The sequence below is a fragment of the Salmo salar genome, chromosome ssa01 (genome assembly GCF_905237065.1).
Source record: "Salmo salar chromosome ssa01, Ssal_v3.1, whole genome shotgun sequence".
NCBI lineage: Eukaryota > Metazoa > Chordata > Actinopteri > Salmoniformes > Salmonidae > Salmo > Salmo salar.
Window position 1 is genome coordinate 171,757,023 of NC_059442.1, and position 237,626 is coordinate 171,994,648.

At 44.2% G+C, this 237,626-nt stretch overlaps 3 protein-coding genes, 1 long non-coding RNA gene and 1 pseudogene across 8 annotated transcripts in view; 3 read left to right on the forward strand and 2 right to left on the reverse strand.

Annotated features, from left to right (window-relative positions):
• The window catches only part of LOC106572764 (ceramide glucosyltransferase), a 48,642-nt gene extending 18,336 nt beyond the window's left edge, over positions 1–30,306 (forward strand). The window contains exons 3-9 of the mRNA XM_045694147.1: positions 8,104–8,206; positions 17,376–17,477; positions 19,986–20,098; positions 22,786–22,964; positions 26,704–26,790; positions 27,163–27,349; positions 29,048–30,306. Of these exons, the coding sequence (XP_045550103.1) occupies positions 8,104–8,206; positions 17,376–17,477; positions 19,986–20,098; positions 22,786–22,964; positions 26,704–26,790; positions 27,163–27,349; positions 29,048–29,218 (942 nt within the window). The 3' untranslated portion in view covers positions 29,219–30,306. The remainder of the gene's footprint in view (positions 1–8,103; positions 8,207–17,375; positions 17,478–19,985; positions 20,099–22,785; positions 22,965–26,703; positions 26,791–27,162; positions 27,350–29,047) is intronic.
• A 1,133-nt stretch (positions 30,307–31,439) lies between these two features.
• Positions 31,440–32,629, forward strand: LOC106572774 (uncharacterized). The gene is made up of 2 exons (XR_001321189.2): positions 31,440–32,293; positions 32,369–32,629. It is a non-coding gene; the product is annotated as an uncharacterized lncRNA (long non-coding RNA).
• A 32,464-nt stretch (positions 32,630–65,093) lies between these two features.
• On the reverse strand, positions 65,094–65,753 carry LOC106572693 (adhesive plaque matrix protein-like). Its single transcript, XM_014147082.1, has 2 exons — positions 65,743–65,753; positions 65,094–65,688 (listed from the first exon to the last, which is right to left on the reverse strand). Exons 1-2 carry the CDS (start codon positions 65,751–65,753, stop codon positions 65,094–65,096), a joined length of 606 nt encoding a protein of 201 aa, XP_014002557.1.
• LOC106572778 (polypyrimidine tract-binding protein 3) lies at positions 65,607–186,942 on the reverse strand. Of its 5 annotated transcripts, none has more exons than XM_045694155.1 (14): positions 186,677–186,942; positions 128,062–128,134; positions 120,835–121,004; positions 109,149–109,295; positions 104,255–104,422; positions 103,658–103,768; positions 95,541–95,715; positions 81,203–81,277; positions 78,677–78,795; positions 77,892–77,925; positions 76,387–76,479; positions 73,978–74,194; positions 66,689–66,766; positions 65,607–66,191 (listed from the first exon to the last, which is right to left on the reverse strand). In XM_045694155.1, exons 2-14 carry the CDS (start codon positions 128,084–128,086, stop codon positions 66,059–66,061), a joined length of 1,545 nt encoding a protein of 514 aa, XP_045550111.1. In that variant the 5' UTR covers positions 128,087–128,134; positions 186,677–186,942; the 3' UTR covers positions 65,607–66,058. The 5 variants fall into 5 exon arrangements, with proteins under 5 accessions (XP_045550111.1, XP_045550105.1, XP_045550108.1 ...); XM_045694149.1 differs by having other exon boundaries at positions 103,619–103,768; XM_045694152.1 differs by lacking the exon at positions 186,677–186,942 and adding an exon at positions 152,106–152,288 and having other exon boundaries at positions 103,619–103,768.
• LOC106572858 (hydroxysteroid dehydrogenase-like protein 2) lies at positions 167,187–218,200 on the forward strand (annotated as a pseudogene).
• Positions 218,201–237,626: the final 19,426 nt, after the last annotated feature.

A 237,626-nucleotide genomic window follows, 5' to 3' on the forward strand; every position in this document is an offset into this window, starting at 1 on the left:
GGTTGAAACAGTGTGTGTACCTTGCCTTGAGAAAGTATTCATACTCCTAGACTTATTCTACATGTTGTGTTACATCCTGAATTCAAAATAGATTGTTTTTTTTCTCTCACCCATCTATACAAAATATTGCAGAATGACAGGTGAAAACATGTTTTTCAAATTTTTTGCTATTTTACGGAAGATGAAATACAGAAATATCTGATTTACATAAGTATTCACACCCCTGAGTCAATACTTGGTAGAAGCATGTTTGGCAGCGATTACAGCTGTAAGACTATAAAAGCTTTCCACACCTGGATAGTGCATTAATTTCAAAATTATTCAAGCGCTGTCAAATTGGCTGTTTGCTAGACAACCATTTTCAGGTCTTACCGTAGATTTTCAAGTATATTTAATTCAAAACTGTTACTCGGGAACATTCACGGTCTTCTTGGTGAAGCAACTCCAGTCTAGATTTAGCCTTGTGTTTTAGGTTACTGTCCTGGTGAAAGGTGAATTCATCTCCCAGTGTCTGGTGGAAATCAGACTGAACCAGGTTTTCCTCTAGGATTGTTCCTGTGTTTAGCTCCATTACATAATCTTTTTTTTTTTTTATCCTGACAACCTACTCAGTCCTTAACGATGACAAGCATACCTTTAACATGATGCAGCCACCACTATGCTTGAAAATATGGAGAGTGGTATTCCGTATTGGATTGGATTTGCCCCAAACGTAACACTTTGTATTCAGGACAAAAATAGAATTACCTTGCCACATTTTTTGCAATATTAGTTTAGTGCCTTGTTGCAAACAGGATCCATGTTTTGGAATATATTTATTTGTATTCTGTACAGGTTTCCTTCTTTTCACTCTGTCATTAATAAGGTTAGTATTGTGGCATAATTACAATGTTGTTGATCCATCCTCAGTTTTCTCCTATCACAGCCATTAAACTCTGTAACTGTTTTAAAGTCACCATTGGCTTCATGTTGAAATCCCTGAGTGGTTTCCATCCTCTCCAGCAACTGAGTTAGGAAGGACGCCTCTATCTTTGTAGTGACTGGGTGTATTGATACACCATCCCAAGTGTAATTAATAACTTCACCATGCTTAAAGAGATATTCAATGTCTGCTTTTTTATTTTTACCCATCTACCAATAGATGTCCTTCTTAGTGATGCATTGGAAAACCTCCCTGGTCTTTGTGGTTGAATCTCTGTTTGAAATTCACTGCTGGACTGAGGGACCTTACAATTATCTGTATGTGTGGGATACAGAGATGAGGTAGTCATTAAACAATCATGTTCAAATGCAACTTATTATGTGAGCACATTTTTACTGCTGAACTTATTTATGCTTGCCATAACAAAAGGGTTGAATACTTATTGACTCAAGACATTTCAACCTTTTCATTTTTTTTAATGAATTTGTAAAAATGTCTAAACATAATTTCACTTTGACATTATGGGGTATTGTGACAAATCTAAATGTAATCAATTTTAAATTCAGGGTGTAACACAAATAACATGTGGGAAAGGTCAAGGGGTGTGAATACTTTCTGAAGGCACTGTATTCCACAGCCGTGTGTGTTTTTAACGGAAGAGTAAAGGTTTGTGTTTTCCCCTGACTGACACAATGACATGCAGATCATTATGCTGGCCACACAAGACCGGGGTAATAACATGGCAGCTGTCAGTATGAGGAGGCCCGTTAACCAGACCGGGGTAATAACATGGCAGCTGTCAGTATGAGGAGGCCCGTTAACCAGACCGGGGTAATAACATGGCAGCTGTCAGTATGAGGAGGCCCGTTAACCAGACCGGGGTAATAACATGGCAGCTGTCAGTATGAGGAGGCCCGTTAACCAGACCGGGGTAATAACATGGCAGCTGTCAGTATGAGGAGGCCCGTTAACCAGACCGGGGTAATAACATGGCAGCTGTCAGTATGAGGAGGCCCGTTAACCAGACCGGGGTAATAACATGGCAGCTGTCAGTATGAGGAGGCCCGTTAACCAGACCGGGGTAATAACATGGCAGCTGTCAGTATGAGGAGGCCCGTTAACCAGACCGGGGTAGTAACATGGCAGCTGTCAGTATGAGGCCCGTTAACCAGACCGGGGTAGTAACATGGCAGCTGTCAGTATGAGGAGGCCCGTTAACCAGACCGGGGTAGTAACATGGCAGCTGTCAGTATGAGGAGGCCCGTTAACCAGACCGGGGTAATAACATGGCAGCTGTCAGTATGAGGAGGCCCGTTAACCAGACCGGGGTAATAACATGGCAGCTGTCAGTATGAGGAGGCCCGTTAACCAGACCGGGGTAATAACATGGCAGCTGTCAGTATGAGGAGGCCCGTTAACCAGACCGGGGTAGTAACATGGCAGCTGTCAGTATGAGGAGGCCCGTTAACCAGACCGGGGTAGTAACATGGCAGCTGTCAGTATGAGGAGGCCCGTTAACCAGACCGGGGTAGTAACATGGCAGCTGTCAGTATGAGGAGGCCCGTTAACCAGACCGGGGTAATAACATGGCAGCTGTCAGTATGAGGAGGCCCGTTAACCAGACCGGGGTAATAACATGGCAGCTGTCAGTATGAGGAGGCCCGTTAACCAGACCGGGGTAATAACATGGCAGCTGTCAGTATGAGGAGGCCCGTTAACCAGACCGGGGTAATAACATGGCAGCTGTCAGTATGAGGAGGCCCGTTAACCAGACCGGGGTAATAACATGGCAGCTGTCAGTATGAGGAGGCCCGTTAACCAGACCGGGGTAATAACATGGCAGCTGTCAGTATGAGGAGGCCCGTTAACCAGACCGGGGTAATAACATGGCAGCTGTCAGTATGAGGAGGCCCGTTAACCAGACCGGGGTAATAACATGGCAGCTGTCAGTATGAGGAGGCCCGTTAACCAGACCGGGGTAATAACATGGCAGCTGTCAGTATGAGGAGGCCCGTTAACCAGACCGGGGTAATAACATGGCAGCTGTCAGTATGAGGAGGCCCGTTAACCAGACCGGGGTAATAACATGGCAGCTGTCAGTATGAGGAGGCCCGTTAACCAGACCGGGGTAGTAACATGGCAGCTGTCAGTATGAGGAGGCCCGTTAACCAGACCGGGGTAGTAACATGGCAGCTGTCAGTATGAGGAGGCCCGTTAACCAGACCGGGGTAATAACATGGCAGCTGTCAGTATGAGGAGGCCCGTTAACCAGACCGGGGTAATAACATGGCAGCTGTCAGTATGAGGAGGCCCGTTAACCAGACCGGGGTAATAACATGGCAGCTGTCAGTATGAGGAGGCCCGTTAACCAGACCGGGGTAATAACATGGCAGCTGTCAGTATGAGGAGGCCCGTTAACCAGACCGGGGTAATAACATGGCAGCTGTCAGTATGAGGAGGCCCGTTAACCAGACCGGGGTAATAACATGGCAGCTGTCAGTATGAGGAGGCCCGTTAACCAGACCGGGGTAATAACATGGCAGCTGTCAGTATGAGGAGGCTTGTTAACCAGACCGGGGTAATAACATGGCAGCTGTCAGTATGAGGAGGCCCGTTAACCAGACCGGGGTAGTAACATGGCAGCTGTCAGTATGAGGAGGCCCGTTAACCAGACCGGGGTAATAACATGGCAGCTGTCAGTATGAGGAGGCCCGTTAACCAGACCGGGGTAATAACATGGCAGCTGTCAGTATGAGGAGGCCCGTTAACCAGACCGGGGTAATAACATGGCAGCTGTCAGTATGAGGAGGCCCGTTAACCAGACCGGGGTAATAACATGGCAGCTGTCAGTATGAGGAGGCCCGTTTAACCAGACTGGGGTAATAACATGGCAGCTGTCAGTATGAGGAGGCCCGTTAACCAGACCGGGGTAATAACATGGCAGCTGTCAGTATGAGGAGGCCCGTTAACCAGACCGGGGTAATAACATGGCAGCTGTCAGTATGAGGAGGCCCGTTAACCAGACCGGGGGTAATAACATGGCAGCTGTCAGTATGAGGAGGCCCGTTAACCAGACCGGGGTAATAACATGGCAGCTGTCAGTATGAGGAGGCCCGTTAACCAGACCGGGGTAGTAACATGGCAGCTGTCAGTATGAGGAGGCCCGTTAACCAGACCGGGGTAATAACATGGCAGCTGTCAGTATGAGGAGGCCCGTTAACCAGACCGGGGTAGTAACATGGCAGCTGTCAGTATGAGGCCCGTTAACCAGACCGGGGTAATAACATGGCAGCTGTCAGTATGAGGAGGCCCGTTAACCAGACCGGGGTAATAACATGGCAGCTGTCAGTATGAGGAGGCCCGTTAACCAGACCGGGGTAATAACATGGCAGCTGTCAGTATGAGGAGGCCCGTTAACCAGACCGGGGTAATAACATGGCAGCTGTCAGTATGAGGAGGCCCGTTAACCAGACCGGGGTAATAACATGGCAGCTGTCAGTATGAGGAGGCCCGTTAACCAGACCGGGGTAATAACATGGCAGCTGTCAGTATGAGGAGGCCCGTTAACCAGACCGGGGTAATAACATGGCAGCTGTCAGTATGAGGAGGCCCGTTAACCAGACCGGGGTAATAACATGGCAGCTGTCAGTATGAGGAGGCCCGTTAACCAGACCGGGGTAATAACATGGCAGCTGTCAGTATGAGGAGGCCCGTTAACCAGACCGGGGTAATAACATGGCAGCTGTCAGTATGAGGAGGCCCGTTAACCAGACCGGGGTAATAACATGGCAGCTGTCAGTATGAGGAGGCCCGTTAACCAGACCGGGGTAATAACATGGCAGCTGTCAGCATGAGGAGGCCCGTTAACCAGACCGGGGTAATAACATGGCAGCTGTCAGTATGAGGAGGCCCGTTAACCAGACCGGGGTAATAACATGGCAGCTGTCAGTATGAGGAGGCCCGTTAACCAGACCGGGGTAATAACATGGCAGCTGTCAGTATGAGGAGGCCCGTTAACCAGACCGGGGTAATAACATGGCAGCTGTCAGCATGAGGAGGCCCGTTAACCAGACCGGGGTAATAACATGGCAGCTGTCAGTATGAGGAGGCCCGTTAACCAGACCGGGGTAATAACATGGCAGCTGTCAGTATGAGGAGGCCCGTTAACCAGACCGGGGTAATAACATGGCAGCTGTCAGTATGAGGAGGCCCGTTAACCAGACCGGGGTAATAACATGGCAGCTGTCAGTATGAGGAGGCCCGTTAACCAGACCGGGGTAATAACATGGCAGCTGTCAGTATGAGGAGGCCCGTTAACCAGACCGGGGTAATAACATGGCAGCTGTCAGTATGAGGAGGCCCGTTAACCAGACCGGGGTAATAACATGGCAGCTGTCAGTATGAGGAGGCCCGTTAACCAGACCGGGGTAATAACATGGCAGCTGTCAGTATGAGGAGGCCCGTTAACCAGACCGGGGTAATAACATGGCAGCTGTCAGTATGAGGAGGCCCGTTAACCAGACCGGGGTAATAACATGGCAGCTGTCAGTATGAGGAGGCCCGTTAACCAGACCGGGGTAATAACATGGCAGCTGTCAGTATGAGGAGGCCCGTTAACCAGGCCGGGGTAATAACATGGCAGCTGTCAGTATGAGGAGGCCCGTTAACCAGGCCGGGGTAATAACATGGCAGCTGTCAGTATGAGGAGGCCCGTTAACCAGGCCGGGGTAATAACATGGCAGCTGTCAGTATGAGGAGGCCCGTTAACCAGACCGGGGTAATAACATGGCAGCTGTCGGTATGAGGAGGCCCGTTAACCAGACCGGGGTAATAACATGGCAGCTGTCAGTATGAGGAGGCCCGTTAACCAGACCGGGGTAATAACATGGCAGCTGTCAGTATGAGGAGGCCCGTTAACCAGACCGGGGTAATAACATGGCAGCTGTCAGTATGAGGAGGCCCGTTAACCAGACCGGGGTAATAACATGGCAGCTGTCAGTATGAGGAGGCCCGTTAACCAGACCGGGGTAATAACATGGCAGCTGTCAGTATGAGGAGGCCCGTTAACCAGACCGGGGTAATAACATGGCAGCTGTCAGTATGAGGAGGCCCGTTAACCAGACCGGGGTAATAACATGGCAGCTGTCAGTATGAGGAGGCCCGTTAACCAGACCGGGGTAATAACATGGCAGCTGTCAGTATGAGGAGGCCCGTTAACCAGACCGGGGTAATAACATGGCAGCTGTCAGTATGAGGAGGCCCGTTAACCAGACCGGGGTAATAACATGGCAGCTGTCAGTATGAGGAGGCCCGTTAACCAGACCGGGGTAATAACATGGCAGCTGTCAGTATGAGGAGGCCCGTTAACCAGACCGGGGTAATAACATGGCAGCTGTCAGTATGAGGAGGCCCGTTAACCAGACCGGGGTAGTAACATGGCAGCTGTCAGTATGAGGAGGCCCGTTAACCAGACCGGGGTAGTAACATGGCAGCTGTCAGTATGAGGAGGCCCGTTAACCAGACCGGGGTAATAACATGGCAGCTGTCAGTATGAGGAGGCCCGTTAACCAGACCGGGGTAATAACATGGCAGCTGTCTGTATGATGAGGCCCGTTAACCAGACCGGGGTATTAACATGGCAGCTGTCAGTATGAGGAGGCCCGTTAACCAGACCGGGGTAATAACATGGCAGCTGTCAGTATGAGGAGGCCCGTTAACCAGACCGGGGTAATAACATGGCAGCTGTCAGTATGAGGAGGCCCGTTAACCAGACCGGGTAATAACATGGCAGCTGTCAGTATGAGGAGGCCCGTTAACCAGACCGGGGTAATAACATGGCAGCTGTCAGTATGAGGAGGCCCGTTAACCAGACCGGGGTAATAACATGGCAGCTGTCAGTATGAGGAGGCCCGTTAACCAGACCGGGGTAATAACATGGCAGCTGTCAGTATGAGGAGGCCCGTTAACCAGACCGGGGTAATAACATGGCAGCTGTCAGTATGAGGAGGCCCGTTAACCAGACCGGGGTAATAACATGGCAGCTGTCAGTATGAGGAGGCCCGTTAACCAGACCGGGGTAATAACATGGCAGCTGTCAGTATGAGGAGGCCCGTTAACCAGACCGGGGTAATAACATGGCAGCTGTCAGTATGAGGAGGCCCGTTAACCAGACCGGGGTAATAACATGGCAGCTGTCAGTATGAGGAGGCCCGTTAACCAGACCGGGGTAATAACATGGCAGCTGTCAGTATGAGGAGGCCCGTTAACCAGACCGGGGTAGTAACATGGCAGCTGTCAGTATGAGGCCCGTTAACCAGACCGGGGTAATAACATGGCAGCTGTCAGAATGAGGAGGCCCGTTAACCAGACCGGGGTAATAACATGGCAGCTGTCAGTATGAGGAGGCCCGTTAACCAGACCGGGGTAATAACATGGCAGCTGTCAGTATGAGGAGGCCCGTTAACCAGACCGGGGTAATAACATGGCAGCTGTCAGTATGAGGCCCGTTAACCAGACCGGGGTAATAACATGGCAGCTGAGGCCCGAAACATGTTTCGCCAAGCCGCACTGCTTCTTAAAACACAGCTCGCTAGCGTCCCACCTAGCCCATAGAGGTTAACCCGGAAGCCAGCGGCATCAATGTGTTGGAGGAAACACCATTTGACTGACGACCGATGTCCCGCCACAAGGTGTCGCTAGAACGCGATTAGCCAAGGAAAGCCCTCCGGCCAAACCTTCCCCTAACCCGGACGGCGCTGGGCCAATTGTGAGGCGGCTCGGGCCGGTGTGTCCGGAGGCGGCTCGGGCCGGTGTGTCCGGAGGCGGCTCGGGCCGGTGTGTCCGGAGGCGGCTCGGGCCGGTGTGTCCGGAGGCGGCTCGGGCCGGTGTGTCCGGAGGCGGCTCGGGCCGGTGTGTCCGGGCCGCCTGAGGTGTGTCCGGGCCGCCTGAGGTCTCCCCAGGCGGCTCGGGGCCCGTGTGTCCCTCCAGGAGGCTCGGGGCCGGTGTGTCCCTCCAGGAGGCTCGGGGCCGGTGTGTCCCTCCAGGAGGCTCGGGGCCGGTGTGTCCCTCCAGGAGGCTCGGGGCCGGTGTCTCTCTTCAGATGTCTCTGTTAAGGGTGTCCGTGACTTATTCTCTTTTACAGTATTGGACTAACGTTTCTGTCTCTCTGTTTCTCTCCCCAGTATGAGATCCTGCTGTGTATTCAGGACTATGACGACCCAGCCGTTGATGTGTGTAAAAAGCTCCTGGGCAAATATCCCAACGTAGATGCTAGGTTGTTTATCGGTAAGAGCTTGACTTGATGTATAATTAGAAGAAACTGTTCATTAATATTCATGTTTCTGACATTTCTACAATCTGTCTAATAAATGTGTTTATGTGTAGTATTGAAGTGGGGAACCTGTTGGTATTAACAGTTTTATACATTGATTCCAAGGTAGACTAGTCTATAAATAAATAAAAATGATGTCAAAATGTGTGTTATTGGATTATAGAGGCCAAAATGTCACCCTATTCCATACATAAGATGTGTGTGTGTGTAGTATGTCACCCTATTCCATAAATAATATGTGTGTGTAGTATGTCACCCTATTCCATAAATAAGATGTGTGTGTAGTATGTCACCCTATTCCATAAATAAGATGTGTGTGTAGTATGTCACCCTATTCCATACATAAGATGTGTAGTATGTCACCCTATTCCATACATAAGATGTGTGTGTGTAGTATGTCACCCTATTCCATACATAAGATATATGTGTGTGTGTAGTATGTCACCCTATTCCATACATAAGATGTGTGTGTGTGTAGTATGTCACCCTATTCCATACATAAGATGTGTAGTATGTCACCCTATTCCATACATAAGATGTGTGTGTGGTATGTCACCCTATTCCATACATAAGATGTGTGTGTGTAGTATGTCACCCTATTCCATACATAAGATGTGTGTGTGTGTGTAGTATGTCACCCTATTCCATACATAAGATGTGTGTGTGGTATGTCACCCTATTCCATACATAAGATGTGTGTGTGTAGTATGTCACCCTATTCCATACATAAGATGTGTGTGTGTGTAGTATGTCACCCTATTCCATACATAAGATGTGTGTGTGTGTAGTATGTCACCCTATTCCATAAATAAGATGTGTGTGTGTGTGTGTAGTATGTCACCCTATTCCATACATAAGATGTGTGTGTGTGTGTAGTATGTCACCCTATTCCATACATAAGATGTGTGTGTGTGTAGTATGTCACCCTATTCCATACATAAGATGTGTGTAGTGTGTCACCCTATTCCATACATAAGCTGTGTAGTATGTCACCCTATTCCATACATAAGATGTGTGTGTGTGTAGTATGTCACCCTATTCCATACATAAGATGTGTGTAGTGTGTCACCCTATTCCATACATAAGCTGTGTAGTATGTCACCCTATTCCATACATAAGATGTGTGTAGTGTGTCACCCTATTCCATACATAAGCTGTGTAGTATGTCACCCTATTCCATACATAAGATGTGTGTAGTGTGTCACCCTATTCCATACATAAGCTGTGTAGTATGTCACCCTATTCCCTACATAAGCTGTGTAGTATGTCACCCTATTCCATACATAAGCTGTGTAGTATGTCACCCTATTCCCTACATAAGCTGTGTGTGTGTGTAGTAGTATGTCACCCTATTCCATACATAAGCTGTGTAGTATGTCACCCTATTCCATAAATAAGCCGTGTGTGTGTGAGGCCGTGTGTGTGTGTGTGTGTGAGGGCGTGTGTGTGTGTGTGTGTGTGTGTGTGTGTGTGTGTGTGTGAGGCCGTGTGTGTGTGTGAGGCCGTGTGTGTGTGTGTGTGTGTGTGTGTGTGTGTGTGTGTGTGTGTGTGTGTGTGTGAGGCCGTTGGGAGAAGCTATTGATTCTAGCTCATTAGCAGCATCTGTTGAGGCCTCTCTCTAGTGTGCTGTATGATGTTTGTCCCCCATAAGACACTACACATGGAAGCCTACACTACGTTAACAAAAGTATGTGGACACCTGCTTGTCGAACATCTCATTCCAAAGTCATGGTCATTAATATGGATATGGTCCTCCCTTTGCTGCTAAAACAGCCTCCACTCTTCTGGGAAGACTTTCTACTAGATGTTGGAACATTGCTGCAGGGACTTGCTTCTTCTCAGCCACAAGAGCATTAGTGATGTTGGGCGATTAGGCCTGGCTCGCAGTCAGCAATCCAATTCATTCCAAAAGTGTTAGATGAGGTTGAGGTCAGGGCTCTGTGCAGGCCAGTCAAGTTCTTCCTCACTGATCTCGACAAACCATTTCTGTATGGACCTCGCTTTGTGCACGGGGGCATTGTCATACTGAAACAGGAAAGGGCCTTCCCCAAACTGTTGCCACAAAGTTGGAAGCACAGAATCGTCTAGAATGTCATTGTATGCTGTAGTGTTAAGATTTCCCTTCACTGGAACTAAGGGGTCCAAACCATGAAAAAACAGCCCGAACCAGATACTCATCTAGTCTAAAGAAGACCAGTTTTATTGCTTCTTTAATCAGAACAGTTTTCAGCTGTGCTAACATAATTGCAAAAGGGTTTTCTAATGATAAATTAGCCTTTTAAAATGATAAACTTGGATTAGCTAACACAACGTGCCATTGGAACACAGGAGTGATGGTTGCTGATAATGGGCCTCTGTACGCCTATGTAGATATTCCATTAAAAAGAATCTGCCGTTTCCAGCTACAATGGTCGTTTACAACATTAACAATGTCTACGCTGTATTTCTGATCAATTTGATGTTATTTTAATGGACAAGAATATGTTCCTTTCAAAAACAAGGACATTTTCTAAGTGACCCCAAACTTTTGAACGGTAGTGTAAATATTCAGACCCTTTACTCAGTACTTTGTTGAAGCATCTTTGGCAACGATTACAGCCTGGAGTCTTCTTGGGTATGACGCTACAAGCTTGGCAACACCTGTATTTGGGTAGTTTCTCCCATTCTTCTCTGCAGATCCTCTCTGTCAGGTTGGATGGGGAGCGTCGCTGCACAGCTATTTTCAGGTCTCACCAGAGATGTTCGATCGGGTTCAAGTCCGGGCTCTGGCTAGGCCACTCAAGGACATTCAGAGACTTGTCCCGAAGCCACTCCTGCGTTGTCTTGGCTGTGTGCTTAGGGTTGTTGTCCTGTTGGAAGGTCCTGAACGCTCTGGAGCAGGTTTTCATCAAGAATCTCTCTGTACTTCGCTCTGTTCATCTTTCCCTCGATCCTGACTAATCTCCCAGTCCCTGCCGCTGAAAAACATCCCCATAGCATGATGCTGCCACCACCATGTTTCACCGTAGGGATGGTGCCAGGTTTCCTCTAGACGTGACGCTTGACATTCAGGCTAAAGAGTTCAATCTTGGTTTCATCAGACCAGAGAATCTTATTTCTCATGGTCTGAGAGTCCTTTAGGTGCCTTTTGCCAAACTCCAAGCAGTCTGTCATGTGCCTTTTACTGAGGAGTGGCTTCCATCTGGCCACTCTACTATAAAGGCCTGATTGGTGGAGTGCTGCAGAGATGGTTGTGCTTCTGGAAGGTTCTCCCATCTCCACAGAGAAACTCTGGAGCTCTGACAGAGTGACCATCGGGTTCTTGGTCACCTCCCTGACCAAGGCCTTTCTCCCCCGATTGCTCAGTTTGGCCCGGGTGGCCATCTCTTGGAAGAGTCTTGGAGGCTCCAAACTTCTTCAATTTTAAGAATGATGGATGACACTGTGTTCTTGGGGAGCTTCAATGCTGCAGAAATGTTTTGGTACCCTTCCACAGATCTGTGCCTCAACACAATCCTGTCTCTGAGCTCCACTGACAATTCCATTGACCTCATGGCTTGGTTTTTGCTCTGACATGCACTGTCAACTGTGGGACCTTATATAGACAGGTGTGTTCCTTTCCAATTATGTCCAGTCAATTTAATTTACCTCAGGTGGACACCAAGTTGTAGAAACATCTTAAGGATGATCAATGGAAATCCAGATGTACCTGAGCTCAATTTCCAGTCTCATAGCAAAGTGTCTGAATACTTATGTAAATAAGGTATTTCAGTTTTTTTATTTTTACATGTGCAAACATTTCTAAAAACTTGTTTTCACTTTGTCATTATGGGGAAATCTGTGTAGATTGAGGATTTTTTAAAATTTTCTTCAGAATAAGTCTGTGATGTAACAAAATGTGGAAAAAGGGAAGTAGTCTGAGTACTTTCCGAATGCCGTGTGCAGTGTGTTTCATGTCCTTAAAATCCCCAGAATGAATCTAACATAACTCAAGATTTTTTTGTTAACTAGTAAATAGTAGCCTACAGCAAAGTGTGTTTAAATCATTTCTAACTTGTCAACAATTTCTGCTTGCTTGTTTTTGCTACCATGTGGGTTTTAACTTGCTTGAGCCTGCTAACTGAGGAGTGTTAATTCACCTGTTTCCATACATGTTTCATTTCAAAACATGTATCTTACAAATGGAGTTATTTATTCTAACTGCTTAACTTTTTATCTGTACATTAATTTTTATTTAATTTTTTTACTCATTTTTTAAATAATCTTTACAGGAAAATGCCACGGGCATTTCACTGCAGCTAATGTAGAAGGAAAAGCTGTGTACATTTGCAAATACTGTGCCCAATCATATGTGAAGAATGCAACAAAGATGCAGAATCATCTGGCCAAGTGCATAAAGTTCCCTCAGCGCTCACAACAAGCAACGTCTGACAATAGTCCCTCTACTTCTATTGGAGGTGAAAATGATGAATCAGACACCTTATCGATAGCAACAGCTCACGGTCCTCCTGGAATCAGAAGTTGTTTTTTTCTTTACTCAATGGAGGAACGTAGTCAGAGAAATGCTGATGAATGTCTTGCTCGAGCTGTGTATGCAACTGGTTCACCTCTGATGCTCACAGGCAATGTGTATTGGAAGAGATTTCTGAATGTTCTTCGCCCAGCATACACCCCTCCAACCAGACAGGCTTTATCTACTCATTTGCTGGATGCAGAGTTCAACAGAGTTCAAGTGAAGGTCAAGCAAATCATAGAGAAAGCAGACGGTATTGTAATCATCTCTGATGGGTGGTCGAATGTTCGTGGGCAAGGAATAATTAACTACATCAACTCCACCCCTCAACCAGTATTCTACAAGAGCACAGACACAAGGGACAACAGACACACCGGTCTCTACATTGCAGATGAGCTGAAGGCAGTCATCAATGACCTTGGACCACAGAAGGTATTTGCACTGGTGACAGACAATGCTGTGAACATGAAGGCTGCTTGGTCTAAAGTGGAGGAGTCCTACCCTTCACATCACACCCATTGGCTGTGCTGCTCATGCATTGAATCTGCTCCTCAAGAACATCATGGCACTGAAAACAATGGATACACTCAACAAGAGAGCCAAGTAAATGGTTAGGTATGTGAAGGCTCATCAAGTTATAGCAGCAATCTACCTCACCAAGCAAAGTGAGAAGAATAAGAGCACCACATTGAAGCTGCCCAGCAACACCCGTTGGGGTGGTGTTGTCATCATGTCTGACAGTCTCCTGGAGGGGAAGGAGTCTCTCCAAGAAATGGCCGTATCACAGTCTGCCGATATGGACCGCCCCATCAAGAGGATCCTCCTGGATGATGTATTTACAAAAAAGTACAAAAAATATAAATAATAATATGCATGAAATGAAATGTGTATATATTCACTACTGTAAGTAACTCTGGATAAGAGCGTCTGCTAAATGACTAAAATGTAAAATGTATTTTGAGAGAGAGTGGTAAGCAGCCTGAAACTCCTGAAACCAAAGCAGTAGCCATTGCACGGATTGAGGGAGACAACGCCATCCTGTCTGATGTTCAGACTGTTTGCAGATATAAGAGAAGAAATCCGTACAGCCCTGCCCACTTCACTGTTGCTCCAGGCAGAGGAAACTGCAGTTCTGAAATGCATCAAAAAGCGCGAAGACGTCTGCCTGAAGCCCAAACACGCCGCAGGGTACATGTTGGACCTCAAGTATGCTGGTAAGAGCATCCTGTCTGGTGCAGAGATCAACAAGGCCTATGGTGTCATCACTACCGTGTCTCGCCACCTTGGCCTGGATGAGGGAAAGGTTCTGGGCAGTCTGGCGAAGTACACTTCCAAGCAAGGGCTTTGGGATGGAGATGCGGTATGGCAGTCGTGCCAACATATCTCATCAGCCACCTGGTGGAAGGGACTTTGTGGATCTGAGGCTCTTTCCCCGGTTGCCTCCATCATCTTCCAAATCCCACCAACATCAGCCACCTCAGAGGGCAACTGGTCCTTGTTTGGGAACACACACCAAAGCACGCAACAGGCTGACCAATACAAGGGTTGACAAATTGTCTATCCGGGCGAATTTGAGGCTTTTTGAGCCTGACAACGAGCCATCCTCAACAAGGTTGGAAAGTGACAGTGAAGATGAGGCCTCAGAGTCTGATGTTCAAGAGGTGGACATTGAGGAGGTCCAGGGAGAAGAGATGGAAGCCTGAGAAGAAGACAACCAAAGCTTTAGTTTCTAGACTATCATTTTACAGATGTATGTTGAAAACGTTTTTTGGGAGATGCGATGGATCATTGGGGATCATTCAATATTCCCTTTCAGTTGTTGTTCAGTGAAATCATCCCATGTGAAGAGTCAACTCATTTAATTAAAGTTACATTCGTAACTCAATTGTTTTTTAAAATGTATATTGGAAGGATTTAATCGTTTGCAATTATGTCTACTTATGATAAGGTAAAAGTTTTCTGTTTCCGTTTCCATATGATATGGAAAATATATCCAATGCAAAAAAAAAAAATCTACATTTTAAATAGTATTAATATTAATTTGCGTATATTTCTTTTAATTCCCATTAATTCCCACGGAAAGTTTCCACCTCTGCATATTGCCCAAAATGTGCAACCCTAGTGACGACGTGTTATCTTATGTAAACAAAGTCAGTGCTGGTGAGCAGGTCTTTCTCACCGTCTATTGGATAGAGAGCAACGCCGCAGCTGTTCACTCCATGTTAGTGAGCAAATGGACAAATAAAACCCCAACCTTTCATTTACCCGTTGTGACGCACAGATGTTTTGTACCATTTTTTTACATTTACATTTTAGTCATTTAGCAGACGCTCTTATCCAGAGCGACTTACAGTAGTGAATACATGCATTTTTGTTGTTGTTGTTGTACTGGCCCCCCGTGGGAATCGAACCCACAACCCTGGCGTTGCACACACCATGCTGGTGTTGCAAACACCATGCTCTACCAACTGAGCCACAGGGAAGACTGACTTCATGACCAAAAATATCCTATTTACACTTTAGTGTATTTTGACACTAGAATAAATGTTTCTGACTCATGTTGATGCCACACAGGCTGTTTTTAAAGGGATTTGTTGCTTTTTAAAGGGTTGGAAAATGTGACCTATATTATACTCTCTGCCCATCTGTTAGACTGAACGGCTTGGTGTGGTCCATTATACTCTCTGCCCATCTGATAGACTGAACGGCTTGGTGTGGTCCATTATACTCTCTGTCCATCTGATAGACTGAACGGCTTGGTGTGGTCCATTATACTCTCTGCCCATCTGTTAGACTGAACGGCTTGGTGTGGTCCATTATACTCTCTGTCCATCTGATAGACTGAACGGCTTGGTGTGGTCCATTATACTCTCTGTCCATCTGTTAGACTGAACGGCTTGGTGTGGTCCATTATACTCTCTGCCCATCTGATAGACTGAACGGCTTGGTGTGGTCCATTATACTCTCTGCCCATCTGATAGACTGAACGGCTTGGTGTGGTCCATTATACTCTCTGCCCATCTGTTAGACTGAACGGCTTGGTGTGGTCCATTATACTCTCTGTCCATCTGATAGACTGAACGGCTTGGTGTGGTCCATTATACTCTCTGTCCATCTGATAGACTGAACGGCTTGGTGTGGCCCATTATACTCTCTGCCCATCTGATAGACTGAACGGCTTGGTGTGGTCCATTATACTCTCTGCCCATCTGTTAGACTGAACGGCTTGGTGTGGCCCATTATACTCTCTGCCCATCTGATAGACTGAACGGCTTGGTGTGGTCCATTATACTCTCTGCCCATCTGTTAGACTGAACGGCTTGGTGTGGTCCATTATACTCTCTGCCCATCTGTTAGACTGAACGGCTTGGTGTGGCCCATTATACTCTCTGCCCATCTGATAGACTGAACGGCTTGGTGTGGTCCATTATACTCTCTGCCCATCTGATAGACTGAACGGCTTGGTGTGGTCCATTATACTCTCTGCCCATCTGTTAGACTGAACGGCTTGGTGTGGTCCATTATACTCTCTGCCCATCTGATAGACTGAACGGCTTGGTGTGGTCCATTATACTCTCTGCCCATCTGATAGACTGAACGGCTTGGTGTGGTCCATTATACTCTCTGCCCATCTGATAGACTGAACGGCTTGGTGTGGTCCATTATACTCTCTGCCCATCTGATAGACTGAACGGCTTGGTGTGGTCCATTATACTCTCTGCCCATCTGTTAGACTGAACGGCTTGGTGTGGTCCATTATACTCTCTGCCCATCTGATAGACTGAACGGCTTGGTGTGGTCCATTATACTCTCTGCCCATCTGTTAGACTGAACGGCTTGGTGTGGTCCATTATACTCTCTGCCCATCTGATAGACTGAACGGCTTGGTGTGGTCCATTATACTCTCTGCCCATCTGTTAGACTGAACGGCTTGGTGTGGTCCATTATACTCTCTGCCCATCTGTTAGACTGAACGGCTTGGTGTGGTCCATTATACTCTCTGCCCATCTGATAGACTGAACGGCTTGGTGTGGTCCATTATACTCTCTGCCCATCTGTTAGACTGAACGGCTTGGTGTGGTCCATTATACTCTCTGCCCATCTGATAGACTGAACGGCTTGGTGTGGTCCATTATACTCTCTGCCCATCTGATAGACTGAACGGCTTGGTGTGGCCATTTAGGTTAACAGACGATCCTGACCCGATCCTATTTGTCTGTAAGGTGAGATCCTAAAGCAGGAAACAGCTGTTCACCCCCCAGCACCTTCTTTTGTTTTGTTGCATCGTGGTAACAAAAGTTGCAGTACATATTCTGCTCTTCTGTAGCGTGTGCAATGATGACAGAGGGGAAAAGACAGTGTTCTTTGTTTGATGTGACTCCTTTTTGTTTTTAATATTGCAAAAGGAAGTAGAAGTTTCCCCATTTTTAAGGATTTCTGCTTTAAATGGAAGTGAAAGAATACAGGTGTAAGAGAATGTCTCTGACGATCAGTGATACAGTCGTTATGGCGATCAGTGACACAGTCGTTATGGCGATCAGTGACACAGTCGTTATGGCGATCAGTGACACAGTCGTTATGGCTAGGACAACCTCAGGCCAGAAAGCTGACGTTGTTTGTTTCCATTCCAGGAGGGAAGAAGGTCGGCATCAACCCCAAGATTAATAACCTGATGCCGGGTTATGAGGGGGCAAAGCATGGCCTGGTGTGGATCTGCGACAGCGGAATACGAGGTAGGAAACCAAACAATGTATCCCAAATGGCGCCCTATTCCCTACGCAGTGCACTACCCTGGTCAAAAGTAGTGCACTGCATAGGGAATAGGGTGCCATTTGGGACGCATTCTTACTCCAATTTCATCATTCTTATCACTATGGCTGATGCGTGTCTTATCCCTTGAGGGCTGATGCGTGTCTTATCCCTTGAGGGCTGATGCCTGTCTTATCCCTTGAGGGCTGATGCCTGTCTTATCCCTTGAGGGCTGATGCCTGTCTTATCCCTTGAGGGCTGATGCCTGTCTTATCCCTTGAGGGCTGATGCCTGTCTTATCCCTTGAGGGCTGATGCCTGTCTTATCCCTTGAGGGCTGATGCCTGTCTTATCCCTTGAGGGCTGATGCCTGTCTTATCCCTTGAGGGCTGATGCCTGTCTTATCCCTTGAGGGCTGATGCCTGTCTTATCCCTTGAGGGCTGATGCCTGTCTTATCCCTTGAGGGCCGATGCCTGTCTTATCCCTTGAGGGCCGATGCCTGTCTTATCCCTTGAGGGGCCGATGCGTGTCTTATCCCTTGAGGGCTGATGCGTGTCTTATCCCTTGAGGGCTGATGCGTGTCTTATCCCTTGAGGGCTGATGTATTTCCCATCAGATAATGGAGGTTCCATTCAGCTCTTGTTTTGAACCTTGAACCTACAGTTGAAGTCGGAAGTTTACATACACCTTAGCCAAATACATTTAAACTCAGTTTTTCACAATTCCTGGCATTTAATCCTAGTAAAAATTCCCTGTCTTAGGTCAGTTAGGATCACCACTTTATTTTAAGAATGTGAAATGTCAGAATAATAGTAGAGAGAATGATTTATTTCAGCTTTTATTTATTTCATCACATTCCCAGTGGGTCAGAAAGTTTACATACACTCAATTAGTATTTGGTAGCATTGCCTTTAAATTGTTTAACTTGGGTCAAACGTTTTGGGGGGCCTTCCACAAGCTTCCCACAATAAGTTGGGTGAATTTTGGCCCATTCCTCTTGACAGAGCTGGTGTAACTGAGTCAGGTTTGTAGGCCTCCTTGCTCGCACACGCTTTTTCAGTTCTGCCCACAATCTTTCTATAGGATTAAGGTCAGGGCTTTGTGATGGCCACTCCAATTCCTTGACTTTGTTGTCCTTAAGCCATTTTGCCACAACTTTGGAATTATTTTTGGGGTCATTGTTCATTTGGAAGACCCATTTGCGACCAAGCTTTAACTTCCTGACTGATGTCTTGAGATGTTGCTTCAATATATCCATATAATTTTCCATCCTCATGATGCCATCTATTTTGTGAAGTGCACCAGTCCCTCCTGCAGCAAAGCACCCCCACAACATGATGCTGCCGCCCCCGTGCTTCATGGTTGGGATGGTGTTCTTCAGGTTGCTAGCCTCGTCCCTTTTTCCTCCAAACATAACGATGGTCATTATGACCAAACAGTTCTATTTTTGTTTCATCAGACTAGAGGACATTTCTCCAAAAAGTACGATCTTTGTCCCCCATGTGCAGTTGCAAACCGTAGTCTGGCGTTTTATGTCGGTTTTGGAGCAGTGGCTTCTTCCTTGCTGAGCGGCCTTTCAGGTTATGTAGATATAGGACTCGTTTTACTGTGGATATAGATACTTTTGTACCTGTTTCCTCCAGCATCTTCACAAGGTCCTTTGCTGCTGTTCTGGGATTGATTTGCACTTTTCGCACCAAAGTACGTTCATCTCTAGGAGACAGAACACGTCTCCTTCCTGAGCGGTATGGCGGCTGCGTGGTCCCATGGTGTTTATACTTGCGTACTATTGTTTGTACAGATGAACGTGGTACCTTCAGGCGTTTGGAAATTGCTCCCAAGGATGAACCAGACTTGTGGAGGTCTACAATTTTTTTTTCTGAGGTCTTGGCTGACTTCTTTAGATTTTCCCATGATGTCAAGCAAAGAGGCACTGAGTTTGAAGGTAGGCCTTGAAATACATCCACAGGTACACCTCCAATTTACTCAAATGATGTCAATTAGCCTATCAGAAGCTTCTAAAGCAATGGCATCATTTTCTGGAATTCTCCAAGCTGTTTAAAGGCACCAGTCAACTTAGTGTATGTAAACTTCTGACTCACTGGAATTGTGATACAGTGAATTATAAGTGAAATAATCTGTCTGTAAACAATTGTTGGAAAAATTACTTGTCATGTTGGAAAAAGTACTTGTCATGTTCAAAGTAGATGTTCTAACCGACTTGCCAAAACTATAGTTTGTTAAGTGGTTGAAAAACTAGTTTTAATGACTCCAACCTCAGTGTATGTAAACTTCCCACTTCAGCTGTATATCATCAGGCTTTGATTGCTTTACTTACAAACATGTTTGTATTTGATTCCTCTAGATTCAAATACTGTAGTTGGATGAAACACTTTGAGCATGGTGGGTTCATTTAGATCCCATTGCCTGATTTTGTAAAAGCTTTTGGTGACAACGATTGATTGGCCAATCCTGTCCTCTTCCCTCGCCAGTGAAACCGGACACTCTGACAGATATGGCCTATCAGATGACGGAGAAGGTGGGGCTAGTCCACGGCCTTCCCTACGTGGCCGACAGACAGGGCTTCGCTGCTACACTGGAACAGGTGAGAGTCCTTATAGACAGGGCTTCACTGCAACAGGTGAGTGTCCTTACAGACAGGGCTTCACTGGAACAGGTGAGAGTCCTTATAGACAGGGCTTCACTGGAACAGGTGAGAGTCCTTATAGACAGGGCTTCACTGGAACAGGTGACAGTCCTTACAGACAGGGCTTCACTGGAACAGGTGACAGTCCTTACAGACAGGGCTTCACTGCAACAGGTGAGTGTCCTTATAGACAGGGCTTCACTGGAACAGGTGAGAGTCCTTACAGACAGGGCTTCACTGGAACAGGTGAGAGTCCTTACAGACAGGGCTTCACTGGAACAGGTGAGAGTCCTTACAGACAGGGCTTCACTGGAACAGGTGAGAGTCCTTACAGACAGGGCTTCACTGGAACAGGTGAGAGTCCTTACAGACAGGGCTTCACTGGAACAGGTGAGAGTCCTTAGTGACGCAGCGGTTTAAGGCACTTCATCTCAGTGCTAGAGGCGTTACTACAGACCCTGGTTCGATCCTGGGCTGTGTCACAACGCTGGCCGAACAAGACGTAGCTACAAACAAAATTGAGTTAAATGGTTCCTTTCCTGTGGCGGTCCTCGTGAGAGCCAGTTTCATCATAACGCTTGATGGTTTTTGCTACTGCACTTGAAGAAACTTTCAAAGTTCTTGAAATGTTATAGATTGACTGACCTTCATGTCTTAAAGTAATGATGGACTGTCATTTCTCTATGCTTATTTGAGCTGTTCTTGCCATAATATGGACTTGGTATTTTACCAAATAGGGCTATCTTCTGTATACCCCCTTGTCACAACACAACTGATTGGTTGAAATGCATTAAGGAGGAACGAAATTACACTAATTAACATTTAACAAGGCACACCTGTTTATTGAAATGCATTCCGGGTAACTACCTCATTAAGCTGGTTGAGAGAGAGCCAAGAGTGTGTACAAAGCTGTCATCAAGACAAAGGGTGGCTACTTTGAAGAATCTCAAATATAACTTATATTTTGATTTTAACACTTTTTTTGGGGGGTTACTACGTGATTCCATATGTGTTATTTCATGGTTTTGATGTCTTCACTATTATTCTACAATTTTAGAAAATAGTAAAAGTAAAGAAAAACCCTAGAATGAGTAGATGTGTCTAAACTTTTAACTGGTATTATATATGTATTTTTTTTTGTCAGGTGTACTTGGGCAGGGTTCTAGGGCAGGGTTCTAGGGCAGGGTTCTAGGGCAGGGTTCTAGGGCAGGGTTCCCCAACTGGCGGCCTGCGGGTGATTTTTATTTTATTTGGCTCCCTGTGTTTTCTGAGGGGGAAAAAATATTTACATATTTTTTGAGAGATGTAAAAACACCAGCGAATCAGCTCCAAGTGAATTTGAAAATATTTTCCAAACTAGTCCCACGCATTATAGAGACGTATAAACTCAGCAAAAAGAGAAACGTCCTCTCAGTCAACTGTGTTTATTTTCAGCAAACTGAACATGTGTAAATATTTGTATGAACATAACAAGATTCAACAACTGAGACATAAACTGAACAAGTTCCACAGACATGTGACTAACAGCAATGGAATAATGTGTCCCTGAACAAAGGGGTGGGGTGGGGTGGGGGGGGGGTCAAAATTAAAAGTAACAGTCAGTATCTGGTGTGGCCACCAGCTGCATTAAGTACTGCAGTGCATCTCCTCCTCATGGACTGCACCAGATTTGCCAGTTCTTGCTGTGAGATGTTACCCCACTCTTCCACCAAGGCACCTGCAAGTTCCCAGACATTTCTGGGGGGAATGGCCCTAGCCCTCACCCTCCGATCCAACAGGTCCCAGACGTGCTCAATGGGATTGAGATCCGGGCTCTTCGCTGGCCATGGCAGAACACTGATATTCCTGTCTTGCAGGAAATCACGCACAGAACGAGCAGTACGAGCAGTATGGCCCTCCAGCATTGTCATGCTGGAGGGCCATGTCTGGATGAGCCTGCAGGAAGGGTACCACATGAGGGAGGAGGATGTCCCTGTAACGTACAGCGTTGAGATTGAGCTTGTTGTCATTGCAGGCAATCTGATGATGCTGTGACACACCGCCCCAGACCATGACGGACCCTGCACCTCCAAATCGATCCTGCTCCAGAGTACAGGCCTCGGTGTAACACAAATTCCTTTGACGATAAACGCAAATCCGACCATCACCCCTGGTGAGACACTTTTGCCAGTTCTGTCTGGTCCAGTGACGGTGGGTTTGTGCCCATAGGCGACGTTGTTGCCAGTGATGTCTGGTGAGGACCTGCCTTACAACAGGCATACAAGCCCTCAGTCCAGCCTCTCTCAGCCTATTGCAGACAGTCTGAGCACTGATGGAGGGATTGTGCGTTCCTGGTGTAACTCGGACAGTTGTTGTTGCCATCCTGAAAAGGGGGACATTTCTTTTTTTTGCTGAGTTTGTGATTGTATACAAATGTAATGTGATTGATTATGTAGTGGTTAAATATTATATCTGTTTGGCCGCATTGCAACCAATTTGCGGTCTACAAAATATTTGTAATTATGATCTGGCCAAATGACCATCCACTCAAGAAGAAAATCGTCCCCCGGCTGAATCGAGTTGATTTTCCCTGGTCTAGGGGTCTTAGGCCTGTCTAAATGATCAGTAATCTGTCCTACCAGTAATCTACCTCCTTTTCCTAACAGGTGTATTTTGGCACGTCCCACCCGCGCTCCTACATCTCAGCCAACGTGACGGGTATTAAGTGTGTGACCGGAATGTCATGTCTGATGAGGAAAGATATCCTGGACCAGGCTGGAGGGCTGATCGCCTTCGCTCAATACATCGCTGAGGACTACTTCATGGCGAAGGCCATCGCTGACAGGTGCAGTCATTACTTTATCTTCCATGTTAGCGCTGGGGGGAGTTGCTGGGAAGAGTTGGCGCGTCAGGGCTGGGGGGAGTTGCTGGGAGCAGTTGGCGCGTCAGGGCTGGGGGGACTTGGCGCGTCAGGGCTGGGGGGACTTGGCGCGTCAGGGCTGGGGGGAGTTCGCGCGTCGGCTCTGGGGGGAGTTGGCGCGTCGGCTCTGGGGGGGAGTTGGCGCGTCGGCTCTGGGGGGAGTTGGCGCGTCGGCTCTGGGGGGAGTTGGCGCGTCGGCGCTGGGGGGAGTTGGCGCGTCGGCGCTGGGGGGAGTTGCTGGGAGGAGTTGGCGCGTCGGCGCTGGGAGGAATTGGCGCGTCGGCGCTGGGAGGAGTTGGCGCGTCGGTGCTGGGAGGAGTTGGCGTGTCGGCGCTGGGAGGAGTTGGCGCGTCGGGCGCTGGGAACTCCCTGATATTTGTTTTCCATTTCATTTCTATTGTTTACATCTTTGCCTTCTAGTCCTCCCCCAACACGGTGGCCTGTTTTATTGATTATTGTGCCACTAAACATCAGTAATTGATCGTGCTGTGGTATGGTTTATTGATGCGCTTCCATTGGAATCAGACCCTGGTCTCAATTGGGCTACCCTGAAGTAAAAAATGTGTGTGGCTATGGTCCAGGTCCTACTATAGGTGTTAAACGGGAAGACCATGATGCTGGTTCCTCACGCTGAATATAGGCCAGGACTAACTGTAATCCACGGTCGGTTTTCTGTAAACCGACACTAGAAACGCCAGCTAACTTAACCCAAACCACTGCTAGCTAACTTAACCCAAACCACTGCTAGCTAACTTAACCCAAACCACTGCTAGCTAACTGAACCCAAACCACTGCTAGCTAACTGAACCCAAACCACTGCTAGCTAACTTAACCCAAACCACTGCTAGCTAACTTAACCCAAACCACTGCTAGCTAACTTGACCCAAACCACTGCTAGCTAACTTGACCCAAACCACTGCTAGCTAACTTGACCCAAACCACTGCTAGCTAACTTGACCCAAACCACTGCTAGCTAACTTGACCCAAACCACTGCTAGCTAACTTGACCCAAACCACTGCTAGCTAACTTGACCCAAACCACTGCTAGCTAACTTAACCCAAACCACTGCTAGCTAACTTAACCCAAACCACTGCTAGCTAACTTAACCCAAACCACTGCTAGCTAACTTGACCCAAACCACTGCTAGCTAACTTGACCCAAACCACTGCTAGCTAACTTGACCCAAACCACTGCTAGCTAACTGAACCCAAACCACTGCTAGCTAACTGAACCCAAACCACTGCTAGCTAACTTGACCCAAACCACTGCTAGCTAACTTGACCCAAACCACAGCTAGCTAACTTGACCCAAACCACTGCTAGCTAACTTGACCCAAACCACTGCTAGCTAACTGAACCCAAACCACTGCTAGCTAACTTGACCCAAACCACTGCTAGCTAACTTGACCCAAACCACTGCTAGCTAACCCAACCCAAACCACTGCTAGCTAACTTAACCCAAACCACTGCTAGCTAACTTAACCCAAACCACTGCTAGCTAACTTAACCCAAACCACTGCTAGCTAACTTAACCCAAACCACTGCTAGCTAACTGAACCCAAACCACTGCTAGCTAACTGAACCCAAACCACTGCTAGCTAACTGAACCCAAACCACTGCTAGCTAACTTAACCCAAACCACTGCTAGCTAACTTAACCCAAACCACTGCTAGCTAACTGAACCCAAACCACTGCTAGCTAACTTAACCCAAACCACTGCTAGCTAACTGAACCCAAACCACTGCTAGCTAACTTAACCCAAACCACTGCTAGCTAACTTAACCCAAACCACTGCTAGCTAACTTAACCCAAACCACTGCTAGCTAACTTAACCCAAACCACTGCTAGCTAACTGAACCCAAACCACTGCTAGCTAACTGAACCCAAACCACTGCTAGCTAACTTAACCCAAACCACTGCTAGCTAACTTGACCCAAACCACTGCTAGCTAACTTAACCCAAACCACTGCTAGCTAACTTGACCCAAACCACTGCTAGCTAACTTGACCCAAACCACTGCTAGCTAACTTGACCCAAACCACTGCTAGCTAACTTGACCCAAACCACTGCTAGCTAACTTGACCCAAACCACTGCTAGCTAACTTGACCCAAACCACTGCTAGCTAACTTGACCCAAACCACTGCTAGCTAACTTAACCCAAACCACTGCTAGCTAACTTGACCCAAACCACTGCTAGCTAACTTGACCCAAACCACTGCTAGCTAACTTGACCCAAACCACTGCTAGCTAACTTGACCCAAACCACTGCTAGCTAACTTGACCCAAACCACTGCTAGCTAACTTGACCCAAACCACTGCTAGCTAACTGAACCCAAACCACTGCTAGCTAACTGAACCCAAACCACTGCTAGCTAACTGAACCCAAACCACTGCTAGCTAACTGAACCCAAACCACTGCTAGCTAACTGAACCCAAACCACTGCTAGCTAACTTGACCCAAACCACTGCTAGCTAACTTGACCCAAACCACTGCTAGCTAACTTAACCCAAACCACTGCTAGCTAACTGAACCCAAACCACTGCTAGCTAACTTGACCCAAACCACTGCTAGCTAACTTAACCCAAACCACTGCTAGCTAACTTAACCCAAACCACTGCTAGCTAACTTAACCCAAACCACTGCTAGCTAACTTAACCCAAACCACTGCTAGCTAACTGAACCCAAACCACTGCTAGCTAACTGAACCCAAACCACTGCTAGCTAACTTAACCCAAACCACTGCTAGCTAACTTAACCCAAACCACTGCTAGCTAACTGAACCCAAACCACTGTTAGCTAACTGAACCCAAACCACTGCTAGCTAACTGAACCCAAACCACTGCTAGCTAACTGAACCCAAACCACTGCTAGCTAACTGAACCCAAACCACTGCTAGCTAACTTAACCCAAACCACTGCTAGCTAACTTAACCCAAACCACTGCTAGCTAACTGAACCCAAACCACTGCTAGCTAACTGAACCCAAACCACTGCTAGCTAACTGAACCCAAACCACTGCTAGCTAACTTAACCCAAACCACTGCTAGCTAACTGAACCCAAACCACTGCTAGCTAACTGAACCCAAACCACTGCTAGCTAACTGAACCCAAACCACTGCTAGCTAACTGAACCCAAACCACTGCTAGCTAACTGAACCCAAACCACTGCTAGCTAACTGAACCCAAACCACTGCTAGCTAACTGAACCCAAACCACTGCTAGCTAACTGAACCCAAACCACTGCTAGCTAACTGAACCCAAACCACTGCTAGCTAACTGAACCCAAACCACTGCTAGCTAACTGAACCCAAACCACTGCTAGCTAACTGAACCCAAACCACTGCTAGCTAACTGAACCCAAACCACTGCTAGCTAACTGAACCCAAACCACTGCTAGCTAACTGAACCCAAACCACTGCTAGCTAACTGAACCCAAACCACTGCTAGCTAACTGAACCCAAACCACTGCTAGCTAACTGAACCCAAACCACTGCTAGCTAACTGAACCCAAACCACTGCTAGCTAACTGAACCCAAACCACTGCTAGCTAACTGAACCCAAACCACTGCTAGCTAACAATCAATGGGAGTGATTGCAACTTAACTTCCCCTTTTTTTTTAACTGAAGGCTCACTGTTTCCTTTGTCCCTCCCTTTTCTCACAGGGGATGGAAGTTCTCCATGGCAACGCAGGTAGCCATGCAGAACTCTGGGTCCTATTCGATTGGTCAGTTCCAGTCCCGCATGATCAGGTAAGCCATCAGGGCTTTGTGTTTGTCCCCATATCCCACAGTGGAAGACCCAGAGGTATAAAGTGTCTCACACACACACACACCCATTGTTCTAGAGCAGGGGTGTCAAAGTGAGTTCCCGGAGGGGCCCCGCGGGTCTGTGGGAACTGAGTTCCCGGAGGGGCCCCGCGGGTCTGTGGGAACTGAGTTCCCGGAGGGGCCCCGCGGGTCTCTGGGAACTGAGTTCAACACATTGTTGTAGTTTATTTCAACATGTTTATTTAGCTGTTGTATTAGTATCTTAATAGTCCTGTTTGAAGTCCACTGACTGACCTGCTACATTTGGGGGGAAATTCTTCAGTTTCTACTATGGTGTCTGATCCTCCCTGTCAGGTGGGCCAAGCTGCGTATCAACATGCTCCCCGCCACCATCTGTGAGCCCATCTCAGAGTGTTTCGTAGCCAGCCTGATCATTGGCTGGGCAGCGCATCACGTGTTCCACTGGGATATTATGGTCTTCTTCATGTGCCACTGTCTGGCCTGGTTCATCTCTGACTACATCCAGCTCCGAGGAGTTCAGGTACACACACACACACACACACACACACACACACACACACACACACACACACACACACTCTGTCTGGCCTGGTTCATCTCTGACTACATCCAGCTTCGAGGAGTTCAGGTACACACACACACACACACTCTGTCTGGCCTGGTTCATCTCTGACTACATCCAGCTTCGATGGGTCCACAGACCGGTTTAGGTACCGGATGGAGTACTCTCTCTTCCTACTACTATACTGGCTCTCAATAGCTGCTTTCACATTGTCACGCTTAATCTGTGCAGCCCAGTGCTAGCTAGAGCCAGAGAGGTTTGAAAGTGAAGAAACTCGAGTAGCGACGACTTCCTGTAACTTGAGACAGAAACATGGAGAATAAAGCACGGGGAATAAAGCACGGGGAATAAAGCACGGGGAATAAAGCACGGAGAATAAAGCACGGGGAATAAAGCACGGGGAATAAAGCATATGGGGAATAAAGCACGGAGAATAAAGCACGGAGAATAAAGCACGGAGAATAAAGCACGGGGAATAAAGCACGGGGAATAAAGCATATGGGGAATAAAGCACGGGGAATAAAGCACGGAGAATAAAGCACGGGGAATAAAGCACGGGGAATAAAGCACGGGGAATAAAGCATATGGGGAATAAAGCACGGAGAATAAAGCACGGGGAATAAAGCACGGGGAATAAAGCACGGGGAATAAAGCACGGGGAATAAAGCACGGAGAATAAAGCACGGGGAATAAAGCACGGGGAATAAAGCATATGGGGAATAAAGCACGGGGAATAAAGCACGGGTAATAAAGCACGGAGAATAAAGCACGGAGAATAAAGCACGGGGAATAAAGCACGGGGAATAAAGCACGGAGAATAAAGCACGGGGAATAAAGCACGGGGAATAAAGCACGGGGAATAAAGCATATGGGGAATAAAGCACGGGGAATAAAGCACGGGGAATAAAGCACGGGGAATAAAGCACGGGAATAAAGCATATGGGGAATAAAGCACGGGGAATAAAGCACGGAGAATAAAGCACGGAGAATAAAGCACGGGGAATAAAGCACGGGGAATAAAGCACGGGGAATAAAGCACGGGGAATAAAGCATATGGGGAATAAAGCACGGGGAATAAAGCACGGGGAATAAAGCATATGGGGAATAAAGCACGGAGAATAAAGCACGGGGAATAAAGCACGGGGAATAAAGCATATGGGGAATAAAGCACGGGGAATAAAGCACGGAGAATAAAGCACGGGGAATAAAGCACGGAGAATAAAGCACGGGGAATAAAGCACGGGGAATAAAGCACGGGGAATAAAGCACGGGGAATAAAGCATATGGGGAATAAAGCACGGAGAATAAAGCACGGGGAATAAAGCATATGGGGAATAAAGCATATGGGGAATAAAGCATATGGGGAATAAAGCACGGAGAATAAAGCACGGGGAATAAAGCACGGGGAATAAAGCATATGGGGAATAAAGCATATGGGGAATAAAGCACGGAGAATAAAGCATATGGGGAATAAAGCATATGGGGAATAAAGCATATGGGGAATAAAGCACGGAGAATAAAGCACGGAGAATAAAGCACGGGGAATAAAGCATATGGGGAATAAAGCATATGGGGAATAAAGCATACGGGGAATAAAGCATATGGGGAATAAAGCTGTAGCTGGAAAGAAACATATTCCTTTATTTGATCTCACAGGGCGGTGCGCCTGTCTTCTCCAAACTGGACTACGCTGTAGCCTGGTTCATCAGAGAGTCCATGACCATCCAGATCTTCCTGTCGGCCCTGTGGGACCCCACCATCAGCTGGAGAACGGGGCGCTACAGGTTACGATGCGGGGGTACGGCCGACGAGATCCTGGACGTATAGCCGCCTGCAATGAGTCCCACCTACAGGGGCAATACCCTGGGTCCAGTCACCCCCAAGGACCAGAGACAATGCCAGACACAGACTGAACCTTGTCCCGGATGGCACCCTATTCCCTACATAGTGCACTTTCTGACCTGGGCCCACACTTGCCTGTACTTTCTGCTCTGCTCAACAGTAGTGGACTATATAAGGAATAAGGTACCATTTAGGGACTCGGGCCAAAGAGATGGTAACATTTGAGAAGGAGAAACGGCTATGGAATCATCCAAAGTGTTGGCTGTTTTTAAACCTTTGTGTTAAAAATGTTTTCATCCTTTATGTTACTGGTGCTCATCTTTCCTGTTTTAATTTAAAACTCTTGCTTGGACGACTCTCCAATAGGGAGACCGGGCCCATGGCAGGAGAGAAAGGTTGTGTCCCAAATGCACCCTATTCCCTATATATAGTGCACTACTTTTGACCAGAGCCCAATGGGCCTTTTGTGGGAGAGAAGGGTTGTGTCCTAAATGCACCCTATTCCCTATATAGTGCACTACTTTTGTCCAGAGCCCCTATGGGCCCTATAAAGGGAATAGGGTGCCATTTGTAAATAGCGTGACTCTCTTCAGCCAGGCTTTGGGGATACGACGTGTACTTCCTACCGTAAGTTTTCACTAGGCTATCATTAATATGTTGGTACAATATCGCTAAGTCTCAAGCAGCACTAACTAGAATAATATCGTTTTCCACTCACTTCTTTAGTTTTTATTTATTTTTTTAAATATGAGAACTACTGAAAGCTGTAATTTATGAATTCCCTTTTGCTCTGTTTTTTTAAATATTTTGTTCCCTGGTCAGATTTGTTTTCATGCCATGTGCTGGTACGCTGATCTGTAGTTATCTGAGCCAATAAGATCACAGCTGTACTTACTCATCAGAAGTCTCCTGCTGAGCTCCTGGAGAATTACTTCCTGGTTGTGCAAGCTTTTATTACAACCCTGCACTAACACACTTTTTGGTCTGGACCATGATTAGCGGATTTGGGTGTGTTAGTGCAGGGCTGGAACAAAAGCCTGACCCTACGGTATGACGCACTGTTCTCCCTTCACCCCTGAACCAATCCTCATCTTAACGTGAGTTCCTCTGACTGTCTGGTCTGTCAGTGTTCTGTCATTTAAACAGAAGAAGAGTTTAGGCTGAAACCTTTTGGGATTTAAAAATGTATTTTGGTGGGAAGAAATGTTTTCCATGTGTTTCTATCTTCTCCCCCCTTATTCATTTCATTAGTGTCACATTGTGTAGTGTGGAAGTTCTATAGCTGTAGGTTGTGTGTCCACAATGGCACCCTAATCCCTATCGTTTACTGCTTTTGACCTGGTCCCATATAGCTCTGTAGTGCACGATGTAGGGTGAACAGGGTTCCATTTGTGACACAGCCTAGGTATTTTGTCGTGTGACTGTATACATAATGTGACTACTGTGCTACCAGGCTTAGACTCTTGGGTTGGATGGCAAACCTATACATACAAGAGAATGCCTTTTAAAGTGAATACTTTTTGTGTCCTCAGTACAATTTATCGCCCTCCCTTCCCTCTCTCTCACTACCCATGTAGCCTCCCTCTCTGTCTCTCTCTGTCTCTCTCTGTCTGTCTCTCTGTCTCTGTCTCTCTTCACCCCAGGCTGTCTCTCTCTCCTCCCCAGGCTCTGTCTCTCTGTCTGTCTGTCTCTCTCTCTCTCTCTCTCTCTCTCTCTCTCTCTCCTCCCCAGGCTATCTCTCTCTCTCTCCTCCCCAGGCTATCTCTCTCTCTCTCCTCCCCAGGCTATCTCTCTCTCTCTCCTCCCCAGGCTGTCTCTCTCTCTCTCCTCCCCAGGCTGTCTCTCTCTCTCCTCCCCAGGCTGTCTCTCTCTCTCCTCCCCAGGCTGTCTCTCTCTCTCCTCCCCAGGCTGTCTCTCTCTCTCCTCCCCAGGCTGTCTCTCTCTCTCTCTCTCCTCCCCAGGCTGTCTCTCTCTCCTCCCCAGGCTCTCTCTCTCCTCCCCAGGCTGTCTCTCTCTCTCTCTCCCCCAGGCTCTCTCTCTCTCTCTCTCTCTCTCTCTCTCTCTCTCTCTCTCTCTCTCTCTCTCTCTCTCTCTCTCTCTCTCTCTCTCTCTCTCTCTCTCTCTCTCTCTCTCTCTCTCTCTCTCTCTCTCTCTCTCTCTCTCTCTCTCTCTCTCTCTCTCTCTCTCTCTCTCTCTCTCTCTCTCTCTCTCTCTCTCTCTCTCTCTCTCTCTCTCTCTCTCTCTCTCTCTCTCTTCTCCTCCTCCCCTCCCCTCCCCTCCCCAGGCTGTCTGGACATAGAGCAGTATTGTGAAGTCAGATAATCAGCTGCTATTCGTTATTCTAGGAGATGAATCAGTGGAGTGGAGCGTTAACATGTTGAGCTCAGAAAGTCCCTGGATGTGTCCCAAATTGGACCAGAGCCCTGGTCGAAAGGAATGCACTAAATAGGGGATAGGGTGCAATTTGGGACACAGACCCAATGGTAAGCCAGATAGTCCCAATCAGGTCTGGGGGGGAGAGAGGACATGAGTAAGAAGATAGACTATAGTATGTAAATAAAATGAACTTGTGTAGTTCAATAAGACTATTGAATGGAGTCAGATAATGCCTGGAAAATATTGAATGGAATAATGCCCTGGAAAATATTGAATGGAATAATGCCTTGGAAAATATTGAATGGAATAATGCCTTGGAAAATATTGAATGGAATAATGCCTTGGAAAATATTGAATGAAATAATCCCTTGGAAAATATTGAATGGAATAATGCCTTGGAAAATATTGAATGGAATAATGCCTTGGAAAATATTGAATGGAATAATGCCTTGGAAAATATTGAATGAAATAATCCCTTGGAAAATATTGAATGGAATAATGCCTTGGAAAATATTGAATGGAATAATGCCTTGGAAAATATTGAATGGAATACTATTTCTTTAGGCTTTCAGTTAGAGCTGATTTAAGCCACAATAGATGACAGTAGCAACACACACCGTGGAGGTTTGAACAATGTTTGCTACTAAATATGGAATAAGGTGCCATTTTGGGACGATAGCCTAGGTTAGCATTACATTTTGATCTGACAGCCATCTTGCTAAATATGGAATAAGGTGCCATTTTGGGACGATAGCCTAGGTGAGCATTACACTTTGATCTGACAGCCATCTTGCTTCATGGTTGTGAGTGACTATCAGAGCTGTAGTCAGACCGCTGGTCTCCCTCTTTCAGCTGTTATCTTCATAAAGTATCTTCTGTTCAATCTGTTCACCTCATTGATTGACAAGTCTACAATGCACTGTACATTTCCTAGTTTAGACTTTTGTGTGTGTGTGTGTGTCCATGTTTTTGAGGTCCTTTTTGAACATTGCAAATAAAAAAAAGATAGTATTATTGTGATGTATCGTGGGGAACTGGACTAGTTTTACTGTTTATGCCTGCGTCAGAGTCTCTATGAATATTACATACACTACCAGTCAAGAGTTTGGACACACACCTACTCATTCAAGGGTTTTTCTTTATTTTTACTATTTTCTACATTGTAGATTAATAGTGAAGACATCAAAACTATGAAATAACACATATGGAATCATGTAGTAACCAAAAAAGTGTTAAATATAAAATATATTTTGATTTGTTTGAGATTCTTCAAGAAGAAGGAGGAGTCTGAGGAGTCAGATGAAGACATGGGTTTTGGTCTCTTTGATTCGTTTTCTGACCTTTTTGTCTGCCTTAATGACAGCTTTGCACACTCTTTGCAATTTTCTCAACCAGCTTCATGAGGTAGTCACCCGGAATGCATTTCAATTAACAGGTGTGCCTTGTTAAAAGTTCATTTTGAATTTCTTAATGTGTTTGAACCAATCAGTTGTGTTGTGACATGGTAGGGGTGGTATACAGGAGATAGCCCTATTTGGTAAGAGACCAAGTCCATATTATGGTAAGAACAGCTCAAATAAGCAAAGAGAAACGACAGTCCCTTACTTTAAGACATGAAGGTCAGTCAAACTAGGAAAATTTCAACTTGTAAAGTTTTTCTTCGAGTGCAGTCTTCTGTACTCATGGAACAACTACCTGACGTGCTGACCACACCGTGTGCGAGCGTCGCTAAATAAATGTACGTCTAGATGTTATGCAATCATTGCACCCACACTGCTCGCGAGCGTCTGCGTGGCCAGGCACTAAAATAGAAATTGGTTCTATTTGTGACCCTCAACGCACTGCAAGTCCCGCCTCTCCCATCTCCTCATTGGTTGTTAGGAGCATATACCCACGTCCCATCTCCTCATTGGTTGTTAGGAGCATATACCCACGTCCCATCTCCTCATTGGTTGTTAGGAGCATATAGCCACCTCCCATCTCCTCATTGGTTTAAAGGAGCATATAGCCACGTGGGTGATTGAAAGATGAACTGAGGTCCACACTCCAGTCGGTTGTAGTAATGCTGTAAAGTTGGTTGCCAACCATCATATAAAGTAAAAGAAAAATAATTAAAAAAAAAAAAAGAAGCCTGAAGGAAGGAGGAGAAACGAATTCGTTTAACCGTTTTATCTGTGGATTAATAGTTGGAGGACCTTCTGCATTTCAGGTAAAATAACAACACAATGTTTTATACCCCAGGACAAATGAGCTAGCAACAACAAGCTAGCTAGCTAAATTGCCATAAATGTTTAATGCTTTTTGACCGTGTCCCCAAATTAATATAATTGGTTCAGAGTTTGTTTTGCTGTTTCAACCTGCGTGTCGTGACCGCTTCTGGACAAAATCAACTTGTGTGCGGTTTGGTCAGCATGTGACAATTAGGTGACCGGATTTTTTTTTTATGTCTCATTGATGCGATGTTGAGCATCATAACATCTAGCTCATGTTATAACATCTAGCTCATGTTATAACATCTAGCTCATGTTATAACATCTAGCTCATGTTATAACTTGCTGTGATGTGTAGCAGGATATGAGGATAACTACCTAGTGACTGGTGATCAGGTGAAGTCATGAATCTAACTGGCAGGTTGGAGTATCAGGCCATGTTGTTGTCCCGGCCTGGCAGTTCTAATGGACCACGGAATCAAAGTGTTTGTTTTTCCTACGTCCCAAATGGCACCCTATTCCCGACGTTATAGTGTACTACTTTAGACCAAGGCCAGCCTATAGGGGTCAACGATAGACTAGCATTGTGTCCAAGGGGTGTACATGTACATCAAGCTGCCTCACACTTCAGAAAACAGGAGATGGGGCTATTCTGGCTTGGACAAGGCTACTTACCACAGGGCTCTGGTCAACAGTAGTGCACTATATAGGGAATAGTGTGCCACAGGGCTCTGGTCAACAGTAGTGCACTATATAGGGAATAGGGTGCCACAAGGCTCTGGTCAACAGTAGTGCACTATATAGGGAATAGGGTGCCACAAGGCTCTGGTCAACAGTAGTGCACTATATAGGGAATAGGGTTCCATTATGGGATGCAGTCTGTCCACACTGTAACATGAAGGCCTCAGTCTTTTTATTTTAATATTTATTTATTTTTGTTACTTTTACCCCTTTTTCGTTGTATCCAATTGGTAGTTACAGTCTTGTCTCATCGCTGCAACATCCCGTACGGACTCAGGAGAGGCGAAGGTCGAGAGCCATGCGTCCTCTGAAACACAACCCAACCAAGCTGCACTGCTTCTTGACACAATGCCCTCTTAACCCGGAAGCCAACCGCACCAATGTGTCGGAGGAAACACCGTACACCTGGCGACCTGGTCAGCGTGCACTGCGCCCGGCCCGCCACAGGAGTCGCTAGTGCGCGATGGGACAAGGATATCCCTGCCAGACAAACCCTCCCCTAACCCAGACGACACTGGGCCAATTGTGCACCGCCCCATGGGTCTCCCGGTCGGCTGAGACAGAGCCTGGACTCGAACCCAGAATCTCTAGTGGCACAGCTAGCACTGCGATGCAGTACCTTAGACCACTGAGCCACTTGGGAGGCCCAAAGGCCTCAGTCTAACAGAATGACAGATCTACATGTGAGCCACTACTCATCAATCAATCAAATGTATTTATAAAGCCCTTCTTACATCAGCTGATATGCAGGTGTAGAAGCACGGTGGCTAGGAAAAACTCCCTAGAAAGGCCAAAACCTAGGAAGAAACCTAGAGAGGAACCAGGCTATGAGGGGGTGGCCAGTCCTCTTCTGGCTGTGCCGGGTGGAGAGGAACCAGGCTATGAGGGGTGGCCAGTCCTCTTCTGGCTGTGCCGGGTGGAGATTATAACAGAACATGGCCAAGATGTTCAAATGTTCATAGATGACCAGCAGGGTCAGATAATAATAATCACAGTGGTTGTCGAGGGTGCAACAGGTCAGCACCTCAGGAGTAAATGTCAGTTGGCTTTTTCATAGCCGATCATTCAGAGTATCTCTACCGCTCCTGCTGTCTCTAGAGAGTTTAAGACTCGTTCTTGAAGACTCACAAGACTCATTCTGTCTTGTGTATTCAAATTGTGTATCTTTTTATGTATTATGCATATTTATTAAGTTTGGTTGATACCATTACAAGCACTGCTTTATGACGCCTCGTTTATTTAAAGTTTGACAATATGATGATATTTTCCCTCTAAATTGTGTAGGTAATCTAATCTATTAGCGGAAAAACAAATGCTGGACAAATGTGTTTAAAAAAAAAAAAAAAATTTCCTTTTGTTTTTATTAATTGTTTACCTCTGTATTGTACAGCTGGAAACTGTCATAGCAAGAGAAATTAAAGCTTTATCGAACCATACCAAGGTGTACAGTCTTCATTGCATACATATTGTTTTATATAATATAAATATTGTATTGGACCTCCAATATTATCTAACTTCAGTGGTCTTTATATTGACTTTAACCTATTTTCTACAGGAAGTAGTTGCAGACAGGAAGTTGTCTCATTGTTTTCAAGAGAATTTCTTGGTGTTCAAACTGGCTACAATCCACTGTCATCCTTGTGCTGAAAACTCTTTTAGATGTATGTAGAAACATTCTTGAATATTATATCAGCACTTATGTGGCACTATTTAGTTTATTGGTACGTTTGCCCTGCTTTTAACGGAGTTATAAAAGTTCGCTAGCTACCTTTTTAGAATTAGCCGCTCCCGTTGTAATGAATGGAATTTTGCTGGGCAGGACGGATATACCGTTCAACTGATGGTACATTATCACTGCTACACTGTTACAGGTGTATGCAAATGTGTATTTACTGTAAATTCCGGACTATAAGCCGCAACTTTTTTCCCACGCTTTGAACCTCGCGGCTTAAACAATGACGTGGCTAATATATGGATTTTTCCTGCTTTCAATTTTTTTTCTTCCAAAAAAACACATTCTGTGACGTGCTCAGTTTTTGGGCGGCATGAAGCTTTCATTAGACCAATGAAATTGCCGAACAAGTTAAGGTCAAACAACTTTTTTGTTTACTGTTTAGATTAAATCGAGCGCTCTCAAACTTCCCATCATTCTGATTACGGTAGTCATTTTGTCACCCTCATCATGGCAAAGACACGGAGAAATGCATATGATGCAGCTTTCAAGTTGAAGGCGATTGATCTGGCTGTTGGAAAAGGAAATAGAGCTGCTGCACGGGAGCTTGGTCTTAATGAGTCGATGGTAAGACGTTGGAAACAGCAGCGTGAGGAATTGACTCAGTGCAAAAGACAACTAAAGCTTACTGCTATTTTTTTATTTTTGTTACAAGCCGTGTTTCGTTAAAGCCTGTGTAAAGTTCATTTGTTTCAATGTACCGGTAGGCACCTGCGGCTTATAGACATGTGTGGCTTATTTATGTTCCAAATAATATATATTTTTAAATTCAGTGGGTGCGGCTTATATTCAGGTGCGCTTAATAGTCCGGAAATTACGGTATGTTACAATCTACTTACGTTAAGCTATACTCACCTCTAAATTGATCCAAATTGTTACTCTGGGATCAACTAAAGAGTCATATATTTTCATGTGTAACCTGTTTGACAGTATTATATTTAGCTTATACTTACCTGCTGAATACAAGGCTTCTTTTTGTATTGCAGTTTCACACTTGATAATTGTACATTAAACCTGCCAAAGACAACACCTGTCTGCTCCTTGGAGGAAGTTGTTTTATTAAGAGTTTACCTGGCTGTTGGACACATGCTTATTGGGAGACTGAGGTAAAGTTGGTTTCATATTCACACATTCGGACATTCAACAGGCATAACCCAAAAGCCATTTTAATAATGTAAAAATCAATCAACTAATATATCGTTTGTCACAGAATCATCAAACTAGATATGATTTATTCTAAAAGTCACATAATAAGTCACACAAGTCACATAATAAATTGCATGGACTGTGTGTGCAATAATAGTGTTTAACATGATTTTATGAATGGCTATTTCATCTCTGTACCCCACACATTCAGTTATCTGTAACGTCTCTCAGTCGAGCAGTGAATTTCAAACGCTGATTCTACCAGAAAGACCAGGGAGGTTGTCCAATGCCTCGACAAAGAAGGGCACCTATTGGTAGATGAGTAAATATTTAAATAGCAGACAATGAATATCCCTTTGAGCATGGTGATGTTATTAATTACACTTTGGATGGTGTGTCACTACAAAGATACAGTAGTCCTTCCTAACTCAGTTGCCGGAGAGGAAGGAAACTGCTCAGGGATTTCACCATGAGGCCAATGGTGACTTTTTAACATAAGTTTTAACATACTTTAACTGTTCCCTGTATAATGTCCTATGGGTCCTTGTATGTTGCAGTAGTAAGTAATATTAAAGTCCATAATTAACCTATACAGCTCTGCATCCATCAGGTTGCCCGTATAGCTTGAAATATACTTATTCATGTTACCATACTACAACTTATTGATAACTTTACATGCGTAAGGAAAAGGAATGTATATGTTAGGGGTCAAGGAAGGGTCAAGAAGTTCTAGGTGTAGAAAGTTACTGAGTGAGAAAAATGAGGAAAGTTCATATTCTGTTCAAATACAGTATGTTCTTGTTGAATCTGAATAGTACTAAAGGAGGGAGGCAAAGGGCAACAGTCTAGTTTCAGTTCCTGATAAGGCAGACCAGTTGCTGAGGAACCGGGACCACGAGGGATGTGGAAATCAACTCCAGATAAGGTCAACAGAAGCATGTTGTTTTTCCCAGCTCTATGACCCAGTGGTTGAATAAATTTGGTTTGAGCTTTTTTCTAGTTGTCCGTTTTGAGTTTTTTTTTTTTTTTACTCTGTTGGTTCAGAACCTAACAGGACTCATTCCACCTGCTGATCCCTAACAGGACTCATTCCACCTGCTGATCCCTAACAGGACTCATTCCACCTGCTGATCCCTAACAGGACTCATTCCACCTGCTGATCCCTAACAGGACTCATTCCACCTGCTGATCCCTAACAGGACTCATTCCACCTGCTGATCCCTAACAGGACTCATTCCACCTGCTGATCCCTAACAGGACTCAATCCACCTGCTGATCCCTAACAGGACTCATTCCACCTGCTGATCCCCTAACAGGACTCATTCCACCTGCTGATCCCCACCCTGCCTATTTTAAACCATTTCCTCATCCCATTCCCCCAGTTAAGCTAATTAAAGGGAGAGACTGACTATAATTGATGTAGTAATTATTTTTCCTGTCAATTACTTATTTCGTTATCCCACCATCTTGTCCTTCGGGGCAGATCTCCCAGAAGGCTTTGTGTAATCCCTCATTTCATGTTTACTCACAATGTCTTCCCCTTTTTTCCATTGTCCTCTGTCTTCTTTTCGTGACCTGCGCCCCACCACCATAACAAAGATGGTTATAACTAACCCTTTGTTCGATTTGTGACTATAACTCCATGTGTGGGGGGGGGCATGTTACTAAAATATGATAGCCAGTCATAGCACTGCTTTTTTGTTACAATGCCAGTGATTGGCTAGCTAAATGAAAGTCAGAACCAACGTGACTACACCCCCAGGTAGCCAATCAGAAGCCACACAGCAACGCGGAGGACTTCCCTTCAAGGCGTTACTTATTTTAGGTAAGAAAGCTAGATAGCTATTTCAGGCTAATGCTATTTCAACGTGTTTTTTGATCTCATTTATGTAAAGATTTGCCAGTGGATATCTGTAACTAATTTTATCTAACGTCACTCATATATAGGAACTAATGTCGTACATTGCGTTCATCCTAGCTAATGTACTCTCAACTGGCTTGTTATATTAGGAAGCTGTAGATGCGAGGGGAAAACAAATATATTTATATTATCTATAAAAATGATAACCTTCCCAAGTTCTCTCACGTCACCCCGCTCCTCCGCTCTCTCCACTGGCTTCCAGTTGAAGCTCGCATCCGCTACAAGACCATGGTGCTTGCCTACGGAGCTGTGAGGGGAACGGCACCTCCGTACCTTCAGGCTCTGATCAGGCCCTACACCCAAACAAGGGCACTCCGTTCATCCACCTCTGGCCTGCTCGCCTCCCTACCTCTGAGGAAGCACAGTTCCCGCTCAGCCCAGTCAAAACTGTTCGCTGCTCTGGCACCCCAATGGTGGAACAAGCTCCCTCACGACGCCAGGACAGCGGAGTCACCACCTCTGGACCACGAAAGCCCACCTCTTTAAGGAATACCTGGGATAGGATAAAGTAATCCTTCTAACCTTCCCCCCCTACCCTCCCCCCCAAAAAAGATATAGATGTACTATTGTAAAGTGGTTGTTCCACTGGATATCATAAGGTGAATGCACCAACTTGTAAGTCGCTCTGGATAAGAGCGTCTGCTAAATGGCGTAAATGTAATGTAAAAATAAGGACATTAGCTAGCTAGCTTATGTCCTTATTTTTACATCATAGCATCATAAACAGAGTCAGGCTGTCTGGTCTGCAGTAGCGGTCATTGCCATTGAAGATGAAGTAGGACAATCATATTGTTTTCATGAACATGGCCTTATTCCTATTACAGCATATTGGGATGACTGTCATTCATATTCCATTCACCCAGTTCAATGTAACAGTGATAGGTTTAGGCTACTACATGATACTCTAATTTTCCCCTGTACCCATCATGAGGTTGCTACAACCCAGCCTATGAATGAAAGTTTATAACGTAGGTGCACACAGGTTGAGAGAAGTTTGAGTAATCAAGGTAACAGACATTGACACGTTTAATACCACCTGCATCTAGCTGATCTGGGGTGTAATCATTAGTCCAAAGGTTGCAATCAAGAGTTTCTATTGGACAAATTCGGTTATGTTTATCCCCGTTTCGTTCCGTTTGCTTCCGTTGAAGAATTTTTTTCAACAGAATCGGCGGAATGAATACACCCCTGATCACACGCAAACACAGTTCACTTTCATAGCAGCCACATACAAACAGCATGATCCCTTTCAGAGAAGCCCCATACAAACAGCATGATCCCTTTTCATAGCAGCCACATACAAACAGCATGATCACTTTCATAGCAGCCACATACAAACAGCATGATCCCTTTCAGAGAAGCCACAAACAAACAGCATGATCCCTTTTCATAGCAGCCACATACAAACAGCATGATCACTTTCATAGCAGCCACATACAAACAGAATGATCCCTTTCATAGCAGCCACATACAAACAGCATGATTCCTTTCATAGCAGCCCCATACAAACAGCATGATCCCTTTCATAGCAGCCACATACAAACAGCATGATCCCTTTCATAGCAGCCACATACAAACAGTGTTGAATAGCCATAGCCAGCTAGCTAACATAGCATCCCTCTCTGTTTGAGCCAGGTATTTGAGTAGGCTAAACTAGCTAACTGCATTTGCTAGCGAAGTTAAGGTGAAAAAATATGAAATATCTCTTTCTCTCTTTCTTGCGTCTCCTTATAATGTTTTAAGAAATACATTTGTTCAAAACTGTTAAACTATTGTCTTTTCTCTCTTTGAGTAAACTACTGTACTCACCACATTTCATACACTGCAGTGCTAGCTAGCTGTAGCTTATGCTTTCAGTACTAGATTAATTATCTGATCCTTTGATTGGGTGGATGGACAACAGGTCAGTTCATTCTGCAAGAGCTCTGATAGGTTGGAGGACGTCCTCTGGAAGTTGTCATAATTACTGTGTGGAAGGGGAGAAGGGGGTGAGAACCAAGAGCTTTTTTGCCTTTACCTCCCTTATCTCACATCATTTGCTCACATTGTATATAGTCTTATTTTTTTTTCTACTGCATCATTGATTGTATGTTGTTTTACTCCATGTGTAACTCTGTGTTTTTTGTATGTTGTCGAACTGCTTTGCTTTATCTTGGCCAGGTCGCAGTTGTAAATGAGAACTTGTTCTCAACTAGCCTACCTGGTTAAATAAAGGACTTGTTCTCAACTAGCCTACCTGGTTAAATAAAGGACTTGTTCTCAACTAGTTTACCTGGTTAAATAAAGGACTTGTTCTCAACTAGCCTACCTGGTTAAATAAAGGACTTGTTCTCAACTAGCCTAACCTGGTTAAATAAAGGACTTGTTCTCAACTAGCCTACCTGGTTAAATAAAGGACTTGTTCTCAACTAGCCTACCTGGTTAAATAAAGGACTTGTTCTCAACTAGCCTACCTGGTTAAATAAAGGTGAAATAAATAAATACATCAAGAGCCTCCTAGGTTTTGTATTGAAGTTAATGTACCCAGAGGAGGATGGCAGCTAGCTGTCCTCCGGCTACACCATGGTGCTACCCTACAGAGTGCTTTTGAGGCTACTGTAGACCTTCATTGCAAAACAGTGTGTTTTAAACAATTATTTGGTGACGTGAATATACTTAGTATATTTTTATATAAAATGGATAACTTTTTTAATGCCAAGCGTCACGTCTGGAGGAAACCTGGCACCATCCATACGGTGAAGCATGGTGGAGGCAGCATCATTCTGTGGGGATGTTTTTCATCGGAAGGGACTGGGAGACTAGTCAGGATCGAGGGAAAGATGAACGGAGAAAAGTACAGAGAGATCCTTGATGAGAACTGTCACAGTTTCTGTTTTATTTGAGTGTTGTTTCCTTAGGTTACCACCGGAGGGCACCCTTACCTTGTTTTCTAGTTTCCAGGTTACCCTGATTATTTCTTATTGGTTTCACCTGTGTTTAATTACCTTCTCTGTGCACCTGGTTGCCTGGTTATTTAGGTTCCTCAGTTGGCCTGTGTCGTCATGTTTTGTTAGTGTGCTCTTGTGCTGTTGCCTTGTTTCTGTTAAGACTAAGTAAAGTTCAGGATTTACCCATACCTCTGCTTGCTGTGTTTCTCTGAGCCTGGGTTTCTCTGCGCCTGGGTTTGAGTTCGTACAAGTATTTTTGTCACAAAAACCTGTTCTAGAGCACTCAGGACCTCAGATCAGGGTGAAGGTTCACCTTCCAACTGGACAACGACCCTAAGCACACAGCCAAGGCAATGCAGGAGTGGCTTCGGGACAATTCTCTGAATGTCCTTGAGTGGCCCAGTGAGAACCCGGACCTGAACCCGATCTAACATCTCTGGAGAGACCTGAAAATAGCTGTGCAGCGATGCTCCCCATCCAACCTGACAGAACTTGAGAGGATCTGCAGAGAAGAATGGGAGAAACTCCCCAAATACAGGTGTGCCAAGCTTGTAGCGTCATACCCAAGAAGACTCAAGGCTGTAATCGCTGCCAAAGGTGCTTCAACAAAGTACAGAGTAAAGGGTCTGAATGCTTATGTAAATGTGATATTTCAATTTTTTTATTGTGTAATACATTTGCAAATATTTCTAAAAAACAGTTTTGCTTTGTCATTATGGGGTATTGAGTAGAAAAAAACAATTTAATACATTTTTAGAATAAGGCTGTAACGTAACAAAATGTAGAAAAAGTCAAGGGGTCTGAATACTTTCCGAATGCACTGTACAAACTGATATTAACGCAAGAACTGACTCATAGTGAACAAAAATATAAACGCAACATGCAACAATTTCAACGATTTTACTGAGTTACAGTTCATATGAGTAAATCAGTCAATTGAAAAAATGTATTAGGCCCAAATATATGGATTTTACATAACAGGGCAGGAGTGCAGCCGTAGGTGGGCCTGGGAGGGCATAAGTCCACCCACTGGGGAACCAGGCCCAGCCAATCAGAATGAGTGAGTTTTTCCTCATACTCGCCAGTACCATCAGCTGTCCGGGGTGGCTGGTCTCAGACGATTCCGCAGGTGAAGAAGCCGGGTGTGGAGGTCCTGGGCTGGCGTGGTTACACGTGGTCTGCGGTTGTGAGGTCGGTACATTGGAGGACTTCTGGCGACGATGTGGCGAGCAGCAGCAGCTCCAACTATATTCTTTACTAATTATTTAAAACCTAGTTAAACATTTTGTTAGCTAATTACCCACTATATCGGGTTACATGGAAAAACGACTTAGAAACGCAACAAAGGGTCCTCTCTGCCCGCAGCTGCTGCTAGAAAGAAAAAAGGAGTAGAGCAGCCTGATGTCCCAGTTCTAAAGGAGTAGAACAGCCTGATGTCCCAGTTCTAAAGGAGTAGAACAGCCTGATGTCCCAGTTCTAAAGGAGTAGAACAGCCTGATGTCCCAGTTCTAAAGGAGTAGAGCAGCCTGATGTCCCGGTTCTAAAGGAGTAGAACAGCCTGATGTCCCAGTTCTAAAGGAGTAGAACAGCCTGATGTCCCAGTTCTAAAGGAGTAGAGCAGCCTGATGTCCCAGTTCTAAAGGAGTAGAACAGCCTGATGTCCCAGTTCTAAAGGAGTAGAACAGCCTGATGTCCCAGTTCTAAAGGAGTAGAACAGCCTGATGTCCCAGTTCTAAAGGAGTAGAACAGCCTGATGTCCCGGTTCTAAAGGAGTAGAACAGCCTGATGTCCCAGTTCTAAAGGAGTAGAACAGCCTGATGTCCCAGTTCTAAAGGAGTAGAACAGCCTGATGTCCCAGTTCTAAAGGAGTAGAACAGCCTGATGTCCCAGTTCTAAAGGAGTAGAGCAGCCTGATGTCCCAGTTCTAAAGGAGTAGAACAGCCTGATGTCCCAGTTCTAAAGGAGTAGAGCAGCCTGATGTCCCAGTTCTAAAGGAGTAGAACAGCCTGATGTCCCAGTTCTAAAGGAGTAGAGCAGCCTGATGTCCCAGTTCTAAAGGAGTAGAGCAGCCTGATGTCCCAGTTCTAAAGGAGTAGAACAGCCTGATGTCCCAGTTCTAAAGGAGTAGAACAGCCTGATGTCCCAGTTCTAAAGGAGTAGAACAGCCTGATGTCCCAGTTCTAAAGGAGTAGAACAGCCTGATGTCCCAGTTCTAAAGGAGTAGAGCAGCCTGATGTCCCAGTTCTAAAGGAGTAGAACAGCCTGATGTCCCAGTTCTAAAGGAGTAGAACAGCCTGATGTCCCAGTTCTAAAGGAGTAGAGCAGCCTGATGTCCCAGTTCTAAAGGAGTAGAACAGCCTGATGTCCCAGTTCTAAAGGAGTAGAACAGCCTGATGTCCCAGTTCTAAAGGAGTAGAACAGCCTGATGTCCCAGTTCTAAAGGAGTAGAGCAGCCTGATGTCCCAGTTCTAAAGGAGTAGAACAGCCTGATGTCCCAGTTCTAAAGGAGTAGAGCAGCCTGATGTCCCAGTTCTAAAGGAGTAGAACAGCCTGATGTCCCAGTTCTAAAGGAGTAGAACAGCCTGATGTCCCAGTTCTAAAGGAGTAGAGCAGCCTGATGTCCCAGTTCTAAAGGAGTAGAGCAGCCTGATGACCCGGTTCTAAAGGAGTAGAACAGCCTGATGTCCCAGTTCTAAAGGAGTAGAGCAGCCTGATGTCCCGGTTCTAAAGGAGTAGAACAGCCTGATGTCCCGGTTCTAAAGGAGTAGAGCAGCCTGATGTCCCGGTTCTAAAGGAGTAGAACAGCCTGATGTCCCGGTTCTAAAGGAGTAGAGCAGCCTGATGTCCCGGTTCTAAAGGAGTAGAACAGCCTGATGTCCCGGTTCTAAAGGAGTAGAGCAGCCTGATGTCCCAGTTCTAAAGGAGTAGAACAGTCTGATGTCCCAGTTCTAAAGGAGTAGAACAGCCTGATGTCCCAGTTCTAAAGGAGTAGAACAGCCTGATGTCCCGGTTCTAAAGGAGTAGAACAGCCTGATGTCCCAGTTCTAAAGGAGTAGAGCAGCCTGATGACCCGGTTCTAAAGGAGTAGAACAGCCTGATGTCCCAGTTCTAAAGGAGTAGAGCAGCCTGATGTCCCGGTTCTAAAGGAGTAGAACAGCCTGATGTCCCGGTTCTAAAGGAGTAGAGCAGCCTGATGTCCCGGTTCTAAAGGAGTAGAACAGCCTGATGTCCCGGTTCTAAAGGAGTAGAGCAGCCTGATGTCCCGGTTCTAAAGGAGTAGAACAGCCTGATGTCCCGGTTCTAAAGGAGTAGAGCAGCCTGATGTCCCGGTTCTAAAGGAGTAGAGCAGCCTGATGTCCCGGTTCTAAAGGAGTAGAACAGCCTGATGTCCCGGTTCTAAAGGAGTAGAACAGCCTGATGTCCCGGTTCTAAAGGAGTAGAACAGCCCGATGTCCCAGTTCTAAAGGAGTAGAACAGCCCGATGTCCCGGTTCTAAAGGAGTAGAACAGCCTGATGTCCCGGTTCTAAAGGAGTAGAACAGCCTGATGTCCCAGTTCTAAAGGAGTAGAGCAGCCTGATGTCCCAGTTCTAAAGGAGTAGAACAGCCTGATGTCCCAGTTCTAAAGGAGTAGAACAGCCTGATGTCCCAGTTCTAAAGGAGTAGAACAGCCTGATGTCCCAGTTCTAAAGGAGTAGAGCAGCCTGATGTCCCAGTTCTAAAGGAGTAGAACAGCCTGATGTCCCAGTTCTAAAGGAGTAGAGCAGCCTGATGTCCCAGTTCTAAAGGAGTAGAGCAGCCTGATGACCCGGTTCTAAAGGAGTAGAACAGCCTGATGTCCCAGTTCTAAAGGAGTAGAGCAGCCTGATGTCCCAGTTCTAAAGGAGTAGAGCAGCCTGATGTCCCAGTTCTAAAGGAGTAGAACAGTCTGATGTCCCAGTTCTAAAGGAGTAGAACAGCCTGATGTCCCAGTTCTAAAGGAGTAGAACAGCCTGATGTCCCGGTTCTAAAGGAGTAGAACAGCCTGATGTCCCAGTTCTAAAGGAGTAGAGCAGCCTGATGTCCCAGTTCTAAAGGAGTAGAACAGCCTGATGTCCCAGTTCTAAAGGAGTAGAGCAGCCTGATGTCCCAGTTCTAAAGGAGTAGAACAGCCTGATGTCCCGGTTCTAAAGGAGTAGAGCAGCCTGATGTCCCGGTTCTAAAGGAGTAGAACAGCCTGATGTCCCGGTTCTAAAGGAGTAGAGCAGCCTGATGTCCCGGTTCTAAAGGAGTAGAGCAGCCTGATGTCCCGGTTCTAAAGGAGTAGAACAGCCTGATGTCCCGGTTCTAAAGGAGTAGAACAGCCTGATGTCCCGGTTCTAAAGGAGTAGAACAGCCCGATGTCCCAGTTCTAAAGGAGTAGAACAGCCTGATGTCCCGGTTCTAAAGGAGTAGAACAGCCTGATGTCCCGGTTCTAAAGGAGTAGAACAGCCTGATGTCCCAGTTCTAAAGGAGTAGAGCAGCCTGATGTCCCAGTTCTAAAGGAGTAGAACAGCCTGATGTCCCAGTTCTAAAGGAGTAGAACAGCCTGATGTCCCAGTTCTAAAGGAGTAGAACAGCCTGATGTCCCAGTTCTAAAGGAGTAGAGCAGCCTGATGTCCCAGTTCTAAAGGAGTAGAACAGCCTGATGTCCCAGTTCTAAAGGAGTAGAGCAGCCTGATGTCCCAGTTCTAAAGGAGTAGAGCAGCCTGATGACCCGGTTCTAAAGGAGTAGAACAGCCTGATGTCCCAGTTCTAAAGGAGTAGAGCAGCCTGATGTCCCAGTTCTAAAGGAGTAGAGCAGCCTGATGTCCCAGTTCTAAAGGAGTAGAACAGTCTGATGTCCCAGTTCTAAAGGAGTAGAACAGCCTGATGTCCCAGTTCTAAAGGAGTAGAACAGCCTGATGTCCCGGTTCTAAAGGAGTAGAACAGCCTGATGTCCCAGTTCTAAAGGAGTAGAGCAGCCTGATGTCCCAGTTCTAAAGGAGTAGAACAGCCTGATGTCCCAGTTCTAAAGGAGTAGAGCAGCCTGATGTCCCAGTTCTAAAGGAGTAGAACAGCCTGATGTCCCGGTTCTAAAGAAGTAGAGCAGCCTGATGTCCCAGTTCTAAAGGAGTAGAACTACTACTGCATGGGGTGGTACTGCCAGTCACGGTGGGAGTAGTACTGGTGGGGGGGGGTACTACCAGTCAATAGTTTAGTGTTCTAGGTGGGGGGTACTACCAGTCATTAGGTTAGTGTTCTAGGTGGGGGGTACTACTAGTCATTAGGTTAGTGTTCTAGGTGGGGGGTACTACCAGTCATTAGGTTAGTGTTCTAGGTGGGGGTTCTACCAGTCATTAGGTTAGTGTTCTAGGTGGGGGGTACTACCAGTCATTAGTTTAGTGTTCTAGGCGGGGGGTACTACTAGTCATTAGGTTAGTGTTCTAGGTGGGGGGGGGGTACTACCAGTCATTAGGTTAGTGTTCTAGGTGGGGGGTTCTACCAGTCATTAGGTTAGTGTTCTAGGTGGGGGGGTACTACCAGTCATTAGGTTAGTGTTCTAGGTGGGGGTATTACCAGTCATTAGGTTAGTGTTCTAGGTGGGGGGGGGTACTACCAGTCAATAGTTTAGTGTTCTAGGTGGGGGGTACTACCAGTCATTAGATTAGTGTTCTAGGTGGGGGGGTTCTACCAGTCATTAGGTTAGTGTTCTAGGTGGGGGGGGGGTTCTACCAGTCATTAGGTTAGTGTTCTAGGTGGGGGGTTCTACCAATCATTAGGTTAGTGTTCTAGGTGGGGGTATTACCAGTCATTAGGTTAGTGTTCTAGGTGGGGGGTTCTACCAGTCATTAGGTTAGTGTTCTAGGTGGGGGTACTACCAGTCATTAGGTTAGTGTTCTAGGTGGGGGGTACTACCAGTCATTAGGTTAGTGTTCTAGGTGGGGGGGACTACCAGTCATTAGGTTAGTGTTCTAGGTGGGGGTACTACCAGTCATTAGGTTAGTGTTCTAGGTGGGGGGGACTACCAGTCATTAGGTTAGTGTTCTAGGTGTTGGGTTCTACCAGTCATTAGGTTAGTGTTCTAGGTGGGGGGTACTACCAGTCATTAGATTAGTGTTCTAGGTGGGGGGTACTACCAGTCATTAGTTTAGTGTTCTAGGTGTTGGGTACTACCAGTCATTAGGTTAGTGTTCTAGGTGGGGGGGGGTACTACCAGTCATTAGGTTAGTGTTCTAGGTGGGGGGTACTACCAGTCATTAGTTTAGTGTTCTAGGTGTTGGGTACTACCAGTCATTAGGTTAGTGTTCTAGGTGGGGGGTACCACCAGTCATTAGGTTAGTGTTCTAGGTGTTGGGTTCTACCAGTCATTAGGTTAGTGTTCTAGGTGGGGGTACTACCAGTCATTAGGTTAGTGTTCTAGGTGTTGGGTTCTACCAGTCATTAGGTTAGTGTTCTAGGTGGGGGTACTACCAGTCATTAGATTAGTGTTCTAGGTGGGGGGGTTCTACCAGTCATTAGGTTAGTGTTCTAGGTGGGGGGGGGGTACTACCAGTCATTAGGTTAGTGTTCTAGGTGGGGGGTACTACCAGTCATTAGGTTAGTGTTCTAGGTGGGGGGTACTACCAGTCATTAGTTTAGTGTTCTAGGTGGGGGTACTACCAGTCATTAGGTTAGTGTTCTAGGTGGGGGGTTCTACCAGTCATTAGGTTAGTGTTCTAGGTGGGGGGGTACTACCAGTCATTAGGTTAGTGTTCTAGGTGGGGGTATTACCAGTCATTAGGTTAGTGTTCTAGTGGGGGGGGGGTACTACCAGTCATTAGGTTAGTGTTCTAGGTGGGGGGTACTACCAGTCAATAGTTTAGTGTTCTAGGTGGGGGGTACTACCAGTCATTAGATTAGTGTTCTAGGTGGGGGGTACTACCAGTCATTAGGTTAGTGTTCTAGGTGGGGGGTTCTACCAATCATTAGGTTAGTGTTCTAGGTGGGGGTATTACCAGTCATTAGGTGGGGGGTTCTACCAGTCATTAGGTTAGTGTTCTAGGTGGGGGGGGGTACTACCAGTCATTAGGTTAGTGTTCTAGGTGGGGGGGACTACCAGTCATTAGGTTAGTGTTCTAGGTGGGGGTACTACCAGTCATTAGGTTAGTGTTCTAGGTGGGGGGTACTACCAGTCATTAGGTTAGTGTTCTAGGTGGGGGGGACTACCAGTCATTAGGTTAGTGTTCTAGGTGGGGGTACTACCAGTCATTAGATTAGTGTTCTAGGTGGGGGGTTCTACCAGTCATTAGGTTAGTGTTCTAGGTGGGGGTACTACCAGTCATTAGATTAGTGTTCTAGGTGGGGGGTTCTACCAGTCATTAGGTTAGTGTTCTAGGTGGGGGGTACTACCAGTCATTAGGTTAGTGTTCTAGGTGGGGGGTACTACCAGTCATTAGGTTAGTGTTCTAGGTGGGGGGTTCTACCAGTCATTAGGTTAGTGTTCTAGGTGGGGGGGTACTACCAGTCATTAGGTTAGTGTTCTAGGTGGGGGTATTACCAGTCATTAGGTTAGTGTTGTAGGTGGGGGGGGGGTACTACCAGTCAATAGTTTAGTGTTCTAGGTGGGGGGGTACTACCAGTCATTAGATTAGTGTTCTAGGTGGGGGGTTCTACCAGTCATTAGGTTAGTGTTCTAGGTGGGGGGGGGGTTCTACCAGTCATTAGGTTAGTGTTCTAGGTGGGGGGTTCTACCAATCATTAGGTTAGTGTTCTAGGTGGGGGTATTACCAGTCATTAGGTTAGTGTTCTAGGTGGGGGTTCTACCAGTCATTAGGTTAGTGTTCTAGGTGGGGGTACTACCAGTCATTAGGTTAGTGTTCTAGGTTTGGGGTACTACCAGTCATTAGGTTAGTGTTCTAGGTGGGGGGTACTACCAGTCATTAGGTTAGTGTTCTAGGTGGGGGGTACTACCAGTCATTAGGTTAGTGTTCTAGGTGGGGGGGGGTACTACCAGTCATTAGGTTAGTGTTCTAGGTGTTGGGTTCTACCAGTCATTAGGTTAGTGTTCTAGGTGGGGGGTACTACCAGTCATTAGGTTAGTGTTCTAGGTGGGGGGTACTACTAGTCATTAGGTTAGTGTTCTAGGTGGGGGGGTACTACCAGTCATTAGTTTAGTGCTCTAGGTGGGGGGTTGTACCAATCATTAGGTTAGTGTTCTAGGTGGGGGGGGGTACTACCAGTCATTAGGTTAGTGTTCTAGGTGGGGGGGGGGTACTACCAGTCATTAGGTTAGTGTTCTAGGTGTTGGGTTCTACCAGTCATTAGGTTAGTGTTCTAGGTGGGGGGGTACTACCAGTCATTAGGTTAGTGTTCTAGGTGTTGGGTACTACCAGTCATTAGGTTAGTGTTCTAGGTGTTGGGTTCTACCAGTCATTAGGTTAGTGTTCTAGGTGGGGGTACTACCAGTCATTAGGTTAGTGTTCTAGGTGTTGGGTTCTACCAGTCATTAGGTTAGTGTTCTAGGTGGGGGGTACTACCAGTCATTAGGTTAGTGTTCTAGGTGGGGGGTTCTACCAGTCATTAGGTTAGTGTTCTAGGTGTTGGGTACTACCAGTCATTAGGTTAGTGTTCTAGGTGGGGGGTACTACCAGTCATTAGGTTAGTGTTCTAGGTGGGGGTTCTACCAGTCATTAGGTTAGTGTTCTAGGTGGGGGGGGTACTACCAGTCATTAGGTTAGTGTTCTAGGTGGGGGTACTACCAGTCATTAGGTTAGTGTTCTAGGTGGGGGGTACTACCAGTCATTAGGTTAGTGTTCTAGGTGGGGGGGTACTACCAGTCATTAGGTTAGTGTTCTAGGTGGGGGGTACTACCAGTCATTAGGTTACTGTTCTAGGTGTTGGGTTCTACCAGTCATTAGGTTAGTGTTCTAGGTGTGGGGTTCTACCAGTCATTAGGTTAGTGTTCTAGGTGGGGGGGTACTACCAGTCATTAGATTAGTGTTCTAGGTGGGGGGGTACCACCAGTCATTAGGTTAGTGTTCTAGGTGGGGGGTTCTACCAGTCATTAGGTTAGTGTTCTAGGTGGGGGGTTCTACCAGTCATTAGGTTAGTGTTCTAGGTGGGGGGTTCTACCAGTCATTAGGTTAGTGTTCTAGGTGGGGTGTGTATGATGACCAATGCGATTCAAGTTACGTTGTGGAATGTGAACAGATTAGGTTCATATTTAAAAACACTCAGACGTGATTATTGTCCAAGAGACCCACCTACTGGGAACGGATGCTCCCAGGGTGGGAGACAGATGGGTGGGCTGTGCTTACCCAGGGTGGGAGACAGATGGGTGGGCTGTGCTTACCCAGGGTGGGAGACAGATGGGTGGGCTGTGCTTACCAGAAGGATGCTCCCAGGGTGGGAGACAGATGGGTGAGCTGTGCTTACCCAGGGTGGGAGACAGATGGGCGGGGCAGTGCTGACCATAATACATTCAACCAAAAAAAGAGATCTCTATTCTATTGTACATGTTCAAGGACCAAGAGGGATGAATCTTTATTTTACTGGTTAAGGTTTCAGAACAAAGTATAATATTGGGAAATATTTATGCTCCGAATGAGGAAGACCCAGACTGCTTCCTTTAACTTAACAAAATAACACTGGATTTTGGTGACTTTCCTCTGGTACTAGGACGTTACTATAATCAGGTCCCTGATGCATTTTTAGACAAATCCAAACGGGTCTAACCAGGACCGCTTAAAACTCAAATAGCAATTAAAACACTGTGTAAAGCTGCTGGTCTTTATTATATATGGAGATTGATCAATCCAACTGCTCGGGATTACACATTTTCGAATAGGCATAGTGTTTATTCACACATCGACTACTTTCTGATCTCTCATAAATAAAGTGGGTGCTTGCAGTGTGGGCACGATAGCTATGACAGACCATGCACCCATTGATCCGACTGTTTGAATAGGAAAACGTAAATGTTTGGCGAATGAACACCAACGTCTTACAGTATAAGGTGTAGGCAAGCTGATTACCAATCATAAAGAAATAAACAATATATTTCGACACTTCTATCAGGAACTTTATACGTTTCAGACGTTCCTTTAGATATACAGAAAGCAGAGTCATTCTATCAGAATTTACGACTTCCTAAACTAACAAAGGAAGACAGGAATTGGCTCAACCGCCCAATTACAAGCAACCAGTGGTAAAACAGGGCTTTCAGAATATTATTTAATTGATGTACAACGACCCCGAGGCACGAGACCAGGTGACTGTCTCTCACCTCTCGTATTTATTATAGCAATAGAACCATTGGCCGAAGCAATTAGGCTGCGTCAAACAGGTTACTATGGGAGTTAGGGAGAATAAACTATTGCTTTATGCAGACAACCTATTACTATTAAATGTCAGACTCCCAACTTTCCATAAAAACCTTTAATGGACCTAGTAAATGCATTCTCAGAGATATCGGCTATAAAGTAAACTGGACCAAATCTGAAGTAATACCCCTATCAAAACATTGTCTGAGAAATGACTTCCTCAGCTGGAGGTTTCAATGAGTCCCTTAAAACTTGAGGTACCTGGGGATCACTTTAAATCCTGGTCTAGAAAACACGATTTCTGAAAACCTTGACCCACTATTGAACAAAATTCAGCTCCAGTTTAAGAGCTGGACTAAGCTATAAATCTCATTATGGGGTAGGATACAGAATTACGTCATCAGCATGTTACCACTGTCCATACCTGTCTATACTTTTTTTTTTTTTAAGTCCATAAACAAAATGATTACTGAGTTTATTTGGGCCAGTAAAAAGAGCCAGGAAGTAAACTAGTGAGATTACAGGCAAAGACTGAGAAGGGAGGATTAAAGCTCCCTAACATGCAATTACATCAAGAAGCCTATGCAGCTGTTCAAATAGGCTCTCTCTTTATTGAGAACTCTAATAGGCCAATATGGGTGGACATGGAAGAGGAAGTAAATTCCCCATTCGGAGCGTCAGATTATTTGAGTCAACAAAAATGTGGGACTGCAGAATCCAATAATGTCCCCCATACTAAAACAAAATATATGGAGTCAAGATTCATGAGAGAAATCTTCACCTTTCTTGCCAAGCTGTGCTTCGTTATGGAACAACCCTACATTGAAACTAGGCGGACACGTGGTTTTCTGGAAAGATTGGTATAGATATGGGTTAAAGAACATTGGTTGTCTATATATCAAGAAAACACTTATCTCTTTTTGAAGAACTAAAGTCCAAGTATAATTTACAAAAAACAAGATTTTTGGACATATCTCCAGCTGAGAGATTGTATATTTAAGGCAGGACAGAATAACAACAAATTCTCTGTACATTCTGATATGTGTTAAGATAGAAAATCCTTTGCAAATTACCACATACCGCAGGGCTTACATATAGGCAATTTATAGGTCGACTTAATGGAACATGTAAGAGCCTAAAAGCCGTATGGGGGGGGGGGAGACCTGGAGGTAACATTTGGAGAGAAGGAGTGGAATATAATAGTACATCAGATGCCTGGTCCAAGCTGATTCAATTTAAAAAGTGTTCAATAGGATTTATTGGATGAACAGAATAGGTTTGATCAAAGTCAAATACAGGTGACATGATACATACGTTCTGTGACTGTCCAAATTGACATACCTTTTGGCAGAAGGTAATGGAAAATTATTAGGGCTATTCTGGGTACCACAATACCTGCTTTGCTATTACTGAATAGCACTAAGGATATTGATAGACTGAGAAGCTCATGTTTAAACTGGCTAAAAGTTGCTCTAACTACAGCCAGTCATATTAAGACACTGGAAGGAGGAGGACCCTCCCTCCATATAAGGAATGGTACAAAGCCTTGGCAGAAACAGCTACATATGAAAGATTTGATTGAAAAGTTTGTTTCCTATTTGATCTTCTTTATTGTGTATATATATATATATATTGGAATGGCAACAGCACCGCCCACAACCACAGGGCTCTCCAGAGGGTGGTGCGGTCTGTCCGACGCATCATCACCTACAGCACCCGATGCCACCGGAAGGCCCAAAAAAAGATCATCAAGGACCGAAAGACTGAAAAACAACTTCTATCTCAAGGCCATTGTCTTCCCTGTGGCTCAGTTGGTAGAGCATGGTGTGTGCAATGCCAGGGTTGTGGGTTCGATTCCCACGTGGGGCCAGTCCAAAGAAAAACAAAAAAACAATGCATGAAATGAAATGTATGCATTCACTACTGTAAGTCGCTCTGGATAAGAGCGTCTGCTAAATGACTAAAATGTAATGTAAATGGCCATCACTAACACATGAGGGGTGGCTGCCTATAGACATAGATTAGGAATCACTGGCAACTTTTAGAAATGGATCACTAGCCACTTTAATAATGTATCTACCATTACTCATCTCATAAACTCCATTCCACACTATTCTACGGTATCTTAGTCACTTTTTAAATTGTGTTTACATATTGAATCACCCATTTCATACGCCTATACTGTTGTATTCTATACTACACCACTGACTGTTAAACAGCAGTCTCCAGCACATCAGAGGCTGCTGCCTATAGACATAGACTAGGAATCACTAGCCACTTTAATAATGTCTGCATATCTTGCATTACTCATCTCACACAGCTGAAGTCGGAAGTTTACATACACCTTAGCCAAATACATTTAAACTCAGTTTTTCACAATTCCTGACATTTAATCCGAGTAAAAATTCCCTGTCTTAGGTCAGTTAGGATCACCACTTTATTTTAAGAATGTGAAATGTCAGAATAACAGTAGAGAGAATGATTTATTTCAGCTTTTATTTCTTTCATCACATTCCCAGTGGGTCAGAAGTTTACATACACTCAATTAGTATTTGGTAGCGTTGCCTATAAATTGTTTAACTTGGGTCAAACGTTTCGGGTAGCCTTCCACAAGCTTCCCACAATAAGAAATTTTGGCCAATTCCTCCTGACAGAGCTGGTGTAACTGAGTCAGGTTTCTAGGCCTCCTTGCTCGCACACGCTTTTTCAGTTCTGCCCACAGAGTTTCTATAGGATTGAGGTCAGGGCTTTGTGATGGCCACTCCAATACCTTGACTTTGTTGTCCTTAAGCCATTTTGCCACAACTTTGGAAGTATGCTTGGGGTTGTTGTCCATTTGGAAGACCCATTTGCGACCAAGCTTTAACTACCTGACTGATGTCTTGAGATGTTGCTTCAATATATCCACATAATTTTCCTACCTCATGATGCCATCTATTTTGTGAAGAGCACCAGTTCCTCCTGCAGCAAAGCACCCCAACAACATGATGCTGCCACCCCCGTGCTTCACGATTGGGATGGTGTTCTTCAGCTTGCAAGCCTTCCCATTTTTCCTCAAAACATAACGATGGTCATTATGGCCAAACAGTTCTATTTTTGTTTCATCAGACCAGAGGACATTTCTCCAAAAGGTACGATCAAACCGTAGTCTGGCTTTTTTATGGCGGTTTTGGAGCAGTGGCTTCTTCCTTGCTGAGCGGCCTTTCAGTTTATGTCAATATAGGACTCGTTTTACTGTGGATATAGATAATTTTGTACCTGTTTCCTCCAGCATCTTCACAAGGTCCTTTGCTGTTATTCTGGGATTGATTTGCACTTTTCGCACCAAAGTACATTCATCTCTAGGAGACAGAACGCGTCTCTTTCCTGAGCGGTATGACGGCTGCGTGGTCCCATGGTGTTTATACTTGCGTACTATTGTTTGTACAGATGAACGTGGTACCTTCAGGCGTTTGGAAATTGCTCCCAAGGACGAACCAGACTTACGGAGATCTACAATTTTTTTTCTGAGGTCTTGGCTGATTTCTCTTGATTTTCCCATGATGTCAAGCAAAGAGGCACTGAGTTTGAAGGTAGGCCTTGAAATACATCCACAGGTACAACTCCAATTGGCTCAAATTATGTCAATTAGCCTATCAGAAGCTTCTAAAGCCATAACATCATTTCCTGAAATTTTCCATGCAGTTTAAAGGCACAGTCAACTTAGTGTATGTAAACTTCTGACCCACTGGAAATGTGATACAGTGAATCATAAGTGAAATAATCTGTCTGTAAAAATTTTTGGGAAAAATGACTTTTGTCATGCACAAAGTAGATGTCCTAACCGACTTGCCAAAACTATAGTTTGTTAACAAGAAATTTGTGGAGTGGTTGAAAAAAAGAGTTTTAATGTCTCCAACCTCAGTGTATGTAAACTTCAGACTACAACTGTATGTACAGGTGTAATAATGTGTTGTTTCTTGTTTGGACCCCAGGGAGAGGAAATTATTATTATTTATTATTATGAGGTGTTGCCTTTAGAGGAAGGTGTTAGAGGACAGAACAGAATAGACAGTTGGTGCTTTGTGGCGGTGAGCAGTGTGATTGGGTAAAAGGACAGTCAGTTTGGAGTGGTGAGCAGTGTGATTGGGTAAAAGGACAGTCAGTTTGGAGTGGTGAGCAGTGTGATTGGGTAAAAGGACAGTCAGTTTGGAGTGGTGAGCAGTGTGATTGGGTAAAAGGACAGTCAGTTTCTGGCGGCGAACAGTGTGATTGGGTAAAAGGACAGTCAGTTTGGAGTGGTGAGCAGTGTGATTGGGTAAAAGGACAGTCAGTTTGGAGCGGTGAGCAGCGTGATTGGGTAAAAGGACAGTCAGTTTGGAGTGGTGAGCAGTGTGATTGGGTAAAAGGACAGTCAGTTTGGAGTGGTGAGCAGTGTGATTGGGTAAAAGGACAGTCAGTTTGGAGTGGTGAGCAGTGTGATTGGGTAAAAGGACAGTCAGTTTGGAGTGGTGAGCAGTGTGATTGGGTAAAAGGACAGTCAGTTTGGAGTGGTGAGCAGCGTGATTGGGTAAAAGGACAGTCAGTTTCTGGCGGCGAACAGTGTGATTGGGTAAAAGGACAGTCAGTTTGGAGTGGTTAAATGTAGTGCACTATATAGGGCATAGGGTGCCATTACAGACACACATTTGAAACTGGTTTGATTGAGAGAGTGTGAGGGAGAGCTGGGAGCCAAGAAGACAGGAAGACTGGAGGACTGAGGACAGTACAGAGGTCATGACATTTATTCATAAGGCATGCTACAATTAAAGTTGCTTTAGGAAAAAAGTAAAAAGGATTGTGGTGAAATAATTATAATAATAAGGATTATGATAATCATAGTAATAATCAATTCAAAAACATGAATGAAAATGTTTCTATATAAAATACAGAAACTCCACTCAACCATGCACCGCAAAAAAAAAATTGAAAATATGTTTCTTTAATATTTTTAATCTATTTGCATTTTAATTACATCAACTCATCGGAAACCTGTTGTTTCTCACCCCAAACCTTCCATCCCCACGACGTCACACACACTGCTTTACAAAGGAAACTTGGTATTATATCAAAATACACAAGACAAGTTGTTTTTTCTTGTGCTCATCATCTTCAAATACAAAAAAAAAAAGCATTCATGTCTTGTTGTTTGTCGCTATCTTGGCCTCATTAACCTTTTTATTTTTGGCCAGACTAGAAAAAAAGGAACATGTTTGATTACAGCATTTGTTGTTTATTTTGGTAGTGAAACATTGGACTATTAGCTTTAATCTCCATTCAGTCTGTATCGCTGAAGCGTTCAAATGAAAAGGTCATTTTCTGATTGAGCCGATACGGGCGGCGTTTACCGCGAATGCATTCTCCGCTAACGCTGACGCGGGCACACTGACATTTAAACGAAATCACCATGTTAAGGCTGAACTTCCGCGATACGGATTGAATAGAAACCCAGGTCTGTTATCAAGACGTGCCGTGATGAGACAAAAAAAATATATATGAAAAATTGAATGAAATCAGATCAGAAGAGATATTACTACGTCCCGAAAGAACCCCCATCACCTAAAGATAGCACTCATTTGTAAAAGTATATAGGGCATAGGGTCCCATTTGGGATGCGGACTGACTGGGTGCTGTGCAAATATATGCCTTTAAAATGTATCATCTCTCCCTTTAATAATAATGGAACAGGAAATCAATTGAACTTCTTAATTGTCTTCTTAATGCTAAAATGTTTTTTATTTTTATATATATATATATATATATATTTTTTTTAAATTAGGAAACACTTGAAAACTTAATTAGAATCTCTGAGGCTGGACGCAAAGCGCCAAGATAAAGCAAATCTATTGTAGCGAATTCGAGGGGTCGCCCCATGCGGGACTGAGCCCGGGTCCAGCGAAGGTCGCTATTCTGCCATTATAACAGTTAGTTCTAATAGAGGAATCAATTCCTTTGGTTTCAGTGCTAAAAGTACTTTTTTTTATTTCTTTTTTTTGCGTTTTGCTATGTGGGTAAGTGGGAACAAATGGGCAAGCCTGGTATCCAACCTAATTTCATTACATTTCTGTTGTGAGCACAGCGTTCAGTCTGGTTGAACCAGGCTAGGAATGGATTCCATTAAGATGGAGATAGATTTCTATCAAAATGTTGTAAATTAATGATATTTTGACTGAAATATATATTCATACCGTAACTCCTTTTTTTTGATGGAAGCAACGATCTCGTCAAGAACAATGACGGACTTTCATTTAAACGGTAGTGATGAAGGATGGAACGAGGAGATGAATAACAGATCAATGAAAGGCACATCAACTTTGGTCCGGTTTGGTTTCTGTTGTTTGTGACGATTCAGTATAAAAAAAGGATTTTGTGTCTCAGTCCGTTTGATAATGTAAAATGTTAGTCACAATTGAAAAGAAGGCTTAAAGTCTTTCATCATGGCTGAACTATGCTGCCTGAGTTAAGACGTGACTTGGTCTGCCTCCCAAATAGCACCCTATTCCCTATTTAGTGCACTACTTTTGACCAGTGGCCCTACATAGGGAACAGGGTGCCATTTGGGATGCGAACCTTGAAACTATTCAGTCGGGACAGAGATGTAGAGAGCGCTTTGTGGTTCGATCTGAAGGTTAGAGACATAGAACATTCAGCCATTCTAGAATAATCCTCTTTCATGATGATACAAAAGGTTTAGAGTCATGTCTGGCTTCTTTCCTGTTCAGAAATGGAAAAAAAGGTTTTCAATAACATCGCTTTTAGACGTGAGAGAATCAACCCACAGAAAGATAGGAATGATGAAGACCATGACCGAGGCAGCTCGATAGCTCTGGTCCAGGGCGTCACATGGAGCTCAGCATCAGCAAGCCTCACTTAAACTCCCTGGACCAGAGCTAAACTAAGACGTGAACCTCTTCTGCATAAATAACCAGGATGGTGGTTTGTGAGGTTCACAGTCTGAACCAGCCCTCAGACACCACAGTCCTATTTCCTGCATACTAATCCCTACTATTTTTGATGCAACCAACAGCATTGGGCCGAGGTCAGAGCCCGGGTCAGAAGTACTGCACTATATATAGGAAATAGGTTGCTATTGGGGACACATCCTCAGGGGTTTTCAGCAACAACAACAACAAAAAAACTGTTGTTATGAAAAACAGAGTGACAGACAACCATAACCAGTTTTTACCTTTTTTAAAGAAAATATTCTAATAAAACACGTTATCACTGCAGATCAAATGAAAAATACCCTAAAATGTATAATATGAGTAATAAGTCAAATAAGATTACAGCAAAAAACAAAAAAACAAGATGGGACATTTTCTAAACAGCTTCACTCAAAAACAGCAAAATGGAGGAAAACCTGAAATGACCTGAGAGGGTGTTTGTGGGCCTCAACGTCAGAGGAAGAATAAACCTAGGTAATGTACGCATCACATAGAATAACATTATACCCTGCTTTACTAACGTACATAGCCTATCTATCCAGGTGGATTTGAAAATGAAATGATAACCGGTCAACAGCAGTGCACTATATAGGGAATAGGGTACCATTTCATACCCAAGCATCTTTCAGTCATTGAGTGAAACACTACCACTGATTGTCCCTCAATGTGTATTGTGTAATCTGCTCACTACAAGCATACTATAAGAACAGTTCACTTTTACTGTAGAAACTGGCTTCACTGTTACTGTAGAAACTGGCTTCACTTCTACTGTAGAAACTGGCTTCACTTCTACTGTAGAAACTGGCTTCACTTCTACTGTAGAAACTGGCTTCACTTTTACTGTAGAAACTGGCTTCACTTCTACTGTAGAAACTGGCTTCACTTCTACTGTAGAAACTGGCTTCACTTTTACTGTAGAAACTGGCTTCACTTTTACTGTAGAAACTGGCTTAACTTCTACTGTAGTAACTGGCTTCACTTCTACTGTAGAAACTGGCTTCACTTCTACTGTAGAAACTGGCTTCACTTCTACTGTAGAAACTGGCTTCACTTTTACTGTAGAAACCGGCTTCACTTCTACTGTAGAAACCGGCTTCACTTCTACTGTAGAAACCGGCTTCACTTCTACTGTAGAAACTGGCTTCACTTCTACTGTAGAAACCGGCTTCACGTCTACTGTAGAAACCGGCTTCACGTCTACTGTAGAAACCGGCTTCACTTCTACTGTAGAAACCGGCTTCACTTCTACTGTAGAAACTGGCTTCACTTCTACTGTAGAAACTGGCTTCACTTCTACTGTAGAAACCTGCTTCACTTCTACTGTAGAAACTGGCTTCACTTTTACTGTAGAAACTGGCTTCACTTTTACTGTAGAAACCGGCTTCACTTCTACTGTAGAAACTGGCTTCACTTCTACTGTAGAAACCGGCTTCACTTCTACTGTAGAAACTGGCTTCACTTTTACTGTAGAAACTGGCTTCACTTTTACTGTAGAAACTGGCTTCACTTCTACTGTAGAAACCGGCTTCACTTCTACTGTAGAAACTGGCTTCACTTCTACTGTAGAAACCGGCTTCACGTCTACTGTAGAAACTGGCTTCACGTCTACTGTAGAAACCGGCTTCACTTCTACTGTAGAAACTGGCTTCACTTCTACTGTAGAAACTGGCTTCACTTCTACTGTAGAAACTGGCTTCACTTCTACTGTAGAAACTGGCTTCACTTCTACTGTAGAAACCTGCTTCACTTCTACTGTAGAAACTGGCTTCACTTCTACTGTAGAAACTGGCTTCACGTCTACTGTAGAAACCTGCTTCACTTCTACTGTAGAAACTGGCTTCACTTCGACTGTAGAAACTGGCTTCACTTTTACTGTAGAAACCTAAGCCCTTTTTTGGGGGGGATCTCACCTGATTTGTTAAGCAAGTCAGTATTTTCTTCAATAGATTGTAAAAATACAGCGGAGTTACATTTGCATAACAAGGCATGCATTCTGAGGATGCTGCTGTAGAGCTGCTTGACAAGCGAGCTAATAAAACCGTTTAGAAAAATAAAAAATAATGAAAAAAAATTTCTAAAAACTGTTTAAAATGTGAAAACCTAAAGCGAGTAACAACACATTATACATGCGTACATCCAAGTCCCAAATAAGTGAAGACTTTTGAATAAGTCTTCAAACTGTTAAATAATGATTCTGATAAATGTGTTAAAAACACCTACAGGGATAGAGAGAGGCCCACGGTACACACAAACAATGGTATTTCAGAGTTTCCTGTTCACTCAAAGCACCAAACATTTACTTCCATTTCAAAAAAGATCATATAATACAGCCAACATATAAAACAACAGTTCTCTACATGAATCAAATCTGTCACCAGATAGATAGATAGTACATAAGATAGTGTCCAGTCTCAAATTACACCCTATTCCCTATCTAGTGCACTACTTTCAATTAATGCATCATACAGTGGGGATAGGGTGCGATTTGATAGACAGACACTGTCTAAAACCTATTGATTATGAACACATTACATCGTAAGGCACGTAAGAAGTAAATACACAGTAAATATGATTCTGATTTCTCGTCTGATTATAGTGGTACAAAAAACCCAGTGAGGTTTTCACATGACTTTTCTTCTCTTCTAGAAAAAAAAGAATAAAATGACCAAAAAAATAAGTAAAGTTTTATTTTTCTTTAAAGAATCTTGACAATCATTTAGGATATAGACTTGAATCGTTCTGCTTTTTGTTAAGATTGTAAACTTCAAAACAATTATTTCAATTGATTTCTCTTTCTTTTTGTTGTTGTAGAAGGATTTACCGTTGTTTAGCTTAAGGTAAATCTTAACAGGGACACCATCTCTTGACTTGGGGATATTTTTATTAGTATTCTTCTTCCCCTGGCTATTATGAGACATGACATGGGTAGCGTAGTGGTTAGAGCGTTGGACTAGTGACCAAAAGGTTGCAAGGTCAAATCCCCGAGCTGACAAGGTAAAACTCTGTCGTTCTGCGCCTGAACAAGGCAGCTAACCCACTGTTCCTAGGCCGTCATTGTAAATAAGAATTTGTTCTTAACTGACTAGCCTAGTTAAATAAAGGTTAGTTGACACAGACACAGTCCTAAATTACCCAGAATGCTACTCAGCGGGTCCACATGACCCTCCTTGGAATGTTAAGGCTAGAACACAGCAGCACCAGACAGACAGCACCTGGAGAGAACCCATAGAAGCAGAAGGAATCCATTCTAGAAGGGAATCCACATGGACCATCTCTTGGTTTCTGAAGGACACAGCACCCGGAGAGAACCCATAGAATCAGAAGGAATCCATTCTAGAAGGGAATCCACATGGACCATCTCTTGGTTTCTGAAGGACACAGCACCCGGAGAGAACCCATAGAATCAGAAGGAATCCATTCTAGAAGGGAATCCACATGGACCATCTCTTGGTTTCTGAAGGACAACTCACTGTCATCTCTTTTTTTGGTTTGATCCCATATGGACGCATGGATGATCTGTAAAACTGCAGGGTGAAAGAGAGGGGAGCCAATCCACTCTGCTAACTGTGTGGGATGGAGAGGTGGACACCCAGAAGAGAGACAAGGAGAGGGACAGGATCGGGGACAGAGTGAATAAGAACAAGGTAGAACAAGGCCATAAGTGCCAGGACACCGAAGCTCTCATCTGTTGAAGAAAAATAGAAAACGTTTGAATCGAATTAAAGACGTCAGATCAGGGTCACAGGTCAGATCAGGGCTAACAAACAGATCCGCTGTTATTCCCATCATCCAAAACCATCGTTACGAGAGCCAGACAGACAGACAGACAGACAGACAGACAGACGACATCGCTATGGGAGACAGACAGACCATCGCTATGGGAGACAGACACACCATCGCTATGGGAGACAGACAGACCATCGCTATGGGAGACAGACAGACCATCGCTACGGGAGACAGACAGACCATCGCTACGGGAGACAGACAGACAGACCATCGTTATGGGAGACAGACAGACCATCGCTATGGGAGACAGACAGACCATCGCTATGGGAGACAGACAGACCATCGCTACGGGAGACAGACAGACATGGGATGCATCCCAAATGGCAAAATATTCCATATTTAGTGACCTACTTTGTGTACTGGATAGGGAATAGGGTGCTATTTGGGACATTCACATGTCCATTCCCCTCTCAGCAGAGGTTCTCCTCCAGCCAAGCGGAGCTGTGCAGTCCGGTGTGGGCCAGTTGACCTGGGTCGTATTCAGTAGTGTACAAAGTAGCAAAGCGGTTTGCAACGGAAAACAAGAGTTTTGTTTGTTACAGTCCCATCGCTGAAACTCCCCTACGGACTCGGGAGAGGCAAAGGTCGAGTGCCATGCGTCCTCCTGAAACATGACCCTGCCAAGCCGCACTGCTTGCTTAACCCAAAAGCCATCCGCACCAATGTGTCGGAGGAAACACCGTCCAGCTGGTGACTGAAGTCAGCTTGCAGGCGCCCGGCCCGCCACAAGGAGTCGCTATATCGTGATAGGACAAGGACACGACGGCTGGCCAAACCCTCCCCTAATCCAAACAATGCTGAGCGACTTGTGTGCCGCCTCATGGGTTTCCTGGTCACGGCCGGCTGTGACACAGCCTGGGATCGAACCCGGGTCTGTAGTGATGCCTTAGACAGCTGCGCCACTTGGGAGGCCCTGAAAACAAGAGTTTCTTATTGGACCAGGTTCAGGATAGTTCATCCCTGTTTCGGTATGTTTTTTTTTTCTCCGTTAGTTTCTATTGAATACAACCCTGGACTATGGCTCTGGGAGGCTGTTCTGAACGGTGGATAGACCAGACCTCAGGGTCAAAATTAAAGCACATTGAATTAGCTATGCCTATGATTCACAGGTCATTACTGGAGTCTACTGTACTCCCTGGTCTGGTCCAAGGACTCTGCACAGTAAATTACATTCCCCTTTTAACTGTTTCACTCTCTTTTTGACATTTCAATGATAACCAATCACTGTTAAACAAAACAAAACAGCTGTTGTTGTTGTCATGGTGATCTGAGTGGTGTGGTACAAACGTTTAGCGGAGCTACTCTGATACTCAGCTTTGAGCCACGATGATATCACACCGTGACGTCACAGAGGATGAGGAGGAGGCCTGATCATTGGTCCCCCTCAATCAATGTCCTAATGTTACTTCAAAATGGAGGCGGCCCATTGGTCAGAAGGAGCGTCGCTATCGGCTTCATCAGCCCTTCGATCCTTCCTCCGCGTCCGTGATAACGACCGTTAAACACGTTGTGTCTCGGATTCATCTGTTTATTCTCATCCGGTAAGTCATCCGGTAAGTCATCCGGTAACCGGTAAGTCATCCGGTAAGTCATCCGGTAACTGAAGAGAAGCCAGACTACAGGTACACGTGGTTTAAACAACAACGATGTTCACAGTTCACCACTACATGACGTTGGTGTGCTGTTTGTTAAGGAGTAGAGGGGCGTTGGTGTGCTGTTAGTTAAGGAGTAGAGGGGCGTTGGTGCTTCAGTTATAATGTTACAATAAGGAGAGGAGGGGGGTTGGTCTGTAGGTGGGTCTGTAGGTGGTGGGTCTGTAGGTGGGTCTGTAGGTGGTGGGTCTGTAGGTGGGTCTGTAGGTGGTGGGTCTGTAGGTGGGTCTGTAGGTGGGTCTGTAGGTGGTGGGTCTGTAGGTGGGTCTGTAGGTGGTGGGTCTGTAGGTGGGTCTGTAGGTGGGTCTGTAGGTGGTGGGTCTGTAGGTGGTGGGTCTGTAGGTGGATCTGTAGGTGGTGGGTCTGTAGGTGGGTCTGTAGGTGGTGGGTCTGTAGGTGGTGGGTCTGTAGGTGGTGGGTCTGTAGGTGGGTCTGTAGGTGGTGGGTCTGTAGGTGGGTCTGTAGGTGGTGGGTCTGTAGGTGGTGGGTCTGTAGGTGGGTCTGTAGGTGTGTCTGTATGTGGTGGGTCTGTAGGTGGTGGGTCTGTAGGTGGTGGGTCTGTAGGTGGTGGGTCTGTAGGTGGGTCTGTAGGTGGTGGGTCTGTAGGTGGTGGGTCTGTAGGTGGGTCTGTAGGTGGTGGGTCTGTAGGTGGTGGGTCTATAGGTGGTGGGTCTGTAGGTGGTGGGTCTGTAGGTGGTGGGTCTGTAGGTGTATCTGTGTTATACTTGGCAGAAACCTCCCAAGAGTGTTGAATACCTCTCTCCCATCCCGTGGGTTAGGGTCCTATAATGCCAGATAAAGGATTTAATGATTCACCATGCCACCTCATCCCAACTCACTGTTCTCTTCCTTGCCCTGAATAAATCAACCATCACACCCTCCAGACCAGCTCAGTCTCTATCTGAAGGCCTTGCATTACAGTAGTCTATTACTCAACAATATCATCTAAACTAGTCAATTGTCTGTTGTTGTTTTTAAGTCAAAGTGGGTCATTCTGTCCCTCACTGCCGCTAGCCCAGCCCAGGAGTGAGGCCCTAGGGGGTGAGGAAGTGGGGAAGTGGGGTGAGGCTGGTCAGATGGTGCTCTTGGAGAAGGACACGCGGAGGTGATGGTTCTCTCCCAGGTCGTGGTTGTGGAGGTCGATCAGGGCCTGGATGGCCTCCTCCACTGAACCCAACTGGATCAGAGCCATCTTACGGTCCTTCCTGAGAGGACAGACACACAGACAGAGAGACAGGATAAGATAGGTGGATGCATGGATAGATAAATAGATCTCCAAAGGAACATTAATTCTAAATCATGAGTATAGTGCAGAGAAAGTGGAGTGGGGTTAATTTTCTTGCAATTCTATACAATTTGCCATGCCTAATATTTATTTATGTTGAATGTGATATTTGACTGACTAGAGGTACTTGGCTGACGGTATCTCTCCAGGAACAGGGTCAGAGAGTCATGGACTACATAGATGTAAACCTACAGGATGGTATCTCTCCAGGAACAGGGTTGGAGAGCCCTGGACTACATAGATGTAAACCTACAGGATGGTATCTCTCCAGGAACAGGGTTGGAGAGCCCTGGACTAGATAGATGTAAACCTACAAGACCTGCTCTAGGTTTATACTCATTAAAACATGTATGCTGTGTATTGCAGAAGTATTGAGGAAGTAGAAGAAGTACTGTAGGTGTCTGAAAGAGAACTCACTGGAAGAACTTGAAGGCCTTGACTGTGTATCCATTTCCAGAGAAAAGGTCCTTCAGGATGTCATCTGTTATAGACGGGCTGTTGGAAGGAGACGGACGGGTTACAAAGGAAGGAATGTATAGTTTTAACACCATGTTTAGTATCTCTACTGAAATAGACCACCTTGCCCCCCTGCAGCAACTTGCCTAATAGACCACCCCTCATCACTGTCAAATGCTCCCTAAAACACTTCAGCGAGCAGGCCTTTCTAATCGACCTGGCCCGGGTATCCTGGAAGGATATTGACCTCATCCCGTCGGTAGAGGATGCCTGGTTGTTCTTCAAAAGTGCTTTCCTCTCCGTCTTAAATAAGCAATGCCCCATTCAAAAAACGTAGAATTAAGAACAGATATAGCCCTCGGTTCACTCCAGACTTGACTGCCCTCGACCAGCACAAAAACATCCTGTGGCGTTATGCATTAGCATCGAATAGCCCCCGTGATATGCAACTTTTCAGGGAAGTCAGGAACCAATATACTGAGTCAGTTAGGAAAGCTAAGGATAGCTTTTTCAAACAGAAATTTGCCTCCTGTAGTACTAACTCCAAAAAGGTTTTGGGACACTAAAGTTAATGGAGAATAAGAGCACCTCCTCCCAGCTGCCCACTGCACTGAGGCTAGGAAACACTGTCACCACCGATAAATCCACGATAATCGATAGTTTCAATAAGCATTTCTCTACGGCTGGCCATGCTTTCCACCTGGCTACCCTTACCTCGGCCAACATCTCAGCACCCCCTGCAGAAACTTTCCCAAGCCTCACCCTGCTTCTCCTTCACCCAAATCCAGACGGCTGATGTTCTGAAAGAGCTGCAAAATCTGGACCCTACAAATCAGCCGGGCTAGACAATCTGGACCCTCTCTTTCTAAAATTATCTGCAGAAATTGTTGCAACCCCTATTACTAGCCTATTCAATCTCTCTTTCGTATCGTCTGAGATCCCCAAAGATTGGAAAGCTGCTGCGATCATCCCCCTCTTCAAAGGGGGTAACACTCTAGACTCAAACTGTTATAGACCTATAACTATCCTACCCTGCCTTTCTAAGGTCTTTGAAAGCCAAGTCAACAAACAGATCACCGACCATTTCGAATCCCACCGTACCTTCTCCACTATGCAATTTGGTTTCCGAGCTGGTCACGGGTGCACCGCAGCCATGCTCAAGGTCCTAAATTATATCATAACCGGCATCGATAAATGACAATACTGTGCAGCCGTCTTCATCGACCTGGCCAAGGCTTTCGACTCTGTCAATCACCACATTCTTATCGGCAGACTCAACAGCCTTGGCATCTCAAATGACTGTCTAGCCTGGTTCACCAACTACTTCTCAGATAAAGTTCAGTGTGTCAAATCGGAGGGCCTGTTGTCCAGACCTCTGGCAGTCTCTATGGGTGTGCCACAGGGTTCAATTCTCGGGTTGACTCTCTTCTCTGTTTACATCAATGATGTTGCTCTTGCTGCTGGTGATTCTCTGATCCACCTCTACGCAGACGACACCATTCAGTATACATCTGGCCCTTCTTTGGACACTGTGCTAACAAACCTCCAAATGAGCTTCAATGCCATACAACTCTCCTTCCGTGGCCTCCAACTGCTCTTAAATGCAAGTAAAACTAAATGCATGCTCTTCAACCGATCGCTGCCTGCACCTGCCCGTCCGTCCAGCATCACTACTCTGGACGGTTCTGACTTAGAATACATGGACAACTACAAATACCTGGGTGTCTGGTTAGACTGTAAACTCTCCTTCCAGACTCACATCAAACATCTCCAATCCAAAATTAAATCTAGAATCGGCGTCCTATTTTGCAACAAAGCCTCCTTCACTCATGCTGCCAAACATACCCTCGTAAAACTGACTATCCTACTGATCCTTGAGTTCGGCGATGTCATTTACAAAATAGCCTCCAACACGCTACTCAACAAACTGGATGCAGTCTAACACAGTGCCATCTGTTTTGTCACCAAAGCCCCATATACTACCCACCAATGCGACCTGTATGCTCTCGTTGTCTGGCCCTCACTACATATTCGTCGCCAAACCCACTGGCTACAAGTTATCTATAAGTCTTTGCTTGGTAAAGCCCCGCCTTATCTCAGCTCACTGGTCACCATAGCAACACCCACCCGTAGCACGCTCTCCAGCAGGTATATTTCACTGGTCATACCCAAAGCCAACACTCCCTTTGGCCGCCTTTCCTTCCAGTTCTCTGCTGCCAATGACTGGAACGAATTGCAAAAATCACTGAAGCTGGAGTCTTATATCTCCCTCTCTATCTTTAAGCATCAGCAGTCAGAGCAGCTTACCGATCACTGTACCTGTACACAGCCCATCTGTAAATAGCCCGCCCAACTACCTCATCCCCATATTATTACTTACCCTCTTGCTCTTTTGCACCCCAGTATCTCTACTTGCACATCATCATCTGCACATCTATCACTCTAGTGTTAATGCTAATTATTTATTTTTGCATTCTCTACGGCCTATTTATTGCCTTACCTCTCTAACTCTTCTACATTTGCACACACTGTACATAGATTTTTCTATTGTGTTAATGACTGTACGTTTGTTTATGTGTAACTCTGTGTTGTTGTTTTTGTTGCACTGCTTTGCTTTATCTTGGCCAGGTCGCAGTTGTAAATGAGAACTTGTTCTCAACTGGCCTACCTTGTTAAATAAAAGTGAAATAAAATAAAAAATAAAATAAAAAATAGGCTTTTCTGTTTCAATATAACTTCATGGAAATAATGCTTTTTTGAAAGCATACGGTTTCTAATCTACCAGCCCTTATCCTAAGAAAACCTGGCTACAGTTCTCTTGTGACCAGCGTTGGGACTCCTTACATTTAACAAAAGTAATCTTGTAACACTATCATTTTGCATAGAAAGTAATCTATTACTTGTTATATTACCTTTTTTTAATGCTGTCCATTCAGCATGGAGCTAGTCTATAGACCTACCTAGGCTATCAGCATGGGGCTAGTCTATAGACCTACCTAGGCTATCAGCATGGGGCTAGTCTATAGACCTACCTAGACTATCAGCATGGGGCTAGTCTATAGACCTACCTAGGCTATCAGCATGGGGCTAGTCTATAGACCTACCTAGGCTATCAGCATGGAGCTAGTCTATAGGCCTACCTAGGCTATCAGCATGGGGCTAGTCTATAGACCTACCTAGGCTATCAGCATGGGGATAGTCTATAGACCTACCTAGGCTATCAGCATGGAGCTAGTCTATAGACCTACCTAGGCTATCAGCATGGAGCTAGTCTATAGACCTACCTAGGCTATCAGCATGGGGATAGTCTATAGACCTACCTAGGCTATCAGCATGGAGCTAGTCTATAGACATACCTAGGCTATCAGCATGGAGCTGGTCTATAGACCTACCTAGGCTATCAGCATGGGGATAGTCTATAGACCTACCTAGGCTATCAGCATGGAGCTAGTCTATAGACCTACCTAGGCTATCAGCATGGAGCTAGTCTATAGACCTACCTAGACTATCAGCATGGAGCTAGTCTATAGAGGGAGGTATAGTTGGAGAGGAGGAGGAGGGAGGAGGTATAGTTGGAGAGGAGGAGGAGGGAGGTATAGTTGGAGAGGAGGAAGAGGGAGGTATAGTTGGAGAGGAGGAAGAGGGAGGTATAGTTGGAGAGGAGGAAGAGGGAGGTATAGTTGGAGAGGAGGAAGAGGGAGGTATAGTTGGAGAGGAGGAAGAGGGAGGTATAGTTGGAGAGGAGGAGGAGGGAGGTATAGTTGGAGAGGAGGAAGAGGGAGGTATAGTTGGAGAGGAGGAGGAGGGAAGTATAGTTGGAGAGGAGGAGGAAGAGGGAGGTATAGTTGGAGAGGAGGAAGAGGGAGGTATAGTTGGAGAGGAGGAGGAGGGAGGTATAGTTGGAGAGGAGGAGGAGGGAGGTATAGTTGGAGAGGAGGAAGAGGGAGGTATAGTTGGAGAGGGGGAGGAGGGAGGTATAGTTGGAGAGGAGGAGGAGGGAGGTATAGTTGGAGAGGAGGAGGAGGGAGGTATAGTTGGAGAGGAGGAGGAAGAGGAGGGAGGTATAGTTGGAGAGGGGGAGGAGGGAGGTATAGTTGGAGAGGAGGAGGAGGGAGGTATAGTTGGAGAGGAGGAGGAAGAGGGAGGTATAGTTGGAGAGGAGGAGGGAGGTATAGTTGGAGAGGAGGAGGAGGGAGGTATAGTTGGAGAGGGGGAGGAGGAGGGAGGTATAGTTGGAGAGGAGGAGGAGGAGGGAGGTATAGTTGGAGAGGAGGAGGAGGGAGGTATAGTTGGAGAGGAGGAGGAGGGAGGTATAGTTGGAGAGGAGGAAGAGGAGGGAGGTATAGTTGGAGAGGGGGAGGAGGGAGGTATAGTTGGAGAGGAGGAGGAGGGAAATATAGTTGGAGAGGAGGAGGAGGGAGGTATAGTTGGAGAGGAGGAAGAGGGAGGTATAGTTGGAGAGGGGGAGGAGGAGGGAGGTATAGTTGGAGAGGGGGAGGAGGGAGGTATAGTTGGAGAGGAGGAAGAGGGAGGTATAGTTGGAGAGGAGGAAGAGGAGGGAGGTATAGTTGGAGAGGAGGAAGAGGGAGGTATAGTTGGAGAGGAGGAAGAGGGAGGTATAGTTGGAGAGGAGGAAGAGGAGGGAGGTATAGTTGGAGAGGAGGAGGAGGGAGGTATAGTTGGAGAGGAGGAAGAGGAGGGAGGTATAGTTGGAGAGGGGGAGGAGGGAGGTATAGTTGGAGAGGAGGAAGAGGGAGGTATAGTTGGAGAGGAGGAGGAGGGAGGTATAGTTGGAGAGGGGGAGGAGGGAGGTATAGTTGGAGAGGAGGAGGAGGGAGGTATAGTTGGAGAGGGGAGGAGGGAGGTATAGTTGGAGAGGAGGAGGAGGGAGGTATAGTTGGAGAGGAGGAAGAGGGAGGTATAGTTGGAGAGGGGGGAGGAGGGAGGTATAGTTGGAGAGGAGGAGGAGGGAGGTATAGTTGGAGAGGGGGAGGAGGGAGGTATAGTTGGAGAGGAGGAGGAGGAGGGAGGTATAGTTGGAGAGGGGGAGGAGGAGGGAGGTATAGTTGGAGAGGAGGAGGAGGGAGGTATAGTTGGAGAGGGGGAGGAGGGAGGTATAGTTGGAGAGGAGGAGGAGGAGGGAGGTATAGTTGGAGAGGGGGAGGAGGGAGGTATAGTTGGAGAGGAGGAGGAGGAGGGAGGTATAGTTGGAGAGGAGGAAGAGGAGGGAGGTATAGTTGGAGAGGGGGAGGAGGGAGGTATAGTTGGAGAGGAGGAAGAGGGAGGTATAGTTGGAGAGGGGGAGGAGGGAGGTATAGTTGGAGAGGAGGAAGAGGGAGGTATAGTTGGAGAGGAGGAAGAGGGAGGTATAGTTGGAGAGGAGGAGGAGGGAGGTATAGTTGGAGAGGAGGAGGAGGGAGGTATAGTTGGAGAGGAGGAAGAGGGAGGTATAGTTGGAGAGGAGGAGGAGGGAGGTATAGTTGGAGAGGGGGAGGAGGGAGGTATAGTTGGAGAGGAGGAGGAGGGAGGTATAGTTGGAGAGGAGGAGGAGGGAAATATAGTTGGAGAGGAGGAGGAAGAGGGAGGTATAGTTGGAGAGGAGGAAGAGGGAGGTATAGTTGGAGGGGGAGGAGGGAGGTATAGTTGGAGAGGAGGAAGAGGAGGGAGGTATAGTTGGAGAGGGGGAGGAGGGAGGTATAGTTGGAGAGGAGGAAGAGGGAGGTATAGTTGGAGAGGGGGAGGAGGGAGGTATAGTTGGAGAGGGGGAGGAGGGAGGTATAGTTGGAGAGGAGGAAGAGGGAGGTATAGTTGGAGAGGAGGAGGAGGGAGGTATAGTTGGAGAGGGGGAGGAGGGAGGTATAGTTGGAGAGGAGGAAGAGGGAGGTATAGTTGGAGAGGAGGAGGAGGGAAATATAGTTGGAGAGGAGGAGGAAGAGGGAGGTATAGTTGGAGAGGAGGAAGAGGGAGGTATAGTTGGAGAGGAGGAGGAGGGAAGTATAGTTGGAGAGGAGGAGGAAGAGGGAGGTATAGTTGGAGAGGAGGAGGAGGGAGGTATAGTTGGAGAGGAGGAAGAGGAGGGAGGTATAGTTGGAGAGGAGGAGGAAGAGGGAGGTATAGTTGGAGAGGGGGAGGAGGAGGGAGGTATAGTTGGAGAGGAGGAAGAGGAGGGAGGTATAGTTGGAGAGGAGGAGGAGGGAAGTATAGTTGGAGAGGAGGAGGAGGGAGGTATAGTTGGAGAGGAGGAAGAGGGAGGTATAGTTGGAGAGGAGGAAGAGGGAGGTATAGTTGGAGAGGAGGAAGAGGGAGGTATAGTTGGAGAGGAGGAAGAGGGAGGTATAGTTGGAGAGGAGGAGGAGGAGGGAGGTATAGTTGGAGAGGAGGAAGAGGGAGGTATAGTTGGAGAGGAAGAGGAGGGAGGTATAGTTGGAGAGGAGGAGGAGGGAAGTATAGTTGGAGAGGAGGAAGAGGGAGGTATAGTTGGAGAGGAGGAGGAGGGAGGTATAGTTGGAGAGGAGGAGGAGGGAGGTATAGTTGGAGAGGAGGAGGAGGGAGGTATAGTTGGAGAGGAGGAGGAGGGAAGTATAGTTGGAGAGGAGGAAGAGGGAGGTATAGTTGGAGAGGAGGAGGAGGAGGGAGGTATAGTTGGAGAGGAGGAGGAGGGAGGTATAGTTGGAGAGGAGGAGGAAGAGGGAGGTATAGTTGGAGAGGAGGAGGAGGGAGGTATAGTTGGAGAGGAGGAAGAGGGAGGTATAGTTGGAGAGGAGGAGGAGGGAGGTATAGTTGGAGAGGAGGGAGGAGGAGGGAGGTATAGTTGGAGAGGAGGAGGAGGAGGGAGGTATAGTTGGAGAGGAGGAAGAGGGAGGTATAGTTGGAGAGGAGGAAGAGGGAGGTATAGTTGGAGAGGAGGAGGAGGGAGGTATAGTTGGAGAGGAGGAGGAAGAGGGAGGTATAGTTGGAGAGGAGGAAGAGGAGGGAGGTATAGTTGGAGAGGAGGAAGAGGAGGGAGGTATAGTTGGAGAGGAGGAGGAAGAGGGAGGTATAGTTGGAGAGGAGGAAGAGGGAGGTATAGTTGGAGAGGAGGAGGAGGGAAATATAGTTGGAGAGGAGGAGGAAGAGGGAGGTATAGTTGGAGAGGAGGAGGAGGGAAGTATAGTTGGAGAGGAGGAAGAGGAGGGAGGTATAGTTGGAGAGGAGGAGGAAGAGGGAGGTATAGTTGGAGAGGAGGAAGAGGGAGGTATAGTGAATCTCACGGGATGTTGGAGAGATGGAGGGTGGCAGAGGGAGGGAAGATGTTCTGAAAGTTCTTGGATCCAGGCTTCTTGAAGCGGTGTAGCGGGGAGCCGCTGAAGTCTTTAGTGAGGCCCTGGTCTTCCTGTCCCTCCCTGGGCAGCTGGACCGTCTGGTGCTTAGAGATGGTCACTCTGATCACCTTACCGTGTAGCCGCTGGCCGTTCAGGTGGGACATAGCTGGGGGGGAGAAGAGACAGTCAGACACAGTACAGCCTCACACAGCTAGCTATGTATGTCTGCTGGCCATTTGCAGTAGATAACAGGACCAGGGAGAGGAGAAGGGGCCAGGTCAGAAAACTGTACAGACTGATCATTTACGACTGGTTTCCTGGACAAATTAAGACCTCGACTAAAAAGCCCTTTCAATGGAGATTCTCTTTTTTAGTCCAGGACCAGGTAAACCAGGTAAACCAGGTAAACCAGGTAAACCAGGTAAACCAGGTAAACTAGGTAAACCAGCCCTTAGTGATTTACCAAAAGAAAACGCTGTCTAATTCGTTATTCTGAACATTTTATAGAGATATAATAAATTATCATAATATGTTATGATATCCTATTTTCACAGGCGTTTGTGTGTTTATCTGTTCTGTTCTCTCAGTATAGCAGTGGGATCTGTTCTCTCAGTATAGCAGTGGGATCTGTTCTCTCAGTATAGCAGTGGGATCTGTTCTCTCAGTATAACAGTGGGATCTGTTCTCTCAGTATAACAGTGGGATCTGTTCTCTCAGTATAGCAGTGGGATCTGTTCTCTCAGTATAGCAGTGGGATCTGTTCTGTTCTCTCAGTATAACAGTGGGATCTGTTCTGTTCTCTCAGTATAGCAGTGGGATCTGTTCTCTCAGTATAGCAGTGGGATCTGTTCTCTCAGTATAACAGTGGGATCTGTTCTCTCAGTATAACAGTGGGATCTGTTCTCTCAGTATAGCAGTGGGATCTGTTCTCTCAGTATAGCAGTGGGATCTGTTCTCTCAGTATAACAGTGGGATCTGTTCTCTCAGTATAACAGTGGGATCTGTTCTCTCAGTATAACAGTGGGATCTGTTCTGTTCTCTCAGTATAGCAGTGGGATCTGTTCTCTCAGTATAACAGTGGGATCTGTTCTCTCAGTATAGCAGTGGGATCTGTTCTCTCAGTATAGCAGTGGGATCTGTTCTGTTCTCTCAGTATAACAGTGGGATCTGTTCTGTTCTCTCAGTATAGCAGTGGGATCTGTTCTCTCAGTATAGCAGTGGGATCTGTTCTGTTCTCTCAGTATAACAGTGGGATCTGTTCTGTTCTCTCAGTATAGCAGTGGGATCTGTTCTCTCAGTATAGCAGTGGGATCTGTTCTCTCAGTATAACAGTGGGATCTGTTCTCTCAGTATAACAGTGGGATCTGTTCTCTCAGTATAGCAGTGGGATCTGTTCTCTCAGTATAGCAGTGGGATCTGTTCTCTCAGTATAACAGTGGGATCTGTTCTCTCAGTATAACAGTGGGATCTGTTCTCTCAGTATAACAGTGGGATCTGTTCTGTTCTCTCAGTATAGCAGTGGGATCTGTTCTCTCAGTATAACAGTGGGATCTGTTCTCTCAGTATAGCAGTGGGATCTGTTCTCTCAGTATAGCAGTGGGATCTGTTCTGTTCTCTCAGTATAACAGTGGGATCTGTTCTGTTCTCTCAGTATAGCAGTGGGATCTGTTCTGTTCTCTCAGTATAACAGTGGGATCTGTTCTGTTCTCTCAGTATAGCAGTGGGATCTGTTCTCTCAGTATAACAGTGGGATCTGTTCTCTCAGTATAACAGTGGGATCTGTTCTCTCAGTATAGCAGTGGGATCTGTTCTCTCAGTATAACAGTGGGATCTGTTCTCTCAGTATAACAGTGGGATCTGTTCTCTCAGTATAACAGTGGGATCTGTTCTGTTCTCTCAGTATAGCAGTGGGATCTGTTCTCTCAGTATAACAGTGGGATCTGTTCTCTCAGTATAACAGTGGGATCTGTTCTGTTCTCTCAGTATAACAGTGGGATCTGTTCTCTCAGTATAACAGTGGGATCTGTTCTCTCAGTATAGCAGTGGGATCTGTTCTCTCAGTATAGCAGTGGGATCTGTTCTCTCAGTATAACAGTGGGATCTGTTCTCTCAGTATTAAAACAGTGGGATCTGTTCTCTCAGTATAACAGTGGGATCTGTTCTCTCAGTATAACAGTGGGATCTGTTCTCTCAGTATTAAAACAGTGGGATCTGTTCTGTTCTCTCAGTATAGCAGTGGGATCTGTTCTCTCAGTATAGCAGTGGGATCTGTTCTCTCAGTATAACAGTGGGATCTGTTCTCTCAGTATAGCAGTGGGATCTGTTCTCTCAGTATAGCAGTGGGATCTGTTCTCTCACCAAGCTGTGCCTGAGTAGCGTCGGCCATCTGGATTAAGGCGTTCTCTTTCTTGTTGAACAGAATCTTGACCCGATGCACATCACCATACACCCCTAGAGAGAGAGAGAGAGGGGAGGAGGGAAGGAGGGAGAGATAGGGGGGAGGGAGAGATAGAGAGGGGCAGAGAGGGGGAGGAGGGGGGAAGGAGAGATAGGGGAGGAGGGGGAAGGAGAGATAGAAGGGGAGGAGGGGGAGGGAGGGAGAGATAGAGAGAGAGAGGGGCAGAGAGGGGGAGGAGGGGGAAGGAGAGATAGGGGAGGAGGGGGGAAGGAGAGATAGAAGGGGAGGAGGGGAGGGAGGGAGAGATAGAGAGAGAGAGGGGCAGAGAGGGGGAGGAGGGGGAAGGAGAGATAGGGGAGGAGGGGAGAGAGGGAGAGATAGGGGGAGGGAGAGATAGAAGGGGGCAGAGAGAGAGAGAGAGAGAGAGAGAGGGAGGAGTGGGAGGGGAGGGGGAGGAGGGAGGGAGAGATAGAGAGAGGGGGGGGAGGGAGAGATAGGGGGAGGGAGAGATAGAAGGGGGCAGAGAGAGAGAGAGGGGAGGAGTGGGGGGAGGAGGGGGAGGGAGAGATAGATAGAAGGGGGCAGAGAGAGGGGGAGGAGGGGGAAGGAGAGATAGGGGAGGAGGGGGAGGGAGAGAGAGATAGAAGGGGGCAGAGAGTGGGGGAGGAGGGGGAGGGAGAGAGAGATAGAAGGGGGGCAGAGAGTGGGGGAGGAGGGGGAGGGAGAGAGAGATAGAAGGGGGGCAGAGAGAGGGGGGAGGAGGGGGAAGGAGAGATAGAAGGGGGCAGAGAGAGGGGGGAGGAGGGGGAAGGAGAGATAAAAGGGGGCAGAGAGAGGGGGGGAGGAGGGGGAAGGAGAGATAAAATGGGGCAGAGAGAGGGGGAGGAGGGGGGAGGGAGATAGAGATAGAAGGGGGCAGAGAGAGGGGGGAGGAGGGGGAGGGAGATAGAGATAGAAGGGGGGCAGAGAGAGGGGGGAGGAGGGGGGAGGGAGATAGAGATAGAAGGGGGGCAGAGAGAGGGGGGAGGAGGGGGGAGGGAGATAGAGATAGAAGGGGGGCAGAGAGAGGGGGGAGGAGGGGGGAGGGAGATAGAGATAGAAGGGGGGCAGAGAGAGATGGGGGGAGGGTAGAGAGGTGTGTGGACATACAGTACATTACTTCTCTGCATTGTTTAGTCCCGTGTGTTAAAGGGAGATAGAGGTGTGTGTGTGTATGTGTGTGTTTATATGCATTGACTGACAGAACAGAGAGGATTCCGGATGAGTGGTTGGACAGGAAGTATCCTTATCAGCCAATCACAGATTACCGTGGTTACTGTTAGTCACGGTAACCACGGTAGCCACACACGCAGGCTATGCAGTGCCTAACAACCAAAGCCATTACTACATTTGTCCCATTTCAATGCTTGTCTTTATGAAATCTAATAAATATATTTCAGCCAATAATAAATCCAAGCCTCCTTACCAAACAGGATGAACAGTTCGTGTGGTGATATGCTCTGCAGGGAGGAAGAGGAAGAAGCATGAGGAAGTCAGTCAGCTGGTCAAGTTAAGACCGTTCTGGTGTGGTATGATATACATTGTTTTGTAATTAAATTGGCTCAGTAGCCAACCAAGCCTGTTTCCTTCCTTGTCTCATATTGATGCCATCATCAGACGTAGCCACCCACCCAGCCAGCCAGGCAGGCAGCCAGACACCAGGCCAGCCAGCCAGGCAGCAGTAGCTCAGCCAGGCAGCAGTAGCTCAGCCAGCCAGCCAGGCAGCAGTAGCTCAGCCAGCCAGCAGTAGCTCAGCCAGCCAGCAGTAGCTCAGCCAGGCAGCAGTAGCTCAGCCAGCCAGCCAGCAGTAGCTCAGCCAGGCAGCAGTAGCTCAGCCAGCCAGCCGGCCAGGCAGCAGTAGCTCAGCCAGCCAGCAGTAGCTCAGCCAGGCAGCAGTAGCTCAGCCAGCCAGCCAGCCAGGCAGCAGTAGCTCAGCCAGCCAGCAGTAGCTCAGCCAGCCAGCAGTAGCTCAGCCAGGCAGCCAGGCAGCAGTAGCTCAGCCCTAATGCTGCTTATCTGAAGAATCCAATAAGACCCAGCAGAATTCTATTCAACACGTTAAGTCCCTTATGGCCCCCCATTCCCTATGTAGTGCACTACTTTAGACCCAAAACCCATTGTGCCTTGGTAAAAAGTAGTAAACTATGTAGGGAATAGGGGGGCCATTAGGGACGAAGAGGATAGAGGGGATATTTACGGGGTGACACTCACATCGGGGTTGAGGTTGGAGACGAGGAGAACAGAGTGAACGGCGGTGGGCGCCATGCCGTGCAGGGTCATCCGTCCCGAGACGAGGGGTCCCATTCCTGCCATCGTGTGCATGGATAGACCTGGGGGCACACACAAGAACAGGTCAAAGGGCGGGCCTACTAGAGAAGGGGGAGGACTCAGGGTAAGTAGGAGGAGGGAGGGGAGGAGGGAGGGCCCAGGGTCAGTAGGAGGAGGGCCCATGGTCAGTAGGAGGAGGGAGGGCCCAGGGTCAGAAGGAGGAGGGCCCATGGTCAGTAGGAGGAGGGAGGGCCCAGGGTCAGAAGGAGGAGGGTTGGGAGGAGGGAGAGCCCAGGGTCAGTAGGAGGAGGGAGGAGGGCTCAGGGTCAGAAGGAGGAGGGAGGAGGGCCCAGGGTCAGAAGGAGGAGGGAGGAGGGCCCAGGGTCAGTAGGAGGAGGGAGGAGGGCCCAGGGTCAGTAGGAGGAGGGAGGAGGGCCCAGGGTCAGTAGGAGGAGGGAGGGGAGGAGGGAGGGCCCAGGGTCAGTAGGAGGAGGGAGGGGAGGAGGGAGGGCCCAGGGTCAGTAGGAGAAGGGAGGAGAGCCCAGGGTCAGTAGGAGGAGGGAGGGGAGGAGGGAGGGCCCAGGGTCAGTAGGAGGAGGGAGTGGAGGAGGGAGGGCCCAGGGTCAGTAGGAGGAGGGCCCAGGGTCAGAAGGAGGAGGGTTGGGAGGAGGGAGAGCCCAGGGTCAGTAGGAGGAGGGAGGAGGGCCCAGGGTCAGAAGGAGGAGGGAGGAGGGCCCAGGGTCAGAAGGAGGAGGGAGGGGAGGAGGGAGGGCCCAGGGTCAGTAGGAGGAGGGAGGGGAGGAGGGAGGGCCCAGGGTCAGTAGGAGAAGGGAGGAGAGCCCAGGGTCAGTAGGAGGAGGGAGGGGAGGAGGGAGGGCCCAGGGTCAGTAGGAGGAGGGAGGGGAGGAGGGAGGGCCCAGGGTCAGTAGGAGAAGGGAGGGGAGGAGGGAGGGCCCAGGGTCAGTAGGAGGAGGGAGTGGAGGAGGGAGGGCCCAGGGTCAGTAGGAGGAGGGCCCAGGGTCAGAAGGAGGAGGGTTGGGAGGAGGGAGAGCCCAGGGTCAGTAGGAGGAGGGAGGAGGGCCCAGGGTCAGAAGGAGGAGGGAGGAGGGCCCAGGGTCAGTAGGAGGAGGGAGGGGAGGGAGGAGGGCCCAGGGTCAGAAGGAGGAGGGCCCAGGGTCAGTAGGAGGAGGGAGGAGGGCCCAGGGTAAGTAGGAGGAGGGCCCAGGGTCAGTAGGAGGAGGGAGGAGGGCCCAGGGTCAGTAGGAGGAGGGAGGGGAGGGAGGAGGGCCCAGGGTCAGAAGGAGGAGGGAGGGGAGGAGGGAGGGCCCAGGGTAAGTAGGAGGAGGGCCCAGGGTCAGTAGGAGGAGGGAGGAGGGCCCAGGGTCAGCAGGAGGAGGGAGGAGGGCCCAGGGTCAGTAGGAGGAGTGTGATAGTGGGGTGATACCTACCTATATAGGGGGTATGGGGCTAGAGGAGGGTGGTAGTAGGGTGATACCTACCTATATAGGGGGTATGGGGCTGGAGGAGGGTAACCTACCTATATAGGGGTATGGGGCTGGAGGAGGGTGGTAGTGGGGTGTACCTACCTATATAGGGGGTATGGGGCTGGAGGAGGGTAACCTACCTATATAGGGGGTATGGGGCTGGAGGAGGGTGGTAGTGGGGTGTACCTACCTATAGGGGTATGGGGCTGGAGGAGGGTAACCTACCTATATAGGGGGTATGGGGCTGGAGGAGGGTAACCTACCTATATAGGGGTATGGGGCTGGAGGAGGGTAACCTACCTATAGGGGGTATGGGGCTGGAGGAGGGTGGTAGTGGGGTGTACCTACCTATATAGGGGGTATGGGGCTGGAGGAGGGTGGTAGTAGGGTGATACCTACCTATATAGGGGGTATGGGGCTGGAGGAGGGTGGTAGTGGGGTGTACCTACCTATATAGGGGGTATGGGGCTGGAGGAGGGTGGTAGTAGGGTGATACCTACCTATATAGGGGGTATGGGGCTGGAGGAGTGTGATAGTGGGGTGGTACCTACCTATATAGGGGGTATGGGGCTGGAGGAGGGTAACCTACCTATATAGGGGGTATGGGGCTGGAGGAGGTTGTACCTACCTATATAGGGGGTATGGGGCTAGAGGAGGGTGGTAGTGGGGTGGTACCTACCTATATAGGGGGTATGGGGCTGGAGGAGGGTGGTAGTAGGGTGGTACCTACCTATATAGGGGGTATGGGGCTAGAGGAGGGTGAGAGTGGGGTGGTACCTACCTATATAGGGGGTATGGGGCTAGAGGAGGGTGATAGTGGGGTGATACCTACCTATATAGGGGGTATGGGGCTGGAGGAGGGTGGTAGTAGGGTGGTACCTACCTATATAGGGGGTATGGGGCTGGAGGAGTGTGATAGTGGGGTGGTACCTACCTATATAGGGGGTATGGGGCTGGAGGAGGGTGGTAGTGGGGTGGTACCTACCTGCTTGGGAGAATCCGATAGTGGGGCAAAAACCTGCTGCCCCAGCGTAAGGCGAAGAGATGATACCTGGAGCACCTGGAAACACAAATCAATCAATCAATGAATCAAGTGTGTATTATAAAGCCCTTTTAGCCCACCGTAAACCCCAAAGAGCAAGCACATCACAAGTGAGAGCACAGTCGAAAAACTCCTTCGACCACACAAAGATATATATAGGGGAGAGTGGGGTAAAAACTCCTTAGACCACACAAAGATATATATAGGGGAGAGTGGGGTAAAAACTCCTTCGACCACACAAAGATATATAGGGGAGAGTGGGGTAAAAACTCCTTAGACCACACAAAGATATATAGGGGAGAGTGGGGTAAAAACTCCTTAGACCACACAAAGATATATATAGGGGAGAGTGGGGTAAAAACTCCTTAGACCACACAAAGATATATATAGGGGAGAGTGGGGTAAAAACTCCTTCGACCACACAAAGATATATAGGGGAGAGTGGGGTAAAAACTCCTTAGACCACACAAAGACATATAGGGGAGAGTGGGGTAAAAACTCCTTAGACCACACAAAGATATATAGGGGAGAGTGGGGTAAAAACTCCTTAGACCACACAAAGATATATAGGGGAGAGTGGGGTAAAAACTCATTCGACCACACAAAGATATATATAGGGGAGAGTGGGGTAAAAACTCCTTAGACCACACAAAGATATATAGGGGAGAGTGGGGTAAAAACTCCTTAGACCACACAAAGATATATAGGGGAGAGTGGGGTAAAAACTCCTTAGACCAGACAAAGATATATAGGGGAGAGTGGGGTAAAAACTCCTTAGACCACACAAAGATATATAGGGGAGAGTGGGGTAAAAACTCCTTAGACCACACAAAGATATATAGGGGAGAGTGGGGTAAAAACTCCTTAGACCACACAAAGATATATAGGGGAGAGTGGGGTAAAAACTCCTTAGACCAGACAAAGATATATAGGGGAGAGTGGGGTAAAAACTCCTTAGACCACACAAAGATATATATAGGGGAGAGTGGGGTAAAAACTCCTTAGACCACACAAAGATATATATAGGGGAGAGAGGGGTAAAAACTCCTTAGACCACACAAAGATATATAGGGGAGAGTGGGGTAAAAACTCCTTAGACCACACAAAGATATATAGGGGAGAGTGGGGTAAAAACTCCTTAGACCACACAAAGATATATAGGGGAGAGTGGGGTAAAAACTCCTTAGACCACACAAAGATATATAGGGGAGAGTGGGGTAAAAACTCCTTAGATCACACAAAGATATATAGGGGAGAGTGGGGTAAAAACTCCTTAGACCACACAGAGACATATAGGGGAGAGTGGGGTAAAAACTCCTTAGACCACACAGAGACATATAGGGGAGAGTGGGGTAAAAACTCCTTAGACCACACAAAGATATATAGGGGAGAGTGGGGTAAAAACTCCTTAGACCACACAAAGATATATAGGGGAGAGTGGGGTAAAAACTCCTTAGACCACACAAAGATATATAGGGGAGAGTGGGGTAAAAACTCCTTAGACCACACAAAGATATATAGGGGAGAGTGGGGTAAAAACTCCTTAGACCACACAAAGACATATAGGGGAGAGTGGGGTAAAAACTCCTTAGACCACACAAAGATATATAGGGGAGAGTGGGGTAAAAACTCCTTAGACCACACAAAGATATATATAGGGGAGAGTGGGGTAAAAACTCCTTAGACCACACAAAGACATATAGGGGAGAGTGGGGTAAAAACTCCTTAGACCACACAAAGACATATAGGGGAGAGTGGGGTAAAAACTCCTTAGACCACACAAAGATATATATAGGGGAGAGTGGGGTAAAAACTCCTTAGACCACACAAAGACATATAGGGGAGAGTGGGGTAAAAACTCCTTAGACCACACAAAGATATATAGGGGAGAGTGGGGTAAAAACTCCTTAGACCACACAAAGATATATATAGGGGAGAGTGGGGTAAAAACTCCTTAGACCACACAAAGACATATAGGGGAGAGTGGGGTAAAAACTCCTTAGACCACACAAAGACATATAGGGGAGAGTGGGGTAAAAACTCCTTAGACCACACAAAGATATATAGGGGAGAGTGGGGTAAAAACTCCTTAGACCACACAAAGATATATAGGGGAGAGTGGGGTAAAAACTCCTTAGACCACACAAAGATATATATAGGGGAGAGTGGGGTAAAAACTCCTTAGACCACACAAAGATATATAGGGGAGAGTGGGGTAAAAACTCCTTAGACCACACAAAGATATATATGGGGAGAGTGGGGTAAAAACTCCTTAGACCACACAAAGATATATATAGGGGAGAGTGGGGTAAAAACTCCTTAGACCACACAAAGATATATATAGGGGAGAGTGGGGTAAAAACTCCTTAGACCACACAAAGATATATAGGGGAGAGTGGGGTAAAAACTCCTTAGACCACACAAAGATATATATAGGGGAGAGTGGGGTAAAAACTCCTTAGACCACACAAAGACATATAGGGGAGAGTGAGGTAAAAACTCCTTAGACCACACAAAGATATATAGGGGAGAGTGGGGTAAAAACTCCTTAGATCACACAAAGATATATAGGGGAGAGTGGGGTAAAAACTCCTTAGACCACACAAAGACATATAGGGGAGAGTGGGGTAAAAACTCCTTAGACCACACAAAGATATATATAGGGGAGAGTGGGGTAAAAACTCCTTAGACCACACAAAGATATATAGGGGAGAGTGGGGTAAAAACTCCTTAGACCACACAAAGATATATAGGGGAGAGTGGGGTAAAAACTCCTTAGACCACACAAAGATATATATAGGGGAGAGTGGGGTAAAAACTCCTTAGACCACACAAAGATATATATAGGGGAGAGTGGGGTAAAAACTCCTTAGACCACACAAAGATATATATAGGGGAGAGTGGGGTAAAAACTCCTTAGACCACACAAAGATATATAGGGGAGAGTGGGGTAAAAACTCCTTAGACCACACAAAGATATATAGGGGAGAGTGGGGTAAAAACTCCTTAGACCACACAAAGATATATAGGGGAGAGTGGGGTAAAAACTCCTTAGACCACACAAAGATATATAGGGGAGAGTGGGGTAAAAACTCCTTAGATCACACAAAGATATATAGGGGAGAGTGGGGTAAAAACTCCTTAGACCACACAGAGACATATAGGGGAGAGTGGGGTAAAAACTCCTTAGACCACACAGAGACATATAGGGGAGAGTGGGGTAAAAACTCCTTAGACCACACAAAGATATATAGGGGAGAGTGGGGTAAAAACTCCTTAGACCACACAAAGATATATAGGGGAGAGTGGGGTAAAAACTCCTTAGACCACACAAAGATATATAGGGGAGAGTGGGGTAAAAACTCCTTAGACCACACAAAGATATATAGGGGAGAGTGGGGTAAAAACTCCTTAGACCACACAAAGACATATAGGGGAGAGTGGGGTAAAAACTCCTTAGACCACACAAAGATATATAGGGGAGAGTGGGGTAAAAACTCCTTAGACCACACAAAGATATATAAGGGGAGAGTGGGGTAAAAACTCCTTAGACCACACAAAGACATATAGGGGAGAGTGGGGTAAAAACTCCTTAGACCACACAAAGACATATAGGGGAGAGTGGGGTAAAAACTCCTTAGACCACACAAAGATATATATAGGGGAGAGTGGGGTAAAAACTCCTTAGACCACACAAAGACATATAGGGGAGAGTGGGGTAAAAACTCCTTAGACCACACAAAGATATATAGGGGAGAGTGGGGTAAAAACTCCTTAGACCACACAAAGATATATATAGGGGAGAGTGGGGTAAAAACTCCTTAGACCACACAAAGACATATAGGGGAGAGTGGGGTAAAAACTCCTTAGACCACACAAAGACATATAGGGGAGAGTGGGGTAAAAACTCCTTAGACCACACAAAGATATATAGGGGAGAGTGGGGTAAAAACTCCTTAGACCACACAAAGATATATATAGGGGAGAGTGGGGTAAAAACTCCTTAGACCACACAAAGATATATATAGGGGAGAGTGGGGTAAAAACTCCTTAGACCACACAAAGATATATAGGGGAGAGTGGGGTAAAAACTCCTTAGACCACACAAAGATATATATAGGGGAGAGTGGGGTAAAAACTCCTTAGACCACACAAAGATATATATAGGGGAGAGTGGGGTAAAAACTCCTTAGACCACACAAAGATATATAGGGGAGAGTGGGGTAAAAACTCCTTAGACCACACAAAGATATATATAGGGGAGAGTGGGGTAAAAACTCCTTAGACCACACAAAGACATATAGGGGAGAGTGAGGTAAAAACTCCTTAGACCACACAAAGATATATAGGGGAGAGTGGGGTAAAAACTCCTTAGACCACACAAAGATATATAGGGGAGAGTGGGGTAAAAACTCCTTAGACCACACAAAGACATATAGGGGAGAGTGGGGTAAAAACTCCTTAGACCACACAAAGATATATAGGGGAGAGTGGGGTAAAAACTCCTTAGACCACACAAAGATATATAGGGGAGAGTGGGGTAAAAACTCCTTAGACCACACAAAGATATATAGGGGAGAGTGGGGTAAAAACTCTTTAGACCACACAAAGACATATAGGGGAGAGTGGGGTAAAAACTCCTTAGACCACACAAAGACATATAGGGGAGAGTGGGGTAAAAACTCCTTAGACCACACAAAGATATATAGGGGAGAGTGGGGTAAAAACTCCTTAGACCACACAAAGATATATAGGGGAGAGTGGGGTAAAAACTCCTTAGACCACACAAAGACATATAGGGGAGAGTGGGGTAAAAACTCCTTAGACCACACAAAGACATATAGGGGAGAGTGGGGTAAAAACTCCTTAGACCACACAAAGATATATAGGGGAGAGTGGGGTAAAAACTCCTTAGACCACACAAAGATATATATGGGGAGAGTGGGGTAAAAACTCCTTAGACCACACAAAGACATATAGGGGAGAGTGGGGTAAAAACTCCTTAGACCACACAAAGACATATAGGGGAGAGTGGGGTAAAAACTCCTTAGACCACACAAAGACATATAGGGGAGAGTGGGGTAAAAACTCCTTAGACCACACAAAGACATATAGGGGAGAGTGGGGTAAAAACTCCTTAGACCACACAAAGACATATAGGGGAGAGTGGGGTAAAAACTCCTTAGACCACACAAAGATATATAGGGGAGAGTGGGGTAAAAACTCCTTAGACCACACAAAGACATATAGGGGAGAGTGGGGTAAAAACTCCTTAGACCACACAAAGATATATAGGGGAGAGTGGGGTAAAAACTCCTTAGACCACACAAAGATATATAGGGGAGAGTGGGGTAAAAACTCCTTAGACCACACAAAGATATATAGGGAGAGTGGGGTAAAAACTCCTTAGACCACACAAAGATATATAGGGGAGAGTGGGGTAAAAACTCCTTAGACCACACAAAGACATATAGGGGAGAGTGGGGTAAAAACTCCTTAGACCACACAAAGACATATAGGGGAGAGTGGGGTAAAACTCCTTAGACCACACAAAGATATATAGGGGAGAGTGGGGTAAAAACTCCTTAGACCACACAAAGACATATAGGGGAGAGTGGGGTAAAAACTCCATAGACCACACAAAGACATATAGGGGAGAGTGGGGTAAAAACTCCTTAGACCACACAAAGACATATAGGGGAGAGTGGGGTAAAAACTCCTTAGACCACACAAAGACATATAGGGGAGAGTGGGGTAAAAACTCCTTAGACCACACAAAGATATATAGGGGAGAGTGGGGTAAAAACTCCTTAGACCACACAAAGACATATAGGGGAGAGTGGGGTAAAAACTCCTTAGACCACACAAAGACATATAGGGGAGAGTGGGGTAAAAACTCCTTAGACCACACAAAGACATATAGGGGAGAGTGGGGTAAAAACTCCTTAGACCACACAAAGACATATAGGGAGAGTGGGGTAAAAACTCCTTAGACCACACAAAGACATATAGGGGAGAGTGGGGTAAAAACTCCTTAGACCACACAAAGATATATAGGGGAGAGTGGGGTAAAAACTCCTTAGATCACACAAAGACATATAGGGGAGAGTGGGGTAAAAACTCCTTAGACCACACAAAGATATATAGGGGAGAGTGGGGTAAAAACTCCTTAGACCACACAAAGATATATATAGGGGAGAGTGGGGTAAAAACTCCTTAGACCACACAAAGACATATAGGGGAGAGTGGGGTAAAAACTCCTTAGATCAGACAAAGATATATAGGGGAGAGTGGGGTAAAAACTCCTTAGACCACACAAAGATATATATAGGGGAGAGTGGGGTAAAAACTCCTTAGACCACACAAAGACATATAGGGGAGAGTGGGGTAAAAACTCCTTAGACCACACAAAGACATATAGGGGAGAGTGGGGTAAAAACTCCTTAGACCACACAAAGATATATATAGGGGAGAGTGGGGTAAAAACTCCTTAGACCACACAAAGACATATATAGGGGAGAGTGGGGTAAAAACTCCTTAGATCAGACAAAGATATATAGGGGAGAGTGGGGTAAAAACTCCTTAGACCACACAAAGACATATAGGGGAGAGTGGGGTAAAAACTCCTTAGACCACACAAAGACATATAGGGGAGAGTGGGGTAAAAACTCCTTAGACCACACAAAGATATATATAGGGGAGAGTGGGGTAAAAACTCCTTAGACCACACAAAGACATATATAGGGGAGAGTGGGGTAAAAACTCCTTAGATCAGACAAAGATATATAGGGGAGAGTGGGGTAAAAACTCCTTAGACCACACAAAGACATATAGGGGAGAGTGGGGTAAAAACTCCTTCGACCACACAAAGATATATATAGGGGAGAGTGGGGTAAAAACTCCTTAGACCACACAAAGATATATATAGGGGAGAGTGGGGTAAGGTAAGTCATTTTTTATATTCAGCATCTCTCTGTCAAGGGAAATTTAGTTTCATTTCTAACAAAGGTATCTACATATATTTCAGGATGTTATTTATCATCAATCAAAATGCATGTAAACATTACAGTTTTGAAAACATAGCTTGCCCCCAAAAAGCGATCTTTTGGCACAACTTACCCCGGGTATGGGGTAAGTTGACCCGCCTTAATCAGCGTACAAATTTCTGTACTGAATGAAATATTACCACAACTTTTTCAAAACACGTTTTTTGTTGTATTTTTAAGCATTATTTAAAACTGTAATGTTTACATGCATTTTGATTGATGATAAATAACATCCTGAAATATATGTAGATACCTTTGTTAGAAATGAAACTAAATTTCCCTTGACAGAGAGATGCTGAATATAAAAAATTGCTTAACTTACCCCACTCTAAAAAAAACACTTGGTTAACACAGGCTTAACACCTAACAAACACTTGTTTAACATAAGCTTAACACCTAACAAACACTATAGGCAAACATTTTGACTATATTAGCCCACACAGCTACGAGGATGCACTTTCATGCTCAAGTCCTCAACTAGCGGCTTCATTAAATAGTACCCACAAAACACCAGAGTTCCTCTGTCCAGTGTCTGTGTTCTTTTGCCCATCTTAATCTTTTATTTTTATTGGCCAGTCTGAGATATGGCTTTTTCTTTGCTACTCTGCCTAGAAGGCCAGCATCCCGGAGTCGCTCTCCTCTTCACTGTTGACGTTGAGACTGGTGTTTTGTGGGTACTATTTAATGAAGCTGCCAGTTGAGGACTTGTGAGGCGTCTGTTTCTCAAACTAGACACTCTAATGTACTTGTCCTCTTGCTCAGTTGTGCACCGGGGCCTCCCACTCCTCTTTCTATTCTGGTTAGAGCCAGTTTGCGCTGTTCTGTGAAGGGAGTAGTACACAGCATTGTATGAGATCTTCAGTTGTTTGGCAATTTCTGTTGCATGGAATAGCCTTCATTTCTCAGAACAAGAATAGACTGACGAGTTTCAGAAGAAAGTACATTGTTTCTGGCCATTTTGAGCCTGTAATCGAACCCACAAATGCTGATGCTCCAGATACTCAACTAGTCTAAAGAAGGACAGTTTTATTGCTTCTTTAATGAGGACAACAGTTCTCAGCTGTGCTAACATAATTGCAAAAGGGTTTTCTAATGATCAATTAGCCTTTTAAAATGATAAACTTGGATTAGCTAACACAACGTGCCATTGGAACACAGGAGTGATGGTTGCTGATAATGAGCCTCTGTACGCCTCTGTAAATATTCCATAAAAAATCTGCCGTTTCCAGCTACAATAGTCATTTACAAGATTAACAATGTATTTCTGATAAATGTTATTTTAATGGACAAAATGTTTGCTTTTCTTTCAAAAACAAGGACATTTCTAAGAGACCCCAAACTTTTGAATGGTAGTGTACCATTAAAAAAATCTCTGTGCATTCAAATTGACATTTAATAAAATGCAATTGTGTTGGTTGTCCGTGGCTTATGCCTGTCCATACCATAACCCCACCGCCACCATGGGGCACACTGTTCACAACGTTGACATCAGCAAATCGTTCGCCCCACATGACGCCATACTGCGTTTGGAGGCCGGTTGGACGTACTGCCAAATTCCCAAAAAACGACGTTGGAGGCTTATTTTGGAGAAATGAACATTCAATTATTTGGCAACAGCTCTGGTGGACATTCCTGTAGTCAGCATGCCAATTACACGCTCCCTCAAAACATCAGACATCTGTGGCATTGTGTTGTTTGACAAAACTGCACATTTTAGAGTGGCCTTTTATTGTCCCCCAGCACAAGGTGCACCTGTGTAATGATCATGCTGTTTTAATCAGCTTCTTGACATGCCACACCTGTCAGATGGATGGATTATCTTGGCAAAGGAGAAATGCCCCACTAACAGGGATGGAAACAACATTTGTGTACAAAATTTGAGAGAAATAAGCTTTTTGTCCGACACTTTTTTATTTCAACTCATGAAATATGAGACCAACGCTTTACATGTTGCATTTTATATTTTTTGTTCAATGTAGAAGATAATTAGTCTGAGGCTTAGGAGGCATGTAGAAGAATGACATTATAAACCCAGAGGTAAAAACGTGATGTCAGAGACCATCGGTTTAATGTTGTTTTTTTCTTCTTTTCCTCAGAGAAGAGGCGTGGTCTTTCGTCCAGCCAGATGGAGCTGGGGACGGGTAGCTCCTCCCACATGGGGGTGGGTTTCCCTGACGAGGGTGTGGCTTTTGAGAACCCCGCCTTGTTCGACAGCTTTGAGGAGGTGGAGCTCCACAGGGTGATGAAGAGCTCCAAGAGGAGCAGAGATGGAGAGAACACGCGAGTCAGGAGTAAGTACTGTAGATGGCCCTTAAACAGAGTCGGGACTGTAGATGGCCCTTAAACAGAGTCGGGACTGTAGATGGCCCTTAAACAGAGTCGGGACTGTAGATGGCCCTTAAACAGAGTCGGGACTGTAGATGGCCCTTAAACAGAGTCGGGACTGAAGATGGCCCTTAAACAGAGTCGGGACTGTAGATGGCCCTTTAAACAGAGTCGGGACTGTAGATGGCCCTTAAACAGAGTCGGGACTGTAGATGGCCCTTAAACAGAGTCGGGACTGTAGATGGCCCTTTAAACAGAGTCGGGACTGTAGATGGCCCTTAACCTGTTGGGTCTAGGGGGCAGCATTTGCACGTCTGGATAAAAAAAATTTACCCGATTTAATCTGGTTACTATTCCTACCCAGTAACTAGAATATGCATATACTTATTATATATGGATAGAAAACACTCTAAAGTTTCCAAAACTGTTTGAATGGTGTCTGTGAGTATAACAGAACTCATTTGGCAGGCAAAACCCTGAGACATTTTCTGACAGGAAGTGGATACCTGATGTGTTGTATTGACTTTAAACCTATCCCATTGAAAAACACAGGGGTTTAGGAATATTTTGGCACTTCCTATTGCTTCCACTAGATGTCACCAGCCTTTACAAAGTGTTTTGAGTCTTCTGGAGGGAGATCTGACCGAACAAGAGCCATGGAACGGTGATGTCCCATTAGACACCTGGCGCGCTACTTCATGTTGGGTACCCTCGTTCCAAGGAAAGGTCTTTGTTTCGGGCCATTTTGAGCCTGTAATCAAACCCACAAATGCTGATGCTTCAGATACTCAACTAGTTTAACCTGTTTAGGATAGGGGGCAGTATTGACACGGCTGGATAAAAAACATACCCGATTTAATCTGGTTACCACTCCTACCCAGTAACTAGAATATGCATATACTTATTACATATGGATAGAAATCACCCTAAATTTTCTAAAACTGTTTGAATGGTGTCTGTGAGTATAACAGAACTCAAATGGCAGGTCAAAACCTGAGAGATTCCTTTACAGGAAGTGGCCTGTCTGACCATTTCTTGAACTTCTTTTCCATCTCTATCATTTACTAAGGATCTCTGCTCTAACGTGACACTTCCCACGTCGTCCATAGGCGCTCAGAGCCCGGGAAAAAACAGAATGTCGTCATTCCAGCCCCAGGCTGAAACACATTATCGCCTTTCTCAAGTGGCCGATCAAGGGACACTGGGCTTAGGCGCGTGACCCGACCGCCCCCGCCTTTGGGATTTTTTCCTCTGTTTGCCGAAAAGGAGATTCCCTGTCGGAATATTATCGCTTTCTACGAGAAAAATGGCGTAAAAATTGATTTTAAACAGCGGTTGACATGCTTCGAAGTACGGTAATGGAATATTTAGAATTTTATTGTCACGAATTGCGCCATGCGCGCGACACTTCTTTACTATTTCGGATAGTGTCTTGAACGCACGAACAAAACGCCGCTATTCGGATATAACGATGGATTATTTTGGACCAAACCAACATTTGTTATTGAAGTAGCAGTCCTGGGTGTGCATTCTGACGAAGACAACAAAAGGTAATGAAACTTTTATAATAGTAAATATGATTATGGTGAGTGCTAAACTTGCCGGGTGTCTAAATAGCGAGCCCGTGATGCCTGTGCTATGTACTTAGAATATTGCAAAATGTGCTTTCACCAAAAAGCTATTTTAAAATCGGACATATCGAGTGCATAGAGGAGGTCTGTATCTATAATTCTTAAAATAATTGTTATGCTTTTTGTGAACGTTTATCGTGAGTAATTTAGTAAAATGTTAGCGAATTCCCCGGAAGTTTGCGGGGGTATGCTAGTTCTGAACGTCACATGCTAATGTAAAAAGCTGGTTTTTGATATAAATATGAACTTGATTGAACAAAACATGCATGTATTGTATAACATAATGTCCTAGGGTTGTCATCTGATGAAGATCATCAAAGGTGAGTGCTGCATTTAGCTGTCTTCTGGGTTTTGGTGACATTATATGCTGGCTTGAAAAATGGGTGTCTGATTATTTCTGGCTTGGTACTCTGCTGACATAATCTAATGTTTTGCTTTCGTTGTAAAGCCTTTTTGAAATCAGACAGTGTGGTTAGATTAACGAGAGTCTTGTCTTTAAATAGCTGTAAAATAGTCATATGTTTGAGAAATTTAAGTAATAGGATTTTTAAGGTTTTGAAAATCGCGCCACAGGCTGCCAGTGGCTGTTACGTAGGTGGGACGAATTCGTCCCGCCTAGCCCAGAGAGGTTGAAGAAGACCAGTTTTATAGCTTCTTTAATCAGAACAACAGTTTTCAGCTGTGCTAACATAATTGCAAAAGGGTTTTCTAATGATCAATTAGCCTTTTAAAATGATAAACTTGGATTAGCTAACACAACGTGCCATTGGAACACAGGAGTGATGGTTGCTGATAATGGGCCTCTGTACGCCTATGTAGATATTCCATAAAAAATCTGCCGTTTCCAGCTACAATAGTCATTTACAACATTAACAATGTCTACACTGTCATGGATCCCTCCGGAACTTTCATTACGCACACCTGGCCCCTATTCCCAGTGATTAGTAATTGTATAAATATGTCCTTGGTTTACCAGTGTCCTGTCGATTATTGTTACAATGTCCGTTGGTGCGTGTGAGTACCTGTGCTGTGTGTAATTTGGGTATAATAAAATACCCTATTACACATTCCTGCGCCTGTCTCCCGACCCTTTATACCAGGGTGACATACCCTGTATTTCTGATCAATTTGATGTTATTTTAATGGACAAATGTGTTTTTCTTTCAAAAACAAGGACATTTCTAAGTGACCCCAAGCTTTTGAATGGTAGTGTATATATACATTTGCAAAATATACTTTGGTTTAGATACAAGCATTATGAAACCTCTAATAATAAATCATTTGACTTGGTGAAAATTATTTTTGGAGCCTAACTTGCTTACCAGTTTTTCCATCTGGTTTCCCCTTCACAAACTCCATGAAATTATGACCTCTTCCTAAATATTTGGTCAAATTATTAATTTTGTGTAAAGTTTCCTAGAAACAAGGGTGGATCAATTTACCCCACTCTCCCCTACCGTATAAAACGAACCATTCACAACATTCTGAATATTCAAAGCTGAGATTCGAGCTCCCTACAATCTGTGGAATTCCATAAAACACGTTCCTCTTTTTGCCTCTCAAAACAACACAAAGCAATATCCCAAACGCAACACTGCATTTCAATTTCCTCATAGAGGGAGTTGTTGGATTGGCAGTACAGGAAATTAAAATGTTCTAAGGTTTACAGTTCATTAAAGAACAATGTTCACAGGCTCAGTCCCTACAAGGATTTCACTCTCACAGACAGGAGAGTTAGGTTACATCCCAAACGGCTCAAATGTTACCATTTGGGACGCAGACAGTCTCTACACTACAGAACCAACCCGTTTCCTCCTCAGGACAGCAGAGAGCTAGGTGTCTCAACAACAACACATGATGAAGGTTGGTTCAACCAGTTGACTGTGGTTTAATAATGGGGCATCACGGTTTAATAATCTGACATCATGGTTTAATAATCTGACATCATGGTTTAATAATCTGACATCACGGTTTAATAATCTGACATCATGTTTTAATAATGGGGCATCACGGTTTAATAATCTGACATCATGGTTTAATAATCTGACATCATGGTTTATGGGACATCACGGTTTAATAATCTGACATCATGGTTTAATAATCTGACATCATGGTTTATGGGACATCACGGTTTAATAATCTGATATCACGGTTTAATAATCTGACATCATGGTTTATGGGACATCACGGTTTAATAATCTGACATCATGGTTTAATAATCTGACATCATGGTTTAATAATGGTGAATTCACCAGCAACCACCCCCTTGGGTTGCCCGTGTGTGTGTGTGTGTGTGTGTGTGTGTGTGTGTGTGTGTGTGTGTGTGTGTGTGTGTGAGAGAGAGAGAGAGATTAGGAAGGGGGTGGGTGGTGATGCATCTTGTTGTTCCAGGCTGCTTTATAAATCAGAAGAGCTGAACAGAGGGTTGCTGGAGATACTGAGAAAACAGACACACACACACACACACACACACACACACACACACACACACACACACACACACACACACACACACACACACACACACACATTGAGCGGTGGCTCAGTTCTGTGGGCAGTAGAACAACGTGGCCTTTGTGGCCTTTGTATTGAATGATAAAAAGACACGATTTCTCTTTGATGTATGTGTGCTGCAGTGTACTCCAAGCTGATAGCATTAGCATCACATAGACACACAGGAACACTGTCATCATCATCATCATCATCATCATCAGCCAGGGAACCAGACAACAAACAGCAGACATCCACAACATCCCTGGCTAGGTAATAACCATTTAAAAATGGCAGTAATAGGAGAAATCACATCATTCTAAGGGAAAATATTTATCCAAATCAGCCAACACAACACTGATAAGAGGTAGAGTTTTCAACCGTAAACAGAATAACCATTAAGCCATGCAGGAGATGGATGACAGGGTATTGTCGAACAATCTACCCCTCACCAGGACACTTATCTACCCCTCACCAGGACACTTATCTACCCCTCACCAGGACACTTATCTACCCCTCACCAGGACACTTTCATTCGCTGACGTCACACTTCCACAAGGAGCTTTGTATAGAGTGAGAATAGTAGCTTATTGGACGAGTTGTGAATGAGACAGAGGAAGGAGACAGTAATTGGGACAGACAGACAGGACATGGAATGGACAGATAGGAAGGGTGAGAGGGGACAGAAAGGAAGTGGATGAGACTGTTAAGCACGGGGGCTAAGAGTGACATGACCTATGGCAGATTATAACTGTTCTTGGTCTTAGTAATAACTGTGTTTGATCTCACCGAAAGCAGCGGTCATAGCAGGGTCCATGGTGGGCTGTCCGTCTCCGGAGGGAAGGTCCAGACGGGTGAAATCTCGGCTCTTGTCGTTGTTGTACTTCACATTCAGGCTGGTCAGCTTGGAGAACTCCACGCGAAGAGTACAACACGCGTTATAGATGTTCTGGCCATCCAAAGTCTAGACAGACAGACAAACAGAAAGGGTGTTAGATCAAACAATTGAATAGGACAGACTTTCATTGGGACAACTGTATAACAAAGTATTCAGAAATGTGTAAACAATTTCATGGTAACTGGTACACAGTTATGTTTTAGTATCTCTCAGACCTCTATAACATGTTTTAGTATCTCTGGCCTCTATAACATGTTGAGTATCTCTGACCTCCATAACATGTTTTAGTATCTCAGACCTCCATAACATGTTTTAGTATCTCTCAGACCTCCATAACATGTTGAGTATCTCTGACCTCCATAACATGTTGAGTATCTCAGACCTTCATAACATGTTGAGTATCTCTGACCTCCATAACATGTTTTAGTATCTCAGACCTCCATAACATGTTGAGTATCTCTGACCTCCATAACATGTTGAGTATCTCTGACCTCCATAACATGTTGAGTATCTCTGACCTCCATAACATGTTGAGTATCTCTGACCTCCATAACGTGTTGAGTATCTCTGACCTCCATAACATGTTGAGTATCTCTGACCTCCATAACATGTTGAGTATCTCAGACCTTCATAACATGTTGAGTATCTCTGACCTCCATAACATGTTTTAGTATCTCAGACCTCCATAACATGTTGAGTATCTCTGACCTCCATAACATGTTGAGTATCTCTGACCTCTATAACATGTTGAGTATCTCTGACCTCCATAATATGTTGAGTATCTCTGACCTCTATAACATGTTGAGTATCTTTGACCTCCATAACATGTTTTAGTATCTCAGACCTCCATAACATGTTTTAGTATCTCAGACCTCCATAACATGTTTTAGTATCTCAGACCTCCATAACATGTTTTAGTATCTCAGACCTCCATAACATGTTGAGTATCTCTGACCTCCATAACATGTTGAGTATCTCTGACCTCTATAACATGTTGAGTATCTCTGACCTCCATAACATGTTGAGTATCTCAGACCTCCATAACATGTTGAGTATCTCTGACTTCTATGACATGTTGAGTATCTCTGACCTCCATAACATGTTGAGTATCTCTGACCTCCATAACATGTTGAGTATCTCTGACCTCTATAACATGTTGAGTATCTCTGACCTCTATAACATGTTGAGTATCTCTGACCTCTATAACATGTTGAGTATCTCTCTGACCTCCATAACATGTTGAGTATCTCTGACCTCCATAACATGTTGAGTATCTCAGACCTCCATAACATGTTGAGTATCTCTCTGACCTCTATAACATGTTGAGTATCTCTGACCTCTATAACATGTTGAGTATCTCTGTTCTCCATAACATGTTTTAGTATCTCTGACCTCCATAACATGTTGAGTATCTCAGACCTCCATAACATGTTGAGTATCTCAGACCTCCATAACATGTTGAGTATCTCTGACCTCCATAACATGTTGAGTATCTCTCTGACCTCCATAACATGTTGAGTATCTCTGACCTCCATAACATGTTGAGTATCTCTGACCTCCATAACATGTTGAGTATCTCTCAGACCTCCATAACATGTTGAGTATCTCTGACCTGTATAACATGTTGAGTATCTCTGACCTCCATAACATGTTGAGTATCTCTGACCTCCATAACATGTTGAGTATCTCTGACCTCCATAACATGTTTTAGTATCTCTCAGACCTCTATAACATGTTGAGTATCTCTGACCTCCATAACATGTTGAGTATCTCTCTGACCTCTATAACATGTTGAGTATCTCTGACCTCTATAACATGTTGAGTATCTCTGACCTCCATAACATGTTGAGTATCTCAGACCTCCATAACATGTTGAGTATCTCAGACCTCCATAACATGTTTTAGTATCTCTGACCTCCATAACATGTTGAGTATCTCTCTGAACTCTATAACATGTTGAGTATCTCTGACCTCCATAACATGTTGAGTATCTCTGACCTCTATAACATGTTGAGTATCTCTGACCTCCATAACATGTTGAGTATCTCTATAACATGTTGAGTATCTCTGACCTCTATAACATGTTGAGTATCTCTGACCTCCATAACATGTTGAGTATCTCAGACCTCCATAACATGTTGAGTATCTCTCTGACCTCTATAACATGTTGAGTATCTCTGACATCCATAACATGTTGAGTATCTCTGACCTCCATAACATGTTGAGTATCTCTGACCTCCATAACATGTTGAGTATCTCTGACCTCTATAACATGTTGAGTATCTCTGTTCTCCATAACATGTTTTAGTATCTCTGACCTCCATAACATGTTGAGTATCTCAGACCTCCATAACATGTTGAGTATCTCAGACCTCCATAACATGTTGAGTATCTCTGACCTCCATAACATGTTGAGTATCTCTCTGACCTCCATAACATGTTGAGTATCTCTGACCTCCATAACATGTTGAGTATCTCTGACCTCTATAACATGTTGAGTATCTCTGACCTCCATAACATGTTGAGTATCTCTGACCTCTATAACATGTTGAGTATCTCTGACCTCCATAACATGTTGAGTATCTCTGACCTCCATAACATGTTGAGTATCTCTATAACATGTTGAGTATCTCTGACCTCTATAACATGTTGAGTATCTCTCAGACCTCCATAAACAGAGACATGTATCACTAGCCACTTTAAACAATGCCGCTTTATATGTTTTCATACCCTACATTACTCATCTCATATGTATATACTGTATTCTATACCATCTACTGCATCTTGCCTATGCCGTTCTGCCATCACTCATTTATATATTTGTTTATGTACATATTCGTATTCATTCCTTTACACTTGTGTGTATAAGGTAGTTGTGAAATTGTTAGATTACTTGTTAGATATTACTGCACGGTCGGAACTAGAAGCACAAGCATTTCACTACACTCGCATTAACGTCTGCTAACCATGTGTATGTGACCAATACATTTGATTTGACATAGAGAAAGACATGGTCCTAGTGAAGAAGGAATCGCCCCTTTATAGTGTAGTGCACAGAGGGACAAATAACTTCTCCCATCATCAGAAAACCACAGTGTTTACATCTAGAAGAAGGAAATTACAGTAATGACATAATATGGGTCACTACAGTTACTGAACCACTCAGAGAATGTAGAACAGTTAATGCATCTGCATCTAGTCCACCCCAGGCCACTGCATCTAGTCTAACCCAGGCCACTGCATCTAGTACACCCCAGGTCACTGCATCTAGTCCACCCCAGGCCACTGCATCTAGTCTTCCCCAGGCCACTGCATCTAGTCCACCCCAGGCCACTGCATCTAGTCCACGACAGGCCACTGCATCTAGTCTACCCCAGGACACTGCATCTAGTCTAACCCAGGCCACTGCATCTAGTCTAACCCAGACCACTGCATCTAGTCTAACCCAGGCCACTGCATCTAGTCTAACCCAGGCCACTGCATCTAGTCTAACCCAGGCCACTGCATCTAGTCTAACCCAGGCCACTGCATCTAGTCTAACCCAGGCCACTGCATCTAGTCTAACCCAGGCCACTGCATCTAGTCCACCCCAGGCCACTGCATCTAGTCTACCCAGGACACTGCATCTAGTCCACCCCAGGACACTGCATCTAGTCTACCCCAGGCCACTGCATCTAGTCCACCCCAGGCCACTGCATCTAGTCCACCCCAGGCCACTGCATCTAGTCTACCCCAGGCCACTGCATCTAGTCCACCCCAGGCAGCTGCATCTAGTCCACGACAGGCCACTGCATCTAGTCCACCCCAGGCCACTGCATCTAGTCTACCCCAGGACACTGCATCTAGTCCACCCCAGGACACTGCATCTAGTCCACCCCAGGCCACTGCATCTAGTCCACCCCAGGCCACTGCATCTAGTCTACCCCAGGACACTGCATCTAGTCCACCCCAGGTAACTGCATCTAGTCTACCCCAGGCCATTGCATCTAGTCTACCCCAGGACACTGCATCTAGTCCACCCCAGGCCACTGCATCTAGTCCACCCCAGGCCACTGCATCTAGTCCACTACAGGCCACTGCATCTAGTCTACCCCAGGCCACTGCATCTAGTCCACCCCAGGACACTGCATCTAGTCCACCCCATGTCACTGCATCTAGTCCACCCCAGGCCACTGCATCTAGTCCACCCCAGGACACTGCATCTAGTCCACCCCAGGCCACTGCATCTAGTCCACGACAGGCCACTGCATCTAGTCTACCCTAGGCCACTGCATCTAGTCTACCCCAGGCCACTGCATCTAGTCTACCCCAGGCCACTGCATCTAGTCTAACCCAGGCCAATGCATCTAGTCTAACCCAGGCCACTGCATCTAGTCCACCCCAGGCCACTGCATCTAGTCTACCCAGGACACTGCATCTAGTCCACCCCAGGACACTGCATCTAGTCCACCCCAGGCCACTGCATCTAGTCCACCCCAGGCCACTGCATCTAGTCTACCCCAGGCCACTGCATCTAGTCCACCCCAGGCCACTGCATCTAGTCCACGACAGGCCACTGCATCTAGTCTACCCAGGCCACTGCATCTAGTCTACCCCAGGCCACTGCATCTAGTCCACCCCAGGCCACTGCATCTAGTCCACCCCAGGCCACTGCATCTAGTCCACCCCAGGCCACTGCATCTAGTCCACGACAGGCCACTGCATCTAGTCTACCCCAGGACACTGGGACACTGCATCTAGTCCACCCCAGGCCACTGCATCTAGTCTACCCAGGACACTGCATCTAGTCCACCCCAGGACACTGCATCTAGTCCACCCCAGGCCACTGCATCTAGTCTACCCCAGGCCACTGCATCTAGTCTACCCCAGGCCACTGCATCTAGTCCACCCCAGGCCACTGCATCTAGTCCACCCCAGGCCACTGCATCTAGTCCACCCCAGGCCACTGCATCTAGTCCACCCCAGGCCACTGCATCTAGTCCACCCCAGGACACTGCATCTAGTCCACCCCAGGTCACTGCATCTAGTCCACCCCAGGCCACTGCCTCTCCATCCAGGGAGACAGGGAGACTGCTCTACCTCTCCATCCAGGGAGACTGCTCTACCTCTCCATCCAGGGAAACTGCTCTACCTCTCCATTCAGGGAGACAGGGAGACTGCTCTCATCCATTAGTGAAGACCTACAGCTGAACTTCATAATGAATGAACGAGAGCAATTTGAGAGCCATTTACAAGCAAACAGTCATAACGGAGAACATGATCTTGTTTTTCCTTTCCCCTAGCAATTTACAGAGCTTACAGAGTAGGGATTCTACCTCACTCTCAACCTCTCTTCCCCTGCCCCCCCCTCGTCCCACAACCCCTCCCTCAAAAAAAGCTTGCAGGCATATAACATCTGTTCTTCAGAAGCAAAAAAGGGAAATAGCTCAAAAGGTAAGAACCTGTAGGACAGTGGTCGCCAACCTGGTCGATCTTCAAGGCATTCCTAGTCGATCACCAAACACGTGGCTATGAATTTGTGCATGAGGCAGATGCAGTGCGACTGGAGTTTTGCCATCAAGTGGAAGACAGTATCCCCTCTCTCTGGTTCAGTCTCACCGGAGGAAAGCAAGGAGAGAGCAGGGACCATGAGAGGCTCCCTCCCTCCGCTGACTAATGTTCAAAACAACTGGAAACTCGGAAATCTCACACTTCCGACTTCAGTGCGTTCAAGACAACTAGAAACTTTTTTTCCCCAGTTCTCTTGGAAGCACCATAACCATCAGATGCAGATACAATTAAATCTGTGCCTTGCTGGAAGCCCCACCTTCCACAGGTGATAAGTGAGGCTTGGATTCATTCCTTCAATTATTCTACTCTTCACCTTTGGTCTGAACAGGAACGATTCATGCTACTAAAACAAACAAAGTGGAACACAAGACTGTCTTACATTGACCCAACTAAACTGTCTCTTAGTGGTAAAGCGTGCTCACCCCCTGGACGTTTTGTGCTGAAGTTAGTATGGTTCTAATGAGTTTCCTAATCACAAACATTTATTCTTCTCCCTTTAGTTTTCACTCTGCAATAAAACAATGTCAGTGGGCGTTTACAAAAAAGTAGCTGGGAGCCTGAATTACCATTAATTTATAAATACGTAGTGAAACAGAGGCATTGAGTGAGGTAGGTGATGAAAAGTAAATTAGTTTGGTCTTTTCACGAGGATGTGGTGATATACTGCCATCTGGTGGCGACTAGAAACAATTGCATAATAAGACCTATTATAAATTGATAGACTCGACTCGTGACTCGACCATTGGGGACTCGGACTTGGACTCGACTCAGACTTCAGCCATAGGGACTCGTGTCTCGACTTGGCCTTGAGTTTTAGTGACTCGACTACGACACTGGTGGCTGGTGTGTGTGATTTGAGATTTGTGGGCTCTAGCTACAGCCAGGTATAGCATGGAGATGGAGGAGGCCAGGCAGTAAAACACATCGTCCAATCTCTCTTCCTCCTAACACATGGGAGCTAGACAGCATTTTTATGTTTGCCCTGTGAATAAACAAACATCTATGCTGAAACCGAGTGCTCCTTTTTCTTTATTTTGGGATAGTGACCTGTTGAAGTGTCCTGGAGTAAGGAATATTCTTTGGGATAGTGACCTGTTGAAGTGTCCCGGAGTAAGGAATGTTTTTGGGGATAGTGACCTGTTGAAGTGTCCTGGAGTAAGGAATAATTTTTGGGGATAGTGACCTGTTGAAGTGTCCTGGAGTAAGGAATATTTTTGGGGATAGTGACCTGTTGAAGTGTCCTGGAGTAAGGAATAATTTTTTCGGATTATCAAGTCCCTCAGTCGAGCACCTGATTCCCTTCATGTTCAAGCTAGACTGAAGCGTGTTTGGGTATGCTTTGCTACACCCGCAATAACATCTGCTAAATATGTGTACGTGACCAATCAAATTTGATACGATTTTTGAGCTCAGGTTTAAAGCATGGTTGGGGTTGTATTGGAAAAAAGACCAAAAGGCTAGATTGATAAAACCAAGGGTTGTAATGGAGACCAAGACTTATCTGGGCTAAACTGAGCTGAGAGGGAATATATGTGACATTATTAAGGCTTTTATCCAAACACATCAGGACATATCTGACATTATTAAGGCTTTTATCCAAACATATCAGGACAGAAATAGACAGACTGTAGATCCGGCTTCAGAATGAGATCTTTGTTATGCTCTCTCCTGCCTCTTCTGACTGCTGCGTGATGTTTTAGAGCTGCGCTGCTATTCCTCACAGTTACATCAGGATGTCTGACATCCAAAAACCGAGCCAAATACCTAGCCAGAGACCTAGCCAGAGACCTAGCCAGAGACCTAGCCAAATACCTAGCCAGAGACCTAGCCAGAGACCTAGCCAAATACCTAGCCAGAGACCTAGCCAGAGACCTAGCCAAATACCTAGCCAGAGACCTAGCCAGAGACCTAGCCAAATACCTAGCCAGAGACCTAGCCAGAGACCTAGCCAGAGACCTAGCCAAATACCTAGCCAGAGATCTAGCCAGAGACCTAGCCAGAGACCTAGCCAGAGACCTAGCCAAATACCTAGCCAGAGACCTAGCCAGAGACCTAGCCAGAGACCTAGCCAAATACCTAGCCAGAGACCTAGCCAGAGACCTAGCCAGAGACCTAGCCAGAGACGTAGCCAAATACCTAGCCAGAGACCTAGCCAGAGACCTAGCCAGAGACCTAGCCAAATACCTAGCCAGAGACCTAGCCAGAGACCTAGCCAGAGACCTAGCCATATATCTAGCCAGAGACCTAGCCAGAGACCTAGCCAGAGACTTAGCCAGAGACCTAGCCAAATATCTAGCCAGAGACCTAGCCAGAGACCTAGCCAGAGACCTAGCCAGAGACCTAGCCTAGCCATTTCAACCCCATGTGAGGAGGTACGTACCACTTTGGCGTGGTGGGCATTCATCGGCTCAGTACGTACCACTTTGGCGTGGTGGGCATTCATCGGGTCAGTACGTACCACTTTGGCGTGGTGGGCATTCATCGGGTCAGCATATTGTAGCAGGGCCTGGAACTGGTTGTTCTTGGTGAATGTGATGATCTTCAGGACTGTCCCGAACTTAGAGAAGATCTATGGAGACAAAACCAAAAAAACCCAGTTCATATAAACATATCTCTTAGGCTACTTAGCACCATACTCTCATTCAGTATTCTGTGTTATGACCTGGGCTCCTCTCAATTCATCTTTCCTTGATTCCTCTCTCCACATCTTCTCAAAGGGCATTTCGGAGAAGGTCAGAGGGGAGGGACTATTAAGATAGAGCCATAGTGCAATGGTGCATTACCTCCAGAGAGACAAGGTAGAAGAGGTTAAAGGTCAGGGTTACCTGGTGCATTACCTCCAGAGAGACAAGGTAGAAGAGGTTAAAGGTCAGGGTTACCTGGTGCAGGACCTCCAGTGATACAGGGTAGAAGAGGTTAAAGGTCAGGGTTACCTGGTGTAGGACCTCCAGAGAGACAGGGTAGAAGAGCTTAGAGGTCAGAGATCAGGGTTACCTGGTGCAGGACCTCCAGTGATACAGGGTAGAAGAGCTTAGAGGTCAGAGATCAGGGTTACCTGGTGCAGGACCTCCAGTGATACAGGGTAGAAGAGGTTTTCTACAATGATGCGCAGCACGGGGCTCTGTCCTGGCATCAAGGCTCCATCACTGCCCGATGCTGAACCGCCCAATGCCATGTTCCCAGAATGCACTGCGTTGACTGCCTGCAACGCTGCCTGAGCTCTCTGTTGGGGAAAGGAGTAGAGAGGGGAAGAGAGGGAGGAGAGTGGAGGAAGAGGGGGGAAGAGAGGGAGGAGAGTTGAGGAGGAGAGGAGGAGAGAGGGAAGAGTGGAGGAGAAGGGGAAAGAGAGGGAGGAGAGTGGAGAAGGAGAGGAGGAAGAGAGGAGGAGAGTGGAGGAAGAGAGGGGGAAGAGAGGAGGAGAATGGAGGAGAGTGGAAGAAGAGAGGGGAAGAGAAGGAGGAGAGTGGAGGAGAAGAGGGGGAAGAGACAGGGTAGAGGGGGGAGGAGAGTGGAGGAAGAGAGGGGAAGAGAAGGAGGAGAGTGGAGGAGAAGAGGGGGAAGAGACAGGGTAGAGGGGGAGGAGAGTGGAGGAGAGAGGGAAGAGAGGGAGGAGAGTGGAGGAGAGAGGGGGAGAGACAGGGTAGAGGGGGGAGGAGAGTGGAGGAGAGAGGGAAGAGAGGGAGGAGAGTGGAGGAGAGAGGGGGAGAGACAGGGTAGAGGGGGAGGAGAGTGGAGGAGAGAGGGGGAGAGACAGGGTAGAGGGGGAGGAGAGTGGAGGAGAGAGGGAAGAGAGGGAGGAGAGTGGAGGAGAGAGGGGGAAGAGACAGGGTAGAGGGGGAGGAGAGTGGAGGAGAGAGGGAAGAGAGGGAGGAGAGTGGAGGAGAGAGGGGAAGAGAAGGAGGAGAGTGGAGGAGAAGAGGGGGAAGAGACAGGGTAGAGGGGGAGGAGAGTGGAGGAGAGAGGGAAGAGAGGGGGAGAGTGGAGAAGAGAGGGGAAGAGAAGGAGGAGAGTGGAGGAGAGAGGGGGAAGAGACAGGGTAGAGGGGGGAGGAGAGTGGAGGAGAGAGGGAAGAGAGGGAGGAGAGTGGAGGAGAGAGGGGGAGAGACAGGGTAGAGGGGAGGAGAGTGGAGGAGAGAGGGAAGAGAGGGAGGAGAGTGGAGGAGAGAGGGGGAAGAGACAGGGTAGAGGGGGAGGAGAGTGGAGGAGAGAGGGAAGAGAGGGAGGAGAGTGGAGGAGAGAGGGGAAGAGAAGGAGGAGAGTGGAGGAGAAGAGGGGGAAGAGACAGGGTAGAGGGGGAGGAGAGTGGAGGAGAGAGGGGGAAGAGAGGGGGGAGAGTGGAGGAGGAGAGGGGGATGTTGGGTTTAACAACCCAAACAATAAAAATATGATATACAATAACTTAATAATTTATTGTCATAATGTGGAGAGAGCGAGAAAGAGGAAGACAGAGATTGAGAGAGAGAGAGAAAGAGAGACAGACAGAGACAGAGAGACAGAGAGAGAGAAAGAGGAAGACAGAGATTGAGAGAGAGAGAGAGCGAGAAAGAGAGAGAGAAAGACAGAGACAGAGACAGAGAGAGAGAGAGAAAGAGAGAGAGATAGAGAGAGAGAGAAAGAGGAAGACAGAGATTGAGAGAGAGAGAGAGAGAGAGAGAGAGAGAGAGAGAGAGAGAGAGAGAGAGAGAGAGAGAGAGAGAAAGAGGAAGACAGAGATAGAGAGAGAGAGAAAGAGAGAGACAGACAGAGACAGACAGAGAAAGAGAGAGAGATAGAGAAAGAGAAAGACAAAAGAGAACGAGAGAGAGGTTGTAACATGATATTGTACAGTAGATTAGTGCTAGCTAGAATCAGCAGAACATTGTGGACTGGACACGCCTGCTGCTGGACTGTCATATCACACAATCTATTTCCAAATGGCACCCTATAACCTACAGTATAACCTGTAACCTACAGTATAACCTGTAACCTACAGTATAACCTGTAACCTGTAACCTACAGTATAACCTGTAACCTACAGTATAACCTGTAACCTGTAACCTACAGTATAACCTGTAACCTACAGTATAACCTGTAACCTGTAACCTACAGTATAACCTGTAACCTATAGTATAACCTGTAACCTACAGTATAACCTGTAACCTGCAGTATAACCTGTAACCTAAAGTATAAGCTGTAACCTGTAACCTACAGTATAACCTGTAACCTACAGTATAACCTGTAACCTACAGTACAACCTGTAACCTGTAACCTGTAACCTACAGTATAACCTGTAACCTACAGTACAACCTGTAACCTACAGTATAACCTGTAACCTACAGTACAACCTGTAACCTGTAACCTACAGTATAACCTGTAACCTACAGTATAACCTGTAACCTACAGTATAACCTATAACCTACAGTATAACCTGTAACCTACAGTATAACCTGTAACCTGTAACCTACAGTATAACCTGTAACCTACAGTATAACCTGTAACCTGTAACCTACAGTATAACCTGTAACCTACAGTATAACCTGTAACCTACAGTATAACCTGTAACCTGTAACCTACAGTATAACCTGTAACCTACAGTATAACCTGTAACCTACAGTATAACATGTAACCTACAGTATAACCTGTAACCTACAGTATAACATGTAACCTACAGTATAACCTGTAACCTACAGTATAACCTGTAACCTACAGTATAACATGTAACCTACAGTATAACCTGTAACCTACAGTATAACTTGTAACCTGTAACCTACAGTACAACCTGTAACCCACAGTATAACCTGTAACCTGTAACCTACAGTATAACCTGTAACCTACAGTATAACCTGTAACCTACAGTATAACCTGTAACCTACAGTATAACCTGTAACCTGTAACCTACAGTATAACCTGTAACCTACAGTATAACCTGTAACCTACAGTATAACCTGTAACCTGTAACCTACAGTATAACCTGTAACCTACAGTATAACCTGTAACCTGTAACCTACAGTATAACCTGTAACCTATAGTATAACCTGTAACCTACAGTATAACCTGTAACCTGTAACCTACAGTATGACCTGTAACCTACAGTATAACCTGTAACCTGTAACCTACAGTACAACCTGTAACCTACAGTATAACCTATAACCTACAGTATAACCTGTAACCTGTAACCTACAGTACAACCTGTAACCTGTAACCTACAGTATAACCTATAACCTACAGTATAACCTGTAACCTGTAACCTACAGTATAACCTGTAACCTACAGTGTAACCTGTAACCTACAGTATAACCTGTAACCTACAGTATAACCTGTAACCTACAGTGTAACCTGTAACCTACAGTATAACCTGTAACCTACAGTATAACCTGTAACCTGTAACCTACAGTATAACCTGTAACCTACAGTATAACCTGTAACCTACAGTATAACCTGTAACGTGTAACCTACAGTATAACCTATAACCTACAGTATAACCTGTAACCTGTAACCTACTGTATAACCTGTAACCTGTAACCTGTAACCTACAGTATAACCTGTAACCTACAGTATAACCTGTAACCTACAGTATAACCTGTAACCTGTAACCTACAGTATAACCTGTAACCTACAGTATAACCTGTAACCTACAATATAACCTGTAACCTACAGTATGACCTGTAACCTACAGTATAACCTATAACCTACAGTATAACCTGTAACCTACAGTATAACCTGTAACCTACAGTATAACCTGTAACCTGTAACCTACAGTATAACCTGTAACCTACAGTATAACCTGTAACCTACAGTATAACCTGTAACCTGTAACCTACAGTATAACCTATAACCTACAGTATAACCTGTAACCTACAGTATAACCTGTAACCTGTAACCTACAGTATAACCTATAACCTACAGTATAACCTGTAACCTACAGTATGACCTGTAAACAGTCTTTAGTGCTTTTAACCAGGGCCCATAGGGAATAGGTTGTTTGGGACGCACACACAGTGGCTGTTCAGGGCAAGGACCATGTACTGTCCATGTGGTGGACTCTGATTGGTCAGGTTGGACTGTCCTAAACCCCTGATTGGTCAGGTTGGACTGTACTCAGCCCCTGATTGGTCAGGTTGTACTGTACTCAGCCCCTGATTGGTCAGGTTGGACTGTACTCAGCCCCTGATTGGTCAGGTTGGACTGTACTCACCCCCTGATTGGTCAGGTTGTACTGTACTCAGCCCCTGATTGATCAGGTTGGACTGTACTCACCCCCTGATTGGTCCGGTTGGACTGTACTCACCCCCTGATTGATCAGGTTGGACTGTACTCAGCCCCTGATTGATCAGGTTGGACTGTACTCAGCCCCTGATTGGTCAGGTTGGACTGTACTCAGCCCCTGATTGGTCAGGTTGTACTGTACTCAGCCCCTGATTGATCAGGTTGGACTGTACTCAGCCCCTGATTGGTCAGGCTGGACTGTACTCAGCCCCTGATTGGTCAGGCTGGACTGTACTCACCCCCTGATTGGGCAGGTTGGACTGTACTCAGCCCCTGATTGGTCAGGTTGGACTGTACTCAGCCCCTGATTGGTCAGGTTGGACTGTACTCACCCCCTGATTGGGCAGGTTGGACTGTACTCAGCCCCTGATTGGTCAGGTTGGACTGTACTCAGCCCCTGATTGGTCAGGCTGGACTGTACTCAGCCCCTGATTGGTCAGGCTGGACTCTACTCACCCCCTGATTGGGCAGGTTGGACTGTACTCAGCCCCTGATTGGTCAGGTTGGACTGTACTCAGCCCCTGATTGATCAGGTTGGACTGTACTCAGCCCCTGATTGGTCAGGTTGGACTGTACTCAGCCCCTGATTGGTCAGGTTGTACTGTACTCAGCCCCTGATTGGTCAGGTTGGACTGTAGTCAGCCCCTGATTGGTCAGGTTGTACTGTACTCAGCCCCTGATTGGTCAGGTTGGACTGTACTCACCCCCTGATTGGGCAGGTTGTCTGTCTTGAGTTCGCGGTGGTTGGAGTACTGGATGTAGACCGGCTGGTTGCGGACGTGAGGTGTTGCTGTGGTGTAGTAGTTCACCATGGTGATCGCTGCCTCTTCAGAAGCCATTTCTATAAAAGCCTGGTCGGTTAGGGAGGGAACACAGGGACACTAAAGTTAGACACTTAGTACAACACAAAGCTATAGGGGGAAAACGGAAAAGGAAACGTGAACGTGATATTTTGTTGGCCCTGATCTCACTTCATTAAAGTAGTGTTGAACCTGAGACTGTTGAATGAGAATGATGCTGGGTAGTAATCGACCATGGTTTGTTTCAGAAGACAGCTGCACGTTAGCTAGGTAGGTACTGGGCCTGATCATTTCTTACGGATGCTACAGAAGCCTAGGAAATCTCATAAAATCATATAGTCGTCTCAGTGGTACAAATATTAACATCTGATCTGCGATGTCATTTAGTTGTCCTTCCGGCTTCTGCACCTTTAAGAGACAATACTATAGGGACAATGAAACTGATTCAGGAAAACCCGTGCAGTGGAGTATAATATGACTAGGATGGTATTGAATAAGAATCACTCAGACTCATCTCATTATGAGATGCTGAACTCTTTGCAGGTAGAACATAGCACCTCTTATGACAGCTAATCAAACCCATCAAGCCAAATAAATTGGACAGTATCAAATAAAATACAATGGTATTCGTCACATGCTTGGTAAACAACAGGTGTAGACTAACAGGTGAAATGCTTGGTAAACAACAGGTGTAGACTAACAGGTAAATGCTTGGTAAACAACAGGTGTAGACTAACAGGTAAATGCTTGGTAAACAACAGGTGTAGACTAACAGTGAGATGCTTGGTAAACAACAGGTGTAGACTACCAGTGAAATGCTTGATAAACAACAGGTGTAGACTAACAGGTAAATGCTTGGTAAACAACAGGTGTAGACTAACAGGTAAATGCTTGGTAAACAACAGGTGTAGACTAACAGGTAAATGCTTGGTAAACAACAGGTGTAGACTAACAGGTAAATGCTTGGTAAACAACAGGTGTAGACTAACAGGTAAATGCTTGGTAAACAACAGGTGTAGACTATCAGTGAAATACTTGGTAAACAACAGGTGTAGACTAACAGGTAAATGCTTGGTAAACAACAGGTGTAGACTAACAGGTAAATGCTTGGTAAACAACAGGTGTAGACTAACAGGTAAATGCTTGGTAAACAACAGGTGTAGACTAACAGGTAAATGCTTGGTAAACAACAGGTGTAGACTAACAGGTAAATGCTTGGTAAACAACAGGTATAGACTAACAGGTAAATGCTTGGTAAACAACAGGTGTAGACTAACAGGTAAATGCTTGGTAAACAACAGGTGTAGACTAACAGGTAAATGCTTGGTAAACAACAGGTGTAGACTACCAGGTAAATGCTTGGTAAACAACAGGTGTAGACTAACAGGTAAATGCTTGGTAAACAACAGGTGTAGACTAACAGGTAAATGCTTGGTAAACAACAGGTGTAGACTAACAGGGAAATGCTTTGTAAACAACAGGTGTAGACTACCAGTGAAATGCTTGGTAAACAACAGGTGTAGACTACCAGTGAAATGCTTGGTAAACAACAGGTGTAGACTACCAGTGAGATGCTTGGTAAACAACAGGTGTAGACTAACAGGGAAATGCTTGGTAAACAACAGGTGTAGACTAACAGGTAAATGCTTGGTAAACAACAGGTGTAGACTACCAGTGAGATGCTTGGTAAACAACAGGTGTAGACTAACAGGGAAATGCTTGGTAAACAACAGGTGTAGACTAACAGGTAAATGCTTGGTAAACAACAGGTGTAGACTACCAGGTAAATGCTTGGTAAACAACAGGTGTAGACTAACAGGTAAATGCTTGGTAAACAACAGGTGTAGACTAACAGGTAAATGCTTGGTAAACAACAGGTGTAGACTAACAGGGAAATGCTTTGTAAACAACAGGTGTAGACTACCAGTGAAATGCTTGGTAAACAACAGGTGTAGACTACCAGTGACATGCTTGGTAAACAACAGGTGTAGACTACCAGTGAGATGCTTGGTAAACAACAGGTGTAGACTAACAGGGAAATGCTTGGTAAACAACAGGTGTAGACTAACAGGTAAATGCTTGGTAAACAACAGGTGTAGACTAACAGGGAAATGCTTGGTAAACAACAGGTGTAGACTAACAGGGAAATGCTTGGTAAACAACAGGTGTAGACTAACAGGGAAATGCTTTGTAAACAACAGGTGTAGACTACCAGTGAAATGCTTGGTAAACAACAGGTGTAGACTAACAGGTAAATGCTTGGTAAACAACAGGTGTAGACTACCAGGTAAATGCTTGGTAAACAACAGGTGTAGACTAACAGGTAAATGCTTGGTAAACAACAGGTGTAGACTATCAGTGAAATACTTGGTAAACAACAGGTGTAGACTAACAGGGAAATGCTTGGTAAACAACAGGTGTAGACTAACAGGTAAATGCTTTGTAAACAACAGGTGTAGACTACCAGTGAAATGCTTGGTAAACAACAGGTGTAGACTAACAGGTAAATGCTTGGTAAACAACAGGTGTAGACTACCAGGTAAATGCTTGGTAAACAACAGGTGTAGACTAACAGGTAAATGCTTGGTAAACAACAGGTGTAGACTATCAGTGAAATACTTGGTAAACAACAGGTGTAGACTAACAGGTAAATGCTTGGTAAACAACAGGTGTAGACTAACAGGTAAATGCTTGGTAAACAACAGGTGTAGACTAACAGGTAAATGCTTGGTAAACAACAGGTGTAGACTAACAGGTAAATGCTTGGTAAACAACAGGTGTAGACTAACAGGTAAATGCTTGGTAAACAACAGGTATAGACTAACAGGTAAATGCTTGGTAAACAACAGGTGTAGACTAACAGGTAAATGCTTGGTAAACAACAGGTGTAGACTAACAGGTAAATGCTTGGTAAACAACAGGTGTAGACTACCAGGTAAATGCTTGGTAAACAACAGGTGTAGACTAACAGGTAAATGCTTGGTAAACAACAGGTGTAGACTAACAGGTAAATGCTTGGTAAACAACAGGTGTAGACTAACAGGGAAATGCTTTGTAAACAACAGGTGTAGACTACCAGTGAAATGCTTGGTAAACAACAGGTGTAGACTACCAGTGAAATGCTTGGTAAACAACAGGTGTAGACTACCAGTGAGATGCTTGGTAAACAACAGGTGTAGACTAACAGGGAAATGCTTGGTAAACAACAGGTGTAGACTAACAGGTAAATGCTTGGTAAACAACAGGTGTAGACTACCAGTGAGATGCTTGGTAAACAACAGGTGTAGACTAACAGGGAAATGCTTGGTAAACAACAGGTGTAGACTAACAGGTAAATGCTTGGTAAACAACAGGTGTAGACTACCAGGTAAATGCTTGGTAAACAACAGGTGTAGACTAACAGGTAAATGCTTGGTAAACAACAGGTGTAGACTAACAGGTAAATGCTTGGTAAACAACAGGTGTAGACTAACAGGGAAATGCTTTGTAAACAACAGGTGTAGACTACCAGTGAAATGCTTGGTAAACAACAGGTGTAGACTAACAGGTAAATGCTTGGTAAACAACAGGTGTAGACTACCAGTGAGATGCTTGGTAAACAACAGGTGTAGACTAACAGGGAAATGCTTGGTAAACAACAGGTGTAGACTAACAGGTAAATGCTTGGTAAACAACAGGTGTAGACTAACAGGGAAATGCTTGGTAAACAACAGGTGTAGACTAACAGGGAAATGCTTGATAAACAACAGGTGTAGACTAACAGGGAAATGCTTTGTAAACAACAGGTGTAGACTACCAGTGAAATGCTTGGTAAACAACAGGTGTAGACTAACAGGTAAATGCTTGGTAAACAACAGGTGTAGACTACCAGGTAAATGCTTGGTAAACAACAGGTGTAGACTAACAGGTAAATGCTTGGTAAACAACAGGTGTAGACTACCAGGTAAATGCTTGGTAAACAACAGGTGTAGACTAACAGGTAAATGCTTGGTAAACAACAGGTGTAGACTAACAGGTAAATGCTTGGTAAACAACAGGTGTAGACTAACAGGTAAATGCTTGGTAAACAACAGGTGTAGACTAACAGGTAAATGCTTGGTAAACAACAGGTGTAGACTAACAGGTAAATGCTGACTGACAGGACCTTCCCAACAATACAGAGAGAAAGACAATAGAGAAACAATAGAAAAGTAATAACACCTAATAATAAATACACAATGAGTAACAATAACGAGTAACGATAACGAGTAACGATAACGAGTATGCATCAGAATTGAGCCTACATCAGTTTTGTGCGATGTATTGTTGTCTCTACCTTGTGCTGTTGTCTGTGCCCCAATAATGTTTGTACCATGTTTTGTGCTACTGCCGTGCTGTGTTGCTACCATGTTGTTGTCATGTTGTGTTGCTACCATGTTGTTGTCATGTTGTGTTGCTACCATGTTGTTGTCATGTTGTGTTGCTACCATGCTGTTGTCATGTTGTGTTGCTACCATGCTGTTGTCATGTTGTGTTGCTACCATGCTGTTGTCATGTTGTGTTGCTGCCATGTTGTGTTGTCGTCTTAGGTCTCTCTATGTAGGTGTTGTCTCTCTTGTCGTGATGTGTGTTTTGTCCTATATTTATATTGTATTTATTTATTTTTAATCCCAGGCCCCCGTCCCCGCAGGAGGCCTTTTGCCTTTTCATTGTAAAATAAGAATTTGTTCTTAACTGACTTGCCTAGTTAAATAAAGGTTAAATTAAATTAAATTAAATTAAATTAAATTAAAAGAACATCCAGGACATGTAGTACCTCTATTCTGGTCTTACCATTATATTTCCATTGGAATGGGAAAGGGTCCTTCCTTATCTAGCCTCCAATTAACCTTGATTAAAATGTTGAACCCTCCAACCCTGTCCTGCACCCCATTGGTGCTCATTAAAAGTAATGCACTACATAGGGAATAGGGTGCCATTTGGGACGTCTCCAAAGTTTCCTACTTCTGGTCTGAATTGGCATCTTCGTAATAAAGGCGGACCTCCGTATCCCATGCAGTAGGCCCGCATTAAATCACATCACATTTTATTTGTCACATGCTGAATACAACAGGTTGACCTTAGAGTGAAATGCTTACTTACAAGCCCTAAACCAACAATGCAGTTGAAGAAATAGAGTTAAGAAAATATTTACTAAATAAACTAAAGTAAAAATGTAATAAAAAGTAACGCTATACAATAACGAAGCAATGAACATGGGGTACCGGTACAGAGTCAATGTGGAGACTATATACAGGGTATTACGGTACAGAGTCAATGTGGAGGCTATATACAGGGTATTACGGTACAGAGTCAATGTGGAGGCTATATACAGGGGGTACCGGTACAGAGTCAATGTGGAGGCTATATACAGGGGGTACCAGTACAGAGTCAATGTGGAGGCTATATACAGGGGTACCGGTACAGAGTCAATGTGGAGGCTATATACAGGGGGTACCGGTACAGAGTCAATGTGGAGGCTATATACAGGGGGTACCGGTACAGAGTCAATGTGGAGGCTATATACAGGGTGTTACGGTACAGAGTCAATGTGGAGGCTATATACAGGGTATTACGGTACAGAGTCAATGTGGAGGCTATGTACAGGGGGTACCGGTACAGAGTCAATGTGGAGGCTATATACAGGGTATTACGGTACAGAGTCAATGTGGAGGCTATATACAGGGGGTACCGGTACAGAGTCAATGTGGAGGCTATATACAGGGGGTACCGGTACAGAGTCAATGTGGAGGCTATATACAGGGGGTACCGGTACAGAGTCAATGTGGAGGCTATATACAGGGGGTACCGGTACAGAGTCAATGTGGAGGCTATATACAGGGTGTTACGGTACAGAGTCAATGTGGAGGCTATATACAGGGTGTTACGGTACAGAGTCAATGTGGAGGCTATATACAGGGTATTACGGTACAGAGTCAATGTGGAGGCTATATACAGGGGGGTACCGGTACAGAGTCAATGTGGAGGCTATATACAGGGTATTACGGTACAGAGTCAATGTGGAGGCTATATACAGGGGGTACCGGTACAGAGTCAATGTGGAGGCTATATACAGGAGGTACCGGTACAGAGTCAATGTGGAGGCTATATACAGGGTATTACGGTACAGAGTCAATGTGGAGGCTATATACAGGGGGTACCGGTACAGAGTCAATGTGGAGGCTATATACAGGGGGTACCGGTACAGAGTCAATGTGGAGGCTATATACAGGGGGTACCGGTACAGAGTCAATGTGGAGGCTATATACAGGGGGTACCGGTACAGAGTCAATGTGGAGGCTATATACAGGGGGTACCGGTACAGAGTCAATGTGGAGGCTATATACAGGGTATTACGGTACAGAGTCAATGTGGAGGCTATATACAGGGGGTACCGGTACAGAGTCAATGTGGAGGCTATATACAGGGGGTACCGGTACAGAGTCAATGTGGAGGCTATATACAGGGGGTACCGGTACAGAGTCAATGTGGAGGCTATATACAGGGTATTACGGTACAGAGTCAATGTGGAGGCTATATACAGGGGGTACCGGTACAGAGTCAATGTGGAGGCTATATACAGGGGGTACCGGTACAGAGTCAATGTGGAGGCTATATACAGGGGGTACCGGTACAGAGTCAATGTGGAGGCTATATACAGGGTGTTACGGTACAGAGTCAATGTGGAGGCTATATACAGGGGGTACCGGTACAGAGTCAATGTGGAGGCTATATACAGGGGGTACCGGTACAGAGTCAATGTGGAGGCTATATACAGGGTATTACGGTACAGAGTCAATGTGGAGGCTATATACAGGGGGTACCGGTACAGAGTCAATGTGGAGGCTATATACAGGGGGTACCGGTACAGAGTCAATGTGGAGGCTATATACAGGGGGTACCGGTACAGAGTCAATGTGGAGGCTATATACAGGGGGTACCGGTACAGAGTCAATGTGGAGGCTATATAAAGGGTGTTACGGTACAGAGTCAATGTGGAGGCTATATACAGGGGGTACCGGTACAGAGTCAATGTGGAGGCTATATACAGGGTATTACGGTACAGAGTCAATGTGGAGGCTATATACAGGGGGTACCGGTACAGAGTCAATGTGGAGGCTATATACAGGGGGTACCGGTACAGAGTCAATGTGGAGGCTATATACAGGGGGTACCGGTACAGAGTCAATGTGGAGGCTATATACAGGGGGTACCGGTACAGAGTCAATGTGGAGGCTATATAAAGGGTGTTACGGTACAGAGTCAATGTGGAGGCTATATACAGGGGGTACCGGTACAGAGTCAATGTGGAGGCTATATACAGGGTATTACGGTACAGAGTCAATGTGGAGGCTATATACAGGGGGTACCGGTACAGAGTCAATGTGGAGGCTATATACAGGGGGTACCAGTACAGAGTCAATGTGGAGGCTATATACAGGGGTACCGGTACAGAGTCAATGTGGAGGCTATATACAGGGGGTACCGGTACAGAGTCAATGTGGAGGCTATATACAGGGGGTACCGGTACAGAGTCAATGTGGAGGCTATATACAGGGTGTTACGGTACAGAGTCAATGTGGAGGCTATATACAGGGTATTACGGTACAGAGTCAATGTGGAGGCTATATACAGGGGGTACCGGTACAGAGTCAATGTGGAGGCTATATACAGGGTATTACGGTACAGAGTCAATGTGGAGGCTATATACAGGGGGTACCGGTACAGAGTCAATGTGGAGGCTATATACAGGGGGTACCGGTACAGAGTCAATGTGGAGGCTATATACAGGGGGTACCGGTACAGAGTCAATGTGGAGGCTATATACAGGGTATTACGGTACAGAGTCAATGTGGAGGCTATATACAGGGGGTACCGGTACAGAGTCAATGTGGAGGCTATATACAGGGTATTACGGTACAGAGTCAATGTGGAGGCTATATACAGGGGGTACCGGTACAGAGTCAATGTGGAGGCTATATACAGGGGGTACCGGTACAGAGTCAATGTGGAGGCTATATACAGGGGGTACCGGTACAGAGTCAATGTGGAGGCTATATACAGGGTATTACGGTACAGAGTCAATGTGGAGGCTATATACAGGGGGTACCGGTACAGAGTCAATGTGGAGGCTATATACAGGGGGTACCGGTACAGAGTCAATGTGGAGGCTATATACAGGGGGTACCGGTACAGAGTCAATGTGGAGGCTATATACAGGGGGTACCGGTACAGAGTCAATGTGGAGGCTATATACAGGGGGTACCGGTACAGAGTCAATGTGGAGGCTATATACAGGGTGTTACGGTACAGAGTCAATGTGGAGGCTATATACAGGGGGTACCGGTACAGAGTCAATGTGGAGGCTATATACAGGAGGTACCGGTACAGAGTCAATGTGGAGGCTATATACAGGGTATTACGGTACAGAGTCAATGTGGAGGCTATATACAGGGGGTACCGGTACAGAGTCAATGTGGAGGCTATATACAGGGGGTACCGGTACAGAGTCAATGTGGAGGCTATATACAGGGGGTACCGGTACAGAGTCAATGTGGAGGCTATATACAGGGTGTTACGGTACAGAGTCAATGTGGAGGCTATATACAGGGGGTACCGGTACAGAGTCAATGTGGAGGCTATATACAGGAGGTACTGGTACAGAGTCAATGTGGAGGCTATATACAGGGTATTACGGTACAGAGTCAATGTGGAGGCTATATACAGGGGGTACCGGTACAGAGTCAATGTGGAGGCTATATACAGGAGGTACCGGTACAGAGTCAATGTGGAGGCTATATACAGGGTATTACGGTACAGAGTCAATGTGGAGGCTATATACAGGGGGTACCGGTACAGAGTCAATGTGGAGGCTATATACAGGGGGTACCGGTACAGAGTCAATGTGGAGGCTATATACAGGGAGTACCGGTACAGAGTCAATGTGGAGGCTATATACAGGGGGTACCGGTACAGAGTCAATGTGGAGGCTATATACAGGGGGTACCGGTACAGAGTCAATGTGGAGGCTATATACAGGGGGTACCGGTACAGAGTCAATGTGGAGGCTATATACAGGGGGTACCGGTACAGAGTCAATGTGGAGGCTATATACAGGGGGTACCGGTACAGAGTCAATGTGGAGGCTATATACAGGGGGTACCGGTACAGAGTCAATGTGGAGGCTATATACAGGGGGTACCGGTACAGAGTCAATGTGGAGGCTATATACAGGGGGTACCGGTACAGAGTCAATGTGGAGGCTATATACAGGGTGTTACGGTACAGAGTCAATGTGGAGGCTATATACAGGGGGTACCGGTACAGAGTCAATGTGGAGGCTATATACAGGAGGTACCGGTACAGAGTCAATGTGGAGGCTATATACAGGGTATTACGGTACAGAGTCAATGTGGAGGCTATATACAGGGGGTACCGGTACAGAGTCAATGTGGAGGCTATATACAGGGGGTACCGGTACAGAGTCAATGTGGAGGCTATATACAGGGGGTACCGGTACAGAGTCAATGTGGAGGCTATATACAGGGGGTACCGGTACAGAGTCAATGTGGAGGCTATATACAGGGGGTACCGGTACAGAGTCAATGTAGAGGCTATATACAGGGGGTACCGGTACAGAGTCAATGTGGAGGCTATATACAGGGGGTACCGGTACAGAGTCAATGTAGAGGCTATATACAGGGGGTACCGGTACAGAGTCAATGTGGAGGCTATATACAGGGGGTACCGGTACAGAGTCAATGTGGAGGCTATATACAGGTGGTACCGGTACAGAGTCAATGTGGAGGCTATATACAGGGGGTACCGGTACAGAGTCAATGTGGAGGCTATATACAGGGGGTACCGGTACAGAGTCAATGTGGAGGCTATATACAGGGTGTTACGGTACAGAGTCAATGTGGAGGCTATATACAGGGGGTACCGGTACAGAGTCAATGTGGAGGCTATATACAGGGGGTACCGGTACAGAGTCAATGTGGAGGCTATATACAGGGGGTACCGGTACAGAGTCAATGTGGAGTCTATATACAGGGGTACCGGTACAGAGTCAATGTGGAGGCTATATACATGGGGGGTACCGGTACAGAGTCAATGTGGAGGCTATATACAGGGGGTACTGGTACCAAGTCAATGTGGAGGCTATATACAGGGGGTACCGGTACAGAGTCAATGTGGAGGCTATATGCAGGGGGTACCGGTACTGAGTAAATGTGCGGGGGTACAGGTTAGTCGAAGTAATTTGTACATGTAGGTAGGGGTGAAGTGACTATGCATAGATAATAAACAGCGAGTAGCAGCAGTGTAAAAACAAAAGGGGGGGGTCAAAAGTCAATGTAAATAGTCCGGTGGCCATTTTATTAACTGTTCAGCAGTGTGATGACTTGGGGGTAGAAGCTGTTAAGGAGCCTTTTGGTCCTAGACTTGGTGCTTTGGTACTGCTTGCCGTGCGGTATCAGAATGAACAGTCTATTATTTGGGTGACTGGAGTATCTGACAATTTTATGGGCCTTCCTCTGACACCGCCTGGTATAGAGGTCCTGGATGACGGGAAGCTTGGCCCAGTGATGTACTGAACCGTACTCACTACGCTCTGTAGCTCTTTACGGTCAGATGCCGAGCAGTTGCCATACCAGGCAGTGATGCAACCAGTCAGGATGCTCTCGATGGTGCAGCTGTAGAACGTTTTGAGGATCTAAGGAGCCATGACAAATCTTTTCAGTCTCCTGTGGGGGAATAGGTTTTGTCGTGCCCTCTTCACGACTGCCCTGGTGTGTTTGGACCATGATTGTTCGTTGGTGATGTGGACACCAAGGAACTTGAAACTCTCGACCCGCTCCACTACAGCCCCGTCGATGTTAATGGGGGCTTGTTCAGCCCTCCTTTTCCTGTAGTCCACGATCAGCTCCTTGGTCTTGCTCACGTTGAGGGAGAGGTTGTTGTCCTGGCACCACACTGTCAGGTCTCTGACCTCCTCCCTATAGGCTGTCTCGTCGTTAAGGGAGAGGTTGTTGTCCTGGCACCACACTGCCAGGTCTCTGACCTCTCTATAGGCTGTCTCATCGTTGAGGGAGAGGTTGTTGTCCTGGCACCACACTGCCAGGTCTCTGACCTCCTCCCTATAGGCTGTCTCGTCGTTTAGGGAGAGGTTGTTGTCCTGGCACCACACTGCCAGGTCTCTGACCTCCTCCCTATAGGCTGTCTCATCGTTGAGGGAGAGGTTGTTGTCCTGGCACCACACTGCCAGGTCTCTGACCTCCTCCTATAGGCTGTCTCGTCGTTAAGGGAGAGGTTGTTGTCCTGGCACCACACTGCCAGGTCTCTGACCTCCTCCCTATAGGCTGTCTCGTCGTTGTCCGTGATCAGGCCTATCGCATGATCTTGACACTAGATATACATCCCAAATGGCACCCTATTCCCTATAATAAAACCCCTATGGGCCCTTGTCAAAAGTGCACTATTGTGGGCCCTGACCTATATAGTACACTACTTTTGACCAGGGTCGATAGGGCTCTATCTGGTTTTAACCTGGTTGGAGAATGTTTGTTCCTACCTGGTTTTTCCCTTTCAGCATCAACAGGTTGGTGACTCTACCGAATGGGACTCCTAGAGAGATGAGCTCAGCCTCAGACACCTCGATGGGAACCTTGCGGACGTGGAGCACTCGGGAAGGACCACAGGGAGAACGATCTCCTTTAAACTGTCTGCTATCGTTGCCATTAGCTGTAGGAGGAGGAGGAGGAGGAGGAGAGAGAGAGAGAGAGAGAGAGAGAGAGATCGACAAAGAATTTGAAAACAAACCCAATTTTGATAAATTTGATACATCGATCCCATTTAGCCAGGCAGCAGATCCCATTTAACCAGGCAGGTCCCATTTAACCAGCCAGCAGATCCCATTTAACCAGGCATCAGATCCCATTTAACCAGGCAGGTCCCATTTAACCAGCCAGCAGATACCATTTAACCAGCCAGGCAGATCCCATTTAACCAGGCAGCAGATCCCATTTAACCAGGCAGCAGATCCCATTTAACCAGGCAGCAGATCCCATTTAACCAGGCAGCAGATCCCATTTAACCAGCCAGGCAGATCCCATTTAACCAGCCAGGCAGATCCCATTTAACCAGCCAGGCAGATCCCATTTAACCAGGCAGATACCATTTAACCAGGCAGGTCCCATTTAACCAGGCAGGTCCCATTTAACCAGGCAGCAGATCCCATTTAACCAGCCAGCAGATCCCATTTAACCAGGCAGCAGATCCCATTTAACCAGCCAGCAGATCCCATTTAACCAGGCAGCAGATCCCATTTAACCAGGCAGATCCCATTTAACCAGGCAGATACCATTTAACCAGGCAGCAGATCCCATTTAACCAGCCAGCAGATACCATTTAACCAGGCAGATCCCATTTAACCAGGCAGATCCCATTTAACCAGGCAGGTCCCATTTAACCAGGCAGATCCCATTTAACCAGGCAGGTCCCATTTAACCAGGCAGGTCCCATTTAACCAGCCAGGCAGAGACCATTTAACCAGCCAGCAGATACCATTTAACCAGGCAGATCCCATTTAACCAGCCAGCAGATCCCATTTAACCAGCCAGCAGATCCCATTTAACCAGCCAGCAGATCCCATTTAACCAGGCAGATCCCATTTAACCAGGCAGATCCCATTTAACCAGGCAGATACCATTTAACCAGGCAGATCCCATTTAACCAGCCAGCAGATCCCATTTAACCAGGCAGATCCCATTTAACCAGGCAGGTTCCATTTAACCAGGCAGATCCCATTTAACCAGGCAGATCCCATTTAACCAGGCAGGCAGAGACCATTTAACCAGCCAGCAGATCCCATTTAACCAGGCAGATCCCATTTAACCAGGCAGATCCCATTTAACCAGGCAGATACCATTTAACCAGGCAGATCCCATTTAACCAGGCAGATCCCATTTAAGCAGGCAGATACCATTTAACCAGGCAGATCCCATTTAACCAGGCAGATCCCATTTAACCAGGCAGATACCATTTAACCAGGCAGATCCCATTTAACCAGGCAGATCCCATTTAAGCAGGCAGATACCATTTAACCAGCCAGGCAACTCCTCCTACTCCTACTACTACTACTCCTCCTCCTACTACTCCTACTACTAGTACTACTAGTACTACTACTCCCCCTTCTACTCCTACTACTACTACTACTACTACTACTACTACTAGTACTACTCCTACTACTCATACTCCTACTACTACTACTACTAGTACTACTCCTACTACTCATACTCCTAGTACTACTACTCCTACAACTCCTGCTACTACCACTCCTACTATTACTAGTACTACTACTACCACTCCTACTACTACTCCTACTATTACTACTATTACTAGTACCCCTACTCCTCCTACTCCTCCCACTCCTCCTACTCCTACTACTCCTCCTACTCCTACTACTCCTTCTACTCCTACTACTCCTTCTACTCCTACTACTCCTCCTACTCCTACTACTCCTACTACTCCTCCTACTCCTATTATTACTAGTACTACTACTACCACTCCTACTACTACTTCTACTATTACTACTATTACTAGTACCCCTACTCCTCCTACTCCTCCCACTCCTCCTACTCCTACTACTCTTCCTACTACTACTACTCCTACTACTCCTCCTACTCCTACTACTCCTCCTACTCCTACTACTCCTCCTACTACTCCTCCTACTCCTACTACTCCTACTACTACTCCTACTATTACTACTATTACTAGTACCCCTACTCCTCCTACTCCTCCCACTCCTCCTACTCCTACTACTCCTCCTACTCCTACTACTCCTCCTATTCCTACTACTCCTACTACTCCTCCTACTACTCCTCCTCCTCCTACTACTCCTACTACTCCTCCTACTCCTACTACTCCTCCTCCTCCTACTACTCCTACTACTCCTCCTACTCCTACTACTCCTACTACTCCTACTACTCCTACTACTCCTCCTACTCCTACTACTCTTCCTACTACTACTACTCTGACTGAAGCAGGTCTAAACAATCTGTCGAATCAAACAGGCCTCTCCCCCGAGGCAACCATGACACAGTACGGTGGCTATAGAGAGCTAGGGAAGTCATAGCTGATTGGGTATGTTAGACCACATTAGAGAACACTATCTAACCCTGTACCTATACACTATCTAACCCTGTACCTATACACTATCTAACCCTGTACCTATACACTATCTAACCCTGTACCTATACAATATCTAACCCTGTACCTATACACTATCTAACCCTGTACCTATACACTATCTAACCCTGTACCTATACACTATCTAACCCTGTACCTATACACTATCTAACCCTGTACCTATACACTATCTAACCCTGTACCTATACACTATCTAACCCTGTACCTATACACTATCTAACCCTGTACCTATACACTATCTAACCCTGTACCTATACACTATCTAACCCTGTACCTATACACTATCTAACCCTGTACCTATACACTATCTAACCCTGTACCTATACACTATCTAACCCTGTACCTATACACTATCTACTATCTAACCCTGTACCTATACACTATCTACTATCTAACCCTGTACCTATACACTATCTAACCCTGTACCTATACACTATCTAACCCTGTACCTATACACTATCTAACCCTGTACCTATACTCATATAGGGAAGTCATAGCTGATTGGGTATGTTAGACCACATTAGAGAGGAACCAATGACAGGCAGACACAAGGGAAGAGGGGAAAGTATAGCCTGTGCTCCTCTGACAAGGTATTCAGAGAATGTCCTCAGCAGAGATGACAAGGTATTCAGATAATGTCCTCAGCAGAGATGACAAGGTATTCAGAGAATGTCCTCAGCAGAGATGACAAGGTATTCAGAGAATATCCCCATCAGAGATGACAAGGTATTCAGAGAATGTCCTCAGCAGAGATGACAAGGTATTCAGAGAATGTCCTCAGAAGAGATGACAAGGTATTCAGAGAATGTCCTCAGAAGAGATGACACGGTATTCAGAGAATGTCCTCAGCAGAGATGACAAGGTATTCAGAGAATGCCCTCAGCAGAGATGACAAGGTATTCAGAGAATGTCCTCAGCAGAGATGACAAGGTATTCAGAGAATGTCCTCAGAAGAGATGACAAGGTATTCAGAGAATGTTCCCAGCAGAGATGACAAGGTATTCAGAGAATGTCCTCAGCAGAGATGACAAGGTATTCAGAGAATGTCCTCAGAAGAGATGATAAGGTATTCAGAGAATGTCCTCAGCAGAGATTACAAGGTATACAGAGAATGTCCTCAGCAGAGATGACAAGGTATTCAGAGAATATCCCCATCAGAGATGACAAGGTATTCAGAGAATGTCCTCAGCAGAGATGACAAGGTATTCAGAGAATATCCCCATCAGAGATGACAAGGTATTCAGAGAATGTCCTCAGAAGAGATGACAAGGTATTCAGAGAATGTCCTCAGAAGAGATGACAAGGTATTCAGAGAATGTCCTCAGCAGAGATGACAAGGTATTCAGAGAATGTCCTCAGAAGAGATGACAAGGTATTCAGAGAATGTCCTCAGAAGAGATGACAAGGTATTCAGAGAATGTCCTCAGCAGAGATGACAAGGTATTCAGAGAATGTCCTCAGAAGAGATGACAAGGTATTCAGAGAATCTCCTCAGAAGAGATTGGTTATTAGAGCGTAAATAACATGGACATATCAGCTATGTTCCGGGGATTCCAAGGTGTCCTGGCAACACTAAAAGGGGGCGGATCCTGCTGTATGGCATGATAGACTGGCTCATAACCTACCTGCCGCAAGGCTGTAAAGACTGTCAGAGCTAAGTTATTAGTGAAAGTCAACAGGGCCACCATGCAAATGATAAGCAAATAGTGTCAACTCACTAGCTCATGCAGTTTGCATTGGGATGTGTTAGTATGTAGTCAGGCCTCGGTAGAAACAGACTGTCTGGGTGTGTTAGTATGTAGTCAGGCCTCAGTAGAAACAGACAGTCTGGGTGTGTTAGTATGTAGTCAGGCCTCAGTAGAAACAGACAGTCTGGGTGTGTTAGTATGTAGTCAGGCCTCGGTAGAAACAGACAGTCTGGGTGTGTTAGTATGTAGTCAGGCCTCAGTAGAAACAGACTGTCTGGGTGTGTTAGTATGTAGTCAGGCCTCAGTAGAAACAGACTGTCTGGGTGTGTTAGTATGTAGTCAGGCCTCGGTAGAAACAGACTGTCTGGGTGTGTTAGTATGTAGTCAGGCCTCAGTAGAAACAGACTGTCTGGGTGTGTTAGTATGTAGTCAGGCCTCAGTAGAAACAGACAGTCTGGGTGTGTTAGTATGTAGTCAGGCCTCAGTAGAAACAGACTGTCTGGGTGTGTTAGTATGTAGTCAGGCCTCAGTAGAAACAGACAGTCTGGGTGTGTTAGTATGTAGTCAGGCCTCAGTAGAAACAGACAGTCTGGGTGTGTTAGTATGTAGTCAGGCCTCGGTAGAAACAGACTGTCTGGGTGTGTTAGTATGTAGTCAGGCCTCGGTAGAAACAGACTGTCTGGGTGTGTTAGTATGTAGTCAGGCCTCAGTAGAAACAGACTGTCTGGGTGTGTTAGTATGTAGTCAGGCCTCAGTAGAAACAGACTGTCTGGGTGTGTTAGTATGTAGTCAGGCCTCAGTAGAAACAGACAGTCTGGGTGTGTTAGTATGTAGTCAGGCCTCGGTAGAAACAGACTGTCTGGGTGTGTTAGTATGTAGTCAGGCCTCAGTAGAAACAGACAGTCTGGATGTGTTAGTATGTAGTCAGGCCTCAGTAGAAACAGACTGTCTGGGTGTGTTAGTATGTAGTCAGGCCTCAGTAGAAACAGACTGTCTGGGTGTGTTAGTATGTAGTCAGGCCTCGGTAGAAACAGACAGTCTGGATGTGTTAGTATGTAGTCAGGCCTCAGTAGAAACAGACAGTCTGGGTGTGTTAGTATGTAGTCAGGCCTCAGTAGAAACAGACAGTCTGGGTGTGTTAGTATGTAGTCAGGCCTCAGTAGAAACAGACTGTCTGGGTGTGTTAGTATGTAGTCAGGCCTCAGTAGAAACAGACAGTCTGGATGTGTTAGTATGTAGTCAGGCCTCAGTAGAAACAGACAGTCTGGGTGTGTTAGTATGTAGTCAGGCCTCGGTAGAAACAGACAGTCTGGGTGTGTTAGTATGTAGTCAGGCCTCAGTAGAAACAGACTGTCTGGGTGTGTTAGTATGTAGTCAGGCCTCAGTAGAAACAGACTGTCTGGGTGTGTTAGTATGTAGTCAGGCCTCAGTAGAAACAGACTGTCTGGGTGTGTTAGTATGTAGTCAGGCCTCGGTAGAAACAGACTGTCTGGGTGTGTTAGTATGTAGTCAGGCCTCAGTAGAAACAGACAGTCTGGGTGTGTTAGTATGTAGTCAGGCCTCAGTAGAAACAGACTGTCTGGGTGTGTTAGTATGTAGTCAGGCCTCAGTAGAAACAGACAGTCTGGGTGTGTTAGTATGTAGTCAGGCCTCAGTAGAAACAGACTGTCTGGGTGTGTTAGTATGTAGTCAGGCCTCAGTAGAAACAGACTGTCTGGGTGTGTTAGTATGTAGTCAGGCCTCAGTAGAAACAGACTGTCTGGGTGTGTTAGTATGTAGTCAGGCCTCAGTAGAAACAGACTGTCTGGGTGTGTTAGTATGTAGTCAGGCCTCAGTAGAAACAGACTGTCTGGGTGTGTTAGTATGTAGTCAGGCCTCGGTAGAAACAGACAGTCTGGGTGTGTTAGTATGTAGTCAGGCCTCAGTAGAAACAGACTGTCTGGGTGTGTTAGTATGTAGTCAGGCCTCAGTAGAAACAGACAGTCTGGGTGTGTTAGTATGTAGTCAGGCCTCGGTAGAAACAGACTGTCTGGGTGTGTTAGTATGTAGTCAGGCCTCGGTAGAAACAGACAGTCTGGGTGTGTTAGTATGTAGTCAGGCCTCAGTAGAAACAGACAGTCTGGGTGTGTTAGTATGTAGTCAGGCCTCAGTAGAAACAGACTGTCTGGGTGTGTTAGTATGTAGTCAGGCCTCAGTAGAAACAGACACAGAGTCTTGGATCTGTTCTATAACACATCATATGATGTGAGGGAAGCTTCCCATCTGATAGCCATACCCATCCATTTCCTGTCTGAGAGCCTGTGTGTGTGTGTGTGTGTGTGTGTGTGTGTGTGTGTGTGTGTGTGTTAGTGTGTGTGTGTGTGTGTGTGTGTCCATTACAGAAGATGGGATCTTAGTTAATCTCTTTAAAAGCCAATAAGATCAGTCAACAGCACAATTAGATTAATCTCCTCTCTGTCAGCCAACCAGAGGTTACCAGCACGTTACCATGGAAACACAGGGTCAAGGAAGTGGAACGGACCAATCAGGAGCTGCTCTTTTTAACTCACTTGTTATGCGTTGTATTCTGCATCACCGTCTCCAGGGGAACCTCCTGGGTAGCACTGCATTATAACCAGTAACCAATGCTTTATGGGACCAACGAGGCTACACGATAACGCCCTTACCTTAGGCCAGCTGGGTCGCATACTATGGGCCGGGATGAAATCCCACCGTGTCAACAACGCAGCTTTCATTAAAGGAAATCTCCGATCGAGCCGTTATCTACGCAGCATTTACCGTGAATGCCGTCTCCAAAAACCCCAATGAGGGATGGGATGGAATCCCAGCTTACAGTACGTGTACACAGATCCAGGGTAGAGGTCGGAGGTATGTTGACGGGGATGGTGAGAGAGCAGACGTACCTGTGGATGGAGTAGAAGTGCTCATGGTAGTACGGCCGCACAGGACAGCAGAAGAAAGAGGCAGAACAGATCCCTGCTGACAGACAAGACAGGACAGAGATGTTAGGTAACTGTTACTCCCTGTTGACAGACAGGACAGAGACGTTAGGTAACTGTTACTCCCTGGTGACAGACAAGACAGGACAGAGACGTTAGGTAACTGTTACTCCCTGGTGACAGACAGGACAGGACAGAGACGTTAGGTAACTGTTACTCCCTGCTGACAGACAGGACAGGACAGAGATGCTAGGTTACTGTTACTCCCTGGTGACCAAGACAGGACAGAGATGCTAGGTTACTGTTACTCCCTGGTGACAGACAGGACAGAGATGCTAGGTTACTGTTACTCCCTGGTGACAGACAGGACAGGACAGAGACGTTAGGTAACTGTTACTCCCTGGTGACAGACAGGACAGAGATGTTAGGTAACTGTTACTCCCTGCTGACAGACAGGACAGAGACGTTAGGTAACTGTTACTCCCTGCTGAAAGACAGGACAGAGACGTTAGGTAACTGTTACTCCCTGTTGACAGACAGGACAGAGACGTAAGGTTAATGTTACTCTCACCGGCCCCTCCTCATGTCGACTAGCTTAGCAAATCAACATAACAAACAGAGACTGAAGGACAAATACTATAGAGATTGATGGACTAATAGATTAGACTGATGGACTAATAGTATAGACACTGATGGACTAATAGTATAGAGACTGATGGACTAATAGTATAGAGACTGATGGACTAATAGTATAGAGACTGATGGACTAATAGATTAGACTGATGGACTAATACCATAGAGACTGATGGACTAATAGTATAGAGACTGATGGACTAATAGTATAGAGACTGATGAACTAATACTATAGAGACTGATGGACTAATAGTATAGAGACTGATGGACTAACAGTATAGAGACTGATGGACTAATAGATTAGACTGATGGACTAATAGTATAGAGACTGATGGACTAATAGTATAGAGACTGATGGACTAATAGTATAGAGACTGATGGACTAATAGTATAGAGACTGATGAACTAATACTATAGAGACTGATGGACTAATAGTATAGAGACTGATGGACTAATAGATTAGACTGATGGACTAATAGTATAGAGACTGATGGACTAATAGATTAGACTGATGGACTAATAGTATAGACACTGATGGACTAATAGTATAGAGACTGATGGACTAATAGTATAGAGACTGATGGACTAATAGATTAGACTGATGGACTAATAGGTTAGACTGATGGACTAATAGCACAGAGACTGATGGACTAACAGTATAGAGACTGATGGACTAATAGATTAGACTGATGGACTAATAGTATAGAGACTGATGGACTAATAGTATAGAGACTGATGGACTAATAGTATAGAGACTGATGGACTAATAGTATAGAGACTGATGAACTAATACTATAGAGACTGATGGACTAATACTATAGAGACTGATGGACTAATAGCATAGAGACTGATGGACTAATAGATTAGACTGATGGACTAATAGATTAGACTGATGGACTAATAGTATAGAGACTGATGGACTAATACTATAGAGACTGATGGACTAATAGTATAGAGACTGATGGACTAATAGTATAGAGACTGATGGACTAATACTATAGAGACTGATGGAAAAATAGTATAGAGACTGATGGACTAATACTATAGAGACTGATGGACTAATAGTATAGAGACTGATGGACTAATAGATTAGACTGATGGACTAATAGTATAGAGACTGATGGACTAATAGTATAGAGACTGATGGACTAATAGTATAGAGACTGATGGACTAATAGTATAGAGACTGATGGACTAATACTATAGAGACTGATGGACTAATACTATAGAGACTGATGGACTAATACTATAGAGACTGATGGACTAATAGTATAGAGACTGATGGACTAATAGATTAGACTGATGGACTAATAGTATAGAGACTGATGGACTAATAGTATAGAGACTGATGGACTAATAGTATAGAGACTGATGGACTAATACTATAGAGACTGATGGACTAATAGTATAGAGACTGATGGACTAATAGTATAGAGACTGATGGACTAATACTATAGAGACTGATGGACTAATACTATAGAGACTGATGGACTAATAGTATAGAGACTGATGGACTAATAGATTAGACTGATGGACTAATAGTATAGAGACTGATGGACTAATAGTATAGAGACTGATGGACTAATACTATAGAGACTGATGGACTAATAGTATAGAGACTGATGGACTAATAGTATAGAGACTGATGGACTAATAGTATAGAGACTGATGGACAAATAGTATAGAGACTGATGGACTAATACTATAGAGACTGATGGACTAATAGTATAGAGACTGATGGACTAATAGATTAGACTGATGGACTAATAGTATAGAGACTGATGGACTAATAGTATAGAGACTGATGGACTAATAGTATAGAGACTGATGGACTAATAGTATAGAGACTGATGGACTAATACTATAGAGACTGATGGACTAATACTATAGAGACTGATGGACTAATAGTATAGAGACTGATGGACTAATAGTATAGAGACTGATGGACTAATAGTATAGAGACTGATGGACTAATAGTATAGAGACTGATGGACTAATAGTATAGAGACTGATGGACTAATACTATAGAGACTGATGGACTAATAGTATAGAGACTGATGGACTAATAGTATAGAGACTGATGGACTAATACTATAGAGACTGATGGACTAATACTATAGAGACTGATGGACTAATAGTATAGAGACTGATGGACTAATAGTATAGAGACTGATGGACTAATACTATAGAGACTGATGGACTAATAGTATAGAGACTGATGGACTAATACTATAGAGACTGATGGACTAATAGTATAGAGACTGATGGACTAATAGTATAGAGACTGATGGACTAATAGATTAGACTGATGGACTAATAGTATAGAGACTGATGGACAAATAGTATAGAGACTGATGGACTAATAGTATTGAGACTGATGGACTAATAGTATAGAGACTGATGGACTAATAGTATAGAGACTGATGGACAAATACTATAGAGACTGATGGACTAATAGTATAGAGACTGATGGACTAATAGATTAGACTGATGGACTAATAGTATAGAGACTGATGGACTAATACTATAGAGACTGATGGACTAATAGTATAGAGACTGATGGACTAATAGTATAGAGACTGATGGACTAATACTATAGAGACTGATGGACTAATAGTATAGAGACTGATGGACTAATACTATAGAGACTGATGGACTAATAGTATAGAGACTGATGGACTAATAGTATAGAGACTGATGGACTAATACTATAGAGACTGATGGACTAATAGTATAGAGACTGATGGACTAATAGTATAGAGACTGATGGACTAATAGATTAGACTGATGGACTAATAGTATAGAGACTGATGGACAAATAGTATAGAGACTGATGGACTAATAGTATAGAGACTGATGGACTAATAGTATAGAGACTGATGGACTAATAGTATAGAGACTGATGGACAAATACTATAGAGACTGATGGACTAATAGTATAGAGACTGATGGACTAATAGATTAGACTGATGGACTAATAGTATAGAGACTGATGGACTAATAGATTAGACTGATGGACTAATAGTATAGAGACTGATGGACTAATAGATTAGACTGATGGACTAATAGTATAGAGACTGATGGACTAATAGTATAGAGACTGATGGACTAATAGATTAGACTGATGGACTAATAGTATAGAGACTGATGGACTAATAGATTAGACTGATGGACTAATAGTATAGAGACTGATGGACTAATAGATTAGACTGATGGACTAATAGTATAGAGACTGATGGACTAATAGATTAGACTGATGGACTAATAGTATAGAGACTGATGGACTAATAGTATAGAGACTGATGGACTAATAGATTAGACTGATGGACTAATAGATTAGACTGATGGACTAATAGCATAGAGACTGATGGACTAACAGTATAGAGACTGATGGACTAATATATTAGACTGATGGACTAATAGTATAGAGACTGATGGACTAATAGATTAGACTGATGGACTAATAGTATAGAGACTGATGGACTAATAGCATAGAGACTGATGGACTAATAGATTAGACTGATGGACTAATAGTATAGAGACTGATGGACTAATAGCATAGAGACTGATGGACTAATAGTATAGAGACTGATGGACTAATAGATTAGACTGATGGACTAATAGTATAGAGACTGATGGACTAATAGTATAGAGACTGATGGACTAATAGATTAGACTGATGGACTAATAGTATAGAGACTGATGGACTAATAGTATAGAGACTGATGGACTAATAGTATAGAGACTGATGGACTAATAGTATAGAGACCAGTGCCATTAGGCTCTGGTCTAAAGTAGTGCACTACATAGGGAATAGGGTGCCATTAGGCTCTGGCCTAAAGCAGTGCACTATATAGGGAATGGGGTGCCATTAGGCTCTGGTCTAAAGTAGTGCACTACATAGGGAATAGGATGCCATCAGGTTCTGGTCTAAAGTAGTGCACTACATAGGGAATAGGGTGCCATTAGGCCCTGGTCTAAAGTAGTGCACTACATAGTGAATAGGGTTCTATTAGGCTCTGGTCTAAAGTAGTGCACTACATAGGGAATAGGGTGCCATTAGGCTCTGGTCTAAAGTAGTGCACTACATAGGGAATAGGATGCCATCAGGCTCTGGTCTAAAGTAGTGCACTACATAGGGAATAGGGTGCCATTAGGCCCTGGTCTAAAGTAGTGCACTACATAGTGAATAGGGTTCTATTAGGCTCTGGTCTAAAGTAGTGCACTACATAGGGAATAGGGTGCCATTAGGCTCTGGACTAAAGTAGCTTAATTTAATGTGGATCACACCAGCTAACAGGATGTGTTGTGTCATTTAATATGGATCACACCAGCTAACAGGATGTGTTGTTGTGTCATTTAATATGGATCGCACCAGCTAACAGGATGTGTTGTCATGTCATTTAATATGGATCACACCAGCTAACAGGATGTGTTGTCATGTCATTTAATATGGATCACACCAGCTAACAGGATGTCCATTCGCTCCATTCCAGGTATGATTATAAGCCCGTCCTCCAATCAGCAGCTCCAACTGATGCCTGAATATTTACATACAACCACAAGCCACTACCAAATAATCACATATTTAGATTTTGATGATTTAATCAACATACATCATGTTATCTCTTTGGAGTGCAATATCCTGTTGCTAAAAAAAAAAAAATTGGGCATGCCTATAAGTTGGGCAATTAAAGGCAAATAGGGCTATTGTTAAATTTGATTGTGTTCGATGAAAGTGATAAACTTTTCAAACATTATTGGCAAGTGACTTGATACCTACTGTGCCAAAGAGATTTAGGGTTTGTTGAACGGAAGTGACGAGTGTGTTGATATAATGGTAATATTATCAAAATTCCACTTCTAACAAGCATCAGATGTTGGTAAAAAAAAAAAGGTAAAAAAAAGGTGACGCATGCCAAACTTTTTAGCGCTACAACATTTGATGCCCAGTCACATTCACTGTGGTTGTCTGAACTGTGCTGTAGAGTTCACAGCTGGCGATGCCTCGTCGTGATTGGCTATTGCCCATCATTTGTAATGATGTCATTGAGCGTCATCACCATCTTTCCTTTCCTCCAACTGCCGTGATTTCCAGCTGAGATAAAGTCTTAGGGAGTTGATTTTACTCCTGGCTCAGAGTTTGTCTAGGAAGTGTCAACATCCTAAAACCTACTCTGAACAGTGTCTTAATCACCATCACCCTAAAACCTACTCTGAGCAGTGTCTTAATAACATCACCCTAAAACCTACTCTGAGCAGTGTCTTAATAACATCATCCTAAAACCTACTCTGAGCAGTGTCTTAACATCATCCTAAAACCTACTCTGAGCAGTGTCTAAATAACATCATCCTAAAACCTACTTTGAGCAGTGTCTTAATAACATCACCCTAAAACCTACTCTGAGCAGTGTCTTATTACCATCATCCTAAAACCTACTCTGAACAGTGTCTTAATAACATCATCCTAAAACCTACTCTGAGCAGTGTCTTAATAACATCACCCTAAAACCTACTCTGAGCAGTGTCTTAGTAACATCATCCTAAAACCTACTCTGAACAGTGTCTTAATAACATCACCCTAAAACCTACTCTGAACAGTGTCTTAATAACATCATCCTAAAACCTACTCTGAACAGTGTCTTAGTAACATCATCCTAAAACCTACTCTGAACAGTGTCTTAATAACATCACCCTAAAACCTACTCTGAACAGTGTCTTAATAACATCATCCTAAAACCTACTCTGAACAGTGTCTTATCACCATCATCCTAAAACCTACTCTGAGCAGTGGCTTAATAACATCACCCTAAAACCTACTCTGAACAGTGTCTTAATAACATCACCCTAAAACCTACTCTGAACAGTGTCTTAATAACATCATCCTAAAACCTACTCTGAACAGTGTCTTAATAACATCATCCTAAAACCTACTCTGAGCAGTGTCTTAATAACATCACCCTAAAACCTACTCTGAGCAGTGTGTTAATAACATCATCCTAAAACCTACTCTGAGCAGTGTCTTAATAACATCACCCTAAAACCTACTCTGAACAGTGTCTTAATCACCATCACCCTAAAACCTACTCTGAACAGTGTCTTAATAACATCACCCTAAAACCTACTCTGAGCAGTGTCTTAATAACATCACCCTAAAACCTACTCTGAACAGTGTCTTAATCACCATCACCCTAAAACCTACTCTGAACAGTGTCTTAATAACATCACCCTAAAACCTACTCTGAGCAGTGTCTTAATAACATCACCCTAAAACCTACTCTGAACAGTGTCCTATCATCACCCTAAAACCTACTCTGAGCAGTGTCTTAATAACATCATCCTAAAACCTACTCTGAACAGTGTCTTATCATCACCCTAAAACCTACTCTGAACAGTGTCCTATCATCACCCTAAAACCTACTCTGAGCAGTGTCTTAATAACATCACCCTAAAACCTACTCTGAACAGTGTCTTAATAACATCATCCTAAAATCTACTCTGAGAAGTGTCTTAATAACATCATCCTAAAACCTACTCTGAGCAGTGTCTTAATAACATCATCCTAAAATCTACTCTTAACAGTGTCTTAACATCATCCTAAAACCTACTCTGAACAGTGTCTTATCATCATCCTAAAACCTACTCTGAGCAGTGTCTTATCATCATCCTAAAACCTACTATGAGCAGTGTCTTATCACCATCCTAATACCTACTCTGAGAAGTGTCTTAATAACATCATCCTAAAACCTACTCTGAGCAGTGTCTTAATAACATCACCCTAAAACCTACTCTGAGCAGTGTCTTAATAACATCATCCTAAAACCTACTCTGAGCAGTGTCTTATCATCATCCTAATACCTACTCTGAGCAGTGTCTTAATAACATCACCCTAAAACTTACTCTGACCAGTGTCTTAATAACATCATCGTAAAACCTACTCTGAACAGTGTCTTAATAACATCATCCTAAAACCTACTCTGAGCAGTCTTTTAATAATATGATCCTAAAACCTACTCTGAACAGTGTCTTAATAACATCATCCTAAAACCTACTCTGAGCAGTGTCTTAATAACATCATCCTAAAACCTACTCTGAGCAGTGTCTTATCATCATCCTAAAACCTACTCTGAGCAGTGTCTTATCATCACCCTAAAACCTACTCTGAGCAGTGTCTTAATAACATCACCCTAAAACCTACTCTGAGCAGTGTCTTAATAACATCATCCTAAAATCTACTCTGAGTAGTGTCTTATCATCATCATCCTAAAACCTACTCTGAACAGTGTCTTAATAACATCATCCTAAAATCTACTCCGAGTAGTGTCTTATCATCATCATCCTAAAACCTACTCTGAACAGTGTCTTATCATCACCCTAAAACCTACTCTGAGCAGTGTCTTAATAACATCATCCTAAAACCTACTCTGAGCAGTGTCTTAATAACATCATCCTAAAACCTACTCTGAGCAGTGTCTTAATAACATCACCCTAAAACCTACTCTGAGCAGTGTCTTAATAACATCACCCTAAAACCTACTCTGAGCAGTGTTTTAATAACATCATCCTAAAATCTACTCTGAGTAGTGTCTTATCATCATCGTAAAACCTACTCTGAACAGTGTCTTAATAACATCATCCTAAAACCTACTCTGAGCAGTGTCTTAATAACATCATCCTAAAACCTACTCTGAGCAGTGTCTTATCACCATCATCCTAAAACCTACTCTGAGCAGTGTCTTAATAACATCACCCTAAAACCTACTGTGAGCAGTGTCTTATCACCATCATCCTAAAACCTACTCTGAGCAGTGTCTTCTCACCACCCTAAAACCTACTCTGAGCAGTGTCTTAACATCATCCTAAAACCTACTCTGAGCAGTGTCTCATCATCACCCTAAAACCTACTCTAAACAGTGTCTTAATAACATCATCCTAAAACCTACTTTGAGAAGTGTCTTATCATCACCCTAAAACCTACTCTGAACAGTGTCTTAATAACATCACCCTAAAACCTACTCTGAGCAGTGTCTTAATAACATCACCCTAAAACCTACTCTGAACAGTGTCTTAATAACATCGTCCTAAAACCTACTCTGAACAGTGTCTTAGTAACATCATCCTAAAACCTACTCTGAGCAGTGTCTTATCATCATCCTAAAACCTACTCTGAGCAGTGTCTTATCATCACCCTAAAACCTACTATGAGCAGTGTCTTATCATCATCCTAAAACCTACTCTGAGCAGTGTCTTAATACCATCGTCCTAAAATCTACTCTGAACAGTGTCTTAACATCATCCTAAAACCTACTCTGAACAGTGTCTTATCATCATCCTAAAACCTACTCTGAGCAGTGTCTTATCATCACCCTAAAACCTACTCTGAGCAGTGTCTTAATAACATCATCCTAAAACCTACTCTGAACAGTGTCTTAGTAACATCATCCTAAAACCTACTCTGAACAGTGTCTTAATAACATCACCCTAAAACCTACTCTGAGCAGTGTCTTAATAACATCATCCTAAAATCTACTCTGAACAGTGTCTTAGTAACATCATCCTAAAACCTACTCTGAACAGTGTCTTAATAACATCATCCTAAAACCTACTCTGAACAGTGTCTTAATACCATCGTCCTAAAATCTACTCTTAACAGTGTCTTAACATCATCCTAAAACCTACTCTGAACAGTGTCTTATCATCATCCTAAAACCTACTCTGAGCAGTGTATTATCATCATCCTAAAACCTACTCTGAGCAGTGTCTTAATAACATCATCCTAAAACCTACTCTGAGTAGTGTCTTATCATCATCCTAAAACCTACTCTGAACAGTGTCTTAATAACATCATCCTAAAACCTACTCTGAACAGTCTCTTAATACCATCATCCTAAAACCTACTCTGAGCAGTGTCTTATCATCATCCTAAAACCTACTCTGAGCAGTGTCTTATCATCATCCTAAAACCTACTATGAGCAGTGTCTTATCACCATCCTAAAACCTACTCTGAGCAGTGTCTTAATAAGACCACCCTAAAACCTACTCTGAGCAGTGTCTTAATAACATCATCCTAAAACCTACTCTGAGCAGTGTCTTATCATCATCATCCTAAAACCTACTCTGAGCAGTGTCTTATCATCACCCTAAAACCTACTCTGAGCAGTGTCCTATCATCACCCTAAAACCTACTCTGAGCAGTGTCTTAATAACACCATCCTAAAACCTACGCTGAGCAGTGTCTTAATAACATCACCCTAAAACCTACTCTGAGCAGTGTCTTATCATCATCATCCTAAAACCTACTCTGAGCAGTGTCCTATCATCATCCTAAAACCTACTCTGAGCAGTGTCTTAATAACACCATCCTAAAACCTACGCTGAGCAGTGTCTTAATAACATCACCCTAAAACCTACTCTGAGCAGTGTCTTATATACATCATCCTAAAATCTACTCTGAGCAGTGTCTTATCATCATCCTAAAACCTACTCTGAGCAGTGTCCTATCATCACCCTAAAACCTACGCTGAGCAGTGTCTTAATAACATCATCCTAAAACCTACTCTGAGCAGTGTCTTATCATCACCATCCTAAAACCTACTCTGAGCAGTGTCTTATAACATCACCCTAAAACCTACTCTGAGAAGTGTCCTATCATCACCCTAAAACCTACTCTGAGCAGTGTCTTAATAACATCATCCTAAAACCTACTCTGAGCAGTGTCTTAATAACATCACCTTAAAACCTACTCTGAGCAGTGTCTTAATAACATCACCCTAAAACCTACTCTGAGCAGTGTCTTAATAACATCATCCTAAAACCTACTCTGAGCAGTGTCTTATCATCATCCTAAAACCTACTCTGAGCAGTGTCTTAATACATCACCCTAAAACCTACTCTGAGCAGTGTCTTAATAACATCATCCTAAAACCTACTCTGAGCAGTGTCTTAATACCATCGTCCTAGAATCTACTCTTAACAGTGTCTTAACATCATCCTAAAACCTACTCTGAACAGTGTCTTATCATCAACCTAAAACCTACTCTGAGCAGTGTCTTAACATCATCCTAAAACCTACTATGAGCAGTGTCTTATCACCATCCTAAAACCTACTCTAAGCAGTGTCTTAATAACATCATCCTAAAACCTACTCTGAGAAGTGTCTTATACATCACCCTAAAACCTACTCTGAACAGTGTCTTAATAACATCATCCTAAAACCTACTCTGAGCAGTGTCTTATCATCACTCTAAAACCTACTCTGAACAGTGTCTTAATAACATCACCCTAAAACCTACTCTGAGCAGTGTCTTAATACCATCGTCCTAAAATCTACTCTGAACAGTGTCTTAGTAAAATCATCCTAAAACCTACTCTGAGCAGTGTCTTAACATCATCCTAAAACCTACTCTGAGCAGTGTCTTATCATCATCCTAAAACCTACTATGAGCAGTGTCTTATCATCACCCTAAAACCTACTCTGAGCAGTGTCTTAATACCATCGTCCTAAAATCTACTCTTAAAAGTGTCTTAACATCATCCTAAAACCTACTCTGAACAGTGTCTTATCATAACCCTAAAACCTACTCTGAACAGTGTCTTATCATCAACCTAAAACCTACTCTGAGCAGTGTATTATCATCATCCTAAAACCTACTATGAGCAATGTCTTATCACCATCCTAAAACCTACTCTGAGCAGTGTCTTAATAACACCATCCTAAAACCTACTCTGAACAGGGTCTTAATAACATCATCCTAAAACCTACTCTGAACAGTGTCTTAATAACATCACCCTAAAACCTACTCTGAACAGTGTCTTAATAACATCATCCTAAAACCTACTCTGAACAGTGTCTTAGTAACATCATCCTAAAACCTACTCTGAACAGTGTCTTAATAACATCATCCTAATACATAGTCTGAACAGTGTCTTAATACCATCGTCCTAAAATCTACTCTGAACAGTGTCTAGTAACATCATCCTAAAACCTACTCTGAACAGTATCTTATCATCATCCTAAAACCTACTCTGAGCAGTGTATTATCATCATCCTAAAACCTACTATGAGCAATGTCTTATCACCATCCTAAAACCTACTCTGAGCAGTGTCTTAATAACATCATCCTAAAACCTACTCTGAACAGTGTCTTAATAACATCATCCTAATACATAGTCTGAGCAGTGTCTTAATACCATCATCCTAAAACCTACTCTGAACAGTGTCTTAATAACATCATCCTAAAACCTACTCTGAACAGTGTCTTAGTAACATCATCCTAAAACCTACTCTGAACAGTGTCTTAATAACATCATCCTAAAACATACTCTGAGCAGTGTCTTAATACCATCATCCTAAAACCTACTCTGAGCAGTGTCTTAATAACATGATCCTAAAACCTACTCTGAGCAGTGTCTTAGTACATCATCCTAAAACCTACTCTGAGCAGTGTCTTAATAACATCATCCTAAAACCTACTCTGAACAGTGTCTTAATAACATCATCCTAAAACCTACTCTGAGCAGTCTTTTAATAATATGATCCTAAAACCTACTCTGAGCAGTGTCTTATCATCACCCTAAAACCTACTCTGAGCAGTGTCTTAATAACATCATCCTAAAACCTACTCTGAACAGTGTCTTAATAACATCATCCAAAAACCTACTCTGAACAGTGTCTTAATAACACCATCCTAAAACCTACTCTGAACAGTGTCTTAATAACATCATCCTAAAACCTACTCTGAGCAGTGTCTTAATAACATCACCCTAAAACCTACTCTGAGCAGTGTCTTAATAACATCACCCTAAAATCTACTCTGAGCAGTGTCTTAATAACATCATCCTAAAACCTACTCTGAGTAGTGTCTTATCATCATCCTAAAACCTACTCTGAACAGTGTCTTAATAACATCATCCTAAAACCTACTCTGAACAGTCTCTTAATACCATCATCCTAAAACCTACTCTGAGCAGTGTCTTATCATCATCCTAAAACCTACTCTGAGCAGTGTCTTATCATCATCCTAAAACCTACTATGAGCAGTGTCTTATCACCATCCTAAAACCTACTCTGAGCAGTGTCTTAATAAGACCATCCTAAAACCTACTCTGAGCAGTGTCTTAATAACATCATCCTAAAACCTACTCTGAGCAGTGTCTTATCATCATCATCCTAAAACCTACTCTGAGCAGTGTCTTATCATCACCCTAAAACCTACTCTGAGCAGTGTCCTATCATCACCCTAAAACCTACTCTGAGCAGTGTCTTAATAACACCATCCTAAAACCTACTCTGAGCAGTGTCTTAATAACATCACCCTAAAACCTACTCTGAACAGTGTCTTAATAACATCATCCTAAAACCTACTCTGAGCAGTGTCTTAATAACATCATCCTAAAACCTACTCTGAGCAGTGTCTTAATAACATCATCCTAAAACCTACTCTGAGTAGTGTCTTATCATCATCCTAAAACCTACTCTGAACAGTGTCTTAATAACATCATCCTAAAACCTACTCTGAGCAGTGTCTTAATAACTTCATCCTAAAACCTACTCTGAGCAGTGTCTTAATACCATCATCCTAGAATCTACTCTTAACAGTGTCTTAACATCATCCTAAAACCTACTCTGAACAGTGTCTTATCATCATCCTAAAACCTACTCTGAGCAGTGTCTTAACATCATCCTAAAACCTACTCTGAGCAGTGTCTTATCACCATCCTAAAACCTACTCTAAACAGTGTCTTAATAACATCATCCTAAAACCTACTTTGAAAAGTGTCTTATCATCACCCTAAAACCTACTCTGAACAGTGTCTTAATAACATCATCCTAAAACCTACTCTGAGCAGTGTCTTATCATCACTCTAAAACCTACTCTGAACAGTGTCTTAATAACATCACCCTAAAACCTACTCTGAGCAGTGTCTTAATAACATCATCCTAAAACCTACTCTGAACAGTGTCTTAGTAAAATCATCCTAAACCTACTCTGAGCAGTGTCTTAATATCATCCTAAAACCTACTCTGAGCAGTGTCTTATCATCACCCTAAAACCTACTCTGAGCAGTGTCTTATCATCACCCTAAAACCTACTCTGAACAGTGTCTTAATACCATCGTCCTAAAATCTACTCTTAACAGTGTCTTAACATCATCCTAAAACCTACTCTGAACAGTGTCTTATCATCATCCTAAAACCTACTCTGAGCAGTGTATTATCATCATCCTAAAACCTACTATGAGCAATGTCTTATCACCATCCTAAAACCTACTCTGAGCAGTGTCTTAATAACATCATCCTAAAACCTACTCTGAGCAGTGTCTTAATAACATCACCCTAAAACCTACTCTGAACAGTGTCTTAATAACATCACCCTAAAACCTACTCTGAGCAGTGTCTTAATAACATCATCCTAAAACCTACTCTGAGCAGTGTCTTAATAACATCATCCTAAAACCTACTCTGAGTAGTGTCTTATCATCATCCTAAAACCTACTCTGAACAGTGTCTTAATAACTTCATCCTAAAACCTACTCTGAGCAGTGTCTTAATACCATCATCCTAGAATCTACTCTTAACAGTGTCTTAACATCATCCTAAAACCTACTCTGAACAGTGTCTTATCATCATCCTAAAACCTACTCTGAGCAGTGTCTTAACATCATCCTAAAACCTACTCTGAGCAGTGTCTTATCACCATCCTAAAACCTACTCTAAACAGTGTCTTAATAACATCATCCTAAAACCTACTTTGAAAAGTGTCTTATCATCACCCTAAAACCTACTCTGAACAGTGTCTTAATAACATCATCCTAAAACCTACTCTGAGCAGTGTCTTATCATCACTCTAAAACCTACTCTGAACAGTGTCTTAATAACATCACCCTAAAACCTACTCTGAGCAGTGTCTTAATAACATCATCCTAAAACCTACTCTGAACAGTGTCTTAGTAAAATCATCCTAAACCTACTCTGAGCAGTGTCTTAATATCATCCTAAAACCTACTCTGAGCAGTGTCTTATCATCACCCTAAAACCTACTCTGAGCAGTGTCTTATCATCACCCTAAAACCTACTCTGAACAGTGTCTTAATACCATCGTCCTAAAATCTACTCTTAACAGTGTCTTAATATCATCCTAAAACCTACTCTGAACAGTGTCTTATCATCATCCTAAAACCTACTATGAGCAGTGTATTATCATCATCCTAAAACCTACTATGAGCAATGTCTTATCACCATCCTAAAACCTACTCTGAGCAGTGTCTTAATAACATCATCCTAAAACCTACTCTGAACAGTGTCTTAATAACATCACCCTAAAACCTACTCTGAACAGTGTCTTAATAACATCATCCTAAAACCTACTCTGAACAGTGTCTTAGTAACATCATCCTAAAACCTACTCTGAACAGTGTCTTAATAACATCATCCTAAAACCTACTCTGAACAGTGTCTTAATACCATCGTCCTAAAATCTACTCTTAACAGTGTCTTAACATCATCCTAAAACCTACTCTGAACAGTGTCTTATAACATCATCCTAAAACCTACTCTGAGCAGTGTATTATCATCGTCCTAAAATCTACTATGAGCAGTGTCTTATCACCATCCTAAAACCTACTCTGAGCAGTGTCTTAATAACATCATCCTAAAACCTACTCTGAGCAGTGTATTAATAACATCATCCTAAAACCTACTATGAACAGTGTCTTAGTAACATCATCCTAAAACCTACTCTGAACAGTGTCTTAATAACATCATCCTAAAACATACTCTGAGCAGTGTCTTAATACCATCATCCTAAAACCTACTCTGAACAGTGTCTTAATAACATCATCCTAAAACCTACTCTGAACAGTGTCTTAATAACATCATCCTAAAACATACTCTGAACCGTGTCTTAATAACATCATCCTAAAACCTACTCTGAACAGTGTCTTAATAACATCACCCTAAAACCTACTCTGAGCAGTGTCTTAATAACATCATCCTAAAACCTACTCTGAGTAGTGTCTTATCATCATCCTAAAACCTACTCTGAACAGTCTCTTAATACCATCATCCTAAAACCTACTCTGAGCAGTGTCTTAATAACATCACCCTAAAACTTACTCTGAGCAGTGTCTTAATAACATCATCCTAAAACCTACTCTGAGCAGTGTCTTAATAACATCATCCTAAAACCTACTCTGAACAGTGTCTTAGTAACATCATCCTAAAACCTACTCTGAACAGTGTCTTAATAACATCATCCTAATACATAGTCTGAGCAGTGTCTTAATACAATCATCCTAAAACCTACTCTGAACAGTGTCTTAATAACATCATCCTAAAACCTACTCTGAACAGTGTCTTAGTAACATCATCCTAAAACCTACTCTGAACAGTGTCTTAATAACATCACCCTAAAACTTACTCTGAGCAGTGTCTTAATAACATCATCCTAAAACCTACTCTGAGCAGTCTTTTAATAATATGATCCTAAAACCTACTCTGAGCAGTGTCTTATCATCACCCTAAAACCTACTCTGAGCAGTGTCTTAATAACATCATCCTAAAACCTACTCTGAACAGTGTCTTAATAACATCATCCAAAAACCTACTCTGAACAGTGTCTTAGTAACATCATCCTAAAACCTACTCTGAAGAGTGTCTTAATAACATCATCCTAATACATAGTCTGAGCAGTGTCTTAATACCATCATCCTAAAACCTACTCTGAACAGTGTCTTAATAACATCATCCTAAAACCTACTCTGAACAGTGTCTTAGTAACATCATCCTAAAACCTACTCTGAACAGTGTCTTAATAACATCACCCTAAAACTTACTCTGAGCAGTGTCTTAATAACATCATCCTAAAACCTACTCTGAGCAGTGTCTTATCATCACCCTAAAACCTACTCTGAGCAGTGTCTTAATAACATCATCCTAAAACCTACTCTGAACAGTGTCTTAATAACATCATCCAAAAACCTACTCTGAACAGTGTCTTAATAACACCATCCTAAAACCTACTCTGAGCAGTGTCTTAATAACATCATCCTAAAACCTACTCTGAGCAGTGTCTTAATAACATCACCCTAAAACCTACTCTGAGCAGTGTCTTAATAACATCACCCTAAAACCTACTCTGAGCAGTGTCTTAATAACATCACCCTAAAACCTACTCTGAGCAGTGTCTTAATAACATCACCCTAAAACCTACTCTGAGCAGTGTCTTAATAACATCATCCTAAAACCTACTCTGAGTAGTGTCTTATCATCATCCTAAAACCTACTCTGAACAGTGTCTTAATAACATCATCCTAAAACCTACTCTGAGCAGTGTCTTATCATCATCCTAAAACCTACTATGAGCAGTGTCTTATCACCATCCTAAAACCTACTCTGAGCAGTGTCTTAATAAGACCATCCTAAAACCTACTCTGAGCAGTGTCTTAATAACATCATCCTAAAACCTACTCTGAGCAGTGTCTTATCATCATCATCCTAAAACCTACTCTGAGCAGTGTCTTATCATCACCCTAAAACCTACTCTGAGCAGTGTCCTATCATCACCCTAAAACCTACTCTGAGCAGTGTCTTAATAACACCATCCTAAAACCTACTCTGAGCAGTGTCTTAATAACATCACCCTAAAACCTACTCTGAACAGTGTCTTAATAACATCATCCTAAAACCTACTCTGAAGAGTGTCTTATCATCACCCTAAAACCTACTCTGAACAGTGTCTTAATAACATCATCCTAAAACCTACTCTGAAGAGTGTCTTATCATCACCCTAAAACCTACTCTGAGCAGTGTCTTAATAACACCATCCTAAAACCTACTCTGAGCAGTGTCTTAATAACATCACCCTAAAACCTACTCTTAACAGTGTCTTAACATCATCCTAAAACCTACTCTGAACAGTGTCTTATCATCATCCTAAAACCTACTCTGAGCAGTGTCTTATCATCATCCTAAAACCTACTATGAGCAGTGTCTTATCACCATCCTAATACCTACTCTGAGAAGTGTCTTAATAACATCATCCTAAAACCTACTCTGAGCAGTGTCTTAATAACATCATCCTAAAACCTACTCTGAGTAGTGTCTTATCACCATCATCCTAAAACCTACTCTGAGCAGTCTTTTAATAAAATCATCCTAAAACCTACTCTGAGCAGTGTCTTAACATCATCCTAAAACATACTCTGAGAAGTGTCTTATCATCACCATAAAACCTACTCTGAGCAGTGTCTTATCATCACCCTAAAACCTACTTTGAAAAGTGTCTTAATAACACCATCCTAAAACCTACTCTGAACAGTGTCTTAATAACATCATCCTAAAACCTACTCTGAACAGTGTCTTAATAACATCATCCTAAAACCTACTCTGAGCAGTGTCTTAATAACATCACCCTAAAACCTACTCTGAACAGTGTCTTAGTAACATCATCCTAAAACCTACTCTGAACAGTGTCTTAGTAAAATCATCCTAAAACCTACTCTGAACAGTGTATTATCATCACTCTAAAACCTACTCTGAACAGTGTCTTAATAACATCATACCAAAACCTACTCTGAACAGTGTCTTAATAACATCATCCTAAAACCTACTCTGAACAGTGTCTTAATAACATCATCCTAAAACCTACTCTGAACAGTGTCTTAATAACATTATCCTAAAACCTACTCTGAGCAGTGTCTTAATAACATCATCCTAAAACCTACTCTGAACAGTGTCTTAATACCATCATCCTAAAACCTACTCTAAACAGTGTCTTAATAACATCATCCTAAAACCTACTCTGAACAGTCTCTTAATACCATCATCCTAAAACCTACTCTGAGCAGTGTCTTATCATCATCCTAAAACCTACTCTGAGCAGTGTCTTATCATCATCCTAAAACCTACTATGAGCAGTGTCTTATAACCATCCTAAAACCTACTCTGAGCAGTGTCTTAATAACACCATCCTAAAACCTACTCTGAACAGTGTCTTAATAACATCATCCTAAAACCTACTCTGAGCAGTGTCTTAATAACATCACCCTAAAACCTACTCTGAGCAGTGTCTTAATAACATCACCCTAAAACCTACTCTGAGCAGTGTCTTAATAACATCATCCTAAAACCTACTCTGAGTAGTGTCTTTTCATCATCCTAAAACCTACTCTGAGCAGTGTCTAAATAACATCATCCTAAAACCTACTTTGAGCAGTGTCTTAATAACATCACCCTAAAACCTACTCTGAGCAGTGTCTTATCACCATCATCCTAAAACCTACTCAGAGCAGTGTCTTAATAACATCATCCTAAAACCTACTCTGAGCAGTGTCTTAATAACATCACCCTAAAACCTACTCTGAACAGTGTCTTAATAACATCATCCTAAAACCTACTCTGAACAGTGTCTTAATAACATCACCCTAAAACCTACTCTGAGCAGTGTCTTATCACCATCATCCTAAAACCTACTCAGAGCAGTGTCTTAATAACATCATCCTAAAACCTACTCTGAGCAGTGTCTTAATAACATCACCCTAAAACCTACTCTGAACAGTGTCTTAATAACATCATCCTAAAACCTACTCTGAGCAGTGTCTTAATAACATCACCCTAAAATCTACTCTGAGCAGTGTCTTATCATCACCCTAAAACCTACTTTGAAAAGTGTCTTAATAACATCATCCTAAAACCTACTCTGAACAGTGTCTTAATAACATCATCCTAAAACCTACTCTGAACAGTGTCTTAATAACATCATCCTAAAACCTACTCTGAACAGTGTCTTAATAACATCACCCTATAACCTACTCTGAGCAGTGTCTTATCATCACCCTAAAACCTACTCTGAGCAGTGTCTTATCACCATCATCCTAAAACCTACTCTGAACAGTGTCTTAATAACATCATCCTAAAACCTACTCTGAACAGTGTCTTAATAACATCACCCTATAACCTACTCTGAACAGTGTCTTATCATCACCCTAAAACCTACTCTGAGCAGTGTCTTATCACCATCATCCTAAAACCTACTCTGAACAGTGTCTTAATAACATCATCCTAAAACCTACTCTGAACAGTGTCTTAATAACATCACCCTATAACCTACTCTGAACAGTGTCTTAATAACATCACCCTAAAACCTACTCTGAGCAGTGTCTTAATAACATCACCCTAAAACCTACTCTGAGCAGTGTCTTAATAACATCATCCTAAAACCTACTCTGAACAGTGTCTTAATACCATCATCCTAAAACCTACTCTTAACAGTGTCTTAACATCAATCCTAAAACCTACTCTGAGCAGTGTCTTATCATCATCCTAAAACCTACTCTGAGCAGTGTCTCATCATCATCCTAAAACCTACTATGAGCAGTGTCTTATAACCATCCTAAAACCTACTCTGAGCAGTGTCTTAATAACACCATCCTAAAACCTACTCTGAGCGGTGTCTTATCATCATCCTAAAACCTACTCTAAACAGTGTCTTATCATCACCCTAAAACCTACTCTGAGCAGTGTCCTATCATCACCCTAAAACCTACTCTGAGTAGTGTCTTATCATCATCCTAAAACCTACTCTGAACAGTGTCTTAACATCATCCTAAAACCTACTCTGAACAGTGTCTTATCATCATCCTAAAACTTGCTCTGAGCAGTGTCTTATCATCATCCTAAAACCTACTATGAGCAGTGTCTTATCATCATCCTAAAACCTACTCTGAGCAGTGTCTAAATAACATCATCCTAAAACCTACTCTGAGCAGTGTCTTAATAACATCATCCTAAAACCTACTCTGAACAGTGTCTTATCACCATCCTAAAACCTACTCTGAACAGTGTCTTAATAACATTATCCTAAAACCTACTTTGAGCAGTGTCTTAATAACATCATCCTAAAACCTACTCTGAGCAGTGTCTTAATAACATCATCCTAAAACCTACTCTGAGCAGTGTCTAAATAACATCATCCTAAAACCTACTCTGAGCAGTGTCTAAATAACATCATCCTAAAACCTACTCTGAACAGTGTCTTAACATCATCCTAAAACCTACTCTGAGCAGTGTCTTAATAACATCATCCTAAAACCTACTCTGAACAGTGTCTTAACATCATCCTAAAACCTACTCTGAGCAGTGTCTTATCATAACCCTAAAACCTACTCTGAACAGTGTCTTAATAACATCATCCTAAAACCTACTCTGATCAGTGTCTTACATCATCCTAAAACCTACTCTGAACAGTGTCTTAATAACATCACCCTAAAACCTACTCTGAACAGTGTCTTAATAACATCACCCTAAAACCTACTCTGAACAGTGTCTTAATAACATCATCCTAAAACCTACTCTGATCAGTGTCTTAATAACATCATCCTAAAACCTACTCTGAACAGTGTCTTAATAACATCATCCTAAAACCTACTCTGAGCAGTGTCTTATCATCACCCTAAAACCTACTCTGAGCAGTGTCTTATCATCCTAAAACCTACTCTGAGCAGTATCTTATCATCATCCTAAAACCTACTCTGAGCAGTGTCTTAATAACATCACCCTAAAACCTACTCTGAGCAGTGTCTTAATAACATCACCCTAAAACCTACTCTGAGCAGTGTCATAATAACATCATCCTAAAACCTACTCTGAACAGTGTCTTATCACCATCCTAAAACCTACTCTGAGCAGTGTCTTAATAACATTATCCTAAAACCTACTTTGAGCAGTGTCTTAATAACATCATCCTAAAACCTACTCTGAGCAGTGTCTAAATAACATCATCCTAAAACCTACTCTGAGCAGTGTCTAAATAACATCATCCTAAAACCTACTCTGAGCAGTGTTTTATCATCATCCTAAAACCTACTCCGAGCAGTGTCTAAATAACATCATCCTAAAACCTACTCTTAGCAGTGTTTTATCATAACCCTAAAACCTACTCTGAACAGTGTCTTAATAACATCACCCTAAAACCTACTCTGAACAGTGTCTTAACATCATCCTAAAACCTACTCTGAGCAGTGTCTTAATAACATCATCCTAAAACCTACTCTGAGCAGTGTCTAATAACATCATCCTAAAACCTACTCTGAGCAGTGTCTAAATAACATCATCCTAAAACCTACTCTGAGCAGTGTCTTATCATCATCCTAAAACCTACTCTGAACAGTGTCTTAATAACATCATCCTAAAACCTACTCTGAGCAGTGTCTTAATAACATCATCCTAAAACCTACTCTGAACAGTGTCTTAATAACATCATCCTAAAACCTACTCTGAGCAGTGTCTTATCATCACCCTAAAACCTACTCTGAGCAGTGTCTTATCATCCTAAAACCTACTCTGAGCAGTGTCTTAACATCATCCTAAAACCTACTCTGAACAGTGTCTTAATAACATCATCCTAAAACCTACTCTGAACAGTGTCTTAATAACATCATCCTAAAACCTACTCTGAGCAGTGTCTTATCATCACCCTAAAACCTACTCTGAGCAGTGTCTTATCATCCTAAAACCTACTCTGAGCAGTATCTTATCATCATCCTAAAACCTACTCTGAGCAGTGTCTTAAATAAAACCTACTCTGAGCAGTGTCTTATCATCCTAAAACTAGAGGATCTTACATCATCCTAAAACCTACTCTGAGCAGTGTCTTAATAACATCATCCTAAAACCTACTCTGAGCAGTGTCTTAATAACATCATCCTAAAACCTACTCTGAACAGTGTCTTATCACCATCCTAAAACCTACTCTGAGCAGTGTCTTAATAACATTATCCTAAAACCTACTTTGAGCAGTGTCTTAATAACATCATCCTAAAACCTACTCTGAGCAGTGTCTTAATAACATCATCCTAAAACCTACTCTGAGCAGTGTCTAAATAACATCATCCTAAAACCTACTCTGAGCAGTGTCTTAATAACATCACCCTAAAACCTACTCTGAACAGTGTCTTAACAACATCATCCTAAAACCTACTCTGAGCAGTGTCTTAATAACATCATCCTAAAACCTACTCTGAACAGTGTCTTAACATCATCCTAAAACCTACTCTGAGCAGTGTCTTATCATAACCCTAAAACCTACTCTGAACAGTGTCTTAATCACCATCACCCTAAAACCTACTCTGAGCAGTGTCTTAATAACATCATCCTAAAACCTACTCTGAGCAGTGTCTTATCATCATCCTAAAACCTACTCTGAGCAGTGTCTTAATAACATCACCCTAAAACCTACTCTGAGCAGTGTCTTAATAACATCATCCTAAAACCTACTCTGAGCAGTGTCTTATCATCATCCTAAAACCTACTCTGAGCAGTGTCTTAATAACATCATCCTAAAACCTACTCTGAGCAGTGTCTTAATAACATCATCCTAAAACCTACTCTGAGCAGTGTCTTAATAACATCATCCTGCTTGATTGGTTTTCAGACTATTAATTAGCTTGACAAAAAGTAGGCTCCATGAGAAGTGCAATACTGTTTTTACGGTATAACCGTATGTTACTGTTGGTTTTCTCTGAATGTATGTAAATCACAAAGCTCGTCTGCATTTTCTGCGGTGCAGGAAAATTCTCGCGCCACAAGAGTAATCAAATTAATATCCGACATCTGTAGGCAATAGGGTGCCATTTGGAACACCACCTCAGTGTAAAAAGAACAAAATGGCAGCCGACAGAATATGAATGGCTGCACCTGGCAATATAAAGACACTTGAACAGAAACCTTCTAGTATTTCTCTATTACAGAGAGACCTCAAGAGTCTGACAAAACAACAAAGCTAGTTTACTTCATTTTAAATATATCTGGTTTATTATACACTTTATCAAAAAATGTAAAAAGTCAACAACCAGATATGGCTGAAATAAGAGAGTTACATACTAAGACTCGGAACACAAAGTATGTTTAAAGGTGTTTGTTTACATGTAAACGTACAGAAGCTAAAGGTTAGTACACCTCGTGGTTAAAGGTAGGACGTTTACCCTCCTAGCTCTCCAGGTGAACAAACAAGTTCCACAACTAATTCTAGTATTTTACATTGCTATAAACTGCTTCTCGGGAAAGCAGGTAACCTAGTGGTTGAGTGATGGGCCGGTAACCCGAAAAGGTCGATAGTTTGAATACCCGAGCGTGAACAAATCTGTCGATGTGCCCTTGAGCAGGGCACTTAACCCTAAATTTGTTCCAGTAAGACGCTCTGGATAAGAGTGTCTGATAAATGACTACAAACGTAAATGTCCTCAAAACCAATACAATACAAAACAAAAAGCAACACAGAATGGTCTGTCTGTTCAACAGGTGATTAGTAACACCAAGCAGCAATGAGTAACAGTATTGTTCCCATGAATACCAACAGCTAGTGGTACGGTACTATACCTGAAAGTCATTGGTCAGTCTAGTCCTCAGTAATACAGCATAATAGATATTCAAAGAGGAAGGATAGAAGAACAGAGAGAAGAGAAAAGAGTGAAATAAAAGACAGGTTTTCAGGACCAAGAGAAGAAGAGTGAGAGAGACAAAGCACTAGATAAGCAAGTGGAACAGTGTGTTGGAGAGAGAGAGAGCGAGAGAGAGAGAGAGAGAGCGAGAGAGAGAGAGAGAGAGAGAGAGAGAGAGAGAGAGAGAGAGAGAGAGAGAGAGAGAGAGAGAGAGAGAGAGAGAGAGAGAGAGAGAGAGAGAGAGAGAGAGAGAGAGAGAGAGAGAGAGAGAGACCACAGAATAGGAGGAGGGATAAAAGAGGGGGAGGGAGGATGTGTTCATGCGCACAGGTCTAGTGGATGATGATGTGTTGAAGACAGATTGACGGAGGAAAGAGAGAACAGAGAGAATATGGTCTGTTGTCCATACATACATAAAAATGTTTACTTACGATAAACAAGCTGCATTCAGCGGAAAGAAAAAATTATGTTGTTCTGATGGTAGGAAAAATACATAGCAACCACATCACAGAGAGGGGTGAGGGAGAGAGGGGGAGGCTGGAGACTGGGAGACTAGGGGGCAGGGCTGTGGGAGGCAAGGGGGCAGGGGGGCAGGGCTGTGGGAGGCAAGGGGGCAGGGCAGTGGGAGGAAAGGGGGCAGGGCTGTGGGAGTCAAGGGGGCAGGGCTGTGGGAGACTAGGGGGCAGGGGCTGTGGGAGGTAAGGGGGCAGGGCTGTGGGAGGCAAGGGGGCAGGGCTGTGGGAGGCAAGGGGGCAGGGCTGTGGGAGGTAAGGGGGCAGGGCTGTGGGAGTAAAGGGGGCAGGGCTGTGGGAGACTAGGGGGCAGGGCTGTGGGAGGTAAGGGGGCAGGGCTGTGGGAGGTAAGGGGGCAGGGCTGTGGGAGGCTCGGGGGCAGGGCTGTGGGAGGTAAGGGGGCAGGGCTGTGGGAGACTAGGGGGCAGGGCTGTGGGAGGTAAGGGGGCAGGGCTGTGGGAGACTAGGGGGCAGGGCTGTGGGAGGCTCGGGGGCAGGGCTGTGGGAGGCAAGGGTTGGGATGCATGCGCTCCATTGTCTGTGAGATCTATTATTGAAGCTGGCCTGGCCCCTTCATCAGTAACCTGATACCACTGACCAAACAAACGCTGCATAACACTCCAATTAACAAGTGCTGCTGAAAGACACACACACACACACACAAACCAAGCTTGAAAGGCGAGCCGCAGCTGAGTCAGGTCTGTATCTCTACGTACAGAAAGATACCGTTTGAACACATCAGACAGAGAGGCCATAAGGCTGTACCACAGTAGGGGAGAGCGGGATAAGTTGATCCAATGGTTGAGCCACTCTTGTTTCTAGGAAATCCCTACACAAAATTAAGAATTTGACCAAATATTTTGCAAGAGGTCATCATGTCATGGAGTCTGTGAAGGAAGAAACCACATGGAAAAAGAGGTAAGCAAGTTAGGTCCCCAAAAACAGATTTTCACAAAGTCAAATTATATTTGTGTTAAGAGGTTTCATGATGGTTGTATTTAAACCAAAGTAGATCATTTTAATATTGTTCTATACATCAGCTGGGGGTCTCTATAAGCTTCAATATGAGGTCTTAAAACCTAGCATGAAAGTGCATCCTTGTATTTGTGTGGGATAATATTTATTTACTTAACCTTTATTTAACCAGGAAAAGCCCATTGAGAGCCAGAGTGTCTTTTTCAAGGGAGACCTGGACAAGAAGGCAGCAACAATCAATACATTATAGAACTAAAACATACAACAATACAATATAACAACACGACCCAGCCTAAAAAAAAAGCATTTACACTCCTCTGTAACAGGGTCTCCCATCAATATGGTCAAAATGTTTACCTTGGGGTAAGATGAGCCAATGGCCCTGGGGTAAGATGAGCCAATGGCCCTGGGGTAAGATGAGCCAATGGCCTTGGGGTAAGATGAGCCTATGGCCTTGGGGTAAGATGAGCCAATGGCCCTGGGGTAAGTTGAGCCAATGGCCATGGGGTAAGTTGAGCCAATGGCCATGGGGTAAAGTTGAGCCAATGGCCTTGGGGTAAGATGAGCCAATGGCCTTGGGGTAAGTTGAGCCAATGGCCTTGGGGTAAGATGAGCCAATGGCCTTGGGGTAAGATGAGCCAATGGCCTTGGGGTAAGTTGAGCCAATGGCCTTGGGGTAAGATGAGCCAATGGCCTTGGGGTAAGATGAGCCAATGGCCTTGGGGTAAGATGAGCCAATGGCCATGGGGTAAGATGAGCCAATAGCCATGGGGTAAGATGAGCCTATGATTGAGCCAATGGCAAGTTGAGCAAATTGAAGTGTTTCTTCTCAGGGGTAATGCAAGTCATTATCGCTGGGATATGAGGTAACAACAGGCTCTGGCCTATGTTAAAAGTATATATTTTTTTTAAAGTACAACGTGTTTGTTAGGTGTTAAGCCTGTGTTAAAAGATGCTTAATATATATATATATATATATAAACAAAACTATTGTGATTGTGTTGAATTGTGGGAAACAGAGATAATAGTCTATTAAAAAGCACACGCAGAGAAAATGATTTTGTGTCAAGGTGCTGACTAACGCTGAATAAAGTGGAAGCTATAAAAACAGAGAGAGTCGTACACTCCATATTTATAACCTCCCAGTCATTTATTGGGTAAAAAAACACCAACGTCTCAGGCACAGTTATGCAACAAAAAAAAAAATATATATATATAAAAAAATAAAATATATATATATTTTATATATATTTTATTTATATATATATATATATATATAAAATAAAAAATATATTTTTTTTTTACCCAATAAATTACTAGGAGGTTATAAATATGGAGTGTGCGAATCTTTTTATTTTTATGGGAAATAAAGATAGATATGGTTTTTAAAAAGTTAGTATTTTAATATTTCATTCAGTACAGAAATGTCTAGGCGGATTAATGTACCCTGTCCCGTGGCTCAATTTACCACATAACCGAGGTAAGTTGTGCCAAGAGATCACTTATTGGGACAAGCTATGTTTTCAAAAGAGTAATGTTTACATGAATTCTGATTATTTCCAGAGATACACAACATCCTGAAATATATGTAGATATCTTTGGTCGAAAGAGTACTATATTTCCCTTGATGGAGTGATGCTGAAAGCCAGTGAGGGCTATGTCAAAAACTGAGCATTTTCTACCAAAAAATACATGTTTAAATGGCTAAATAATAGAACAGGAGGACTTGTTACTGTGATTCCTGAAATGCAGAGCCTGTTGATGGAGTATTTTCTAATCCGAAATTATACTTTTGTTACATTAATTGCTATCTCAGCTTGTTAGCTAGCTCTTGGTCTCATTGACCACCAAACATTGCCCAATGCTAGCTAGCCACCTAATATAACTTGTTTTCTCAAAATGTATGTTAGCCATGTTATGAATACAACTCCCATCTGCTGTCGACATCAGGATACGATTTGAGAGTGCTAGTTAGCTCAAAAAGTGGTTACAGCTTTGACTGCATGCTGACAGTGAATTTAGAGCCATTCAGTGGCTAGCTACACCACAAACACAATTTTACCAGGTTGTCGTGAAGCAGTGATAATGACAGTCCGCCGCAACATAACCAAGACGTTCCTGATTAGTAAGGGGGTAGTCTGTGTCATGATGTATTATTAAACACAGTTTGAAATCATTGTGAGGTTATTTCACCTGTGGATGATTGGGGAGTTGGGTTGCAACAGTAACGGGGCTTAGAGAAAGGTCAATTCAGTTCTATTTTACTACTTGTAGGCTACGGTCTGTAATTTATCTCACTATATTTCATGATGTGTAGCCTAACGTGCCCAATGATGTGGCAAATTTGGGATTTAGTGCATTTATATTGGGTAAGAATTAGAATAAGTCGCCTCAATATTAGCAGCGGTAGGTGGTAATATGTCTTCGAGGAGCTGATCCTTCATCAGTATTGTGAAATAATTCTAATGTTAAAGTAAGAGGGGTTTGAATGGAGAAAGCTGATCTGAGAGCAGCGCTCCCTTTATTACGATCATATCAGTATCGACACTATGCCTCAACGACGCACTTAGCGACCGCTCTCTCTCTCTCTCTGTCTGCATAGTGTTTTGGGAAACGCACGTTACATCTTCGGTCGTTGTAGAAAAGACGTATCGTTAAAACACTCCGTAACCGTAAATTCTATCGTTATGCGGACACCGGGCCCAGTTTATTTATGTGGATCATAAAGCACAAACAGATCCAACAAGCGTCTGCTGTCTGTCGTATCGTATCCAGGGTAAAGGACTAGTACTCCGTCTCAAATTGCACCCTATTCCCTATAGCCTACAGTGCACTACTTTTGACCAAAGCCCATAGGGTAGTGCACTACTTTTGACCAGAGCCCGTAGGGAATAGGGTGCCATTTGGGATGGAGTACCAGGTATCTGAGAGGGTGAGGAGATAGGGATGTCTCTCTGTCTAGTCATATGGTATAGTGATCTCTGCTGGGATGTAGACAGAACATGATGTCAACACACAGCTAGCACACAACGTTCTGAGAACCATATGTTTCTTACAGCCATGGTTAATTGGCATTCAACCTTCCCACAACGTTCTGGGAAAGGTGCAGGATAGTTGGAACATTAAGTAACTTGACAAAATAAAGTCATTTTCTTGGTATTTCATTACTTTAACAGAAAATGTCCTAAAAAGTTCAAACATGGCTAGTTACGTTCTCCAACTGTTTTGGCATTGGGAAGGTTCTCAAATACTTCAGAGAACGTTAAGAAACGTTAAGATATTTCAATACTTCAGCATAATGTTCAAGTTTTCTGGTTCTAACATAGACATTGGTTCATTAGAGAACGTTAAGAAACGTTAAGATATTTCAATACTTCAGCATAATGATTCCATCAGGTTTCCTCATGGTTCTATTTAAAGTAATATTCTCATAACATTAAGAACATTGGGAATGTTCTCAAATACTTCAGAGAACATTAAAAAACAACATTCTTCTGTGGGAATTTCAATGGGTTTTCTGCAGGTTTCCTCATGGTTCTATTTAAAGTCATGCTCTCAGAACATTAACAACATTTTTCATTAAAAAAAGAAAAAAAAAAAGAAAACATTAGTAACGTTCAAAAAACATTCTAAGAATGTTATTGAAAAACATACATTCTGTTCTCAGCGTCAACAAAACTATCTCTATCCTCTATCTTGTTAAGTGTGTTCAGGTGTGTTGGCCACTCTCAATAATTGGCCACACCTGATCTTAATGACTGCTTGTTTACTTTGAAATGGGGTCTGTTTGAATAGACTAAAATTAACAGCTTTTTAAGAGTAAAATAGACCAGGCATGCTAGCTCCATCCTGGTGGTGCAGTGGTCTAACTCCATCTGCCAAGAAACAGAAGATCATAGGTTCAAATCTTAATGATGCTGTGCTACAATAAAAAAAAATTGATTAATGCCTAAGCAAATTAATTTCCATATATCCTATCTGAGCTTGAAGTTCAAAACAGTTAACCTAAGCTAGCAGTCTTACTAAAATGTTCAGTTAAAGTTTTAAGAAAGGTATTAAAAAACCTCCAAACTCTTAACCCAAACTCAGCTAGCAGTATTATAAGAATTTATTGAAACGTTCAATTAAAGGAAAATTACTCCAAATAACCTAAAATGTTCTCAGAACCTCCCTGCAACATAAAAATGTATGTTCCCTGAACAGGAAAAATGTTCACTTCCGTTCTCAGCACTTTTAAAAACATTCAGTTAAACCGGTCAGGAAACTTAAGGCTTTGTTCCCAGAACCAATGGAGAGAAAAAACGTACGTTACCACAACTACCAAGGAACTAAATGTGCTACCTGGGCGGTCCTTCGCAGGATATGTTATCAACAACCAGACCCAGCTAGCTAATGTCAGCAACTAGACACTATCAACAACTAGCTACTATCAACAACTAGCTAATATCAACAACTAGCTATTATCAACAACTAGCTATTATCAACAACTAGATACTATCAACAACTAGATACTATCAACAACTAGCTACAGTATTATCAACAACTAGCTATTATCATCAACTAGCTATTATCAACAACTAGCTATTATCAACAACTAGATACTATCAACAACTAGCTATTATCAACAACTAGCTATTATCAACAACTAGCTATTATCAACAACTAGCTATTATCAACAACTAGATACTATCAACAACTAGCTAATATCAACAACTAGCTATTATCAACAGCTAGCTAATATCAACAACTAGCTACTATCAACAACTAGCTATTAGCTACAACTAGCTATTATCAACAACTAGATACTATCAACAACTAGCTAATATCAACAACTAGCTAATATCAACAACTAGCTAATATCCACAACTAGCTATTATCAACAACTAGATACTATCAACAACTAGATACTATCAACAACTAGCTATTATCAACAACTAGATACTATCAACAACTAGCTATTATCAACAACTAGCTAATACCAGCAACTAGCTACTATCAACAACTAGCTACAGTATTATCCACAACTAGCTATTATCAACAACTAGATACTATCAACTAGATACTATCAACAACTAGATATTATAAACAACTAGCTATTATAAACAACTAGCTATTATCAACAACTAGATACTATCAACAACTAGCTACAGTATTATCAACAACTAGATACTATCAACTAGCTATTATCAACAACTAGCTAAAATCAGCAACTAGATACTATCAACAACTAGATACTATCAACAACTAGCTACAGTATTATCAACAACTAGATACTATCAACAACTAGATACATAATTATCAACAACTAGCTAATATCAACAACTGGCTATTATCAACAACTAGATATTATCAACAACTAGCTATTATCAAAAACTAGATACTATCAACAACTAGCTAATATCAACAACTAGCTATTATCAACAACTAGCTATTATTAACAACTAGCTATTAGCTACAACTAGCTATTATCAACAACTAGATACTATCAACAACTAGCTACTATCAACAACTAGCTAATATCAACAACTAGCTATTATCAAAAACTAGCTATTATCAACAACTAGCTATTAGCTACAACTAGCTATTATCAACAACTAGCTACTATCAACAACTAGATACTATCAACAACTACCTATTATCAACAACTATCTACTATCAACAACTATCTACTATCAACAACTATATACTATCAACAACTAGCTATTATAAACAACTAGCTATTATCAACAACTAGATACTATCAACAACTAGCTATTATCAACGGGATACTATCAACAACTAGATACTATCAACAACTAAATACTCTCAACTAGATATTATCAAAAACTAGATACTATCAACAACTAGATACTATCAACAACTAGATACTCTCAACTAGATATTATCAAAAACTAGATACTATCAACAACTAGATACTATCAACAACTAGATACTATCAACAACTAGATACTCTCAACTAGATATTATCAACAACTAGCTACTATCAACAACTAGCTAATATCAACAACTAGCTATTAGCTACAACTAGCTATTAATAAAAACTAGATGCTATCAACAACTAGCTACTATCAACAACTAGCTAATATCAACAACTAGCTATTATCAAAAACTAGCTATTATCAACAACTAGCTATTATAAACAACTAGCTAATATCAAAAGCTAGATACTATCAACAACTAGATACTATCAACAACTAGCTATTATCAACAACTAGATACTCTCAACAACTAGCTATTATCAACAACTAGATACTATCAACAACTAGCTATTATCAACAACTAGATACTCTCAACAACTAGCTATTATCAACAACTAGATATTATCAACAACTAGATACTATCAACAACTAGCTATTATCAACAACTAGATACTATCAACAACTAGCTATTATCAACAACTAGCTATTATCAAAAACTAGCTATTATCAATAACTAGCTATTATCAACAACTAGCTCATAGAAATCAGATCAAAGGTTATTACATCACCAAGTATGGATCCAGAATGAAACATCACCTGAGAGCTACAACATTGGGTCAGCCCTACAACACTGGGTCAGCCCTACAACACTGGGTCAGCACTACAACATTGTGGGTGTCCCAAATGGCAAACTGGTCCCTATATAGTGCACTACCTCTGACCACAGCTCTTTGGGCTGGTCAAACTGGTACACTACTTCTGACCATAGCTCTATGGGCTGGTCAAACTGGTACACTACTTCTGACCACAGCTCTTTGTGCTGGTCAAACTGGTACACTACTTCTGACCACAGCTCTATGTGCTGGTCAAATTGGTACACTACTTCTGACCACAGCTCTATGTGCTGGTCAAATTGGTACACTACTTCTGACCACAGCTCTACGAGCTGGGCAAACTAGTAGCAACTACCAGGCCTGTGCTCTGTAGAAGCAGGAAGTAACAGGAACTGGTAACTCGGGTTGCGATGGCACGGCCGAGCATGGTGTTGGTTTCCTTTTAATATTGGATGGGGGGTAATAAAGAAGAGTAAACTGAAACCCAACCAGGAACAACAGACAACCATTTCCCTTGCTCCTCCTCTGCTGGTCTCCTTGTCTCCCTCCCATTCCGTCACTCCACCATGGGTAGCCGGGCCTTCAGCTGCTCTGCACCCAGGCTGGAATGCACTCCCGCCACACATACAAGATGCAGACACAGTCATCTCATTCAAAAACCTCTTCAAGGATGCCTATAAACCTATAGAATGTCTTCTATGATTGACCGCCTGTGCATTCTCAGTATCCAGCCCTACCCCCTAAAACCGGGTCTGTATCCTATACCCAGACCTACCCCCTAAACCGGGTCTGTATCCTATACCCAGCCCTACCCCCTAAACCGGGTCTGTATCCTATACCCAGCCCTACCCCCTAAACCGGGTCTGTATCCTATACCCAGCCCTACCCCCAAAACTGGGTCTGTATCCTATACCCAGCCCTATCCCCTAAACCGGGTCTGTATCCTATACCCAGCCCTACCCCCTAAACCGGGTCTGTTTCCTATACCCAATCCTACACCCTAAGCTAGGTCTGTATCCTATACCCAGCCCTACCCCCAAAACTGGGTCTGTATCCTATACCCAGCCCTATCCCCTACACCGGGTCTGTATCCTATACCCAACCCTACCCCATTACCCTACCAACGGGACATTAAAAACTGTAATGTGTGTCTATTTGTCAATAACTGTTGGTGTGCGATGTCTAATATTAAAGAAGTCCCGAGGTATTGCTCGCCTGAGGTAGAATACTTCATGATAAGCTATAGACCACACCATCTACCAAGAGAGTTCTCATCTATATTATTCGTAGCTGTCTATTTACCACTACAAACGGACGCTGGCACTAAGATCGCACTCAACGAGCTGTAAAAGGCCATAAGCAAACAAGAAAATGCTCATCCAGAAGGGGCGCTCCTAGTGGCCGGGGACTTTAATGCAGGCAAACTTAAATCCGTTTTACCTCATTTCTACCAGCATGTTAAATGTGCAACCAGAGAAAAAAAAACTCTAGAACACCTTTACTCCACACACAGAGATGCATACAAAGCTCTCCCTCACCCTCCATTTGGCATACAAAGCTCTCCCTCACCCTCCATTTGGCATACAAAGCTCTCCCTCACCCTCCATTTGGCATACAAAGCTCTCCCTCACCCTCCATTTGGCATACAAAGCTCTCCCTCTCCCTCCATTTGGCAAATCTGACCATAATTCCATCCTCCTGACTAAACTAAAGCAGGAAGTACCAGTGACTCGCTCAGTACGGAAGTGGTCAGATGACGCGGATGCTACGCTACAGGACTGTTTTGCTAGCACAGACTGGAATATGTTCTAATGACAATGACATTGAGGAGTACACCATCTCAGTCACCGGCTTCATCAATAAGTGCATCGACGACGTCGTCCCCACCGTGACCGTACTTACATTTCCCAACCAGAAGCCATGGACTACAGGCAACATCTGCACCGAGCTAAAGGCTAGAGCTGCCATTTTCAAGGCATTAATGTGGATGCTACCATGATTAACCTGTTAGGGCTAGGGGGCAGTATTGACACGGCTGGATAAAAAACGTACCCGATTTAATCTGGTTACTACTCCTGCCCAGTAACTAGAATATGCATATAATTATTGGCTTTGGATAGAAAACACCCTAAAGTTTCTAAAACTGTTTGAATGGTGTCTGTGAGTATAACAGAACTCATATGGCAGGCCAAAACCTGAGAAGATTTCAAGCAGGAAGTGGCCTGTCTGAGAAGTAGTGTTTCATCTTGGCTCTTTTTATTGAAGACTCAGGATCTGTGCAATAACGTGACACTTCCTACGGCTTCCATAGGGTCTCAGAGCCCGGGAAAAAGCTGAACGATATCGAGGCAGGCTCTGGCTGAAACACTTTATCGCTTTTGGCAAGTGGCCACTCAGAGTACTATGGGCTTAGGCGCGTGCCCGCTTCGACCGAATGCTTTCTTTTCCTTTGTCTGTTTACCTAAAAGCAGATTCCCGGTCGGAATATTATCGCTTTTTTATGAGAAAAATGGCATAAAAATAGATTTTAAACAGCGGTTGACATGCTTCGAAGTACGGTAATGGAATATTTAGAATTTTTTTGTCACGAATTGCGCCATGCTCGCCACCCTTATTTACCCTTTAGGATAGTGTCTAGAACGCACAAACAAAACGCCGCTGTTTGGATATAACGATGGATTATTTTGGACCAAACCAACATTTGTTATTGAAGTAGAAGTCCTGGGAGTGCATTCTGACGAAGACAACAAAGGTAATAACAATTTTCTTATAGTAAATCTGACTTTGATGAGTGCTAAACTTGCTGGGTGTCTAAATAGCTAGCCCTGTGATGCCGGGCTATCTACTGAGAATATTACAAAATGTGCTTTCACCGAAAAGCTATTTTAAAATCGGACATATCGAGTGCATAGAGGAGTTCTGTATCTATAATTCTTAAAATAATTGTTATGCTTTTTGTGAACGTTTATCGTGAGTAATTTAGTAAATTCACCGGCAGTGTTCGGTGGGAATGCTAGTCACATGCTAGTCACATGCTAATGTAAAAAGCTGGTTTTTGATATAAATATGAACTCGATTGAACAAAACATGCATGTATTGTATAACATAATGTCCTAGGGTTGTCATCTGATGAAGATCATCAAAGGTTAGTGCTACATTTAGCTGTGGTTTGGGTTTATGTGACATTATATGCTAGCTTGAAAAATGGGTGTCTGAGTATTTCTGGCTGGGTACTCTGCTGACATAATCTAATGTTTTGCTTTCGTTGTAAAGCCTTTTTGAAATCGGACAGTGTGGTTAGATTAACGAGAGTCTTATCTTTAAAATTGTGTAAAATAGTCATATTTTTGAAAAATTGAAGTAATAGCATATCTAAGGTATTTGAATAACGCGCCACAGGATTCAACTGGCTGTTGAGTAAGCGTCCCACCTAGCCCATAGAGGTTAAGGATAGTCCTGAATGAATTGTGAATAATGATGAGTTAAAAAGTTACAGACGCACAAAAATCATACCCCCAAGACATGCTAAACCTCTCACCATTACAACAACAGGGAATGTTAGCATTTTATATCATAGCCCCAAGACATGCTAACCTCTCACCATTACAATAACAGGGGAGGTTAGCATTTTATATCATACCCCCAAGACATGCTAACCTCTCACCATTACAACAACAGGGAATGTTAGCATTTTATATCATAGCCCCAAGACATGCTAACCTCTCACCATTACAACAACAGGGAATGTTAGCATTTTATATCATAGCCCCAAGACATGCTAACCTCTCACCATTACAATAACAGGGGAGGTTAGCATTTTATATCATACCCCCAAGACATGCTAACCTCTCACCATTACAATAACAGGGGAGGTTAGCATTTTATATCATAACCCCAAGACATGCTAACCTCTCACCATTACAACAACAGGGAAGGTTAGCATTTTATATCATACCCCCAAGACATGCTAACCTCTCACCATTACAATAACAGGGGAGGTTAGCATTTTATATCATAACCCCAAGACATGCTAACCTCTCACCATTACAACAACAGGGAAGGTTAGCATTTTATATCATAACCCCAAGACATGCTAACCTCTCACCATTACAATAACAGGGAAGGTTAGCATTTGATATCATAACCCCAAGACATGCTAACCTCTCACCATTACAACAACAGGGAAGGTTAGCATTTTATATCATAACCCCAAGACATGCTAAACCTCTCACCATTACAACAACAGGGAAGGTTAGCATATTATATCATACCCCCAAGACATGCTAAACCTCTCACCATTACAATAACAGGGAAGGTTAGCATTTTATATCATAACCCCAAGACATGCTAACCTCTCACCATTACAATAACAGGGGAGGTTAGCATTTTATATCATACCCCCAAGACATGCTAAACCTCTCACCATTACAACAACAGGGAAGGTTAGCATTTTATATCATACCCCCAAGACATGCTAAACCTCTCACCATTACAACAACAGGGAAGGTTAGCATTTTATATCATACCCCCAAGACATGCTAAACATCTCACCATTACAACAACAGGGAAGGTTAGCATTTTATATCATACCCCCAAGACATGCTAAACCTCTCACCATTACAACAACAGGGAAGGTTAGCATTTTTTTGGGGGGGGGGTTCTGATATTTGCATCACGATACATTGAGGATTATCCATATTAATATTGACATGTTTTGAAACCTATTCTATTCATATTTACAAATAAAATGACTCCAAAACGACACAATACATTATTTACCATTAATTTCTATTGGTCACAAAATAATCTGAAACACAACCAAAACAAACAGCAAATTTCTATAGTCACAAGCTTGATGTAATCATTGTGTGCTAGGATTATGGGACCAAATACTAAACTCTGGACTACTTTAATACACATACAGTGCCTTCGGAAAGTATTCAGACCCCCTTTGACTTTTTCCACATTCTGTTACGTCACAGCCTTATTCTAAAATGTATTAAATTGTTTACACACAATACCCCAAAATGACAAAGCAAGAGGTTTCGATTTTTTTGCCAATTTATAAAAAATTAAATACTGAAATATCACGTATACATAACTATTCAGACCCTTTACTCAGTCCTTTGTTGCAGCACCTTTTGCAGCGATTACAGCACTGAGTCTTCTTGGGTATGACGCTACAAGCTTGGCACACCTGTATTTGGGGAGTTTCTCCCATTCTTCTCTGCAGATCCTCTCAAGCTCTGTCAGGCTTGGATGGGGAGCGTCGCTGTACAGCTATTTTCAGGTCTTTCCAGAGATGTTCGATCGGGTTCAAGTCCGGGCTCTGACTGGGCCACTCAAGGACATTCAGAGACTTGTCCCAAAGCCACTCCTGCATTGTCTTGGCTGTGTGCTTAGGGTTGTTGTCCTGTTGGAAGGTGAACCTTCGCTCCAGTCTGAGGTCCTCAGCGCTCTGGAGAAGGTTTTCATCAAGGATCTCTGTGCTTTGCTCCGTTCATCTTTCCCTTGAGCCTGACTAGTCTCTTAGTCCCTGCCTCTGAAAAACATCCCCATAGCATGATGCTGCCACCACCATGCTTCACCGTAGGGATGGTGCCAGGTTTCCTCCAGATGTGACGCTTGGCATTCAGGCCAAAGAGTTCAATCTTGGTTTAATCAAACCAGATAATCTTGTTTCTCATGGTCTGAGAGTCCTTTAGGTGCCTTTTGGTAAACTCCAAGCGGGCTGTCATGTGCCTTTTACTGAGGAGTGGCTTCCGTCTGGCCACTCTACAATAAAATACCTGATTGGTGGAGTGCTGCAGGGATGGTTGTCCTTCTGGAAGTTTCTCCCATCTCCACAGAGGAACTCTGGAGCTCTGTCAGAGTGACCAATTGGGTTCTTGGTCACCTCCCTGACCAAGGCCCTTTTCCCCCGATTGCTCAATTTGTCCGGGTGGCCAGCTCTAGGAAGAGTCTTGGTGGTTCCAAACTTCTTCCATTTAAGAATGATGGAGCCCACTGTGTTTTTGGGGACCGCAGAAATGTTTTGGTACCCTTCCACGGATCTCTGCCTCAACACAATCCTCTCGGCGTTCTACGGACAATTCCTTCAACTTCATGGCTTGGTTTTTGCTCTGACATGCACTGTCAACTGTGGGACCTTATATTGACAGGTGCCTTTCCAAATCATGTCCAATCAATTGAATTTACCACAGGTGGACTCCAATCAAGTTGTAGAAACATCTCAAGGATGATCAATGGAAACAGGATGCACCTGAGCTCAATTTCGAGTCTCATAGCAAAGGGTCTGACTACTTAAGTAAATAAGGTATTTCAGTTTTTTTATTTTTAATACATTTGCACACAAAACAAACGTTAGCGCTTTTGTCATTATGGGGTATCGTGATGTCATTATGGGGTATTGTGATGTCATTATGGGCTATTGTGTGTAGATTGCTGAGGCTTTTTTAAATTTAATCCATTTTAGAATAAGACTGTAACATAACAAAATGTGGAAAAAGTCAAGGGGTCTGAATACTTTCCGAATGCAATGTAAGTGAATTTGTCCCAATACTTTTGGTCCTCTAAAATGGTGGGACTACAGTATGTACAAGAAGTGCTGTAATTTCAAAACGGTTCACCTGATATGGATGAAAATCACTAATCAAATCCAAAGTGCTGGAGTACAGAGCCAAAACAACACAAATATGTCACTGTCCCAATACTGTTGGAGCTCACTGTAGGTGTTCCTCTTGTCCAGATATATTATGGCTCTGTGTATGGCGACGTAAATGGTACCTTCTGTGGATCGTTTAGTAAATTGTGTGTCCAGTGTGCCTGGCATGCTGGCCTTGACGTGAGCCAAAACCAGACTCTTGAAACACTTCATGATGATTGGGGGTGAGTGCGATGGGGGCGATAGTCATTTAGGCATGTCACATTTGTTTTTCTTGGGCACACAAACAATTGTAGTCTCCTTGAAGCAGGTGTGGACTATAGGTACAGGTCAAAGATGTCTGAGAAGATGCCTGCCAGCTGTTCAGCACAGACTCTGAGGATGCAGCCAGGGATGCCATCTGGACCAGCGGCTTTGTGAGTATTCACTCTTATAAGAGTTTTCCTCATGTCAGCCTCGGAGAGCAAAAGCCCACGGTCGTCCGGAGCAGCGAGAGTCCTCCTGGATGGTTCGGTATTGTCTGCCTCGAAGCAAGCATAGAATATGTTAAGCTCATCTGGGAGGGAGGCTTCGATGGGCACCACACAGCTGGATTTGCAATTGTAGTCTGTGATAGTCTGCATTGCTAAATGCCTCATGAGTCTGAGTTGTCGAACATCAATTCAAGTTTGAGTCTGTATTGTCTTTTTGCGTCCATAATGGATTTGAGGAGCTCGTACCTGCTTTCGCACGCCACCAAGTCATCTGGGTTTGTTCTGCTGACATTGAACGCTGCAGTACGGGCTCTAAACATGGTACGGATATCTCTGTTCGTCCAGGGATTTTGGTTGGGGTACAGATTGTTAAGCCTGTGACTTACACCAACAACAACTTGGCCACTTTTAGGATGAAGGTTAACATGCCGGGTGAATAAAACTCCAGTTGCAATTCCAAACAAGGTGTGCAGCCCAAATGGCACCCTATTCCCTATGCAGTGCATTACTTTGGTCCAGAGCCCTGTGGGATGCACAAGGGGTTATGAACATAGTGAAATGTTCAACAACTGAAGCCATCTGCCATGACAGTGAAGCCCTTTCTCCTCTCTTCCTTCAGCAGGGTGCCAGAGCACACAACACACCTGTGATACCACAACACCCCTCCCCTCCCCCGGAATTCTCTCTCGCTCTCTCTCTCTCTCTCTCTCTCTCTCTCTCTCTCTATCTCTCTCGCTCTCTCTTTCTCTTTCTCTCTCTCTCTCTCTCTCTCTCTCTCTCGCTCTCTCTCTCGCTCTCTCTCTCTCAGACAGTGCTGAGGTGAGGTCTGGCACATAGCTGACATTCCACTGAACTGAGCCCTGGGCTGAGGAGAGAGGAGTATCTAGGAAGCTCAGTGGTACAGCAGGCTAGGAGAACAATGCTACCCACCCACCCCTCCCTCTCTGCATCCCAACCCTCCTCTCCTAGCCTGCAGAGCGCTAACAATGCTTAGCAGTAACAAATAAAGTGGGGAGAGGGTGTGGGGCATGAGAGAAGACAGCCCTGGCTGCCATCTTGGAGTAGTATTAACACATCATGGAGTAGTAGAAACACAACATGGAGTCGTAGAAACACATCGTGGAGTAGTAGAAACACATCATGGAGTAGTAGAAACACATCATGAAGTAGTAGAAACACATCATGGAGTAGTAGAAACACATGGAGTAGTAGAAACACAACATGGAGTAGTAGAAACACATGGAGTAGTAGAAACACAACATGGAGTAGTAGAAACACATCATGGAGTAGTAGAACACATCATGGAGTAGTAGAAACACAAGATGGAGTAGTAGAAACACATGGAGTAGTAGAAACACAACATGGAGTAGTAGAAACACATCATGGAGTAGTAGAAACAAATCATGAAGTAGTATTAACACATCATGGAGTAGTAGAAACACATGGAGTAGTAGAAACACAAGATGGAGTAGTAGAAACACATGGAGTAGTAGAAACACAACATGGAGTAGTAGAAACACATCATGGAGTAGTAGAAACAAATCATGAAGTAGTATTAACACATCATGGAGTAGTAGAAACACATGGAGTAGTAGAAACACATCATGGAGTAGTAGAAACACATCATGGAGTAGTAGAAACAAATCATGAAGTAGTATTAACACATCATGGAGTAGTAGAAACACATCATGGAGTAGTAGAAACACATCATGAAGTAGTAGAAACACATCATGGAGTAGTAGAAACACAAGATGGAGTAGTAGAAACACATGGAGTAGTAGAAAAAGTAATCCTTCTAACCCCCCCCCCCCTAAAAGATTTAGATGCACTATTGTAAAGTGGTTGTTCCACTGGATATTATAAGGTGAATGCACCAATTTGTAAGTCGCTCTGGATAAGAGCGTCTGCTAAATGACTTAAATGTTAAATGTAAATGTAGAAACACAAGGAGTAGTAGAAACACATCATGGAGTAGTAGAAACACATCATGGAGTAGTAGAAACACAAGATGGAGTATTAGAAACACAACATGGAGTAGTAGAAACACATCATGGAGTAGTAGAAACACATCATGAAGTAGTAGAAACACATCATGGAGTAGTAGAACACATCATGGAGTAGTAGAACACAAGATGGAGTATTAGAAACACAAGGAGTAGTAGAAACACAAGATGGAGTATTAGAAACACAACATGGAGTAGTAGAAACACAAGATGGAGTAGTAGAAACACATGGAGTCGTAGAAACACAAGATGGAGTATTAGAAACACAACATGGAGTAGTAGAAACACATCATGGAGTAGTAGAAACACATCGTGGAGTAGTAGAAACACAAGATGGAGTATTAGAAACACAAGGAGTAGTAGAAACACAAGATGGAGTATTAGAAACACAACATGGAGTAGTAGAAACACAAGATGGAGTAGTAGAAACACATCATGGAGTAGTAGAAACAAATCATGAAGTAGTATTAACACATCATGAAGTAGTAGAAACACATGGAGTAGTAGAAACACATGGAGTAGTAGAAACACATCATGGAGTAGTAGAAACACAAGATGGAGTAGTAGAAACACATGGAGTAGTAGAAAAAGTAATCCTTCTAACCCCCCCCCCTAAAAGATTTAGATGCACTATTGTAAAGTGGTTGTTCCACTGGATATTATAAGGTGAATGCACCAATTTGTAAGTCGCTCTGGATAAGAGCGTCTGCTAAATGACTTAAATGTTAAATGTAAATGTAGAAACACAAGGAGTAGTAGAAACACATCATGGAGTAGTAGAAACACATCATGGAGTAGTAGAAACACAAGATGGAGTATTAGAAACACAACATGGAGTAGTAGAAACACATCGTGGAGTAGTAGAAACACATCGTGGAGTAGTAGAAACACAAGATGGAGTATTAGAAACACAAGGAGTAGTAGAAACACAAGATGGAGTATTAGAAACACAACATGGAGTAGTAGAAACACAAGATGGAGTAGTAGAAACACATCATGGAGTAGTAGAAACACAACATGGAGTAGTAGAAACACATCATGGAGTAGTAGAAACACAACATGGAGTAGTAGAAACACATCATGGAGTAGTAGAAACACAACATGGAGTAGTAGAAACACATGGAGTAGTAGAAACACAACATGGAGTAGTAGAAACATAACATGGAGTAGTAGAAACACATCGTGGAGTAGTAGAAACACATCATGGAGTAGTAGAAACACATGGAGTAGTAGAAACACATCATGGAGTAGTAGAAACACATGGAGTAGTAGAAACACAAGGAGTAGTAGAAACACATCATGGAGTAGTAGAAACACAAGATGGAGTAGTAGAAACACAAGATGGAGTAGTAGAAACACATCATGGAGTAGTAGAAACACATCATGGAGTAGTAGAAACACAACATGGAGTAGTAGAAACACAAGGAGTAGTAGAAACACATCATGGAGTAGTAGAAACACATGGAGTAGTAGAACACATCATGGAGTAGTAGAAACACAACATGGAGTAGTAGAAACACAACATGGAGTAGTAGAAACACATCATGGAGTAGTAGAAACACATCATGGAGTAGTAGAAACACAACATGGAGTAGTAGAAACACATCATGGAGTAGTAGAAACACATCATGGAGTAGTAGAAACACATCATGGAGTAGTAGAAACACATCGTGGAGTAGTAGAAACACATCGTGGAGTAGTAGAAACACATCATGGAGTAGTAGAAACACATCGTGGAGTAGTAGAAACACATCGTGGAGTAGTAGAAACACATCGTGGAGTAGTGGTGTCTGAATACAGAAGTATTCCATGTAAGTATTTACATAATGATGTGTTTGTGTTGTTCCAGAATAATAACAAATAATAACATTGTATAAATAAGTCTGTGTGTGTGTGTGTGTGTGTGTGTGTGTGTGTGTGTGTGTGTGTGTGTGTGTGTGTGTGTGTGTGTGTGTGTTCATGACCAGGTAGATTCAAAGCATAGAAAGAAAGCTTGAGAACTTGGCTGCTATGACACGGAGAGAGAGAGAGAGAGAAACTACAAGATTTCACAGTCATATGATCGTGACATTCTTCACAGAATTAACCACCAAACCAAGGCAAAAGGACATGGTCACGAGAAAGAAAGTGTGAGGAGAAAATAAAAAAATGACAGAGAGAACACATTTCCCTGTCAACCAGTCCCGTAACGTTCAGCTGCTCTGCTACCATGTTGTTGTCACGTTGTGTTGCTACCATGTTGTTGTCACGTTGTGCTGCTACCATGTTGTTGTCACGTTGTGTTTCTACCATGTTGTTGTCACGTTGTGCTGCTACCATGTTGTTGTCACGTTGTGTTGCTACCATGTTGTTGTCACGTTGTGTTGCTACCATGTTGTTGTCACGTTGTGCTGCTACCATGTTGTTGTCACGTTGTGTTGCTACCATGTTGTTGTCACGTTGTGTTGCTACCATGTTGTTGTCACGTTGTGTTGCTACCATGTTGTTGTCATGTTGTGTTGCTACCATGTTGTTGTCACGTTGTGTTGCTACCATGTTGTGTTGTCATGTTGTGTTGCTACCATGTTGTTGTCATGTTGTGTTGCTACCATGTTGTTGTCATGTGTTGCTGCCATGCTGTGTTGTCATATTGTGTTGCTACCATGCTGTGTTGCCATGTGTTGCTGCCATGCTGTGTTGTTGTCTTAGGTCTCTCTTTATGTAGTGTTGTGTTGTCTCTCTTGTCGTGATGTGGGTTTAGTCCTATATTTTTATTACATTTATTTGTATTTTTAATCCCAGGCCCCCTGTACCCGCAGGAGACCTTTTGCTTTTTGGTAGGCCGTCATTGTAAATAATAATTTGTTCTTAACTGACTTGCCGAGTTAAATAAAGGTTAAATGAAAAAATAAAAATATATATATTTCAGGCTGTGTTCCCTATCGCTCAGCTGCTCTGTCAGTCCAGTCAGTCATGTCTCAGGCTGTGTCCCAAATGGCACCCTATTCCCTATATAGTGAACTACTTTTGACACGACCAAACTGACAATATGCTAGGAGCACAGTAGCTAAATGCCAAAGCTTCTGTCACACAGTCAACATTGTTTTATTGAGAAAATCTATTCTAACACAGTTTGTCACAGTCCATATAGCCTATGGTGATGTTGTTTGTTTTACCCCAGAGACATCCACATGCAGTTTTGACAATCGAAAAGAGAAAACCTTAAACCTTTCAGGTGTCTTTGGATATCGTCGCAAAACAAAATAGGAAAATGACTAAAAACACTGACATTTTCTCTCTTCCTTTTTTTTTTTTGTTGTTGAGAAGAAAAAAATACACACCAGTCATACAAGCATAGAAAGCAGCCCCTTTGCAGCATCGATCTTTCCCAACACGATGGCAAAAGCTTTAAAGGCTGGCAGAGGAAAGATGTTCATTTACTGTTGAGTAATCAGATAATGTTGTTCGGTTGACCATTTTGTGTTGAGTAATGTTGATTGACTCTTTTTTTTAGTCTAGTTGTTTGTGTTGAATCTGAGAGGTATATTCACCTACAGGAACAATGTCACTGAGCAGGAAACTAAAGCAGCACCCCAGATGACTCACATCATCAGACAACCAACCAGGAAGAGACAGACACATTCCATCTCTCTTTCCTGCCTGGCCCAACCAGGAAGAGACAGACACAGACCAGGAAACAGTCACAGCAGCTTCCTGTCTCTACAGGCCCAACAAACATGCAGGTCTGTGACTGGGCCATACCGGTCTGTCTGTTTAGAAAGGAAAGATATAGGAGGCTCATATGTAGGGCCTGATATAGGGTCTGATATAGGGCCTGATATAGGGTCTGATATAGGGCCTGATATAGGGCCTGATATAGGGCCTGATATAGGGTCTGATATAGGGTCTGATATATGGTCTGATATAGGGCCTGATATAGGGTCTGATATAGGGTCTGATATAGGGCCTGATATAGGGCCTGATATAGGGTCTGATATAGGGCCTGATATAGGGTCTGATATAGGGTCTGATATAGGGCCTGATATAGGGCCTGATATAGGGTCTGATATAGGGCCTGATATAGGGTCTGATATAGGGCCTGATATAGGGCCTGATATAGGGCCTGATATAGGGCCTGATATAGGGCCTGATATAGGGTCTGATATAGGGCCTGATATAGGGTCTGATATAGGGTCTGATATAGGGCCTGATATAGGGCCTGATATAGGGTCTGATATAGGGCCTGATATAGGGTCTGATATAGGGCCTGATATAGGGCCTGATATAGGGCCTGATATAGGGCCTGATATAGGGTCTGATATAGGGTCTGATATAGGGTCTGATATAGGGCCTGATATAGGGTCTGATATAGGGTCTGATATAGGGTCTGATATAGGGTCTGATATAGGGTCTGATATAGGGCCTGATATATGGTCTGATATAGGGTCTGATATAGGGCCTGATATAGGGCCTGATATAGGGTCTGATATAGGGTCTGATATAGGGTCTGATATATGGTCTGATATAGGGCCTGATATATGGCCTGATATAGGGCCTGATATATGGCCTGATATAGGGTCTGATATAGGGCCTGATATAGGGTCTGATATAGGGCCTGATAGATGGCCTGATATAGGGCCTGATATAGGGCCTGATATAGGGTCTGATATATGGCCTGATATAGGGTCTGATATAGGGTCTGATATAGGGCCTGATATAGGGTCTGATATATGGCCTGATATAGGGTCTGATATAGGGCCTGATATATGGCCTGATATAGGGCCTGATCTATGGCCTGATATATGGTCTGATATAGGGCCTGATATAGGGCCTGATATATGGCCTGATATAGGGCCTGATATAGGGTCTGATATAGGGTCTGATATAGGGTCTGATATAGGGCCTGATATATGGCCTGATATAGGGCCTGATATAGGGTCTGATATAGGGCCTGATATAGGGTCTGATATAGGGTCTGATATAGGGCCTGATATAGGGTCTGATATATGGCCTGATATAGGGTCTGATATAGGGCCTGATATATGGCCTGATATAGGGCCTGATATATGGCCTGATATAGGGTCTGATATAGGGCCTGATATATGGCCTGATATATGGCCTGATATAGGGCCTGATATAGGGCCTGATATAGGGTCTGATATAGGGCCTGATATAGGGCCTGATATAGGACCTGATATAGGGCCTGATATAGGGTCTGATATAGGGTCTGATATAGGGTCTGATATAGGGCCTGATATAGGGCCTGATATAGGGTCTGATATATGGCCTGATATAGGGCCTGATATAGGGCCTGATATAGGACCTGATATAGGGCCTGATATAGGGTCTGATATAGGGCCTGATATAGGGTCTGATATAGGGTCTGATATATGGCCTGATATAGGGCCTGATATAGGGTCTGATATAGGGTCTGATATATGGCCTGATATAGGGCCTGATATAGGGTCTGATATATGGCCTGATATAGGGTCTGATATAGGGTCTGATATAGGGCCTGATAGAGGGCCTGATATAGGGTCTGATATAGGGTCTGATATATGGCCTGATATAGGGCCTGATATAGGACCTGATATAGGGCCTGATATAGGGTCTGATATATGGCCTGATATAGGGCCTGATATAGGGTCTGATATAGGGCCTGATATAGGGTCTGATATAGGGTCTGATATAGGGTCTGATATAGGGCCTGATATAGGGTCTGATATATGGCCTGATATAGGGCCTGATATAGGGCCTGATATAGGGTCTGATATATGGTCTGATATATGGCCTGATATAGGGTCTGATATAGGGTCTGATAAATGGCCTGATATAGGGCCTGATATAGGGTCTGATATATGGCCTGATATATGGCCTGATATATGGTCTGATATAGGGCCTGATATATGGCCTGATATATGGCCTGATATAGGGCCTGATATAGGGCGTGATATAGGGCGTGATATAGGGTCTGATATATGGCCTGATATATGGCCTGATATAGGGCCTGATATATGGCCTGATATAGGGTCTGATATAGGGCCTGATATATGGCCTGATATAGGGTCTGATATAGGGCCTGATATATGGCCTGATATATGGCCTGATATAGGGCCTGATATATGGCCTGATACAGGGCCTGAAATATGGCCTGATATAGGGCCTGATATAGGGCCTGATATATGGCCTGATATAGGGCCTGATATAGGGCCTATGTCAGGCCCTAATCAGGTCTATTTGCATCCCAAATGACACAGCATTTCCTATATAAACTCAAAGTAACGTCACTTTTTCAGGACCCTGTCTTTCAAAGATAATTAGTAAAAATCCAAATAACTTCACAGATCTTCATTGTAAAGGGTTTAAACACTGTTTTCCCATGCTTGTTCAATGAACCATAAACAATTAATGAGCATGCATCTGTGGAACGGTCGCTAAGACATTGACAGCTTACAGACGGTAGGCAATTAAGGTCACAGTTACGAAAACTTAGGACACTAAAGAGGCCTTTCTACTGACTCTGAAAAACACCAAAAGAAAGATGCCCAGGGTCCCTGCTCATCTGTGTGAACGTTCCTTAGGCATGCTGCAAGGAGGCATGAGGACTGCAGATGTGGCCAGGGCAATAAATTGCAATGTCTGTACTGTGAGACGCCTAAGACAGCACTACAGGGAGACAGGACGGACAGCTGATCATCCTCGCAGCGGCAGACCACGTGTAACAACACCTGTACAGGATTGGTACATCCGAACATCACACCTGTGGGACAGGTACAGGATGACAACAACAACTGCCAGAGTTACACCAGGAACGCACAATCCCTCCATCAGTGTTCAGACTGTCCGCAATAGGCTGAGAGAGGCTGGACTGAGGGCTTGTAGGCCTGTTGTATGGCAGGTCCTCACCAGACATCACCGGAAACAACGTCGCCTATGGGCACAAACCCACCGTCGCTGGACCAGACAGGACTAGCAAAAAGTGCTCTTCACTGACGGGTTGCGGTTTTGTCTCACCAGGCGTGATGGTCAGATTCGCGTTTATCGTCGAAGGAATGAGAGGTACACTGAGGCCTGTACTCTGGAGCAGGATCAATTTGCTTCTACACCTGCATTGCTTGCTGTTTGGGGTTTTAGGCTGGGTTTCTGTACAGCACTTTGAGATATCAGCTGATGTAAGAAGAGCTATATAAATACATTTAATTTGATTTGGAGGTGGAGCGTCCGTCATGGTCTGGGGCAGTGAGTCCACAGCATCATCGGACTGAACTTGTCATTGCAGGCAATCTCAACGGCGTGCGTTATAGGGAAGACATCCTCCTCTCTCATGTGGTGCCCTTCCTGCAGGCTCATCCTGACATGACTCTCCAGCATGACAATGCCACCAGCCATACTGATCGTTCTGTGCATAATTTCCTGCAAGACAGGAATGTCAGTGTTCTGCCATGGCCAACGAAGAGCCCGGACCTCAATCCCATTGAGCACGTCTGGGACCTGTTGGATCGGAGGGTGAGAGCTAGGGCCATTCCCCCCAGAAATGTCTGGGAACTTGCAGGTGCCTTGGTGGAAGAGTGGGGTAACATCTCACAGCAAGAACTGGCAAATCTGGTGCAGTCCATGAGGAGGACATGCACTGCAGTACTTAATGCAGCTGGTGGCCACACCAGATACTGACTGTTACTTTTGATTTTGACCCACCCTTTGTTCAGGGACATATTATTCCATTTCTGTTAGTCACATGTCTGTGGAACTTGTTCAGTTTATGTCTCAGTTGTTGAATCTTGTTATGTTCATACAAATATTTACACACTTTTTTTTGTTGCTGAGTTTATATGCATTTGCCATTTAACATACTGCAAAACACACGTAGAGCAAGTTCACTCCACGGACAGAACCAAGGAAACCAAGCGGATGTTACATTTGTGTTTATTCTAATCCCGTCTTCTTCAAATAGTTCTGAATTTAAAGACAGTGTTCCAATCACCACTGCATATCTTCTCACCCTCCCAGGAAAGAAAGGCAGGTGTTGATGATTCTATAAGAAAATACTGTACAACGGCTACAAAGAAGGTAGCTAGTCTTACAAGTTTAAGTGGAGAGAGTTAGTATATTTGACATCCACATCAGATGGTGTTGTATAGCATTTTAGTTAATGTTTATGTGGAACAGGACATTCAGAATTGTCACGTCCTGGCCAGTATAAGGTTAATTGTTTTGTAGTTTGGTCAGGACGTGGCAGAGGGTATTTGTTTTATGTGGTTCGGGGTGGTGTGTTTGTGTAAAGGGTGTTTGATTTAGTATTTCCGGGTTTTTGGTTGATGGTCTATGTGTTTGTATTCTATGGTTAGTCTGGTGTGTGTGTTTCTATGTTTGGTTAATTGGGGTTGGGACTCTCAGTTGAAGGCAGGTGTTGTCTATCTGCCTTTGATTGAGAGTCCCATATATTAGGGTGTGTTTGTGTGTGTGATTGGTGGGTGATTGTTCTGTGTTGAGCCTAGTGCCAGGTACCAGACTGTCAGTTTATCGTTCGTTTTCTTGTTTGTTGTTTTTGTATTCGTGTTGATTTAATTAAATGTTCAAAATGAACAACTGCACACCTGCTGCGTATTGGTCTACCTTTTCCGATGACGATTTCGCATTATCGTCAGAAGACGAAGAAATCTGTGACAAGAATACAGGTTAAGGACCTCAATTTGGGGATTTGTACATTGTTCTCCAAACAGAGGATAAAATAAATTAAATTCATATTATAATAATAAATGAATATAGGCCTATGCCACATAACAGGTGCTTTCCATCCAAAACGACTTGCAGTAGTGTTCAGTATGTGTATGTGATTACTACGTCCGGGAATCAGGGTTATAAACCAACAGGTTTCCTGCGTCCGGGAATCACAGTTATAAACCAACAGGTTTCCTGCGTCCGGGAATCACAGTTATAAGCCAACAGGTTTCCTGTGTCTGGGAATCAGTTATAAGCCAACAGGTTTCCTGTGTCTGGGAATCACAGTTATAAACCAACAGGTTTACTGCGTCCAGGAATCACAGTTATTAGCCAACAGGTTTCCTGCGTCCAGGAATCACAGTTATTAGCCAACAGGTTTCCTGCGTCCAGGAATCACAGTTATTAGCCAACAGGTTTCCTGCGTCCAGGAATCACAGTTATAAGCCAACAGGTTTCCTGTGTCTGGGAATCAGTTATAAACCAACAGGTTTCCTGTGTCTGGGAATCACAGTTATAAACCAACAGGTTTCCTGCGTCCAGGAATCACAGTTATTAGCCAACAGGTTTCCTGCGTCCAGGAATCACAGTTATTAGCCAACAGGTTTCCTGCGTCCAGGAATCACAGTTATAAGCCAACAGGTTTCCTGTGTCTGGGAATCAGTTATAAACCAACAGGTTTCCTGTGTCTGGGAATCACAGTTATAAACCAACAGGTTTCCTGCGTCCAGGAATCACAGTTATTAGCCAACAGGTTTCCTGCGTCCGGGAATTACAGTTATAAACCAACAGATTTACCTGATGTCTGATAATATGTATTATGTGAAATGCCAGGAGGTTTTTATTGACGTTATTCATGCTGCCATGTTCAAGCAGTGAGACACATGTTGGTAAGTTACAGATGGATCTCCTGTTGATATGTCTGCATTTTCACATAACCATGTCCCAAATGGCAACCGATTCCCTTTGTAGTGTACTACTTTTGACCAGGGCCCATTGTTCAGAAGCGGTGCACTACAAAGGGAATAGGGTTCCATTGGGACACACACATTGTATCAACAACAAAGTAATTTAATGGATAACTTATGTCATAATGTTTTGATAAGAGAGTGTTGATGGCAGTGACTGTACCATAGACCTGGACTGGACTCATCACCATTTACACATTAAACAAAATCTTGCATTTAAATCATATTAAAAAGGGTGTTAAATAAATATTAGCCTATTCTAATAGTGTGCTGGCTGCAGACAGAGCTGCAATACTGCTCATTTTGTGCTTACGAATGTATAACAATTATATATGAGTGAATGGTAGATATTAGATTATTGTACTTTATGTTCACATTGCTTGAAAGCCAATTTCAGCATGAGTATCCAGGTGTGCTAACATTTGACGCCTGCTTGCATCATATGTATTCAGCTCAGTAAAAATGCAAACATATTATTTCTATATGAGCCCTGGTTTAGTTGGAGCTGGTTGGCATGTCGTTAGTAAAGATTGAGAAAAAGTAAGGGTCCTAGACCACTGCCCTGTGGAATTCCTGATTCTACCTGGATTTTGTTGTAGAGGCTTCTATTAAAGAACGCCCTCTGTGTTCTGTTAGACAGGTAAGTCTTAAGCCATAACACATACGTTTTTTTCAGCAACAGACTATGATCTATAATGTCAAAAGCCGCACTGATGTCTAACAAAACAGCCCCCACAATATTTTTATCATCAATTTCTCTCAGCCAATAATCAGTCATTTGTGTAAGTGCTGTGCTTGTTGAATGTCTTTCCCTATAAGCGTGCTGAAAGTCTGTTGTCAAACACAATTTTTTCTAAAAGTTTACTAAACTGTTGGTAACAGGCTGATTGGTCGACTATTTGAGCCAATAAAGGGGGCTTTACTGAGCCTCCTGAGTGGTGCAGTGGTCTAAGGTACTGCATCGCAGTGCTAGCTGTGCCACTAGAGATTCTGGGTTCGAGTCCAGGCTCTGTCGCAGCCGGCCGTGACCGGGAGACCCATGGGGCAGTGCACAATTGTCCCAGCATCATCCGGGTTAGGGGAGAGTTTGGCCAGCAGGGATGTCCTTGTCCCATTGCACACTAACAACTCCTGTGGCGGGCCGGCCGCAGTGCACGCTGACACGGTCGCCAGGTGTGCGGTGTTTCCTCCGACACATTGGTGCGGCTGGCTTCCGGGTTAAGTGGGCATTGTGTTAAGAAGCAGTGCAGCTTGGTTGTGTTTTTGGGTTGTGTTTCGGAGGACGAACGGCTCTCGACCTTCGCCTCTCCTGAGTCCGTACGGGAGTTGCAGCGATGAGACAAGACTGTAACTACCAATTGGAAACCACGAAATTGGAGAGAAAAAGGGGTAAATAAAATTTCAACAAATTAAAAGTGGGCTTTACTATTCTTAGGTAGGGGAATAACTAGCTTCTCTCCAGGCCTGAGGGCAACACACTTTTTAGTAGACTTAAATTGAAGATATGGCAAATAGGGGTGGCAATATCGTCCACTAATATCCTCAGTACTTTTCCATCCATGTTGTCAGACCCTGGTGGCTTGTCATTGTTGAAAGACAACAATAATGTTTTCTCCTCTTCCACACTTACTTTACGGAATTCAAAATTACAATGCTTGTCTTTTATAATTTGGTCAGATATACTTGGATGTGTAGTGTCAGCGTTTATTGCTGGCATGTCATGCCTAAGTTTGCTAATTTTGCCAATGAAAAAATCATTAAGACATCTGATTCAGTAAATAATAATAACCCAAAATGTATTTTTATTCAATTTAGTCACATGATTTTTCAATTTGAAGTACGTTTGCCATTCGTGGTACAGCCAGACCTATTTTCCATCTCTTTTGCCTCATCCATCTCATAAGGTCTAGTGTGTAGGTCTAGTGTGTAGGGTTTAGTGTGTAGAGTTTAGTGTGTAGGTCTAGTGTGTAGGGTCTAGTGTGTAGGGTTTAGTGTGTAGAGTTTAGTGTGTAGGGTCTAGTGTGTAGGGTCTAGTGTGTAGGGTCTAGTATGTAGGTCTAGTGTGTAGGGTCTAGTGTGTAGGGTTTAGTGTGTAGGGTCTAGTGTGTAGGGTCTAGTGTGTAGGGTCTAGTGTGTAGGGTCTAGTGTGTAGGGTCTAGTGAGTAGGTCTAGTGTGTAGGGTCTAGTGTGTAGGGTGATTGACTACGAAAACAGTTTGTCAAAAGCGATTCCTGATAGCAATAAACCTGCTCTATTGCAGCAGGCCCATTGGACAGACCTTGCTATTGCAGCAGGTCCATTGGACAGACCTTGCTATTGCAACAGGTCGATTGGACAGACCTTGCTATTGCAACAGGTCCATTGGACAGACCTTGCTATTGCAGCAGGTCCATTGGACAGACCTTGCTATTGCAGCAGGTCCATTGGACAGACCTTGCTATTGCAGCAGGTCCATTGTACAGACCTTGCTATTGCAACAGGTCCATTGGACAGACCTTGCTATTGCAACAGGTCCACTGGACAGACCTTGCTATTGCAGCAGGCCCATTGGACAGACCTTGCTATTGCAGCAGGTCCATTGGACAGACCTTGCTATTGCAGCAGGTCCATTGGACAGACCTTGCTATTGCAGCAGGTCCATTGGACAGACCTTGCTATTGCAGCAGGCCCATTGGACAGACCTTGCTATTGCAACAGGTCCATTGGACAGTGACAAATACTTAATTCTTATCAGCATTGCTGTAGGTTGCGTAAAGGAAACACACAGTAGACCATTTATAATTCATAATTACTAAAACACTGAAAATCCCTGTATGAGATGAGTTTTCAGATTTAATAAACAAGACAGGGCGAAAGGGAACTGAACCAAAAACTAGTCTCATCATTCATGGTTCAACATTTGGTGCAAATACAGTGGTGGAAAATACTTCAAAGTACTACTGAAGTCGTTTTTGTCTGTATCTGTACTTTGCTATTTATATTTTTGTCAACTTTTACTTTTACTCCACTACATTGCTAAAGAAAGTATGTACACAAATACTGTATTTATAAATGATGTCCAAGTGTTGGAGTGTGCCCCTGACTGTCCGTAAACAAGAAAATCGTGCCGTCATGTTTGCTTTACAAGGAATTTGATTCATGTACAGCCTTTACTTTTACTCAAGTATGACAATTGAGTACTTTTTCCACCGCTGTACTTACGTACACTTAAAACCAGATTATTTTAGACTTTTACTCAAGTAGTATTTTACTCAGTGACATTCCTTTTTACTTGAGCCATTTTCTATTAAGGTTGGCATGGGTCCTCAGATCCTCAAAAATGTATACAGCTGCACCATCGAGAGCATCCTGACTGGTTGCATCACCGCCTGGTATAGCAACTGCTATGCATCCGACCGCAAGGCGCTACAGAGGGTAGTGCGTACGGCCCAGTAAATCACTGGGGCCAAGCTTCCTGCCATCCAGGACCTCTATACCAGGCGGTGTCAGAAGAAGGCCCTAAATATTGCCAAAGACTCCAGCCAACTTAGTCATAGATTGTTCTCTCTGCTACAGCACGGCAAGCGGTACCGAAGCGCCAAGTCGAGGTCCAAAAATACTTTTTAAAAGCTAATCAAACGGCTACCCCAGCTATTCAGTGTTTATTATCTATGCATAGTCACTTTACCCCGACCTACATGTACAGTTGAAGTCGGAAGTTTACATACACCTTAGCCAAATGCATTTAAACTCTCTTTACTTTTACTCAAGTATGAAAATATCGTACTTTTTCACCACTGTGCAAATATGTTGGGTTAAACGCCTACCATTGGCAGTGTGTTCAGCAAACACACATATCACTTTGGCCTATTTCCCCATGTCATAAACAACTTCTTGATTAATGTATTTGTTATCACTATAGCTAGGTTTACATCCAATTGGTGACTGATTTCCATGTGAATATTCTATAATCCACATAAAAACAATATGCGCATTCTCCAAAAGTTTCCATAAAATAGACCTGCTGTGGATAAAAGGATATGCGTGGTGATGTAGCCTAGTGCACAGAGATACAGTTGAGGTAGGAAGTTTACATACACTAAGGTTGGAGTCATTAAAACTCATTTTTCAACCACTCCATAGATTTCTTGTTAACAAACTATAGTTTTGGCAAGTCGGTTAGGACATCTACTTTGTGCATGACACAAGGAATTTTTCCAACAATTGTTTACAGACAGATTATTTCACTTATAATTCACTGTATCACAATTTCAGTGGGTCAGAAGTTTACATACATTAAGTTGACTGTGCCTTTAAACAGCTTGGAAAATTCCAGAAAATGATGTCATGGCTTTAGAAGCTTCTGATAGGCTAATTGACATAATTTGAGTCAATTGGAGGTGTACCTGTGGATGTATTTCAAGGCCTACCTTCAAACTCAGTGCCTCTTTGCTTGACATCATGGGAAAATCAAAAGAAATCAGCCAAGACCTCAGAAAATAATTTGTCTGGTTCATCCTTGGGAGCAATTTCCAAACGCCTGAAGGTACCACGTTTATCTGTACAAACAAGAGTACGCAAGTATAAACACCATGGGACCACGCAGCCGCCATACCGCTCAGGAAGGAGACGCGTTCTGTCTCCTAGAGATTAACGTACTTTGGTGCGAAAAGTGCAAATCAATCCCAGAACAACAGCAAAGGACCTTGTGAAGATGCTGGAGGAAACAGGTACAAAAGTATCTATATCCACAGTAAAACGAGTCCTATATTGACATAAACTGAAAGGCCGCTCGGCAAGGAAGAAGCCACTGCTCCAAAACCGCCATAAAAAAAGCCAGACTACGGTTTGCAACTGCAGATGGGGACAAAGATCATACTTTTTGGAGAAATGTCCTCTGGTCTGATGAAACAAAAATAGAACTGTTTGGCCATAATGACCATCGTTATGTTTGGAGGGAGAAGGGGGACGCTTGCAAGACGAAGAACACCATCCCAACCGTGAAGCACGGGGGTGGCAGCATCATGTTGTGGGGGTGCTTTGCTGCAGGAGGGACTGGTGCACTTCACAAAACAGATGGCATCATGAGGATGGAAAATTATGTGGATATATTGAAGCAACATCTCAAGACATCAGTCAGGAAGTTTAAAGCTTGGTCACAAATGGGTCTTCCAAATGCACAATGACCCCAAGCATACTTCCAAAGTTGTGGCAAAATGGCTTAAGGACAACAAAGTCAAGGTATTGGAGTGGCCATCACAAAGCCCTGACCTCAATCCTATAGAAAATGTGTGGGCAGAACTGAAAAAGTGTGTGCGAGCAAGGAGGCCTACAAACCTGACTCAGTTACACCAGCTCTGTCAGGAGGAATGGGCCAAAATACACCCAACTTATTGTGGGAAGCTTGTGGAAGGCTACCCGAAACGTTTGACCCAAGTTAAACAATTTAAAGGTAATGCTACCAAATACTAATTGAGTGTATGTAAACTTCTGACCCACTGGGAATGTGATGAACGAAATAAAAGCTGAAATAAATCATTCTCTCTACTATTATTCTGACATTTCACATTCTTAAAATAAAGTGGTGATCCTAACTGCCCTAATACAGGGAATTTTTACTAGGATTAAAATGTCAGGAATTGTGAAAAACTGAGTTTAAATGTATTTGGCTAAGGTGTATGTAAACTTCTAACTTCAATTATATATAAATGTTGAGGTAAAATTCCCATGTACTGAATAAAGAAATACAGGTTAAATGGGTTTCCATCGCATGTGTCCTCTAACCAAACATACATGATGAGATTATAACGGACAAAAGAGAGATGTTATTTGTATTTGTGAAACAGGCAGTGGAGCATTGATGTTCACGTCACCAGAATAAGACCCTGGATATTTATTGGAAAGCAGCACCATGCTGATCATCTTGTACTTTCACCACCTTGTAAAGTTCATAACTTATTTCATCTGTAGCCTAATAAACTGCCTGCTTTCCCGACGAGTCGCAGTGGTCAGGAACACAACATGTCCTATGTTATATCAATATCCGCGTATAAAAAAAAAACGTTTCCATCGACATTTCTTGCATAATTAATTTTACCGACACAAAAACATCCCACCTTTGTCGAGCGTATTTCGTTTTTTTTTCGTAAAATGTTGAAAGTTTACGGATAAAATGTTGTGTTTCTATCAGGCCCTGTGATGACATGTTTTATCCGACATGGAGGCCTCCTTTACCGCATAAAACGGTTCGATAGAAACCTGGTCCGTGTTCTGGTCACACGTTCATCAACAGTAGGACAGCTGTTGTGTTCTGGTTCACAGCAAGACGAGGTGATGTGGCAAACAGTTTCCACGCCAACAGAAGAGCCTGTCTTATCACTGACAGTTACTGTAGAGATGTGGTGTGTACACGCACGGAAATCCCCACAACACACATCATCCACTATATCTCACGCTACTTGTATATCCATATCCTACACGAAGCCCCAACTAAGTAACTAAGTGGTTAGTTAGTTAAACGTCGTTAGACTGTATTTGTTAGATGAACTTAGAGAAGGAGACGGAGCGGACAGTTCAGCAGCGACACAACGTTGTCTTTTGTTTCAGAACAGAAGGCAGGCAGCGTGGCACACCATGACAACTTGGAGGTGGCATAGACAAATGAAATGCTACAAATTGGCGAACCAAACTGCACAATTATGGTCACCAGTTGCAAGTTAGTTTATAGGCAAAAAAAAAAAAAGATACAAAAAAATAATAATAACGCGTCATAGGCTATGACGGTTTCATGACATGTTATAACTAAGTTATAACATGAATATCTGTGTTCATGTCTGCAGCCCAACGCCGATACACCTGTTAGATAGTTGAGCATATGGAACAAATGTATCTGAAAATAATAATTGTCTGAAAATGTTGTAGGAGGAAGATGTTATAAATGTATCGACCAGCCCACCGCCCACATGCCGTTATTTTCCCACGCACACCAGTAGTAAACAATGATTTACAGTAGCTCATATTCCGCTGTTATTAAAACAGCTCTGATATCATGTATATCTATGTTTAAATAACCTCATTTCACTTGAAGATGATTCTGTTGAAAGTAGTTGTACATATTGTGAAAATGATGCTTTAGGTTAGTGTGTGTATCAGAGCCTCTGTTGTTTTCGCGAAGAAAGAAACGCCCCTTACATATCTTAAAATGGCAGCATATCTTCATCTAATGTCTTCATTTGGGACTTTTACTGGCCATGTGTGACGATACTCCATTACTTACAGTAATGACACATATCATGCGAGAGTACAGACAATAGAAAAAGCGTTGGCAACTAACTCAACAAGCGAAGGAAAAAACGGGCTATTTTCTATTACTTTATTAAGTCAAGTCTAGATAATGAACAAGCAAACGTCCCTGCGCATACACACAGAGATGGTCTCTCTAATCTATAGTTTATTTCAGTGACCTGAAGTCCTTAACTGAATAGAATAAGACCAATAAAGCTATGTGAACACTTAAAAGAAGGTTAGGTTTAGGCTGCGAGAGGGGCTTGTTTGCGCCCCCCTTCCCCCCCTTCCTGCGTTCAATTCTCTACATTTTCTATCCGTGACTATAATTCCACTACACATTAAACAGTGCGAGGTGCTATGCAAAAATGTTACATGCGTTTGTGTAATGGGCAATTACTGTAAAGAAAAAAACAACATACCCATCCATTGCACAGAGGAAACAGTGTAGAAAGGACAGTGAACGCTCAGGAAAGTGAAGACATCGGTTTGGGTGTTGTTACTACTGCTCAGCTAGATCGCGCCCCTCCAACACTGAAATGTTCACTCTCATACGCACAATGGCACGCTTCCTGTTAATAAACTGACGTGAAAATACACAGACATGTACAGACGCCTTGCCTGCCTGCCTCGCTGTACAAAATGGCCTCTCCTCTCAGGCAGCTCCAACATAGACACACACACACACACACCTTTGTCACTTACAACAACGAACGCACATCCATGTATACACCACTCTGCGCCCTAGCGCGCCATCACCGCGCACACAGTTTGGATAGAAATTAGGATAGAATATCTCTGTGCCGCCATGTCAGCGATAAAGACTGAGATCTCATCTAGGGACAGAGTGGACTCTAGTCGAATGTCTGCTGCAGACTAGCACTTAGTTCAACAGGAATAATCTTGTTCAATGGCAGGTGTTAATTCATTAAGTTAATGGATCACACTGATCCAAGACTCACTTTAATTAATTGGTCACATTAATTTATCCATGAGAGACACCGTGAAATCGTAGCACTTTTTGTTTTTTGGGGGGTTTAATAAAGAAATTCTTTAACATATACAGTTTTAAAGAATAATTAACACAAACATGTTTATTTTACTATCATTGTGGGACCAAACAATTTAGTCCCATTCAAAATCCTATTTTTCCTAACCTTAAACTAAACTTAAACCCAAACCTAATCCTAATTGTAACCCTAAACCTAAAACAGCATTTTTCCTTGTGGGGACCGGTGAAATGTCCCCACTTATCCGAATTGTCCTTGTTTTAGTTTTACTAATGAACCCCCCCCCCCACACACACACACTTACCAAAACACCCTGAGACTGCAGCATGTACAAACTTGTTGCACCAGTCTGACTAGAAAGACTGAAGTCTTGTATACATAGGCTATGTAATTAAAACATTACTCAAATACAAGGGAAAACTAGTTCCTAACATTCTACTGCCCCCTATGTCACTCTCTTTCTCTCTCTCACCCTCTCTCTCTGTGTGTGTGTGTGTGTGTGTGTGTGTGTGTGTGTGTGTGTGTGTGTGTGTGTGTGTGTGTGTGTGTGTGTGTGTGTGTGTGTCCACATCACATGGTCAAGAGTAATGCATTTGATATTCATTGACATCAGAGGACTGCATTACAGCCACTTGCAGCCATTGGCGCAATTTTCAAAACATTAAAAATCCTATTACTTCAATTTCTCAAACATATGACTATTTTACAGCTATTTAAAGACAAGACTCTCGTTAATCTAACCACACTGTCCGATTTCAAAAAGGCTTTACAACGAAAGCAAAACATTAGATTATGTCAGCAGAGTACCAAGCCAGAAATAATCAGACACCCATTTTTCAAGCCAGCATATAATGTCACCAAAACCCAGAAGACAGCTAAATGCAGCACTCACCTTTGATGATCTTCATCAGATGACAACCCTAGGACATTATGTTATACAATACATGCATGTTTTGTTCAATCAAGTTCATATTTATATCAAAAACCAGCTTTTTACATTAGCATGTGACGTTCAGAACTAGCATACCCCCGCAAACTTCCGGGGAATTCGCTAACATTTTACTAAATTACTCACGATAAACGTTCACAAAAAGCATAACAATTATTTTAAGAATTATAGATACAGACCTCCTCTATGCACTCGATATGTCCGATTTTAAAATAGCTTTTTGGTGAAAGCACATTTTGCAATATTCTAAGTACATAGCCCAGGCATCACGGGCTCGCTATTTAGACACCCGGCAAGTTTAGCACTTACCAATATCAGGTTTACTATTATAAAAGTTTGATTACCTTTTGTTGTCTTCGTCAGAATGCACACCCAGGACTGCTACTTCAATAACAAATGTTGGTTTGGTCCAAAATAATCCATCGTTATATCCGAATAGCGGCGTTTTGTTCGTGCGTTCCAGACACTATCCGAAATAGTAAAGAAGTGTCGCGCGCATGGCGCAATTCGTGACAATAAAATTCTAAATATTCCATTACCGTACTTCGAAGCATGTCAACCGCTGTTTAAAATCAATTTTTACGCAATTTTTCTCGTAGAAAAGCGATAATATTCCGACAGGGAATCTCCTTTTCGGCAAACAGAGGAAAAAATCCCAAAGGCGGGGGCGGTCGGGTCACGCGCCTAAGCCCAGTGTCCCTTGATCGGCCACTTGAGAAAGGCGATAATGTGTTTCAGCCTGGGGCTGGGATGACGACATTCTGTTTTTTCCCGGGCTCTGAGCGCCTATGGACGACGTGGGAAGTGTCACGTTAGAGCAGAGATCCTTAGTAAAAGATAGAGATGGAAAAGAAGTTCAAGAAATGGTCAGACAGGCCACTTCCTGTAAAGGAATCTCTCAGGTTTTGACCTGCCATTTGAGTTCTGTTATACTCACAGACACCATTCAAACAGTTTTAGAAAATTTAGGGTGTTTTCTATCCATATGTAATAAGTATATGCATATTCTAGTTACTGGGTAGGAGTGGTAACCAGATTAAATCAGGTATGTTTTTTATCCAGCCGTGTCAATACTGCCCCCTAGCCCTAACAGGTTTAATATAGCCTACAGGATTCCCATTCAAAATCCTGTTTTCCCAAACCCCTAAACCTAACATTTACGGCAGCGTTTACGACAGCATTTTCGACAGCATTTACGACAGCAAATTTCAATTTACAAAAAATGAAATTACTGTGTTTTTGTCCTTTGAGCTTCTAGTCATGAAATCTATGCAGCCTACTCAATCACTTTTTATAGCTACTGTTTACAGGCCTCCTGGGCCATATACAGCGTTCCTCACTGAGTTCCCTGAATTCCTATCGGACCTTGTAGTCATGGCAGAAAATATTCACATTTTTGGTGACTTCAATATTCACATGGAAAAGTCCACAGACCCACTCCAAAAGGCTTTCGAAGCCATCATCGACTCAGTGGGTTTTGTGCAACATGTCTCTGGACCTACTCACTGCCACAGTCATACTCTGGACCTAGTTTAGTCCCATGGAATAAATGTTGTGGATCTTAATGTTTTTCCACATAATCCTGGACTATCGGACAACCATTTTATAACTTTTGCCATCGCAACAAATAATCTGCTCAGACCTCAACCAAGGATCATCATAAAGCCGTGCTATAAATTCACGGACAACCCAAAGATTCCTAGATGCCCTTCCAGACTCTCTCCACCTACCCAAGGACGTCGGAGTACAAAAATCGTTTAACCACCTAGCTGAAGATCGAAATTTAACCCAGCGTAATACCCAAGATGCAGTTGCACCCCAAAAATAAAAAACATTTGTCACAAGAAACTAGCGCCATGGTATACAGAAAATACCCGAGCCCTGAAGCTTCCAGAAAATACCCGAGCCCTGAAGCTTCCAGAAAATACCAGAGCCCTGAAGCTTCCAAAAAATACCTGAGCCCTGAAGCTTCCAGAAAATACCTGAGCCCTGAAGCTTCCAGAAAATACTTGAGCCCTGAAGCTTCCAGAAAATACCCGAGCCCTAAAGCTTCCAGAAAATACCCGAGCCCTGAAGCTTCCAGAAAATACCCGAGCCCTGAAGCAAGCATCCAGAAAATTGGAACGGAAATGGCGCCACACCAAACTGGAAGTCTTCCGACTAGCTTGGAAAGACAGTACCGTGCAGTATCGAAGAGCCCTCACTGCTACTCGATCATCCTATTTTTCCAACCTAATTGAGGAGAATAAGAACAATCTAAAATGTATTTTTGATACTGTCACAAAGCTAGCTAAAAAAACAGCATTCCCCAAGAGAATATGGCTTTCATGAATTCATGAACTTCTTCATTACGGAAATTACGGACATAATGATCATTAGAAAGCAAATTACGGACTCCTTTTTCAATCTGCGTATTTCTCCAAAGCTCAGTTGTCCTGAGTCTGCACAGAACTGCCAGGACCTAGGATCAATGGAGACACTCAAGTTTTTTAATCCTTTATCTCTTGACACATTCAGGAAAATAGTAATGGTCTCTAAACCCTCAAGCTGCATTCTGGACCATTTTCCAACTACTGGACCCTTTTCCCCTCCTATGTTGAACATAATAAACGGCTCTCTATCCTCCGGATGTGAACCAAACTCACTAAAAGTGGCAGTAATAAAGCCTCTTCTGAAAAAGCCAAACCTTGACCAGGAAAATGTAAAAAACTATCGGCCTATATCTAATTTTTGAAAGATTTGTTGCGCAGCCTTCCTGAAGACAAATAATGTATACGAAACACTTCAGTCTGGTTTTAGACCGCATCATAGCACTGAGACTGCACTCGTGGTGGTAAATTACCTTTTAATTGCGCCAGACCAAGGCTCTGCATCTGTCCTCGTGCTCCTAGACCTTAGTGCTGCTTTTGACACCATCGATCACCACATTCTTTTGGAGAGATTGGAAACCCTAATTGGTCTACATGGACACGTTCATGCCTGGTTTAGATCTCATCTGTCTGAAAGATATCAGTTTGTCTCTGTGGATGGTTTGTCCTCTGTCAAATCAATTGTAAGTTTCAGTGTTCCTCAAGGCTCTGTTTTAGGACCACTATTGTTTCCACTATATATTCTACCTCTTGGTGATGTCATTTGGAAACACAATGTCAACTTTCACTGCTATGCAAACGACACACAGCTGTACATTTCGATGAAACATGGTGAAGCCCCAAAATTGCCCTCCTTTATTGCCCTCCTTATTGTCCCTAGAATTTCTAAGCAAACAGCTGGAGGCAGGGCTTTCTCCAATAGAGCTCAATTTTTATGAAATGGTCTGCCTATCCATGTGAGAGACTCAGACTCGGTCTCGACCTTTAAGTCTTTACTGAAGACTCATCTCTTCAGTAGGTCCTATGATTGAGGGTAGTCTGGCCCAGGGGTGTGATGGTGAACGGAAAGGCACTGGAGCGACGAACCGCCCTTGCTGTCTCTGCCTGGCCGGTTCCCCTCTCTCCACTGGGTTTCTCTGCCTCTAACCCTATTACAGGGCTGAGTCACTGGCTTATTAGTGCTCTTCCATGCCGTCCCTAGGAGCGGTGTGTCACTTGAGTGGGTTGAGTCACAGACGTGATCTTCCTGTCCCATTTTGTGCCCCCTCAGACTCGTGCGGTAGAGGAGATCTTCGTGGGCTGTACTCAGCCTTGTCTCAGGATGGTAAGTTGGTGGTCTGTTGATATCCCTCTAGTGGTGTGGGGTCTATACTCAGCCTGGTCTGTTGATATCCCTCTAGTGGTGTGGGGTCTATACTCAGCCTGGTCTGTTGATATCCCTCTAGCGGTGTGGGGTCTATACTCAGCCTGGTCTGTTGATATCCCTCTAGTGGTGTGGGGTCTATACTCAGCCTGGTCTGTTGATATCCCTCTAGTGGTGTGGGGTCTATACTCAGCCTGGTCTGTTGATATCCCTCTAGTGGTGTGGGGTCTATACTCAGCCTGGTCTGTTGATATCCCTCTAGTGGTGTGGGGTCTATACTCAGCCTGGTCTGTTGATATCCATCTAGTGGTGTGGGGTCTATACTCAGCCTGGTCTGTTGATATCCCTCTAGTGGTGTGGGGTCTATACTCAGCCTGGTGGTCTGTTGATATCCCTCTAGTGGTGTGGGGTCTATACTCAGCCTGGTCTGTTGATATCCCTCTAGTGGTGTGGGGTCTATACTCAGCCTGGTCTGTTGATATCCCTCTAGTGGTGTGGGGTCTATACTCAGCCTGGTCTGTTGATATCCCTCTAGTGGTGTGGGGTCTATACTCAGCCTGGTCTGTTGATATCCCTCTAGTGGTGTGGGGTCTATACTCAGCCTGGTGGTCTGTTGATATCCCTCTAGTGGTGTGGGGTCTATACTCAGCCTGGTCTGTTGATATCCCTCTAGTGGTGTGGGGTCTATACTCAGCCTGGTCTGTTGATATCCCTCTAGTGGTGTGGGGTCTATACTCAGCCTGGTCTGTTGATATCCCTCTAGTGGTGTGGGGTCTATACTCAGCCTGGTGGTCTGTTGATATCCCTCTAGTGGTGTGGGGTCTATACTCAGCCTGGTCTGTTGATATCCCTCTAGTGGTGTGGGGTCTATACTCAGCCTGGTGGTCTGTTGATATCCCTCTAGTGGTGTGGGGTCTATACTCAGCCTGGTCTGTTGATATCCCTCTAGTGGTGTGGGGTCTATACTCAGCCTGGTCTGTTGATATCCCTCTAGTGGTGTGGGGTCTATACTCAGCCTGGTCTGTTGATATCCCTCTAGTGGTGTGGGGTCTATACTCAGCCCGGTGGTCTGTTGATATCCCTCTAGTGGTGTGGGGTCTATACTCAGCCTGGTGGTCTGTTGATATCCCTCTAGTGGTGTGGGGTCTATACTCAGCCTGGTCTGTTGATATCCCTCTAGCGGTGTGGGGTCTATACTCAGCCTGGTCTGTTGATATCCCTCTAGTGGTGTGGGGTCTATACTCAGCCTGGTCTGTTGATATCCCTCTAGTGGTGTGGGGTCTATACTCAGCCTGGTGGTCTGTTGATATCCCTCTAGTGGTGTGGGGTCTATACTCAGCCTGGTCTGTTGATATCCCTCTAGTGGTGTGGGGTCTATACTCAGCCTGGTCTGTTGATATCCCTCTAGTGGTGTGGGGTCTATACTCAGCCTGGTCTGTTGATATCCCTCTAGTGGTGTGGGGTCTATACTCAGCCTGGTGGTCTGTTGATATCCCTCTAGTGGTGTGGGGTCTATACTCAGCCTGGTGGTCTGTTGATATCCCTCTAGTGGTGTGGGGTCTATACTCAGCCTGGTCTGTTGATATCCCTCTAGTGGTGTGGGGTCTATACTCAGCCTGGTGGTCTGTTGATATCCCTCTAGTGGTGTGGGGTCTATTCTCAGCCTGGTGGTCTGTTGATATTCCTCTAGTGGTGTGGGGTCTATACTCAGCCTGGTCTGTTGATATCCCTCTAGTGGTGTGGGGTCTATACTCAGCCTGGTCTGTTGATATCCCTCTAGTGGTGTGGGGTCTATACTCAGCCTGGTCTGTTGATATCCCTCTAGTGGTGTGGGGTCTATACTCAGCCTGGTCTGTTGATATCCCTCTAGTGGTGTGGGGTCTATACTCAGCCTGGTCTGTTGATATCCCTCTAGTGGTGTGGGGTCTATACTCAGCCTGGTCTGTTGATATCCCTCTAGTGGTGTGGGGTCTATACTCAGCCCGGTGGTCTGTTGATATCCCTCTAGTGGTGTGGGGTCTATACTCAGCCTGGTGGTCTGTTGATATCCCTCTAGTGGTGTGGGGTCTATACTCAGCCTGGTCTGTTGATATCCCTCTAGCGGTGTGGGGTCTATACTCAGCCTGGTCTGTTGATATCCCTCTAGTGGTGTGGGGTCTATACTCAGCCTGGTCTGTTGATATCCCTCTAGTGGTGTGGGGTCTATACTCAGCCTGGTGGTCTGTTGATATCCCTCTAGTGGTGTGGGGTCTATACTCAGCCTGGTCTGTTGATATCCCTCTAGTGGTGTGGGGTCTATACTCAGCCTGGTCTGTTGATATCCCTCTAGTGGTGTGGGGTCTATACTCAGCCTGGTCTGTTGATATCCCTCTAGTGGTGTGGGGTCTATACTCAGCCTGGTGGTCTGTTGATATCCCTCTAGTGGTGTGGGGTCTATACTCAGCCTGGTGGTCTGTTGATATCCCTCTAGTGGTGTGGGGTCTATACTCAGCCTGGTCTGTTGATATCCCTCTAGTGGTGTGGGGTCTATACTCAGCCTGGTGGTCTGTTGATATCCCTCTAGTGGTGTGGGGTCTATTCTCAGCCTGGTGGTCTGTTGATATTCCTCTAGTGGTGTGGGGTCTATACTCAGCCTGGTCTGTTGATATCCCTCTAGTGGTGTGGGGTCTATACTCAGCCTGGTCTGTTGATATCCCTCTAGTGGTGTGGGGTCTATACTCAGCCTGGTCTGTTGATATCCCTCTAGTGGTGTGGGGTCTATACTCAGCCTGGTCTGTTGATATCCCTCTAGTGGTGTGGGGTCTATACTCAGCCTGGTGGTCTGTTGATATCCCTCTAGTGGTGTGGGGTCTATACTCAGCCTGGTCTGTTGATATCCCTCTAGTGGTGTGGGGTCTATACTCAGCCTGGTCTGTTGATATCCCTCTAGTGATGTGGGGTCTATACTCAGCCTGGTCTGTTGATATCCCTCTAGTGGTGTGGGGGCTGTGCTTTGGCAAAGTGGGTGGGGTTATATCCTGCCTGGTTTGGCCCTGTCCGGGGGTATCATCAGACAGGGCCACAGTGTCCCCCAACCTCCACCTGTCTCAGCCTCCAGTATCTATGCTGCAGTAGTCTATGTGCCGGGGGGCTAGGGTCAGTCTGTTATCTGGTGTAATTCTCCTGTCTTATCTGGTGTCCTGTGTGAATTGAAATATGCTCCCTCTAATTCTCTCTCTCTCCCTCTCTCCCTCCCCTCTCAGAAGACCTGAGCCCTAGGACCATGCCTCAGGATTTGCCTGATGACTCTTGGCTGTCTCCAGTTTCAACTGTTCTGCCTGCGGCTATGGACCCCTGACCTATTCACCAGACGTGCTACCTTGTCCCGGACCTGCTGATTTCAACTCTCTCTCTCTCTCTCTCTCTCTCTCTGTCTCTCTCTCTCTCTCTCTCTCTCTCTCTTTCTCTCTACTGCACCTGCCGTCTCTAACTCTGAATGATCTGCTTTGAAAAGCCAAATGACATTTACTCCAGAGGTACTGACCTGTTGCACCCTCTAAAACCACTGTGATTATTATTCGACCCTGCTGGTCATATATGATCGTTTGAACATCTTGAAGAACAATCTGGCACAGCCAGAAGAGGACTGGCCACCTCTCAGAGCCTGGTTCCTCTCTACCCGGCACAGCCAGTAGAGGACTGGCCACCTCTCAGAGCCTGGTTCCTCTCTACCCAGCACAGCCAGTAGAGGACTGGCCACCCCTCAGAGCCTGGTTCCGCTCTACCCAGTACAGCCAGTAGAGGACTGGCCACCCCTCAGAGCCTGGTTCCTCTCTACCCAGTACAGCCAGTAGAGGACTGGTCACCCCTCAGAGCCTGGTTCCTCTCTACCCAGCACAGCCAGAAGAGGACTGGCCACCCCTCAGAGCCTGGTTCCGCTCTACCCAGTACAGCCAGTAGAGGACTGGCCACCCCTCAGAGCCTGGTTCCTCTCTAGGTTTCTTCCTAGGTTCTGGCCTTTCTAGGGAGTTTTTCCTAGCCACCGTGCTTCTACATCTGCATTGCTTGCTGTTTGGGGTTTTAGGCTGGCTTTCTGTATAGCACAGTGACATCTGCTGATGTAAAAAAGGGCTTTATACTGTTGAAGTTGGAAGTTTACATACACTGAGGTTGGAGTCATTAAAACTCGCTTTTCAACCACTCCACAAATGTTTTGTTAACAAACTATAGTTTTGGCAAGTCGGTTAGGACATCTATTTTGTGCATGAAACAAGTAATATTTCCAAAAATTGTTTACAGACAGATTATTTCACTTATAATTCACTGTATCACAATTCCAGTGGGTCAGAAGTTTACATACGCTAAGTTGACTGTGCCCTTAAACAGCTTGGAAAATTCCATGAAATGATGTCATGGCTTTAGAAGCTTCTGATAGGCTAATTGACATAATTTGAGTCAACTGGAGGTGTACCTGTGGATGTATTTCAAGGCCTACCTTCAAACTCAGTGCCTCTTTGCTTGACATCATGGGAAAATCAAAAGAAATCAGCCAAGACCTCAGAAAACAATTGTAGACCTCCACAAGTCTGGTTCATCCTTGGGAGCAATTTCCAAATGTCTGAAGGTACCACGTTCATCTGTACAAACAATAGTACGCAAGTATAAACACCATGGGACCACGCAGCCGTCATACCGCTCAGGAAGGAGACACGTTCTGTCTCATAGAGATGAACGTATGTCACGATTCCCACCGACGGTGGCGCCCCCTCCTGCTCGGGTGGCGCTCGGCGGTCATCGTCACCGGCCTATTAGCTGCCACCGATTCCCTTTTTGGTTTCCCCTTCTTTTTGGTTTTGTGCACCTGTGTTCGTTTGGTTAATTTAGCGGGGCTATTTATGTTAGCTGGTCCGCTTCCGTGTTGTGCGGGATTATTTCTATTGTGACGGCTCATGTTCGTGTCGGCGCTATTTTACGCCGTGTGTATTTTCTCCCCTGTGTTTGGGAATATTTTGTTTGATGAGTGAGTGTACATTAAATACGCCACTACCCTGTGCTCGCTGCTTCCTGTGCCTCATTCCTTCACCACGACTGCCAACCCGTTACAGAATCCCGCACCACGAAAAGGCATGGAATCAGCAGGAGCAGCGGCCACCCCTGTCCCCTCGATGGAGGAACGTGTCCTCCACCACACTACGGTCCTCCACCGCATAGGATCCGCGATGGACCAGATGATGGAGAGGATGGACCGATGGGAGAGAAGTGGTCTCCTCTCTCCACCTCCGGCTCCTCCGATGCAGCCACCTCCTCCTCCCACTACGTCTGGCTCAGGCACGCTTCATTTGGTCCGAGAGAGTAGGATGGGGCAGCGGCTGGGTGCAAGGGATTTCTGCTCCAGCTCGAGCTGTACCTGGCCACCGTCAGACCTGCTCCCTCAGGAGAGGAGAGCGTGAGGGCCCTCGTTTCCTGCCTGACGGGCCGAGCTCTGGAGTGGGCTAATGCGGTCTGGAATGGCCCAGACTCGACGAGGGACCATTATCCAGAGTTCACCCGTCGCTTTCGGGCCGTGTTCGACCACCCTCCGGAAGGAAGAGCGGCGGGTGAACGGCTGTTCCACCTCAAGCAGGAGACGAGGAGCGCTCAGGACTTCGCGTTGGAGTTCAGGACCTTGGCTGCTGGGACGGGGTGGAACAACAGGGCCCTCATAGACCACTATAGATGCAGTCTCCGGGCGGTCGTCCGCAGGGAGCTGGCCTGTCGAGATGCCGCTCTATCCCTGGACGAGCTCATCGACATGTCCATTCGTTTGGACAATCTGCTGGCTGCCCGCGGGCGTTCGGAGAGGGTCCTGCCCGTTCCACCTCCGTGCACCCCCGCCCCTACCCCTATGGAGGAAGGGGGGGCCGTGCCAAGGGGCACCGCAGGAGCTGGCTCCTCCTGCACCAGCTGTGGTCGGAGAGGACACACGGCCGACCGGTGCTGGAGGAGCCAGTCTAGGAGTCGAGAGGGCAGGCAGAACACTTCTCGGTCACCCCAGGTGAGTCAGCACCAGATTCACCCAGAACCCCCTGTTGGTCACGTGTTTTTACCTGTTTTGTTTACCAAATGTTTTCCCTCTTCCCAGCATAGGGCGCTAGTCGATTCAGGCGCAGCTGGGAACTTTATGGATCGTGGACTTGCCATTAAGCTGGGCATTCCGTGGGTGCCGTTAGATTCCCCCTTCCCCGTGCACTCCCTAGATAGCTGACCATTAGGGTCAGGGCTAGTCAGGGAGTCTACGGTGCCACTTATGGAGCGGCTGGGGTCTCGGTCAGTTTGACCTCCGGTTTTCACCCCGAGAGCAATGGGCAGGCGGAGAGGGTGAACCAGGAGGTGGGCTGGTTTCTGAGGTCGTATTGCCAGGACCGGCCAGGGGATTGGGCGAGGTACATTCCCTGGGCTGAGTTAGCCCAGAACTCACTTCGCCACTCCTCTACTAACATGTCACCCTTTCAGTGTGTTTTGGGTTACCAGCCGGTCCTGGCACCATGGCACTGGAGCCAGACCGAGGCTCCTGCGGTGGAGGACTGGGTACAGCACTCCTAGGAGACCTGGAGAGCCGTCCAGGACTCCCTGAAGGAGGCCAGTGGACGGCAGAAGAGGAATGCTTATCGCCACCGCAGTGAGGCACCCGTGTTCGTACCGGGAGACAGGGTCTGGCTCTCGACCCGGAACCTGCCCCTCCGCGTGCCCTGCCGGAAGCTGGGGCCGCAGTGTGTGGGGCCCTTTAAAGTCCTGAGGAGGATAAACGAGGTGTGTTATCGGTTACAACTCCCTTCCTATTACCATATTAACCCCTCGTTTCAAGTGTCTCTCCTCAGGCCGGTGGCTGGTCCCCTGCAGGAAGGTGAGGTGCCGGAGGTCCCTCCACCCCCTCTGGACATCGGGGGGTCCCCGGCGTACAGCATACGGGCCATTCTGGACTCGAGACGCCGGGCAAGGGGCCTGCAGTACCTCGTGGACTGGGAGGGGTACGGCCCGGAGGAGAGGTGCTGGGTGCCGGCGGAGGACGTCGTGGACCCATCCATGTTGAAGGATTTCCATCGCCTCCGTCCGGATCGCCCTGCGCCTCGCCCTCTGGGTCGTCCTCGAGGCCGGTGTCGGCGCGCTGCGGGAGCCGCTTCCTGTGCTTCATTCCTTCACCACGACTGCCAACCCGTTACAACGTACTTTGGTGTGAAAAGTGCAAATCAATCCCAGAACAACAGCAAAAGGACCTTGTGTAGATGCTGGAGGAAACAGGAACAAAAGTATTTAAATCCACAGTAAAACGAGTCCTATATCGACATAACCTGAAAGGCCGCTCAGCAAGGAAGAAGCCACTGCTCCAAAACCGCTTCCTAGCTCCAACAGTACAGTAATACATAACGAAATGCTTGTGTTCCCAGCTCCAACAGTACAGTAATACATAACTAAATGCTTGTGTTTCTAGCTCCAACAGTACAGTAATACATAACTAAATTCTTGTGTTTCTAGCTCCAACAGTACAGTAATACATAACTAAATGCTTGTGCTCCAACAGTACAGTACTACATAACTAAATGCTAATGTTCCAACAGTACAGTAATACATAACTAAATGCTAATGTTCCTAGCTCCAACAGTTCAGTAATACATAGCTAAATGCTTGTGTTTCTAGCTCCAACAGTGCATTAATACATAACTAAATGCTTGTATTTCTAGCTCCAACAGTGCAGTAATACCGAACAATACAAAACAATATACACAAATCCCCACCCAAAAAATAAATCTACCAATGTCTGGAATATATACTGAACAAAAAATAAAAAACACAACATGCAACATTTTTGTCAAGTCCTGACCAGTGAAGGGGTCTATTTGTTATTGTAGTTTGGTCAGGACGTGGCAGAGGGTATTTGTTTTCATGGTTTTGTGTAGAGGGATATTTTGTGTAGAGTGTTTCTGGGGTTTATTGGTGTAAGTGTCGATGTAGAGGGGGTAGTTGATTTAGGTGGTTCGGGGTGTGTGTGTATTATAGAGGGGTATTTAATTTATGTGTTCCGGGGTGTTGGGTATGTTCTTGTGTTTGTATTTCTAAGCGGCTGTTCTAGTTTTGTATTTCTGTGTTGGCCTGGTATGACTCTCAATCAGGAACAGCTGTACATCGTTGTTGCTGATTGAGAGTCATACTTAGGGAGCCGTGTTTAGCGTTATGCCTTACAGGACTGTTATTCGTCGTTTCGTTGTTTTTGTATACGTTTTTGTTTTGGTTTCCCTTCTTTGTCCTATTAAAAGAAGATGAGTGTACATATAGCTGCAGCGTTTTGGTCTCAACCCTTCAACTACCGTGACAATTTTCAACAATTTTACTGAGTTTACAGTTCATCAGCTTTCTTCTGTACTCCCTGTTCACCCACGACTGCGTGGCCAAGCACGCCTCCAACTCAATCATCTAGTTTGCGGACGACACTACAGTGGTAGGATTGATTACCAACAACGACGAGACGGCCTCCAGGGAGGAGGTGAGGGCCCTCAGAGTGTGGTGTTAGGAAAATAACCTCACACTCAACGTCAACAAAACAAAAGAGCTGATCGTGGACTTCAGGAAACAGCATATCCACATCGATGGGTCAGTAGTGAAGAAGGAGGAACGTTTTTTTAAAGTTCCTTGACATACACATCATGGACGAACTGAAATGGTCCACCCACACAGACCTCTTCAACCTCAGAAGGCTGAAGAAATGTGTCTTGTCACCTAAAACCCTCACAAACTTCTACAGATGCACAATTAAGAGCATCCTGTCGGGCTGTATCACCACCTGGTACGGCAACTTCACCACCCTCAACCGCAAGGCTCTCCAGAGGGTAGTGAGGTCTGCACAACGCATCACCGGGGGCAAACTACCTGCCCTCCAAGACACCTACACCACCCGATGTCACAGGAAGGCCAAAAAGATCATCAAGGACAACAACCACCCGAGCCACTGCCTGTTCACCACACTGTCATCCAGAAGGCGAGGTCAGTACAGGAGCATCAAAGCTGGTACCGATTGACAGAATCTGTTTTTCAATCTCAAGGCCATCAAACAGCCATCACTAACATAGAGAGGCTGCTGCCAACATACAGACTCAAATCACTGGCCACTTTAAGAAATGGAATTATTAATGGTATCACTAGTCACTTTAAATAATGCCACTTTAATCATGTTTACATATCCTACATTACTCATCTCTTATGTATATACTGTATTTGTCACGTTCGTCGTAGGAAGGAGACCAAAGCGTAGCGTGGGTATCATTCCACATCTTATATCTTCTCTAGGGTAGGGGGCAGTATTTTGACGTCCGGATGAAAGGCGTGCCCAAATTAAACTGCCTGCTACTCAGGCTCAGAAGGTAGGATATGCATATCATTAGTAGATTAGGATAGAAAGCACTCTGAAGTTTCTAAAACCGTTTGAATGATGTCTGTGAGTATAACAGAACTCATATGGCAGACAAAAACCTGAGAAAAATCCAACCAGGAAGTGTGGAAATCTGAGGGTTGTAGTTTTTCAAGTGATTCCCTATCCAGCATACAGTGACTTAGGGTTCATTTCGCACTTCCTAAGGCTTCCACTAGATGTCAACAGTCTTTAGAATGTTGTTTCATGCTTCTACTGTGAATATGGAGCGAACAAGAGGGCCTGGAAGTTGATGAGTGAGAAAATGACATGAGCTCAGAGGTGCGCTCACATGAGAGTTAGCTGTGTTCCTTTTCTTTTTTGAAGACATTGGAATTGTCCGGTTGGAATATTACTGAAGATTTATGTTAAAAACGTCCTAAAGATTGATGCTATACATCGTTTGACATATTTCTACAAACGTAAATATAATTTTTTTAAACTTTTCGTCGTGACATTTGCGTGTGCTTCCTGCATTTGGAGTAGTGGACTGAACGTGCGAGCAAAAGGAGGTATTTGGACATAAATAATGGACTACTATCGAACAAAACAACATTTATTGTGGACCTGGGATTCCTGGGAGTGCATTCTGATGAAGATCATCAAAGGTAAGTGAATATTTATAATATTATTTCTGAGTTTTGTTGACTCCACAAAATGGCGGGTTTGGTTTCGTGGCTCTACTCAGATTATTGCAAAGTGTGCTTTCGCTGTAAAGTTTTTTAGAAACCTGACACAGCGGTTGCATTAAGGAGAGGTGTATCTATAATTCTTTGAATAACAGTTTATTATTTTATCAATGTTTATGATGAGTATTTCTGTAAATTGATGTGCTCCTTCACCGGAAGTTTTGGGAGGCAAAACATTTCTGAACATTACACGCCAATGTAAAATAAGGTTTTTGGATATGCATATGAACTTTATCGAGCAAAACATACATGTATTGTGTAACATAAAGTCCTATGAGTGCCATCTGATGAAGATCATCAAAGGTTAGTGATTCATTTTAGCTGTATTTCTGGTTTTTGTGACGCTTCTCCTTGCTTGGAAAATGGCTGTGTGGTTTTTCTTGTTAGGTGCTGTCCTAACATAATCTAATGTTATGCTTTCGCCATAAAGCCTTTTTGAAATTGGACAATGTGGTTGGATTAACGAGAAGTGTATCTTTAAAATGGGATATACTAGTTGTATGTTTGAGAAATATGAATTATGAGATTTTTGTTGTTTTGAATTTGGCGCCCTGCTATTTCACTGGCTGTTGGCAGTGTGTCCCGCAGGTGGGACGCTAGCGTCCCATATACCCCAGAGAGGTTAATTTAATGTGAAACTTTGCAAAACAAACAATAAACTACAAACAAAACACAAACCGTGACGAAAGAGGTGCAACATGCACAAACTCAAAATAATCTCCCACTGACACAGGTGGGAAAAACAACTACTTAAATATGATCCCCAATTAGAGACAACGATGGGGATCATACAAAAATCCCAACATAGAAAAAAGAAACTAGAACCAAAACAACATAGAACTAAATAAACTAGATAAACTCCCCAGTCACGCCCTGACCTACTCTACCATAGAAAATAAGAACTCTATGGTCAGGACGTGACAGTACCCCCCCCAAAGGTGCGGACTCCGGCCGCAAAACTTGAAACCAAAAAGGCAGGGTTGGGGGGGTGTCTAGTGTTGGTGGCGGCTCTGGTGCAGGACGAAGAACCTTCTCATCCTGTGGATCCTCCCGCATCGGAGGCGGTTCTGGTGCGGGACGAAGAACCCTCTCATCCTGCGCATCCCCCAGCAGCGGAGGCGGCTCTGGTGCAGGACGAAGAACCCTCTCATCCTGCGAACCCGCCAGCATCGCTGGAGGCTCCGGACTGCCGACCGTCGCTGGAGGCTCCGGACTGCCGACCGTCGCTGGAGGCTCCGGACTGGGTAACGTCGCTGGAGGCTCCAGATTGGGTACCGTCGCTGGAGGCTCCGGACTGTGGGCCGTCTCAGGAGGCTCCTGAATGTGGGCCGTCTCAGGAGGCTCCGGACTGGGTAACGTCGCTGGAGGCTCCAGACTGGGTACCGTCGCTGGAGGCTCCGGACTGGGTACCGTCGCTGGAGGCTCTGGACTGGGTACCGTCGCAGGAGGCTGCGGACTGTGGGCCATCTCAGGAGGCTCCGGGCTGTGGGCCGTCGTTGGAGTTTCCGGACTGTGGACCGTCGTTGGAGATTCCGGACTGTCAAACGTCGCCGGAAGCTCTGGACTGGGAACTGTCGCCGGAAGCTCTGGACTGGGAAGGCGCACTGGAGGCCTGATGCGTGGGGCTGGCACAGGGGGCGCCAGACTGGTAACACGCACCTCAGGGCGAGTGCGGAGCGCTGGCACAGGACGCACCAGACTGGGCAGGAGCACTGGAGGCCTAGTGCGTGGAGCCGGGACAGGTGGCACCAGACTGGTGACACGCACTTCAGGGCGAGTGCGAGGAGCAGGCACAGGACGTACTGGACTGGGGAGGCGCTCTGGAGGCCTGATGCGTGGGACCGGTACAGGTGGTACCGGACTAGTGATACGCACTTCAGGGCGAGTGCGGGGAGCAGGCACAGGACATACTGGACTGAGGACACGCACTTCAGGGAGAGTGCGAGGAGGAGGCACAGGATATACTGGACCGTGGAGGCGCACTGGAGGTCTGGAGCGTAGAGCTGCCACAACCCGTACTGTCTGAATGCTCACTTTAGCCCGGCAAATGCAGGGTGCAGGCACAGTGCGCACCGGGCTATGAATGCACACTGGAGACGCAGTGCGCATCACCGCATAACACGGTGCCTGACTGGTTACACGCTCCCCGCGGTAAGCACGGGGAGTTCCAGCGTGCGTATCGTTCCACATCTTTTATTTTAACGTGAAACTTTGCAAAACAAACAATAAACTATAAACAAAACGCAAACCGTGACGACAGAGGTGCAACATGAACTAACTCAAAATAATCTCCCATAAACACAGGTGGGGAAAAACAACTACTTAAATATGATCCCCAATTAGAGACAAGGATGACCAGCTGCCTCTAATTGGGGATCATCCAAAAACCCCAACATAGAAAAAAGAAACTAGAAACAAAACAACATAGAACTAGATAAACCCCCCCAGTCACGCCCTGACCTACTCTACCATAGAAAATAAGAACTCTCTATGATCAGGACGTGACAGTATTTTATACCATCTTTTGCATCTTGCCTATGTGTGTGTGTGTGTGTGTGTGTGTGTGTGTGTGTGTGTGTGTGTGTGTGTGTATAAGGTAGTTGTGAATTTGTAAGATTATTTGTTAGATATTACTGCACTGTCGGACTAGAAGCGCAAGCATCTCGCTACACTCGCATTAACATCTGCTAACCATGTGTATGTGACCAATAAAATTTGATTTGATTTTATAACGAAATCCATCAATTGAAAAGCATTAATTAGGCCCTAATCTATGGATGGGCCTAGGAGGGCATAGGTCCACCCACTGGGGAGCCAAGCCCAGCCAATCTGAATGAATTTTTTTTTCCCCAACAAAAAGGCTTAATTACAGACAGAAATACTCCTCGGTTTCATCTGGTGACTGGTCTCAGACGATCCTACAGGTGAAGAAGACTGATGTGGAGGTCCTGGGCTTGCGGGAGTGTATTGTTTTATCCCCAAAACATAGCCCTAACCTTAACCACTTGGAATTAATACCTAAACCTTTTAAGTTGTTTCTGTTTTTTAACCTGTAGAATTAATGGGTACAAAAATCTACGTTCATCCAATAACGTCAAATCCCGACGTGAAACTATGAGATCAGGTTGGATGTTCCATAGTGTCATCGACAGTCCGGAACTAGCCTATCCTACAGTTCAACCCTTTCTTTACTGTGTGTGACTTACAGGAAGCTGGCAGGACAAACCCTGTTCATCACAGGAGCAAGTCGTGGAATAGGGAAAGCTATCGCACTCAAAGCTGCCAGAGATGGTGCCAATGTTCTCATAGCTGCTAAAAGAGCACAGGTCCACACCAAACTTTCTGGGACCATCGACACAGCTGCAGAAGAAAGTGAGTACAGCTTGACTTTACCTTAGCTTTGTTATGCTTTTTGGTTAAATGAATGACCAACCATAGAAGCGATGTAACTTTGCGTTTAAGACTTGTTACTAAGCAAATTATGTGTGTCAAAGTACCACCTGCAAGTGAACAAATCTTTACATTTCCAGCACTTGACTGCGACTGTGACGTGTAACTCTGTCTTTCTTAAACTCACTATTTAGTCCCTCCCAGTTTACCCGATTGTTCTTTGGGCTCCCAAGTGGCGCAGCGGTCTAAGACACTGCATCTCAGTGCAGGAGGCAACACTACAGTCCCTGGTTCAAATCCAGGCTGCATCACATCTGGCTGTGATTGGGAGTTCTGTAGGGTGGTGCACAATTGTCCCAGTGTCATCTGTGGTAGGCTGTCATCATAAATAAGAATTTGTTCTTAACTTGCCTAGTTAAAGTAAAATGTTTAATAAACTCAACCATTTAGTCCCAGTTTACCAGACATTCTTCAGTTTCATGACTACTGAAGTATATGTGATACTAAGTACATTGGTACGTGTTGGGTTTTCTCTCTCCGTGAGTGTGTGTGTTGCTAGTCGAGGAATTGGGAGGCAAAGCGTTGCCTTGTATCGTAGGTGTCAGAGATGAGAAGCAGATTTGAGATGCAGTGGAACAGGCCTTGCAGAAGTTTCGAGGTGATCATCAGCAACAGACTAGGCTACGCTATAGAGACTGCTTAGAGAGACAACGTCTTCTGGAGTGGATGGATCTGAATGGTATTATGATGAACCTCCAAGTGGCACCCTATTCCCTATATATTGCATAATTAATTTTTTTAACAAGTTATTTTATTTGAAAATATATTTTTTTTAGGTGGGGGGTGACAGGCACAATACCCATTTCAATGAATATATAAAGTTTTATATAACCTGTGCCTGTGGGTTACGACTTAATACATCGAGTATATTTAAGTAATAATGAATTCAGTATAAACAGAACAATTCTATAAAACAAAGTGGGCTCCAATCAATCAATCAATCAATCAATCAATCAATCAATCAATCAATCAACTGTATTGATAAAGCCCTTCTTACATCAGCTGATATCTCAAAGTGCTGTACAGAAACCCAGACTAAAACCCCAAACAGCAAGCAATGCAGGTGTAGAAGCACGGTGGCTAGGAAAAACTCCCTAGGAAAAACTCCCTAGAAAGGCCAAAACCCCTGGAAGAAACCTAGAGAGGAACCAGGCTCTGAGGGGTGGCCAGTCCTCTACTGGCTGTACTGGGTAGAGAGGAACCAGGCTCTGAGGGGTGACCAGTCCTCTACTGGCTGTACTGGGTAGAGAGGAACCAGGCTCTGAGGGGTGACCAGTCCTCTACTGGCTGTACTGGGTAGAGAGGAACCAGGCTCTGAGGGGTGGCCAGTCCTCTTCTGGCTGTGCTGGGTAGAGAGGAACCAGGCTCTGAGGGGTGACCAGTCCTCTACTGGCTGTACTGGGTAGAGAGGAACCAGGCTCTGAGGGGTGACCAGTCCTCTTCTGGCTGTACTGGGTAGAGAGGAACCAGGCTCTGAGGGGTGGCCAGTCCTCTTCTGGCTGTACTGGGTAGAGAGGAACCAGGCTCTGAGGGGTGACCAGTCCTCTACTGGCTGTACTGGGTAGACCAGAGGAACCAGGCTCTGAGGGGTGACCAGTCCTCTTCTGGCTGTGGAGATAAGAGTACATGGCCATTAAGGCCAGATTGTTCTTCAAGATGTTCATAGATGACCAGCAGGGTCGAATAATAATCACAGTGGTTGGCTTTTCGTAGCCGAGCATTCAGAGGTCGAGACAGCAGGTGTGGTAGAGAGAGATTTGAAAACAGCAGATCCGGGACGGTAGCACGTCCAGTGAACAGGTCAGGGTTCCCTAGCCGCAGACAGAATACAATTTAACGTTTGGTACAGATTGTCCTCCCACGTCTGCCCCTCTTTGTAAATGTGTTCATTTCATCCAGGATCGCTTACATTGACATATCAATTTTGAATTGAGTTTAGGATTCTGTTTAGTTACTGACTGTTTTTTTTTTATAAGGAAGGAAATCTATTTATTAAAATGGAAACGTTTGGGATTCTGTAAGTGGAGATGGAGTCCTCCATCGGGGTCTTGATAGGCAGTAGGGCTGATTTTGTTCGATTCATTTCATAACTTGAGATATAAGCTGAATTGATCTATGATTTTTTTATGTGTTTGGGTGTGCGCGTTTTGTGTAGCCAGTTGTTGTGATAACCATCTTGTGTCTTGACAGAAATACTTTCCACAAAACCTTCTCAATTAAATGTTAACTTCAAAGTAGGCTTACCTGGCAGAAGTAAAGTACCAGTCAAAAGTTTGGACACACACCAACTCATTCAAGGGTTTTTCTTTTTTTTTTACTATTTTCTACATTGTAGAATAATAGTGAAGACATCAGAACTGTGAAAAGGCACATATGGAATCATGTAGTAACCAACAAAAAGTGTTAAACAAATGAAAATATATTTTAGATTATTCAAAGTAGCCAAGAGTGTGCAAAGCTGTCATCAAGGAAAAGGGTGGCTACTATGAAGAATCTCAAATATTAAATATATTTTGATTTGTTTAACACTTTTGTTGTTTTCTTCCAGGTATGTGCATTCAGATGTGATTTAAGCATTGACATGGACTCAGAACATTAATTTCCGTTGTTTCTCTATGAACCATTGTAATTTTGAGAGTGGAAAAACAAAATAAACATAATTTGGTCAATAAATCTGATTTTTATAGGGCCCTCCTTGAAGTTGTTTTATTAACCATTATTTTACCAGATATATTGACAGAAAAACGTGCACTGGGCCAAGGGGTTTCACGGATAATAAAAAATAACAACAGAGAACTTTGGATCACTGGGTCTACTGCTTCTAGTGATTCTGAACGGAGCAGAGCAGATATTGCCTGTTATAACTATGGCTGAGCGATTGGCGCCAACTTCATGTTGCTGAAGTTGGCGCCATTTCCCATGTGTTCCAAGACAGACCAGAGACCATTCTAGTCTATCAAAAAGCTTTTTCTGTATCGAGAGAGAAAACGGCCCTAGGAGCTGTTGTTTCTGAGGAAGCATTTAACATATGTAATAGTCGACGGAGGTTATTCGAGAATAATAATGTTTTAAAAAACCCGCTGTGGTCCATGTGAACCATTTAATAAAGGCAATTGTCTTTCCTTTATGGAAACATCTAAGGAAAGTGATTATTCCTCTTTACCCAAGATGGTGACTGAGGTTCTTCTGTAGTCATTATGATTACATCTTTAGTTGTGTTTGGGGCTGATGGGAAAAAAAACAGACAGTTTGTACAAATGGTTCTCTATTCTGTATGAGTCCTTATGGACCAGGTGTTCTCTATTCTGTATGGGTCCTTATGGACCAGGTGTTCTCTATTCTATATGAGTCCTTATGGACCAGGTGTTCTCTATTCTATATGAGTCCTTATGGACCAGGTGTTCTCTATTCTATATGAGTCCTTATGGACCAGGTGTTCTCTAGTCTATATGAGTCCTTATGGACCAGGTGTTCTCTATTCTATATGAGTCCTTATGGACCAGGTGTTCTCTATTCTATATGAGTCCTTATGGACCAGGTGTTGTCTATTCTATATGAGTCCTTATGGACCAGGTGTTCTCTATTCTATATGAGTCCTTATGGACCAGGTGTTCTCTATTCTATATGAGTCCTTATGGACCAGGTGTTCTCTATTCTATATGAGTCCTTATGGACCAGGTGTTCTCTATTCTATATGGGTCCTTATGGACCAGGTGTTCTCTATTCTATATGAGTCCTTATGGACCAGGTGTTGTCTATTCTATATGAGTCCTTATGGACCAGGTGTTCTCTATTCTATATGAGTCCTTATGGACCAGGTGTTCTCTATTCTATATGAGTCCTTATGGACCAGGTGTTCTCTATTCTATATGAGTCCTTATGGACCAGGTGTTCTCTATTCTATATGAGTCCTTATGGACCAGGTGTTCTCTATTCTATATGAGTCCTTATGGACCAGGTGTTCTCTATTCTATATGAGTCCTTATGGACCAGGTGTTCTCTATTCTATATGAGTCCTTATGGACCAGGTGTTCTCTATTCTATATGGGTCCTTATGGACCAGGTGTTCTCTATTCTATATGAGTCCTTATGGACCAGGTGTTGTCTATTCTATATGAGTCCTTATGGACCAGGTGTTGTCTATTCTATATGAGTCCTTATGGACCAGGTGTTGTCTATTCTATATGAGTCCTTATGGACCAGGTGTTCTCTATTCTATATGAGTCCTTATGGACCAGGTGTTGTCTATTCTATATGAGTCCTTATGGACCAGGTGTTGTCTATTCTATATGAGTCCTTATGGACCAGGTGTTGTCTATTCTATGTGAGTCCTTATGGACCAGGTGTTGTCTATTCTATGTGAGTCCTTATGGACCAGGTGTTCTCTATTCTATATGAGTCCTTATGGACCAGGTGTTGTCTATTCTATATGAGTCCTTATGGACCAGGTGTTCTCTATTCTATATGAGTCCTTATGGACCAGGTGTTGTCTATTCTATATGAGTCCTTATGGACCAGGTGTTGTCTATTCTATGTGAGTCCTTATGGACCAGGTGTTGTCTATTCTATGTGAGTCCTTATGGACCAGGTGTTCTCTATTCTATATGAGTCCTTATGGACCAGGTGTTCTCTATTCTATATGAGTCCTTATGGACCAGGTGTTCTCTATTCTATGTGAGTCCTTATGGACCAGGTGTTCTCTATTCTATATGAGTCCTTATGGACCAGGTGTTCTCTATTCTATGTGAGTCCTTATGGACCAGGTGTTCTCTATTCTATATGAGTCCTTATGGACCAGGTGTTCTCTATTCTATATGAGTCCTTATGGACCAGGTGTTCTCTATTCTATATGGGTCCTTATGGACCAGGTGTTCTCTATTCTATATGAGTCCTTATGGACCAGGTGTTCTCTAGTCTATATGAGTCCTTATGGACCAGGTGTTCTCTATTCTATATGGGTCCTTATGGACCAGGTGTTCTCTATTCTATATGAGTCCTTATGGACCAGGTGTTCTCTATTCTATATGAGTCCTTATGGACCAGGTGTTCTCTATTCTATATGAGTCCTTATGGACCAGGTGTTCTCTATTCTATATGGGTCCTTATGGACCAGGTGTTCTCTATTCTATATGAGTCCTTATGGACCAGGTGTTCTCTATTCTATATGGGTCCTTATGGACCAGGTGTTCTCTATTCTATATGAGTCCTTATGGACCAGGTGTTCTCTATTCTATATGAGTCCTTATGGACCAGGTGTTCTCTATTCTATATGAGTCCTTATGGACCAGGTGTTCTCTATTCTATATGAGTCCTTATGGACCAGGTGTTCTCTATTCTATATGAGTCCTTATGGACCAGGTGTTCTCTATTCTATATGAGTCCTTATGGACCAGGTGTTCTCTATTCTATATGGGTCCTTATGGACCAGGTGTTCTCTATTCTATATGAGTCCTTATGGACCAGGTGTTCTCTATTCTATATGAGTCCTTATGGACCAGGTGTTCTCTATTCTATGTGAGTCCTTATGGACCAGGTGTTCTCTATTCTATATGAGTCCTTATGGACCAGGTGTTCTCTATTCTATATGAGTCCTTATGGACCAGGTGTTCTCTATTCTATATGGGTCCTTATGGACCAGGTGTTCTCTATTCTATATGAGTCCTTATGGACCAGGTGTTCTCTATTCTATATGAGTCCTTATGGACCAGGTGTTCTCTATTCTATGTGAGTCCTTATGGACCAGGTGTTGTCTATTCTATATGAGTCCTTATGGACCAGGTGTTGTCTATTCTATATGAGTCCTTATGGACCAGGTGTTGTCTATTCTATATGAGTCCTTATGGACCAGGTGTTGTCTATTCTATATGAGTCCTTATGGACCAGGTGTTCTCTATTCTATATGAGTCCTTATGGACCAGGTGTTGTCTATTCTATATGAGTCCTTATGGACCAGGTGTTCTCTATTCTATATGAGTCCTTATGGACCAGGTGTTGTCTATTCTATATGAGTCCTTATGGACCAGGTGTTGTCTATTCTATGTGAGTCCTTATGGACCAGGTGTTGTCTATTCTATGTGAGTCCTTATGGACCAGGTGTTCTCTATTCTATATGAGTCCTTATGGACCAGGTGTTCTCTATTCTATATGAGTCCTTATGGACCAGGTGTTCTCTATTCTATATGAGTCCTTATGGACCAGGTGTTCTCTATTCTATATGAGTCCTTATGGACCAGGTGTTCTCTATTCTATATGAGTCCTTATGGACCAGGTGTTCTCTATTCTATATGAGTCCTTATGGACCAGGTGTTCTCTATTCTATGTGAGTCCTTATGGACCAGGTGTTCTCTATTCTATATGAGTCCTTATGGACCAGGTGTTCTCTATTCTATATGAGTCCTTATGGACCAGGTGTTCTCTAGTCTATATGAGTCCTTATGGACCAGGTGTTCTCTACTCTATATGAGTCCTTATGGACCAGGTGTTCTCTATTCTATATGAGTCCTTATGGACCAGGTGTTCTCTATTCTATGTGATGGGTAATGGAGGCTTGATGAATTATGGGGCGAGGTGGTAATGGAGGCTTGATGAATTATGTGGCGAGGGGGTAATGGAGAGTTGATGAATTATGGGGCGGGGGGTAAGGGAAGACCCCCATGAAATGGATAAAAATGAATGGCATCTTATTGCCATTGGGTGAAACATATACACGATCGCAAATACCACTCAAATGGATGGCAGTTCATTCAAAGCTTATGGCAACTGGCATATGGCAAATGCCAAGTGTCATACAGTAAAAATTCCAAAGATGGTGAGTGCGCTCCACTGGACATTTTCATGTTGCTAACGGACATAAAGTCAAGACCCAAAGTTCAAATTTCTTAAATTAGATTTTTTTTTCACATTCATCACCTTCTAAAAAAGTGCTTTCTGGACCATTTTTCGATTTTCTTTTCTTTTCTTTTAATTTTTTTTGTCAATTATACATATATAACAACTGTATGAACATACCTTTGTCTTATTTATTGAGTTGTCCATAAGGCCTATGGTTTGTCCATTTGCAATATATGACCATAGAAAGTCGAAAGTCCTTACCCAGCCATGGACCCCTTGCACCCCCCTAAAGGCATTAAAAAACATTTCAAAAATGTGCTCCTGGTAACCCATTCCGATCACCAAGTGCACGGCTGTCCATTGGGCAATGGGCATTTACCATCACGAATTTGGCATGCTCTAAAATACTGCAGATATGCCCAATTGACTGGCTCGTTGAACTCAGGATGGCCGGGCAGTGATAGTGGTTCCTCTCCATCGCTCGTTGGTGTTGATTTCTGCATGTCAATTTGGTGATGGTTTATCACTGTTTAACCTTATTTCAAACGGACAAAAGTCAGCCAGCAAGTCAGCTTCCATCAGTCAATAAGATATCATTCTGACACCAAACTGATACAAACTGGAAAAAAAAAACATTTCTTTAACCATCACCAATTGTACATTCGTAGATTCCGATAGATAAATGGCTGGTTCTTTTTTTCCTGACACCATAGGTTCATGTACTTTGACGTGAAGTGGTCAAATTAGCGCTCTATTTTTGTTTTTGACCTTTAATCCCAGAAAAATGGCCTTAACCTCTATGGGCTAGGTGGGACGCAAGCGTCCCACCCGTGGTGCACTCCATCAACAGCAGGTGCATTTCAAGAGCGGCAAATTTGAATCCAAATAAATGTCAAAATTCAAATTTTTCAAACATACAACTATTTTACACCCTTTGAAAGATAAACATCTCCTTAATCTAACCACGTTTTACGATTTCAAAAAGGTTTTACGGCGAAAGCATAAATTTAGAGTATGTTAGGACAGTACATTTACAAGAGTTGTGTGTAATGTTGTGCCAATTCAAAGACAGGCGTCACCAAAACCATAAAATCAGCTAAAATTATGCACTAACCTTTTACAATCTCCAACAGATGACACTCCTAGGACATTGTGTTAGACAATGCATGCATTTTTAGTTCTATCAAGTTCATATTTATATCCAAAAACAGCGTTTTACTGTGGCGTTGATGTTCAGGAAATCGTTTCCTCCAATAACCGGCATTCAAGTCAGCACCACAAATTAAATAATTAAAATTAGAAAACATTGGTAAAATATTATATTGTCATTTAAAGAATTATAGATTTACATCTCTTGAACGCAATCAACTTGCCAGATTTAAAAATAACCTTACTGGGAAATCACACTTTGCAATAATCTGAGCACTGCGCCCAGAAAAATACGCGTTGCGATACAGACTAGCCGCCATGTTGGGGAGATCTAAAATCGAAAATACTATGTAAATAATCCATTACCTTTGATTCTCTTCATCAGATGTCACTTCCAGGTATCACAGGTCCATAACGAATGTAGTTTTGTTCAAAAAAGCTCATCATTTATGTCCAAAAATCTCCGTCTTGTTAGCACATGATCTAAGCCCGCCGGACTTCACTTCATGAACGAGGGGAAAAAATATATTTACGTTCGTTCAAACATGTCAAACGTTGTATAGCATAAATCATTAGGGCCTTTTTTAACCAGAACATGAATAATATTCAAGGTGGACGAATGCATTCTCTTTTATAACGTATTGGAACGAGGGTACCCAACATGAACTCGCGCGCCAGGTGTCTAATGGGCCATCATCGTTCCATGGCTCTTGTTCGGTCAGATCTCCCTCCAGAAGACTCAAAACACTTTGTAAAGGCTGGTGACATCTAGTGGAAGCAATAGGAAGTGCCAAAATATTCCTCAGCCCCTGTGTTTTTCAATGGCATAGGTTTAAAGGTAATACAACACATCAGGTATCCACTTCCTGTCAGAAAATGTCTCAGGGTTTTGCCTGCCAAATGAGTTCTGTTATAGTCACAGACACCATTCAAACAGTTTTAGAAACTTTAGGGTGTTTTCTATCCATATATAATAAGTATATGCATATTCTAGTTACTGGGTAGGATTAGTAACCAGATTAAATCGGGTACATTTTTTTATCCAGCCGTGCAAATACTGCCCCCTAGCCCTAACAGGTTAACTCAGAAAGCGTTGAGGCCTCGATGCCATCTTCTTTCTGGGCTAAAAGCCCATTAGGACAAACCTGTGCTCACCGAGTTTCGTCTTTGAAGTCTTTTCCGTTTAGGAGAAATGGCTATGTCACTTTGGTGATGTTTTGTCCATTTGCAATAAGCAGCCAGTCGCCATGTGCTGGAATTTTCGCGGACGTCTGGTAAGGGACCGTACATTTGCAATATGGAGATCCTCATCAATCATACAGCAAATGCCATTTGCGTCCCTTATGTAGGTAATGGAGGCTTGATGAATTATGGGGCTGGGGGGTGATGGAGCCTTGATGAATTAGGGTGGGTCATTTATTTGTATTTTTTTTTACCTTTATTTAACTAGGCAAGTCAGTTAGGAACAACTTATTATTTACACTGACAGCCTACCCCAGCCAAACCCTAACCTGGACGACGCTGGGCTAATTGTGCGCCGCCCTATGAGACTCCCAATCACGGCCGATTGTAATATAGCCTGGAATCGAACCAGGGTGTCTGTAGTGACGCCTCTAGCACTGAGATGCAGTGTCTTAGACCGCTGAACCAGGGTGTCTGTAGTGACGCCTCTAGCACTGAGATGCAGTGTCTTAGACCGCTGAACCAGGGTGTCTGTAGTGACGCCTCTAGCACTGAGACGCAGTGCCTTAGACCGCTGCGCCACTCGGGAGCCCACTGCGATGAAGAAAAGAAAAAAAGTAGTGTAAAAATATAGTGCTCTACTTTTGACCAAAGTCCTATTGGGAATAGGGTGCCACAGACTTGGTGTGGTACATGTAGAATGTGTCTGTTAATGTTAACACCTTGTAGTATTGTCTCTAAGGTTATTATACAGGTATAATGTGTAGTACTGTAGTTGTACAGGTATAAAGGTGTAGTATTGTAGTTATTATACAGGTATAATGTGTAGTATTGTAGTTGTACAGGTATAAAGGTGTAGTATTGTGGTTATACAGGTATAATGAGTAGTATTGTAGTTGTACAGGTATAAACATGTAGTATTGTGGTTATACAGGTATAATGTGTAGTATTGTAGTTGTACAGGTATAAACATGTAGTATTGTGGTTATACAGGTATAATGTGTAGTATTGTAGTTGTACAGATATAAATATGTAGTATTGTGGTTATTGTACAGGTATAATGTGTAGTATTGTGGTTATTATACAGGTATAAACATGTAGTATTGTGGTTATTGTACAGGTATACACGTGTAGTATTGTAGTTGTACAGGTATAAACATGTAGTACTGTAGTTGTACAGGTATAAAGGTGTAGTATTGTAGTTGTACAGGTATAAACATGTAGTACTGTAGTTGTACAGGTATAAACGTGTAGTATTGTATTTCTACAGGTATAAACATGTAGTATTGTAGTTATTGTACAGGTATAAACATGTAGTTATTGTGGTTATTGTACAGGTATAAACATGTAGTATTGGGGTTATTGTACAGGTATAAACATGTAGTATTATGGTTATTATACAGGTATAAACATGTAGTGTCTCCTGACCCCTCCTGTCTCAGCCTCCAGTATTTATGCTGCAGTAGTTTATGTGTCGGGGGGCTAGGGTCAGTCTTATATCTGGAGTATTTCTCCGGTGTCCTGTGTGAATTTAAGTATGCTCTCTCAAATTCTCTTTCTCTCTCTCTCTCTCTCTCTCTCGGAGGACCTGAGCCCTAGGATCATGCCTCAGGACTACCTGGCATGATGACTCCTTGCTGTCCCCAGTCCACCTGGCCGTGCTGCTGCTCCAGTTTCAACTGTTCTGCCTGCGGCTATGGAACCCTGACCTGTTCACCGGACGTGCTTCCTGTCCCAGATCTGCTGTTTTCAACTCTCTAGAGACAGCAGGAGCGGTAGAGATACTCTGAATGATCGGCTATGAAAAGCCAATTGACATTTACTCCTGAGGTGCTGACCTGTTGCACCCTCTACAACCACTATGATTATTATTATTTGACCCTGCTGGTCATTTATGAACATTTGAACATCTTGGCCATGTTCTGTTATAATCTCCACCCGGCACAGCCAGAAGAGGACTGGCCACCCCTCATAGCCTGGTTCCTCTCTAGGTTTCTTCCTAGGTTCTGGCCTTTCTAGGGAGTTTTTCCTAGCCACCGTGCTTCTACACCTGCATTGCTTGCTGTTTGGGGTTTTAGGCTGGGTTTCTGTACGGCTGGGTTTCTGTACAGTAGTATTGTGGTTATTGTACAGGTATAAACATGTAGTATTGTAGTTATACAGGTATAAACGTAGTATTGTGGTTATACAGGTATAAACATGTAGTATTGTGGTTATACAGGTATAAACATGTAGTATTGTGGTTATACAGGTATAAACATGTAGTATTGTGGTTATACAGGTATACACATGTAGTATTGTGGTTATTGTACAGGTATACACATGTAGTATTGTGGTTATTGTACAGGTATAAACATGTAGTATTGTGGTTATTGTACAGGTATAAACATGTAGTATTGTGGTTATTGTACAGGAATAAACATGTAGTATTGTAGTTATACAGGTATAAACATGTAGTATTGTGGTTATTATACAGGTATAAACATGTAGTATTGTGGTTGTTGTACAGGTATAAATGTGTAGTATTGTGGTTATACAGTAGCACGCGCTCCAGCAGGTATATCTCTCTGGTCACCCCTAAAGCCAACTCCTCCTTTGGTCGTCTCTCCTTCCAGTTCTCTGCTGCCAATGACTGGAAAGAACTACAAAAATCTCTGAAGCTGGAGACTCATATCTCCCTCACTAGCTTTAAGCACCAGCTATCAGAGCAGCTCCCAGATCACTGCACCTGTACATAGCCCATCTATAATTTAGCCCAAACTACTACCACTTCCCCTACTGTATTTATTTATTTTATTTATTATTTTGCTCCTTTGCACCATATTATTTATATTTTAACTTTGAACTTTCTTCAAATTATAAATCTACCATTCCAGTATTTTACATGCTATACTTTATTTACTTTTCCACCATGGCCTTTTTTGCCTTTACCTCCCTTATCTCACATCATTTGCTCACATTGTATATAGACTTATTTTTGTCTACTGCATCATTGATTGTACGTTGTTTTACTCCATGTGTAACTCTGTGTTTTTGTATGTTGTCGAACTGCTTTGCTTTATCTTGGCCAGGTCGCAATTGTAAATGAGAACTTGTTCTCAACTAGCCTACCTGGTTAAATATACAGGTATAAACATGTAGTATTGTGGTTATACAGGTATAAACATGTAGTATTGTGGTTATACAGGTATAAACATGTAGTATTGTGGTTATTGTACAGGTATAAACATGTAGTATTGTGGTTATTGTACAGGTATAAATGTGTAGTATTGTGGTTATACAGATATAAACATGTAGTATTGTGGTTATACAGGTATAAACATGTAGTATTGTGGTTATACAGGTATAAACATGTAGTATTGTGGTTATACAGGTATAAACGTGCAGTATTTGCAGTATTTCCTCTTTGGTCCTTAAAAGGTATTAATATCCTGGTGAACAATTCCAGTGCCATTAACCAGGAAGCCTGGAAACTCCCATGAAGAAGGTGGACCTTTATGTTGGGCGTCAACCTCAGAGGGACCCATCTGACGTGAGTGAATGGCTGCTGTCTCAAATGGAACCCTGTTCCCTTTAAAGTGCACTACTTTTGACTAGACTCAACAGAGCTATGATGAAAAGTAGCATATATATAGATATGGAATAGGGTGCCATTTGAGACGTCCACAATGAATCAGTACGCTACAGAATGTCTGTCTCAACTTCATTGTTAATGACAGTTATTTATTTATTCACCTTTGTTTAACCAGGTAGGCTAGTTGAGAACAAGTTCTCATTTACAACTGCGACCTGGCCAAGATAAAGCAAAGCAGTTCGACAACATACAACAACACAGAGTTACACATGGAGTAAAACAAACATACAGTCAATAATACAGTAGAAAAATAAGTCTATATAAAATGTGAGCAAATGAGGTGAGATAAGGGAGGTAAAGGCAATAAATAGGCCATGGTGGCGAGGTAAATACAATATAGCAAGTAAAACACTGGAATGGTAGATTTGCAGTGGAAGAAAGTGCAAAGTAGAAATAGAAATAATGGGGTGCAAAGGAGCAAAATAAATAAATAAATACAGTAGGGGAAGAGGTAGTTGTTTGGGATAAATTATAGATGGGCTATGTACAGGTGCAGTGATCTGTGAGCTGCTCTGACAGCTGGTTATGTAGTCTTGTGTGTTATTTACCAAACTGAAAAGGTGTTTATTCATTGCAAGCTTTGAAAAAAATGAAGTAATAGTATTTAATGTCAGCAGATGGCAGTGTAATCTTGTCTACAGTACTCTATGGTTGTCAGCTCATTACCCATGTTATACGGGGCAGCTGATTACCCATGTTATACAGGGCCGCTGATTACCCATGTTATACAGGGCCGCTGATTACCCATGTTATACAGGGCCGTCAGCTCATTACCCATGTTATACAGGGCCATCAGCTCATTACCCATGTTATACAGGGCCATCAGCTCATTACCCATGTTATACAGGGCCGTCAGCTCTTTACCCATGGTATACAGGGCCGCTGATTACCCATGGTATACAGGGCCGCTGATTACCCATGTTATACAGGGCCGTCAGCTCATTACCCATGTTATACAGGGCCGCTGATTACCCATGTTATACAGGGCCGTCAGCTCATTACCCATGTTATACAGGGCCGTCAGCTCATTACCCATGTTATACAGGGCCGTCAGCTCATTACCCATGTTATACAGGGCCGCTCATTACCCATGTTATACAGGGCCGTCAGCTCATTACCCATGTTATACAGGGCCGCTGATTACCCATGTTATACAGGGCCGTCAGCTCATTACCCATGTTATACAGGGCCGTCAGCTCATTACCCATGTTATACAGGGCCGGCTCATTACCCATGTTATACAGGGCCGTCAGCTCATTACCCATGTTATACAGGGCCTCAGCTCATTACCCATGTTATACAGGGCCGTCAGCTCATTACCCATGTTATACAGGGCCCGCTCATTACCCATGTTATACAGGGCCGCTGATTACCCATGTTATACAGGGCCGTCAGCTCATTACCCATGTTATACAGGGCCGTCAGCTCATTACCCATGTTATACAGGGCCATCAGCTCATTACCCATGTTATACAGGGCCGTCAGCTCATTACCCATGTTATACAGGGCCATCAGCTCATTACCCATGTTATACAGGGCCGTCAGCTCATTACCTTCAGTGTGTTCGGAAAGTATTCAGACCCCTTCCCCTTTGCCACATTTTGTAGCGTTACAGCCTTATTCTAAAAAAAAAAGTATTTTTTAAATGCCCTCATTAATTTACACACAATACCCCATAATGACATCACAATACCCCATAATGACATCACAATACCCCATAATGACATCACAATACCCCATAATGACATCACAATACCCCATAATGACATCACAATACCCCATAATGACAAAGCGAAAACAGGATTTTTGAAAGTTTTGCAAATATATTACAAATTAAAAACTGAAATCCCATTACATAAGTAATCAGACCCTTTCCTATGAGACTCTAAATTGAGCTCAGGTGCATCCTGTTTCCATTGATCATCCTTGAGATGTTTCTACAACTTGATTGGAGTCTATCATAAATTCAATTGACTGGACATGATTTGCAGTGGCGGTTCTAGACCATTTCAACTGGTGGGGCCAAGCTGGGGCCAGTTGTAAAGTTAGAGGGGCCAAGCTGGGGCCAGTTGTACTGTTAGAGGGGCCAGTTCCATTAGACGTTATTGTTGTCCTATCGTTTTCTTCCCTCCATTGCAGGCATTAGCAGGCAAAAGACCATGTTCATAATCATTCAACAATTTATTTGCATTTCCATTATAATTTTCATTTGCATTACATATTCAGTATCAGGTCACATCAACTGTATTTTCCGGTTTTTGTGGGTTTTTTTGCAAAAAAGATCAGCAAATTCATCTATACTCAAGGCCTTTGCCCTCCTTGACTCAATACTTAATACACCTAAATTGTTTAATCTGTCATCTGACATTGTGGGCCTGAGAATCGTTTTCACCAGCTTTAGTGCAGAAAAACTCTGTTCACAAGAAGCAGTACTAACAGGGATTGAAACGGCTATCTTGCACAGTTTAAAGAGCTCAAAGAAAACTTCTTAATGAGGCTCAATGAATAATGCCAGCTCTACTACACTGGAGGGTCTCTACATGCCACTCTGTATTCTCCTTTCTAAAAGTCTTCTGAACTGATGTAGTTCATGCCCCAAGTCCTCAATATTTGGTTCATACATTCTAACAAATGGAAACAGGGACTTCTCTTTGAGAAACACATCACTTGTGGGGTTTAGAGTTTGGAAGCCGTTCATTATGTCACAGTTTTCGCTAGGGAACCTTCTGTTAAGCTCGTTGATGATATAAAACAGGGTAGAAAAGGGTTGTACGAAAACTGCCTTTTTCTTTTTCTGAATCTGACCTCTGATCCACTGTACTGAGTACACAGTCTCCATTAAACTGAGAGCTTCGCTTTTCTTTGGTCGTGTTGCAGGGGGGGGTGTATTTGCAGTATCACATTACTCAGCTGTGTTCTACACTTCATTCCATAGGTCATCAAAAAATGACTCATCCCTGTAGTCATTCTAAGTTTGAACTAAGGCTTCAACTAAATCAACAGCCTTTGACAGGTCAAGTGATGAAGACTGTAGCATATCTGATAGAAATGTTGCTTTTTCCAAACACTTTATGGAGTGTAGTAACAAGGTACACAATGAATTGTAAATCTGCCACGTCCTGACCAAACTACAATAACAAATAGACCCCTTTACTGGTCAGGACGTGACACCGATTCAAAGTGGAGAAAGCTCTCATTGGACAGCTCCTCTGAGATAATACCTGAGTACTAGAGATATCTGCTCCTCCTTTTTTAATTTTTTTTTTACATCTTTTGTTTCGTCTGCAATTATGTTTAAAGACCCTCACTGTCTTTTCACTTCTTCTATCATTTTTGTTGGAACCATGTCTGCCAAACAACTCAGAACCTCATTCTGAATCCCTTTGCTTGTCTATTTTGCATTATGAATGGAAGTCAACCTTTTTTTCCCAACAGTTGTGTCTTAGCTATTGGTTCTAGGATTGCCATGAAGTTCCCTTGTATTATTCGACTCTGTGGACTCATCGTGTCCTCTTTGTGCAATGTTTTGTGTGGCTGTAAGTAGTATTACTTCTATTGTTTTAATATAGTCCCGATTTTTCTTGAACCTGTTTGTTGTGTTCCTTGTTTAGGGCGTTTACCAGTGTTACAGTTTACCAGTGTTACGTTTTACAGCTTTCTGATAGTCCATGTAATCATTGCTTGTTCTTGCCGCTCAGACCTTACATGAATTGCAAATCCCCCCCCCTCTTTGTAAAGTTGCCTTCTTCCAGTTGTTAAAACCCAATTGTGAATCAAATACAGTCTCTGAGACTTTGGGAGGGCTAAAATGCCTGCAGGCGTAACAAAACAGAGTCTGATTTATTTTGAATATTCAAGCCTGGGGTGGATATGGTACCGGGCTGCCTTGAAGCTCCTCCTCCGGTCCCCCATCAGGGTATATGTTCATCATTGTCTGCACCGGTGGTTCCTCCCGGGATTTGCTGATATCTGCCAAAGAAAAAAATATATAATTAAAAGTATCTATTTCGGTGAATTTTTATATAGTTGCCATCAGGCAACTTCTGAAATCCATCTGATATCTATATCACAAGCCCAATAGCATGTTAAATAAGAATTAATTTCAAATCACAAAACGACTCATTTCTATACACCATATAAACTGACTAATTACACTGCTTCACAAGTAACCACAGATTTATTCAACATCACAAACCTGATGGTCCACTGCTTGTGGACGGACGCACGAGGCTCCTCTGTTGGTGTCTCACTCTCAGCCTCTCTCCTGCTCTACTATGCCTTCACTCTCAGTCTCTCCAATGGACAAGTCTTCCTGCTCTCTCTGCAGGCTCTCTGCTCTCTCTTGCTCTCTTCACACCTGAACCATCTGGCTCTGTCTGTCACGTCCTGACCAGTATAAGGGGTTATTGGTTATTGTAGTTTGGTCAGGACGTGGCAGGGGGTATTTGTTTTATGTGGTTCGGGGTTTAATGGGATATGTATTTATGTAAGAGGGGTGTATGATTTATGTGTTCCGGGGTTTTGGGGTAATGTTCTTGTTTTGTATTTCTATGGTTTTCTATGTTGTGTATTTCTTTGTGTTGGCCTGGTATGGCTCTCAATCAGGAACAGCTGTACATCGTTGTTGCTGATTGAGAGTCATATTTAGGTAGCCCTGTTTTCACCTGTCCCTTGGTGGGAAGTTGTTGTTGTACTGCTGTGTGTTAGCCTACAACACTGTTCGTTCGATCGTTTTCTTGTTTTGTTTGTTACGTGTTCTATTAAAGTTAAGATGAGCACTCAACCCGCTGCTCCTTGGTCCATGATGTACGACGACCGTTACACTGTCTCACTGTCTGCCTCGTCTTTTCTTTGGAAGAAGGACATGGTGAAGACTAAAGAGCAAAAGCAATGGGGACCACGTTTATTAATTCATTTACTTAAAATAAGTGACTTGCTAGGTAACTACCCTTTATGTCTAACCGTTTTACGTTACAATGCGTTTACAGAGTGTGGCTTTTAACCTGTTAGGGACAGACGTTCCGCTAGCGGAACGCCTCACCAATATCCAATGGTAGAGCGTGGCGCGAAATACCTCAAAAATGCTATAACTTCAATTTCTCAAACATATGACTATTTTACACCATTTTAAAGACAAGACTCTCGTTTATCTAACCACATTGTCCGATTTCAAAAAGGCTTTACAGCAAAAGCAAAACATTAGATTATGTTAGGAGAGTACCCTGCCAAAAATAAATCACACAGCCATTTTCAAAGCAAGCATATATGTCACAAAATCCAGAACCACAGCTAAATGCAGCACTAACCTTTGATGATCTTCATCAGATGACACTCCTAGGACATTATGTTATACAATACATGCATGTTTTGTTCAATCAAGTTCATATTTATATCAAAAACCAGCTTTTTACATTAGCATGTGATGTTCAGAACTAGCATACCCACCGCAAACTTCCGGTGAATTTACTAAATTACTCACGATAAACGTTCACAAAAAACATAAATTATTTTAAGAATTATAGATATAGAAATCCTTTATGCAATCACGGTGTCAGATTTGAAAATAGCTTTTCGGTGAAAGCACATTTTGCAATATTCTGAGTACATAGCCCGGCCATCATGGCTAGCTAATTTGACACCCACCAAGTTTGGCCCTCACCAAACTCAGATTTACTATAAGAAAAATTTGATTACCTTTGCTGTTCTTCGTCAGAATGATTAAAATCGGGTACGTTTTTTATCCGGCCGTGAAAATACTGCCCCCTATCCCAAACAGGTTTTAAGTAAAAACACTCAGCAACATGAGTTTGTTGATCATATATTTTATCTTTTTTCATACTGCCACAAATTAACAAACGGTCAGGTTAAGTTAAGCTGATCTAACGTTACACTTCTGTAATGCATTTAATACAAATACAACATATTAACAATTTTACTCACCTCTATATTTCCTCCTTTGTGTTTGTACTATAATATTTGTAAGGAATATTTTACAACTTCTGAATAGAAAAAAAAACGTGCAGATGCATGTGGTACGATACTGTTGTGTTTCCGCCTAAAGCTGTCCCTCTAGAAAATGTGTGGGTTAAATTAGTGTTCCACGTTGCCACTGTCTAATAACGGATGTAAAATAAGAACGACAGCAAAAATGTGTATGTAAAAATAATTTCATACCCCCCCACAAGGGGGTCCAAAATTGTTGTCACAGGGGCACTGCCCCCCCCCCCCACAACCGCTAGTGATGATGTGGAAAGGCGCACACATGTCAGAGCTAAAAACCAAGCCATGAGGTCGAAGGAATTGTTCCGTAGACAGGATTGTGTCGAGGCACAGATCTGGGGAAGGTACCAAAACATTTCTGCAGCATTAAAGGTCCCCAAGAACACAGTGGCCTCCATCATTCTTAAATGGAAGAAGTTTGGAACCACCAAGACTCTTCCTAGAGCTGGCCGCCAGGCCAAACAGATCAATCGTAAGAGAAGGGCCTTGGTCAGGTGACCAAGAACCTGACGGTCACTCAGACAGAGCTTCCAAGTTCCTATGTGGAGATGGGAGAACCTTCCAGAAGGACAACCATCTCTGCAGCACTCCACCAATCAGGCCTTTATGGTAGAGTGGCCAGATGGAAGCCACTCCTCAGTAAAAGGCACATGACAGCCTGCTTGGAGTTTCCCAAAAGGCACCTAAAGGACTCTAAGACCATGAGAAACAAGATTCTCTGGTCTGATGAAACCAAGATTGAACTCTTTGGCCTGAATGCCAAGCGTCAGGTCTGAAGGAAACCTGGCACCATACCTACGGTGAAGCATGGTGGTGGCAGCATCATGCTGTGGGGATGTTTTTCAGCAGCAGGGACTGGGAGACTAGTCAGGATCAAGGGAAAGATGAACGGAGCAAAGTACAGAGAGATCCTTGATCCCTGCTCCAGAGTACTCAGGACCTCAGACTGGGGCGAAGGTTCACCTTCCAACAGGACAACAACCCTAAGCACACAGCCAAAACAACGCAGGAGTGGCTTCTGGACAAGTCTCTGAATGTCCTTGAGTGGCCCATCCAGAGCCTGGACTTGAACCCGATCGAACATCTCTGGAGAGAGCTGAAAATAGCTGTACAGCAACGCTCCCCATCCAACCTGACAGAGCTTGAGAGGATCTTCAGAGAAGAATGGGAGAAACTCCCCAAATACAGGTGTGCCAAGCTTGAAACATCATACCCAAGAAGACTCGAGGCTGTACTCACTGTGAAAGGTGCATCAACCAAGTACTGAGTAGAGGGTCTTTAAAAAAAAAAAAATTATACTTATGCAAAAATGTCTAAAAACCTGTCTTTGTTTTGTGATTATGTTGTATTGTGTGTAGATTTAAGAAACAACAAAAAAATCAAATCCATTTTAGTATAAGGCTGTAACGTAACAAAATGTGGAAAAGTCAAGGGGTCTGAATACTTTCCGAATGCGCTGTAACGACCCTAGGCTTTCTAGGTGCTACCTAATCTGTGTTTCCATTACGTTTGGTGGAGAATGCAGGCAACTCCAAAAGTCATTCATGTTTTGTGTTGATTGACTGCAGTATGACTAGACTTCAGTAGTATTACATTGTCGTGTGTGTTCTGTTGGTGTTTCTCTGTTCTAGGTGAGCAAGAGTGTGGTTCATTGATATGAAGAACGATGTGGGCAGTGCAGGTAGTGGAGAACACCCAGTCAAAGCTGACGTGGTCATGACCATGGACAGTGCTGACTTCACCAAGATGTTTGCAGGTCAGTCATTGGCCAAGACAGCTGTTTGCTATCTAGGATGTCTCATATACCCTTGGTCCCAGATCTGTTTTTGAGGTCTTGTCAACTCTTATTGTCATAGGAATTGTCAAGACCGCACAAACAGACCTGGGGGACCCGCCTTGTGCTCATCTAATCCAAACAGACCTGGGACCAGCCTTGTGCTCATCTAATCCACACAGACCTGGGACCAGCCTTGTGCTCATCTAATCCACACAGACCTGGGACCAGCCTAGTGCTCATCTAATCCAAACAGACCTGGGACCAGCCTAGTGCTCATCTAATCCACACAGACCTGGGACCAGCCTAGTGCTCATCTAATCCACAAAAATCATGCTTTTCAAATCAGTATTTCACAAGTCAGTAATACATGTCATTGGTAACGCGGTGTGGTTGTCATTGGTAACGCGGTGTGGTTGTCATTGGTAACACGGTGTGGTTGTCATTAGTAACGCGGTGTGGTTGTCATTGGTAACGCGGTGTGGTTGTCATTGGTAACGCGGTGTGGTTGTCATTGGTAACGCGGTGTGGTTGTCATTAGTAACGCGGTGTGGTTGTCATTAGTAACGCGATGTGGTTGTCATTAGTAACGCGATGTGGTTGTCATTGGTAACGCGATGTGGTTGTCATTGGTAACGCGGTGTGGTTGTCATTGGTAACGCGGTGTGGTTGTCATTAGTAACGCGGTGTGGTTGTCATTAGTAACGCGATGTGGTTGTCATTGGTAACGCGGTGTGGTTGTCATTGGTAACGCGGTGTGGTTGTCATTGGTAACGCGGTGTGGTTGTCATTAGTAACGCGGTGTGGTTGTCATTGGTAACGCGGTGTGGTTGTCATTGGTAACGCGGTGTGGTTGTCATTGGTAACGTGGTGTGGTTGTCATTGGTAACGCGGTGTGGTTGTCATTAGTAACGCGGTGTGGTTGTCATTGGTAACGCGTGGTCTCTCTCCAGGGGGACTAAAGCCCACCATGGAAGCTGAAGGAGACATGAGCCTGGTTGCCAAGATGGAGAAGATGTCCCTGATGAAGAAGTCTCTATAGTCTATAGTCTCTATAGTCTCTATAGTCTCCATAGTCTCTAGTCTCCATAGTCTCTATAGTCTCTATAGTCTCTATAGTCTCCATAGTCTCTAGTCTCCATAGTCTCTATAGTCTCTATAGTCTCCATAGTCTCTATAGTCTCTATAGTCTCCATAGTCTCTATAGTCTCTATAGTCTCCATAGTCTCTAGTCTCCATAGTCTCTAGTCTCCATAGTCTCTATGGTCTCTATAGTCTCTATAGTCTCATAGTCTCTATAGTCTCTATAGTCTCCATAGTCTCTATAGTCTCCATAGTCTCCATAGTCTCTATAGTCTCTATAGTTTATAGTCTCTATAGTCTCCATAGTCTCTAGTCTCCATAGTCTCTTTAGTTTCTATAGTCTCTAGTCTCTGTAGTCTCTAGTCTCCGTAGTCTCTATAGTCTCTATAGTCTCTAGTCTCCGTAGTCTCCATAGTCTCCATAGTCTCTATAGTCTCTAGTCTCCGTAGTCTCTATAGTCTCCGTAGTCTCTATAGTCTCTATAGTCTCTGTAGTCTCTAGTCTCCGTAGTCTCCATAGTCTCCATAGTCTCTATAGTCTCTATAGTCTCGGTAGTCTCCATAGTCTCCGTAGTCTCTATGGTCTCTATAGTCTCCATAGTCTCCATAGTCTCTATAGTATCTATAGTCTCTATAGTCTCTATAGTCTCCATAGTCTCCATAGTCTCCATAGTCTCTATGGTCTCTATAGTCTCTATAGTCTCTATAGTCTCTATAGTCTCTATAGTCTCTATAGTCTCTATAGTCTCCATAGTCTGCATAGTCTCCATAGTCTCCATAGTCTCCATAGTCTCCATAGTCTCTATAGTCTCTATAGTCTCTGTAGTCTCTGTAGTCTCTGTAGTCTCCGTAGTCTCCGTAGTCTCCATAGTCTCCATAGTCTCTATAGTCTCCATAGTCTCTATAGTCTCTATAGTCTCTGTAACTGAGTAATTATCGAGGCTAGCTATCTTCGTCCTCCTAACTTAGTCAACACTGCTAGCTGCTAGCTGCTAGCTAGCTAGTCATCACTGTTAGCTAGCCAACTTCTACCGACTAGCAGCACCGCAGAAACTATTACATTACAACGTAACGACTTGATTAGTGTGGTGTTAGTGTTAGTTAGCCAGCTACATAGTTGTCTTTGCTGTCTCTGTATCTAAGATAATTGTGTAGTCTGAGTTTGAGTATTATCGAGGTGAGCTAGCCAGCCGCGACGCGGCGCCAGAATTACTCAACATACCTAGTCATCATTAACCCACTGCCAGCTAGCCAACCGTTACCGACTAGCAGCGCTGTAGATACTAATACTTTACAACGGAACGATATGACTAGTGCAGTGTTACCTAGCTAGCTACTTAGTTGTCTTTGTCATAGCTTGATAATTGTTAGCTAGCCAGCCATCGAGGTTAGCTAGCCAGCTATTTCCGTCCGCCGCGACGCCATTTTTCCTAACCCAGCCAACTATTACCGACGAGCAGCATTGTTCAAACTAAATACACTACAAGGAACGTCTTGATTAGTGTTATGTTAGCTAGCTAGCTACAAAGTTGCTTTGTATCATGACAAGGTGTAGTACTGAAACTACCGAGGTTACCTAGCCAGCTACACGTTCAAAGTCAACAACGCAGCCACTGCTAGCTAGCCTACTCCACCAGCCAGCAGTACTGTATCATTTTAGTCAATAACATTTTTGCAACGTAAGCTTAACTTCCTGAACATTCGAGACGTGTAGTCCACTTGTCATTCCAATCTCATTTGCATTAGCGTAGCCTCTTCTGTAGCTTGTCTACTATGTGTCTGTCTATCCCTGTTCTCTCTCCTCTGCACAGGCCATACAAACGCTCCACACCGCGTGGCCGCTGCCACTCTAACCTGGTGGTCCCAGCGCGCACGACCCACGTGGAGTTCCAGGTCTCCGGCAGTCTCTGGAACTGCCGGTCTGCGGCCAACAAGGCTGAGTTCATCTCAGCCTATGCTACCCTCCAGTCCCTAGACTTCCTGGCGCTGACGGAAACATGGATTACCACAGATAACACTGCTACTCCTACTGCTCTCTCCTCGTCTGACTACGTGTTCTCGCATACCCCTAGAGCATCGAGCCAGCGGGGTGGTGGCACTGGAATCCTCATCTCTCCCAAGTGGACATTCTCTCTTTCTCCCCTGACCCATCTGTCTATCTCCTCATTTGAATTCCATGCTGTCACAGTTACCAGCCCTTTCAAGCTTAACATCCTTATCATTTATCGCCCTCCAGGTTCCCTTGGAGAGTTCATCAATGAGCTTGACGCCTTGAGAAGTTCCTTTCCTGAGGATGGCTCACCTCTCACAGTTCTGGGTGACTTTAACCTCCCCACGTCTACCTTCGACTCATTCCTCTCTGCCTCCTTCTTTCCACTCCTCTCCTCTTTCGACCTCACCCTCTCACCTTCCCCCCCTACTCACAAGGCAGGCAATACGCTTGACCTCATCTTTACTAGATGCTGTTCTTCCACTAATCTCATTGCAACTCCCCTCCAAGTCTCCGACCACTACCTTGTATCCTTTTCCCTCTCGCTCTCATCCAACACTTCTCACTCTCCCCCTACTCGGATGGTATTGCGCCGTCCCAACCTTCGCTCTCTCTCTCCCGCTACTCTCTCCTCTTCCATCCTATCATCTCTTCCCTCTGCTCAAACCTTCTCCAACCTATCTCCTGATTCTGCCTCCTCAACCCTCCTCTCCTCCCTCTCTGCATCCTTTGATTTCCTCTGTCCCCTATCCTCCAGGCCGGCTCGGTCCTCCCCTCCTGCTCCGTGGCTCGACGACTCACTGCTTGCTCACAGAACAGGGCTCCGGGCAGCCGAGCGGAAATGGAGGAAAACTCGCCTCCCTGCGGACCTGGCATCCTTTCACTCCCTCCTCTCTACATTTTCCTCTTCTGTCTCTGCTGCTAAAGCCACTTTCTACCACTCTAAACTCCAAGCATCTGCCTCTAACCCTAGGAAGCTCTTTGCTACCTTCTCCTCCCTCCTGAATCCTCCTCCCCCTCCCCCCCGCTCCTCCCTCTCTGCGGATGACTTCGTCAACCATTTTGAAAAGAAGGTTGACGACATCCGATCCTCGTTTGCTAAGTCAAACGACACTGCTGGTCCTGCTCACACTGCCCTACCCTGTGCTTTGACCTCTTTCTCCCCTCTCTCTCCAGATGAAATCTCGCGTCTTGTGACGGCCGGCCGCCCAACAACCTGCCCACTTGACCCTATCCCCTCCTCTCTTCTCCAGACCATATCCGGAGACCTTCTCCCCTACCTCACCTCGCTCATCAACTCATCCTTGACCGCTGGCTACGTCCCTTCCGTCTTCAAGAGAGCGAGAGTTGCACCCCTTCTGAAAAAACCTACACTCGATCCCTCCGATGTCAACAACTACAGACCAGTATCCCTTCTTTCCTTTCTCTCCAAAACTCTTGAACGCGCCGTCCTTGGCCAGCTCTCTTGCTATCTCTCTCAGAATGACCTTCTTGGTCCTAATCAGTCAGGTTTCAAGACTGGGCATTCAACTGAGACTGCTCTTCTCTGTGTCACGGAGGCTCTCCGCACTGCTAAAGCTAACTCTCTCTCCTCTGCTCTCATCCTTCTAGACCTATCTGCTGCCTTTGATACCGTGAACCATCAGATCCTCCTCTCCACCCTCTCCGAGCTGGGCATCTCCGGCACCGCGCACGCTTGGATTGCGTCCTACCTGACAGGTCGCTCCTACCAGGTGGCGTGGCGAGAATCTGTCTCCGCACCACGTGCTCTCACCACTGGTGTCCCCAAGGGCTCTGTTCTTGGCCCACTCCTATTCTTGCTATACACCAAGTCACTTGGCTCTGTCATATCCTCACATGGTCTCTCATATCATTGCTATGCAGATGACACACAATTAATCTTCTCCTTTCCCCCTTCTGACAACCAGGTGGCGAATCGCATCTCTGCATGTCTGGCAGACATATCAGTGTGGATGACGGATCACCACCTCAAGCTGAACCTTGGCAAGACGGAGCTGCTCTTCCTCCCGGGGAAGGACTGCCCGTTCCATGATCTCGCCATCACGGTTGACAACTCCATTGTGTCCTCCTCCCAGAGTGCTAAGAGCCTTGGCGTGACCCTGGACAACACCCTGTCGTTCTCCACCAACATCAAGGCGGTGACCCGATCCTGTAGGTTCATGCTCTACAACATTCGCAGAGTACGACCCTGCCTCACACAGGAAGCGGCGCAGGTCCTAATCGAGGCACTTGTCATCTCCCGTCTGGATTATTGCAACTCGCTGTTGGCTGGGCTCCCTGCCTGTGCCATTAAACCCCTACAACTCATCCAGAACGCCGCAGCCCGTCTGGTGTTCAACCTTCCCAAGTTCTCTCACGTCACCCCGCTCCTCCGCTCTCTCCACTGGCTTCCAGTCGAAGCTCGCATCCGCTACAAGACCATGGTGCTTGCCTCACGGAGCTGTGAGGGGAACGGCACCTCCGTACCTTCAGGCTCTGATCAGGCCCTACACCCAAACGAGGGCACTCCGTTCATCCACCTCTGGCCTGCTCGCCTCCCTACCTCTGAGGAAGCACAGTTCCCGCTCAGCCCAGTCAAAACTGTTCGCTGCTCTGGCACCCCAATGGTGGAACAAGCTCCCTCACGACGCCAGGACAGCGGAGTCAATCACCACCTTCCGGAGACACCTGAAACCCCACCTCTTCAAGGAATACCTGGGATAGGATAAAGTAATCCTTCTAACCCCCCCTTAAAAGATTTAGATGCACTATTGTAAAGTGGTTGTTCCACTGGATATTATAAGGTGAATGCACCAATTTGTAAGTCGCTCTGGATAAGAGCGTCTGCTAAATGACTAAAATGTAAATGTAAAATGTAGTCTCTATAGTCTCTATAGTCTCTATAGTCTCTGTAGTCTCTGTAGCCTCTATATGTGGTGCATTTCAGATAACTGTGAACAATACATATCACTTTCTGACTGCATCCCTTTTGATTGGAAAATACCTTCCACAGGCGACATGTTTGCCCAGGGTAGAAGCGTCTTCATCACAGAAAAACGTAAACGTTTGAGTTTGATCAAATTTGAACTCTTACAAACAATTGTATAATTTCTTGAATATTTGTCATTTTTTTTACGTCTATTTAAAAAAAAACTCGTAGCCCTTTACAACACGTTTACAGGTTGAAAATGGCAGATTTGGTCACTGATAAGAACCTAAATTGTAACGCAGTCGCTGTACAGTAACATGCTATACATGACGTCAGAACTCAGGCTCTTGGCTTTGCAGCGCAGCGCAGCATGGGTTTAGACTGACAGACGCTCTGAGAGTGAGCACCGTGCGCGACAAGACGCCCCCCATCCCTCCCCCTAATTGGACTACTTTTCCTCATTTGTTGTCTGAGAGAGAGGAAATTCTGTAAATGGAGAGTCGTCGATGTGCTCTGAAAGATGAGAAGTTGAGGATTATAATAAATACTGCTTTGATGTCATACAAGCAAAACCACACACACCTTGAGGCCAAATGTGACTTCACATTTCCATATTACAAAAGTCATGTCATTTACAGTGTCCATGTTTATAATCCCCATGTTTAGTGTACAGTTACAAGGATGACATGGTGTGATACTGTGTGTAGGTCTAAGCTCAGGATCCTGGGACTGAACAACTCCTTCTGCAACTGGATCCTGGACTTCCTGACAGGGCCGCCCCCAGGTGGTGAGAGTAGGCACCTCCGCAACGCCGGCCCCTCAGGGATGCGTGCTCAATCCCCTCCTGTACTCCCTGTACATGTAGGTAGGGGTGAAGTGACTATGCATAGATAATAAACAGCGAGCAGCAGCAGTGTAAAAACAAATGGAGGGGGGGGTCAATGTAAATAGTCTGGGTGGCCATTTGATGAATTGTTCAGCAGTCTCATGGCTTGGGGGTAGAAGCTGTTATGGAGCCTTTTGGTCCTAGACTTGGCGCTCCGGTACCGCTTGTCGTGCAGTAGCAGAGAAAACAATATGACTTGGGTGGCTGGAGTCTCTGACAATTTTATGGGCCTTCCTCTGACACCGCCTGGTATAGAGGTCCTGGATGGCAGGAAGCTTGGCCCCAGTGATGTACTGGGCCGTTCTCAACCCTCTGTAGCGCCTTGCGGTCGGATACCAAGCAGTTGCCATACTGTACCACGCGGTGATGCAACCGGTCAGGATGCTCTCGATGCTGCAGATGTAGAACTTTTTGAGGATCTGGGGACCCATGCCAAATCTTTTCAGTCTCCTGAGGGGGAATAGGTTTTGTCGTGCCCTCTTCACGACTGTCTTGGTGTGTTTGGACCATGATAGTTTGTTGGTGATGTGGACACCAAGGACATTGAAACTCTCGACCCACTCCACTACAGCACCGTCAATGTTAATGGGGGCATGCTCGGCCCTCCTTTTCCTGTAGTCCACGATCAGCTCCTTTGTCTTGCTCACGTTGAGGGAGAGGTTGTTGTCCTGGCACCACACTGCCAGTTCTGACCTTATAGGCGAACATAAAAGGCATTTAGTTTGTTTGGGAGTTCTGCATCGCTGGGCAGCTCATGTCTGCGTTTCCCTTTGTCCATTATCGTCTGCAAGTCCTGCCAAGTGGAGCCTGTGTAATAGGATTCCATCGTTCTGCTATATTGTCCTTGATGTTTGATGTCTCTTACGAGGGGTTTTCTTCCTGTATGAGTCCATGTCTGTGTCCCGTTCATTATAAGCAGTAGCCCTTTAGCCCAGCGAGGATATAGTCCATCGGTTTTTGGTTTGGATATGTCCTTATAGTCACTGATGGGGGATGACATTGTCTTATTGATGAAGCCTGGGATTGTTGTGGTAAACACAATGCTATCAGATGAATCCCGGAACATATTCCAGTCTTCAAATCAAATCACATTTTATTGGTTCAATGCACATGGTTAGCAGGTGTTAATGCGAGTGTAGCGAAATGCTTGTGCTTCTAGTTCCGACCGTGCAGTAATATCTAACAAGTAATCTAACAATTTCACAACAACTACCTAATACACACAAGTGTAATGGAATGAATAAGAATATATACATATAAATATATGGATGCACGATGGCCGTGTGGCATAGGCAAGATGCAGTGGATGGTATAGAGTACAGTGTATATACATATGAGATGAGTAATGTAGGGTATGTACACATGAAATAAAGTGGCATTGTTTAAAGTGGCTAGCGATACATTTATTACATCCGAATTTTCATTATTTAAAGTGGCTGGAGTTGAGTCTGTATGTTGGCAGCAGCCACTCAATGTTAGTGATGGCTGTTTAACAGTCTGATGGCCTTGAGATAGAAGCTGTTTTTCAGTCTCTCGGTCCCAGCTTTGATGCTCCTGTACTGATCTCACCTGGATGATAGCGGGGTGAACAGGCAGTGGCTCGGGTGGTTGTTGTCCTGGATGATCTTTTTGGCCTTCCTGTGACATCGGGTGGTGTAGGTGTCCTGGAGGGCAGGTAGTTTGCCCCAGGTGATGCGTTGTGCAGACCTCACTACCCTCTGGAGAGCCCTGCGATTGCGGGCGGTGCAGTTGCCGTACCAGGCGGTGCAGTTGCCGTACCAGGCGGTGATACAGCCCGACAGGTTGCTCTCCATTGTGCATCTGTAAAAGTTTGTGAGGGTCTTGGGGGCCAAAACAAATTTCTTCAGGCTCCTGAGGTTGAAGACGTGTTTGCTCTGTTCTCAACGGCACCAAACAGCAGACCTCACACAGAGTGCCTTCAGAAAGTATTCACACCCCTTGACTTTTTCCACAAAATTGATTTAAATGTATATTTTGTCACTGGCCTATACACAATACTGCATAATTTCAAAATGGAATTATGTTTTTAGAAGTTTACAAATTAATAAAAAATAAAAAGCAGAAATGTCTTGAGTCAATATGTATTTAACCCCTTTGTTATGGCAAGCCTAAATAAGTTCAGGAATACATATTTGCTTAACAAGCTACATGTTGCATGGTCTCACTATGTGCAATAATCAAATCAAATTTTATTTGTTACATGTGCCGAATACAACAGGTGTAGATCTTACCGTGAACTGCTTACTTATAAACCCTTGTGGTGGCTAATTTCTGCATTACCAAATGAGGAGTTACAAACACACCAGTCCGAGTTAAACTACATCTTTAATACTTAAGATACTTTTGCAAAAGTACTTGACCCCCAATAATGCACTCTCTCGAATGAACCATTGAACAAGGTGATTACCCAATGGCTACAGGGATCTTTTATAGCAACGATACACCCCCTTCAACGTACATTGACAAACCACAGATACTTAGTAACAGTTCACAAAGGTTAAGTTTTGTATGACAGATATCAATAAAACACATCAGACAGTAACTGCTATGTCAACAGGATTAATGGTATAGCCCAGTATCTGGTCTCCTTAGAACCGTCCCTCCCTGGTACGGTATTGAACAGAACTATTTCATCCAATGGCATATATCAATTGTCAACTCTAGATACTCCCATCTCAAGCAAACCCCCTCTTGACTCCACTCCTGGACAGGCTCACTGAGGGGAGTGAGCCTCTAGGCCATATATTATCACAGGATAAGTGTGAGATCTAAGAGACCATCCCTTCACATGGTTTAAAAAATAGGTAAAGACACATTCCCATGACGACAAGTCTGACCTCTCCCCTCTCTGGGCCCCAAGTGTCTGAGCCCCAGCTAAGGGAGACGTGCAACAGAAAAGACACCAGAGTCCAATGGACACTTTCTAATGACAAGTACCTCAAATAAGCATATTATACTAAGAAAACATCTTAATTATCTATGTTACCCAACTAATTCTGATTCGTCCACGACACCCTTAACCAACAATGCAGTTTTAAGAAAATAGAGTTAAGAAAATATTTACTAAATAAAGTAAAGTAAATGTAAAAAATTAACACAATAAAATAACGAGGCTATATACATGGGGTACAGGGTCAAACAAAGATGCCTCCCACCAGAGCATATTTCCAAATTATGTTTGCATATAATGACAAATTAAAACTGTTATTCTTTTGTCCATTTATTTAGTTGTTTATTAAATTATATTCTAAGTTCAAAATATTATTATTTAATAACAGTAGCCATAATTTATAAATGGTACCATGCAGGGTTCAGTGAAGAAGAACCTCTAGGGTTCTGACAGGGTTCTATATAGAACCTCTAGGGTTCTGACAGGGTTCTATATAGTTCTATATAGAATGTGTGTTCATCTTGAAATTTAATTGAAAAAGAGAACACTTTACAAAAATAAACCAAAGACGACAGCAAAACAGTCCTGTCAGGAAAAACTCTCAACAGAAAACAATCACCCACAAACCCCAAAGGAAAAACAGGCTGCCTGTGTATGACTCCCAATCAGCAACAACGAACTACAGCTGTTCCTGATTGGGAGCCACACACGGCCAACCAAAAAACAAACCAACATAGAAAAGTAAACATAGAACGCCCACCCATGTAACACCCTGGCCTAACCAAAATAGAGAACAAAAACCCCTCTCTATGGCCAGGGCGTTACAGTACCCCCCCCCCAAAGGTGCGGACTCCGGCCGCAAAACCTGACTCTGAAGGGGAGGGTCTGGGTGGGCCCTCCTACGGCGGCGGCTCTGGTGCGGGACGTGGACCCCGCTCCACCCTTGGCTTAGCCCACTTAGGTAGCGCCCCTAGCTGCGCCGGAGGACTGGCGGGCGACACTGGTTGCGCCCGGCTAGCGGGCGACTCTGGCGGCTCCGGGCTGGCGGGCGACTCTGGCGGCTCCGGGCTGGCGGGCGACTCTGGCGGCTCTGGCCCAGGATTCACCAGGCTGGGGAGACATGCAGGAGGCCTGGCTCTGGGCGCAGGCACAGGACTCACCAGGCTGGAGAAACCCCCTGGAGGCCTGGTCCTGGGAGGAGGCACAGGATAGACCAGGCTGGAGAAACCCACTGGAGGCCTGGTCCTGGGAGGAGGCACAGGATAAACCAGGCTGTGGGGGAGCACTGGAGTTCTGGTGCGTAGGCTTGCCACCCAAACTCCAGGCTGAATGCCCACTTTTGCCTGGCACGGGCGGAGCGCAGGCATAGGCCGAACTGAGCCCTGCCAGCACCCGGAGACACAGTACGCAGCGCCGGTGCAGGATAGCCTGGACCGAGACAGCGCACCGGAGACCAGATGCGCTGAGCTGGAACACTCCGACTTGGCTCGATGCCCACTCTCGCATGGCACTTGCGGGGGGCTGGCATGTAGCGCTCCGGGCTATCAACGCATACTGGGGACACTGTGCGCTTTACCGCATAACACGGTGCCTGACCAGTACTGCGCTGCCTCCTGTAAGTACGGGGAGTTGCCTCAGGTCTCCAACCTGACTCTGCCACACTCCCCGCTGTCGTCGTAATGAGACCAAGGTGCAGCAGAGGATGTGTGTTCATCTTGAAATTTAATTGAAAAAGAGAACACTTTACAAAAATAAA

Excerpts from the sequence above, each read along its gene's own strand:
- LOC106572778 (XM_045694149.1), bottom strand. The coding sequence starts at position 128,086 with ATGAGCACTTCTACTCCATCCACAG. Across the intron at positions 78,796-81,202 it reads TATCGGATTCTCCCAAGCAG|GTCTATCCATGCACACGATG; the intron begins GTAGGTACCACC and ends GTGTGCCCCCAG. Across the intron at positions 74,195-76,386 it reads CGCTACTCAGGCACAGCTTG|CTATGTCCCACCTGAACGGC; the intron begins GTGAGAGAACAG and ends TCTCCCCCCCAG.